The following is a 288,358-nucleotide window of genomic DNA, read 5'->3' on the forward strand; positions in this document are numbered from 1 at the left end:
CAAAACAATGTAAAGACTGAATAAAGTCTTTATACTTTTATAAATATAAATAAGTCAAATGATAATCCAAATTTTATCTAACCATTAATAAGTTTTGTTCAGCAACTATTTACTTGATTCAAAATATAAATTTTGGTTTACAAGTGATAAATTGTGTATTCAGATTACAATGATTTTTTCAAACTGTTTTTATATAGCCTGATCAACCCTTAGTCCCAATATGTTTATTAAATTGATTTTTATGTTTATCAAATTTTAATAATAGTCATAAATTTGTATCTAAGTATTGAGGTGGCACGCAATTGCTTAACTTGGAATCGTAGTATTTGGGTATTTCAAACCAAGATAGTAATCGAAGTTTTAATTTTGCAAGACTATTACTATATTCAAGTAGAATAAGTAAGTTCGCTGAGAACAATCTAAAGATAATCATTCAAAAAAAGAAATATAATTATATAATAATATATCAATTAGTATGGAGTCTGGTTTACAAGTATTTAGGATAACTTATGTTAATTATTAGCTTTGTTTTGAATATGACACTGTTCTCAAGTTACTTATAACATATACGGTATGATCAATGAAAGCCTGGACTACTCCGTGAGACAACTGATCATCAATCTTGAGATCAGCTTAGCTTTAACTAGTTTAATCATATTTAAATAGTTTTAGATGATAATTAGCCTTCAAGTATTTTATTTCATGACTTTGAACCATGTCCGTAAACAGCATAGTTCGTCTGAAATTTATTACACTGAAGCCAATTTTATAACTTTAATATACTATCTTATCATAAAAAATAATCCAAGAAAATACTTTCCAGTTTCTATTGATTACAAAATTACATTTTTTCTTCAATGTTTAGTAATCCATAGTTGTGAGAGAGTAGTAAAATTTTTGACTTAAATATCTACAAGTTAAAGAAAACAACTTTTGGAATTATTTGTGTTTAAATAGAAATGAAATTATTCATTTACACTGAAGCCAAGTTGATTTCATGATTTAGATATATTATCAATCGTGCCTATTATATAATCCGTCCAAAATTAATAAATTTTTAATTTACTCCCATTAGCCTTTTTATCTTCAATGTTAAGAAATTTATATAATCAACAATTTTTAGTTATTAGAAAGAACTGTTTCACTGGTGAATTTTTTTGCATTGATTAATTGAGGCCATTTCTGTATTTTTTTTCAAACAACTTTAGAATTATTCTTGTTTAAAATTGTATAAACAGAATTGGAATAAATACAAAATAGTAGTCATAAGCCGATGCATCTATAAACTGCAAAGTTCATTTGTATATTTAAGATATTTATTGTAAGATTTAAACTAGTAATGTATGCTTAATTCAAATTACTAATAATAGTAATATACAAGTAGAGATTTTAAATATCTATACGGTGGAAAACACCAGGTGTATACATAAATTAGATGCCAAACTTTAACTAAAATGTTAAGGTCTTTGTTTCCTGCATTAAAGAAAGTTTACAAAAGAAAGCATTAAGTTAAAAATAGTTGTAATTTTGCATGTCTAGTTGTACTAAATGCTAAGTTTCAAAATTTAAATCAGCATGTATCTATTTTGATGAAATAAGCGCAAAAGTTATAAAAAGCAAGTTTTTAAAATAAGTGTTGAAACTAAAAGAAGTATAACACAAAAAAAGTACAAGATTTTTTACTAATATACAGCGTTATATAAACATTAAAACTTAAAATTGTTGTTTATCTGATAAAAAGTATTAAAGATGTTTTAAAAATGTCTTCTTTGAAAGCAAGCTTACGGATGCTAAAAAACATGTAATTTGAGAAACTTTGAAAGAAATACCGGAAAAACCTGAAATTTTAAATAAATTTTATGTCTTAAGTAGTAAAATTTCTATTTGATACAAAAAATCAACCATATAGATAAATGTTTTTATCATCATTAACGTTTTTTATCAAAAAACACATTTAAAGTAGCTTTACAGTATCTTTTCAATCTTTTTACACTAGTTAACACAGATTTTACCTTAAACTTAACTTCAGACTATAAATAGACCCAAAAATGTGTATTTTTAAATCTGGATGAAGTTTTAAAACCTGGAGAAAATTTGCCAAAAATATTGTACCTGAAAACTAAATAGATAATTTTACTACTAAAAACAAAAGTTCGTGAACTCATATTTTAGTAACTTAAAGAAAAAAGAATAACTTCAGTGATTAAACAACATAAATAAAAAAGCAAATTTTCTTATCGTTTTAAGTTCTAGTGTACTTGTTACGAAAAGTTGTTTGAATAAGTTGCAATAATAGTTATAAAAAAATTATTCTTTCTTTACAGTATGAGGTACATTAGTGAAAAAAAGATGAATAAAAATCTTACTTAAGATAGCAGTTTTCGTAAATTTTTTACTTATTTTAGTATAACCTTAGAAAAAAAAACAGATTTGAAAGACACAGGATATTGCTTTTATATTAATTTACATCTTAAATCTATGCATCCTTTTTTAAAGACAAACATTTATAAAAATTCTTAAGCAGAAGTTATTAGTTTATGATATTTTTAGTTTATTAATAGTTGATAAAACAGTTAAAATGTAACAATTTATAATGAACAAAAACTGTTGTTTCTAAATTGAACGGAGTAGATAAAAAATTATTGAAAAAAGAAACAAAGTTATAAATTTCTATATCAACTTCACTTTTAGTAAAGTTAACTAAAACAATTATCTGCGACTAGATTCGCACTATTTAGGATTATGAAATTATTTAAGTTTATTGGTTTGAAGTCTTGATAAAATATAATAACTATACAACAAAAGTTTAATTAAATATAAAGCACACAACAATCCTTAATTTTTAAGTTTGTAAGAAATTTAAGTTAAAAGTTGTGAAAAACCGTCAAACTAAAAGTTTTAGACTACTTATAATTAGTACTTCTTTTTAAAAATTTCAAACTCTTTTACTAAAGTCTTATTGTATATTGAACAACAAATACCAAGCGCTCAAAAAGCTTATTTTGTGGACTTTGGTACAAAACAGCCTTTTGGTTATCGAGTCGTACTTTGATGCAGTTTAATGTATTTAGAACCATTTAGATTCCATAAACAGCGGGGTTTACTGAAGAAGGGGGCAATTGCCCCGTGGAGGCAATTAAGGCTCTTAGGGGTAATAAAGTATATTGGTAGTTAGCTAATATTTAGGCAGTTATAATAAATAACTTTTTGCAAAACTGATAAATTAAAATACTTAACTTTTTTAAACAAACTAGAATGGCAAAAGCAGCTCGTAACAAAATTAATCTAAAACTATAATAATAAGATTTTTATTCTAAAAACTTATAATATATTTTTTAAACTTATTCAAAATAATATCAACAATCCTAATAATGTTTTTTAACAGTGCTTTATTATTATTTTGTCACTATTATTTTATAAAGTACATATTTAAAATACTTTGCAATTGTGTTGGTGGAAATGTTAATAGAAAACTTATATAATATGTTAAAAAAAGTAAGCTGGGCATCCAATATAAGTTTTAATGTATAAGTTATAGAACAATTTACTTAATGTAACTTAGTATAAATTCATAAAATAATTAGGCTATTTTAATTATTTTAAAAGCTTTCCGAAATTTATTTTATTAAAAAAATAAACTAAATCAAAAACTTGTGCGTTTCGAACTTGCCTTAAAAAAACCTTGAAGTATGTACCTGCACTCAGAAGCTTTATAAAGTGTGCACATAAGTAGTTTTGACTAGCATTGATCTTAATCTTTTAGTATTTTTATATTTTTTTGTACACAATGTTTCAATAGTTTTTTTTCACAAGCTGTTTTATGACAGCTAGCAAGTTTCGATAAATTGTCTGAAAACAAACACAGCTAGTCATTTCTACTAACTTAACGTGTTATTCTTAAACTGAGTAGGTTACAACATTGTATTAGTACCTATTAATTTGTAACTACTGGTTTAAAGTATCTAAAACTCACGTGAATAAAACCCTGTTCGTTTTAATTGTCTAATTCATGGATTGACAGGATTTTGGTGGTCGCGGACCAAATTTAAGAAATAAAATTTTTCGCAGGCTGCGGTTGTAGTCTTAGTTGAAACATGATCTTAACTTTACTGATCATTATGTCTAAAATGTCTAATAGTGTATTTTTCAAAAATTTATGGTTTAGCAGCAGAGATTTACATGATTCGCAGGCTGCAGTTTGCCGACCCCTGATCTGATACATATACTGTAATAAAAACAGATAAAAGTTGCAAATGTAATAAAAAACTTAAATTAAACAAGCTATTATCAATAAACATAATGAACTCTGAAGTTTTTCAACAATGTAAGCTTATCAAGTAAAAATTATATTTAGATGCAATGTTTAGAAATGTTGATAAAAATCTCGTGTATACAAGGTTGCAAGTAAGACACGTTAACTTTATAAACTTTACATTTGATTTTTCTAAAACATGAAATTATGAATAAAAAAAAGAGCGATGAAATCAAAAATACTAAACTACATAACCTAAATATATTAAATGAAGAAGTTTAGGGTAGCAGAGGTGGGAAAATATAATTTAATTAAAATCAATGTGTCAAAGGTCCAGGTATTACAATGTTTTACAATAAGGTATTAAATATGAAAACCATACCTTTGTCTACATATTGCTAATACAACTTTTTATAGATAACTACAGAGTGACTAAACTACAATAATGACAAATAACAAATCGGATCATGTAGTAGTTTGTTCTCGAATAAATTTCTTAAGGGAACTCACCAGAGCAGTATGACTTTGACAAAAGTTATTATTTTAACACATATATAAAAATAATAAACATTAACATTTATTTGTTACGTCACTAAAGGGTGTACAATATAAATATATACAATAAATTTATTACTTAAGTTATGATGGTGTAATGTGTTTTGTTTTACTTAAAAAAAACTAAATATATAACTAAAGCAACACAAGCTTTATGAATTGTTAGGCTCTTAATTGTTTCAAATATTTTCTAATTGGTAATAAAATATATTTGATGTTTTAATCAAACTAAAACATTAACAAATGAACTTTTTAATTTTTTTTAATATAGTATAAACACAAATTGTATGTCAATTTACTAATTAAAATGCTTTAGAAGTAATTTTAAAATTTATTACAATTTTCATGTCAATTCAGATGAACATAACTGATTACTAGATGTCATGGAAATACGCTAAAACAAACTCTGTTTAAAACAGTCAAAAGCTCCTCAACCATTTTAAAAGAGTTTAGCAAGTATTTATAGCTGCTTAGTAAGCTATCATTCAAGATCATGTTGTCTTTAAAAAAAATTATATTAACTTTGAAAAATATATGCTAAGTTGTTTTGAAAAAACATGTTAATAAACATTTTTTCAAAACTTTTTACATTTACTAGTAATTGTTGTTTATAAAGTTTAGGAAAGTTTATTCTGACTTAAACTGATCTAAAACAATAAAAAAGGACGAACTTTTAAAAATTAAAATTTTAGCTCGTTGAATCAAACTTGTACTAATGTAGACTAAACGAACAGTTTTATACATTCTAAAACTTAATACAAAACAAACTGAACTAAAGCAAAAATTTAAATAAAAGACATCGGATTTTTAGTAAAGAATATTTGAAACAGTTTTGTAACTATTGATAAAATAGTCATATAAGTTGTTATTAAAATATTAAGTTTTTGCAGACAGCTCATGATAAAAAACTGAGTTAATAACTTTACAAAAGTTATCTCAGTTATTTACCTCTCAGAAAATAGAAAAAAATTACTAAATGTGAACAATTGTTTAACGATACGTTGTTTTAAGTCAATGAAAAATTAGTTAAAGTTTAAGATATTATTGAGTTGACAAATAGTCTATTACTTTAATTATTATAAAACTGTGCCTAGCAATTACACAACAAAAAGTAATTTTGAAACAAAATAACTTTACATAAAAAAATATCAAATGAGACTTGCTAACAATATTGTCAGTATTAAAAAGCCAAACTAATTAGGAACTATCTTAAAAAAGATTCATTTAAATAACATTTGTACAACATTGTCAAAAGAGTTATAAAGTTTCAATGAAGAGCCCAAATAAATTGTTTCATTTCTAAACTATTTTTGAGGTAGAGTAAACTCTTTAGAATAACTCACAATAAAACCTGATAAAAATATTTATTTTATTAAATTAACATATATATACATGTAAATAAAAAACTTCAGTGTTTTTTGTGAAGTTAGTACTGGTTGTACATACATACAGTTAGATTTTTAATAAAATTAGTTTTGACTTACAGTATGTCTATTTTTTAATTTTAAATATTGAGATACTTATTGTCTATGTACTCACTAAAAATCATTAAAAATTGTATTAGTTTTTTCAACTTTTTATGTTATTTTCATATAAAAATAAATTAGGTGCTTTGTAAATATGCAAAGTGTTAAAAGTTATCAAAATCATTATTACTTATAAAAAAAATCTAGTTAAAAAGTCATTATTGGAAATTTTTTAACCAAACTTTCAAAAGGCTCATTAAAATAAGATTTTAAGTAATTTTAATCGTGTGCATTAAAAAATTGACAATAATAGTTGTGAACTATTGTGAAATCTCTTTTTTTGAGTATTTTCTTTATATTCTTTGAAAATTCTGTATTCTTATTAGCTAGACCTACCTAATTTAAAACATTTTTTGAAATATGGTTAAAAAAGGTTAAAATATACTAAAATATGGTTATTATTATTACTTATAAATTTATTTTTCAAAACATATTCTCAATACAGTATTACAATGTTATTAATTAGACTTGATGTTAACTGATTAGATGACTTAATTTTCAAATCTGTACAAACACCAGCAGTTTTTAATTTTAAAAGCTTGTGCCGAGTGACATAAAGCTTTAGACTATAAAAGAATAAAACAAGTTTTTTTTTAATTAAAAAGTATATGTACGTACATTGATAAAACATCTGAAAAAAGTTATAGATAAAAGTTGTTTGAATTCACGTATTACATGAAAATCAAGATATTAAGATGTTGTATTTTAAAATAGAGTATTTAAATCAAATAAAAATTTTGATGAATTAAATTTTGAATTTTTCTTAAAGATAACTTATAGATTAGCAGACAACTTACCTTATAACATTGCGCTACAATAAGATGATATAAAGTTCTTTTAGCTTTATTAGTTGAAAAAATACCTGGTATTAATTAAGCATTGGGTGGTCGCCAATCAAGTTTCGACACAAAAATTTGCGCTGAATAAATTTTCGCTGTTTTAGTTACACCGTGAACTTTTTTTATACTCTTCATTACAATGTCCAGAATAACTAGTATAAGACCCAACATTTTCTGGTTTAGCATTCCATTTGTTTTAAAACATGCTACCCGCAGTTTACCCACCCCTTGGTCTAAAAGGTATATGTTTAAAGACGGTTGAAATTTTGACAACTTTTTGTACATAAAACATAAAGCATGTCCTGGACAAGATCAAGGTATCTAAGTGGACTCGATAACCGAAATGTTTTTACCAGCACCAGGTCCTTCGACCAAACATTTCGAGCGCTTTTTCTGTCGCTAAATAAACAACTATACACAATTTTTTAGAAAATCTTGTTTGAACTAAGTATAAGTTTTCACGAATTTTGTGTAAGAAACTAGGGGTGTAGTATTTAAAACTATGATCTTAATCAATTAAACGGTTTTATTTTGTTATACAGTACTAGTACTTATAAAAAGTTATATACATTTAAAAGTTACATTTTTGTTTGTTTAAATGACAAAATAAACTACGTTTGAAAATTTTCTGTGCTATAAAACAAAATTTACGTTTTTTACAAAAAAATATTTAAATGGGTTTCTATTTAAGTAGCCTAAATTTCGATTTCTTGGTCCAACGTTGGAAAAAAAACAAATCCTTTATTTTATCTACAATATCAAACACCGTGCTCGTGAAATTGTTTATTATTGGACCAGATTTGAAAATTTATTTTTGAATTCAACTTCAATTAAACTAGTACAACTGGTAACAAAAAAAATTTGACAATTTCTATCAGTAAAAAGTTAACTCATACGAACAATTATCAGTAAGAAAATTATCTTATGCTACAAATACCCAATAAAACAAATCATCTTTGTTATGACTACATACACTTCAATAAATAAAAGACCTGACTATATAGTAGGATGTTAATAATAGAATTTATATACATTCATTTTGATTGATTTCTTAAAGTGTAAAAACTAAATAAAAACTTAAAAACCTAAACTTTTACCATTCTAAGTATTCTTCTATACTTATATCTTAAAAATAACTGGGCTCTATAGAAGATTGAGAGAGCCTTATTTTTAGAGTGCTAAAATTTTCAACAATTGAAATCTAATGTTGGTTAAACAAATGTTCTATCTAAAACATTAGTATGAACATTTTAAAAGTTTAAAAGATCATTGGCCAATCAAACTTTTCTTTATTCCAAACACTTAGAATACTATTAACTAGGACTCATAAAGCAGATATTTAATAAAATTTTGCCCACAACGTCTTTTTTAGCTCAAAAACATTTTTAATACATGTTCAAATACGTTCTTCTAATTTGCTTGTAAGTAAACAAAAACTTTTGAGTTATTTGAAGACTAACATTTAAGATTTTATTAAAGACTAACATATAAGAAATTTATCTAATAATATAAATTTTTGAAATATTGACAAGTTCAGACTTTTTTCTAATATTTTTTGCTATAGTTTAGACTTCAAACATTATTTTTTTGAATTTAAAGTTCTCTTAATTTTAATGCAGGAAAGTTATACTAAATATTACATTAAAAACTTTTTAAAAGCAAAATATGATAAACTTTTTGTATTGTACTGAAAATTAAGAGTAGGATCAGATATGCGTAGTTTGCCAATCCCTGAATAAAAGTTTGTATTTATAATCAGAGCTTTACTTTCAAAAAACCCTGACTTTATTAAATAAATTATAAGTAAGATATAAATATGAAAATAATAATAAAATTTCAATCATTAAAAACGATCTAATATTTTAAAAATAGCTTTTTATAACCATTAGTGTTCTGTTAAATTTTATGTATAACTGTTACCAGGTTTTTGTATTAAAAACAAGTTGTAAAGATTGTAAATGAACTTATTTCAATGTAAATATTGATTCAAAATTCTCTACATATTGATTATAAATTTACAACATCAATAAATTATTGATTCACATTTTTAAAGTTAAGATCTATAAAACTACTACAACTATAATTTATACATAATTTATTTTTCTTATAAAACCTTCATAAAAGTAAACAATAAAAAAGTTTAAAGAACTACTTTTTATTCAGATACACAAATAAAATTCAGACACTAAAAAAAGCTAATTAACTTGTAAAAAAAATATATATCCTTTTTGCATTATGTGTAAACTAAAAAATATTTCACTAAAATCACAAAAAAATTGTTGAAAGTTTAGTCAAAATTAGAATGTATAAAACAACTGCTATTAAAACTTTAACGCATAAAAAACGTATCATTTTACGAACAAAATATAAATACTTGTGCGTTTAAAATAGAAATTAATAATTTGGAAAAATAATCCACTTGTTAAAACTTAAGTACAACAGAATGTAAAGCTTAAATATAAAAGGCTGTGCTTTTAATAATATGAAATAAATATTTATATAAGTATAAATAATAAACTAAATAAAAAGCTATTAAGTAGAAATTATACAAGAGAAATAAAAGTTTAAAGGCGAAAAAATTTAAAAGTAAAATTTTTTATAACTTTGGTTTTATAAACATATTGTTTCAATAAAACATAGCATTTATGTAGAAATTAAATGTAAATATAGATGGTATGTGTTTATTAAAATAAAATTTTTATTGCACTTTTATGGAAAAGCGTTTTTTTAAAAAACTTTTTATTTCTTAAATATTTGTCATACTTATGCATAAAAGATAAAGAAAATTAAAAATTTTATACGACTTATTATACAAACCTGAACTTATTTTTCAATTAACATATGGTAAATGTAAAATTTTAGGTTATAGTACATAACTAATTTCAGCATAACAAAGTGGCTGAGATGATAAAATTATTAGAATTTGTCGTTGACATTTAAATCATTTACACATATATTAGATATATTATTTACACTACCCTGATAAATGTTTACCCCATAATAGAAAAACTTCATGTTAAAAACAAATCATTAAAAACTGTATAATATATTGGCTAAAATTCGTAAAATACAAGGATTTTACAAATAAATTAAAAGAAAATAAGTAACGAAAAAACATTTTTTTTAACTCAAAACTTGAAGATTGGGCTAACATTACAAGGAAAAAGTAAAAATAAGAAAAACGTTGAAAATATTAGTGTACTATCAACTTATAATAATTGAAGAAAAATCTTATCTAAATGGAAATGGAAAGTTGTAAAAAAATACTAAAACACTATAAAAACTTTTTATAAGTAAAAATACTGCTTTTTTAAATACCAACTTGTTTGTTGGGCTCAAATAACTTTATATTATTCAAATTATTTTGAAATAAGTTTAAATTTTCATACAAATACTAATATACTTATTTAAAATGTCAAGAATTTTTATTTCCGCAGAACTTTTTTTGTGCATTATTTAAACCTTCTGCAAAAAAAAGAACTTTGTTGTTTAGATTTCTAAATTTTACAAATAAATTAAATACATTAGAGTTGAGGAAAATTATTGTGAAATAATAAGAGCTGAAATATAACGTATAATTAAAAAAAAAACATTTCTTACATATCAACTTGATTCACGGGCTCGAACAATTTTTTGTTGAACAAACCAATTTGCGTTTGGTTGAGATTTGTCCACTCGAAGTGTTGGTACTTATTTGTAATGTCGCACTCTCTAGAATACAATTTGTCGTCTTGTATTTCCATACAGGAATTTGAGATTGAATGGAACATTTGCTTTTTGTCAGGCTGGAAATTATTTAACTAATTAGTTTTTATTTAGCATAATTAATTATTAGATTGAATTTCTATGCATAAATTTTAAATTTGATTTAACATTAGTTTTTTGTAATGCTGGAAACTATATTTTATAAGTTTTTATTAAGCATTACTTTATTTATTATTAATTCTATTGTAATTTCATGCAAAAAATTGAAAGTTAGTAAAACATTAATTTTTTGTCAGGTTGTAAATTATTTGATTAATGTAATATGATTACTTCAGTTCTAGTTATTTCATAAAACTACAATACGCATTGATTTAGACTTGCAAGGGGTTTTAATCGACCTTAACCCCTTATACTCAGAATTTTTTATACAATAACTTGTAGCACTTAGAGTTTATCCCTTTATCATAAGCAACATCCGATCTGCTACAATTTTGCGCCTTCAAGCCTTAAAATTTGAATCCTTACCATTTAATCCTTAAGGACAAAACCCATAGGTACTGATTGAAAACTAATTTTTTTATTTTATTTAAACTATTTATTTTTCGTACATATTTTTGTACATTGAAGTAAGATGTTTGTTGATAATAAGACTCGAAAAAAAAAATTTCTTCAAGAAAAATTTTATTCAAATAAATTGTAATAATATAATCAATAAAAAACTTTTGATAGTATTTCCACAATTTCATACCCTCATTCTATGATATCAAATTAGCTTTTAAACTTTAAAAACAATAAACAAACCAAATATTTCCACAATTGGTTCCCGCCCATCTCATGGCACTCCCAGAAGCTGACCAGATTGTTTCTCCCAACGTTGTCCATGCAAACCCTTCTGGCCGTGTCTGCCGTGTGGCCGCCTGGACGTATGTCCTCGTGCCATGTCAACCACCATGACTGTGAAAAAAAAAGAAATTTTATACTAACTGTTCAAATAAGTTCTGTGTTAAGGGGTTTTATGTAAATAATATTTAAGAAAAGTAGTTATAAAGGGATTTTAGTGATCTATGTGAGCACATAGGAGTTATTTTCCTGGTACAGTATAAACATTTTACGATATAATCGATAGTTTTGATATTTTATTGCTTTATTCTTATTAAATCAAGTTACCAAAACTAGAGTTAAAGTAAAAAAATCAAGCGGTTTCTATTTCTTAGACAAATTTTATATTATGATTTTTTAGTAATTATTGATGTCTATCATCAGGCAGCTGTTTGTGCAGTTGTCTTCAATTTAGTTAGGAAAACTAATAGCTTTTATTTATTTTTGATGTTAATACTATGATAAATTAATCATTATAACTTTATTTAAACGTCACTATGCAATTCACAGTGCAAGTTTTGAATAAATTTGAAAACATTTTCAACATTTGTTAACAAGTAGAATTTGTTTTGTAGGTAAAAACTTATAACACATTTCGGGAAAATTTGTCAATCCAACAAAAAGGGCTTAGCTTAAGTTCAAGTTATGAAAAGTTTCAAAAATCAACTGATCAATTTTTTTTTAATTCAGCGATTGCTACTTTAGCTGACACTGTTCATCCTGAAAGGATCTTCAGAGAACATTCGTTGAATAAAATTTTAATATTTTAAGCTTTTTAGTTTTGAGCGCTCTAATGCATTCGGTTTTCTAGCTTTTGTGAAAATTAACTTATTGGCATAAAAAAAAATGTTTCAGCTTTTATTTAAATCAGATTTTATTACTTTTATGTTAAATATTACTTTGTTATATAAAAGTTTATCAATATTCAGAAATATTTTTTCTATTAATTTTCAAAGTTTATGTGCCCAGAAATTTGCCAAGAAAAAAACAAGACAAACTTTTAAAATAAAATTAATAAGTTTTCATAGCAATTGTTTTTATTTGCTTTACCATGAAATTCAGAACGTTGCTTATTTCTTTTTCTCACTCAATATTTTTATTCATTTTTTACCGGGTTTCGGCTGACTGGTGAGTTTATTTTGTCAATAAGTTAAATGTGTATTCATTATTGTATGATCAAACTGGTATTTATTAGTATCTTTTAACTTAGGAAGCCGTTAAAACGAGTTAGTTGTATTTACTTTATTAATGTTTCACATACATTAAGACTATTTACTTTTTTATATAACTTCACTTCAAGAGTCGAATTTTATAAGTTATTCCCCGACTTATTATTATTTTACAAAGTAGAAGAAGTTATGATTTAGTGTTGGCTTATCTTAGAATACAGGTGGGCAATCTTTATAACTTGAAAAAGTCTTTGTGAGTTGCCTTATATCTGACTTAAAAAAAATCTAACCGTAAAACTGCTTCGATTTACTTAATGTACATAATACTGAAAATCAAATTAAGAGCACGTTTCAAAATGGTTATTATAAAAAATTCATTTGCGAACGTTAGCTTCTAATGATAGAGGCCAGATTAAATTGTTTGGTATTCCTACAGTTATTTTTAAGATTAGAGGATTTTGGGGTGATTACTCGTCCCTATAAATTTATAGCTTGCGACTTTTAGTTAGCACTAATTAACGACATTAGCTTTGTTTAAACATTTTAATATTTTTACCGATGATACTAGTATTTGTTTGCCACGTCACTAGAAAAGAGTTTCATTCATTAAAGCAGAGAGATAAAAAGAAAAACTAATTAAGTTGCACGCCTTTAACTTTACACTGTTACCACCCGCGCCCAACTCCAACCAATCTTTTATTTTTATTAAATTTTAATTAATTACTGTTAAATTTTACTATCACTGTTACCCCTCGGTAAGCAATTGTCGGATTTGGTTGGAACTGATCGGTTTCCACTTCAGATCGGCAGCACGAACGATCTTTAACAAAAAGCTGTTCGCAGGCCGAAATAATTGCAGCGATCAATATAAAAATAACAATCTAATATGTGAAAAAGTAAGCAATAATAAAGCAGTGGTAATTAAAAAATTAAGAAATTTTATTTTTTATTGTTTTAATGAGTTAGTTACTAGATAAAAGTGCATCGCGGGTCGTAGTTTGCCGAACTCTGTCTTACACTACAACCGAATCAGATAATTATTAGATTTTTTTCAACTTAGTTGAATTAAAGCTATTTTATGTAACTTTTAGATTACTCATATTAGCTTATTTGGCTGATAGTTTTTTTGGTATTTTATTTTACTATGATTAAAAAGCTTTATTGAGAAGTTTAATTTTATAATATTTTTTATTTAAGCAGAAATTGAAAAATCAAAACCTGATTAATTTTCAAACTAAAAAAAAAAAAATTTAAATATAAAATTATACAAGTTTCATTAAGTTTTTAACAAAAATTAATTTGTTTTCAAGGCAAAGGCGAATAAATAAGGAATTCAGAAGTATAGCGTTTATAAACCTATTTTATATTAAACTAAATAGTTTAAAATTATACGCAATGCAATCATAGTGCAAAAATAAACAATTTCGTTAATAATTATAAACTTAACATGTTTATCTAAATGTTTTAACACAAGCAACTTTTATCATATTATAATTTATTCAATACAATAAAGTTCTTGAAAAAATAATATAACTTATTTACTTATTATCAAAAAAATAAGTTTGTTGGCAAACTAAGTTTGACTCAAAGCGCTAGTCAGTACTTAAAATAAACTAGAAATATTTGAAAAAATATATAATTAATGGAATGGGAATCGATTAAGCAATCAATTAATATATCGTACAAAAATTATATAACACAAATAAAGTTACTTTACAAGCTTTGTAGACATTTAAGTCATAATAAAAAATAGATTTCGAAAAGTTAACTTATTGGCATTAAGTAAAATTTTTATAAACAGCTTTTATTACTTTTATGTTGAACAATACTTAATTTAATAAATGGTTATCTGTAATCAGAAACACATCTTTCTGTAATTTGCAGTTTTTTCAAAGGTTATGTTCAAAGACTCATAAATTTTCAATGCAAAAGTAAGACAAAAATTTATACAAGAATTAACAAGCTAACTGTCTTAATATAAAAGTCTTTTCTCACCATTGTTACTCATTTCATTCTAAACGCTTGGTAATTGCTTACAAACCAGGTTTTAGCAGATTGATGATTTAATTCAGTAAGTTCAATACGTATTTATGTGTACAATCCAGCTTATTCTTATTTTCAAAGTATTCCGTTGAAACGACGTTTTAACGCATGTATTAGAAATTACTCCCCGAATATGATACAAAGTAGGAGAAATTACGATCTAATCTAGGCACATCTTAGAATAGAGGTGGGCAATCTTTATAACTTGTCAGCTAGATTTACTTGAAAAAGTCTTTTGCGGCTAAGAATTACGAAAGTTCTTTGTGAGTTGCGTAACATTTTACTTTAATAAAATTTAAACCAATACTGCTACGATATACTTCGTAATGGTGAACATCAAACCTAAGGCACACTTGAAAGTTCTTACATTTATTCGTTTTGCGAACGATAGTTTCAATAAAATACGTCGCAGGTAAGATCTTATTGTCTGGGAGGATTAGCAGTGCATTTATTAATTTAATAATTTTGGGACGAGTGTTCGTCCCTACAAATATTGAAGTTGACTTTTCATGGGCTTTGTCACATGCCTACCTTCAGTGTATTACCTTATTTTATATTTGTTCCAATGATACTAGCATTTGTTGCCACGTCACTAGAAAAGAGTTTTGTGATCATTCATTTGTTAAAAAAAAGATAAAAAGAAAAACTCAAAAATTTTACTTTAGACCAGGGGTCTACGGCCTTTTGTAAGCAGCGGGCCACTTTCCCAACTAAAAATTTCTGCAAACTCGAAAAAAAAAATTTCTGTAGGCCGCACTTAATCAAAATAATTGCAGAGATCAACACAAAAATAATAATCTAAAACATCAAAAAGTAAGCAATAATAGAGTAGTAGTAATTATTAACCTAAAAACCCAACTGTAAATTTTCTTTTCAATTTATCAAAATAAAGTTTTGACAAAGTATTTTGTTAGATAAAAGTACATCGCGGGCCATAGGTTTGTCTACACTGTCTTACACTACAATCAAAACAGATAATTATTAGATAATTGATACTAGAGTTCAGTATAAGGTATTTTATATTACTTTTAGATTATTCACACTAGCTTATCTAACTGATTATTTTTTTGGTATTTATTTATTTTTTTACTGTTATCAATAAGCAGTACAGTGCTTCCTCGCTTATCCGGCCGGTTTTAGTCAAGAAGTATATTTATTTTAACTCAGCTAAAATCAACGCTTTATTATAAACACATGTATAATTTGATTTCATTAACTAATCAAGCAGTTTATAGAAACGTGATAAGTAAAAATTGAACTTGGTGTTTTAACTCATATTTTTCAAGCTATACAAATATAAGTTTTTAAGTCGAGGGCTACTCTAACTTCGAGGGCAAACTTTTAACTTGGATGAAACCAGGCTGTATTAAAGAATTTTGCAAAAAACTTAGCATCAGTACACAACCGGCCGGATAAAAAAAAAGCAGAAACCAAAAAGTATTTAACAACTTATCCGTTTCCGTGAGTTCTTTGCTAAGAAACAAGAAAGTTGTGTTAAATAAACATTCATTATTTCTTTTAAAAAAAGAGTTCTGGTATTAGTTAAACTGTTAATGGTTCGGTTTGTTTTCATAAAATAAATTTTACAAAAAATAATTTTGTTTTTTTGTCTATTTAAAAAAAAGTTTTAAAATATATATAAGTGTACGTTTTATTTGCAATGCATAATATTAATGAGGTAGATTATTAAAAAAAAAACAATTTTTGTTCTTATCCGGCCAAAGGCTAGACCGGCCTTATATAAAAAATAAAGTTTGCCTAACATGTAAGTGAGGAAGTACTGAACTGAGAAGCTATTTCTATATACTTTTTTAACCAGATGTTGAAAAACAAAAAACTGAATAAGTTTTAAACTAAAAAAACTTACAAGATATACTTAAATTAACTTTAACTTTTCAAGTAAAAGCAGATCAGTTTACACTTTAACAAAAATTCTAAAAAAAACATTTAAGTTTACCTCCAAATAAAAAATCATATTAAAAACTATTTTTAATCATTGTTAGATCTACAAAAACGACCAAACTTATGTCAGATACACAGTAATAAAAGATTGCACATTTGTAAGCATTTCAGAAATTACTCCCCGACTTATAATACAAAAGGGAATAAATTATGATCTAACGTAGGCCTATCTTAGAATAGGGCAACTTTTTAATTTGTGAGCCAGACTCACTTGAAGAGTTCTTTTGGAAATGTTACAAAAAAGTCTTTGCGGGTCGCGCAAATTTTGAAAAGTTTTACTTAAAAAATAAATATGAAATTGCTGCGATATACTTTGTAAGTTCATAATATTCAAAATAAAATTAAGAGCACATTTCAAAATACTTATTATATGAATTTATATTTTTTGTAACCGTAATTTTTAAATCAATAAAAAACGTTTCGGGCCAAGTTCTATTGCTTGGTAGTCTTAACATTACATTCATTGATTAATTGATTTTGAGACGATTAGTCGTCCTTAAAAATATTGAACATGACTATCCTTGAGTTTACTGACACGAATTATGATAGATTTCTAAATTTACCGATGATATTAGTATTTGTTTGCTACGTCACAAGAAAAGAGTTTCATTTATTCTTACAAAAAGATATAAAAAGAAAACTTTGTAAGTTGCACAATTTTACTTTAGACCGTCTACTCTACAGCCTTTTGTAAGTTGCGGGTCAATTTCCCAACAAAAAATTTCTTCCAACTTGAGAAAAAGTATTCCGCAGGCCGTACTTATCAGGGTTGCCAATTAATTTTGGCAAAATTTCTCCAGGTTTTTGAAATTTCCTCCACTTAAAAAACTTAAAATTACACGTTTTAGAGACTATTTTTAGTTTAAAGTTTAGTTTAAGGTAACAAACTGTGTTAAAAGTATAAAAAATATTGAAAAGATACTGTTTAGCTACTTTAAATGAGTTCAATGTAATAAATCTTTGATGATGACAAAAAACTTTTATCTATATAATAAATATATTGTGTCAAATCGAAATTTTTTTACTTAAGATCTAAAAATTGTTTAAAACTCCAGGTTTTTCAGTTTTTTAGCCTAAAATTGGCAAATTCCAGGATTTTCAGGATTCCAGGTTTTTTGGAAACTATGATTTATTAAAAATAGTTAAAGTAAAAAATACAAAAACACTAACTTAATTCATGAAATATAAGCTATAATAATGTAGTAGTAATTATTAAACTAAAAACCTAAGTGTAAATTTACATTTAATTTTATTTTTATTGTTTTAAAAAGTATGTTACTACATAAAAGTATATCGCGGGCTGACCACTAAGAACAATCAAAAGAGATAATAAAGTTAAAAGCTATCTTATATAACTTTTAGATTATTCACATTAGCTTATTTAGCTGATCATTTTTTTGGTATTTATTTTGTTTACTCTGATTATATATATTGAGATTTTTTTTTAACATATATTTTTTTTGACTAGAAGTTAAAAAACAGAAAGCTTAATAGTTATCAAACTGAAAGAAAATTGCATGATGTATTAAAACGAAACAAAATTCAATTTTAAAGTATAGGTTCAGTTTTAATTTAAACAAATATTAAAGTTTACCTCTAAATAGGAATTCATTAATTACTCAATTTATTTCTTACTAATTGTTATATCTATAAATACAACCAAGCTGATGTTAGATGCTCTGTAAACAGTAATAAGAAGTTTTACATTTGAAATTAATTAACTTAGTAAAAAACTTAATCAGTACTACTTTGCCAGTAAGAAGTGTTTTTAATTGTAATGAGTTTATATATTTAAGATAACAGTTATCATTTTGTTAGTAATAAAACAACTGCGTTTAATAGCTTTTATATAGCTTCACCTGAGCTTTATCATAAAATATGAGTTAAATAAAGAATATATATAAAAATGTTTTTTTTTATTTTTTTAAATATATTACGTCATTAATAATATTACAGTTCACTTTTTTTTTTTTGAAAAATTGTGAGAAAATAACCTTGAAAACTTTAGATATTTTATAACTTTTAAGAAATAGCTGTTAAAATTAATCGCTGAGAAAAAAAACTGTTTATCAATACACATTCAACTACTAAAAACATAAAAAATCATTCATTTTAATTTTGTTAATGTATCTTTCACAGTAAAAAGATATCAAAGCTAGTGATACTTAAAGAAAACTTTAAACAGAGCCTAAAAATAAAGTTTGGTTAAAAAACAATCTTTTTTAAGTGTTTAGTTATAATAATTGGGGATTGTTCTTTAAACAGTTTTTCAACTAAACTTTATTTTTCAAACTATCACAATCTGTATATCAAATCTATATCTAATTTTTATTTAATCAATACAATAAAGTTCTTGAAAAAATAATAAAATACCTATTCTTCTTATTAAAAAAATAAGTTTTTTAGGCTAACTAAATTTGGCTCAAAGTGCTTGTCAGTGCTTAAAATAAACTAGAAAAAACAAATAAAAATATTGGACAAAAGATATATAAGACGATTAAAATTCTCATTTTAATTTAACATTAATTAAGTCATAATTTAATACTAAGAACTATAATTTAGGAGTTATTAGTCACGAAAATTTGATTTTTTTAAACATGCATTCTTACAGTTCAATCATTTTATGATAATTGGTCTGCTTCATTATATTTATAAAGTAATCAAAGTAATATAATTATTTGTAAAACAGCTTAAAATGTTCAAAAATCATCAAGTGTATGATATCTCTGCCAAAAATTAGATTTATATATTTGTATAATACTCAAGCATATAGTACGATTATTTTATATATCATGTCACTTAACTTTTCAAAGTGCAAAATTCTAATTAATAATCTAACACAGTAATTCTTAGTTTGAGTAAGCACTTTTGAGTCAAAAATATTGTGTTTACAATGCAACATATGAGCAAAGTTTAATTTAAAACCAGGATTTATAGTGCACACATTTTCTGTTCAGTACGCACTTTAACGCTATGTTAAAAGTAAGTAGTCAAACGAAACGTACTAGACTAGAGGTGAACGTTCTTGATGATGGGTCAGATTTACTAGAAAAAAATTTCGCGGGCAGGAATTGTTATGAAAAAGTTTTTGTGTGTTGCGTAGTATTGAAAACTTCACTAAAATAATAAATCTCTAAATCCCAGAAAAACAATCATATAATAAGAACAAATCTGAAATCAAAGTAAGAACAAGAAAAAAAATTCTTAAAAATAAAAACGTGAGAGAATAGAAATTCCTGTATGGCAGACTATTAGTTGCTATTGAATAAATTGTAAGTAAATATAGGGATTATAATTGCCCCTTTAAATAAGTTGTAACAGACCACAGCTTTCTTCTAAATTTTTGGGAAAAATATTATTATATATCTGTTTATTTCATGCTAGTATTTGTTCCTACGTCACCAAGTAAGAGTCTACTAATCACGCGTTATAAAAAAAGACTTTAAAAAAACTTCAGTCCTAAGTTTCCCACCAAATTAGACCAAGGACTTTCCGCATATTTACGAGTCGCAAATTTTCATATAAAAAAATTGCTCGCAGGTCACAAACTGGATAGACGCGGGCCGCAGTCGTTCAAAATAACTACACAGGGCCACTCGCTTTTAAAAATTGTTTTCCAGGTTTTTAAAAGTACACATTTTCGGGTCTATTGTTAGTTTAAAATTAAGTTTAAGGTAAGAAACTGTGTTGAACAGTAAAAAAAAAATTGAAAAGATACTGTAAAGCTATATTATTAAATATGTTTTTTAATAAACATATTTTTCGATGATGACTATTTTTTATTTATTTATATGATAGATTTTTTGAGTCAAACCGAAATTTTACTACTGAACATGTGAAAATTGAAAAAATTCCAGGTTTTTCCATTTTTTTTTCAAAATTTAAGAAATTCTAGGTTTTTCCAGGTAAGGTGGCAACCCTGAATCACAGTAAAAAAGTAGTATTTTAAAGCAAAAATATATTTCAATAAGCAATAACAAATCAGTTGTATTTATCAAACTAAGAGTCTAATTGTAATTTTCATCCCAAAAACTTTTCGCATTATTATAATAAAATATTTAACAACCGGAGAAGTAACTAGTACAATCAAACAGATAATTATTTATACTTTTTATCAATTTACGCTGCGTAAAGTCATCTTATACAACTTTTAGACATTTGCATTGGCTTATTTAGCTGATGACGTTTTTGGTAGTTGTACTATTTTTACCATCCAACTATTATTTAGTATCTAATTAAGATCTTTAGAAGATCTATTATAACTGAATTTTAATTTCAAAGTTTGCTATTATTCACATGTGCACAAAAAAATTAACAATTTGAAGAGGAGATAAAGCTAATGGTGTAATAAACAACATATTTTATCATTTAATCGCTTTGTTAAGTTTCAATTTGGTTTGAATGTACATAATAACATAAAGCCATTAAAACTAATAACCGATTAATTTAAATATGTATGAAGTAGATTAAGAATTTCTACTCGAGTTTTGTTTTTAGCTGATGTTAAATGCAATTTCTTTATAAAAACTTCCAAAATTGTGCACATAAAATCAGTGAATAAAAGTTTTTTAAACATATGTATATCTAAATATTAAACTAGACCAAGGTTTCCTCTTTAATAGTTTAAAAAGTTTCGATCAGATTAGTTCACCAGTTACGAGATGTATGTATAACCATAGACTAAAAGCAATTAAAGTTTTGGAGCTATGTTACAATATAGCTTTAAAGTGAAACTTTTCTATGAACTGTATGGTATTATAAATCAGCATGATGATATGTATCAATTTATACAATGTTCAAGAACTTTTATTTGGTTATTTTATATATTACGTCACTAAACTTATCACAGTGCAAAATTATAAATTTTAATAAATACAGTGATTTACCATTTGAAAACGCACTTTTAAGCCAAAAAAGTTTGAAATGCATTTCTTTACATTTAAACACAAAACCAGAACTTCTAAAGTATGCACTTTTAATAAGTACGCACTTTTGTTATGTACGCATTTTAGTTAAGTACTTTTGGGTTGCGTTCCAAACTCTTATTCAATCGCATTTAAGAAGCACTGCTTTATTTAAAACAATTTTAGCTCTTTGATTGAACAAAATTACTGAAAAAAACTGTTTTCAATACATTTCTTATAACAAAACAGTCATAGTAAATCTATTATCAATGTTTAAATCGTGCTAACTTTCAAAAAAGTGTGTAAAACATTATTTACAATAAATCTTTTGAAAATATTTACAATCTTAACCAACGGGCGCCGCGTGTAATGGAGCAGACATCTATCAAAAATAATAAAATTTATTGTAGTATTATAAAGTTTCTTAAATTATTAATATCAAAATAAACTTTTGTTTACAAACGATTTGTTGTAACTGTAAAACTTTCAGCTCACAAAACATAAAGTTAAGGGTTTTTTTAATATTTGTAAATTTTCCTAAAAAAAAAAACACATCATGCGTCGCTATTAAACTGAACGAACAGTTACCAAGCAATATAAATATACTAATAAAATGTTTTAACTTTTGTTTGAAATCTGATTTTGATAAGTTTCAATTTCATTTCTATGTATAGCTATACTAGTAAAAACAATTAAATTAAAAATCAAAAAAACTTATCACAACAATTATATAAATATGCACAGAATAATTAGTTTAGTAATAAATTATTACAGATTTCAATTTACTTTAAAAACTAATGGTTTACATTTAACTTTATACAGACTTAAAGTTTACATTAAACTTTTCGTTTTTAGTTGTTAGTTAAATTGTCTAAAACTTAAAAAAAAACTTTGAGCATTTAAACCAGTAAATAAAATTTATGTGAACATTATTTTATTCAGTATATACTTAATTTAGAAAATTACTAAGATATCAATTGAATTGCTCTTATTATAAAAAAAATACTAAACTGGTTAACAATAACAAAATGTTAGATATTAAATAAAAATGTATACAATTTTTTTTTTATAACACAGAACTAACTTTTTCGTGCACAGTAAAAAAAAAATGCACACTTTTGAAAAATTATTTTTAAAGATTAAATAAGAACTAATCACTTGAAAGAAATATTATTAGCAATATACACTACATTTATTTACAATAAACATCACAATTGCAAACACTAGTTTAAAATTAAATTTCATAATAACAAACAAAGTTGTAAAGCTTTGAAATTATATTTAAACAATATTTATCATTAATATGTATTATCTGTTTATTTATAATATCAGCTATGAGTCATAGTATGGTTACTAATATAAACAACTCAATAAATATGGTTAACTTGTTTAGCAATTACTTAACAAAATATCAGTTTATAACTATAAAAATTTTGTATTCAGTTATTTTATACCAACTTTAAAATAATACTTTCACATATATTGTTTTAATTCTACATTTTCGTCTAAGTAAAAACAACTAAAGTAAGGTATTCCTACTTTAAAAATTTACTTTACAACAAATTGTTTAAACAATTTAAAACTTAAAATTTTCTATATTTTCAGTTTGAAAGCGTTAAAATGAAAAAAGTTTGAAGTTTATATTTATTCAAGATTTATAGAATACAACTTTTCTATAAAATATTACACGTATAACATTAAAGTACACGAATAAAAGATTTCACAGAAATATAGGAAAATTTATAATAACAATGAAAATCTGAAGTGTTGTTTTTATTAACACTTTTGTTAAAGAAACTGTTAAATTCTACTGTAAATATTATTTTTAATACAATTTATGGGAAAATTTCCGTGAAAAGCTACTGTATAAAGTAAATGCTGCTTTAAAAAATATTTTTATCCAATTTAAATAAAGTAGTTTTTTTAAATTTGCTAAAATTTTTTATTTTACTATATTATTGCTTAAATATAAGAATACATTTAAATAAACGTTATGATAGTTTACTAACAGTTTAACAAAAAAAGTTTATACAAGAAAATGTAGAAAATATTTATACTTTTATTTAAAATGGCTCTACTTAAATTAATTTTGTTGTTTTATTTATATTACTACCACATATTTAATTATATTTAAAATGATACACGATTAAGACGTAATAAAGAAAATTAAAACAAAGGAAACTTTGACAAATATTACCTTCAATTAGAAAAAAAAAAGTTAGTCAAGCAAACTAATGACGTTTTAAACTATCTAAACATTTTTGATATTATCTATAAATGGCATAATTAGTAGAAACATTCATTAAACTGACTACTTACTTACAATAAATATTTAAATGGTAAGATTTTAGTTATATATAAATAAGGTTATATGATAGAATTTCAACTTATTATTTTTGGTAAAAGTTTCACTTAAAAATGTTCTACTACTATTTATAGTTTGCAAAAAGAGTAATTTAAATTTTGTTGTTTAATTGAAGTTTTACCACTGTATTGACTAGTAACATTTAAATGACTTAATTTTAAGCTAAAACGGATGTTCTACATTTATTTGTAAGTTTTTTAACCACTTTTTTATTTATGAGAAATTATATGATGATTCACAACTAATAAGTTTAAAACTTATTTTAACATAATAAAATTTTAATCAATTTTAAAAACAAGTCAACATTTGAACTATAAGATTACCTTAAAAAATAAAAGTTAGCTAATAAAAAATCTATACTCTAGATAAATTTATGACAAGCTTCCTGTATTCAGTAAAATTTTAGTTTTCATTTGTATAGCTACATTAAGTTTAGGAATAATTATATAATCTTTTTATATTAAACATTGTTGAGTAAAAAAGGTGATATTTTTCAAAAGATAAATAATGAATATTTACATCAAACACATAGCAATTTAAAAATAGATTTAAATAGATGTTAAATAGTTCAATACGTACAGTAGATAGGAATTAGAAACAGCATAAGTTTTCAACTTTGAATTTCAGTGTTACCTTTTTGAACTTAATTTAATTTTTTTAATTAAGACTTTACTATAATTTATTTTTAAACAATTTTAGCTAAAAATTTAACCTAGCAACTAATAACATAATAAAATGTTTATCAACATTTTCGTAGAAGAAATTACTTTGTAACAAACACATCATTAACATTATGATGTAATAAAAGATAAGCCAAATAGAGATTATAGTTCCATTTCTTTTAAATATGAAGGTAAAAAAAATTAAAATATCATAAAAACAAAGTCTTATGATTAAGTAAATAACTATTGAAACACATGTACATTTTTACGAGACGGGTCACTTTTGTTAGAGTGACAGTTTTGCATTAAGCGTCAGTTTCGCGGGAAGACAATTTTGCACGAAGCGTCAGTTTTGCACATCAGAAAGAACCGCTTACCGACCAAGGGTTAGCGGTAACAGTAGTAGTATAAAAAAAAGTTTAAACTTCGTGTAATTCTGACAACTACCCACATTTTTAATTAATAATTACCTATTCTAATTATTAATTTTTACTGAATCGTGGGGATACATTTTTGAGCTTGAAATCAGCTTATATAAAACAGTTTAAACTAAGATTTTTTTATAAAACAGTTTAAAGTGTGCTCTTAGTTTGATTTTCAGTTTACATTTTAGTAATAGTTAATAAATTGATCATTTGAAATTAATATTAACTAATGGTCCGCAAACATGTATTTTAACAAGTCTGGCCCGCAAAAAACTTTTTTGGTAAATTAGACAAGTTGACCAGGAAAGTTGCAATAGTATAAACAGAAACTGTTAATTAAAAAAAATAATAACATATAGCAATAATAAATAAAACACTCTTACAATTATTAACTGAAATTCCTGTTCCCAGCTTCCCATATTTTATTCAATAAAATAAATATAATAAAAACACTAACCAATTCTCCAACGCCACTCTTGCAGTCGCTCAAACCAATACCGGCCCCTGACCCTCCAAATTTGCCATCCACGCACTTTCTTGTTAGGGGATTTTCTATTCGGCCCCACGCCCCTGAAGGTTTCTCAATCTCCGGGAAGCGACTGTTGAAGTGATTGATTAATTGAATTAATTCTTTTTTATAAATTTAAAGCTGCTGTTTAACTTTTAATAGTTTAGAGTTTAATAAAACCTTCCACTTTATAAAATACTTATTTTAAAAAGGTTGTAATGTTACACAAAGTAAATTAGTAAAAATGTGCTTAAATTGTATTCTACACAAAACTCTTATTATTTAGCTATCTAAGTAAACAATTACTATTATAAATATAATAACTATTTAATATATTCTTATATAATATAGCCTTATGTGATTATTGTAATATTTTTTGATTGAAAATACATACGATACAGCTATAACAAAACATATATTACACCCTGCTAACTATTTGACATTGTTGTTAATATTGAACAAATTAAAGCGAAAAATAAAAAGAATTTTATAAACCAATAAAAAACTCTAAGTTGTAATCTTGTTAAATTGTGTTTTAGTTTTTTTAATAATAAAAAAACTAACGCAGAAATATCGTATGCAATGGTCTTCATAAACCACTCAAATGATCTACATTGCAATCTGTCTCTTATCGCATACTGCTCTGTTAGGTCGCCAGCATCAAGACTTTTGACTTCTGGTCTACGCCTGTGTATTAATTATAAAATAATACATATATTAAAATTATTATGCATATAATACATTTAATTCATTAATCATTAAGTCTTAATATATTAAAAATGTATACACAAATACAAGTCTTCGCCTGTATATCAATCAAAATAAGACATGTTTAACAAGTAATATAAATTTAAAAGAAAAATATCGATAACATTTCATGCTAACATAACTTATATTTTTGGCTATAAAATTTTGTTAACAAGTATGTAAATATCAGAATGTTTAATTTGGTTTAAACTTTATTATAGTATACATAATAAATACTATTTATATGTATACTTACATCTAAAAATAGTTTAAATAATAAGCATTTATAAATTTTTAAGCTTTCATGTAGAAAAACTTGAAATATTTAATAAAAATAAATATTATATAAAACTTACATGTAAAAGTATTTTGCATAATCTCCCCACCATACATCAATGACTCTTTTGTAGTTCTGTTTGAAAATATTAACTATATATTAATAAATAAAAGTATGTTTGGATTTATCTAACTAATTAAATTTCTAAACATTTTTAAACTTTTTAGTAGTGTATTTATTCAAAAAAACAACCTTTAATTTAAAAATTTATTTTTATAAACGTGGTAATAAGTGCATACTAATGTTATGAGCAATCTAGTTACTTATTAGTTGTGTGGTTATTAAAACGAAAATTTTCGAATTCAAGATCACAAACAGTTACAATAAGAAAAAACTGTGCAAAAAATAGTTTTCAATTAAATAGTTTTATAAAAATTTTAAGACATAAAAGTAGTTCAGGTTGCTAAAAAATATTTGACAATAATAATAATCTATTGGTTGCAACGTATGTTTTTCAAGTTTTAAAGACTTAAAAAATACTTGTGTAAATTTAAACCAAAACCTGTAAAATTGATAAAACAATTTTAATTTTAACAACTTAAAGTATACAACAGTTTAATTTAATCTAAATAGTGAGATCAACTTTTGTGGTTTAGTAATAACCAATTAAATACTTATAATAGATTTAAGCGGCAATAGTCTAAGTATAGTAAAAATCAGTAATATTCAAAAATTAAACTCACTCATAAAATAGTGAAGCTGCTAAACAAATAAAAATTAAACTAAAACTACATTTAACATAATGCTTATTGTAAACTGCGATTTAAAGATTATATAAAAAAGTTTTAATATAGATAAGTAACTAAGTTTTAAAATAGATAGGTAAGTAAGTTTTTATACACTTAAGTATATATTTTGTATATTTATCATTCTACTAATTTTACTATAGGTTAATAGGAGAATTTCAAACTTCGATAAAAATTAATAAAAATAAAATTAAGGTATTGAAAAATACTATTATCAAACTGAACTTTTAAACTTACTACTTCAATATAAAACTAAGTACTTTAAAATACAACAAATAGTAATATAAGTGTTTTGAAAGTTTTCATTCAAGTACTTTTGCATGAAAAACAATTTGAAAATTTATAAATATTTAATTTAAAGCAAACATTGAGGATTTATACAGAAAAATAATAACACATAATTGTTTGAACTGAAAAATATTTAAACTTTTATAAAACTTATTATTTCAGGGTCGCCAAAAGTTTTTGAGAAATTTCTTCAAGGTTTTCAAAAGTACAAGATTTTGGGTCTATTTTTAGTATAAAATTAAGTTTAAGGTAAAATATTGTTAAGTTACATTAAAATTTTAAATGTGTTTTTAATAATTTTTTCTTGATAACAAAAAACAATCATTATTATATATATTTGTACCAAATTAAAATTTGATTATTTTACATGTAAAAATTGTTTGAAATTACAGGTTTTTTAGCCTAAACTGTTATATACAATAAGTTACTTGATTTTTTAAATATTAGTACAAAAATTCGATTCTTGGTTTTTAAGTTAAACGTTCAAATGTAAATATAAAGTTAAGTAAATATTAGTTTAAATTTAAATAACTGTCAAACAAAATTACAGCGCATTTCATGGTAGTTAATTTAAAAAAAAGTATTATTCACCATTTTTGAATAAGAAATATTTAATGAACATTATTTCATAACAACTTTATTTACTTTTTATGCAAAATTTCAAACATTTTTATAATTTAAAACTGTAAACCTAAACATAAGCTTATACTTGTTGTTAGCTTAATAATTTTCAATTTTTATTATCAATTTTAATTATCATAAATAGGATTAGTGTATACTCAAAGTATTTACTGTAGTTAAGCAAACTAATAAATAATAAAGCATAAAAATGGTAAGTAAATTAGTGTAACAATGCGAAAAAAGCCAAAATTGAAAATATAAATTATAATTATAAAGCTTGAACCAACACAAACTATATTTAGAAATTTATAAACTTTATCAAAAGAACAAAACTTTAATTAGCTAAAGTGTCTTCTAGTAAAGTTAAGTGAAAATTTACAATTATTTTTTATAAATTAATTTCACACAAAGTCCTTAACAATATTTTTGAATGAAATTACAAAACATGCATTTAAACTGTTAAAATTAAAACAATTATAATAAAAAAATACTTTAGTATGGAAATTTTACTTAACAGATCAACTCAGAATCTTCTATTTTAAAAGACAGAAAATCGGGTCAGTAAAATGCTTTCATGCTAAATCTTATTAATCTAGAAATTATTTACTTTTTGTTTGAATTTTAAACACATCAAAGTAGTTTAATGTTTATTATTTTATTTGCAATAAGTATTTACTATTGTAATCTATTATACTACAAGTACACGTGTATATGTATCTATTCAACTCTGTAGTTTATAAGTAACTTTTTAATTTACATAACAAAAATCTATTTATCAGAAAACCATGGTAACAAACCCTGTTAGTGAAATTGGGGGGAACATATGCGGGTTGCGGGTTTCCATGCCAACCAGGTAACCGGTACACGTGACCAACCCTTGAACATGGGACAAATAACAACTGACCACCGCATTGCCATAACTGTGAGAAGAAAACAACAAATTATATTATTTAATATTTATTGTATACTGATATGTAGTTTATTTATAGATTATATACTCTTTTATATATTATACTTTTTATTTTCAACTCGAGAACATGGAACAAAAATAATTGTCCCCTACATTGTCATAACTGAATATGAAAATAATTCAAAATTACGTATTAAAACTTGCATTTTTTAATTAAAAAACAAACTAAATATATTTTGTTTTCTAGATTTAAATAAAACTCTACACTACAGTTTAGCTTTAACTTTAAAACAAAGTGAACATGTTTAAATAAATCAAACAAACTTTGTATGAAATTTCGAAATTTTCTCCACCCCAAATTTCCAGACCCGGATCGTAAAGACCGATTTCGAAGAAATATTCTCTGGAAATTGCGAACAAGCCTCCCGCCATGGCAGGTGACCTAAAATCAAATTAACAATTAAGTACCAGTAAAAATTAATTATTTTGTTTTATAAATGGCTGGTGACCTAAAATCAAATTAATAATTAAGTACCAGTAAAAAATTAATTAATAAGTACCAGTAAAAAATTAATTAATAAGTACCAGTAAAAATTAATTATTTTGTTTTATAAATGGCTGGTGATCTGTTAAAGTTTAAAAAATAAGAAAAAGATAATGTAGTATACGTACCTTTTCAAAAAAAAAACTTAAGTTATTGCAAAGAGTCTCACTGTTATAACTAGTGATAAAAAATTAATCAATAAAACAATCTGTTAAACACATAAAAGAAAATTGTTAAAACAAAAGTTTTTTCATGGTCAAGAGTCTAAAACAAAAAATTAAGCAATACATATTGACTATATTAATAAATTAGTAGTAAAGCTCAGTTATCCATGCTTTTAACTTCTTATCTTTCTCGTTTAAATAAATAAAAACATACTATTTATTAAAATAAAGTAAGTAAACAACAATTAAATAACATTTTATACATACTTATAAGGTTCAGTGATCCTGGTTTGCAATTTCTTTTCAATCTTGGTTAAGGGGATTCTTTTCCACGTGAGGCTCCAGTCCCAAGCCCCTCTCGCGTGCCCATTCTCATCACCGCCCGCTTGCTCTGTGAACGTGTACCTGTTATGACGTCATAGTGGTTTACGTTTGTCATGTATAAAAAGTAAACAAAAATCGAAAATATATTGTGCTCGGATGAATTTTGTGGTAATAGAAAAGCGAATTAATAATTTTACATTAATAATAAAAGTGTATGACGCCTTTATGTACAATACTCAATAAACAAAATTAATTATATATATTGATAAAACTTGGAAATAATTATATTAGTTTCGAAGGACGTGTATTTGTTTAATGAGAAGAATTGTAAAAAAAATATTTGTGTTTTTACCAAAACAACAATTAATAAACTATGAAAAATAACTTAAAGTGGTTTTTATGTTGTTTAAGTTGGTTAAGTGTTATTATGTCACATAATGAATCATACTTAGTTTTTATAATACGAACTCAAAAACTGAACTTTAAAAACAAATTAAACATTTTAAAATAATTTTTTACCATCATAAAAAATAATTGCATGTAAATACTTTGCAGTGTTTTATTATTTGAGTAATAAGTATTGTTAAACATTATAAAACTATTTAAAATTAAATTTAGTATACAAGTAAATTATTTAAAAGGCTATTTGATATAGAAAACAATACCTTTTTCAGCTAATATTTATAACCTTTTCAAAAGCTTTATAATGATTTGTATCAAATTTAATTATTATTAATATCTGAAAAACACAATGAAATCTTTTTTGTTACTTTTTTTAAACAAAATATACACAGAATCCAATTCAAACAAGTATAACTCATATTTTTAACTTACTTATTGCCATCAATAACATCAATCAGAGGAACAGTGCAAGCTCTATAATCGTTCATAATCGGTGTTACTAATGGTGGCAACCAATTGGGCTGGGCTTCACAATGGGCATCTAAGTACACCAAGATCTGTTTATTAAAGACAATATTTTTTAGTTTATTTGGATCAAAAAAGTTTATTGCGTCTAAACCATATCTTTTTGTTTAGTACAGAACGAAATATTACTCAAAATAAAATTAGAAAAAATATTAATAAGAAAATATCCAACTACAAAAAAAAACCTCCAGTAGCTTTGTTAGCACCAATAATCAAGTAAAAAAAAAAGGAGTATCTTACAAAACTTGATATCAGCATGTTATTTTTTACTATAATTTGTGCTTAGTTCAAAATAACATAGTAAGATCAAATAAAATTATCTTAATACTCCAACTTGAAAATATAAAACAAATAAACAAACACTTACCTCTCCAGTAGCTTTCTTAGCTCCAATGCTTCTTGCCCTTATGAGTCCTTCTCTTCTTGAGTTTCTGTAAAGTTTCACCAATCCGTTGAATCTTGTGATGTACTCTTCTAAGTGCTCTCCGAGATGTACTGTTAATTAGATGATAGTAAAAAAATGTATAGTTATGGTTAAACTATTAGATTAAGTTTGTTGAGTTTTGTGATGTATTCTTCTAAATATGCTCTCCGAGGTTTACTGTAGGGTAATTAAATAGTTTATACTTTTTAAAATTACTGATCAGACTTAAAATTTGATAATAAATATTTTATATCATTTAAAAGGTATTTAAGGTTATAACTTTAAATTTTTTTGTTTTTCCTCTTTTTCATTCTTAATTCAATGTTTACTGTTAACCAGTTGCCAAAAACCTAAGTCTAACACTTTAAAGCCAATTAAAAATGTCAAGCATTTGCCAACATAATTTAGTTTATAAAACATTTAAGTGCCTACTTAAAAAGGAGTAAACACTGTCATTGATTTATTACAGCTAATATTCTGACTTAGAAAATAAAGTAAAAATCAAAAGTTTGATCTTTTGTGCTTAATATGAACAGTATAAGTTCATAGCAATGACAACACATCATCAATAAGTTTAAGTACATAAAAAAAAAACTCATTTGCAACCATAAAGTAACAACTGATACGTTACTACCATATAAAAGTTTATTAAATACTATACTTACACAACAGGGACGTAGCTAGCTCAAAAAAGTTACGAATCTGTAAAAAATATCATTAGGGGTATAATTAAAACAAAATCGCGTTTTTGTAAAAATTTATATGTTGCAGCAGAGTTGCAGAAACGCGCCAAGCTACGTGCTAGTAAAACTATGAATAATAGCTAATTTAATAATTGATACTATTGTCATCAATCATCACAGTTTCATGTAAAAGTTCAAATGTTAATGAGGTTTGATAAAATCTTTGATATAATTTATTCTATTACAACTATTTTATTTTTCTTATTCCCATCATCAAGCTTTGCAATTTCATAAAGGAGTTTTTTGGTGGCATGTTTATGACGTTGTGGATATAATTTAGATAACAATTTATTTTGTTAACAATAGTTTCACAAACCTTTCTATTTTATTTAAAGTTTAATTTATTTTTATAACATTCACCTTTCTTACTGCCATCATCAATCATAACAACTTCATGTAAAAGTTCCTTTGGTGTATTATTGATGACATTGTGAACTGTCCTCATCAATGGAGACCACCCCTCATTGTGAAATACTATGATAACTGATGTTACCGGCATTTTTTGTGGGTAGTCATAATGTTTGCATCTGTATATAAATTAAAAATTTAATATTTTTATTACATGATAACTGATGTTGATAGCATTTTTTGCAATGATACGTGGATTTGTGGATGCATTTTTATTCAATAATATCACTTGTTGAGGAAACATTTTGTGGTAAAAAAATAACATAATGTATATGTGTATATATTTTCAATAAAATAATGCTACTTAACACATAAAAATTGTTTAAAACTCCAGGTTATTTTTAATGATTTCTGATCAAAACTCAGGTTTTTTCTTTCAAAATTTCTTAAGTTCCACTTTTTTAAGTTTTTTAGGCGAAATTGTCAAACTCCAGGTTTTGTTAAACCTTGTTAATTCTTAGCACAAAACTTAATTCAATCATTCTTTGCAAAATAAGCATACTTTAATCTATAAATAAAATGTGCTTACCTTGCAACCTACTTCTTATAAACAAAATTAACAGAGTTTTAACTCTTGTTTTCTTAACCTTTAGGGGTGGGAACAAGTAATAAAAGATTAAATAAATAAAAAGTACAGAAATAGTTTTCAAATTACCATAACTAAAATTTTAAACATTCTTAATATGTTTTATTGAAATATCCAACTCACTCTTGTTTCCTGAGATCCTTAGGAGCTCTATCCAGTGAAATCCTGTCAGAAGCGACAATGTTGAAACCGAATTCAGCTATTGACTTCTTAACAGCGTCATCTAGTGACTCATCTAATTTCACTTCTTCACCGTACTCTCCGGCACCTGCGCGCCTGTGATGTCATAATCAAGATGTTAATAAATTGAATAACAAAAGAAAATAATTTAGGGTTGTCTTTTTGTGAGGTAAAAAAGCCAGCCTGAGTTATATCAAACTAGTTTGAGTTGAATATAATAATTTAAATGATACTGTTAATAGTTCATTAAAATACACCAAGTTAATAACAAAAAGATCCTATAATAAAAAATGGTTAAAAAAAAAAATCAAGACAAACTATCCTGAATTTGCAGCAAGTGGTAACCCTGATCATTTTTGACCTTTTACTTTAAAAACTAAAAGTGATATTAAAACATATCTCACATCAACAACATTAAACTTTGTTTGAGTAAAACATAGTAGTATAAATAAACTTAGTTTTATTTTAAATTAATATTATATAAAAACATTTTTGCTACTTATAAATGAGTATATTTCAGAATCATAAGAATTTTACAAAATCACTTTTCACTACATTTTATTAGTATTACTTTTATTAAATTTAAATCACCACAAACCAAATAGTTTAACTTTATTGGAAATTTACAGTGAAGTTTTACTAAACTATGACCAATAAAAAACTAAATTAATCAATAAATATTGTGTCATTTAACTTAAAGTTCACAGTATGTACTATATTTAAATAAAAAAACTGACACTTGATAGAAAAACTTATAAATTCTAAAACATTATAAACTCTATATTTTGCAAAATTAACAAAACTATTATTGTTCCTATAAAAAAAGTGTCACATTCAATTACATAAAAACATCAATATACTTATTTACAGGTTTGACAATTAAGCAGCAACATCATTGTTAATTGTATGAAATTTTACTCAAGTTAGACAAAAAATTACAATTACATAAAAACATCATGGTAAATTTCCATAAAAAAGTTAGTTATAAATAAATTTAATAAAACACACTTTTGCTGTGGGGGTTTGGGTTCGTAGTTTCCAACTCTACTCTCAACATATTTTGGGTAATCGAAATCGCCTGGTCTCTAAAAAAAAGAATGTATATTGTTTAAAAGGTATCTGTATAAACCAGTCTATCACATATACTTATAAGGATAAAACAAGTACAAGTAAGAAAATTGATTTTGAAACTTAAAAAATACTAGGGCAGGGGTTCCCAACCAGGGGTGCTCGCACCCCTTGGGGGTGCGAGGCAGCATTCCAGGGGGTGCGAGATGGCTTTTCATTTTTGTATGATAAAGAAGGAGATTTTCACTCTCTGATTTCACTCTCTTTATAAAGTTAAAAAGTACAATTTTTTATAAAAAGAAGTTGGTGATAAATAAATAAATAAATAATAAATTTTCTGAATAAATAACAGGGTTGCCACTTTACCTAGAAACCTGGAAATTGACAATTTAGGTTAAAATAACCTGGAAAAACCTGGATTTTGATCAAAAAACCTGGAAAAAACTTGGAATTTTCAATAATTTTAACATTTTCAGTCGTAAAATTTTGATTTAATACAAAAAATCTATCATATAATTGAGATTTTTTGTCATCATCAATTTTTTTTTTTTATTAAAAAAACATTTTTGAAGTAACTTTACAGTATCTTTTCAATATTTTTATACTATTTAACACAGTTTCTTAAATAGAAATTAACTTAAAACTAAAAATAGACCCAAAAATGTGTACTTTTAAAAACCTGAAAAAATTTTTGAAAAAACAAGTGGCAACCCTGAAATAAATTTTATTAATACGTCATAGAGCAAGAGCGCTTTTTTAGAAGTAAATTCATTTTACTATTTTTATTAATAGCTGTTAGTTTATAATTAAAATTTTTGTAAAGCTTTCTTAGAGCTTTACACCTTTAATTTTAATCATTTATTCTTTAAATATTTTATTTTCATAACTGGCCATTAGTTGTTTAAAACAGTTTATGAGCTAGCATCTATTTTAATTGAAATATTTAGATAAAAATTAGTATCTTCAGCAGGTTTTTTATTAGCTGTTAAGTCTATTACATTTATAATGTAATCTTTTTTTAAGCTTAGTTGTGCAGAAAGTGGTGCTTTAAAATTTAACATCAGTAAATTGTAAAATTCTCAGCAATTACTGTGTGTTATACCGTTTAATAAAACTTGTTTTTAGCTTTAGTGAGACCAATTTTTATAAATCAGCAAAAGTTTTCAATACATCAACTTTATATCTATTCATTCCTTTTTTGCACTTAAACCGTTTACCTTTTTCAATCTACTTTTTTCTATTTATGTTGTAAGCATACAAACTTTTTTTGTATTTGCTTTTATACATATCTTTTGACAACTTAAGACTAAACATCTTTTAATTTTTTAAAATCTTAACTCAAACCTTTATTATTTTGAAACCTCCTAGCTGCTAATAGTTTTGAAAATAAAAGATTACATAAGCTTAACTTAGAGCAGCTGATTTTTATTTCTTAAGTACATATATTCATAACAAAATGTATAAAAAATTTAGTTTTAAATTTAAGCCTAATATTTATTACTTTTCTAGTGCTTTTTCCTCACTTCTAATACTCTTTCAAATCTTAAAAAACTAAATGACAAAGTCATAGGCTGAAGCATTATTTTTGTATAAACTTTATGAAAAAAAAATTCTTAGTAATTAACTTTTTTATTTTTTTTAGAATACAGTTTATTTAATTAGTACTCAATCATGTCAAAGATAAGGAAGTTGAATGATAGTTAATTAATAAATAAATATAGCATATAGTGTTAGGGGTGCGAGATCAAATTAACAGACTTTAGGGGTACCGGGCATCAAAAAGGTTGGGAACCACTGTACTAGGGGTCTTTGTTGAAACAATATAATATAAACTATATACAACATATAAAGTTTTCTTGAATAATTTTTCATCAAATTTACAATAGATTCTTAATATTGAATAGAGCAGAAATTCTTAACCTGGGGTAAATTCCCTTATTTTGGGGGGTAAATTTTGTTTATTACAAGTTATTTAAATTTATATTTATCTATTGTCTTTTAAATTTGTAAGTTAGTTTTAAAATGTGACTACTTTTAAGTTAAATAATCTCTTTAAATTTTACAATTTTTTTTAATCTAATAAGCGTAATGTTCAAGAAATCTAGTTTTTTCCCCTAAAATTAAACACTATTTTGTATATTGGGGGTAAGTTTGGTAAGTACTTTCCAAAAAGGGGTAAATTTAGCAATTATCTTCAAAAGGAGTAAAACATGAAAAAAAGGTTAAGAACCGTTGGAATAGAGAATAACTATTTAAATTTAAATCCAATTCGAAATCATAAAAATTAATACTGCTTCAACTCAAAACTTTTTACTAGAAAGTAATTCTTTATTTGAGTCAGTAAAGTTATCAAAGTATTACTACAAAATAACTGAAAACCAAAGTTAATAAACATACTTTTGATTGCTTTTATAATTTTTTTATTAATTAACTACTCACTCTGTGTTCCCAATCAAAAGGCAGTGCATTTTTCCCAGTTGGTCTTCCATTGGTTGGTAAATCAATCACAACTTCTGGTTTCTCATTCTGTAAATTCAACAATTACTTACAATTTACAGCAGTAAAATAAAACTTCAATAGTATAAAAATTTTTATTATCTTGTAATAGATAAATATTTTGTTACACAATTTTATGTCAAACTCATCATAGCTGCAGAGAAAATTTTCTGAATTATATTCTTGTTGAGTTTTGAACAAAAATTAGAAGTAAAAAAAAAATTACAACTGTTGTTTTTTTCATTTTTACAGAATATTTTAAATCAAATTTAGTTTCCAAATATCAACACTCTTAAAACTACAATACAGACCTTATGATTAAGTTGTTCAAACATTCTTGCCTTCTCAATCAGTTCCTTCAACCCTGCTGGATTATCAGCTCTCTGATGAAGTATGAAAACAATTGCAATAACAATTAAGCATGACAAGAACTTTATAATGTTCCTTCTAGAACGCCGCATTTTATTTAAAATAATGGGTCTGAAAACATTTAAAAATAGTGGCTTTATAAGTTTGAAACAATATTTAATAAAAATCAATTTTATTTGTAAATAATAATGGAGAATAAAATTAATTTATAATGTTTTAGTTGTTTTTTGAAATTTAGTATATTAATTTTACTAAATATAACAACCAAATAGAAAATGATGTTTTTGAAAAAATATTGGTTACCTGTTATTAGAAAACAACCAAGGTTTAAAGGTAAAAATATTAACATTTAAGTTGAGAAAAACTAAAAAAAATCATTTTACATTTGTTACAACTGGTATTGTTTTGCAAAGTAAATAAATCGGAGTGGCCACTGACATTTTATAAATATCTTCCAGGTTTTTGAAAGTACACATTTTTGGGTCTATTTTTAGTTTTAAGTTAATTTCTATAAAAGAAACTGTGTTAAATAGTATAAAAACATTTAAAAGATGCTGTAAAGTTACTTTAAATCTGTTTTTTAATAAATAAATTTTGATGATGACAAAAAATCTTATTTATATGATAGATTTTTTGTGTAAAATTGAAATTTTAGTACTAAAAATGTTAAAATTATTAAAAATTCCAGGTTTTTCCAGGTTTAATGATCGAAATTCCAGGTTTTTTTCAAAATTTCTCAAATTCCAGGTTTTTCCAGGTTATTTTGGTCTAAATTGTCGAATTCCAGGTTTTTCAAGGTTTCCAGGTAAAGTGGCAACCCTGAAAATTTTATTCCAGGTTTCCTGAATTTTTTCCAGGTAAAAAAATACAAGATTTTTGGTTTATTTTTAGTATAAAATTAAACTTATGTTAGGAAAACTGTCTTAAATGGTATGATAACATAACAAAATTGTTTTAAATACTTTAAATTTGTTTTTAATAAATAAGTTCTACTTTACAGAAATATAACTTATCTTTATGATAGACTTTTTGTATCTAAACCAAAATTTTGTTGTTTCACATGTAAAAATAGTTCAAATTCCAGATTCATTCACAATTTCTCATATTCCACTTTTTTTTTCATAAATTGTCAAATTCCAGGATTTTCCACGTTTTGAAATTAATAAGCTATTTAAAACAGAATGAAAGAGAATTTAAACACTATAAAGTTTAGTCAATGTACCTTGTTTCCAAAAAATTACTTAGAACTTAAAAATTCATACTTTGACTTATTAAAGTTAATTTCAGCAATGTATGAGTAGTAATAATACATGACTTATTTGAGAATAATTTGGAAAGCTTCCAAGACATTGCCACCCAAAATCTATTCTAACTTATCAACTTGAATTTACTACTTGGATGTTGTCTTTTTCGTATTAGGGACTTTCATAATAAAACGAGAAGAATCTTTCAGAATTTGAGTTCTAATAAAAAATAAGATTCACATTAGGTGGAAAAGTTAATAAACTGTATAAAAACAAAAAGTTAATGAATAATAATTTTCATATTATATCTTATAATAAGTAATTTTTTGTGAATAAAAGAATATTTTACGATAATTGCTGTACTTTTTGGCTTTTTAAATTTCGCTTGTATCTGTTAAAGTTAAAAGTTTACACACTTGCTGAGTCAGCAAAAAAAAAGGGTAATCCCGTAATATCTACAATCAGACCCCTGTTTTATTGTAATATTTTGGTTCTTTCTGAATATTTTAGGTAAATAAAAGCTGTACCATAATATTTAACTAAATTCCAACATAAACTTATTACATGATTTGTTTTTTTAATTAATAAAAAGTGTTAACTCGGTATTTTAAGTTTTTTGTCTAACACTAGACTCAGACATCAAAACCTGGGGCCTGGGCTACTTACACTGAAAAAGAGACGTAAACGATAAATTAACACAAAAAATTAATTTCATTTAAAGTTGGAAAATGTTAGAATTTATCAGTCAAATTTAAAGACAAACTAAGTTATCAAAGTTAACCGTATTAACAATTAAAAAAGTAGTTAAAAGTAAAAACTTTACACAATTTAACAAATACGACAGAGACAACACAACGGTATAGATTATAGAACATCAAAAGTATCATTTTTGCAATGATTAATTACCAAATATATAAACCAACACATTTTCAAAACAGGCAGCATATTGAAATCTTTTATTAGTGACAATAAAGTTGGAATTATTATTCTTAGAGCAAAGAAGTTGCCTACAAATGAACTCAAATTACAAACAAAATCAAGACTTAAGTATATGTATTGTGTAACACTTAAACTAAATAAAAATTTTCGCAGTAATTTTTCGGAAATATCTTTGCTTTTCTTAAGTATTTTTTTGAGTCATATTTAAAAAAACATATATAGAAAGTTTTTAAATTAAAACTGCATTAAGTGTTAATAACAAAATTTGTTTCACTACAATTACTTTAAACTTACTAGTCTTCTATTAGTAAACATTGTTTTCTAAAAACATTATATTGCTAATCAACGTTTTGAAAAAAAACTAAAGCTAAAAACTTTAAAAACAAAAATTAAACCATAACTAAAGGTTGACTTTGACACTTTGATACAGCTGTTATGCAGAGCAAAAAATTTTTTTTTTCTTACCTGTACTTCTAACTTTAAATATTCGAAAATTACTTGCTAATAGTTTGCTAATAAAGATCTTAAGGAAGCACATTCGTTGGATTGTAATAACAATAACTTGTTTTAATTTTTGAACCTCCGAGTTAAACTTTCAAAAAAGAAAAAAGAAGAAGGTAAAGAGAATGGATATGTGTATTTAATTTATTAAGTATAATCCATGGTCGCAATAGATTGATAACTAATAACATCATGTTCTCATTTCTATTTGTAAGTATTACTTGATTACAGTTTTGGTTTATACTTCATAAATTCTAATAAAGTTATAAAACATAGTTCAGAACTACAATTAAAAAAAAAATTCATAATTCCGTAAAACTGTCTTAGTTTTAACAAAGAAAAACGTGCGTCGGTCGAATTAAGACTGTATAAATTGTTGTTGTTATTTCTCTAGCTTTCAAGTATTGTACTTGGTAGTTTATAAATTTCATAAACTTATGTACCAAATCTGTTTCTAAGAAAGCTTTAAAATATAGTTCAGAATTAGAAAATTTATTGTAAAAGTATTTTGGGATAGCTATAACTAAAACTTCAAAGATAAGGATTCTGTAGCATCTGTATTATAAAAAAGGTTTTTGTTTAAAAGGAATTGAAGCTTTGGATAAACTTTAATACTTTGAATCAAATATATGAGTATAAAGCAGTATGTTCCAGATAAAAATAATGTTGTAGATTTATACGATATAAGCTAATAAAGATTAGTTGTTGCTATTGCTATCAAAATAACATTTTTATTTATATTGACTTTTTTACTTGTTGAAAAAAGAGTTGAAACACTTAATTTAACCGGATAATGTCTTTCATTACCAATTGACTTATTCTAAACCCTGTTCTAGCTGAAATAAAGTAAAAAATTTATAACTATATTTGAATTTTTTTCAGAAATGTATTAGATGTTTTTGTTTTTGTCAACTGAATAACAAACTGAAGATGTCAGGTATAATTATTTATTTATATTAGATAATCATATTGTACTACTAAAGAATATTTAATGTTTACTATCATTTAAAAAATAATTTTAAAACTTATTGATCCCAATAAATTAAAGTAAACACTTGCTGTTTTAATAAAATTGTGTTTAGTAAAATGTAAAAACTCAATAAACAATAAAACATCTGTTTCCTTTTTCTTAAAAAGTTACAAAAACACAACAGATTACCAAATATTTCTTTAATAATGTTTATTTTACGGCAGAAATTTTTACATACAGCTTGTTTTACACCTTGTTTGTTGGGATAACAAAAAATATTGCGCTATAACTAACTAAATAGTGTACTATAATTAGGTTCAGTTTCTCAAAAGCTATTTAAAAAAAAGTCGAGAGTATGTACTAATCGTTTGTTCACATTTTTCACAAAAACATAAAAAAAAATTTAATGCTTATGAAGGCATAAGAAAAGTCCATCGATAAATGTTATGAAAGTTTCTGTAAAACATATTACTTTTTAAGTATAAAGTAAGTTGAGAAAGTTATTTAAATAAATAACTATTAGGTAGATCACACCAACTTTGAAAATACCAATGCCTTAAAGAAATATTTGGCGTAAGTTAAACCAATCTTAATAATTAAATAAATTTTCTAAGTTTTTACACGTAAAATCTATCAACAAAACAATTGAATAATGATTAATTAGCAGATAGATCGAACTATCTTTGAAAATGTAGTGCTAGTGCATATTTAAAGACTTTCGTACCGTTTGAATATTGCCTGCTAAGCAGACTTAAAATTGAACTTTGGTAAATTTATATAAAAAAATTGTTAAGTACGTCACTAAATTGTTTTGGTACATAAAAATATTTGTTTTTGAAAACCTATTCTGTTGTATTGGTAACTTTGTCGTACGCTTTAAGAAGTACTTTAGTTTTTTTGAGACTGTTTTAAAAATTAAATTTCAAACATAGTAAAACAAAATTTGAAAATAGGGTTTACGTTTAAATCGACTTTTATGCGATTGTAATAAAATTTTATTTAACATTTTTAATTAAAGTAAACTTATTTATGATCGCTAAAATATAATATGAAAAACGGGTTTAAATTAAAAACAAATTAAGTTTGGAAAGAGTAGATTTTGCTTCTAACGCTTATTTTATTTAAATGATAAATTAAATCGATATTTGAAAACATTTATTTTTTAAATGTGTTTTATGTACAATATTTATTCAAAAACATCAAGTATGATAAAAAAATAATAATTTGTTTTATGTTTTTTTAAATAACTACAGATACATATCTAAACAAAGTGCGAATAATTTTTAAACTAAAACAGTTAAGTATAATCAAACAACTAAATGATAATGAAGAGGTTTGATCCAATTGAATCTAAAGTGTATATGTTCTACTTATAATCACACAGAAAAGTTATAATTACAGTAGATTCGGTTTTTCAAATCGATTTTTATGCACTAAAATAAATTAGTGACATAGTAAAATAAATATTGGTATAAAAGATTACCAAAGTCGAAATTTAGACCTGATAAATCAATAAAATTTTAACATCAAGGTGGTTTATAATAACGTTACATTTAAAACGATCGTACCATCTTTCTAACATCCAATCATTACAAAAACTCTTAGCATTTTAACAGTACTCATAGGAAAAAAGAGAGTATCATTAGCCTGTTTTTATTTAAGTTGCAGTTTAAATTAGCATATATGTTTTAAATACTTGTGCGTTACAAAACTTATGGAAACAATCTTTTTTCCTTAGTTGTAAAGCATCTTCTAATCGCTATTATCTTCCAAAAGGAACTAGCTTTAAGGTAATTTGTGTACCTAATTACCGTAAAATACATATTTTGAATAATAACATTGTTTGCTAGAATTTCTTGCAAATTCATGTATTGAATGTAATGAATATTTATTGTAACTTACTTTCCTGGATGTATTTATTGTATTGTCCGTTCTAAACCAAAATGTTTTTATATTTTGTTTTTTTTTTCTTGTGATATTTGTTCAGTTTTAGTTAATAATAAAGCTCAACCGCAAATAAAACATTAAATTTTTAAGTTTTAAGTACAAACGTTTGCAAATTAATTGGTTTCACAAAAGTTAAACATAAAAAAATTAAAGAAATAAGTGACATCCTGAATTTTAGATAAACACTAGTAACTTTAAATTTCGGAAATTTGATCAAAGTATGAACAAAAGTTAATATCGTACCTTATAAGTAGAAGTTCAAAATTGTATTTCGAAAGTTAACTAAATAGGTATTTATAAACATGAATCATCGTTATAAAAACATTAAAGTGCATCCTTAAAATCAGTGAATATATACAATTAAAATTTAAAAACACGTTACCTTTTTTTATATTTAGACTTTAGCTACTAATAGTGTTAGCAAAAAATTAATTTAAATAACAGTATAATTGTTTAGATCGATTAAACTAAAATTAAAAAACAACATTTAAAGTCGTTTATACACATAAAACTTGTTCTATCAAAATTTGTTATGTTTTTTTAAATTAACAATTTATTGTCAGAGTTTCTAAATAAAGTTTTATTAAGTGAATTTTGCCTATAATATACGTTTTTAAATTTGTTCTTTTTTTCAAATAGTAATTTGAAGAATTAGTTCGCTAAAAGCATTTCTGAAAATTAAATTAAATTATTAAATTGTCTAAACATATGCAATTTTTTAAAACTTATATTAAAATTTAACTTTAATTTGATGTAAACAATCTAATTCGTAGATGGTAATTTTTACAAAAGTTTTTATTTAGTTTTTTTACTGTAGATAAGTAAACTTAATAAACTAGATTTTTTGGTTTATTATTTTTACAAAAAATAAGTATTTAGTCATAAAATTATTATAATATCTATTTAATGACTATAAAGTATAACTATAGTAAGTATTTTAACTTTCCTTTATATAATTTCCAAAGATTCAAGTAAAAAAAAACTTAATTTTTTTCCGAATAAAAAGTCTACTTACAAAGTTTTATACGTAAAAAATATATTTTATATGTTCCTTCCTAGCGACTGTAAAAAGCTAAACCACATAAAGCGGAATTAAAGTATTTGAAAAAGATCAAAATAAATTTAACAAACAACACAAGTTTTTTATTTTTCATACTTAAGCTTAAAACATAAAGTAAATAATTCTATAAAAGTGTTGTTCTTTTATAAACATTCAAGCTTTTATTTTAGAAAACAATTAACAAAGGTATATGATTATTTAAGTGTTTTAAACATTTGTTCTTATATTTGAAACGTTTCAATACTTAGTTAAAGTATAATTCATGATAAAACAAGGATTCCTACTGAGCGACAAAAAAGGACGCTTAAAAATATTTGGTTCCAGGACTCGGTGTACAAAGAACCTTTCGGTTATCGAGTTGTGCACTACGGATACCTTTTTAGGTCTTGTCCAGGACAAAAAATACAGTTTATATTATAAAATAAAACTTTTAATTTTACCAACTGAAACAACTCACGTAGCTTGAAAACAAAGTACTATGTTCATATTATATTCAAATAATGTAATATGTTTATACGTACTTTCCATATTAGAAGTAAGTTAAACTTATATTCAGATAATAGTTAGGAAATTTCACATGATAAGAGAAGTTTTTACCACACAGCTTCCTTACTCAGTTTTGTTAATACAAAGTTCATCTAGTAAAACGGCTATGTGATGTATATCAATTGTAAAATCTATCAATAAAAACAATCTAATGTAAATACAAAGCAAAACTTATGAAATTTTGTTTAAAAGTGGGAATGCTTAAAAAATAAAGTTTTAGCTTAATTCGTTAACAAGAACAACGAAAAATTTTATAATGCTTAAAAAGAAAATTTATTCAGACAAAAACTATTCTAAAAATTGTAATTACATATAGGCAGAACAGTTTTTTTTCATCAAAAACCGTTTTAAAGTATGAATTTTTAATTATACTTGATTAATAATTGTATTTGACAAAACTTTAGTTATCAGAAGTAATTTATTTTAGTATGTTTATGACAAAAATCTTGTGTTTGAGTTTGATACAGGAAAATGTTTAAAACATTATTGGTTATGAAATTGTTTTATCATAAAAAAGTGAACTGTATAGAAATTTATTTGGAACTACTTGCGTTCAATATTTAATTGTAAAACTTATTTGAATTTTTAGTTATTTTACTAATTTAAAGTACACATTTGAAGATTGGGTTAGAGATAGATAAATAAATTGCAAACGGTACTATAAGATGATAATGATTTTACTTATGAACCTAGTTAACAAATATTCTCAAGTATTTTTAAATAGAATTTTATCTAATTATAAAAAAAAATTAAAAAATAATCTCCGTTAAACTATACAAACTAAAAAAAAAAGGTTTCACACATTAAACCAATAAAAAAAACACAAAGTATAGAAAAACGTTTGTCTGCAAATTAAAACCTTTAAATTAAAAATACAGCTTTATTAAGTTTTTCTAGACAGAACAGGTTTTTGATTTTTACTTTATTAAACCATAATTTTTCAAATCTATGTAGAATATGTCCTATAGGAGTATTAGAATCGATATAATTTGTTTGATTTAAAAAAATCTTTAAAGTTTTTCCAAAACATATAACGTTTTCTAAGTTTAAAAATCAAACTGAATTATCTAGTCAGGTAGACTTGTTTTATCAATTACACTCATTAAAAGAATTCTTTAATGATTCTCTTATGTAACACCTCTAAATACCAATTCATAGAAAATAGAAATGTTCACACAATTTAAAAGTTTTATATTTTTTCATCAAGCAGTTATATTTTATTTGGTACTCTCAGTAAATGTACAACTAGTAAAGTTGTTTACATAACACCATTAAGTTTAAAATATTTCATAGACAATAAAAATTAATCTAATTAATCACGGAAACGAATTCCCGTCAAACAAGCTTCAAGTTTAGCTCCGAGCAAAAACACAGAACTTTCACGAAAACGAGAGAACTTCAAAACGAGAGAAGCGGAATGTTTACTTTTGTCTTGTGAAATCATCCAAGCGTGAAGCCGCTGACGACAGTTGTATTAATAAAAAGTTTTTATCGAAAGTTTGTAACATTAACATAAGTTGAAGTTTGAACTTGGATAGAACTTTTTTGGATTTTTGTTTGAAGTAGTATAAGTTTGTTTTTGTTTTTATTAACTCAACATTTTAAATTTAGTTTATAAGCTTATAAAAACTTAGTGATAGTGTTTAATTTTTTTACAATGTAAATGGATTTTTATATTTACTTAGAAACATACCATAACCTGGCTTTATTTAATCTGTGGTATTAAAGTATTAGTATTAACATGTTTTTAGTATGTAAACGAATGTGAATAGAAGTTATTTAAACAGCCAGCAATTGGATTATTACGGCTTAATTAGTTAGTATCTATAATTAATGAAAAATAAAGAAATATTTTTAAGTATATTACTGATTTAAATCTTCAAATGGTCTCGGATCATAACTTGATAAGTTTGTATAAATTTTTATATAATTGTTTTTAGTCTAGTACTATACTACGTTTGAAGTTGTATTGAGTGTTTGTAAAATGAGCATATAAGATGAGTACATTTTAACAACTAGTAGTTCTGTCAGAGAATTAATGTTTTTTTAACCAAAAAAGTTAGTTATTAATTTTTATTGTCACTTTACTATTACGATGAAAAATCTGAGTATTTTTGGATTTGAAGTTGTGTTGAGTGTTTGTAAACTGAGCATTCACATAGTTAGCATATAAGATGAGTACATTTTAACAATATTAATATGTAAATGGTTTTTTATATTTACTTAGTTCTGTCAGAGAATTAATGTTTTATTAACTAAAAAAAGTTAGTAGTTAATTTTTTTTAGTTTATTATTAGGATGAAAAATCTGGATATTTTTGAACTATATACAGTTTCATATACAAGTTACAGTTTTTATTTTCAGTTCATCGTTGGAAAAACTTATTTGGGATAAGAAATATTTTTTTGATTTGTATAATTAATTCGAAGTTGCCAACTTCTAATGTCGAGTTGAATAGTTTTTTATAATTTAAAACTACTTTACTATTTCAAAATTTGTTCGCTTATAAAAACTACTAATAACTGTCTCTACTTTAAACAGCATGCCAATTAAAGGTGTGTAAGTTATGAGTACACATTTAGCTTTAAAACAATTTTTTTATTAAAAAAATTACTTTAGATAAAAAACTGGTGTTGTGGTTTATTTGAAATGATTTTCACAAAAATGTGTTATATCAAGTTTTCTTCGACACAAATAAATTTTATTATAAAAAAAAGTGTTAGCTTAACAATCTATAATGCACTATTTTATTTTTGATGATAAACTGTAAGCGTTTTTTATACTTAAGAACAAATGAATTAAAAATTAACTATATGTTTGTTATTAAATAAAACCCGAAATGTATAGATACAACTGAAGTACGCCTATAAAGTTATTCAATATGTTTATAGTTTTGTACATTTATATGAAACGATTCTAAGCTGTATTTAGCAAATAAATAAAAAAATTTATTGATCAGACTTCTTTTGCTCTATTTGAAAAAAAGCTTGAAGTAGAATTAGCAGTTTCATAAACATTTTTTATGCTAGAAACTTCTTTTACTTTATGAAAAGGGCGTTATGTATTGTAGAACGAAATGTTGTTTGCAGAAAAGGAGTTGAAAATATAAAGCAAATAAATTTTCCGTTGTATAATGAAATGCTCCCATAAAAAGCTAAGGTTTCTATTGTTAGCAACTAAATGGAGATCTTTAGGTTTTCTTGCGTGTTTATTTGAAAAGATTTAATTCAGTTATGCTTTTGAAAAGGTTATGTAAAAAAAATAGTTCTTTAAAATAACTGTGCTTTTTAAAATAGAAACTATCTTTTTTGTAGTCAATTTACACTAAGATAGATAATAATTTTGTATACATTTTACGTTCTTTAGATTGAAACCTTTTTGTTTTGAAATAAGTCCCAAAAGTTATCAAACATTTTTTTATTTAACTTTGATACATTTTGCTTTAAACTAGTGATGTACCGGACTCACTATCCGGGTCCGGGTCCGGCCGGATATTGCCATTTTTGTCTGATATCCGGATCCGGCCGGATTCTAATTTGAAAAAAAAGTCCGGATCCGGTTCCGGCCGGATTCTAATTTGAAAAAAAAGTCCGGGTCCGGTTCCGGCCGGATTCTGATTTGAAAAAAAAAGTCCGGATCCGGTTCCGGCCGGATCCTAACAGAGATCCGGCCGGACTAGAATCTAGTTAATAAAAAAGAGCATACTGAAAAGAATTTTTTCAAAAACAAAACCTGTGTAAATTGTTAAGAGTTATTTTCGTCAGTTAAAATTAAACACCTACCGTGATTGGCTCATTTTGTACACGTGACTAATTTACATTTGTTTACATTTAAACTATGAAATTAACATTTCATGAAATGCAAATCTCTACGTGTGTTGTAAAATTGAAAACTTTGGAATGAATACTTGCATTATTTATTGTTTAAAGTTGAGCTCAGAGAATATTTAGGGTAAATACGGTTGAATGTACAAGCCAATGAGAATCATATGACGAAATGTTTCAAACTAAATACTGATGCAACAAAACATCAGAACATGACAGGCAGTTTATATGTAAGCAGTTAGTTAGTTTGGTGTGTAGCTTGAAGCAACAAAATAGCTTGGACGTTTTTGTGAATGCTTATTGTAAGTAGTTTTGTTTTAAAAGTGAATATTTCAACAGGTGTTTAATTGTTTAAATATTTAAGCCAGGTTTATAGAATAATAGTTTATTAAAAATTTTACAGTTTCTTGTTTACTAAAATTTTTATTTAATTTTTAGTTTATTTGTTTAAAGTCTTTTGATATAGATTTAAGTAGCTTCCAGTTTTTAAAGTGTTACCAAAGTAATTAATAATTTTGTATATGCTAGTATTTCTTGTTGTGTTTTATTTAAAAGGTTCATCGTTCAAAACTGTCGTGTCTGATTATAGAAAGTAGTCTCAGTTGGAATTTAGTATTTATTAGATATTAATTAAATAAGGTAGGATTTAATTATGATGGGTAGTACTAATAAGTTAAGTGTACCACAATCAGTCCACAACTTTACTACCAAATTGTTAACCTTTGCTAGCTGTTCTACTGATTATTAGATTAAAGTAATTTTTTCAGTTTTTAAAAACCTCATTCTTACTCAGGCTTGTTTATACTCACTCTAGTTAGTTTTATTGACTTAAACAGTGGCAACCCTGCTAGTTTGAAAATTTTTAGGAATTTTAGAAAATTTTGAACTGCCTCAGGCTAGTTTAGTTTTTTTATAAAAACTCAGGCTAGTTTTCTTTTAGACTTTGAATGAGTTTGAACTGATCAAATTTTCAATATTTTGTAATTTTCTAGTGTATTTTGTTCAATAACTTGATTTCAGATTTTTAATTAAATAACACCTAAATTTGGAAACCTTGTTGCTAGCTGTTTTACTTATTATTAGATTAAAGTTCTTTTTGTTTCAGTTTTTAAAAACCTCATTCTGACTCAGGCTAGTTTATTCTAGTGATGTACCGGACTCACTATCCGGGTCCGGGTCCGGCCGGATATTGCCATTTTTGTCTAATATCCGGATCCGGCCGGATTCTAATTTGAAAAAAAAGTCCGGATCCGGTTCCGGCCGGACTCTAATTTGAAAAAAAAGTCCGGGTCCGGTTCCGGCCGGATTCTAATTTGAAAAAAGAGTCCGGATCCGGTTCCGGCCGGATTCTAATTGGAAAAATAAGTCCGGATCCGGGTCCGGCCGGACCCGAAATTGTGGGTCCGGTACATCACTACTTTAAACATACACAAAGTATTGTATTCATGTATGTGTATTCAATTGGAAAAACTTGAGCCATTCAAAGTTATACAGATAAAACTAAATGACGTATACAGACTAGAAAAACGAGCTGCATGTATTTTTTAAAAATTTACCAAGTAAAGACTTTTATAGGTAGCTATCTAAAATATATATTTTTTACCTTTTTTTGTTTTAATACACTTTTTAAGCAATAATTATAAAATAACTTTTTATTATACGAACAAACATTAACACTTAGGTGTTAATGACGTATTTTTCTTAAACTTATACAGATTTGTTTATTAGCATTTTTGTTATTAATTCTAAACATTCAGTTTAAGCGGACAACTTAAAAATTAATAATAATTACTACTTGATAATATTTATTTAATAATAATTTTTGAACCACGGTTGATTTTTCAAACAGTTTAAAGACAAAATATTAATTTTAATACGTTGGCCATATGTTACGAAGTTTTTAAATTAAATAAAGTATATCTTCGAATAAGTTCAAACTTAATTCTTAATCTAAACGCTTTAAGACTTGAAAATACCATATGTCCTGAATTTTAGTTTGAAGAATATATTTTTAGGTTAAAGTTAATGTAATCTTATACTTTTGTTGTTATAAAGCACCTAATAAGTTTTTTTTTTAATAGATCAAAGTTTACAGTCAAAAGTAACAAATTTATCTTGCATTCAACACAATAGCTGACACTTAAAATTGTGTTTTTTATTTAACTCAGCTTTTAAATTTTTACCTATTCATAGTCTATATTTTAACCTTAAAATTTTATTTAATTTTATTCTATGTGAAATTAAACACTTCAACAAATTTTACTTCCTTTATACAATTTTTTTTACTTACTTTTTTTTTTTGACATATAAAATTTATCTAAAATGCTGTACAAAGTTTGAACTTAATTATGACAAACTATTATAAAAGTTCTAAAACTTATATTTTTCTTCCCTAAACTACATAAAACTCTGTTGTGGTTATTTAAATTTGTAATAATGACTTGTAGACCATAGGTTATCTTTACTTTCGTTAAAAAACACACTTAATGTCATAAAAATTTTGAAAACATAAGTTTTAAGTCGAAAACAAAAGAATCAAGTATGATTAAACTACAATGAACAAAAATTACGCTAATTTTATTTTTAAGCTAACTTAAAGTTTTTCTAGAAAAATCTATGAATATCAAATTTTAGTTTTTACATTCAGTTAAGTATGCATACAGGTAGTTCTTTATGACGTTGATAAATTTGGTTTTGTGGTAAGATTACGGTGAAACTTTTTTGATTTTTATGCCAGCAGTAGGTTAGTCATGTGAAACATCGAAGCTTGCTTTAATACAATAAAATACGTTTTTAATATTCTAATACTTAAGTTAGTTCCTTTAATTCAAGTAGCTTGAACTTTTATAAAATTTCTTTATATATATCAGGAAGTTTTATTGAATTATGCCTCTGCTTAAAAAATGTTTTGTTAGCTTAAATCTTTAGTCACCTGAAATGCTTTTTTACTATAAACTTTTTAGCTACTAACATATTTGTTTAAACATTTGTTATTTGTTAGTTAATCTTTAGAAATACGATAACGCTGTCATTTTGAGCTAAAGTGCAAATAACTTTGTAGTATAAATATTTTTTATCTAGTTTTATTTATTAAATGGAAAAAAGAAAGTTTATATCAACAGTATATTTGAACAGTATATAACCCTTGTAACATTGGAGTTGTTTTTAAGTAAAATTATTTCTTTAACAAAACAGTAATAGCTGTTATTGTATCTGCTCTTTTTACGAATAGGTAGTTAGTAAAATAAAAAGTTGAAATTTAATAATAAGTTTTAAAATAGAAAAATAAAAACTTTAATCACTAGACCTTTCTTATCGTCATTACATAAGATATATGAAAAGTAAAAAGAAAGTCAATACTTGAAATTTAAAGGTTCTAAATTATCGTAGAACTTTTTTTAATGTTATAAAATGTTGTGACTTTTTTTGACATTATAAAATGTTGTACTTTTTTACTACTATCTCTCAAAAAAATTTGTATTTACTTTTATGCCTTTTATATAACTTTGTAAAGTTTTTTTGTATAAGATATTATTCTTTCTACAAATTAAAAGCTTAAGCGACAAAAAAATACTTGAGCAGTTTTATACTTGAAGTCTGATTTTATTGAATCAAGTTTTGTTTTTGTTAGAAAACTTTTTAACAAAAAAAGGTAGAGACACTTATATTTGGTTAGAAACGTACTTTTAAAAGTTATTACAGTTTTTATAATTTTATCTACAAAAAAAAACTATTTTAGTCAAAATTCAAAGTGTTTTATAAACTTATATTAAAGAATATACAGCAAGTATAGCATTAGGTGTTTATATAAATAAAGTGAACTATATTAAAGTCATTAAAAACTAATTTGTTTACTTTATGTACAGCGTTTATATTAAAACTATCTAAACGTTTTTATCCGACTTCGTAGTGAATATTTTCAAGAGTTTTTATACTGAAAATTACTTTTAAAGTTTCTACTAGCTAATGTTTAAAAACATAGTATAAAGTATAGCTTTCAAACTACGAAATTGTTACATTAGTTATTTCAATTTGAACTTTTCTTTCGATCTTTGTTCCAATCAGGCAACGTTTTCAGATTTTAATTGAGACAAAAAATAAACGTTTAATTCATTTCATAATATACTACATCGTTGTTTACTAGTTAACGTATAAACAATGGAACTTTTGTGTAAAAAAATTGTGAAACACATTTTTAAACAAAACATTTTTTAAAGATATTTTAACTGTACTGTATTTGATAAGTTTTTATTACTTTATTGTACTTGTAGTTCAGTCTTATTCTTTATAACATAGTCTGTTTTATATAATTTGTATGAGAAAATAGTACTTTTTTAGTACTACATTAAACTAAATTTTAATATAAATATAATATAACTTATTTAAACAAATAAAGAAAACCATTAACTTTAGAATATTATATAGTTTATATAACAAAAAGAAGGTCATGAATAGAGAGATTATGAAAAGTTTCTATTCAGAAATATTTAAACGTTAAATAATAAAAGTTAAACCATGAAAATTTAACCGAAATCTAATTTATGATCATTAAGTTTCTATTCAGAAATATTTTCAACCCTTTTTTTAATAAGCTTTAATATCTTAGAAGGTTATAAGTTCTAACTGATTTACTATTTCACGACTTACACTAAACATGCATTAATACATTTAATGAACAATACTAAATAAAACTTTACTTTTCAGTTTAACAATTATACTAAAAAAAATCTGTGAAAAGTTTCATATAGTACATTAAAACATGTACTTGTTTGCTATACAAAGTTGTAAATTTCTAATAAGCTTTTGACAAACTATGCAATAATTAAATCTTAAGTATTGTTAATAAAACATCCTGTTTTTAGTGAATTTTCTTTAACTCAAACAGTTAAAATTAAAAGCTTATAACTATTTACAGTTTAGATAACATAAGTTTTTTACTATGTATACTTTTTTCAATAAAAAGTAAAGTTGAACATTTTAGTCGTAATGTTATACTTAATTGTTTTTAATATTCAAAAAACAGTTCAATTATTTTCCAGATTATAAAAATGTACAAACTAACGATATTGTTTTCAATCATATTAATCGCTAATGGCGCACCCATTGGGGACCAGGAATACCCAAACTTGGAAAACGACCAGATTATCCAGGATCCAATGCTGCAGGTCCCGTTGGGGGAAGTACCGAGCCAAGATGTTATGAACCAGGACCCGATCGTCGAAGATCCTGCGATTGAAGATCCTGAAGTCCAAGATCCGATGGACCAAGATCAACCTGAAATTCAGGATCCGCTGGTTCAGGATCCGTTTTTTGAAGGGACTCTGGTTGAGAACCCGGGAATCGAAGAACCGGAAGCTGAAGTTCAAGACCCTGAAATTTCAGATGCCACAGAAGTACAGAATCCTGAAATCTCTGACCCTTCAGAAACAGACATTGAAAACCCTGAGATAACAGAGCCGGAAGAAACCGCAGAAGTTGAAACTCTTGAAATTCAGGATCCCTCGGAAACAGACGCAGAGATTCCTGAGATCCAGGATCCTTCTGAAGTTAAAACTCCTCAGATCAATGATCCTGAAATTTCTGAGAACAAGGAAATGTTTCCTTACGACGAGAACAACTTGAACGAGAACTTGCAGGATTACGAAAACATGCAGCAGGAAAATGCAGTAGAAACAGAAGAAGCTCCAGAGACCAACCAAGATGAGGACCTTTCAGAAGAGACTGTTGCTCCAGAAGAAGATGTCCAGTACGATTTGATGTTTAACGAAACAATTTCAGAGGATAAACCAGAGAAAGCTCAAACAGAAGACGTTGTAATCAATGATGAAGGTTTGTTGTTAGAATTTGTTTCTTATATACCTGTCAAACATTATTTTGAAAAGTTTTAACTATTGTAAATTAGAAAATTAAAACTCTTTAATTTTTTTTAGGTCTTGCAGCCGAAGAAGCTCCAGTTAAACCGGTAATTGAAGATCCTTCAATTGTCGGTGACGCAGCAACATCATATGTTGACAGTGAAGAAGTTACTAATGAAGAAGCTGTTGTCGTTGATGAACCTGTTGAAGATGCTGTTGTCGAAAACATTGAAGACCCAGAAGTAGATGGAGGTTTGTAAAATAAACATTGTTATAATACTGTTTGTTACAGTAATTTTTATGTTTACAACTTGTAGCAGCAGTTTTGAGGTTAAATATAAAACATCTTCGTATCAATACTTTCTATCTTTCACTTATTTTGTTCTTTTTTTTCAAACTTAATGTTAATAAACTTATGTCGTGAATTAAATAGGGATGGTCATATTTAAAAAATAATTAGAAAAATTCCCTTATTTAATGAAATATTTTTAACACTTTTAGTGTACTAAAATTCTTTTAATGCCTACATGTAGATGAGCATACTTTCTGGCAACACCATCCAACTTTTATAAAAACAAAAAAAAAAGACAACAATATATTTTTATGTTACTTAAGTACTGATTGTTTAAAACTGTTATTTTAGCATTTAAGAAAACCGAAATTTACACAGAAAATCTAGTTGAGGATCAATACCATCAGTTATTAGGATACGATAAGGATCAGGAGAATCCGGCAAGATTGGCCGAGGAAGTCAGTTATGGGGATAATACACAAGAAGGTAAATCAATTTAAATATTTTTGAAAAGTGGTGCTCAGCATTGAAATTTTACGAAGTAAGTCAAACTTTTAATGAATCCGTCTTAATTTTAAGTATTCAAAAAAATTTTACGTACTACAAATTCTACGTATTTACAAGCTTGTTGTATTTCGGTACGTGTATAAATTTTTTGTATATTGAAGTTGCCAAGCGTGTTAAACTCTATCCTTAACTTATAAAACTGTTATAAATGAACTAAAAATAGCTTAAGATATGTAAAACATAAAAAAAAATGCTTAAAAATTTGAAAATATCCAAACTTTTAACAGAAATCGCCGAAGAAATGGAACTTGAAAAAGAAGAAGAACTCATAAGCGAGGAACTAACTCAAAATCAGGAAATTCCCCAAAACGAAACCAGCGACTACGTTGCTGTTGACGCATACAACAACGTCGACACTTACGAAGAGAAGGATGAAGGTAACTATTCTGACGTCACAGTGAATAATGACGTCATGGAGGACAACGCCGACGCTGAAGAGGATCAGAGCTATTCTGACGACTACCAAAATTCCTACGAAGCGGAGAAAAGTTCCTATGAAAACGCGAACGCCACCGATTACTTCAGTAACACAACAGAGACTGAAGATTATTACGGGAAGGTGAACGATGAGTCTTACGGTGAGAATTACGCGGAAGAAAAACCCGAGAAAGAATCTTATGAAAACAATGATGTCGACTCCTACATCGCTGATAATGCTGCTGTGGAAGATTCCTACGAAAACAAAGAAGATTCATATGAAAACCAAGAAAATTCATACGAAAATAATGAAGACTCTTACAAAAATGAGGAAAACTCCTATGAAAATACTGATAATACTGACGAGTCTTATGAGAACCAGGGAAGTTTGTACACGAGTCCACAGATCGAATCCTACGAAGACAGGGTTGAACCTGAAAATTACGAAAATTCCTACGAAGACAGGGTTGAACCTGAAAGTTACGAAAACTCCTACGAAGATAAAATCGAACCTGAAAATTACGAAAACTCCTACGAAAGCGAAGAAGCAAACCTCCCCGAGGAAAACTCCTACGAAAACACTGAAAACTCCTACGAGAGCAAGGAAGGAGACTCGTACGGGGAGGGCGACTACGGCAAGTACGAAGGCCAGGAGCAGTACGACAGGGAAGACTACGCGGAGAAGGTAGAAAATTTTGAGAATGAGATTGAGAAGGAAGAGGAGATGGAGGGAGCTGAACAGTACGGAGATGAGTACGGTGAAGACAAGGAGGAGGTGTATGAGAAAGAGGAGGAGTACAACGGTAATGAGGAGAGCTACGAGCCGGGAGATGGGGACATGAGGAGCTACTACAACGGGAGGGAGACCTACGGTGAGGACAGGGAAGGCATCAGCGAACAGTTGGAAGGTTTTTCATATAATTTTTTCAATCAGTTTACAAGATAGTATGAATTTTTATTTGTTAAAGTATCTGCTAATAATTACAAAGTTTCAATTTGTCGTGTATCGTGGTTTTTTAACCTATCTTTTTTAACTTTTCGCTTAGTATTCTACAACAATCTCAAAACAGACGATATAATAAAAATACACAAAACAATAAGCACCCAAACATACAAAAACTAAACCGTTATTAACATTTTTTCCATCACAGACCAAATAATCAACTTGGAGCAAGATATCGACGATCTGGCATCGGAAGATGAGTCGTCACGTGACCTCCACCACTTCTTCATCCTGTCCGCGGGCATTTTCGTCATCTTCACGATCTTCTACTGCGGGGGGTGGAACTTGTGCAGCAGGGCGGTTATCAGGAGCCTGGACAAGGGGCAGAGAATGGCGTCAGGGAGAAGCAAGTTCGGGGACGGGTACAAGCTGTTGCCTAGCTACGGGAAGCAGCAGTGATGATGTCATAACAAGTTTTTTTGTAAAATATTTTATGACGAATAAATATGTTTTTATTTTTTATCCCAAAGCTATTAGGCATTAAAAATTGATATTATTTAAGCAGCGTTGCAATGCTGATGTTAACTTAAAACAACCGTTCAATAGAATTTTTTAAATATGTTTTAATATAATTTCAATCAAATTAATTCATCCTACAAAAATGTTACTTAGTTGAATAAGCTTCGTAATTAATTGTTATCAGTTATAACTTTTTAAACATCAAAGTTTTTTTTTCATTTCTACATTACCATCAAATTATGCAGATATATATTTTTAAGTATTGTTTCACCACTATTTTATCATCTACTAATTCTAATATACTTAACTTAAGAGCTTTTATTTTTAAGCGTTGTATATAAAGAAAATATAATTTTTTCGACTGTATTATGTACACAAAAACTTAACATTTATTTTTGAAATTTATAAAAATGGTACGAATTATCTAATTTGTACAAAACTTCTTAAAATGTAGCACAATTAAATAATCATTAAACATTGTTGCACTTACAAACTGTTTATTTTTCACTGCTAAATTTATTAAAACTTGACATTAATTACGTTTTAAATATCTAGATTTTTATATATTGAGTTAAATTGTAAAAACTATGAAAATTCCTTTTCTTTTTGTTAAGTTTTTAATTTTTACGACACTTTTATTTTATATTTTTGTGCTAGCATAATTCGTATTTTGAAGCAACACGTGTTAATATGTGTCTTTTATTTCAGCTGTTTTTAATACTTACGTGCAAAAACATTATCTGTGTGTCTTGAACTTTAACACAGTTTTTATGTAATAAACCACAAAACACAATTTTATCTGTTAGGTAGAATTTTATGTAAACTTAAGAAAACTTTTAGAATAAATAATTAAATTTTTAAGTATTATTGATCCTTTAAATTACAGTTTTGCTGAGCATACAGTTTACAAGAAAATTAAGATAAAATTTCAAAAAGTGAACTTTTTTGTTGTTATTTTATACATTAAGAACTTAGGCAAAACAAAATTTGAATTTGTATAACTGTAACAAAACGCTATAAGAATCTTTAAAGTTTTATGACTGTACAAAAATAAGCGTTACAATGTGACAAAAACTGTTTTCACATAATTTTAGTTGGTTTTGCTGATACCATGATAAAAATAGTTTTTAAGTTTTACAGTTTCTTAATTTTTAAACTAGTTAAGTATTTTATTTTCACGCATAAACTAAATTAGAAACCTTATACCAAAGATATAGTTTATTTTCATAATTTATACTTTAAAAAAATCTATACGCTTTTATTAAAGTTATGTGATCAAGTAAATATTTTCATATTAAATATTAAGATTTAGATTTATTAATTCAATACTTTTCAACACAAAATAATGTTACATAACTTTCAAAAAAAAATTAAGATAAACTTGTTTAACCACTTTATAATAAAATAATCTCTAATTTTAATTACAGCAGTTGTTTATACAAAAGCTTAATCTGCTTTTGTTTTCACACAAATTCACGCTTTACATTTTTACAAAATAAGAGTAAACATGTTAGTTGTTTTACAAAGTATTGAAACACCCTCAACTTTTTTAGTAATACCCTTTCTGCTATTTAAACAACACTTCATATAAAAGCTTACAGCGTTGACGGATATAAAAAACTAGTTGATCGACATTCTTTTATTTTCTCATTTGTATTCATTTTATTTGAGGTTCTTAAACAAGTTTGAAACAACTAGTGTTTGAAACATTTGTTGCTTTGGATGAAAATATTCATGTTGGTTTCAATTGGAATATAAAGACTTTTTTTGAAAAGAGTTCGTTTTGCATACTGTCAGATACACTGTTTTTAAGTAAAAACTTTAAATAAATAAAGTATAAACTGTTTGTTCTACATTTGTAGTACCGTAATGAAAGGTATGCTCATTAAAAATTTTTAATAAAAGAAAGTTACTATGTAAACAAAATTGTACAAAACAAAATACAGTTTGCAATTTAATTTTCTAATTTTTCGCTTCGATCTTTTCTATTTAAAATGTTTGTGGTAATTAGATTGAATTATTAGAATAATATACGAAGCGGAACTGAGTTTATCAAGGTTTAAAATCAAAAAAGTAAAAATTTTAAATTTGTTCCGAACGTGTTGCAGAAACGTATCTACTGAGTTAATTAGGTAGTAATGGTATAAATTCAAAACTTTTAACATTAAACTAAAACATTAAAACATTGAACTTTAACTGTTTAATGTTAATATAGGCCAGTGGTCTTTAACCTTTTTAAAAGCTGTGCACACTAATAACTAAAAAAAATCTGTGCATACTTGACTATAAAAAATATGTATTTTTTTTCTAATAATATGAGAAAACTGAAAAAACTCTAACAAATAAAAGTCATTTTTTAATACTCTTAACTATAACAATTTACGTAAATGAAAGTTTTTCTAAGCAGATGCTATTTTATTTACTTCAGTAAAATAAAAAGCATTAAAAATTCCTTGTACTTTCTAAATAATGAAAAAATTTTTATTTATAAGCGAATTTAATTTTTCATATTAACTTTTATTTTCTTTAAATTGCTTAAGTTGTTAGGTAACCTAAACTTTATACTTAATATAGTAGGTGTGATTTAGTTTGTGTATTTTTATTTAGCCTTTGAAAATAATTTAAATTAAAGCAGTTTAAATGTGAATTTGCAAATTAATTAATAAATTAAAATTTGAGCTTAAACACCATCAAAATTTTGCTTTTTTTCAAGCCTGACTTTTTATTTCTAAAGCACAGGAAGCTTATCTAACCTGTGGAAAAACTAATCCAAATAAATGTTTTAACTTGGTAAGTTGTACACATTTATTAAAAACATATTTATAATTTTAAGTTTATAAAGTATCATAAATTGTTGCGCGTCGTTGTTGTGGTGTTTTGAGTTTTATATTTATTAAAATAAAACTGTTATTTTTATTTTGTGTTTTGTAGACCTAGGTGTCATAAATACTATGATTTCTTAAACTTACATCATGGGTCTTCTCTTGATAAATTTAAGTTTAAACTTGTATAAGTTTTAGAACCCCTAGCTTCACAAAAGCTATTATATAGTTGAACTATTTCGAAATAAAATTTATATATTTCTACAAAGTTTCAGCAAAGCGACGTCTATGTTGTTAGATTAAACCCGTTAAGTTACCAGAAACGTACCTATTTGTCAATTTTTAAAATAAATTGCAATATAGTAATCACATGAAAAACAATACTGTGTACTAAAAAGCGAAATAAAAGTACCTTCTAAAATATTTGTTACAGTAAAGCTTATTTCATTAGTTTTTCGCAAATAAATTGATTCCTATTGGCGTACGTTGACCAGTTTTAGTTTTAAGCATTTTTTAAGCTTAATAAGCAAAACTATAGTATAAAGTTTGTATATAGTTTTGGATATTAATCTATCAATTAGGCTTAAAAGGAAAAAAATCATAAAAAGAGTTTTTGCATGTTTTTTATTTCTGTACGAATTTTGAAATACAATATAGCAAATAACAGAAACACTTTTTTACACGTTATTTTTAACATTAAGTAAGAAAAATATTTTTACTAAACTAAACATTTTTATGAATAATTAGTAGATAAATCAAACCTTCTTTAAAATGTAAAATTATTTTGCACTCTATAAAATTTATTGGTTAAACACATATAAATTTTTATTTTTGTAAACAAAGTTTGTTGACTACGCCATTTAATTATTTTAGTGTTTTAAAAATATTTGAATCAAAAAACTTAAACTTCTGTAGTGCTTAATTTTATATGTACATTTTCAAACTACCTTATAGTTTAAACATAACAGTAGAAAAATCTAAGTTTCTTGTCATAAATTAAACCCGGGTAGCTGTCAAATTTGCGTGAGCGTACAAATTGCGCGAGTGCACAAAGTTGCACGAAGACACTTTTGCATAAAGGATTAAAATTGCACGAAGGGTCATTTTTGCACGAAGAGACTTTTGCACGAGCAGAAAATTTTGCACGAGTTAAGTTTTATTTATTTATTTTTCAACTTTTTATTAGTTTTTTTTTTCATAATTTATTTTTTTTTACTACCACTTTTACCCCTAACCCTTACCCTAGGTCGGTAAGTTATTTTTATTTTTTTGTTTTTTTATTTTCAATATTTTTTTCTTTCAACCTTTTTTTATTTTAGATTTTTATCTTTTTTACGATCACTGTTAGCCCTTACAATAATAAACTACTTCGACAATTTTTTCAAAGTTTAATACAAGTAAAGTTCTTTCTATTTTAATGACTGCACGACAAGCTTTAGTAATGGGTGAGGATTTAACTACAGTCCCTGGGGGTAAATTTGTTTGTTTTAGGGGGTGGCTTTTTTTATTATTATGTAAGTTAATGTTTTTTTTTTTTTTCAGTGTATAACTTGTCGTTTAATTTTTGATAAATGTTTTCATATATTAAGCTAATATTCAAATGATGCGTTGTAACAATCTGTAAATTAGATTAATACATTTAAATGTTTATTGTAATTGCTTATGTTTTTTTAAGCAAACTTAAAATAAGTAACCGATTTTTTTTAATGTTGACAAAAAACATACAGTTGTGTAATTTACTAAACTTTTATTAAAAATTTATTTAACGATGAGTACATATAGTTTTCCTACGAAAAGTAAATAAAATAAAGTGATTTATTTCTTACTACAGGGAACAAATTTAAGCCAGTAAGTTTAATGTTTTTTTTAATAATTTTCAGGTATTGTTTACAAATTAAGTACTATTTATATTGAGTGAAACATAGGACTACGATCTAATATATAAAGCAGTTTATAACTAACACAAAACATTTATAAATATACAAGTATTATTAAGCAGCTGAATATAAGAACATCTCATAAATTGAAAACTTTATTGTTAAAAAAAAAAATCAACTATATATACACAAAGATATAAGTAACTTAACATTTAAGCCCCAACCGTAGCAAAAGATTTCTCCCAGCAGGGCTTGATTGCAAGTGGACCTGGTTGGTCGAATAAACTTCCTGATTGCAGAACACATTTCTTCCAATATGCTCACCGATTTCCTGTGTGCTGAATCGTAATTAAAATATTGATTTTTCAGATCATCGTGTGTTTCCAGGAATACTCCGGCTGTTCTTTCAATTGTAGCAGGTCTGCCATGACACCTTTGTTTTAAAGCTCGTAACATACTTAAGAAATTACGGCAAGAAATTCCAAGAACTATTTCAGTTTTCAAGACACATTTGTTTTGAAAACTTTTATCATGTTTGTAACTGAATCTTCTTCGGTCTTCTCTGCCTAAAATTGTTGGAAGCTTTTAAATATCATTTACTACTTTTCGATGGTAGCTTTACTTTTTAGTCCCTTTTTCACCATACTTCAATGAAACGTTTTGAAGTTTGTCATTAATCAGAACTCGAACTTTGAATTTGGGCTGCATGTATTTTAATGATCAATTGAAGTTGAAGCTACAAATTTTATAATTTTATTAACTCTCTTTCGCAACATTTCTCCGGATCGCCTCCGCCTGTTTGTTGTTCCTGTCACCAGTTCTTTGTTAGCTTCAAGTGCAGTTTTGGACTTTGCGAAATTTGCCTTTCTTCTTTCCATCCAATTACCAACATTTTAACAGAAACTTCTCCGTAACACTATTTGAAAGTTCAGTCGTTTCACTATTTGTCAAACTGCGCTTTTAAGGTTTTTCATCATTTTCAAGCTGGTAACGACTATAAAGTCCAGTACTGTGTTTTATTTCCATAAATTTAATTTAGAAATATGCCGATAGTTTAAATTGTTAAGTTTGATTATCATTTAGTTATGTATAAAGATGGATTTGAATAAAACACATGTTTCAGAAAATAACTGAGCTGTTTAATATCAACATCAAATTTGAAAATATTTAAAACTTATAATTAACATGTATTTTATTTCAACTATTAATTAAAAATTACAGCAAATTTCAAAATTTTAGTTTATTTTGTACTATTTAAAAAAAACATCTTTTAATTAGTTTGATTATATACCTTTTTAGCAACTTAAAATTATTTAAAAGTTTCAGCATCATTAATTTTACTAAGTACTTTTTAACAACAAACTTTAAATAAATCATAATCAACATATTTAATATAAATACTTATTTTATGTAAATTAATTGTTTTTTTTTGTTTTTTATCTTAAAGAGAAGTATTGTAAGAAATGATTATTATTAATAGTTGCTTATTCAAACTTTTTTTATATGTAACTCTTCCAATGATATGTAACAAATTTAATTAAGCAACAAAACTAATTTCAGATAGTTTTGAAACTGAAAAGAAACTGAAAAGTTTTAGAAAATATTTTTAAGCAGTAATTGACGATTTTAAAAATTTTTACTTTTGACTTCTTTAACTTTAGTTAACCAAAGACCTATAACTTAATTTTGTCTATGTTTTCAGTGGTCTTAACTACTTTTTTACTTTACTACTTTACTAAAAGGTTTTAAACTTATCTGTAATTTTTCAACCTATACCGCTTTCTTTAAAGTACTATTTGGCAAAAAATTTTTACCATCTAACTTATTGACAAAAGTGCTAAAACGTTTTTATAAAATTTCGAAAACTTAAAAATCAATTTATTTATTGAAAGAACTAGGTAGAAATAAGCAACGTATAGGTAGTTATGATTTAAAATCATTTAATGCTTTATAAATTAAAGTTTATAGATAGTTTAGAAATCAATAATTTATTCCTTAAAGCATACGAAAAAGATAGCATTGCAACAGAATAGGTTTTTCAAAACAAGCAATTCTTATGCATTTAGTTATTTTAGTGAAGAAATTTTTCGTGTAAAAAATTAAATTGATTTATATCATAAACTTATATCGGTTATTATGTCTCAGGTTTCTTAAGTTGTTCTGATTTTTAAAGATGTTGTGATCTATCAAAGAATTGATCTAAATAAAAATGTTTTGCATGGCATTTTTAACTTCAAAAAATTAAATTAAAAAAAAGCTATTTGTTCCTATATTAGTCTTATTAAAAGTATGCACAAAAATTAATTTTTGTGTTAGAAAATTTTCATGTTTTTGAAAAAATATTTATAATTTTTCTTGATTAAAACAGCTTTCTAATCGTTTGTAAAGCGTTAAACTCATCTATAGTAATCTATTAAGTTCCAGTCGTGGACAATGATGTTAAACTGTATTAAAATGGTGACTTGATAACTAAAACTTTGTACTCCTTATTAAATTTTATTCACACGAAAGTATTATCAGTATCTACACGAATGTGAATTTTAATGGACTATGTACTAAACATTTAAATAAGTTGGTCGAAAAATCAAAACAGCTGTTTTAGTACGGAATTAATTTTGTGAGACTGACGGCTTTCCCTGCTCATGAAATATAAAAATCTCTAAGGAGATTTAAAAAATTTAAAAAATATTAAAAAAAATTCAAAATATTAAGTTTTGCTGCCATAAGATAAGTATTTTACAGAACATTTTTTTTCAAACAAACATGTAGTATAAAGCTATTTGTCGATGTACAAACAGTATTGGTTTAAAAGTTGTTTTATTTATTAAGCAGAAAATTAAAATACATAAGCTAGAAATAAGTATAATAACCACATTAATACTAAATAAATAGCGTTAAGTGTAAATTATCAAATTAGAAGCATAACAATAATTAATAGAAAAATATTTATTTGCTTCTAATTGCTAAAACAAGTGTATTATTCAAAATAAAATACTTTTAACAAAAAAAAAACATTGTAACCTGATTAAACCGACAACTTAATACTAAAAAGTTCAAAAGGTTTAAAAGCTGATTCAAAAAATAAATAGATACTAAATTTTTTTGAAGACTTTATTACATATTTCATCCTAAAAAACTACTTTCGAATTGTATTTAAAAAATTTTGATCCAAAAGCGTTTCGTTTTATAATTTTTAGCAAGTATAAGCAAAACAAAACATTTTCAAGATAACTTGTGTTTGATAAACATTAAAAAAATTATAACTTTATGTTACCTTTGTTTTTTGTACAACTAATTTTGTACACCGTAGCGTTCGAAATAAATTGATTAGCCAAGATAAAAAACAACCTATGAGTTAAAGTTTTGTTTAAGGTAGAGTTTACGATTAAAATTTGTATAAGACAAATAGTCAATTAATCTTTCTTTGAATCAAAAATTCCTTTTATATTTAAAACAAAAATGTTGACAACTATTTATACTTTTTGTAACAAGTAATACTTTTTTAAATTTTACAATTTTTATTAAAGCTTCAATTCAAAGCAGTATTGTTAAACTTTGGAATTTAAAAATTTTAAACCAAAAAAGTAAGCTGTTAAATGTTTCTAATCTGTTGAGTTTGTTTTATTAGTTCAGCTAAAATCTGTATTTTTATAAAAACAGTGAATAAATAGTTTAGAATAAACTTAATTAAGTAATGTTATCAACTTTAAAGTAATGATTATTACTTATTTAAAAAAAAAATCTTTATAAATGTCTTTCCAACTTGGTTTATACATGTGTAATCTTTATTATGATTAAATATTTTTGTAGCTAATATCTAGATTAAATTATTTAAACAAAATATTGTTTTTTACTACTTCGATACGCAACAAATACATTTGCTTAGTTTTAGTACTAAAATTCTACTTTTAAAAATATCTTAAAAGTTTAATTTAACTTAGCAGCAAACTTCAATTAAAACTTAAGTTTTAAAAGGTAATAGTTTTAACAAGTTAAATATTTTTATAACAAACACTTTATGATTAGAGTTATTTTGGAATTTTAATATTTTATTCACATTTTAAAACATTTATAGTTATTTAGTAGCTTAGTTGTAATGATAAAATAACATGAACAAGTAATAAAATGCAAAATCAAAAATTTATTTTTAATTAAAACAAAATAGTTTTTTAATCTATACACAAAAAGAAAAAATCAGAGTGTTTAGAAAATTAAAACAAAATATTTGAACGTTATTTTGAAGCTTAAATACATTTGTTTTTTTAATGTTAATTTTTAGTTGATTACTTAACAAAACTGGAATCAAACAGGTTTTTAATGAAATTTATTGACCATTTGTAAAGTTAATTTTTTTCTTTAAAGTTTAAAAAACTATGAGATACCGCTACATAATTGCTAAACAGCTATGTTTCAACTTTCTGAAGTCTGTTTTAATAAATTATTGGTATAGTAATTAACAGTATAACTATCAATTTATAGTAAATCTATTTATGAAATAAATATCTGCAACATTTAAAAATAAGTTTTTGTGTTAAGTTCTAAATGTTATTTACGTTATAAATTTCATAAATATTTTATAATGCTTTTTCTGTCTGTATCAGTTTCGATCTAGTTTTACCTTTTACAGTTGTAAACTGCCATTAATATCTCTAAGCCATGTAACCACGCCACACTACATAAAAGCTTACACTACTACTAAACCACACTGTAAACTAACAAAACTTACGAATTACTATTTCAGAATCTAGAAATTTCTATTCTATATATATCTAAGTATTCAAAAATATAAAAATACACTGACTTATAACTGTAAATTTTCTAATGAACTTTTTCTTATGTTTGGTTTGTCGAAAAACTAAACTAAATTCAAAAATTCAAACCATAAATCATAAAACAGTTATTAGGTGCTCATTTTGTTTATTTAATTAGCCAATTTGAATGTTTGTAATATTTTTTTTGTTGTAGAACAACTATTACAATATCAATGTCGTCGCCCGTCGGTCTTCTAAACTTTTAATTTTATAATCGTAACTACGTGATTAAATATTTTACTGGTAGAGACTAAAATTATTACTGACTAATAATTTAGACAAAAAAAAGTTTGTTACCATACATTTAAATATATTTTTTTTCAAAATTTTAAATGTTTTACTACTTAAAATACAATTTCTTTCTACCTTGATTAAAAATACAAAATCAAGCAATTTCAATTAAATTTATTTTCTCTACACATAGGTACTTTTCTGTAAAAACAAACCCCCTAATAAAGAAAAATAAACAATAAAATTTTAAGTACTTCTCTTAAATTTCTCTATACACCTATATTTTCATACACAAAGTTGTTGTAAAAAGAAAAAGAAAAAAGTTGTTGTTTTAATGTCTGTGAGAGTAGGAATACTCAGTTTGCTGAATACATTAAAATCAGAGAAAAAACAAAAACCTGTTCTCTGGAAAAACAAGACTACTCATAAGCCATTTAAAATAAGCTGCCTTTTCTTTCTTAACTTTTTTAAATTTTAATTAAAAAGTTTAAAACTTAAATGTTTTAAATTTTTTCAAGTCTAGTTTACTGATTAATTAAAATTAAATCAAAGTAAAAAATTATTGAAGAATATTGTATTAAAACTCTGCTTTCAAAAAAGTGTTGCGTTTAAATTGTTATGTTTTCTACTAGTGTTTTTTAATCCAATATATATTCTTTTTTTTATTGTTATGGTAAAAAAATATATTCAAAAATATTTTGCTGAAAAAAAAACTATAAATTGCTCAAATTTTTTTGGTTCAAGGACCTGGGTACATAAAAAGACCTCCTGGTCATTGAGTTGCATATACCAAGTCCATAAGATAGTTTGAAATTTTAAAACTTTTTTGTAAATGGAGCTACAGTATTGTCAAAGTTAATTTATTTTCTAGTCAAGATAACAGTTCACAACAAGATTTGAAAACAATTCACAATATAACACCTTTTGATTTTAAACCATTTACAATATTTTTAGTTTTTACTTTTTGATACAATACTTTAATTAAGCTATCTGACTAATAATGTTTTCTTGAAAGATTTATTCAAAATGAAAGTAATATATTTTAGAAATTTTTTATTTAGTGATAGTAGTCAAATAAAATCCAAACAACACAATAGTAAAACTTAATGAGTGGTGTGTTTTTAATCCACTATTGATAAAAGGTTTTTTAACACCAGTTCCAAAACACTTCTATCCAGAGGACAGTTAGAGTGCAGTCTAAATAAGAACCTTGTTTATACGAAGTTATAGAACATGTAGTTATGAAAAATTAAAAATTACCGTGCTTATTCACATATCAGGACATTTTGGGCAATATTTTTCTAAAAACATGTCTGGATAAGCATTTTTCTGGATATATAAAGATTTTTTTTTTCATAAAATAATATAACTGCTACATAATGTGTAATAAATAATAAAAGCTCTACTTCTCTTCTTCTCTCATCCAAAAATAAGTGCATGTCCAGTCCATTGACCATTATATTTAAGAGTGTTGGTTTTTTTCTTTATAAACTATTGATAGTAATTTTGATAAATTTAGTTAAGTCTTATTGTTACTTCTATTTTTTTTTTAATCACACACATGAGTTTTATCTTTTAATGAATATTTAACTATAATGGTGCTAATACTGTTATAAAGTTTATAACTTGAAAAAAGATGATTACATGTATACTTTTTTAGAGTATTAAAATGAGTTTTACAACCAAGATTCAAAACTTTAAAATTGACACTCAGATCTAGGTAGTAACTTTATATAACAGAGTTATTACTATATAATTATCAACAAATTTTATAAAAATTAACCAATTATAACTCATTCTAACTAATATATTTTCAAAGCTGCTAATTATAAATTTTGAACAAAAAATAAAATTAAATGATAAAGTAATGGACACCAATGACCTTGAAGAACTATGGAACTTATACAAGCTAAAAGTAAGTAATTTTTTAATATAGAAACACATTTGTATATACATGGGTGAAGTCATAGATGTTGAATCTAATCTTGAATTAACTTTATAACTATGGTTAAGCTAATACTTTAAAAAATGTTTGAATTGAATGCTATGGGAAATTTTTTTAAAACTTTAGCTCTAGTTTAATATTCTTTTGATGGAAATAGTTTAATGAGGTTATTTTGTAGACTTTTAACTTAATCACGCTTAAACTTTGAGCAATCAAGTAAAATTAATGACCCCAAGTTAGTAGAATTAGTAGTAAGCTGTCTAGTAAAAAAATCACACCAAAAACTTTAAAAAGTAAAATTAATGACCCCAAAATGTAGATTTTTTTTTACGTGGCTCCAAGCAATTAAAAAACTTAAGTATGTTTTTATTTTCTTATTACAAAAATTTTTATTAAGTTTTAGAAATTGCAAAAAACTAATTTTTTTATTTATAAAAAAGTTGTTCACTTAATAAATAAAGACAAGATTCTCAGTTATAATAAATATCTGAAAATCAAAATGAACATTTGTTGAGACATTAAGGTATAGTAAACTGTTAGAAACTTTATTTATACACATAAAAAAGCAAATGGAGACTGGTTAAAAAGCTTTAGGCTACTTAAAATAAAACTATTAAAGAAATTTATTAAGAAATTATATGAAATGTAAGTGAAGCTTGTTGATAAACACCAGTAAAAATTTTATATTTCAAATAAAATTGAGAATGCTAGCAATAACTTAAAATTACAAAAATGTATATCAAAATGTGGTAAAATTTGATAACACTAGTAAAAACTTAAAATCTACTTTAAATAATTCTATAAAAAAGTTTACTACTGAATTACTGAAATAGCTTACTTAATTAGAAAAAAAGTTAAATTTATTACTTTCTTTGAAAATTACTAACATAAACTTATCAAAGTGTACAAAAATTATCTTAAAGATAACATATATAACTGGGGTGGAAGTCACTTTTGCACAAAGACACATTTTCACAATCAGTTTTGCACGGCTTCACTTTGCAGTTGTATATCCTAACCCTGAGCTTAGCCCTTACCTCATGCAAAAATAGCTTCTGTAAAACAGACCTTTACCCATATAACTTGTATATTGTTTATATTTTTAGTTTTTTATGAAAAATTTGATAGATTACACAAGCTTTGATATACCTTTAAACGTTATTAAAATACTTTTTGCTTCTTATTTATTACTACTTATACCAGAAATATCAGTTTTTTTTTGTTTTGTTTTAAGTTTATTTTATATTATCAGAATAATAAAAATTTCTTGTTATATTTATTCTTTGTTAATTTAATAACCAGAATATTAAATTTTCTTTTTTAGTTTTAACTTTATTTTTTATACTATCAGAATGATCAAAACAGTCTTAATTACTACTTGGAAGAATTCATCACAGCTCATAATGAAGTTTTTGAACAAGTATTTTATTTGAAATTAATTTTATACTTTTACCTAAAAATAATTTTTCAAATGTTTATAATGGTAACATAGAATTTTTATTTTAAAGCATTGCAAATATTTATATTTTTATTTCAAGTTTTTTGTATTTTCTAGTTTACAAGATTATCAAAAAGTATTATGTCTTTCACTGTTTTACTTGAAGAATTTAGTTTAAAAAAGTTGTTTATAGTAAGCTTAAATGTATAAAATTGTTCAATTTTATTTTTAGGATGAATATGTTCACCAAAACTTACAATTGGTTCATTATCCAAGAGACTTTTTACAAGTATGTGACATTGAATTGATAAATTTTAGCAGTTTTTTCTGCTTTGAAATTAAAGTCTTTTCAAATTTTAATCTTGCTATCAAAGTTTAATTTATTAAACTAGTCCTAATAAATTTTACTCTATTTATCTGTTTTTTTTATGGTATATCTGTATTTTTTATGGTTAAATACAGTATATTATAAAACTGATAAAACATTTGCTTTATACATTTAATTTAGTTTACTGGATTAGTCACAATGCCTTTGTTAAGTCAATTCACTCAAAATTGTGTTTTTAGACCCAATAATCTTCAGAATGATAAACTTATTGATATTGGTATCTCTTATTGATTTTAAAATCTATAGTGTAAAACAAATTCAAAATTATTCTACAAATTTTATCAGGTTTCACAAAATAAAATGATGCAACTGCAAGAATGCAATCTAGTGAAAAAAGATGTTAACTTTTTAAGAAACTTGGTAAAATCACTACAGCTGATAGTCAGGTAAGTTCATAACACCTTATCAAAATAAATTATTTGATTAAAACATGTTCTGCAAATTAATTGGTGATGCAATTTACTTAAGCAAAACAATGTTATGTAATTAGAGTCTAATTAAATATAATTTGACTACTTATTTTTATAAGGCTATTATACTTAAATATCAGTTTGGTTTGCATATTTGCTGAGTCAAAAATTGTTTTTGTGCTATTTTTAATTCTAGTGATTAACAATTCATTTTTTATTTAATTTTTAATGTGTTTTGGAAAGGTGGGTTAAGGATAAGGGTATAAATAAGTAAAAATTAAAAAAAATACCTAAAAAAATTTGATGACTCAGCAAATATGCTAATCAGACTGACCTTAAACTATACTTTCCTGTTTATAAAAGTTGAAAATTATTATTGTTTAAATATTATGCAGATTACAAAATAATTTACCAACACTGAGCAGTTTATCAAACAACACAGTTGGGTATCTGCTCGTCCTTTCAACTAAACTAATCAATCAGGTAAAATAATTGTTTTTAAGTTCTTTTAACTTCAATTAAGGTTCATTATACTAGTAACTTATAGTTTTCTAAAATGTTTGATAAATAAACTTGACCAAAATTTTATTTTAATAGTTATTTTGTTTTGTAAATAAATTGCTTCATAATTTATTTTTTTTACAGTTAAAAGAATTAACAAAAAGAAGCTCTATATCAAATGACTTAACACCACTCATAGAAAATCTACTGAACAATACGTTCAAATTTTTCCAACATTTGTATGATCCGAACTTTTATTGGAGGAATTTTATTGACAATAGGTTAGCTTAAACTTTAATGGTTTAAAAATTTATTTTTTGTGAGTGCATAATAAATTATTTAAAAATTTTAAAATTTTTTACTAGAACTAATAACACTCCTAGTTAAAAACAATTATTTAAACAAAACACAATAGTATTAACTTGATAACTGTTTATTGTTATAAATTGAATGTTAAATTTTATTTTAAATAAACAGAGAAACAGATAATACAAAACTTGAAGTTCCTCTCATAAATGCAGAACTGATTCCATTCTTCTATGGTTAGTAAAATATTTTTCAAAAAAATACCAAGTAATAATAAGTAAAATAAATAAACTAAAATTTAGTTCTGTTACAAACTACACAACTAATAAAAACTATCTGTAATACCTGTAAATGTAATAACCTGTAATACACTTTTGTAGTATACATGTAATATAGTAAACTTTTATAGTACACTTTTACCAGTAAAAATTATATGGACATTATACATCTTTTTCAATCTTATTTTGCTTCATATTACATACCTATAATTAAATGCTTTAAGTATTTGTAGAATAATAGTTTGAATCATTACTTTGTTCAAAAGTCCAATAAAAAAATTAATATTTACTATTAGAAACACTGCAAGTAGACAGCAGTGTATTGTGCAAATCAATCCAATACAGCTTGCTTCATATGTTTGGAGGAATTTTAAGTGGGAAAATACAAAATGCACATTTGTCCGCTTCTACAACTACACTGGAAATACTTTTCAAGTATTTTATATTATTTTAGTGTGTTAAATATTTTTTACTTTTTTGGTGTTATAAAGTTTGTAAGATTGTCCTCTCTGATTTACCTCTGTAAACCACTACAATAATTACAAAAACTGTATTTTATAAATATACATAAAACTGAGTTAAACATATGTTACATAATTTTTTCTTTACTTTATTGTGTTTTTATAAAAAAATAGATATTTTTTAAGTATGAAGTTTTTACAAGTTACAAATAAAAAGGCTTGTTGATAGAAAAAAGTAGTTTAGCTTTTTCGACTGTTGTGATTTATAATGCTTAATTAAAGCAATTTATTGTTTAAGCATTTAAGATGTTTAAACTATAAAATCTTATCACAGGTATTTATCTTTGTACATAGGCAATAAAGAAGGAAACACGACAGATTATGAAGGATGCAAACTTGTATTAAAATTAGTTGTTAAAATGGTACATACTTTACATATTTCTGTTCCAAATCAAGTGAGATATTTTGATCACTATGATATTTTTATATATTGAAATTAGTTGTTAAAATGGTACATACATACTTCTGTTCCAAATCAAGTGAGATATTTTGATTACTATGATATTTTTATATATTGAAATTAGTTGTTAAAATGGTACATACATACTTCTGTTCCAAATCAAGTGAGATATCATTGGTTACTATAATATTTTTATATATTGAAATTAGTTGTTAAAATGGTACATACATACTTCTGTTCCAAATCAAGTGAGATATCATTGGTTATTATAATATTATTATAATTATAATTAGTTTTTAAAATAGTACGTATACTACATAATTCTATTCCAAGTCAGGTAAAATATTTTTGATTATTATAATATTATTATAATTATAATTAGTTTTTAAAATAGTACATATACTACATAATTCTATTCCAAGTCAGGTTGAATAATTTTGATTACTATGATGTTTTTATATATTGAAATTTGTTTAAATAGTACATGCACTACATACTTCCATACCAAATCAAGTTAGATAAAATATATATTTAATATATTTATTCTTTCAAAAATTTATTTTGCAAACTAAGTTTCGGTCAAAGACCTCGTCAGTGCTTAAATAAATCTTATTCAAATAGAATTCTATTATAGATTATATTATAGATTCTATTTGAATAAGATTTATTTAAGCACTGACGAGGTCTTTGACCGAAACTTAGTTTGCAAAATAAATTTTTGAAAGAATAAATATATTACTTCTCCTCCAGCAGTTGAGATCTCTCTATTTGTTTTCTTAAAAACAAAACATATAATATATATTTAATATAATTTTAATTTGTCAAAATTTAAGTGTTTTTATAAACCAGTGGTTTCTTAAAAATATATCGTTATGCATGTAGTCTTGAAGTAAAAGTAATAAAACGTTTTAGAACTACTAAAAATTATATAGTGGCTCTGTTTTAGAGAAAACTTATATTTTGGCCACAAAACTGGAAAATTGCATCTATGGTAATAAGCCCAATTTCAAAATATTGTTGAAAGAATTAAAAAACTTTAAAACTTACTTAAAAAAAGTTTCAGCTATTATTTTAAAAGTATAGTTTTATTTCTCAAATGTTTTTGTTTTTTGAAGGCATCTGTTTTGCAGAATTGCATTTTAAGCAACTAATTAGTAACTAAAATTCTATACAGTGTCAACTCGATGTGAAAACAGTTCTGACAAAATTTTTCACATTGTTGGTCAAAGGGGAAAACTCACCAAAAATACAACTTCAAATGATAGGTAAATTGATGGTATTTAGTTAACTTATTTTAATAAGTTTTCATTTAGTTCATCTTTTATTTTTATCAAGGTTATGAATGTAAAATAAGTATTTAAGAAAAATAATAAATTTGGTTTAACTACAAATAATTTAGTTTTTAGTTTGAAAACAAATTAGGTAATTTAACATCAAAGATCATGAAAACGCTAGTAGAATTATATTAAATAATAAATTTGGTTTAACTACAAATAATTTAGTTTTTAGTTTGAAAACAAATTAGGTAATTTAACATCAAAGATCATGAAAACGCTAGTAGAATTATATTAACACGAAACAACAATAAGTCTATATATTTAGCTTTTTAATGTGTAAAACATTTTAGTCAGAGTTTAGTTATAAAAATTAAACTTTACTCAAGTGGTTCTCAAACTTTAGGATTAATCTCGTCAGTAGTAGATAAAAGTTACTTATAATTTTTTTTTCTAATCAGCGTGTTTAAGTTTCAAAATATTTAACTTTTATAGGTTCAATATCCTCCTTACTTGATATACACGACAGAGCTTCAATGCAAACCACACTATTTCAACTTGGTTGTTTCAGTTACCTCAAAACAGTTCTCATAAACTGCTGCGAAAGTTGGTTGAATATTATTATTTTTTTTTATATTTTTCTCAATTTTTAATTATCTCAGTACTTGTTAGTTTTTCTGGAAGTCAGTTTAAAATTATTATTTGTAAAAAACAATTTCAACTTTCAATTTTCTCAAAACAGCATTTACTTGCTGTTTTGAAAGCCAGTTTGAATTTATTATTTATTACAAGGTATTTTAACTTTTAATTATCTGAAAAAAGTACTTATAAGCTGTTGTTAGAGTTTGTTTAAAAATATTTTAAGTATTAAGATATTTTAACTATTAATAATCTCAAAACTGTACTAATTTGTTGTTGATAAAATCAATTAAACACACAACGTTTTATCTAAAATAGAACAAATAAACGCTCTATAATTAGTTTCATTAATTTATTTATTTTTATAGCACAAATTGGAGTTTTAAAATTAAAGTTAAAATTTCTATTCAAATAAAAACTAAGTCGTTGTTTCACAAATATGGTAACAAAAGCATTATACTATCAGCTTAGTTTCTCATATGATCTAATACAAGATTTTATTGTATATGCTAAAGTGAGTATTTAACTCTAATTATACTAATATTTCTTATAACAGACGACAACACAAGTGAAAATTTAGTGGAGTTTGTCAATGTGATAGCATCTTTAATATGCGGATCTTCTAGTGCCAAGGTGATTATAAATAAAATTACAAGCATGTTGTTACTATGTTCACTTACATTTTGATTTTATAACATTTAGTCGTACAATTGTGATTTATAGAGACTAAAAACTAAAAAAAATATACAAATTAATACTATTTTAATTGCTGATTTTAGTGATTTTAATAATAAAGATAAAGTAATCATTTCCAATAAAAACTTATACTATTTTGAGCTGGCATCAAATAAAATAAATTGAGTTGAAATTGCACAAGCATAAAAAAGCTTCTAGATAAAATTCAAATTAAAATATTCTTTTTAAGTTGTGAATGCTTGTTTATTTTTGTTGTGTTCATTTTTTCGTTCACCGTTCATTTTTTGTTTTTTTGTATTGTGACGTTATAGCTGAACTTCGAACGGGACATGAGCGATTTCATGATGACAAAATTGAAGGAAGCAAGTTGCGAAGTTGAAATGTCGACAAAATTGCTAGTTGCTCTCGTGAATATGGTGAGTTTGAAAGGCACAAGGTTTTTGCTACTTATGCTTCGGATACAACTTTTCAAAATAATTTGATAGGTTGAAAGATAATTTGTTGGAAATTTATAAATATTTAATATTAACTTTTATTAATTTTGTTGAAAAAAAAAAGTTTGTTATGCAAATATGGTGAGACTAAAACCGCTAAAGCTGCTGAAATAATTAATCATAAAATGAAATTTGTTGAATTCGATAAAAATTGAACTATAAAAGTTTACTAATTTACTATCATAGTATACATACTGTTTTTGATTGCTAGCTTGGAAAAAAGTCGTTAATTATATTTAAAACATAATTGTGTTATAAAATAAGTTTGTTTTTGTAACTAATTTCAAGCAGTTTTTCAGCAACAAACAATACTAAATTTGATTTCTAATTGCTAGATTATTATTAATATTTCAAAAACCTTGCTTTAAAAAAAGGTGCTTAGTTTTTAATGCAAAAACTTGAAATGTATTTGAAAAAAGTAAATACTCTTGGTTTTGTACGTAACTCTAAGTAATATGATTTTTAAAATCAATTAAAAATGTGTTTACATGTCCTAAGGAATAAAATAATAAGTAAAATAGTAATAAAAACGATTTTAAATAGTACAGCAAAGTAGTAGTAGTTCTTAAAATCGAACAAACTTTATTTAAATAAGCTCTTCCATAGATTATGTAGTTTTAAAGCTAAATATATGAATTAAAATTATTTATTTTTACTTTAAGTTTGACTTTATAAAACAAAACTCATTGAAAAATAAAAATTAGTGAAATTAAACAAAAATATAATAGTTTTTTCCAATGAAAAATTTCTATTAACCAAATAAATTGGTTTTTAATTGATTATTTTTGTTTTGCTACATAGTGTTAATTAATTGCTATGTATATGTAATATAATTTGAAAATTAAAAAATAGTTGTGTGATATTTATAAAAGTTTTTAGTTTTTTATAGAGATTGTAGATAGTTCAAGTGTTTTATTATTAAAACAGTGCATTAAGTTAAATTGCATATGTTTTATCGTTTCAATGAGAATAAAATAAGTAATTTAAAGTTGTTCTTTATTTATGTTATTTGCATGTTTTATTATTTTTGACATTTTATTTTGTTCGAGCATGATATTTAGATGCACGTTTTTTGAGTTCAAAAACAAAAACATCAATGAAAAAATAATAAAACGTAGCAATTCAAAATTGATTTGTTTGTATTGCTTTTTATAGTTGTTTAAAAGAACTATTTTCCTACATATTTCAAATAGTTCTATTATGTTGTGCGTAACTTAAAAACACATGTTTTAACAGTTTTTTTAAGTTTTATTTTTGAAATAATAATTATAAATTAGTTTAAATGATTTAAAAAGCAATAGTTTACTGTAGCAATTAATTATTTGTCTGTAACTAATTTTCAATTGTTTTAATGAAAGTTTAAAGATACTCATAAAGTGCTTTTATCGAACTGTAGAGATATTGAAAATAATCATAGTTTTTTTCATTAGTTTAATAATAAACAAAAAAATCATAAGGCTAAGTATTTTTAACTAATTATATTATAATACAATCTGAAAAAAAAAAACAGAAATGAATGATTAAGTAATTTGAACATTAAAAGATTAAGGTAACAACAAAATTTTATTTATAACAATCTTTTTGTCGAAAACACAATAAGTAATTATTACTTTAGGTTTTTCATAAATTTGTTACCTTTAGGTTAATAATTTGCAAATTATTGCAGCATTAAATTATCTATAGTGAGTAACACCAATATTTAAAAGTAACTGTATACTATGAATACTATACATGTGTTTGTTTTACCAAATTAGGTGTTTAAAAAAATCATTATAGAATTCATAAAAGTAGATAGGCTTTAGTGTAATTAAATAAGTTGTAAAATAAAATTCTTGTAATTTTTAATAATTCTTAAAAAATCTGATCACAAAATAGTTCTAACCTTATAGTTTTATAGGTTAATGTTATTAATTTAAATAAACAACTTAACTATCATTATAACACAACTTTAAATTGTTGTAAAACATTATACCATATAATAAATGTTTTATAATCTTTATTAAAAACTTATTTTCCAATTAAGTATTATAACTATCAACTATGCAAACGTGTTGCAAAATAGTAGGGTAAACATTTTAGATTTAAAACATATTTGGTGTATCATCACTCACTCAATTGACTAATATATATTTAACACATTCTCATGTATTAAAGAGAAAAAGTTACAGAAAAAAGAAAGTCAATATTTAAGCTTCAAATTGAAATCAAAAACTAAATAGATGTTTTTAAGAACTAATTTTTAAAAGTAGGATTAAAAAAGGATATGAAGTATTTTAAATTAATTTCAGTTACTAAAAACAACTTAATGAAAAAAAAAACAGATATTTGAGACGGAAAAAGGATTGAATGAAGTTCACATCATCAAAAATATTTCAATTGCTAAAATGTTGCTTAAATGGCTACCAGACATTAAACAGGTACTTAGTGTATTAGATTTAAACTCAAAAAATAATTGTATTTGGTTAGTAAAAAAAAAATAAAACAAAAAATAATTTAGAAATTAATTTAAAAATTACCCCAAATTTTTTAAGTACTATTTTTTAATTTTTGTTATAAAATGTATGAATTAAAAAGAAGCTTTTAAATACAAAAAAATGATGGTTTTATTCAGAAGCAATGTAGCAAACTGTAATGGGTTGGCATAAATAAAATGTACAATAGGCTAAAATATTTTTTTTTTCATATAGCAAGATCTACGTTAAAATTTAAGAGACTAATCGATAAGTTTTTATTAAATATCCACTTATGTAAATGACATTATGACGTAATAGGAACAACAACAAATTTGGCTGTCAGGAGTCATCAGACACATATTTACATCTTGCAATGCAAATTTGATACAAGCTGCCCAACATAAAATCGTCAGATTGTTATTAAGTAAGTTACAAAACATAAATTTTTAGATTGTTATAAAGTAAGTTGTAAGACATAAAATTTATATTTTTTTTTTATATTTTAATTATATTTAAATCTTTTTTATTTGTTTCAACTACAACAATCAAATAGATAATAGTAAATATTAATACAGATACAATGATGAAGCATAGCACATTATACGAGCAAACAGTTTTCAATTTAATTGATATGCTTGAGAAGTTGGCAAGTTTTTCAATAACACCTCTACAAACAAAACTGTTGCTTGAATCTCTGAGACAAGATTCACAAGATCACCAACACCTTGTTAGTTTGAATATAAATGTTTTATATTTTAGTTGTCTTGTTTGTTTTTTTTTAAATAAAATGATCAGTAAACTTTGATAATCCTGTTAGTTAGAAAAAAATAAAAGTTTATTTAATTAGATATATTCTAAATATAACAAAGCTTTGATTTTAAAGATACCTTTGGTCAAAGTTTTTATGTACTCATTCCTAAGATCACCAACGTCTTGGTAGATTATTATTACATTGATTTGTTTTTAAGGGTATAGATTTTTACAAAATATAAAGTTTGCTTTTAAAAATGTTTTTGTAAGTTTTTGTGTCTTTGACAGTTTCATTTGTAACTGTTTTGTATATTATAAATATTGCAAAAAACAAAGTCATAATGTTTAATTTCAACCTGATAATAAAAAAGTTTATATTGTATATTTAAAAATATTTTAATAATAAACTTATTATTAGTAGTTATGTGATCGTTAAGCTGTAAAAAAGTCCGTTATGCTTGTGTTTTGGTTTGGAAATGATGAAATATTTTAAATATATAAAACTTAAAAGAAGTATACTAGATACATAATAGAATGTTGAGTTTAAATAAAAGTTAACAAGTAACTTCACTTACAATTTGTTACTTTTGTAAGACGGATTTAAATCTTATCTACATCTTATCATTATGAATATATTTGATTTTTACAGAAATTTTTTTTTCACCAATATTAATCTTGTTTTTTGATTTATTTTAATAATTATTTCACTTTTTTTTTCTGACTAACTTCTGTTAAATTTATAACAGAACAAATTTTTCAATTGTACATTGTTTAATTTTAAATTAATTTATTAATTTTTGTATCAAAAAAAAACATTCAACTGGAAAGCATCTTATTTTTAGTTATGTTATATATTTGTATTATGGATCAAACATTTCAATCGAACATTATATTCTTATTTATTTACTATTATAATAAATTTATGCTAGAACAAATATTTTAATCAAGTCTATTTTAAATTATTTTTCATGTTTTGTTACAGAACAAATATCCTGACAAAATGTTACTTTACTTTTAGTTTTTTGCTATTACTGTTTATTTCAACAGAACAAATACTTCAATCGAATATTATCTTCTTTGGGATGCATGGCATACAAGGAGAGGCAAGAAAGAAAACCTGCTTTTTTATTTGACCTACAAGAAAGCAATTCAGTTAGTTTTTATTAAATTTAAATAAATTGAAAGAAAACCCGCGTTTTTATTTGACCTACAGGAGAGTAATTCTGTTAGTTTTTACTAAATTTTAATACAAACATTGTACATAATTTTAAACACTTTGTTTTTTTTTTAAGATGACGTCTATTGAAAAGTTTTTAGAATTTTCAAACATATATATTTAACCAAATACTTTTTAACAGTTTTTGCATCAGTTTTATGTTTGTGCTACAAAATTTAAAGATACAAAAATAAATTTCATAATTATTTGGTTTAACTCATAAAGTAAAAAAAATCTATCATGAAAATAAAAAGTAACCGTATATATTGAAAATTAGCATAAAGTTGACCTTTAAAAAAATAAAAATGTTATTAGTTAGTGGGATTAAGATTTGTAGTTCATTCAAAAATATCCTTTCTAAAGTTTAAAAAAAGTTGTTTATAAAAATATACCAAACTAACTATTCAAACCTTCTGTCATTTATTGTTATTTTCAATGGGTAAATCAGCTGTAAAAAATAAATGAAAAAACAATACATTAAAACACAAGTAAAAAAGCTAACAACAAAATATGAATTAAAATAACATATATTATACTAAACAAACAATTATCTCAATTAACTTGAAGTTTTGGTATATTTTAATAAATAGCTAATTTTTAAGCTCTAGCTAGAGTATTTTTAAATTAGATTATTTGGTACAATTGTCTAAAATATTACAAACTTGAATTTGTTTTTTGAACCCGTACATTATTTGATATTAACATTATCATTTTGTTGTTTAACTATGTATTATAACAAAACATATTACAGTGAAGAGTAATAAAAAATATGGGATGTGTATAATGCCAACTAAATATTAACTTACAGTGATAGTTTTTACAGGTATTAGTAATGTCAATATAAGATCAGTGAATTTTCAACTCTATATTAGTTTTACTGATACGTATATATTTTTCTTTACAGTGAGCAGTTATATAAACCGATGATCAGTAAAATTTTCAACTAAATAATAATTAAATAAAGTTTTATTTGCAGGGAATAGTAATAGGAGAAGGTATAAAACGGTGGGGAGGTTCCAGTATTTCAGTGCATTGTTGGGTTAACATACAGTATTTGCCAAATATTGCCAATAAAAATACAACTTTGAAAAGAAGACAATTATACAGGTTTCTATTATTTTAATTATTATTTATTGCTGGGTTAATATTCAGTATTTGTTAAATATTGCTAATAAAAATACAACTTTGAAAAGAAAACAATTATACAGGTTTCTATTATTTTAACTATTATTTATTGCTGGGTTATTATTAGTATTTGTTAAATATTGCTAATAAAATTATAACTTTGAAGAAGATAGTTATACAGGTTTCTATTATTTTAACTATTGTTTATTGTTGGGTTAACATACAGTATTTGCCAATTATTACCAATAAAAATACAACTTTGAAGAAGATAGTTATACAGGTTTCTATTTTTTTAACTATTATTTATTGTTGGGTTAACATACAGTATTTGCCAAATATTGCTAATAAAAATACAACTTTGAAAAGAAGACAATTATACAGGTTTCTATTATTTTAACTATTGTTTATTGTTGGGTTAACATACAATATTTGCCAAATACTGCTAATAAAAATACAACTTTGAAAAGAAGACAATTATACAGGTTTCTTTTATTTTAACTATTATTTGTTGTTGGGTTAACATACAGTATTTGCCAAATACTGCAAATAAAAATACAACTTTGAAAAGAAGACAATTATACAGGTTTCTATTATTTTAACTATTATTTATTGTTGGGTTAACATACAGTATTTGCCAAATATTGCTAATAAAAATACAACTTTGAAAAGAAGACAATTATACAGGTTTCTATTATTTTAACTATTATTTATTGTTGGGTTAACATACAATATTTGCCAAATACTGCTAATAAAAATACAACTTTGAAAAGAAGACAATTATACAGGTTTCAATTATTTTAACTATTATTTATTGTTGGGTTAACATACAATATTTGCCAAATATTGCTAATAAAAATACAACTTTGAAAAGAAGACAATTATACAGGTTTCAATTATTTTAACTATTATTTATTGTTGGGTTAACATACAATATTTGCCAAATATTGCTAATAAAAATACAACTTTGAAGAGAAGACAATTATACAGGTTTCTATAATTTTAACTATTATTTATTGTTGGGTTAACATACAATATTTGCCAAATACTGCTAATAAAAATACAACTTTGAAAAGAAGACAATTATACAGGTTTCAATTATTTTAACTATTATTTATTGTTGGGTTAACATACAATATTTGCCAAATATTGCTAATAAAAATACAACTTTGAAAAGAAGACAATTATACAGGTTTCTATTATTTTAAGGGCATAGGGGGGGGTAAACACCCTTTTTTGGTTTTTGATCTTATTTTATATAGTTTTTACTAAGCTACAAGATGCTTTTTACAGATTTTGAAAATTCAAAATAATTTTTTAGATATAGCCGGTCAAAGTCGGAGGCTACAATAGGATCCTTATGGGAGGCGCAAACTAAAACGGCAAATAACTAGAAATCACTAAAAATCTATCTCCTCCTACATTTTTTGAGCTAACTACCTCAAATTTTCAGGAAATGTTCCTTGCAATATTTAGAAAATTCTGTCGGAACAGAATTTAAAAAAATTAAAAAATAAAAATTTTATAATAAAAAAACTAAAAAAAAACTGTTTTTTTGGTTTATTTTTTTTATAAAATTTTTATTTTTCAATTTTTTAAAAATTCCTTCCGACAGAATTTTCTAAATATATCAAGGAACGTTTCCTGAAAGTTTGAGGTAGTTATCTCACAAAACGTAGGAGAAGATAGATTTTTAGTGAAACAGTCTATTTTTGCTGTTTTAGTTTGCGCCTCCCATAAGAAACCTATTGTTGCCTCCGACTTTGACCGGCTATATCTCAAAAATTATTTTGAATTTTTAAAATCTGTAAAAAGCATCTTGTAACTTAGTAAAAACTATATAAAATAAGATCAAAAACCAAAAAAGGGTGTTTACCCCCCCCTATGCCCTTAACTATTATTTATTGTTGGGTTAACATACAATATTTGCCAAATACTGCTAATAAAAATACAACTTTGAAAAGAAGACAATTATACAGGTTTCAATTATTTTAACTATTATTTATTGTTGGGTTAACATACAATATTTGCCAAATATTGCTAATAAAAATACAACTTTGAAAAGAAGACAATTATACAGGTTTCAATTATTTTAACTATTATTTATTGTTGGGTTAACATACAATATTTGCCAAATATTGCTAATAAAAATACAACTTTGAAAAGAAGACAATTATACAGGTTTCTTTTATTTTAACTATTATTTATTGTTGGGTTAACATACAATATTTTCCAAATACTGCTAATAAAAATACAACTTTGAAAAGAAGACAATTATACAGGTTTCTTTTATTTTAACTATTATTTATTGTTGGGTTAACATACAATATTTGCCAAATATTGCTAATAAAAATACAACTTTGAAAAGAAGACAATTATACAGGTTTCTATTATTTTAACTATTATTTATTGTTGGGTTAACATACAGTATTTGCCAAATATTGCTAATAAAAATACAACTTTGAAAAGAAGACAATTATACAGGTTTCTATTATTTTAACTATTATTTATTGTTGGGTTAACATACAGTATTTGCCAAATACTGCTAATAAAAATACAACTTTGAAAAGAAGACAATTATACAGGTTTCTATTATTTTAACTATTATTTATTGTTGGGTTAACATACAGTATTTGCCAAATATTGCTAATAAAAATACAACTTTGAAAAGAAGACAATTATACAGGTTTCTATTATTTTAACTATTATTTATTGTTGGGTTAACATACAGTATTTGCCAAATACTGCTAATAAAAATACAACTTTGAAAAGAAGACAATTATACAGGTTTCTATTATTTTAACTATTGTTTATTGTTGGGTTAACATACAGTATTTGCCAAATACTGCTAATAAAAATACAACTTTGAAAAGAAGACAATTATACAGGTTTCAATTATTTTAACTATTATTTATTGTTGGGTTAACATACAGTATTTGCCAAATACTGCTAATAAAAATACAACTTTGAAAAGAAGACAATTATACAGGTTTCAATTATTTTAACTATTATTTATTGTTGGGTTAACATACAATATTTGCCAAATATTGCTAATAAAAATACAACTTTGAAAAGAAGACAATTATACAGGTTTCTATTATTTTAACTATTATTTATTGTTGGGTTAACATACAGTATTTGCCAAATACTTCTAATAAAAATACAACTTTAAAAAGAAGACAATTATACAGGTTTCTTTTATTTTAACTATTATTTATTGTTGGGTTAACATACAGTATTTGCCAAATATTGCTAATAAAAATACAACTTTGAAGAGAAGACAATTATACAGGTTTCTAACATTTTAACTATTATTTATTGTTGGGTTAACATACAGTATTTGCCAAATACTGCTAATAAAAATACAACTTTGAAAAGAAGACAATTATACAGGTTTCTATTATTTTAACTATTATTTATTGTTGGGTTAACATACAATATTTGCCAAATACTGCTAATAAAAATACAACTTTGAAAAGAAGACAATTATACAGGTTTCAATTATTTTAACTATTATTTATTGTTGGGTTAACATACAGTATTTGCCAAATATTGCTAATAAAAATACAACTTTGAAAAGAAGACAATTATACAGGTTTCAATTATTTTAACTATTATTTATTGTTGGGTTAACATACAGTATTTGCCAAATATTGCTAATAAAAATACAACTTTGAAAAGAAGACAATTATACAGGTTTCAATTATTTTAACTATTGTTTATTGTTGGGTTAACATACAGTATTTGCCAAATACTGCTAATAAAAATACAACTTTGAAAAGAAGACAATTATACAGGTTTCTATTATTTTAACTATTATTTATTGTTGGGTTAACAAACAGTATTTGCCAAATACTGCTAATAAAAATACAACTTTGAAAAGAAGACAATTATACAGGTTTCTATTATTTTAACTATTATTTATTGTTGGGTTAACATACAATATTTGCCAAATACTGCTAATAAAAATACAACTTTGAAAAGAAGACAATTATACAGGTTTCTTTTATTTTAACTATTATTTATTGTTGGGTTAACATACAGTATTTGCCAAATACTGCTAATAAAAATACAACTTTGAAAAGAAGACAATTATACAGGTTTCAATTATTTTAACTATTGTTTATTGTTGGGTTAACATACAATATTTGCCAAATACTGCTAATAAAAATACAACTTTGAAAAGAAGACAGTTATACAGGTTTCTATTATTTTAACTATTATTTATTGTTGGGTTAACATACAGTATTTGCCAAATACTGCTAATAAAAATACAACTTTGAAAAGAAGACAGTTATACAGGTTTCTATTATTTTAACTATTATTTATTGTTGGGTTAACATACAGTATTTGCCAAATATTACCAATAAAAATATAATTTTGAAAAGAAGACAGTTATACAGGTTTCTATTATTTTAATTATTATTTATTGCTGGGTTAACATACAATACTTGCCAAATACTGCTAATAAAAATACAACTTTGAAAAGAAGACAATTATACAGGTTTCTATTATTTTAACTATTATTTATTGTTGGGTTAACATACAGTATTTGCCAAATATTACCAATAAAAATATAATTTAAAAAGAAGACAGTTATACAGGTTTCTATTATTTTAATTATTATTTATTGCTGGGTTAACATACAATACTTGCCAAATACTGCTAATAAAAATACAACTTTGAAAAGAAGACAATTATACAGGTTTCTATTATTTTAACTATTATTTATTGTTGGGTTAACATACAGTATTTGCCAAATACTGCTAATAAAAATACAACTTTGAAAAGAAGACAATTATACAGGTTTCTATTATTTTAACTATTATTTATTGTTGGGTTAACATACAGTATTTGCCAAATACTGCTAATAAAAATACAATTTTGAAAAGAAGACAGTTATACAGGTTTCTATTATTTTAACTATTATTTATTGTTGGGTTAACATACAATATTTGCCAAATATTGCTAATAAAAATACAACTTTGAAAAGAAGACAATTATACAGGTTTCAATTATTTTAACTATTATTTATTGTTGGGTTAACATACAATATTTGCCAAATATTGCTAATAAAAATACAACTTTGAAAAGAAGACAATTATACAGGTTTCTATTATTTTAACTATTATTTATTGTTGGGTTAACATACAATATTTGCCAAATATTGCTAATAAAAATACAACTTTGAAAAGAAGACAATTATACAGGTTTCAATTATTTTAACTATTATTTATTGTTGGGTTAACATACAATATTTGCCAAATATTGCTAATAAAAATACAACTTTGAAGAGAAGACAATTATACAGGTTTCTATAATTTTACTCTGTTTTTACCAGAAGTACATAAAAAGAAAATAGACTTAGCAGATTTTTTTTTAGTTTAAGTTCTGCAAAATATTTGACATATACTGTTTTAGACTAACTTCACAAACAACCTATAAACAGCACATACTTTAAGAGTTTTTGCAGAACAGTTTTGATTTCTGATTTCAGTTTTTATAATTGAATTTAACTCCTGTTTTTACATTAATTTTTTGAATTATATAAATTTGAAATATCACAATCTTTTTTTTCAGTTTTTACAACGATCAAGGTGTAGGTGTTGAGGCGTTTTTCACATTAGGGTGCCAACTAGTGGTAGCCGTATCAACAAAGAAGTCATACTACACTGTTGCTTTGAATGAATCACCATTGATTGATAATAAATGGGTTAGAATTATTTTTAGTTAATTACTATGTACTTATAAATCTTAGTGTACTGTTGCATTAAATGAGAATCTTGTTATAGATAACAAATGGGTTAGTAATTGTTTCTATTTAGTTATTTATACCAATAAAAAAAATTGGTTAGTAATTGTTTCTATATTTTATTTTTATATTATTTCACCATAAAGCACTCTTTTTTAATTTGGTTAAACATGCAATTGATCTAACATAGCAGATGTAAAGTTTTATTGTATTACATGCATTACATTATAGTCAAAAATTGTTTTGAGAGCTAGAGGATTTTACTTACTACAGGGTTGCCATAAAACCTGGAATCCTAGAAAATCTTGAACTTGAAAATTTAGGCTAAAAAAAAAGGAATTTGATAAATTTTGAAAAATAAAACAGGATTTTTAAACAATTTTTACTATTAAAAAAATGCAATTTTGATTAAATACGTAACACTTATAATATCATTTATTTATCAGTTTATTGTATCATTTAGAATTTCATTTGTTATAAATCTCTATTAAAGTAGCATTATAGTATCTATTTGATATTTTTATCCTATTGAAGACAGTTTTTTATCTTAAAATTGAATTTTATAGTAATAAAAATAGACAAATAATCTGGAAAAAGTTTAGAAAACCTGCAAAAATTTTCAAACAACTTTTGGCAAATTTGCTATTAGTTTTCCAATTCTTGTTACTACAAGTATACACAAATTTTTAAAGCTTTTCATAAATGATACAAAATAAAATTTCAAAATAAATAGAAAAACAATAACATTTTGAAAAGCTTTAGAGAAACACAGTGAAATTTGCCTCTGTATATGAACAATATTTCAATATGCTATTAACCAAAAATTTGTTAATAAACATCTTTAAAAAAAAATACTGTTATTTATAGTATGTAATGATGTGTAAAGTTTTAACAATTTATTTTAGTTTTGTACTCTTAAAATGTTTATATATAGTTCCATAAACTGTCTAGGATTAGCTGCTTGTTACAAAACATACAGAAACTTAATCTTTAAAGTTATTGTTAATTAGTATTTATTAGGTGTAATAAATTTAAAACGATAAGATAAAAGAACCTAGTTCTTAATCTTTATTTACTTATTTATACCCAAAGTAATCAGCTTATAAAGCTTTAAGTAATTGTGAATGGTTTTATTTATTGAACTTAGCTTACGTACTTTTTAACTTGAGTATAAGATATGTCTTGAGTCAAAAAAGAAAATCATAAATCAAAAGAGTATGTGTTCATATATTAAAATAAATGAAAATATGATTTTAAAATCATTCGTTAAAGGCTAATTGAAACGAAATGTACCAATTTATTCTCTAATTTCAAGATTAAAATGCAATATATGGATATTAAGTTCAATAAATTCTTATCAAGTTTTGTCCCGTTTGACCTAATATATCTAAAACATTAAGCAAACTTATCTTTGATATTAAGTTGAATAATAATTTAAATAACTTTTAATTTTAAGTAACATGTTTTGTTTATTTGATCAAAACTCATATTTATCGAATTGTTGCATTTAGTATAACTACAAAAATACAGTAAACCAGAAAAAGTTGGTTCAAAGTTATTTTAAGTTATTTACAACATTTTTCATTTTTTGTAAAAAATTGATATTGTGACGTAACCATTTTTTTTGTGAAAAACTTGTCACAAAAATTATATAAATTGGTCAGTAAATCTCTAATCATTGGAAGCTAGTTTATTTTAAATCACTTATATTATTTTAGAGGTGGTAATATCCATTTATTAAGGCCATAGGGGGGGGGGGGGGTCCGACTTTTTTTTTTACATAAAATAACTTTGGATTTTATATGAAAGCTTTAAATACAAACTACAAGCCTGTTTTTATAGAATTCAAAAATATAATTTAACTTTTGAGATATTTTATTTTTTGTAAAAAGTTTCCGATACAAACGTATAGACCGCAAATTTTTCAGGGTCAATTTTCTCGGAAATTTAAAAATTCACTAAAAACCTATCTCCTCCTTCATTTTTTGACCTAGAGACTTCAAATTTTCAGGAAATGTTCTTTTTAATATTTTGAAGAATCTGAATGTTGGAATTTTTGAAATTTTGAAAAATAAAAATTTTATCTACAAAAAACTAAAAAAAAGGGTAGTTTTTTGACAATAATTTTTTTTTTTACTCAAAATTTTTAAAAATCCTACAATAGATCTCTTTAAAGTTTAATGATACACATTCTGTAAAAATTTGAGAAAGATTACTCAAAAAATGAAGTAGGAGATAGATTTTTAGTGAAATAGTCTTTTTTTCGCATTTTTAGTTTTCGCCTTCCATAAGGAACCTATTGAACGCCCTTTCTTTGATCGCTTATATCTCAAAAGTTACTTTGAGTTTTTTTAAGCGGTTAAAAGTGTCTGATAGCTCAGATTAAATTCTACAAAATAAGATCAAGTTGTAAAAAACAAAGTGGACCCCCCCCCTATGGCCTTAATTATCACAGATAAAATTATTATAATGAAATTAGCCTCTTTAACTAATAATTTATCTAACTAAAAATATATCTAAAAAAGTATTTATGTCTTTGTAGAGCTAAAAGAATTTATATGAAATTGCTGGAAAAACGTTGTTTTAAATATATTTATTTAAGTTGAAGAGATTCATCTTATTCAAAGTTTAGTTTTCCTGACATTAGCATATGAAACAATGCAGGATGGGCGGAAGTTTGATTGTCGCAGGCAAAACTTCAAAATAGAAATCTTTGCGGGTCATGATGTGTAGTTACAACGTCAACTTTTTAATCTCTTGTAAATTTTACAAACATAAGACTTCTTTTTTACCTTTTGTTTCCCAAAATATCTAGTGTATATATCATTTATTTAGAATTCCAAGTTATACTGCTGTAATAAACGAAAATTTTTATTTAATACAAACTGTTGAAACAAAGAGTGAACTAGAAGAATTTCTACAAAAAATCCTGGTATTTTATAAAACATGATAATATAAAGAGCTTTCTTTTATGTTACATCTTAATGTACGAGTAATATTTTATAAACAGTTAAATATCTTCGTTACTCCTAATTTTAAACCAAATCAGTTAGTGACGTTATGTAAAACTTTTCCATCATCTCAAACATTTATATATATTCAAGTATCTTAAAACTAGTACGTTAGACAACATTTTAAAAGTTATTTCAGAAGTGGCACTTGATTCAATTCAAGAATAATTAAAATATTGATGCTTAGTTCTGATACACCACGTATAAGACTTAGTTCACACACAACTTTGTAAACTGTAATGATATTTACAGTAAAGCATTTTATTTAGCACTTTGTTTACTTTAAATCAGTTATAATTAAAGTATTAAATTGAATACTAAATAGTTTTATATTTGTAAAAATATACTTGAACACTGGTACATATTTTTTACTTAGTATTTAATTTATTAGCTGTGAAAAATAAAACTATTGTGAAAGTAATAATAATAAGTGAATTAAATCTAAGAGTTGAAAATCTCCAATGATTCAAATTGGGTTGAAATTAGTGTTTAAGTAACAAAAAAACTTTGAAATCTACATGTATGATTATTAAGATTTAATTTTTTGCGTTATCGTTTGAAAATTTAAACAACAATATTGAATTAGTCTCGTTGATATAAAATACTTTGAATATAAAAGGAAATAGAGTTAAAGAGCTTGTTTTAAAGATACTGATTTAAACTTTTTTTTAGAAACATTGACTAAATCCACCTTATAGAAACAACGTTGTATGTTTAATAGATCACAAGATATATTCTGTTTAATTTAGTTCAACTACTACTAATATGTATTTTTATTGATTTATTTCTTTTGTAATTAGCTTTAAATATCAAATTAGTTTGTTCATTGTGTTTTAATTGTTTTGTGATTGTTTATAATTTTTCTTTATTTTGTAATTTTTTTTAGTATTTTAGTAAACTCGAGAACTTTAACAATATGAAGGCGTTTCAGTTTATTGTTATTTTTGTACATTTTTATGTTACTGGCTTATTGAATAAAATTTTTTTGTCAATGATTGAAAAACAACCGCTTATATTATATCACTGCAACTATTTATTTATTTTTGTTGAAGATGAGAGTTTAATTTCTGCCATATGTGTTATTTTTTGGTCTTACTTGTAATTAACTTATTAACAACTTATAAATAATATTAAGTTTAGTTTACTTGCAGCTTGAATGAAAGAGCTTTATAAATCAGATAAATGTTTAGATGTTTATAATTTTTAGCAATTAACTTTAATTTTACCATCATAGACTCCATTTTCAACTAAATATCTTTATTTGCTTCAAACTGATTAAGTGACGTAACGAATTAATACTGATAAGAGAAAATTTTTTTAAACAAAATTAAATAAAAATCTAAGTATTTCATGGAAAGTGAATACGCTTTTTTATGTCATTTTATTGTACATAAATATCTATCTTTAGTGATAGAGGATCTGAGGTCTCATTATTTAAACCAAGTATTATTATAAAAAGCCAACCTTGCTAATACATTCTAAATAGTATCTCTTGTGATATTTACCTAAGTACTGTTCAATTAGTTTTACAATTTATTACACAGTTTAATATATACTAAGTCAACACACACTATAAAGAATACATAAACATAATAGTTGATTAAATAATACTCAGCTTTAAATGAGTTAACAGGTGGCTTTGGCTCACCATTATACCAAAAGAAACGTTTATTCAAAGTTATCATATTTTAACCATTGAGAAATTAATCTTTTTTTTTACAATCTCTTCTCTTATACAATTAAGAAAGCAGTGAAGCATGCAATACTGCTACATATCTAATAATAGGTGATGCTTATTAACTATGTAAAGACTCCCCACAAAATGCTGTTGTTTTCGGTCGTATATTCAGATATATTTCTATATAGTACGCTTTTTGAACACAGCTCAAAAGTGCGTACTCAACTGGAGGCGCAAGTTCTTAAAATACACAAAAAACACTTTTGAACTCAAAGTTTGTTGATTCAAAATCACATAATAAAATGAAAAAGCGTACCCCAGCGGAAGATTAATGTAATCGTACAACGGCTTATATGAGCTTTATCTAAGACTCGATTTTTAATTCAGTATTTTTATTTGCACCAAACAAGTTTAGTGACGTAACAAGTTATTTTTCGCAAAAAAAGTTGCCAAGAAAGTTATATATATAATTTGGTCAATTATTTAATACGTCACTCCAACTCAGTTTTCAATATTTAAAAGATGGTAGAACCCATCTAAAAAATATTAATCTGTCTAAAAATATAATTTGTAGTGTTTTGGAAAACACGTATCACTTCAAAACTTAATTTATTAATTTAATTAAACTTAACTTTAAATATTTGTTTTGCGTTCACTTAACGAAATGATAACTAATAAAAAGTTATTTGAATTTATTATTATTTATTTTCTTCAATCGCAACACTAGAAAGTTCACACAGTTTTATAATCTTGTTAAATAAGTATTATTTATTGTCATTTTCAGCACTGCATTCAAATAGTACACCAACCGAGTAGGAAATTGTTAGGATTTAACAGTGGTTACATACAAATTCACATCGATGGACAGTTAAAACTTGACACACAACTAAGGTTTGTTATTAAATTTAGTTTAAGTCTTTTTTTGTTAATTCTTTTTAAATAGTTAGTATTTTAAAAAATGAAATATTTTAACAATTTTATAAATCATTATACTCTATTTATAAACAACTTAAGACGGTAAGAAAACACTTCTATGGATAATTTTGTTTTCTTAAAATTTTAATTCTTTTGAGAATTTTACAAAGTAAACTTAAAAACCACTAGTTTACAAATTTTATACATAATACAAACTTGCTTGATTTTTGATGTTATTTCAAGTTTATTTATCACTATACTTATTTTATAACATGATCGCCAAAGAACCTGAAATTCTGAAAAACTTTGAATTTGACAATTTATGCAAAAAAAAAAACCTAGAAAAACCTTGAACTTGTGAAATTTAAAAAAATTTCTCAATCTGACTCAAAAAATCTGTCATGTAAATATTTTTTTTTGATCATCAATTTATATTATAATAAATTTATTTAAAGCAGTTCAACAATATCTTTTCAATTTATACTAACCAAGACATTTTTACCTTAAACTTAATTTTATACTAAAAATTTATCCAAAAACTTGTTCTATCGAAAACCTGGAAGAAATTCAGAAAACTCGGAAGAAATTTCTCTCGACAACCCTGTAAATTATAAAATTACATTAAATAAAACCTTTGTAGCTATTTAATTTTTATAAGTTAGTTATAACTTATAGTTTATAATAAACAAATATTTTTTAATACAGAGCACCTCCATTAAACACAAACTTAACAAATTGTTGTGTTGGAAATTCTTTTAATAAATTCAATATTCCAATTGACATTGGAGATTCCGTATCATTCAGGTTTGTTATTTATTTAATTAGCTGTGTTTATAAATTCATAAATAAAATGATGATAAGGTGTAATGAATAGTGTGGGTTAAAACAAAAACAAACTTACATAATTTAGTTTTAACTCTTATAACGATTCTTGAATACAATTTGTTTTTTTTTTTTAATTGCACTGGCTTTAAAAATTCTGATTAGCATATTAATATTAATTAAATTAAATATTCTTTAAAATAATTAACATATTTATTTCAATATTTTAGCACATAACTTTTTAATATTACACATAAAACTTTGTTCAAAGATTTGTTAAAAAAATAATACAACCCCAACTAACCCCGTACATTCAACTCCATAGCAACATGAACAACAGTTCGAACGTGGACAGGGTGGTTACCATAGAAACGCGCCACAAGGACGAAGTTTGGGGAGTCCCCACAAGTATTATGGGTCAATTAGCGACGTTTGTTTGCTTCAACGAACCAATAAGACAACAGCAACTTGATGCGTTGTACAATGCAGGTTTGTAAAAAAGTATTTAAATTTGAGATATTGTATTTATTGTTTTATACGTTTTTTATTCAAATTCATGTGTGTGAATTTTATTTTACTTGGAATTTTTTTGTTTAAATACTTTTTGTTGTTTGATAAATTAAGCAACGACAATTTGATGCTCTCTATAATGCTGGTTAGATAATAAACAATTTTTTGGTGTAAGTTTTATAATACATCAAATCAGGCAACATTTTCAATAATTAAGAACTTGTTAATTATTCGGTACATTTTTAAAGGGTGTCAAGACGTTTAATCTTTATTATGGTATTTATTTTTAAATTATGTCCTGTCGTTTATAACTTAAGATAAAAATTAACTTAATGCTTACAGAAGTTAGTCAATTTCTTAGTGTTAACATTAAGTTTTAAACTATCAAAAGTTAATTTTTAAACATAATTCGTCTACTTTTATACTAACTCCTACTAAAATACATTTAAAAAAAGTATAATAAGTAATCGTAACAAATAAATTAATTAAAAAAAAATCAAAGGATTGGACTTATGGGAATCGTCAACATCAACCGAAGACACGTTTTGCGAAATCCAACGAAGCAAGGTGGTTGTACATTACGAGGCGAAAGCCACATACAAACACTCATGCCGCGATTTGAGCGGGAACATTCCTTCGCTAGATGGCGTTCTCACCGGTAACAAAGTTGATACGTGGGATATCAAGGTAATTAATAAAATAAATAATATAAATAAAGTCATACCATGGTAATATAGGTATACCGAGGTTGAAGCTTCGTATATTAAAAGGATGTCCGTGAATATTTTTTAAACTCCAATTAAATTTGCTCACATAAGCTTTGTTCAAATAGAACTAATTAGATTGGAAAAAATGCAATAATATTCAATCTTTTATTTGCAATAAACTAGATTTCTAGTTTATTAATTATAATAGAATATTAACCACAGAAATAAATAGTATAGAATAATAAACTAAATAATGTAAAAATAACTTTAAGGACGCGATTAATTGCATCGGAGGGTTACCAGTACTAACTCCATTGTTAGAAGTTATCAATTCTCGGCACAACAGCCAATCAGAAAACAGCTTTTTCAGATCCGACCAATCAAAAATGATTATTGACATGAATGACTCTACATCGGAGAAACATGTTTTGTTAGTTTTATTATTGTTATTAGTTTTTACTTGCGTTATTTTTAACTTATGCAGTTTTAACAAGTTTGATTTTATTCTTTAAATATTTTTATTGTTTTATAAAGGTCAATGGAATTTGGAAAAGAAAACGTCCAACTTTACAACATGAACAAACTACAAGATACAATAAACGTTCAAAATGGAAAACCTAAAAGTAAGTATATTTTTGTTTAATGTATCATTCATACTCATATCATTCATATTCTGTTTTGACTAGTTCAATTGGCTGATTTTTTAAGCAATTTATTTGCATTAAATACAGTATTGAAGTTAAAAATATTGAACTCTAAGCTAGTTTAACTAGATTTTTTTGAACAGTTTAGTTGTATCTAATATATTTTTTTTATCAATTAGTTACATAACGTAAAATGTTTTATTAATATAGAATGTTTTATAAAACAGTACAGGTACTAACATGTTTAGTTGTATCTTAAGTTGTAAATAAAATCAAGACTGAACTGTATTGCTAGCTGCATTACATAAATAACACCCTTACAATAAATTTTTAGCCAAGAATTTTTTCGGCCATCAAAATTTTATAATGAACTCTCTAAGAAAAATGACAGCATCTGAGACAACCTGTAACTGGTTTCGTCCTATTTAGGATTCATCAGGCAGGTATAGTTTCAAGAAACCGCTGTTGTGATCCTACCAAGCGGTCCCAAATACAAAGTACTGGAGCGACCGCTTGTGAGTAAAGTTGTAAGAATTGATACTCAACTTTCTTGATGATGGCCGAAATAGTTATTGGTTAAAACTGATCAAACGAGCACAGACTATAATCTTACAATAAGCTGACAATGTCTGAGACGTTGTGCTGTGAATGATTTAGCTGTGTCAATTTTTAAAAATTTACTCACAAGCGGTCGCTTCACTGCTTTGTATTTAAACCGCTTGGTTAAAATCACAAGTGCGGTTTCTTGCAACTATTTTTGCCTGATGAGTTCTAATTAGGTTGTCTTAAATGCTGCTGCTGTTGTTGGTCGTGTGAAGATTGTCATTTATAATAGATGTTTAGGAACTTTATATCCTTTTAGTTCACTGGCAAATTACGAAAAAAACTCGATTTTTTTTACGAGAAATATATGTATTGTAAGTTAAAATAAATAATAAATTTTTAGGAATGTTATACCCATCGAACCCACTTGCTAACTACATGAGTATATTGAATTGTTTTATTACGAGCGGTTCATCATACCAGGGTTGGCACACAATTAACGCTGATACTTTTTGCAATTGTCAACTAGCTGCTACATTGGGTGCTCTATTGCCCAAAGTTAGTTCGAGTTTATCTAGTATTTTTGATATATACTACGCTTTTGTGGATAATATGTTCAAACTAGATATATAATACTTTAAACTAACTAATAATACATACTATTTACAAAATCCTTCACAGATGCCCGTAGAAATGTTGGATTTGGAGTTTCTAGCTTCAGTACAATCACTAGTATCAAGTTGCATTTGTAGCGGAATAAGTTCACATTCAAATCTTATATCCGACATATATCAGTATATTCTGTTCGATTTCAGGTTATTTGTTGAAAATACTGTAATAAAAGTATTTTCTGAAACATTTATATAGCAAAGTATTTTGAAATTGAAATAAAAAAGATGAATAAATTTGTTTAGTTGATGTCAAAATTTAAATTAGTTTTAGAAGTTTAAAGATCTTTTTACTATTTGTTTTTTGTTTTTCTGTCTTGTAATCTTTATAGTGTTAAAACGTTTATTTTCACTAAGAAATTAGTTTTTTTTTGTAATAAATTAATATAAATAAATACATTTAATTAAACAGAGTTTGGTATGTAGCAGTTGCCGAAGTTCAATTCAGTTATGTGCAATATTTATCAACTTTAATAAAAGAAGACAAAAAAACTTACAGAACTAGATTTGGAGTTCAGTATTTCCTAGATGTTATTTCTTCTTATTACTGGTAATTTTTAATGTATAATCAAAACTTTAATTATTTATTTTAGAAGTTTTTAATCTGTAATGTTTAAAAGTAAAGAGAATTGTTCATATAAGAGTTCAATGATTTGTTACAAAAATCTTAAATTTTTAAATATTTTTTACTAAAAAAACAAAATGGGCGGTTAAACTGATTATTTAGTAAGCTGATCGCCCATTCTTGCGCAAAACCTGTACATTGTGGTAAAAGACTTTATTATAAGACATTATAAAAACCTTCCTCTTGACTCTAAAGTTTAACGCAGATAAACTACAACAACTTACTAAAATTAAAAGTATCTACAATTTTCTTCTCAAAAAAATTATTATTGTTTTATTTTTGTATAATAAATTTCCCAGCACATCATCAATGCGGATAGGAGAAACGGATGCCCGCAACATCAGAGCTTCTATGACGTCACTGAACAAGTATTACGTCATAGAGGACATTCAAAATGACGAGCTTCACGCTCTGATTAATTTTGTGTCACTAAATACCGATGTCAATTACTTGCAGGTAAAATGTATATCGTTATTTTTTAACGACTTCAAATCTTTTAATATTAGTGTTAATTATTTAGATGTTTGGAATATTAGCTATTATTTGTTTATTAATTTCTTATTAAAATCTCATTTTTATAAGTTTTACTTATCAAAGAGTTGCAAAATTTTACATAATATACTTTATAAATTTAAACACAAACTATTTTTATACTAACACTTTATACAGGCATGCGAAGTCTTGGACATGATAAGATCATTGTGGCACTCTCATTCGAAACAGCAAATTTGCAATTTGTTATGTGAATCTAAATTCATATCTCCACTAATCACAATACTCGCCATAAATAATGTGAACGTTCATATTGATGTGAAAGTTTCTGTACTTCAGGTTTGTTAAGGACTTTTTGTTTAATTCTTTTTATTAATAATCTGAATGTGAGCATTTATTGATATATTAATAAACTTTCGATGTGTTTATTTAAATTAAATGACAAACAACTTTTTTTTTTAATTAAAATTTTTTTTTGTGTCTAACAACTTAAATATAGTTTTCATAAAAATATATTTTTCCAAGTTGTAAAAAATTAATTTTCTTAGATACTAGCAACCTATTTGAAGAACAACAACGTAGCAAGTAGCACCAACCAACTACTTCAAAGTAAATGCGGTGGTTTGTACGGAGTTATTTGGCTTGTTGAGGAAACTAATGATAAGTTGTGCGAGTTGTTACTTCAAGTTATCAAGCTATTAGGTTTGTTTATTGTATAGTTTTAATTTTGGAATCAAAATTATATCTCAAATTAGTGTAAAAAAAGTTTTATTTATGAATAACGTTTGACCTAGATTTTAACATAGTTAATTAACTATATTCATAATTTTTTTTTTCAATACTTTTTTAACTCAAGTTACAAATTTTGTATATTGTTCTTTTTACAAAAGGTTGCAGTTACGTAATAATTTGGTTCCCACTTACTAAAACAACTTTGGGATTAAAACATCTCAGACATAATCAAAAACGTTTTTGTGATTTGCCTAAAATTTTTTTATCAATTATTTAAATTCTTGTCTACCAATAAAAAATATTTAGTAAGATTTTAAATGCTTATAATGTAAAAAAAACTTTATTTTTTATATATAACCCGAACAGATTACGACGCAATATCGTTCATGGCGCTGATTCAATTGAGTTGGAAATGTAGGGTTCATGTGAAGAAGAAAATATTGCAAGATTTTCTCACCATGGCTTATTCCAAACACCAGTTTCTCAGAGACTGCGTAAAACATAAAGCGTGGCAGGTATGATAATTAATATTTATTTTAACAATTGATCATTGCTGAAATAGTTAATATTTATCTTTGTTAAAAAAATAATTTGTAAAATTACTAGGGAAGTTTGAACTTTAGTACTAACATTTGTTGTTTTATAATTTTCACACTGCATCTTTAAAACTTTGTAAAATTTTGAAGTATTTTTAAAAGTTGTTTTCGTTTTATGCCTATAGAATGCTTATTAATTTTTATCCTTATTATCAAAACATAATTTTTTGAAGGAATATTGTTCAACTATTTAATTTGTACCACAGGATTGCATGATAAATTTATTAGCAGTTGAAAGCACTGACGGTTTAAATTCAAACGACTCCAATAAAGCTTCTGTTGAAAGTTAGTTTTGTTTGTTTAATATATTTTTAATGTAGTTACTTGAACTAATGCTTAAATTGTAGTATAAAATTAATGCCTTTAGTTAACTTTGTAATATTCCAATCCGGCAATGTCTTAACGTCTTATGTCACCGATTTCAAACTTCATCTTATAAAATTTTATAATCTATCGTAGAAAATTAAATGCCTTCCTAGAGGTTAGAATTTCATAAAGTATACATTACAACAAGATTTAAACATACAAATGATATTAGTGTAAGTTTTTTTTTTATAATCCCGAATCCACTGTTGTATTCAGATGATATTTGTTTATTCAATTTTATCTCTTATGTTACTTCTGTTCTAGGTTTGGATTTGCTACCACAATGTCACACTTCGCCATCTCACCAAATAATAAACGAATCTCACATCAACTTCTCCAGAAGCGGTTCTTTTTCAAGCAATATTAGCTCCGTCAATCAGCAAGTTAGTAAACACCAGTTTAGTAGTATTTTGCTCATTAATTTTTCAAGTAGTTGTTCATTTTCAAGTATTATATAATTTTGTATTTTATTTATTAATCCTTATCAGGAACTCCCGCCACAAGAATTCGTAGTAGTATCCGAGGAAGACATCAAATTGGACGGATCGTTGGTGGATCTTGTTGTAGAAGCTGTATTCTTGTTGATGTGGAGAGGTGTTAAGGGGAGCAGTAAAGATAATTGGAAGGTTTGTTTTTGATTTTCTATTTATTTAAGTTATATTTATTTTACCTTCAAGTACAACGGTAAGACTTTTTATCTTTGAAATAAAACCAGTTATTGCAGGTTATTTTTGTTTCTAAGTATAAATTAATCGTAGTAACGTGACAATTACTGAAAAGACCACAAATGTTTGCGTGTAGTGCTACCAAAAATTTTTGAAAGTATTTATTTTATACTAAAAAAACAAACAAACAGGAAAGAAGTCAAATACTGACGTGTATTGACAACTGCAAACACAAGCTGGCCGTCCAGGACAAACAGCAGGTAGGAGTTTTTATATTGCAAAAAAAAAAGAACAGCATCTATAGTGTACTGTAATCTTTTTTCATGCGAAACTTGTTCAAAACTAATATTTCATCATAATATAGATAGAATATGTATTATAGGTGAACGTTGTTGTTATTGATAAAGATGAAGCAATTTCTCAATGTATTTAACTTTCTCTTCCAACCAGTATGACATTCAACAGGTGAAAGTGGTTGTTTTGGAACAATGCTTCGAAGCGGCTCACTCTGACGTCAGAGAAAATTCTCCCAACACTCAGCAGCGCCACCACGCGAATGAAAATTCCCACCAACTGTCGCTGATTTGCTTCCATTTTCTCAACAGGAACCCCGATCCCGATCTGTGGACTGATAAGGTTTGGAATGTATATTTTTATAAAAACATTTGTTATTTATATTTTTAGTTTTTTTTAAATTAAATTTAATGTCTTATCTATAAAATTGTATAAATACAATAAACTTTTTTAATATTCGAAACTACGTATAGAAAAAGCTTAACCTTTTTAATATTATGCAGTAAAATTGTTTTACTGTAAGATAAATATATTTGGAACATATACTTTAAATTTCCTTTTTTAGTACCTGTTACTAGTTCATAAAGTATGTACTTATTTTTTAAAAATTTAATTTTTATTTATGTTTATTCTTAACAGTTACTGAACAATTTATTTGCAACTTATGACGCAATGCAAGTCTGGCAACAAACTGGAGAAATAAACAAAGCTTTTCAACAGTTGCAATCTATAGGTGAGGTTTTAACTGGTTATGCTATTAAATTAAGTAATTAAATTCAACAAATGCAATATATAATTGAGGTTTTACATGAGATCACAAATGAACTCTTTATACTAATAAGTCTTCAAGTTATTTGGTACAAAAACTTTCAAATAATTACTTAGCACGACTCTATAGGGTTTCAGTGAAAAAGTTTTACTAAATTCGCTTTTTGCTCAAGAACTTTTATAGACTATTTTTTGACGACATAATAATATATAATTTGATTTAAATTTAGTTGTCACATTAACAGTGTTGTCACAAATGTTTCTACTATTTCAGGATTCAAACTGCTAGTATCTTGTATTGAAACTGGCAAGTTAGAACTGTTAGCGATGGCATCAGCTAAACTTCACACATTAGTTCACAGTAGACAATCTGGTAGTTGCAATGAAGTTTGCTATCTCCTGCACAGATTGCATAATATTGTCACCAACTCTATCAATGGTTAGTTGAATTTGGATATTAGTTTATATACTGTAGTAAAGTATTTTATCTCTTGCATAGACTATATTCTATCGTCAATAATTCTATTGATGATTACAGTAACCTCTCGCTTATTTACGCACATTGTGTCTACAGAAAAAATGCGTAAAGATACGAGAGATCGTAAAGATACGAGAGGTACCGAGTATACTTACTATAATGGCTGTTTTTTTGATGTTGCTTCTAGTTAAAAGCAGACTTCAAGTTTTTAACAATTTGTTTAGTTTAATTATAAGTATGAAAACAAAAGATAAAACTATACATATGTTAAAAAAAGGATTTGAATTTATACAAAGTAATAATACTTGTAGAAAAATTTTACTAAATTTGATAATAAGTAGATTTTTAAGAAATGGAAAATTAGTGATATGTTTACTAAAAAAACAATTGAGATTTGTGTTAAGTGTAAGCTCTATATTTATTAAGTATCACTGCTACTTTTTGCTAGAAAGTTTCATTAGATTTCTTTTTTAGATGTTTATTCATATAAAGGGCAAAAGTGCTGTATTATTTATTTGTGTTTTAAACTCTCATTATTTCATTATACTTTTATTATTTAACACAGTCATATTTCTTTTAGAATTTTAATTTAATCTCTTATTGGTAACACAATTTCTGATTTACTAAGGTATAACTAAATGTTTATCATTTAGTCAAGGAACATAAGTTTACTAAGTTCAAAGATATAGAGAGGTTAGTTAGCACTTAAAAACATACTTAGATTAAAAATATACAATAAATTTAATTTGTGCAATATAAAAAAAAAAATATTTATTGAATTTTTTAGAATTCTAAAATGCGTAACTAAACGAGAGTGCGTAACGTCACGAGTGCGTAAAGATGCGAGAGGTTACTGTAGCTGTTAGAATTTAAATATGCTATTAATTTATTTAATGTAATGAAGTGTGTTGTTTACTATATAGACTGCATCATTATATATCCTCATTCTTTTTTTTAATGATTGGTTTTGAATTAAAACAGATAAGATGATTAAAATGGTTTGAATTAAAACGATTGTGTCTTAGTTGAGGTATACTAATATAAGAGTGAAAAGTCTTTTTTGTAGCTCTTACAAATAAATAATACGTTACATAAAAAGGAAAGCTAAATAATTTTACAACTAAACTGTTTTAGATAAATCTGAACTTAATATTTGAGATAAATTACTTAAAGTTTGTAAAGTTAAAGCTAATCCTAGTTTAATTTACCGTACAAAAAAAAAACTATCTAATGCGTACTAAAACTGCATACTTAAAACTCAACATTTACCCAATTTAGTAAAACAATTGATTCTGTTTTGATTTTGAATTCAGGTGAAAAAACATTAATTAATTAAGTAATTCAAACAGACAACAGCAACACGAAAGATTTCGTAGTTCCACTCATCAGAGATCTGTTGGATAAAAATTCCAAAATGTTGGATCTCCACAATAACCTACCGAATATTCCTATCACTAGTGGGAGCTCCTCCTTCTACGAAGATTTTCTCGAGTATTGCCTTGAGAGACAGTGGAACGATTATATTAATAATTTTGTTAGTTTTTTATGTTTACTATTTTCTTTATTATTGCCTTGAGAATGATTGTATAAAATTCCTTGTTAGCTTTATTTTTGATGTTAATATTTTCTGAGTATTGTTTGATAGTTTTTTTGTTATCAAACCAAAAAAAAATTAGTTTATAACCACAGTTATTTAGATTAGCATTAGTTTAAAACAAAGAAAATCTCAACTCTTGTTTATATTTTATTATTCTTTTAATCATAAAATATCTCTTTCAACTCGCAGTAATTAGTTTTTCAATTCTCAAGCAAACATCTTTAGGTGTACCAACGATGCAAACTGTACGAGAAAAGAAACTTCGCCCCGATCAGCGAACAAATGGATTTGTTTTGGGGGAAATCTCATCAAAATTTTATGGTTTCGTCGCATCATGGTGCTAGAGAGAAGGGAGAAACTAAATTGTGCTTCGAAAATAATGTGAGTCTTTTTTATAATATTTTACATTTCTTTACAAATTTTTAATGGCAGTGTAAACTGTAAACATTATGTATTGGTGTTTATTTTAAAATTTACTTTAATTATTTAAACCTTAAATTTTATGATTATTTTATTTACATTTATATATTGTTTGGTTACAAGTTTAATTTCATAAAAATAATTTCGAATAAACAATCTAAACAAATACACATTTTTACATGGGATACCTAGAGCTAGTACTGATTTAGACTATAACTTTTACTAGTATAGTAGAACAACTAATTTTCTTTCCGGTATATTCTTGTGTTTTTTTTTTTAGATTTTAAAGTTTTGGAGAAAGAATGTAAATCAATGGGTGAAGGTTTATATATTTTTTACAGAAACTAAAAAAAAACAAATAAGTTCCATTGGTTTTTACAATGTAGTGAATGATGATCAAAACTAATTCGAAATTAGTTTTGTCAGAGAAATAAATATTTAAATTCCTAAAAATTTTTTACTAATATGTTTGTTTTACTAACAGAGTATTTCAAATGTGTTTTTTCCAGAGTTTTATTATTTATACTAGTTTTTGTTTTATTTTTGTTTTAACTAATCCGCTTTAGTTTCCGCTAACTGAATAAATTAAAATCATATTTTATACTAATCTATAATTTTTATTTAAATTGTTTCCAAAAAAATATTTTTAGATTTCCTTAAAATACATTATTTTTCACTGTTTCGCTTTTTGTTTATAGACCAGCAATAAAATTGACATTCAACAAACTTTATAAAAGTCTAACTAATTTATTAATTTTTTTATAAACAATTTGAGACTCCTTAATAGAAAAAAGATCTAAAAGGAGATCAACTGAACAAGACAGTTAAAACAAATTAGTCACACATATATTTAGTAAACAATAATGTATTCATACAGTTCCGTGACTCCTTCGTCGAGAAACGCTCCTTGGAACAAGACAGACAAAACAAGTTGACGAAATCGCTTTCTAACCAGCAGGTGGCAGTGTTGCGTGGTTGGCGCGCAAGCAAGAGATTCTTGTCATCCGAGAGAAGCATTTGGCGCGACAGGTGAGAGAACCTCTCTCGTTTTTATTTTAATAATCTAACGTTAATTATCACGTTTTTGATACTTATTGTTTCGTATTATTTATTATTCTGGTTTTTCTTCTTACGTTTTGAATATAAACAAGCTTTAAACAATACTATTTTCAAATAAAAAAACCCTCGTTAAATAAGGATACACTACAGTTTGAAATCACGAATTTGGTTACTGATTTTTTAACTTCCATCTCCGTAGATCTGTTCTTAAACTTATTTGAGAGCAGTGAAACGCCGTTAGTGGGAATAAAGTTTTAGCACAAGAACATCTGTGATATACATTCCGATAAGCTTAGCTTATCAGGATCTCCAGGATTTAACGCCTTTTAACGTTACATCTCATATATATATACAAAGCGAATAACTCAATAAACAATAAGGTATGTAGTTCAAAATACATACAACTAAATTATTCAGAAAACCTCAAGAAACGAGATGGAAGTTATCAAATGTGGAGAATTTCAGCAGAATGAGAATGAAATTGACACAAAATTATAATTTTGATGATCACGAAGAAGCTAGTAACCTCAGAGATAATATTTCTACACAGGTTGTTATTTAAAAAATAGGTATTACTTAATACTAATATATTTATACTCGAATATTTCTTAAAATGATAAATATTAATAGATTATTTGTTAATGTTTTACAAATAAAGTTGATTACATCTTGGGGATAGTTGTTTTTCTGAAAGTTCTGTATTCATTTTAAAGAGTGTATTAGAAGAAGAGTTGAAGAAATAACACAATAGTAGTATTTTTTCAGGAACATACAATAGAATACGACAACTTGGTGCAAAAATTAAGCTTTTTTAATTAATACATTTTCACAGGAACAACCTGTAAAATTGGACGCCGATGACGACAATTTAGTTCCCGCAGACGCGGTTATGACGTCAAATGACGTAACAAAAGAAGACGACGGAATCGGCGACGAAGATTGGAACATGCTCGCTAATAACAAGTTTGTGACATCATAATAACTAATACATTGACCATCACAGTTGTCATAAACAAGTGTAAAAACGTAAGGTAGAACTATAATGTGAATTACCAACAAAAATATGGTAAAAATATTTAAACATGCAAAATAGCTAAATAAACTTAAACTGGTATGAGAAATTAAAATCTAATTGATCAGTCAAAGCAATTAAGTCTTCCTCTACTTGAGAGAAAATTAGTATACGACTGACTAAAAATATTTTTAAACGTATGAATGATGATTGTTATATTTACCTCAACAAATAAGCCCTCTTCTAAAAAGAGAAACAAATGTTTATTACTGATGAATTAACTGTTACTAAAATATTTGATTAGATCATATTTTCAAATCTACAAACGAGTACTCTTTATGAAAAGAGAACGTTACATATACGACTGACAAGAAAATTTCAGACCACTGATGACTTATTATCAATAAAATATTTAAAATATTTATTTCTTATTATCTAAAATATTAAAATTAAATTATTCAATAGTATTGATTATTTCCAGCTCAACAAACGAAAGTTCTTCAAAGAAAGAGAAACAAATATATACGACCGACGAGTGCCATCTAGTGACGTTGATGGACGTTGTGGCGGGAAAATTTGAAATTTCAACAACTCACGTGTATTTCTATCAGAATAATGAAAATACAGAAGGTAATACTAAATAACTAATTTTGTTTTTTTACTTGAAATTACAACTATATAAATTTACTTTTGTCAAAGTTTATTCTCTTAAAACATCAAAGTTTACTTATTTTCAAAATTAAATGGTATTGAAAATTTTATTTTTCCAAAACAATGAAAATAGTTGTAAGAGTTAAATGAATTAAAATTAACACATTTAACTGCTTAACTTGATTTTATATAAATTTAAATTTTGTTATTTTTTTTATCCAGACAAAACTGGAGAATCAGTGGGACTCGATTTCAAATGGTCACTCCAGCAACTGCGCGAAGTCCACTTGAGAAAATACAACTTGCGTCATAGTGCGTTGGAGCTGTTCCTTGTCGACCAATCGAACTACTTCATCAACTTCGAAAACAGTAAGGAGAAAAAGAAGGCTTACAAGGCAATGTTGAGCGTGAGACCTCCTAATTTGATGTACTATGGTAGCAGGAGTCCGCAGGAATTGTTGAAGGTAATTTTTGTTTTAATGTTTTTTGTTTTAATGCTTTTATTATTGTGTATGACTATTTCAAACGCAGAAATTGTTCAAGGTTGTAATAAAAACTACTTTTAGTGAAATATTTTCAAACACTATTATGTATTCTTAGTATTAATAAGTACTTATTATTGTCTATGAGACTTACTAATTTGGTGTATTACGGTTCCAGAATAGTTGTTGAAGGTTGGGTAAATATAAACTTTTTTTTTTCAAATGTTTTATTAAGGAAGTAATATTTATTTAATTTTAAAATACAAGTTAAAGGTTTTTGAATAGTTCATAATTTAGAAACCTTGTGAAAGATGTAGAGAACTATTATAAAAGACATAGATTAGTCATTAGCCGCTGATCAAAATTAGTTAGTGTTCTGATTATTTTATTGTTGCTGACTATTTTATGTAGTTTGTGGAAAAACTTATAAATTTATACAAAAAAAAACAACTATTTTTACAAACTACTTTTTTTACAAATATCAAGTTTTAATAAACCTAACAAATGACACAAGGGAAAGGGAAGTATCAGATTTTGATTATTTGAGTAAAATAATAATAATTATTTTATTAATTTTTAGGTTTCCGACGCTACCCATAAATGGGTGAACAGAGAAATATCAAATTTTGATTATTTGATGCAACTTAACACAATTGCCGGTAGAACCTACAATGATTTGTCACAATATCCCGTGGTTAGTTTATTTATTATATTTATAACTTATTGTATAGTTACCTATATGATTTTTTACAATACCCCGTTATTATGAAAATAACTTTTTTAAGCAGTACAGTAAATAGTGTTTACTTACTAATTTATATTTACATGGACGTTCTTTACTTCTTGAAAATATAAATTTTACCTAACATTATCTGTTGTTTTATTAAATTAAGCTGATTATTTTTTGAAATATCCCGTTATTTATCAAACTTAAAAAACAGATGTTTTGAATTAAGTTAATTACGTTTAACTACATTTAAAATATCTGAGTTTACAGTTTATCTTTTAAGTTATTATACCAAATAATAGTCAATTAAAATAGTTTTTTTAAATTTCAAAAATTTACATTGAGTAATATTTCCTAATGTTTCTAGTTTCCGTGGATATTGAAGGATTATTCTTCTGATAAATTAGATCTGGAAAACCCTGAAGTTTTCAGAGATCTGAGTAGACCCATGGGGGTTTTGAATCCAGCGAATGAAAAACATGGTAAGAGAAAAGCTTAAAAAAAATATTTTATTACTTTTATTTTGATAGCTCGTTCATTTGTGTTTAGAACCCAATTAATAAACAAATAATAAAAAGATGCAACTTGAATTAACAAAAATAAATGTTATTTTATTGTTTTAAGTTTTTATTATTTTATTTTTATAAATTATTATGATTTCAGAGATTTTGAAATCAACTTAACCCGATTTGCAAATAAAGACATACTTTTTATTGCTGTTGAGACTATTATTTAACCAACTCTTACATTCATCTGGTCACAAATAAAAATATTACGAATATTTAGTAAACTTTTTCACTATGAAAATACAAACAGATTTATAAATATTCAATTTAATCACTAGTCAGAGACAAATACGATCAGTTCGAAGACCCAAGCGGTGTTATCAAGAAATTTCATTATGGTACTCACTACAGTAATGCGGCCAGTGTTCTGTTTTATTTGTTGAGAATGGAGCCTTTCACTACCTTACATGTGCAATTGCAAACTGGCAGGTATGAAAATGTTTTTAGTTTTTATTAAAGTTTTTAACTTTAGAGAACTTGTAATTGCAAATCATAGCACCGTTCAATATTGTTGTATAATTTTAAATAATTTTTGACCGTCTTATATTTATAGACAGAACTAAACTGTAAAGATAAGATAAACATTGCTCTTATTTGCAACAGTATATCATTTTTTATAAGCAAAATACTTGATTTTTTAGCTTTATAAATAGATGTAAGTTTATATCATCCGAATATTTATAGATTTGACTATAAAAAGAATAAGAGTAATTAATAAGTTTGATTAATGTACCCTATATTTTTCACACAGATTTGACTTAGCAGACAGGCAATTTCATTCAGTTGCATCAACTTTTAATATGTTGTACGAAAGTGGTACTGATGTTAAAGAATTAATTCCTGAGTTTTATTATCTACCTGAATTCCTCGTGAATTCTAATCGTTAGTTTTTTATATGGTTCCTGAATTTTTATTATTCTATTTGAATTCCTTATCAAATTTTATCGTTATTTTAAAAGTTATTTTTTGCTACTAACGGATTTATATATATCATTTTTGAAAATTAAAAAGGAAAAACTTATAAAAGAACAAATAAAAAATGCTGAAAATTTAATTAACTATCAAATTATTTGAGTGTATCTAAATTTTAAAATAAAATTTACTGTTAGCACTGCTATAACTAAATTCTCAATAACTTTATTTTTATATTTTTAATCAAAACTTTTTTATCAACAGGATTCGATTTGGGAAAGTTACAAATATCTCATGATAAAGTTGACCATGTCAAATTACCGAAATGGGCCAAAAATGCGCCGGATTTTATTTATCAGGTTTGTATATTGCATATTTTTTAAATTTGTACTAAATTATGATCAACTAAATGCAGTTTTATGCGTTTAAACTTTTTAAATATAGTTTTTATTAGATCTTAATATTTTTTATCAAGTGAATTCTGTAGAAATAGCCTTAGTTATTGTATTTTGATGGTTTTCTACTTTAAAACAATAATTATATTTATGTAAGCAAATCTTTTTTTTATTAAAACCATCTTAAGTTTAAAAAATAGTATAAAAAAGGAGGCAATATTGTAAACAAAGATTTAAAATTAAAACTTGTCATTAATACAACATAAAACTCATTGCTCAGAAAGCAATAAAATATAATCATGTATAACGAAGCTACCATTACTTGAAATAAAAAATGCAAATCTAAATAAAACATACCCTTTATAAACTAGTGTCTTTTTACACAGAATCTACACAACTTAGAATAAAATTAAAAAGTAAAAGTATATAAAACTTTATGTACATATTTGAAAATAATGTAATTTTTCTACCAGCATCGCAAAGCCCTCGAGTCGGAACATGTGTCACAAAATCTCCATCACTGGATCGATCTTATCTTCGGATACAAACAGAGAGGGGATGAAGCGGTGAAAGCATTAAATGTTTTCTACTACTGCACATACGAGGGAGTTGTTGATACTGATCTCATACAGGTTTATTATTTATTTAATTAAATCGTGAAATCATTAAGTACTTTTTATAATTGTGCTTATGAATTATTGTTCTTTTATTTTACTTATTGTTTTTGATACTGATCTTATTAAGGTTTTTTTTTATATTTTGAATTATTTTTATCTATTTTGTTTATGTCACTGTCATGTAGGTTAACAAATTTTATTTATATTTTGTAAATTACAATTTTATATCATACAGGATCCTATCAGGAGGCGAGCAGTTGAAGGAATGATCAATAATTTCGGTCAGACACCAACACAGTTGCTAACTGAGCCGCATCCAAGGAGGTTATTAGTGTTTTAATAATAAATAATACAAGATAGTAGGTTGTAGTTGAACATATATTATTAAGTGATCAATAATTTCGGTCAAACACCAACACAGTTGCTAACTGAGCCGCATCCAAGAAGGTTATTAGTATTTTAATAACAAATAATACAAGATAGTAGGTTGTAGTTGAACATATATTATTAAGTGATCAATAATTTCGGGCAAACACCAACACAATTAATAACAGAACCTCATCCAATGAGGTTTTTTTTTTCATTAGAAAACAAACATATTAGGTTGATAAATGTTTCAGCTAAATTAAGTCAAGTATTAATTATAGATAATTTTGGACAAACACCAACACAATTACTAACAGAGTCCCATTCAAGAAGGTCTATAAAACTAAAAGTAAACAATAAGGTTGTAATGTTGTGCGGTCAAACTCTGCCGCAATTGTTAACATAATTCTCATTGTAGTTGATTTGTGATTAAAAAATGATAAATAAAATTGTCAAAAATCAATCAAGTATGATTTAATAATCATGATTAAGTTAGAGAGAGTGGTTTTTGATTTTTTACTCAGTTGTGTTACTTATCTAAACTTATAAAAAGGTTAGGTACAGGCATATTAGATAGAATGCTGTTGTTTTTGTATTTCTACGTTATGGTTATAAGTTAAGTTTCAATATTTTGTTTTACACAAGATAAGACAAAAAAATATTGATTTTAGAGTTGTAGCTTGAAAACCAGGTTGCGCAAATTTGGTAATAAATTGTGAGTTTGTTAATATTAATAATTTGATCGTTATAAATTAGAGCCAACAACTCATATTTTATCTTGTTGAGTCTGTTTTTTAAAAACTTGAACTTTATTTGCCAAGATTTACGACGATCTAGGTTGAGAAGCAATAGCATTCACAACAGCTAGATTTACAGAAATTTAAAATTTTTAATCCCATGGTGTAATTATCATTGAGTTTTTATTCGTTGACTTTAAATTTTCTCAAATGTTAAAACAAAAAAAAATTCTTAGACGTAAGAAATAAAACTTATTTATTATTTATATTTTTAAACTTTTGGTTCACACTGAACCGCTGATTTACGCAAATTTAAAGTTACGTTTAAAGACCATACTGACGTAACAAAAAATTACCACAAACGTTAACCTCAAAACAAGATAATTTATTTAACTCTTAACTTATAAATATAGTCTTTGGAAAGCTGCTTTGAACAAATTTGGAGCCGTTGTAAACACGGTGTATGAGTAAATGTTTTATTTAGTCATCAATACAGATGTATGTACCACTAAGCAAAATACATAAACGTTATTTTTGAACCTAGGTACAGAAATGACTTAAAATTGCAATTGTTTCAAGCTAGAAAATATTGTCTCTTAAATAATAAATACTGTTATATGTGCGGTATGGTAAAAAATTTCAACGTTTTATAAAACATGATTACTGAGAACAATAGATATATGTTAGGCTGAGCATTAAAAAAACACAAACGTTACCTTCAAACCTCACAATTGTATGTCCATACAAATTGCTGAAATCTGAGATGAACACTATTAATTTATTATGAATAATTTTTGAGTGTTTGAACTCCTTAACAAGGTTGCCTTAAAACCTGGAATCCAAGGAAAAACTGGAAATTCGAGTAAGCTACTTATATACTGCTTACAAGAAAGTTTACTAAAAAGAATAAAAGTTACATAAAATCAAGAATCGTCTCAATAAACCATTCTTTAAATCGTCATAATTTTTACATAATGAGTTTTTATTTTGATAACTGGCCACATGAAAAAAAATTGCTGAAAATTCTTAAGTCGAATTTTTTGGGTCCCATACAGTTTGCATTGGGATGGTTTTTAGAAAATCGGTTGGTGCCAAGGTGAAAAACTCTTCAAATTTTTTTGCACATGGTGTTATTATGATATTGCCAAAACATAAAACAGGCGGAAACTCAAAAGTCGCAGTAAAAATAAGTATTGTTTATGTAATGGGAATTAAAACATATTCATAAAATAGCTAAAATGATGGATTTTTAAATTTCGTCGATTTCAAAATAATTAAGGATTCTATAGGTAGAAGTCATTTTTTATTATAAAAAATGTTTGTTACATAGAGTTCAATGCTGTAGTTGCTCACAACAGATAGATTTGCATGAACTCAATTTCTGTAATTTCAAGGTAAATTAACCATTAATTTTGCGTTAACGAATTTCATATTAAAAGATAATGGCTTAAAAGAATTGTTACAAGGCATAATATAATAAATTGTTGTTGTTTTATAAAAATATTTTTATAGTTTTAATTCGAATTTTTAGAACCAGTAATTCTTTAGGAAACTTTAAATTACGATTAATTTCTTACTCTAGTCATTAAAATTTTTAACCACAAAATTAATGTGTATGAGTAAACTGATAAAAAGGTTTGGTACAGGCATATTAGATAGAGTGCTGTTGTTTTGTATTTTTATGTTATGGTTATAAGTTAGTTTCAATTTTTGTTTTACACAAGACAAGACGAAAAAAATATTGATTTTAGAGTTGTAGCTTGAAAACCAGGTTATACAAACTTGGTAATAAATTGTGAGTTTGTTAATAGTAATAATTTGATAGTTATAAATTAGAGCCAACAACTCATATTTTATCTTGTTGAGTCTGTTTTTTAAATATTTCGAACTTAATTTGCCAAGATTTACGACGATTTAAGTTAAGAAGCATTTACAACAGCTAGATTTACAGGAATTTTGATTTTTTTAAACCCAGGGTGTGATTGTTATTAAGTTTTATTTATTGATTTTTATTTTGCTTAATAAAAAAACTAATTTCTAAGTCAAAAAAAAAAAATTTAATTTAATTAAAAAATATAAAAGTTTTAGTTCACACTGAACCGCTGATTTACAGCAAATTTAAAGCTACGTTTAAAGACCATACTGACGTAACAAAAAATTACCACAAACGTTAACCTCAAAACAAGATAATTTATTTAACTCTTAACTTATAAATATAGTCTTTGGAAAGCTGTTGAGAATAAATTTCGAGCCGTTGTAAATACGGTGAATGTGTAAGTGTTTTAACTAGTTATCAATACAAATATAATTAATACAAAGCAAAATACATAAACGTTAGCTTTAAACCTAACTACACAGATGACTTTAAAATTGCAAATTTTTGAAGCTAGAAAATATTGTCTCTTTAAAACCATTTGATGTGCAGTATGGTAGACATTTTAACGTCAACCAGAATGAAACATGATTACTGAGAACAATAGATATATGTTAGGCTGAGCATTAAAAAACACAAACCTTAACTTCAAACCTCAGTATATTAATTTCTGAATTCTAAGATGACCACTGTTAATCGAATTAAATTTTTTGAATGTTTGAATTCCCTATTAGGGTTGCCTTACCTGGAATTCAAATAATAATAGAAATTTCAAAAAGCTATTTATATAATGCTTACATGGATAACAATTACATAAAACCAAGAATTGTCAGATTAGAACATTCTTTAAACCTTCTTAAATTATGCACAATGTGTTTTTGTGATAAATGGCTGCATGTAAAAAAGTTTCAGCTGAAAATTCTTGAATCAAATTTTTTGGGTCCCAAACAGTTTGCATTGGGGTAGTTTTTACAAAATCGGTTGGTGCCAAGGAAAAAAATGTTGCACATGGTATTTTTATGATGTTTTATGAAACAGTTGGAAACTCAAAAGCCACTGTAGTAAAAATAAGTATTGTTTATATAATTAAGAGTTGTAACCTAACCGTAAAACAGTTGAAATTATGGTTCTTTGAATTTCGTCAGATTTAAAAACAATTAAGGATTCTATAGGTAGAAGTCATAATGACAGAATAAGTTTTTTTTTATTATAAAATAGTATTTGTTAGATAGAGTTCAATGCTGTAGTTGCTCACAACAGATAGATTTGCATGAACTCAATTTCTGTAATTTCAAGGTAAATTAACCATTAATTTTGCATTATTGAATTTCGTATTATACAAATAATGGCATAAAAAATTGTTACAAGGCATAATATAACAAACTATTGTTGTTTTATAAAGATGTTTTTATATATTTAATTTGTATTTTTAGAACTAGCAACTTTTTTAGGAAGCTTTACGATTAATTTTTTACTTTAGTCATGAAAACTTTTAACCACAAACGTTAGTTTCAAAACTCAGTATATAAATACTGATACCAGATTACAACGCGGCTGAAAATCAGTTAAAAATCTGTTCTAACTTGATGTCGTTGAAAACGCGGTGTACCAGATCATACAATAACAACTGAATTATATGTGCAGACAAGCAACAAACACTTGCATAAAACCTGAGAATGTAACGTGAATGATAAACTACAACTGTATGCGTAATGATCCAATGAGTTGTTAAAATTGTTGTAAACGCGGTTTACTTTTAAGCAGGAAGTTATAATAGGCAATTACAACTGATACATCATTATTCTGGTTGTGTACTGGGAGAAGACCTGTTACGAACATGTAGTTGTAGGTGTGCTCACAATGTACTTTAAGCCTTTATTATAAACAATATTAACTAATATTGGTATCATTTATTACTTAGGGTTACTCTTTATCAAACTAAGCATGACAATGAATATTGTATTACATTAGGAAAAATAAAGAACCATGTACAATATTAAAAACTTTATGCTTTAGAGATTTTTTCGAATATTATTAAAACCTTGATACACAATTTAAATCTAAAGAATTATATTTTGAAATGTTTAAATTAGAAAGAAAATTAACTGCTTGAACTAAAATTTATAAAAACACTTAAGAGAATAAAACTTTCTTAAATAAAAACTATATAACACAAAAAACAATATAAATATCTATTCTGGAATTACATTTTTACTGTGGCACGATTCTCCCCACCACTCTCTGTGGTTTATATATCCATGTTATAAACTTTATTCAACATTAGTTTAAGAGTTTTTACTCTTTATTTTCTCCTCACCTAATCTGTAATAAAATTGCATCAGTGTTTGTATGCGTCTCATTCTGAGATTTTGATTTAAACACAAAACGGTTTCACAAACCATTTGATGTACCGTTACAGACCAACAAAATAGGTTAGGGAAAATTTAAAACGTGTGAAATTAAAAGTGCATGGTTAGTACTAAAGGTCTTAGATTTTTAAAAGAAACTCCGGAATTTTTTGATTCAGCAATCAAAGAAATATTTCTCGAGCCAGTTTATTTGCACCCATAAATTCTTTATAACAGGTTGAAGAAAGGCGAGGTGGAAGTGGGAGGTAGGAAGAAACGACTCTACAACGCGATGATGTCACCGATCAACAACAGTGACGTCATAATCAGAAGTGTGTTCGCAGAAGACAAGAAACTTACTTGTTACGCTGCTCAGGTGAGTTGTGGTATGATGAGTTTTTTTTAACTTAAAGTAGATATCGCATTCTTTCATTAATTTGTGTTAATATAAAAAATATTTGTTGTTAAATTCTAACGGTAAAATATATACAAAAATAAAATCTTAGTATTCATTTTTAAAAGAATATTATCAGGTATTTATAAACCAAAAAAAGTTTAGTAAGCATCACAGTTTACCAATAAATTATTAATAAAACTGCATTATAGATAAGTACTAATATCTAAATTGTTTTGTTCAAAAGTATTACCATTAAAACTGAATTAACAAACAATTACTAACGAAACAAATATTTGTACTCTCAAGTTTCACCAGATAACTTCACCAATGGACCCGCTTGTGTTCGTGACAATTCCAAGAAGTCAGCAGCATTCGTTCATACAGTCAGGTATAACAAAATGCATATTAATAATATAATAGATACTAGTATTTTTATCTACCGTTAGATGTATTATTATAAATATAATAAATTAATAAATTAAATTCTTTCATCCCAGCGGTTCTTAACTTTTTCATCATGTTTTACCCCTTTTTGGAAAGTAATTACAAGTTTACCCTCATTAAAATTTAGTTTTGAGGAAAAAAGCTAATTTTTAGAACTTTAACCTTAAATAAAGATGTGAAAATTAAATATTTAATTACAACCAGGTTTCTGTGACAACAACCTTATAAAATATAAAAACTTGTAAAATTTAAAGAGTCTATATAACTTAACAAATAGTACATTTAGATACTAGCTTATAAATTGAAAAGACAATTAATAAACATTAATTACATAACTTGTAGTAAAAATAATTTACCCCAGGTTAAGAATCGCTGGTTAATCCAGTCAGGTATGGTAAATAAATAAAACATGTATATATACAAAATATATATTTATTAGATAAACTTTTGTACATGTATATGTCAGACCTGGCTATGAATTAACAAAAGGCATGTAATATAATGTATAATTATTATATTTAAGGTATGCCTGAACACAAGGTAAATATATATATATATAATAAATTTAGTTGCTTTAGGTATGCCTGACCTGATTAATAATAAATGCCTGTTTTAAGTATAATAAATATTAAAAGGTATGCCAGATACGATGGTAACAGTTAGTGAGGCTGGAGTCATTGGAACCCACAAGTGGATGCCTTGGAATAAAATTAATAATTTTGAAAAAGATGTCGCTATCAATTCGCCGTTTGTTTATTTTTTTATTAATTAACGGCTGTTGATTTGGAAAATAGATTTTGTACAAATAATTTTAGTTTTTTGAATTACTTTTGAATTTGATAGATAGTTTTTAGTTAAACGTACTTTATCTTCAGTCCAAAAGTTTAAAAAAAATATTCAAATATATACTGTTTAAATATAAATTTTCTATAAAACTGCGCAAAGCTGTGAAGAATTTCTTCAGTCCAAAAAATAAAAAAAATTGTTTGAATATATGCTATTTTTTTTTAATAAACTGTTTTATTCAGGAAACTCAGGAAAGCAGTGAAAGGTTTGTTCTCGCCGGGCCTCCGATTCTCCTCCAAGGTGTTCGTTGTCACTAACGACGCCAAATTGCTGATCATAGCTGGTTACTGGGACAACAGCATCAGGGTCATGACCACTAGGGGACGCCCCGTCACTAATTTGAACAGGCATTTGGGTGCGTTGAAATATAAAATAAGTTTTACTTGTAATTTGTTTCATAGCTAATGTTGTAACTAAACATTTTTTAATTTGTTGTTAAATTGTATATTTATAATCATGTCTGTTTAATTTTATTTGGTCCTTAAAAATTAACAGCTGTGTGAAAATTGAAGCTTAGCTTTGTGTAATTATAAACGAAATTTATATATAAGCTAACAGATATTAGGTATTTAAGAAAAACTAACTTTATACATAAAAGTTTGATATCAGATCATACTTTTTTCATAAAATTATTTTTTTCAGACATTGTGACGTGTTTGTCATTGGACCACGGCGGAAGCTTTCTGATGTCCGGATCTTTCGACACAACCTGCATTATTTGGAAGGTAAAAGAGTATTAAATTAATTACATGTATATTAATTTTGTTTGATTATGAAGGTAAAAAAACAAGTATACTCGGCTTTATTGATTTAAATTACATCGCAATATATTTTTATTTTTTATGCCACCTATAAAATTTCGAAATTATAGCGTATTAAATATACTTAAATTTAAAACTAAGTTATGTAGTAAAGCAAAAATGATATTTATTCACTTGCATAATAGTTAAATATTATTCTTAATTGTTATGTAAAAAATGTTTTTATTTATAGCTCTCTATTTTTATTTTGTTTAATATTTGTCCCCTCTTCTTATGAATAGTGAAGAAAGTTCTAATTGCAACTGTTTAAGCATTTTCAAGAAAATCAATTTATAACGAGCGTGAACTTGGCTTGAATGGCTTTTTTTGTATATTTTTTTAACCAAACTTTAAAACTTTGAATTTAAAATTTACTACAAATTCTTTGGTGCTAATTTGGAACTTTTTTTTTATTCTAAAAAACGTACTTTGCCTTTCACAATAATTCCCAACGAATTAGGGTTTGACTTTTGTACTTCAAAAATTTTGAGTTTTTTTCTATTTTTATAATTTTACAAGTTTTTCTCCGAAATTTTTTTTTTTTTTCAAATTTTTTTTAACATACTTATTAGACTAAGTTTAAACTTCTAACTTTTTTTTTTCAATTTTTTTTTATACCATAAGCCTAGATAAATTTTTCAGAAAAATTCCAATTTTGCACGATTTTTGTTTTTCAGATATACAGCTTTTTATGCAAAAATAAAATATTTTTTTAATAATTTTTATTTTTAACAGACTTGTATAGTTATATTTTATGATGTTGTGATATTTTTCCCAGTTTATTATTGCATTTATAATATATGACCCATATAAATTTACCTAAATTCTTAGCAAAGCTATTAGAGGAATTTCTTCCTTAAGTGCTAAGAGTTTAGGTAAAACTTGTATGGGTCATATATTCTAAATGCAATAGTTAATTGGGAAAAAAGTATAATTAAATCATGAAACTTGACTATACAAGTCTGTTAAAAATAAAAATTATAAAAAAAAATATTTTTGCATAAAAGTCTATAAACCTAAAAATCGTGCACAATTCGAATTTTTATAAAAAAATTATTTAGGCTTATGGTGTAAAAAAAAACAATTAAAAATAAAAAAAATTCAAGTTCAAACTTAGTTTAATAAGTATGTAAAAAAAATTTGAAAAAAAATTATTGATTTCGGAGAAAAACTTGTAAAACTAAAAAAAAAAGAAAAAAACTCAAAGTTTTTAAAGGGTCCCCACTACAAAAGTCAAACCCCAATTCGATGGAAATTATTGTGAAAAGCAAAGCAAAAGAACCTTCTTTAGTTAAAGAAAAATTTCCAAGTTATCATTAAAGAATTTGAAAATAATTGGTTTTAAAGTTTGGTTAAAAAAATTACTAAAAAATCAATTCAAGCCAAGTTCACGCTCGTCAAATTATAAATTTGATAAAATGTCCAAATATTCACCAATACTTTTTGTGTTTCAGCCATAACACATTGTTTTTTCATCTCAAGACGGGAAAGGGTCACTTTTGCACGAGTGTCACTTTTGGACGCAGGGTCAACGCACCCGTGTAAAGTACGAAATAAATCTCGATATAAACAAAACAGAAAAACTTTATGATATAATTTTGTGCAAAAGTGTCTCCTCGTGCATAAGTGATTTTCGTGAAATTGTGTCTCCTAGTGAAAAAATGTATCCTCGTGCAAAATTGTCCCCTCGTTTAAAAATGACACCCACCTTTTAAAGATATTATAAACATTACTGCAATACTGCTCTATTAAGCAGAGCGATAAATTATTTTATTAAATTATATTTACTATTAGTTTTAAGTAAACTATTTTAAGCCATCAAAAGAACAATTTTTAGATATTTTTACTCGTATTTCATAATTACAACAAAGTTGAAGTATACCTTATAGTTAATACAAACAAATTAATTAGTTGCAACAAAGCGGGGGCGGGGGTCTGTCTTCAGCGAGTCAGTTAAACGCCCGGCCAGTTCACATATTGCACGGACACGAGAATGTAGTGACGTCAGTGGTAATAAACACCGAATTGGATGTTGCACTTAGCAGTTCTAATGTTAGTTTGATTTTGTTTATTGTTTTTATTTATTGTTTTAATGAATTGTGAAGCTTTTACACTTTCAAAATTAATAACTTATTTTTTATTATTAGTTTTTATTTTTGATTTAGTTACTATGTTGTTGAAACAAATATTGAAATATGTGTTGTCTGATACAGTTTCAATGTTAGCTTTCATTTTAACAATTTAACTGTTTATTTTTGTACATTTTATTTTAAAATTAGCATACGACTAGATGTAGCATTGTCTCCAATATTTGTTTTTATTTGTAATTTAGTATTAGTACTATTTATTAACATTTCAATTGTGGTAATTAGTACTAAATTTGATGTTCTTATGTTTTCAGCATTGAAATTAATTATTATAATATTTAGGACGGAACTTGCATAATTCACACTGTCAGGAAGGGTCACTACGTCAGAACGATCAACCCGATTATTACGTCACCGAACAATTACGTCACAGTGCCCACTGTTGCTATGAGCAACGACGGAAAGATTGTTGTACACGCCTGCTGCAAGAACAAAGACGAAAAAGTTTGTTTTTATTAATAAAATTATATTTATAAATAATAATTTAAAATTGTTGTAACACTAAATATGATTATATTTTGGAGAAATCTTGCTGCATCCGACTCTTTGAGATTTTTTTTTACTAACTTTTTTTTTAACAATCTGCAGTTGAAATTATCAAATTAAAAAAATATTAAATTCAGTTAGTTGTGTTGAAAATTTTGTCATCTAAAGTCTAAAAACTTTGAATATTTAGATGTAAAAAAGATCTAGACCCTGCGAGTTCCTAGTGTGTGGATTATAAAATTCTAAAAATAACTTTATTTATTTATTTATTTTTAAATTATTAGCCACAGCATTTTTGTCATTACATCTAAACTAATAGCTTATACTCAATATATATTTTGTTTGTTGTCACTTTTTTTTTCAAAATATTCAATCAATGGAGTGTTATCGGTATTTTTTGTTCATTCAATATTAATTTATATTTTTCCAGCTGAAACACTTTCTGCACTTATACTCTATCAACGGTGAGCACTTAGCACTAGATTGTTTGGAATCACGGCTGAGTTGCATGCAGATTTCTGGTGATTATTTGGTAACTGGTGAATCCAGTGGTCTTGTACAAATAAGACAACTCAACAGGTTTGATTATATATTTTTATTTATTATGTTTGAATATATTTCATATAAAATTTATCAATTTAAAAAAAAGTTGAATTTTATGCACCATGGTATATTTAGTAAAACTCATCAAGTTTAGATCATTATTTTCATTACGTTTGATTATTTTTGTATAAAATTTATAAATTTTGAAAAACTTAAACATTCTGTATATTTTTGCCGTGCAAATATAACGACTCGACAGGTTTTAATAGTTTATTAAAATATTTTGTCCAAATTTAATACTACATGTAATTCAGGGTTTCCCAAACTTTTTTTTCAAATTGCCCCCTTTAAAGAAATTAAAACGCTATGGCCCCCTTGTACCAAGATTACTTATAAACTACCATGAAAAATGCCTAAGACCTTTTTTTTTACTTTTTTATCAACAACTCCAGAATATCCAGTGTAAGTTTCAAATTATGACCTCATGGCCCCCCTTGTGGCACCTTTGCTGCTCATGGCCCCCTGAGTATCTTGCTAAGTAGGGCCACTTGGCCACTATCAAAACATATCAAACTTTTCTACTTTTATGAAAATAAGACAAATTAGTAGATATATATTAAATATAATTTTATTTAGAATATACTTTTTTATAAAGTTTTCTTTTTACATTTTAAATTTATAATCAAATCAGACGTATTAACAAGGAGCTTTAACAATTTATAATTATTTTTTAATTCTGGTTCATACACTGTAAAAAAAATCAAAAGTTATTCTTTTCAAACTAAGTGTTTAACTTGAAAATGAGAATTGATATTTATACAGAAAAGTAGGCAGACAAATTAAGTTAACTAATTTGTGTTTTTTCAATACTTTATGCTAAGTTTATTTTATTTCAGTTTCAGTGAAGTAGTAACACAAATGCTTCTAAGATTAACTCGTGATATTGTTACTAGTTTTACAATAAATGATTTTTTTTTCCAGTTTCAGTGAAGTGGGGAGGCAAATGTTACAAATGGAAGTGTCTTGTATTTTCATCACAAAACACAATTCACACTTGTTAGCTACTTTGAAGGATGGAAAATTAGTCATTATTCATAATTCTAACTGAAAAAAATAAGAAAAAATAAAAACGATCTATTGTCCATATTTCCAACTGAATTAGTTAGATGTCAAGTGTTTAGTTGAAAATTGTTGACAAATTTATTATGATAAGAAGAATTTATGAGGTAATCTATTATTGTTCATAATTTTGGATAAATGTTTGGTATGTATATATACCCAGAGTTTCTTAATGTTCTTAGTATGCTTAGTAATAATTTTAGTTCTTAATTAATATGCTATTGTACACTATGATTAAACTTTATGATTTCTTGAGTTGTCTAAATAATTTAAAAGTTTTAACACTGATAAATAAATATACATGCCAACAGGTAGTGTATTTTATCAATTTTTTAATTAACGTATGGGTATTTAAAAAGAAATTTGCAAAGTTTTAACTTTTAATCCTTAAACTTTGGATTATTTTTTTACAAATTTTTTTTTGATTAGTTTTATTGAATCTGGATTTAGAACATTTTTGTTCTTAAGATTATTTGTTGTTATGTGAAAGTTTTGTTTTTGACCAACATAAGATATGTTTTAATAGTTCAAATTGTGAAAGTTTACGTGTTTTTAAATATTTATCACCATCTCAAGAAGAATACATTACTTTTTTATACGCTAGTATAGTTTTTAAAAGTGCTGTTTTTTTTTTGACTTCTACAATTCATAAATTTAAATAGTCAAATTTTTTAGTTTTACTCTTTTTATATTAAAATTAAGTTCAACACTTCAGTTTCTGTTTAAAGCTGTTTTTAAAATCTATAAGAAACCAAAAAACTGTTTTCTTTCAATTTTAATGCAAAAGTTTGAATGTTTTTTTGTTTTACTTTAAAGTAACATAGTTCTATATTTATAATTTTTGTAAACAACTAAATGCGAAATTCTATTTTGTAAAAGTTAATCTACTGTTTAAATTTTATTATTTGCCTTATTAGAGCTTCCAAGTTTTTTATTCGTAAATTTAGTTAATTTCATATATAGATGTTTTTATTTTTGCCTGATATTATATTTATGCAGTTTTGTTTTGTTTTTTTAAGTAGAAAATATTCTTTTTATAATATTTACGTGTTTTATTATTTTTCATTGTGTGCAACGTACAACTTTATTCTATTTATTCTAAACATCAAATAAGTTTACTTAGTGCAATAAAATAAAAACAGTTTTTAACTTGTTAATTTATAATTAGAGCTAAATAATAACAACTAGAACGTTTTAAAATTATTAATTTGCAATTTTATAGTTTTAATCATTAATAATAAATAATCGTTGTATATTTGAAAAAATTAATTGTTAAGCTTTAATAATACTGACTTCAAATATGATGACTAATTTTGTTAAATAGTTTTTTTTATTTGATTAATACAAAATTAAATATAATATTTTGTAAAACAAATACGTGACTCATGTGATTAAAGTTAAAAAAGTTTTGAATTTTATTAAATTTTATTAAAGTTTATTAAACAAAATAAATTGAATTATAAATAAGTGTTTATAAAATGTTTTTCTAGTAAAGACATATCTACCACTTTGCCTTAATAATGTTTTTTTTTTAAGTTTTTAGGTTGAACTTAACTTATAAAAGATTAAGTATAAAGTTTACAAACTTCTTTTTTTTGAATGATTATAAATAGTTAAACTTTTGTTGCTGATAAATATCGTTCACTAATATATATTTTATAATGTTAAGTTTTTTGTAAAGCCCTTATACGATTTGTTTTACTAATACTGAGTCAAAAATGCAAAATTTTTGTTTTTTCTACTAAGTTTGTTTATCATTAAAACGTTTTTAAACGTTCTAAAAAACTTATTTTGATACAGTAAAGTATTGTTAATAGTCTTTTTTACTAAAGAACAACTTATAAAACGTTTTAACATCTCAAAATAACTTTGTGTGATAAGACTTTATGCAAGTACAAAAAAAATTAAGTTATAAAATACCAGGTATATATTTTAAAAAAATAAAGTATAACTTAATAAAGTTAAGTGAACAAAGTATAAAAAAATGCCTTTTATAACAATTTTCACTAAAACTTTTCACATATATGTACAACTTGGATTAGAAGTGCTTCTGTAAACAAAATAAATGGCAAAGTCCTTAAACTGTATTCATTGAAATTTAATGTAAGAAAACAGCCAATATAGTAAGTCTATTTGCTACCTCTCGTTTAGTTACGCATTTTTGCTGTGGATACAATGTGCGTAGATTCGCGAGAGGTGATTGAAGATAAAAAATAAGTTCATTTATCAAGCTTTTAATGCGCAAAGCTTAAAAAAACTAGTTTAAATACCAAAAATAAAAACAAGTTGTTACATAATATTTAAGTTTATGACATAGTGATTATGCTAAGAAATAAATACTGTATGGCTTTTTCGAGTCTATTTTATTATAAACTTAAAGTTTTTAAGTAGAAAAAATTCAAACATGCTGTGGTCCGCAACAACTTTTTTTACAACCTTAAAAGTGATCTGGTAATTTAATCTAGGGGTGGGCAATGTACGGCCCGCCAATGTTTAAAAAATTAAGTGGAATCCACAAAAAAATAAATTGTGGCCCGCGAGCATGTAAACCTGGTCTGCTAAAGCAAGATTTAAAACTTAATCTAGTTGTTCTGGAATTTTAAATTAGGTACATTAAAGTAAAGTACATGATTTACTTGATTTCAAACTTACACTAGTAGGCATAATAGAAAAACAAGCCACACAGAAATTGTAGTTGAAGGGATGACCTGGATAATTTAGTAACTTTCTATAATTAAAATGTACGTTGAGGCCTGCAAGGAATTATTTCTTTATAACCCTAATAAAGCCATGGTGGTTTAATCTAGGGCTGGGCAACGTACGGCCCGCCAATGTTTGAAAAATTAAATGGATCTCGGGCCACAAAAGTAAAACTGCGGCCCGCAAGCTTGTAAAGTCTGCTAAACCAAACTTTTAATCAAAATATACTTCTTCTGGGATTTGACAAAAAAAGCAAAAAAAAGAAAGTTATATGATTTACTAGATAATTGAAACTTACACTAAAAGTTGTAGTAGTAAAAAAAGTAGCTGTTTATGGAAATGAAATGGGTTAATTAGTAATTTTCTTGAACTAAAAGAAATTTTAAATGTTCCAGACAGCCAAGGACTTATTTTTTACATCTGGCCCACCAACTTAAACGTTGACTACCCCTGGTTTAATCTGTCTATTAAGCAGAAGTAATTTTTAGTTTACTTTCAATAACATTACTTTATAAGAAGGTTTTCATTAACATAGTAAAAATAATGTCCGTATATATCAACTTATAACTTAGATCTTCCCAATTAAGTTTATAATTAAAAAAAAGGTACGAGCAACACTTCAGATTAAAAAGATGTATGTAAAAGTTATTTTACTGAGTGTTTGTTTTAATCATCTTTGAAGTTTTTTTTTTCTATACATTAAAAATAATTTTCGGAGGCAAATGTGATGGTAAAACAAATACCTGGCTCCACAATTGTTTTTGGTTTTAATAAATGAGAAAAAACAACGTATTTTAGTGTTTATTCGTAAAATTTAAAGTTAAACCGAAATTTAACTATAATTAATGGTGCTAAAATAATAAACAAGTATTACATATATAGCTAAACATTTATAAAACATATGTTAAAAAATTATTATTTGCTAATAAAAGAACCGAACGAAACAAGTTTGGTGTAATATAATATCAATATTATTTAGTGCTATTATGTTTTATAAAAAAAAAAACTTGAAACTTCGCTAGTTAAACACGGAGAAACGTTAGTTTTATAAAAATTGAGTACTTTTGGTAATATTGTTGTTCTTATTTTTTATTTAAACTTTCAAAAATACGACAGCTGCTAAGGACTTCTTATGAATAGATCAAGAATATCTTTAAAAGTTTTAAAGACTTTTGTTCTTCTGGTAACCAAATTTTGTTCATACTAAAAAGCTTTGCCAAATAACAAGTTTTAGATTATAATTTATTTTATGCACCTAATTAATTTAGTGACGTAACATACTAGTTTTGAAAATCTTTTGATAAAAATTGTATAAAGTACAATTTTTAATTACATTTACAATTAACTTGAATTTTCAAAGCGTACATTTTGGAGACGGTTTAACCCGTCTTATACTACACAAAACATTAATCCATAAGCAACTGCGTTGCACTAAGTTAATTATTTAGAAAAATAAAGCTTGTTCTTTGACATTTGCTAACTTCAATTTAGTGCTATTATGTTTTATAAAAAAAAGCTTATAACTTTGCTAGTTAAACACGGAGAAACGACGTTAGTTTAAAATGCGACAAAACGTTGATAGTGTTGTTTTTATTTTTAAACTTTAAAAAAAAACGACTGCTGCTTTATATGATAAATCAAGAAGATCTTTTTACAGTTTAGCGAATTTTGACTTTATTCTTCTGATAGCCAGTTTATAGTCATATTAAAAATCTTTGCCAGGTAATCAGTTTAAGATAAAAGTTTGTTATATGCTGCAAATTAGTTTAGTGACGTAACAAACTAATTTTTGAAAAACTTTTAATAAAAATTGAATAAGTAAGAACAAAAATGAAACTTATTAACGATTTGTAATTTCATGGCGTACTTAATTTTTGAAGATGGTACAAACCGTCTAATATTACACAAAACGATTAGCAACTGTTTACAGTAAGTGAACAAATTGAAAAAATAAAACTTTGTCTTTTGCTAATAACAGCCTCAATGTAAGTAATGTTTTTGCTGATAGCTTATAAATATGTTTTAGATAAACTTTTACATTTCAATTTTATGTAGTTTGAGGGTTGTGATAGTATAATTTAAGTTGTTAATATAGAGGCAATTATAGTTTTAATTACTTTATAAAGATGTCTGTATTCAAGTATATGGTATAGCTCTGAACGGCCAAAAATGTTCAATTCTAAAATAGTTTACATCGAATACATTTCTACTTGACACGATTTTGCAGTTACACTATAGTTTTATACTCTTGGAAAAAAAAGTTTGACTGAAACTATAAAGATAATAACAATATTATGATTGTAAATATCATTACTTATTTTTAGTTTAAAAATAAGTCCCTGCTTTAAAATGTTGTACTTTTATTAAACAAAATTAAAAAAAATAATTAAAAGAATGTAAATAATAAACTACTAAAACTGTTTGTCTGTTAGATATTAGAAAAGATTTACTAAGTATAAATTATATTTACAGAATTATAGTAAAAAAAAACTTACTTGAGGCATAATTGTACCAACTATTAAATGAAAATTGCTGTTTAAAAAAAATAAATTAGTTACAGGTTAAATTTGAAAAAAAAATAATATTTCAACTGTTTTGCACAATTGTTATGATTTTCAATGACCGGATTTTTATGCTTAAATGGCAGTAATTTGCCGACCTCCGCTTTAAAACTTATCTTGTTTCTGTTTTGTTGCTCAAACTAGTATTTATGTTTTGTAGGTCTATAGTTATTATATCTAATAAAAAAATTAGATGGCTATTTTTACTGACATGGTTGTGAGCACAGTAGTAAACTAAAATTTTCAAGATCTCCTTAAAACAGGCCAAATCTGAAAAAATCTAAAGGTTTATAAGTCATAGCTCATAGATGCCAAACTATGCATAAACCCAGTACAAGTTAGTGTTTATGTTTTTAGGCTCATAACGACTATGTTTAATGAAAGTTATATGTAGTTATTACAGCTATCATGATTGTGAGCATAGTTCTAAAACGTAATTATTAAAATTCCCACTAAGGTAAGCTATATTTTACGAAAGCTAAGCATACTTTTTATGCTTGACCAAAAAGATTAAAAAAGTCATTCATAAAATTAAATAAAAGTTAGAATACATCAAAAATGGGTTTTATATCAAAATGCATTAAACATCCAATCTACTTAAATACTTAATGATTAAATTTTATAGATGGGAAGTTTTATTAAGTTATATAGCTCTTAAAATAATTAGTAAATTTCCAACGTTTTAATTTTTTAATATAGATATATCCATCTAGTAAACTAATCTGATAATAAAGTTAAATCAGTTGTGAAACCTGTTATATAATTTATTTCAGGTTATGTTAAATTTTGATTCAAAGTATAACATACACTAATTATTAAGTAAATATTCAGTTTTTTTTAAACAAAACCATTAAGAAAAGTTTTGGCGAAACTATAGTAAATATATTAAACTCTTATTTGAGTTATTAAGGTTCAGTAAAAGAAAATATACCAAATATTAATTGTACACTAGTGCGTTTAATATTTATTGCTGTGAAAAAGCAATGCAAAAGAAGAAAAGTGTAAAATAAGTTAGCTTATGTAATTTTTTATTTCCTAAGTCCAAAATGTCATTATTAAAATAAAATATTACCATAGTTTAGAAGATATATAATATGATTGCTATCATATTTAAACGTTAATCAAACAGCTTATTTAAAATTGTAAAGTTTAATTGCCTCATTTTTCTAATTTTGATAAAATTGATTATGCAACTCGATGACCGAGAGGTCTTTTTGCGTATCCATGTCCTTGAACCAAAAAATTTTGAGCAATTTTTTGTTTTTGTTCAATAAACCACCACTCTATGTTAACAAAAAAAAAATTAAAAAGTTTTAGTCTAAATCGAATTTTTATCCAAATATTTTCACCAAATCGATTTAGTGACGTGATGTGTAAAAATGTTTAACGAATATTAAATAAATTATATATATTTCAAGAAATTACTTTGTTATATTTTCTCTTTTGAGTTAATTTAGAGATGGTAAAATCCATTCATTTATTAACAATTTTGATTCATTTTTTTTAATTCTGAGGTAGATTTATTTTTTATCGATTTGAAAATTTGTTAAACGAAGTTATTCGCTTAATGTACTAAGAAAACTTGTACCAAACCCCCGTAGTATATATAAGTCTTGTTTTAACTTTTGAAAATGATCTTCTTTAAAATTAAAAAAAGGAACTTTACATACTTATAGCTCTTATAGTTGGTCTAATTTATAGCCTTAGTTTTTTATTTATACTAAAAATAAACTTGTGTAAAAATTTTATATATTTATCTGTTAATTTACAAAGAAATAACTTTTGTTAATAATCCAATAATTTATTCTTACAAAACATTAAGTTTTTCCAGTCTAAACTTCATTTTATTTCATATTTGAATAAAAACACTTAAACCATTTAGTACTAACATCTGTTTTATAAAAATTACTTAGAACTTTGCTAGTAAAACATAGAGAAGCGATGTTTGTTGAAAATAAATTGAATACTTTTCTTAATACTTATTTTTAAATATAAAGTTACAAAAACTACGACGCCTGCAAAGAACGTTTATACTAAAATAAATCAAGAATACTTTTACAAAACTTAACGATTTCTTGTTTTATTCTTGTTACCAGTTTAAAATCATATCAAAAAGCTTTGGCAAATAAACAGTATTGGATCAAAGTTTATTTCATGCAGAAACTAATATAGAGAGGTAAAAAACTTTAAATAAAATCACTATTAATAAAAAAATAATTTGGAATTAAAGTGCATAGCTAGTAATTTAAAGATCGTAGTATAAACCGTCTAATATATATAAAACAAATAAGTTTAACCAATTTATTTTTGTACGCTTAGCAAACTGTTTGAAAATTCAAAACTTATTCTTCAAATTTTACTAATAATCGTTCAATAATCAGTTAAAGTGTTAGTTATATATTTGCTGATAGCACATGAATGTTTTTCAGATAAGCTTTACTTGTCAATTTTGACTTTCATTGTAGTTTATGCGTTGTGATAGTATAACTTATTGTTTCAGATGCTAATAAAGACACATTTCCACTTTAAAAACATTTCACAAAGATATATAAATCGACAATTATCCTATTTATTTGTTAATAGCGCCAAAATACAATTCTCAACTCTAAAATGTTCTATTTTTAAATTCTTGTAAACACACTTATTTATTTGCAATTATGTATAGCAAGTTTTCTCAAAAATAGTTATTTTAGAAGTCAGGGGCGATAAGTTGCAAAGGTGCATGAGGCAAAAAACATTGAAATAGTTCATCTACTCAAATATTAATTTTTCATTAAACAACTATTGTACGTAGAAAAAAACATCTAGTTTTACAGTTAAGTAAGAACAATTTTTAAGTCTCTTTTCTTTTTACAAAAGTTTCTTAAAATTAATCAACAACTCGTTTCTACAAAAACTTGTTTAATTTCTAAGAACTTACAAAGTAAGCTTCTCTTTACATAATCACTTCCTGCGTTGAAAGCTAGTAAACTGCATAGAAGCTAAATTAAGAACTTATTTAACTTGTCTAAACATTTTACATTCTTATTGTTAACTGTTCCTTTCATCTAGTTCTTTATTTTATATATTTTGCTATTAAACTATTTTATTCCATAAACTATAAACAATTATCATTAGTTCCATAATAACAAGCTCATCAAAATTGAATTACTCAAGTAAAACTTGTTGAATTAATTTTGGTTTTCAAAAAAATAACTTTTTTAGCTTAAGTTCTACATGTCTTACTTATAATTATCATCAAAAAACCAATTATTATATTTACTTATTATCATATATGAAGGCTTTGTTATTTTTCAAACAAATCTAATCTATAGCTATCTTTTTTTTTAAGCAAACTGACTTTAAAGTTTTAACTTCATGTTATTAATTACTGTATTTTAGAAAAAGCTAATAACTAAGCTTTAATCTAAAAATACTTCCAGCTTAAAAATAATTTTTTTGTTTTTATAAAACACTCATTTAATTTCTTAATACAAAAACTCCCACAGTGGAAAAAATTAAAATACTTTGTAAAACACAGTAATTTAGAAAATACTATAAAAAGATAGTAATTTTATGCTAAACTTTTTGTAATCTTTTATTTTACACTTGAACCTACTTATTTGGTTTATTTGTCATGAGATAGTCGAATCTCATTTATAGTATAATATAAATTAAACTTAAAACAATTAGTCTACGTTATATAGTTAAATATTTCAGGAAAAATAAACTTTTCTGTACTATATCAATTTTTTTTGTAGAGTATACTAAAAAACCAATAAAAGTTATTATTATTCGCTTAAGTATTTTTTGCAGTGATAAATTTTTTAGGTTTTACAAAACACTAAACAAGTTTCTGTCAAGTATTACTTGTTGTAAATCAAAAGTCCTTTAAAACTTTTAAGTTTTGTTTTTAAGAATTAAAGATGAAATTTTATTAAGAAACTATTTGATTTCTTAAGAAAAAATAAGTTTACGTTAACACTTACTTGCGTACTTTTTATGTAGTTGTAGAAACAAGAATCTATGCCCGCTCAATATGCCTAACCAAGAACGTAATCTATAAAGCTACGGTCACGATAAAAAAAGAAATAAAGGAATATGTGGGGTGTACGGGGGAAACTTTTAAAACAAGGTGGCTATAACTGTGATATGAAAGTTTACAAGGAAAATGGAACCGAACTGTCCAAATATATTTAGAAGCTAAAACACAATATTACTGATTGCAACATTAAATGGGAAATTTTACACCACATCGGGCATCTAAGGAATCTGCAGAGAATCTGCATGACCTGCACTTATGAAAAGATGGAAATTGCAAACGCTGACGGGAGAACTTCTTTTAATAAAAGGAACGAATTAATTTGTTCATGTGTACATTTTAAAAAGTTTTATTTTAAAACTTAAGAACATTTTTGATAAGTTCATCACTATCTTAATTTGTACAAGCAAATAGTTAATACAAGTTCAAAATTTCAAATGCATAACGCCATTAGATTTTATAAACATATTTTGTAATTACGTCACAATACGATAGCTAAAATTCTTTATACAAGTAAATTCAGTTGAAGAGTTGTTTTCTGCTTTCTTTTTTTGTTGTTCACAAATTTTACATGACTAAATGTTACTAAATGTTAGTATACTTATTTATTTGTTTGAACTTTAAGATTATACTATTATTAAGTAGCTTACATTTGTCAAAATTTAAGGTAAACTAACCTAATCACATTATGATTTATCTATATTAATAACTTTAAACTATAAACTTTATTTAGATTTTTATCTATTTTTATTTTTTATTTATTATTTCAAGTTTAGCCTCATGTCTTCTTAAATATTATTGTGGAACTTTTTACAGATTTATTCAACTTATGATCTTGTTTGACTAGGTTCAAGCGAGTGAAACATTGTTTTTGTAATAAAATTTACAATTTTGAATTAATACTTACTTGTTCAATTCAAAGATTTTTTTTTTGTTAACAATTAATTCATATTTCTAAAATAATTCTGATTTTATACTTTTTATAGAGTTAATAAACTTTGATTTTGTTTATTAACTAAGTATCAACGTTTATATAAAGACAATATTACAAATTTATAAATTTTTTAAGTAATTTTTTTTCAATTTTATAAACTTTAATTGTTAAATAAAACATTTGTGAAAATAGCTAAACACAAGTTTTTATAAAATGACAGTCAAAGTGAAACTTTTATGTTGGGAACTCATTAAACTAATACTATAACACACGGACGCCTACAGTGGTGAGAATTAAAGATTTGTGTGAGAAAAAAACTTTTTGAAAAAGAATGAAAAATTAAAAAATTTATTACAAAATAAAATAAAATTTCTCAACTAGCTTATTTTTTATGAGAAAAATCTCATTTATTACAAAACATAGTTTGACATTTGTTAAACTTGGGTAAGTTAGTTTGCCTGATAATTCAGTATTTAACAAAAAAGTTGTCAGTACTTACATATTATATAATTTTCTTTGAAAACTATACTAAAATATCAATAAATTTTTATTTTACTAAGTTAATTACTTTTTTTTTCAATGAAAAACTCTTTAACGTATCCAGAAATCCTTAAAATATAATTTAAGACAAAAGTTAAACGTTATTTGTAAAAATCTCTGGAAACTTAAAAACTGTAAACAAAAAAAAAATTAAAAGTTACTCAAAACTTTATCAATGGATAAGTTTTCAAAGTAAAAGTAAAGTATTTAATTCTTTTCTCAAAAACACGTAATTTCCGTTTGTTTAATTTTATTCGTTGTTTAGTTTTTCTTATAAAATACCTTTAATTTAATATTCAATTTAATATATGTTATTACTTTGTATAAACTAAATTTTTATGATAATATCTTTAATAAAACTGTTGTATAAAAACTTACTTGCAATTTAAAGTGGTTATTATCAACTATCATATAAAAGTAACAATATGTAAAAATTTATCTATTTTACACAATACAACTTAATACACATATTTCTAAATACTTTATCTAATTTCTTAGAATTATTGATTCTTTAGCTTGAAGATACTCTAACAACTCAACTAACTCAACTTAAAATTTCATACTTAAATATAACTTAAAATTTAGAAAAATAACTTTTAAACAAAGATGAACTTTATTGAGTATCTTTTAATAGTGTTCACATTTTGTTTTAATTTATAAAAAAAAACTTTGTTTTAAAATGTTATCACAAATTAAACAAAAATACCATAATTTAGGCTTTTGTAACATAAATATGTTTAAGTGAATAAAAAAGCTAAGTTTATGAGTACGAAATTTAATTTAACAGATCTACTAAATACAATTTTTTGATTAGTTTTTACTTTAGTACTTGTTATAATTTCATAAATAAGTTTCAAGTTGAAAACTTTAACTTTTTGTACATACTCTTTTTTTCGCATAGTTTATCAAATAAGTTTATAAAAAAAAATATAAATTTGAATGTATTAACAAAGCTTTTTTTTACTGTTTTTCAATTACCCAGTCTGGAATTCATAAATTATAAAAGTTTGTAATACTTTCTTTAAAGCTATGTAAAATATTTTTATAAATATTTTAGTTTATTATTTCCTATTTTGATAGTTAAATAATTTGTGTTTAAGTTTTTAAATTAAAGCAAAACTATTTAAAGTTTGATTTACAGTGTATAGAATTTTAAGCTATTTTAATTTCAATTAATTTACACTCTTTAACAATTAGATTTGAAAGTAAATTTAATATTTTATTTAACTGTGTCTACATTTAAAATTTCTTTTGTAGTTTTTCTTTTGTTTAATTAGTAATTTAAACGTTTGAAAAAATTCTACCTATCAGTGAAAATGCAGCATATAAAAGTTTGCAACTAATTTAGTAATCTTTATAAAAACACTTTTAATAAGTTTAATATTTTTAATATAACAGTTTAGTCACAAAAAAATTCTATTTATCGAGAAAAATTTAGAATTCGTAATGCTATGTGTTTGTCACTTTAAATGTAAAAAAGTATGAGAATTTACACTGCCAGATTTAAAACATTAACCCTAATTTAAAAATAAATTTATTTTTTTATTTAAAGTTGCGGATAAAATTATGTCTATGAGCTACAGTCTAAAAACAATCAAATATTTACAAGTAATGTAGTCTAAAACGTAATTTTAATTATCATTAGATCTTATTTTATTAAAACAGTTTAAAATAACTTTTTGTTCTAAATACTATAAAAAAGATAAAATAAATGTAACTTTTTCTTTAAAATTAATATTGAGCATAAATAAGTAGTTACTTGTTTATTTGCTTCGGAAAGATAATCATCTGCCATTGTTAAAGTTTTATGTTTTAATAAATGCTGCAAAAACCTCTACAAGTTTTACATAAAAACTTTATTACTTTGAACAATAAATATTGAAGTTTACCACACAATCAGCAACAACAGCATCCGAGACAGCATACGACCTGTTTCGTCCTTTAGAAGACGAATCTAGAAGACGATACCGGTCTTAGGTTGTCTCGGATGCTATTGTTGTTGATCGTGTGGTAAACTTCAATATCTATTGTTGATGGCGCAAACTAATTTGTTGATGATGGCCGTAATGAATACTGGTTACTTTGAACAAAAACTACAAATAAATACATTTTTGATGTAATAAAAAGTTTTAAGACTAAAATAAAAGTTTACTATAAAAATTATAAATTAATTGGTTATAAACTATAGGAGAATAAGTTTTAATCGTTTCACTTTAACCTGTTATAAAAAAGTAAAGCTTTAGTTAGTATTTAATAGAGACATGATGAGAAATTCCAATGTTTGGTTGAAATATTATTATAATAAATTTTATGACATAATTTTTGTGTAAAAATATAAGTCTTCAAAAAAACTTTTTCAAGTTGACAATATAACATTTACTCTGTACAAGATTTTCAAACATGGACAAGACGTTAAAAGGTATCCGAGAGCTGTGCGACTCGATAACTGAAAAGTTCTTCATGTACCAAAACCAAATATTTTGAGCGTCTATTTTAGTCGTTTAATAACTCATAATTACACGACTTTACTAAATTTTTAAAGCTTAATAACTTCTTTAAAACAGTTTAGTTTCAAAAAATATTTTTTTAAAGCAAATTTAATCTTAATCAATACTTAAGTAAAAGTTAAGTTTAACTACAGAATTATTAAAAGATAATACAAAACAGTGTTATAAAACAGTTTTATTTAAAATACTAAAAAAACTATTTATTAGTTTGATATTTGATACATTGAAACATTTGTGTTGATCATGCCAATTCGATCATCAGACCACAAGTTTCGGTAGACTGAGACCGGTTTCGTCCTTATTAGGACTCATCAGTCAGTCACAACCGAAAAACTTGTAGTCGTTGATTGAAACATTTGTTTTCATTTTTAAATAGCTTTTTATTTTGGTTAGCTGAAGTTATATAAACAACTTGACTTGGTTATAGTACTGAAGTTGAACAAGGTATTAGTTTTATAATAAATTCTATGTGACAGTCTTATTTTATACATAACAAGTTTTAAAATTAAATAAAATTATTTAAACTGATGAAATGTAATTCTTAATACGCAAAATGCGATAACCGGTTTGAAATAATGTACTATAAACTTACAATTAAAGTTCAAATGTAACTTATCTGCAAAAAATTAAATTACCTAAAACTAAAAAATTGTTGTATAAACTCATAAACTGTAAACAATATATATTTTTATTAAATTTATAGTTACCATGTTAATGGACTTTGGGACCAAATCATAGTAAAAAAAAAGTTTTGTTTTAAACTAGCTTCGGGAAAACAATTTACTTTTGTTATCTAATTAAAAGATGTATACTTAAATACTATAGAGAAACTCAGAAATTTCTTCTAATTACAATTTTAACCCACTAAAATAATTTTACCCATCCTTATTTTTGAACCAATTAGTTCAAAAGGTAAAAAGTTCACTTAAACAATTGTTAGAATATTTTCATTACATACTACCAAAAATTTCGAAGCTTTGTTGACTGAAAACAGACTATTCAACCATAAAATGTTAATAAGATGAAAAGTTTAATAAAAAACATTAACTTCGTTTATTGAAATTTTTTTATATAAAATTTTTTTTTTATATTAAGGGATTTATAAATGTTTTTATAAAGTTAGTTTATCACTTTATAAAAAAAAGGTAGATTGTTGAAACTGATGTTTTTTGCCTTTAGCAAAAAAGGGGTTTGTAGAAAAAAAGGTCTGCAAAAAGATGTGAATTTAAAGAATCAAAGTCTAAATGAGAAGATTGTGTAGTACATTTATTAGAATGTGGTTTTCTTATTTTTTATATGTGTTGTTCACTGGGTTTTGAACAAGAGGCACAGGTTTTCACAAACAAATTTTTCAAACTTGTACCAAAATATAGCTCATGTTTACTAGTTTTATTATAAGTTTTTTAAATTTCAGATTAGAAAGCACCTGTTTTTTGTTTTTTCACTGAGTTGCAGTCAAGTTGTTTACAATTTTTTCATTTATTTTTTAGATTTTAATTTTTTTGCAAGTTATGTTTTTCAAATATCATATTATATAAAACACATGCAATGTACTGACAGTTTTTTGTATATGTGTCAACCACTGGGTTGCAATGCAGTAAAGTTTAAGAGTTTTTAAGTCGGGAGGCAAAACATTAGCTGAATTTCATAGAACATCTAAGTCAGGGTTTCCCAAACTTTTTTTCAAAAGAAATTAAAAAGGCTATGGTCCCCCTCAACAAGACTAATCAAAAAAATACTATTTTTAAAAACACTTAAGACATTTTTTTGCTCATCATCTGCAACTCAAGAGCATCTAGTGTGTAAGTATCAAAGTTTTATAACTGCCCAAAATTTTTAAAATGGCCTCTCTCCCTTCTGCCCCTTTAATAGTTATTGACCCCAACTTACTAAAATTGCCCCCAGGGGACGGTACCGCCCACTTTGGGAAACCTAATCTAAATAAATGATACAAGAACATTACTAACATTAAATTTTTTTTTAACTTGTTCTAATCTGTAACAAAAAATGTTTTTATACAAAATTAAACTTGATGAATCAGTTAAAACCATAAGGGAGTGTCCAATATTTTGCAAACATTAGTATTGACCCTTAAAGATTAAAGTATATTATATAAGATATTCTTAAAGAACAAATAATTTAATCCTTTTTTGTGAAATAATTATGTGTAAAAAGTTTTGATACAAAATCATAGAAGAAAGTCTTTTTATGGACAGTTTTCTTAGAATTAAAGTAAAATTACTTTTAATGTATATTTCCCTATGTTGATAAATTTCAATTCCTCTAATTTCAGGAAATGTTCCTTTTTAAATATTACAAAAACATTATAAAAAAAGGATTAAAAAAATTCAAACAAAATTTGAAAAAAAAATATTTTGTAACATCCAAAAAAACTAAAGCACTTTTTAGGACAGAAAACTATAACTGAAACCTATCTATTTGTTAGTTATATAAATATTAAACAAAGTATTCAATATTTAATGTAAGAAAAAATCTTACTGTTAATTTAGTTTTATTATTCATTTTTAAATTGCTATCAAAATTTATTTAAGTCAATGTCCATTTAATATTAAAAATAAAATGTAAAAGTTTTGCCAAAACATTTTTTAGAAGTACAGCACATGAAGTTGTGTTGATTTTAATGTAACATAATTTTGTATTTGAATAATTTTAATTGCTACATACCAGCTCTTTATAAAATTAAATTTCTTTTAACTACTTTAGTTTTTAAATTTAAATTGGTTTAACTTAAATTTATGCACAAAACAGCAGAAAAAAGTTAGTTAAAAACCCTTGATTTAGTTTCCAATAAAGTGTTGAAATCTGAAAAAAAATGTTTATGTTTTTATTAAGTATTATTAAAGAAGACCATTGCAGTAAGTTTAAAATAAAAGAAAACAGATTAGTTTTATTTTCGAAAGTTTAAGTAACTTAATAGTTGTTATTGCTTTACATATTTTGAATTTTTTAACACTGATTTTTTTTGCTAGGATTATACATCTTGTTTAACTTTCTAAAAAATCAACTATCTGTAAGTACATTTTTATGATTTTTAAAATCATTAAAAACTACTAGTTTTGTTGAACAAAATATTTTATTTAGAAATGTTTTGTAGTTAAAGTAAATTTTGAAAGTAAATTAGATGGATTCTCGGCAAGTTTCAAGTCCATCTTTTATTGTCAACAACAATCAAAATATAAGTGAGTTAGAATTTCACTTTGTTAAAACTAATTATCATGGACTAAACTTCACACTTTACATCATAGTAAAATCTAAGTGGTCATTTATTCTATAAAATGAAATATAGGTATATATCAGTATACCATATAAATAATATAACTGTATTGGTTAGCTTTTTTTTCCATTACAAAACAAAGATTATCAAAAATTTTTTTTTAGTTTATAACAATGCTACTTGCATTCTAGTTTTATTAAGTGTAAAATCTTTACAATTTAACAACCTTACCCTTAAAAAAATACTGAAATATACATCAGTTAAATATACACCTCTAATTATATTATAATTAATTCAGATACAAAAAAATTTACAAAGTAAAGCATAAAGCCACTTGATAATTTGTATGATATTTTTTTATAAACTTGTTGTTTGTTACCCAAAGTTGGATATAGATTTAGAAACTAAAATCTAACACTTAAAACACATACAAGTAATAAGATAACATTATGAATAAAAAATAAAATATAAATTAAAAAACATATTTTAAGCCCAGTTTTTTCAAAATTTCAGCTCAGAATACACTTGGTGAAAGTTCTAATCAACCAATTACAATTTGCGCACTCAACAACAATGGTAATAGTTTAGTATAATTTAACCATAACAATCAAATGTATGTAAGAAATACTTAAAAGATTATTTTTTAAGTAGTAATAAACAGAACTTTGTACATCTCATAATTATAAGAAATAAAATATCTTGTGTAAATTTATATAATAATTATTTTTGTTGTTGATTTATAAAAATATTGACAAATTCCAAGTGTATTTTTATTATGATTGTTGTTTGTTGTGAATGTTTTAACCCTGGCATCAAAATCTGAACCATCAATAAAAACTTGTTTAGATGCATCGAAAATTCAAGGGAACCTCAACAGCACAGGAAATATTATCCTATTGAACCTTAACAACCAAGGAGGTATCCCACAAATAAGTTTGTTGTAATGTTGTTAAGTTGAATAGATAATATATGATATATTTTAATTTTGAAGCTTATTTGACTATTGAATTTAAATTTGATTTATTAATATATATATTGATCACTTGTGGTAAAACAACTAAACTTAATTTAAGGCTTATTCACAAATTTTTAAAAGTCACATGTATTTATTGATCACTTTCAATAAAAAATTAGCATTGCATATACTATAATTTAAGTTAAAATGTTAAAATAAAATAAAAACTATTAAAAGATATTAAAGAGTTGATAAGTTCAACTAGGTCAATAATAATGTATTGGTGAAACTTTAGCTGAAAGTTTCATAAAAAATAGCTGAATAATATTTTCCAAACAGTCGCATACGGAGGAGAAACTCTACACTTGCAAAATAATTCACTTCAAATTCAGTCAGCCACGAATTTACAAAATGCTCAGCAAATACAAATTCAAAACAATGTTGTGTCAAATACTAACAATATTCCAATTAATAACCAGGTAGTTGTAATTCTGTAGAATTTGTTATAAAGAAACAAACTTGCAATAACTTTGGCAAAGGTAGTTATAGTTGTAACTAGAGTTGTAGAAAACTTCTAAGTTTTTTTATTTACTTTAGTCCTAATTCTATGCACAAAATCTCATGTTAGTATTGTTCAACAAATTTTTAGTTTAATAAAATTTACAACAAAAAATCAAAATTAACTTATTAAAAAAATATGTATTGACTAAAAATTTAAACATGGTTAATTAGTTTTATGCTAAATAAATACTAATGTTTACTACAGCCCATACAGAACAACACAATCCAACTTAATAACAACATGGTCCAATCTGCCAACATTGTCCAACCTAATAACTTAACTAACAACATTGTTCAACCCAACAGTATTGTCCAGGGCAGTAATGGTCAGGCTTACATGTTGGTACCAGTACCAATACAAATGCCCCAACAAGTTCAGACCCAGCAACAGGTTTGTGAATAAAATGTGTTTAAAAACAAATTTGATATTGCATTTAATAATTTTATATTACATAGTTAGTAAATATTTTATTTAGATTTACTAGTTTTTTTATATTTATAAATTTTTACCCAACAATAATGTAGTATGGTATCATTAAATTTTTGGAACAGTATGAATACCATTTTAGATGTTTTAGTAATGACAATTAATACATTTATATATATATATATATATATAAACAAATTATACAGTAATCTTTCTTTATTGTACCAACATATGTTTCTGTGTGTTAACGAATTAACACACTTTGTATCTTTTGTTAGCAAACACTTAAATATTTATTTTGAACAGCTATATATATAAGCATCAAAAAAACATTTTCTGTTCTCTATTTTGTCATATTATATTTTTCATGGTTTAAGAGTATATTTATCATTAGATGACTTATAGTAATATTTATCATTTTATACGTTTTTAATTAATAAAATGTTTGCTTTTAGAGCCATACACCCCAGCCCCAGCAAATCATACTACAGACCTCTGCACCTCAAACAAACAATGTTACAACCCAACAACAACAGAAAGTAAATCAACAAAATTACCAAACTTTAATAAGGCAGCCTTCACAGCCAATAAACGATCCTTCTGTTACTTCCACCGTGCTTACATCAGAAGAAATGAATGTTACGTCACAGAACCACCAGGTCGTGACATCACAAGTGGTTACCAGTCAGCATGGGAAGCACGTTGGCATGACAACGCAGCAGCAGGTTTTGACCCAGCAAAGCTTGGCCCCTAAAACTATCCAGCAGTTGACTGCGCAGGACATTCAAAATTTGGCGCAACAAAATATTCAAGTGGTGTCAAGTCATAATCAACAGTTGAGCTTTACAAAAACAACATCACCTTTGAAATCACCTCTTTTAAGTCCACAAAGGGCAGTACAACAGACTTCTCAAGTCACCATTGTGCCAAGTCAAACAAATCAACCAAACGTGATGTCATCTCAACAGACTCCAACAGTGTCACCGAACAAGCAAGTTTCCCAGCAGTCTGTAACCCAACAAATATCCCAACAGACTGTAGCACAACAAATATCCCAGATACCAAATTTAACACCAGAAGTTCTTGCAGAGCTGCAGCGATTAACAGCAAACCAACAAGCTGTGATATCAACCCAGCAAGCTTCACAGCAAGTATCCAGTCAGAGACCCATTTTGCCAGCTACACAAATTGTAAACGTTTCACAGCAGAGTGACAAAAATTCCGATTCTGATGCGATGAGTGTTATTGGCAAGGAAGACACAATAAACAATCAACAGTGGATTGAAATATGTCCTGATAATTCCGTGTGAGTAGTTTCATTATTTTATTAAAAAACTAACAAACTTAAATTTTTAAATATAAGCTGATATTTTGTTTCAGTTTTAAAATTTAATATTTACCTTTGTCATTGCTTGTCATATTAAAAAAAACTACTTGTAAAGTTTAAAAAGTATTTTTTTTTACAAAAAGTTTATTCGTAGTTTGTCAAATTAAAAATGAACTTAGAAAATCATTATAAGTGTTTTATTATAAAAAAGTTGATTTAGCAGAAATTATATCAGGGTTGCAAAAAAATCTGCAATCTTGGAAAAACTTAGAATTTAACAATTTAAATAAAAAAACATCTGTAAATTGAAACATTTAAAAAATACTGGAATTATAAACAAAAATCATTAAAAACCTTGAAAGTTTAAACATTTTTCCTGTAAATAAATGAAATTTTGGTTTGAAACATAAACATTTTCGTATAGATAATTTTTTGTTATTGTTAAAAATTTTATCATTAAAAAGCACATAACAGCGTTGCCCTGAAAAATCTGGAACTTGACAATTTTGGCTAAAAAACCTGGAATTAACAGTGTTAACATGTTAAGTAGTAAAATTTCAATTTGACACAAAAAATCTATTGTATAAATAATTTTTTTTGTCATTATTAAATAAAAATTATTAAAAAAACACATTTAAAGTAGCTTTAAGAAATCTTTTTAATATTTTTATACTATTTAGTACTGTTTCTTACCTTAAACTTAACTTTAAACTAAAAATAGACCCAAAATGTGTACTCATAAAAACCTGGAGGAATTTTTGAAAACCTGGAAAAAATTTGCCAAAAACATTTGACAACCCTGATATAAGTACAACAATATCTTTTTAATGTTGTTATACTAATTAAGACAGTTTTTTTATACCTTAAACTTATTGTTTACTAAAAATAGTCCCAAAAACTTGTATTTTCAAAAACATGGTACACATTTCTTGAAAACTTTTTGCAACCTTGTATATGTTTAACAGATAAATTACTGAGTTTTACGTGTAAATAATTTATATAAGTTGAAACTAAACATAGTGAGATAGTGTTTGATAATTTGGAAAATAATGATTAAAATATTAACAAAGTAAAATAAAATTTGTACTCGAATGTAAAAGTTATATTTTAGTAAAAGTTTTAATAAACATGTTTATACTCAATTTGCATAAATACAGCTTTTGAGGCATTTGAGTTTTTAAATTTTTTATATCACAAACAGTGTACATATTAAAATGATATACTTTTATCTGACAGTTTTATTATTTATTAGAAAAAAAGCAAATCTGTTTCATAAAAACAGAAAATAAAATTTTGATGTAACTAAAATGAACATTAAAGTAAAATTATCACTTGGAAGTATTTTAGAAATATAACATAAGTTTTTCTAAAAGCAAGTTTTTATAACTATATACAAGTTAAGAAAAGTATATCCATAGCTCAGTTGCGAAATATAATTTTTGTTGATGTTATTTTTTATAGGATATTTAAAAAGAATATCAAATCATTTATCACAGGAACACTCCAGAAAATAAACAATCTACAAATGATGAATCAACAGAACAAAAAAATGAGTCATTAAAATGTTAGTATTTATTATGTTAAGGTTTAAGAAAAGTCTGAGCTTGGTTGCTTTTTTTTAAAACTTTTTAAAGGGTATTTTTAAAAATTTATCTAAAAATTTATTTAATTTTAAATTTGAACAAAACTGAAATATATATATTTAATTTTATTTTAAAAGTTTTTTGTGTTAGAAAAAGGGAGTTTTTAATTACCATGTTAGTGTTTATAATGACTTAATTATCTAATGATTAATTGATTTTAAGTTTTTATCGTTTTTGTATAGCTATTCTTTGATCAGTAAATATTTTGTTACCCTACTTCCTAAAAGTAATAAAAATGATATTTGCAATCATCAATCAAGTTAAGAAGTTTTTTACTACTATACAGTCTAGTTCTAAGTGCAAGTATTATAATAATCTTACTATAAACATTTGTAGAATGTAATGTTATATTTAAAAAAGTATTTATTCATAAAAAAGATAACGTAAGTATTAATAGAATTGCCAAAAAACCTGGAACTTGACTATTTAGATAAACACCTGGAGTTTGAGAATTTTTGAATATAACCGGAATTTCGAACAAAAATAATTGAAAAACCTATAATTTTAAACTATTTTTACATTTGAAATAACAAAATTTTTATAAGATAAAAAAAGTTTTTCAAAAATGAAAACTTTTTTATATCATTAAATTTTTTATCATTAAAAGACACATTTAAAATAGCTTTACAGTATCTTTTCAACGTAGTTATATTGTTTAAGACAGTTTTTTAACGTATGTCTAACTTTATAATAAAAATAGACCCAAACATCTTGTTTTTAAAAGCCTGGAAGAAATTCAGAAAACCTGGAAGAAGTTTACAAAAACATTTGGCAACCCTGTATTAAAAAAACTTTTTAATTTAACAAACACTATGTTGTTGTACGAATAAAGTAGTACAAGAAACACACCACACCAAAATAATTTTTTTACCCTCCATTTTTCTCGCCTAAAACATCTTAAAATGTGTAATTCAAGCAAATTAAATTCAAGAGTGTAAACTTTCCAGCCCAGAGCAAGATCAAACGCAAGAAGGGGCCAGCCCCTAAACTGGACGGAAACGAGAAATGCATGGTTTGTAGTGAGAAGGCGTCAGGCTACCACTATGGAGTGCTCAGTTGCGAGGGGTGTAAAGGTAAATAATTAGTTGTTTGTTTAATTTGTATTTAAAAAAAAATATATGTGGAAATTGTGGAGGTGTAAAAGTGATTTATATTTATTGTTAGGTATTTATTATTTATTTTTTGGCATATTCGTTTATGTTTTGTTGTTATAAATAATACATCTTAGTTTGGCAGTTCTTTGATCAACAAAACAAAATTGCCTGAAAAACTTATTTTGATCTGTGTTTTTTGAGAAAAAAGTTATTTAATTTGACAGATTAGTTTAAAAGGTTACTCTAAAATGTTAAAAAAACTATAAAAAAATTTGGAACAAAATTAAAAGGTTGAAAATTAAATATTATAAAACGAATGAGTAAAAATTAAATAAGTGAGTGTGTTTTATAAAGTTTACTGACCAAACTTCTTCCAAAAAAACATATTTCAAGATTATTTTGTTCAAGTTTGAAAATTCAAAATATCAATGAAAACAAAGTAGTTTTAGTTGTTTAAAGTATGTTTAATGAGTTAGAGTTTATTTGTTATTAAATTTGGCTACTAATACTAATTTTTGTTAACTTGTGAAGATATGTGCATTTAAAAATGTACTAAGAAGAATAAAATTAGACTTAATGATTTTATAAATAACATGTTCAATTTTTGATACAACATTTTCAATTTGTTTAAATTTTCAACAGTTTACTATGGTATGATGATAATAGTTTAAATTTGTTTTAACTTATTGTAAATTTGTAGTTTGTAAGTTATTTTTGTAAGGTAGTTTGATAAATAATATTTGATATCTTTCAAAACCGTTGTTTTGTTTGTTTTATAAATGAGTAAAGTTTATAAGTATAAAGTTTAGAATATAAAAGTTATAGAATACAAAAATTTGCTCAAAAGTGTTTAGTTGAAAAAAATTATAAGATCAATGGAAGATAAATATTTTAAAAAATTTATAAACTTCGTATATCACAATAAGATACCATGTGATTAATACCGCACATATTTTTAGTTCTTACCCTACATATTAAAAATAAAAGTTCAAAGATACTTACTTACTGTTTAGATTAAAATTTAACATACTATTATTATATTTCATAAGAAATTTTAAATGAGATTGATTGACTTGAACTCATTCTACTGGGTTTTTAGTTGTACACTACACTAGAACCCTACACTACCAGAAAAATTTTCTAAAAAATATAAATATTTATCATAAAACTATTTTAACACACGATTTGAATTAAAGTTTATTTATAGAAAAACAAAAATAAACTATAATTAATGCATTTATAAAAATTGCGCGTAAGATAATATAGATTAAAATTTGAGCAAATTTTTTTTCTGAGAAAAGTTTTTTTTAATTACTTAACGTATACGTTACACTTTTAAAAAAATTACCTCAAACATATAATCTTAAAGTTTGTTAAAACGTTTTAAAGTAATTTAAGATAAATGTTTTATGAGTGAAGTGTTCTTTCACGTTAAAAATATTGCAAAGTTTTTGTTTCAAGATATAATTCTTGATTTTGCTTTGTTTATATTTATCAAACGTGCATCACTGAAATACTGAAATATTTTCTACCATTTGTTTAATGTTGTATTATGAATAATTGCTTGAACTTATATATCTATATAATTTAATTAATAAGTTGTAATATGCAGTAGATCTGTTTAAATTGGTAGTTTATTCTTTAAGTACAAGTATTACCTAATCATTATTGATTTATTTTTAGTTTTTTAATTGATTCAAATACTCTTTGTTTTAAATCAACTAAAAACTGTCTAATTAGTTAAATGTAAATTTACAATTAGCACAGTTTAGGTATTTAAAAAAGAACATAAACATTTATTTAAATAAATTTTATTTCAAATAAAAACAATGATTCATAGTATGAAAACTTTGTTTGAAACATATTTTTTTACGCTTAAATTTTAATAAATGTCAAAAATATTACTTTTAAAACGTTATTGATTGCATACTTTATTTCAAACAAAGTTTACTTGAAACAAACAAAATTTTCAACCTACAACACGCCCAACAATGAAATACAGATTTGTTACGGATTTACAAGAATTTCAAGTTTTTAGAAACGTATTTTATATTTTTGGATTTTTTTTTACAAATTTTTACAGCATTTAACATCTGTAGAAGTTTTTTATGAACTGTTTATAACTTTTTAATGAAATAAAAGTTATTTTTAAAACTAGTTTACAGTTTTAGCAGTTTTTTATAAACTATTTGATATTATTGGCAACATTTTATGGTTTTTGACAGTATTATATATCTTGTTATCAATTTTTACGATTATTTTTTGAAATAAAGTTATTGCAATTGTTTGTGTTTTCTACAAATTTGTTCAAATCTTTTTTTGATTTTTTATAAAATTTTGATTACTTGAAACATTTTTGCTTTTTACAACTTGGCAAAAACCAGGCAGTTCTTATCAATGCTGGTTGTTATTGATTATTTGGTCTAAAAATTTGTTACATTTAGTTTTGAAGTTTAAAAACTTTTTGTAAACAAAATTTTTATAAGAAATTGCTGATCAATTATCAATATTGTTGCATATATTATAAAAAAAATGAGTTATTTTAAACGTTTTCATTTATAATTTGTTTACCACAACTTACAAACTACTACTGTAAGTATTACAAAACCAACAAGAGTATTGAATTAATATAATTCAGATAATAATAAATTTTCACATTAATCTTTATTTATTAAACTAACATATGTTTCAGTGTGTTAACAAGTTAACGGAGCTCTGTAAAAACTTAATATTGTAAGAAAAAAATAGAAGCTAAAGTTTTTTCATTTTAGTTTATATGTGTGTTTAATAAAGATAAGCATGTTTTCTATACATTAATAGTTAATATTAGATACAATGTTTTTTGTTAAATACGACTGCTACAAAACTATATAATATTTGTAATAATTGAATCTAAGTTATAATATAAGTAAAATACAAATTAAAATAACAATCCGAAGTATAAACTACTTACATGCAAGTCCATGAGATACTAATGCTAAAACTAAATTGTTGTAAAATTCCAAGTAACCAAAAAGTGATATAATAATTGTTTGTTTACTTCCAGGATTTTTAGAAGAAATGTAATTAACAAATCTTAATCGAATATAAAATAATAGATTTATTTTCAGGGTTCTTCAGAAGAAGTGTAATCAACAAATGGAAATCAAATATAAAATAATAGATTTATTTTCAGGGTTCTTCAGAAGAAGTGTAATTAACAAATCTGTATCAAATATAAAATAATAGATTTATTTTAAGGTTTCTTCAGAAGAAGTGTAATTAACAAATCGAAATCAAATATAAAATAATAGATTTATTTTAAGGTTTCTTCAGAAGAAGTGTAATTAACAAATCGAAATCAAATATAAAATGCAAATCTGATGGAAAATGTACCATGGATGTTTACATGAGGAGAAAATGTCCAAAATGCAGATTCGATAAATGTTTAAAAGTCGGAATGAATGAAGCTAGTTAGTATTAATATTACTTTGTGTAAATTGAATATAAGTTTAAAATTAAAAAAGTGCTGATTTGAAGAGTGTTTGAGAATGATAAGAAGTCAAACTATAAACTTTTCTAAGTTTAGATTCTTTTAAAAGTAAATTTTAATATATGTTTCAATTGTAATGATTAAAACTATTAATTTTTTTAATTAGTTCAATAATAATAAAAATTACAAGTCAATTTAAGCTTTAGAACAAAATCAAAGAAAAGTTAAAAAACGAATTGTTTTGAACTTAAATAAGTTTCGATTTAAAGTTCAACCAAATTAATTTTTTTGTTTTAATTCAAAATAAGTATTTTTATATACGAACTATTGAGTTATGTTTAAATAAAAGTGCATCAAATTAAAAAAAAACAGTTTTATTTTAATTATATTATAAGTTTTTATAAAGTCATGGCTTGCTAGTGTCTATAAGTTTTCTTTATAAGTTCCTCTTACTCGTACAAAAGTAATATTTCGATAGAAACTAGGTTAACAAATTTGTTTCATTTATTTTAAATTTATTAATAGTGTAAAGTATTTTGAAAAGTTTTTTATTTTAATGTTATTTGAAATTTGATAAAAAAAAAATATTTGTTTTCCAATAAATAGCTCATTAAAGTTGTTTTAAAGAAAATGATATTTGATTAAGATAAATGAAATTATAATAATAAAAAAGTTAATGATTTACTACGATTTTCAAAACAACTTCTAAACTTTTATTTTATTAAAGTTTTTATTCTTAATTTATTAAAATGTTTAAATCGCTGAAGCTATATTTTGTACCTTTATAGTAAAAGTTATATTTCGTAGTCTGATGTATTTAGTATTACCGCAGAATGTGTTTTATCTCAGTTTTTTTTAAATTCATTGTTTTAAATACATTAGCCGTGAAGCTTAAATAATTAATGTCCAAGCATTTGTATAATTGAAATTTTTTTGAAGAAAATAATTAAATTATTCATGAATTGAAAAATTGGAATACAACAAAAAATGAATCTGAGAAAGATGTAAAATTAATGATATTGTATTTAATTTATGTTTAAAATAAACTAATTGACCTTTATAAAACTAAGTTTAGTAATTGTAGGCAAAACTTAATATGCCGTTATAATTTTGGTTATTTTAAGTTAGTTTGAAATTAAAAACTAAGACAGTTGATTTATTTGATTAAGATTACAGTATTGGTTCACAAATTATAATATAAAGTTCAATTTTAATTGGATCAATTTTAGGGTGTAACAATAAATATTTTTGAAATGTAGTGTAACGCTTTGTTGGTTTTTTTTTCGAAAATTTTTATTCATTCAATATCATCTATTAGTATTAAGTATTGAATTACTAAGATTAAAAAACTACTTGTATAGTTTAAAAAAAATTATAGTATTAATTTATTTGTGTAATCCTACTTTTGATACGGACAGTCAAAATATGCTTGATTTTATTTGAATTTTACTTATTATTTTCTTATTATTTAGTTGATTATACTAGGATGAGATAATTTTGTTTCAATTAATTCTAGATTTATACTAAAATAAGTACAAATATATATTATATTTGTTTTTATCATAGTTTTATTTTTCAAAAGTAATCGTACAAATAAAGTAGATTTAAATAAGTTTTTGATTACATGAGGAAATAAATATTAAAAATTGCATTTTTTGTTAAAGCAGAATGTTTAACATAAAATTTTTAACAAAATAGTTCTTACACATGTATTAAATACTATAAAAAAATCTATTATAACTTTGCCTAATAATATCTTTTTTTTTTCAAATTAGTAAGCTTCTTGTATTTCTTAAAATATGAATAAAGTTCAATTATCTCATAAGTTTTTTAATCTCCTTTTGGTATTTTAGATGTTGATAAGTATAAGAAACATTTTATAATTTGTTTTGCAAAATAACGAAAAACTAATTACTAATTTTATACTGTTTCTCAGCTAGAAGTAATAAGCTGAACTTATTTATATTTATATACATAAAAACAAAACAATTTTTATATGTCGATTCATAACATGAATCATGGTTACCAAAAAACCTGGAAAAACCTGGACATTGACAATTTAGGCTAAAAAACCTGGAAACCCCTAGAATTTTGAACAAAATCACTAAAAAAACCTGGAATTTTTAACAATTTTAATATGTTCAGTAGTAAAATTTCAATTTGACACAAAAATTATATTATATAGTTACAATTTTTTGTCATCATCAAAAGTTTTTTTTATCATAATACACATTTGAAGTAGTTTTACAATTTTTTTTACTATTAAACACAGTTTCTTACCTTAAACTTAACTTAAAGCTAAAAACAGATCTTAAAATGTGTACTTTTAAAAACCGAGAGGAAGTTTTTAAAACCTGGAAAATATTTGGCAAAAACATTTAGCAACCCTGATGAATTATTAAGATAAATACAATAAGACCTAAACTTAACCATAAATTTAAATGATAGACCTATAAAATAATCAAACGAATATTGTTGAATCTAAACGTATTCTGACGTCATAACAGAAGTTTTGTCGGAGCACGACGGAAGATCTCGCAAAAGAAGGAAATTAGCCAATCAACAGCAAGATGTTTCGACCAATCACAAGCTGAATGAGAACCAACACAAGTTTCTGCAGGTTTAATAAACTGTTTGATAATTTTGAATTTTATGATTACAACTTGTGAGTAAAACTTTAAAATGATAACTTGGGAATATATCTAAAAATAATAAGTTGTAACACATCTTAAAATAATAACTCGTAAATATACGTTGAAAATATTAATTTGTAAATATTTCTTAAAATTATAACTTGTAAATATTTTTTAACTAATAATTTTAATTATATTTTCAGTTGTTGCAAGAAAACGAATTGAGATTTCAATGGCCGACTCAAGAAGATGTTAATAAAGTTACTGTTAGTTTTTATTTTTTTAAATTTATTAATTACTTTTTAAAATTAAGGATGTTAATAAAGTTACTGCCAGTTTTTCATTTGCTTTCTTAATATACTATTATATTGTATTCACATAAAACTATATTAATAAATAGGTCTTAGTTTTACGAAGTTTGTGTTTTTAGACTAACATAATGTTAGTTTATATTTTGTTATATTTCATTTGTTGTTTGTATTTAAGTGGTATTACATTTTTTACGGTTCCTTAAACACAGTATTTGAGGATTAGGAAATAGTTTAATTTGATTTTTGGTTATAGATGTGAGATTAATTTGTATTAAACTCATAACATTTATACATACTAGTTTAGGTATATGGTTTGAGTTGACAATTTTAAGGTCAGCAATTAAGATTTAATTTTTTTGTTTGAGGTTTGCTAGCTTTAAGTAATTAAATCAAGCTCTTCTGAAAAAAGAGATGTCTTCAGGTAAGATTATTAACTTCAACTTCTCATAAAAAAGTAATAAAATTTTTAAACAATGCCTCCTAGTCTAGTAGCGACTGCTATATTATATTGGATATAAGTTAAGTGCTTAAATATTTAAGTAAGGACTTAAAATTTAGAGGTGTTTAAGTCTTGGATGAGAAAATGATTTTTTTTTTATATGTAAATATAAAATGACATCTAATTATATTTATTTATACAACATATGGGTAAATAAATTAGTAAACATGATAATAAAATTATATATGAAATTATTTAACAGCCGTGGATAGACGACGGACTGGAAGACATCCGAGGGAAGTTCGCTAGATTCGCGCATTTCACAGAACTCGCGATATTAATTGTGCAATTAGTAGTTGAATTTACTAAACATTTACCTGGGTTCATTAAAGTTTCACAAGAAAATCAAGTTTGTAACATTTATTTTTATTTATTAATATTAATTGTGCAATTAGTAGTTGAATTTACTAAACATTTACCTGGATTCATTAAAGTTTCACAAGAAAATCAAGTTTGTAATATTTATTTTTGTTTATTAATTTTAATTGTGCAATTAGTAGTTGAATTTACTAAACATTTACCTGGGTCCATTAAAGTTTCTCAAGAAAATCAAGTTTGTAACATTTATTTTTATTGACATGTATTGATCTTCAATTATTATCTGAAATCAATAAACAATTAATTTGTGTAGCTAACTTTTTTTTGTTTTATTAAAATTACTATAAGTATATATAAATGCTTTATAAACAAATTTGTAAATTAATAAACTTTTTAAAAAATCTTACAGCTTTCTAAATTAATCATTTGTTTTTTCAATCATAAGTTTTACGAGTTACAGGTAGTTAGTGTTAAAGTTTTAAATTCAAAGTTTTTCTTTTGTTAAATTTGTACAGGTTTTATGTAATTTTATTTATATACACAAAACGCTGGTTTTGTTTAATTGCAATTTTACGTAACTTAAAAAAAGTTGCTTTATCAACGAATTTTTTTTTTATTGTTTACAGTAGTAACATTTTCATACACATGAAAAAAAGCTCAAAACTCAAAAAAAAAAATTTTTTGTTATAAATAACTGTTACTACTCAAATGAGCTCTGACAAAACTGTTTTTTCAGTTAAAAAAATTAGTTATTTGTTGATTAAACTATAATTTTTATTTTATAACGATATAGTGTTTTAGTATTAATACTATAAAAATAATTATTGGTTTAAAAAAACGTGTGTACAAATGTGCACAATTAACTTAATATTTAAAAAATTTCTTAATAATAAAGTTTCAACAGATAGTATTATTAAAAACATGTACAATTGAAGTTATTTATTATTTTACTTTACAGATAGTCTTATTAAAAGCATGTACCATTGAAGTAATGCTTTTAAGAGCGGCGAAACAGTATGATAAAAACACAAGATCCATAAATTTCCTGAATGGAAAGTTCTATGACAAGAGATCCTTCTACAGAGCTGGTTAGATTAATTTATATATTTTGGTTTTAATTGTGTTTTACAACCTAAATATAAATGGTTTTTAACTTTATTTAATTATGAAATAGTGGAAATTTTATTTTAAATAGATTTTACTAAGTTTCAATATTGATAAAACATATCAAAAGTTTGAAACTAATGACGTTGCATATCTAACTTAAAAGGTTTAATGTAAGTTACAATAATTGTAAGAATATCCCCCCAAAAAGTTTAATGTAAAATACAATAAGTGTAAGAATATCTCCCCAAAAAACTTATGATAAGATTTTATTTACACTGGAAACTATTTTTACAAGAAAGTTGTTTCGTTTTGGTTTTTTATACATTATTGAAAATTTGATTTTTATATTTTGTAAACTTATAGATTAAATTAGTCCTGGACAAGATATTAAACTGTATGTATACGTGTCGTATGACTCAATATGACCAAAATATTTTTATTACACCACATCCTTGATCCAAACTTTTCAAGCTTTTATTTTCGTTGTTTGATAAACATATACCTAAATGTTTCAATTTAATTATTAACTTATTATTTTTTGAAACATTGATCATAATTGTTCTGTACATAAATTTTAATATTTGAACTCACAGGAATGCAGCAAGAATTTGTGGATCCGATATTTGATTTTTGCAATTCCATGGCGAAATTAGATTTAGATGAAGCAGAATTCGCATTATTAGTTGCCATTAACACTTTTTCATCAGGTTAATTATTTCGTGTTTAATAAAATAACGTTTGTACTTGAAATAAAGGTGTTAGTTGTTTCTTAGGTTTTGTAGGATTTTTTTGGTTTTAAATATTTTAAAATATTGTTTATATATAAGTATATGTATATTGTATTTTAAGTGTACAGCACTTTAATCTCGCTACTAAATATTAACCGAATATAAATTTGTTTTATTTGTTGTAACCAATTCATATTTATAAATAGACCGACAACATATTAAAGATGAAAGATCTGCTCAGCAAATACAAGAAATACAAGATTCGTATGTAGAATTACTACAAACATATTGTAAAATACACAGGCCTAATGTAAGTTATTATATTTATTATAAAATATGTTGAATTGCTACAAACATATTGTAAAATACACAGGTCTAATGTAAGTTATTATATTTATTATAAAATATGTAGAATTACTACAAACATATTGTAAAATACACAGGCCTAATGTAAGTTATTATATTTATTATAAAATATGTAGAATTACTACAAACATATTGTAAAATACACAGGCCTAATGTAAGTTATTATATTTATTATAAAATATGTAGAATTACTACAAACATATTGTAAAATACACAGGCCTAATGTAAGTTATTATATTTATTATAAAATATGTAGAATTACTACAAACATATTGTAAAATACACAGGTCTAATGTAAGTTATTATATTTATTATAAAATATGTTGAATTACTACAAACATATTGTAAAATACACAGGTCTAATGTAAGTTATTATATTTATTATAAAATATGTTGAATTACTACAAACATATTGTAAAATACACAGGCCTAATGTAAGTTATTATATTTATTATAAAATATGTAGAATTACTACAAACATATTGTAAAATACACAGGCCTAATGTAAGTTATTATATTTATTATAAAATATGTAGAATTACTACAAACATATTGTAAAATACACAGGCCTAATGTAAGTTATTATATTTATTATAAAATATGTAGAATTACTACAAACATATTGTAAAATACACAGGCCTAATGTAAGTTATTATATTTATTATAAAATATGTAGAATTACTACAAACATATTGTAAAATACACAGGTCTAATGTAAGTTATTATATTTATTATAAAATATGTTGAATTACTACAAACATATTGTAAAATACACAGGTCTAATGTAAGTTATTATATTTATTATAAAATATGTAGAATTACTACAAACATATTGTAAAATACACAGGCCTAATGTAAGTTATTATATTTATTATAAAATATGTAGAATTACTACAAACATATTGTAAAATACACAGGTCTAATGTAAGTTATTATATTTATTATAAAATATGTTGAATTACTACAAACATATTGTAAAATACACAGGCCTAATGTAAGTTATTATATTTATTATAAAATATGTAGAATTACTACAAACATATTGTAAAATACACAGGTCTAATGTAAGTTATTATATTTATTATAAAATATGTTGAATTACTACAAACATATTGTAAAATACACAGGTCTAATGTAAGTTATTATATTTATTATAAAATATGTAGAATTACTACAAACATATTGTAAAATACACAGGTCTAATGTAAGTTATTATATTTATTATAAAATATGTAGAATTACTACAAACATATTGTAAAATACACAGGCCTAATGTAAGTTATTATATTTATTATAAAATATGTAGAATTACTACAAACATATTGTAAAATACACAGGTCTAATGTAAGTTATTATATTTATTATAAAATATGTAGAATTACTACAAACATATTGTAAAATACACAGGTCTAATGTAAGTTATTATATTTATTATAAAATATGTTGAATTACTACAAACATATTGTAAAATACACAGGTCTAATGTAAGTTATTATATTTATTATAAAATATGTAGAATTACTACAAACATATTGTAAAATACACAGGTCTAATGTAAGTTATTATATTTATTATAAAATATGTTGAATTACTACAAACATATTGTAAAATACACAGGCCTAATGTAAGTTATTATATTTATTATAAAATATGTAGAATTACTACAAACATATTGTAAAATACACAGGCCTAATGTAAGTTATTATATTTATTATAAAATATGTAGAATTACTACAAACATATTGTAAAATACACAGGCCTAATGTAAGTTATTATATTTATTATAAAATATGTAGAATTACTACAAACATATTGTAAAATACACAGGTCTAATGTAAGTTATTATATTTATTATAAAATATGTTGAATTACTACAAACATATTGTAAAATACACAGGTCTAATGTAAGTTATTATATTTATTATAAAATATGTTGAATTACTACAAACATATTGTAAAATACACAGGACTAATGTAAGTTATTATATTTATTATAAAATATGTAGAATTACTACAAACATATTGTAAAATACACAGGCCTAATGTAAGTTATTATATTTATTATAGAATATGTAGAACTATTATAAGCTTATACCAGGATAAAAAGGCCAGGTATGTTTTTTTTATGAATTTATTTAAAAATACCTGGATTCATTGCAAATAGTTTGATATTTAGACTGAATGTCAGTTGTATTATTCAGTTAATTTTAATAAATTTTTTAAAAGCTGCAATATATGCTAATATACAAGTGTTCTGATAAAGTTAAGAAATTAAAACTTAACTACAACAATTATAGAAAAGATAAAGGATTGTAAAAATAAAATAAAACAAAAATAACTATACATAGCTACTATAAAGTTTTTTTATAAATAATCGGTAAATTATAATATTAATCAAAAACTAGTTTCTGACTAATGCTTAATTTAATAAATAATTCAAATTCAGGATCCTTGTATGTTCGAAAGAATCTTGACGGAAATAAAGTATCAAAGTTATAAATTAAGATGTAGCAATATAAACATAACATTAAAATTAAAAATTAAGATGTAGCAATATAAACATAACATTAAAATTAAAAATTAAGATGTAGCAATATAAATATAACATTAAAATTAAAAATTAAGATGTAGCAATATAAACATAACATTAAAATTAGAAATTAAGATGTAGCAATATAAACATTAAATTTTTTCAATCAACTTTGTAGGATCCGCGTATGTTCGCGCGAATACTGATGAAGTTGGTGGAACTGAGGACTTTGAACAACCAACACAGCGAGCAAATATTCGCTTTGAAGAGGGTTGACAGAACTTTGCCGCCATTATTAGCTGAAATATGGGACATGTAGGTGGATTTGGCGGGAAATATTCGGATGTTTTGAAGAAGGGACTTTTTTTTAGCTAAATATACTAGAGGGATTATAAGGAAAATATAGATTTTTTGTTGAGTTTTTAATCAACTACAAATTAAACCTGGTGTTAGTCCGGATATGTTGTAGCGACTTTTAGTGTTAGAACCCTTTATCTTATTAAATATGGTATTAATGTAAATGTAAAGCAATAAAAAATATTTAAAGAATGGTTTTGAAACTATAGCGGGAATTTTTAAAATATTAATTTTGCAAGCATCAACCTGGTTTTTATAGTATTAAGGTAATTGCTACAAAGTAGTTTAAGTTTATTTATAATTCTACTAAAAAATTTAAAAGCTTTAGATATTTTAAAATATGCACAAGTTCAATTAAAACTAGGTATTTTTGAATTGAATAATTTTTATCCCAGGTTATTGTTTTTAAACTGCCTTAATTGTTTTATTATTGTTAAGCTCTTTTACTTGCTATATGAAAAACATACTTTTTTATGCAATTTTATAACGGTTTATTATGTTTTCGAAGTTGAACCTAAAATACTCCTTTTATACTTTGTTAGATAGAATGATACAAGATTCCTTTTAAAAATGTATATTCAAAAGATTTGTTTGGTTATTTTATGTTTGTTAAGTTTCTACAAAACCTAATAAGGTAAACTATTTGTTTTTTTAATTGTTTTAAAGTTCTTTTTGTGTAGTTTTGAGATATTTAGTTTACTCAAACGTTTTAAACTCTAAAATGGTTATTATAGCAAGTTTTATTATAACGTGGAGTTAAACTTGCATTTTATAGATTCCGTGTAACAATTAGAAATTAAGAGTAAAACTTTATTAAAATATTTTTTCCCCAGTTATTATATTTCTTTCCTTCTGTTTAAGTTTTGTTTTATATTTTCTTTAAATGTTTGTTAAGATATTTCTTTCTCTGTATTTATTTCCTTTCAAATATAGTTTTTACTTCTTTAGATTGGGTTGACTTCATTTTTTTGAATTTAGAAGTTACAAGCAATTTAGTGCCTTCAAACTCTTCTAATAACGATATGAAACTTTAAATATATATTATGTTATGGTTTTTAAAAGTTTATGTTTGTTTGATATTTTAAAAGTTTATTTAAATTGTTCTTACTTTTTAAAGGTTTTTTATACAAAGTTTTGCTCTAAGTTTCTACAGTTTTGTTTACTTATTAAGTAACTGATTTCATTGAAGTTATAAGAGTATTAAACCATGTCACTTTATTGTTTTCCCATTTTGATATTAACATATTTTTTATGTTTTACTCAAAATTTTATAGCAACTGTGGTTATTGCCATGAGTTGCCGCTGATAAAAGTTGCTATAAATGTTTTTTGATTATATTATGCATAAACACATTAATTTTAAAGAATTTCCTACGATAACACATTTTGGAGATTAAATTTTTACTGGTTTAGTTAAAATGTGGGCATGAGTTTTTTGTGATTCTGGTAGAACTTGAAATTTTTAAAATTTACCAGATTTTTTTATATTTTTATAGAAAAGTTCTTTTTAAACTTTTTTTTTCAACTAAATATACTTCATTTAGAATGAGGTATTTTTCTATTATTTTTTTATTGTTTTATAAATTAATTGCTGCGATTTCCATAAAATCCTCAATATTTAAAGTAACTAACTAAAATATTAATGTTTTTATTTCAATGGTTCTTTTTATAAAAGAAAATATTTTCATTTCATATTTTTTACTTAACTTTTTCTACTTTTTTTATTCAATTTATTTATTTTTCTCTCTTTTTTGAGATCATTGATCTCTTATTGATAAACTTTGCCAAAAACTTGTTTTTTTTCTAATGTTTAATTGTTCATTTATATTTTATGTTACTTAACAATGTTAGATAAGCTCTGAAAATTTTGACTTATTTAAATCAAAATTTAAAAATAAAACAATAAGTTATACAAATAGTTAAGTAATTTAATAATTTTTTATTTGATTTTTCACTTGAAAAGGAAATTAACCATGTTATTTAAATAATTGATAAAATTGTGTTTATAATTGAAAAAGTAAAAATACATTAAATTTATATACTAACTAAGACAATTTAATTACAACCCAATATGAAAAGTTGAAAAAAAATGTTGTGTAGTCAACTATAACATTACACCTATATATTGTGTTGTGTAGATGATGTGCCGTGCTCAAGAATTTCGACATTTAAAACTAATAATTGTGAATTTTGTTTTTTTGTTAAATATTTTTTACAAGCTTTTTGTCAGCAAAATATTAAGTAGACCGCCAGGTAAATTTTTTTAATTTTTTTTGAGATGTGAATCTTTAAAATTCTAATTGTTTGAATTAAAAAAGTCATGTAGCTATTTTATTTGTACTTAACTTATAAAAAATTATTTATTTATATTGTTTCGGATCATTAGTTTAAGTAATTTTCTTAGTTATAACTTTATATGATTAGTAATGATTAGTTTGATACTTTATAAATTCAATAAATAATTAAAGTTCTGAAAAGTATCTTAATAAAGTTACATTTATTTAATTAATGAAAACTTATATAACTAAGACTAACTTTTATATTTTACAATTCTGTCCACAATATTGTTTTTTATGGCGGCTGATCAGTTACCACTCCTTAAATTTAGTTGTTAATCAAAAATCAGCATTTAACTTTTACTTTAATAAGCATAGTTGATCATTGAAAGTGAAATTGTTTGATTTCATATAATATTAAGTATGTGTTTATTAATGGGAACTTGAGTGTTGTTACTTAAAATTTTCTATGAATGTACATTAAAAAGTTAGATCACTAATTAGTTTTAATTACATATCAAGACATCAGCATAAAAAATGTTTTTCCGCTTTCTTTGCAAGCTGCAGTTTAAATAAAGTTATCTTTAAGTAGTATAACAAACATCGTAAAATGTTTCTACTTTAATCAAGTTTACTAACAAAAAAAGCCTGCATGACTTAGATGTTATAACCTAATCAAAATATGACATGAATTAATAAATATTTAAAAGATGAGCTACATTTAGAAGCTAGTTATACATCTTTAAACAAATATTTAAAACGTACATTCTATAAATAAGAGTGGTAGCTCAAGTATAATGAAAACTACTGCATACAGTTTAATGAACCGTTATACTTAGTAAAACTAAAGCTTACTATATAAATATAAATAATAAACCTATTCAATAGCTGTGTAATAGCTGAATATTGAAATTATACTTAACCTCTATTATATTTTATATAAAGTGGTAAGTATTTATATATAGTCATTTTATTTCCAACAGTAACATGTTACTTTTTTACAGAAACAATCAAGACTTTTAAAACATTTCTAATGCTTAAATTAAACATTGCACAATTAATAACCTCTTTAAGAGAGGTAGCGAAATCAATCAAAGCAAAAACTTTTAAACGATTTGAAAGGGCTGTCTACTAACTAGCAATAACTAGAACCTGAAATAATGTTTACTCAAATTTTAAGTATATTGAATACTGTACAAAAATATTATCCAGTTTAATGTGCTACACAGCTAATCCATTTTAAACTTTTCTAATATGAGTGCATCTTAGCACAAGATTATCAATTACATGGTATTTGTTCCGTTGCCCTTTATAAACAGCTACAAAACGTCTTTCATTTTGAAACCTCTAAGCCATTTGTTGCCCGTCGACAAGGCTAGGTTATAAAAAAATGAAACCAGAAATTTCGTGCAAATTAATTTCAAACAAGTTTTATTAAAAACCTCTAAGTTATTTTATCCCGATCCTACAACAATTAATTACAACAAAACTAGACTTTGGTGAAACCATATTTGTGACCGATCATATTATTGATCTACTGCGTCTAGTTTGTTATTTTTATCCTTACCTATATACACAACAACACTTACTTGAAAAAATAAGTTGTACTTGATCTTATTTTCTTCAACAAATTTCTTTCAGCTCATTGAACTTTGTGTCGATCTGAAAAGAAAAGTAAATTAAATTTTTTTATCACCTACAAAAAATATAATCTTATTCAAAATTAAATAATTTCAACAACGCCATTAATGTTTACTAAACTATCAATATTTAAAAAAAACTTTTATACACAATATTTCAAGTTCTTTCGCTTTTTCAAAATAGAATGAATACTTTTTACAGTTTAAGAGTTTAACGTCTTTACTTTTTGAATAAATTTACTAAGTGTATTTCGCAACCTCCTAAAACCAATACTTTTACAACGTTTGCTTGCGATATCTATATTTAAAATAATTACTCAATATATTTTGAAAAAAAAAGGCTTGTCTTTGAAGGCTTTGTTTGCTACTACGTTACAATCATTTATTCAATAGAAAATAAATAAGGTGAAAATATTTTAAAGTTAAATTTTTTCTAATATGAGCTTTCAGTTACAGCTTCTTTGCCTTATCGCTTTAACATTTTAGCTCTGCTATCTATCATTACAGACTTTCAGAGTTTTTGAAAGTTATATTTTAAACAGATGTACTATCTAGCTCTAAGTGGTCAAAACCAGCATTGAGAAAAAAAGATTAATGGAGACTTGATAGAATGAATAGTCAAATATGTTTATTTAAAATGCAAAAATGTTTGTCAGCCTTTTTACAACTTGTAGTCCACATACTTTCGTTTAAAATAAAACTATATGTTCGGCCAGGTTTTAGGGATTATGAATTTATCGTTTGCATGTTATTTAAAGTATTTTATGAACTTGTAGGAGTTCAATTTAGTGTCCGATATGAACACATTCAAAATAATGTAATTAGTTTCAGCATATTAAACTGAACGTTATGTAATACTACTTAATCTCATTTATTTACGAAAATATTTTTGCCGATTTACAAACATATGACGTCAAAAGAACATTTTCGTGAAATTTTAAATAAATCATTCAGGTTTTTCAAACTTTTACATATTTATTTTTATACTCCATAGACATACTTTGGTGAGTAATGATCTAAAGTAATTTTGTAAACTTTACAACAAAAACTTTTTGTGTTTCATCTTGGATTAAACTACAGTATGGTCATCGACAAAGTACAGACTTTTAAAAGTTCGTGCGGTATCGTTAAAAATAGTGGAATCAAGAGTTTTTCAAATAAAGTTTTGTGATACTTTATTGGACAACTGAAATTGAATGAACAAAAAAAAGATCTAAACATGGTTAACTCAAATTCGATGTAGAAATTGTACTTTGAAATTATTATAAAAAAAAATATTTCATTTTAGTAAATTATTACATATGAAACTAACCTTTAATTTTAAAATAAAGATTTTTTAGTTACTAAAACTACATGTTAACTTTTCTAATAGTATAAATCATAATACTATTTTATTTCAATCGTACATAGCTTGTATTGAACATTACATAAACAACTGCAAGAAAGTTTGTTAAATAAAAAAAAAATTCAGTCGTTTTAAAATTTAGCCTTAGTATTCATTAGTCTAAACAGCAAAGGTAGCTTTACACATACAAGCCAAAATAATATTCACTTAATTTTTTAGCATTTATTATGTTATACAAAAAATTCTTAATTAAAAGTTGTTTGTTAATATTCTTTTTTTAAACTGCATTCATAAAATCTTACGTTGTACAGTATATTTGAATCTATGAACAGCTAATATTTTATTAGCATAGAAACACTGTAAATATATCAGTAATTTATTCTGTACTAAAACATTAATTATGATGCTCTACTGATGGAGATCTGTAAAAATTAAAGTCTTATTACGTTGTTTTTTATATCAACTATAAATAATTCATCACTTTTAAATACGATTATATATTGCTACCCATTGGCATGAGTTGATGACTTTTTAAATTTTAGAGCTGTAAACAAAAAAATGGAGGTTTTACATTACTGGTTTTTTTTACAATTTTATCAAAAATTTTTAATGATTTTGATCTTGATACAAAAACAAATAACTTAATTTTAGCATATAACATTATGGCTGTACCAACTTTCTATCATACTTGTTATTGGTGACAAAAGTTAAAGAAACAATATTGTAGAAATTTGTATTCAGTTTCGTAGAAGAGTTAACTGCAGTCTCATTTATCATATTTATGTAAAAAAAAGTAATAAAAAAAAGGTACAAGCACAAAAATATTTTTAACCATTTAAGCTACTGCATTTAAAAATTAGAAGCAAGTAAATATTTTATCAAACTAATCACTAATTAGACAAACAGATTAGAAAACTTTTCGTTCTTTCAACAAAGAAGGAAATTTATACAAATTTAAAATTATCTTCATCAAACTGTTTTAAGTTTCAAACAGTTTCCAGTTAACTTATCTCCAAAAACCGATAAGTTGACCAAATTTGTTGGCAGTATCTGTTTGTACAATAATTACGCGGTCTATTTTTGAAAACTTGTCTTTGTTTCCAAAAACTTCATCAACAATTCGTGCATTAGTTTGTTTGAGTGATGATTTAAGAAAAATAATTTCAAAGTTACTTCAGCTAATAAAGATGAGATCGGATTAATAACATAATTTTGCAATATATATAGTAACATATTTTTTTTCTTGGACTTAGTAGCTCAATCATCGATCAGCTGCGTTGCAGACAAAAATTGTTTTTTTTTTTATTTTAACAGATGTACTTCTAGTTCTAAGTAGCTAGCAGTTTAAAACTATTATTGAAATCAATATTCACAAAGCTGAATTGTCTAACAAACAGCTTAAAAACTTTACAGAAAATACAGAGTTTAAATGAAGCTTTTGTCTAACGTTAAACTATATTAACTACATTTAGCCAGTTTTGTTTTGTATAGTATAGACTTTATAGTGTCTAAATTCAAAGAATTTTAAAAACTATGTACATATTAGTTAATTTTGTGTCCGATATGAACGACACATTCAAAATGATACTTATTAGCTTCAGATGACAGATAAAACTAACTGAAAACCGTCTTAATCTTATTCAATTATGAAAATAATTTTGCCGATTTACAAACGAATGACGTCACTTTAACACTTTCGCGAATTTTTTGTAAAATCTATCAGGCTGTTTAAACTTTTACATTTTTATTTTTATATACTACATCGGCAGGCTTTGGTAAAAAAAAAATCTTAAATAATTTTGTGAACTTTACAACAAAAACTTTTTGTGTTTCCTCTCGGTTTGAACTACAGTAGCGAACTCGATAAGTACGCACTAAAGGGTGGAAAATACTCAAATCAAAAGTTTCCTAAATAACGTTTTGGGATATTTTATTGAACAACTGAAATTGAACGTAAAAAAAGATCTAAGCATTATTAGTTCAAATTCGATGTTAAAATTGTACTTGAACACAAATGATAATAAAAAAAGGTTTTACTTTATGAAACGACTACATATGAAACTAACCTTTTAATTTAAAATAAAAAAATTTTAGTTACTACAATTGCATGTTAACTTTTCTAGCAGTAAAAATCATAATACTTTTCAATCAAACCGTACACTGCTTGTATTGAAAGCTACGTAAACTTCTGTAAGAAAGTTTGTAAAACAAAGCAAAAACTTCAGTCGTTTTAAAATTTAGCCTTACCATCAGTAGCCAAAACAGCAAGGATAGCTTTATACCTAAAAGCCAGAACATTATTCATTAAATTTTTTAGCATATGTTATGTTAAACAAAAATTACAAATTAAAAGTTATTTTTTAATATTCTGTGTTCAAACTGCATTCATAAAATCTTATGTTGTACAGGATATTTGACTCTATTAACAGCTAATATTTAGCATAGAAATTAGCATAGAAACACTGTAAATAAATCAATAATTTATTCTGTAATAAAACATTAATTATGGCGCTCTACTGGTGGAGATCTTTAGAATTAAAATCTTATTACGTTGTTTTTTATATCAACTATAAATAATTCGTCACTTCTTAATACGATTATATAGTATATTGCTACCCATTGGCATGAGTTGATGACTTTTTAAATTTTAAAGCTTTAAACAAAAGAATGGAGGTTTTACATTACTGGTTTTTTTTACAATTTTATCAAAAATTTTTAATGATCTTGATCTTGACACAAAAACAAATAACTTAATTTTAGCAAAATAAGATTATGCCTGTACCTACTTTCTACCATACTTGTTATTGGTAACAAATGTTATTGTAGTTGTTGCTTGAATTTAGTGTTTGACTTACAATAATTTTTATCATTCCAAAAAGAAGCTATAAGTTTTTAGACATACAAATGGCACATCATCTTGCTTTTTATTTCTTAAAACTTTTTCAATTTGTAAAAAATTGTATTCAGATTCGTAGACGAGTTAACTGCAGTCTCATTTATCATATTTATGTAAAAAAAAGGTACAAGCACATAAATATTTTCAACCATTTAAGCTACTGCATTTAAAAATTAGTAGCAAGTAAGTATTTTATCAAACTAATCACTATTTAGACAAACAGGTTAGAAAACTTTTCGTTCTTTCAACAAAGAAGGAAATTTATACAAATTTAAAATTACTTTCATCAAACTGTTTTACGTTTTGAACAGTTTACAATTAACTTATCTTCAAAAACCGATAAGTTGACCAAATTTATTGGCAGTATCTATTTGTACAATAATTACGCCATCTATTTTTGGAAACTTGTCTTTGTTTCCAAAAACTTCATCAACCACTGATGTTGCATTAGTTGGTACGGGTGATGAACTAGAAAAATAATTTCAAAGTTACTTCAGCTATTAAAAATGAGATCGAACTATTAGTATATAAATCGAACTTTTGCAACATTTTTTTTCCTTCTCAGTAGTTCAATCATCGATCAGCTGTATAATAGACAAAAATTGAGTTTTTTTAACAGATTTACTTTCAGTCCTAATTATTAACAGTTTAAAACTATTACTGAAACCAATATTCAACAAAGCTGAGTTGTTGAACAAATAGCTTAAAAACTTTACAGAAAATGCAGTGTTTGATTTTTAATTGAAGGTTTTGTCTAACGTTAAACCATATTAACTACGTTTAGCCAGTTTTGTATTGTATAGACTTACTGTGATCTATGTTCAAAGTATATAGAGATTATGTACTAATCAATTTTGTGTCCGATATGTAGGACACATTCAAAATGATGCTTATTAGCTTCGGATGAATAATAAAATCACTGAAAACCATCTTAATCTTATTCAGTTATGATTTTTTTTTTGCAGATTTACAAATATATGACGTCACTACAACACTTTCGCAAATTTTTTGTAAAATTTATTATGGTTTTCAAACTTTTACATTTTCATTTTTATACGACATGCTTTGGTGAGTAACGGTCTAAAGTAATTTTGTAAACTTTACAACAAAACTTTTTCTGTTCATCTTGGTTTGAACTACAGTAGCGAACTCGATAAGGTACGCACTTTTTAAAGTACGCACTAAAGCGTGAAAACTGCTGGAATCAAAAGTTTTCTAAATAAGGTTTCAGGATATTTTATTGAACAACTGAAATTAAATGTAAAAAAAGATCTAAACATGATTAATTCAAATTCGATGTAAAAATTGTACTCGAACATAAGTGATAATAAAAAAAAAGGTTTTACTTTATTAAACGACTACATATGAAACTAGTCTTTAATTTTAAAATAAAGATTTTTTAGCTACTACAACTACATGTTAACTTTTCTTACAGTAAATATCATAATACTATTTTAATTAAATCATACACTGCTTATATTGAACGTTACATAAACTTCTTCTAAAGAGTTTGTAAAATAAAGCAAAAAACTCAGTCGTTTTAAAATTTTGCATTACTAGTCAGTTACCTGTATAGCATGGTCGGTTTTATACCTAGAAACCAACATATTATTCACTTTAATTTTTAATATTCATTTTATTATACAAAAACTTTCTTGATCAAAAGTTAATTGTTAATATTATGTGTTCAAACTGCATTCATAAAGTCTTACGTTGTACAGTATATTTGAATCTATTAACAGCTAATATTTTATTAGCATAGAAATGCTGTAAATAAATCAATAATTTATTCTGTAATAAAACATTAATTATGGCGCTCTACTGGTGGAGATCTTTAAAGATTAAAGTTTTATTACGTTGTTTTTTATATCAACTATAAATAATTCGTCACTTCTTAATACGATTATATAGTATATTGCTACCCATTGGCATGAGTTGATGACTTTTTAAATTTTAAAGCTTTAAACAAAAGAATGGAGGTTTTACATTACTGGTTTTTTTTACAATTTTATCAAAAATTTTTAATGATCTTGATCTTGACACAAAAACAAATAATTTGATTTCAGCAAAATAACATTATGGCTGTACCTACTTTCTATTATACTTGTTATTGGTGACAAAAGTTCCAGAAACAATATTGTAGTTGTTGCTGGAATTTAGTGTTTGACTTAAAATCATTTTTATCATTTCAAAAAGAAGCTATAAGTTTTTAGATATACAAATGGCACATCATCTTGCTTTTTATTTCTTAAAACTTTTTCAATTTGTAAAAATTTGTATCAGTTTCGTAGACGAGTTAACTGCAGTCTCATTTATGATATTTATGCAAAAAAAAATATTTAAAAAAAAGGTACAAGTACAAAAACATTTACAACCATTTAAGCTAATTTGTTTACAAAGTTAGTAGCAAAAAAGTATTTATCAGTAGATTTTACCAAATTAGCCGCAATTTAGACAAACAGATTAGAAAACGTTTCGTTCTTCCAACAAAGAAGAAAAGTTTTACAGATTTATAACTACTTTCATCAAACTGTTTTACGTTTAAAACAGTTTCCAGTTGACGTATCTCCTAAACCCGATATGTTGAACAAATTTGTTGGCAGTATCTATTTGTACAATAATTACGCCATCTATTTTTGGAAACTTGTCTTTGTTTTCAAAAACTTCATCAACCACTGCATTAGTTTGTTTGAGTGATGATTTAAGAAAAATAATTTTTAAGTTACTTCAGCTAATAAAAATGAGATCGAACTACTAATATATAAATCGAACTTTTGCAACAATTTTTTTTCCTTCTTAGTAGCTCAATCATCGATCAGCTGTATAATAGACGAAAATTGAGTTTTTTTTACAGATGTACTTTCAGTCCTAAGTAATTAACAGTTTAAAACTTTTACTGAAATCAATATTCAACAAAGCTGAATTGTTGAACAAATAGCTTAAAAACTTTACAAAAAATGCAGTGTTTAAATTTTAATTGAAGCTTTTGTCTAACGTTAAACCATATTAACTACGTTTGGCCAGTTTTGTAGAGTATAGACTTACTGTGATCTATGTTTAAAGTATATAAAGTTTATGTACTGATCAACTTTGTGTCCGACATGTAGGCCACATTCAAAATGATGCTTATTAGCTTCGGATGAATAATATAATAACCGGAAACCATCTTAATCTTATTCAGTTATGATTTTTTTTTTTGCAGATTTACAAATATATGACGTCACTTTAACACTTTCGCGAATTTTTTGTAAATCTATCAGGGTTTTCGAACTTTTACATTTTTATTTTTATACGACATGCATTGGTGAGTAACGATCTAAAGTAATTTTGTACAATTTACAACAAAACTTTTTCTGTTCATCTTGGTTTGAACTACAGTAGCGAACTCGATAAAGTACGCACTTTTCAAAGTACGCACTAAAGCGTGAAAACTACTGGAATCAAAAGTTTCCTAAATAAGGTTTTAGGATATTTTATTGAACAACTGAAATTGAATGTAAAAAAGATCTAAACACGATTAATTCAAATTCGATGTAAAAATTGTACTCGAACATAAGTGATAATAAAAAAAAAGGTTTTACTTTATTAAACGACTACATATGAAACTAGTCTTTAATTTTAAAATAAAGATTTTTTAGCTACTACAACTACATGTTAACTTTTATTACAGTAAAAATCATAATACTATTTTAATTAAATCATACACTGCTTATATTGAACGTTACATAAACATCTTCTAGAATGTTTGTAAAACAAAGCAAAAAACTCAGTCGTTTTAAAATTTTGCATTACTAGTCAGTTACCTGCATAGCATGGTCGGTTTTATACCTATAAACCAACATATTATTCACTTTGATTTTTAATATTCATAATATCACACAAAGGCTTTCTTGATCAAAAGTTAATTGTTAATATTCTGTGTTTAAACTGCATTCATAAAATCTTACGTTGTACAGTATATTTGAATCTATGAACAATCAATTTTTTTAGCACAAAAACGCCGTAAATAAAGGAGCAAGTTATTCTTTACTGAAACATTAATTATGATGCTCTACTGGTGGAGATCTTTAAAAGTTAAAGTTTTATTACATTGTTTTTTATATCAACTATAAATGATTCGTCACTTTTAAATACGGTTATATAGAATGTTGCTACCCCTTGCCATGAATTTATGACTTGTTATACTTTAGAGCTTTAAACAAAAAAAAATGGAGGCTTTGCATTAATGGTTTTTTTACAATTCTATCAAAAATTTTTAATGATTTTGATCTTGACACAAAAACAAATAATTTTATTTTAGCAAAATAAGATTATGGCTGTACCTACTTTCTATCATACTTGGTATTGGTGAAAAAAGTTTCAGATACAATATTGTAGTTGTTGCTGGAATTTAGTGTTTGACTTACAATAACTTTTATCATTTCAACAAGAAGCTATAAGATCGCACATTATCTTGCTTTTTATTTCTTAAAATTTTTTCAATTTATATTAATTTGTGTCAGTTTCGTAGACGAGTTAGCTGCAGTCTCATTTATGATATTTATGCAAAAAAAATATTTTAAAAAAAGGTACAAGTACAAAAATATTTACAACCATTTAAGCTAATTTATTTACAAAGTTAGTAGCAAAAAAGTATTTATCAGTAGATTTTACTAAATTAGCCGCAATTTAGACAAACAGATCAGTAAACTTTTCGTTCTTCCTACAAAGAAGAAAAGTTTTACAAACTTAAAACTACTTTAATCAAACTTCTTTACGTTTGGAACATTTTCCAGTTAACTTACCTCCTAAAACCGTTGATCGATTTTGTTGGCAGTATTTATTTGTACAACAATTACGAGATCTATTTTTGAAAACTTGTATTTGTTTTCAAAAACTTCATCAACCATTGATGTTGCATTTGTTTGTTTAAGTGATGAAGTAAGAAAAATAATTTTAAAGTTACTTCAGCTAATAAAAATGAGATCGAATTATTAACATATTTTTGCAACATATATAGTAACAAATTTTTTTCTTCGACCATCGATCAGCTGCGTTATAGACAAAAAATTATTTTACTCTGTAAACTTTGGGATTTTAAAGTATTTCAAAGATATGTTCTTTTAGTTCTGAGTAGATAAGAGTTTTGAATTGCTCTTAAAATCAAAGTTATACATGGCTGAAAGATTAGCTTAAAAGTTTTACAGAAAATGTAGTGTTCAATTGAAGTTTTCGTCTAACTTAACTATATGAACTAAATTTGGCCAGTTTTGTTTTGTAGAGTAAAGACTTTCTGTGGTCTAAATTGTCCAAATTCAAAGTACCTAAATGTTACGTACTAAACAATTTTGTGTCCGATATAAATGACACCTTCAAAAATGCTATTTTTCAGCTTGAATGATAATGTAAATGAAAACCATCTTGAATTTAATCATTTATAAAATATTTTTTGCTGGTTTACAAACATATGACGTCACTACAACATTTTCGTAAAATTTTGTTAAATCCATCAGGTTGTTCAGACTTTTACACATTTACTTTTATACTCCATAGACATGCTTTGGTGAGTAGTGATATAAAGTAATTTTGTAAACTATATAACAAAAACTTTTTGTGTTTCATCTTGGTTTAAATTACAATCGGGTATCGAAAAGGTACGCACTTTTAAAGGTACGCATTAAAATGTGAAAATGAATGAATTCAAAAATTATTATTAATAAAAATAGTTAATAAAGTTTTTGAACAAGTAAAACTTAAAAAAAACAAAAAATATCTAAACATTGGTAGTTCAAACAAAGCAAAAATAGTTTTATTTATTAATTTTTGGCCAAGCTTAAAAAAATTGAAAAATAATAAACTCTAGTGAAAACTTAAAAATTTTATAAATAAAAACTGAGATTTTCAAATTAGGACTGGTCATTTAGGAGTGTTACACGACTGTTACAATAAAAAATTCTACATCAAAAGTAAACTTCTTAATACGGTTTTCTTAAACAAAACTTTTAGGCATCAGTATACAAACTATTTGTAGAATGTTAAATAGTGAATTACAAACTTAATACTTAAAGTTTTATCTTTACATGTAAATAGTAAAATTATCTAAAAAAAAGATATAGTAAATCAAAAAGTGTTACATTTTTTATACTTCTTTAAGTAGTCAAAAAATGTACAAAACTTTTAAACAGCTACATAGCATAACATTAAAGACGTTATCGGAAAAATTTTTACTATCGAAGTTAATACTAAACTAATCAATTACTAGTTTACATATATTTTTTATATTTCTTAGCATTTACAAGGTAGCACATACTTTACTTGTTGAGCATTTAATAGTCTTTTAGTAAATTTCTAATAAAAATTTGAACATAATTAAGCATTGATTAAGTTATTATTGGCTACTAACTATATTTTCTTAGCTATAATATTGGCTGTATAAAAAATTTGTTCTAAACCTTTTTAAAAAGCTATCAACAGTAATAAGCTATAAAATAATTTTTTTGCTCACTAGGACAATAAAAACAAACACTATTAAAAAAAGCTTATTTTCTTATTTTTCTTGTAGCATATTAGCTTATTAAACTTTGATGTTCTTTGGTCAAAGGAATTTTCGATCATCAAACAACAAAACTTTAATCTACTTTTTTTTGTTATACATAAAAAATTTTATTTATGAAAACTATATTTATTACATAAAAAAAGAAGGACAATAAAGACAAATAATAAATAAAAAACAGTATGACACTTAATTCAAACTAAATAAAATGAAATATGCAAACGAAATTTAAACCATCTATTTTGCTCGGCAAACGGCGCGGGCTACAAAGGATAAAAGTGCGAAAAAAAGGCCAACTTTATGTCTTAACTTTAAATGGGATGCAGCCTATAAAAGATACAACCTGTGTCCAAAAAATACTGTTGAATCGTATACTAAATATTTTGAGGTAGGAGCAAAAAAGGTCTTAAGTGTTATATTAGGAAATTTCGATACTTGTTCTAGATATTTTGAGTTTGTGTGGCGCGCGATTTTTTTAATTTATGACACCTGCAGCCCACGAGCATTTAAATATGACTCACAAAAAACTTGAAACTTACACTAGATATTCCGTGGTTTAAAGTGAAGATTAAAAAGTATCTTAGGTTAAATTTACGGGAGATTTGAAACTTACAATAGATTTTTTTATACGATATGGGAACTTAAAACTGAAACCACGACTGCGGACCACAATTCTGCGGACTGTTTTAATTTTAGAAATTTGGTCTGCGACCACTACTATTCCTTCCTGCCCTGCCGATTACTTGCTAAGTACAAAAAACAAAGGCGAATCATTTGAAAAATATTCTTAAAAGTCGGTAATTTTTCTAAATAAAATACATGTTTATATTTTAGTGATAAAAAAATAAACTTATTATAGAATATATTTTTCTCAAATTTTTCTAATAATTTGAAAAAATAGTAAAATTATCTAAAAAGCAGATATAGTAAATCAAAAAATGTAACTCGTAAACCATATTCGGTAATGATACTAAGTTTAAAAAATAAAAATACTTGCTATATTTGAAACTCTTACACAGTGTCTGCTGGTTAGAAAAGCAATAAACTTAAGTTTTACATTTTGAATGTTGAACAAAGTTTCAATATGTTTTCAAGTTTGTAACTATTTATAGTAAGAAGCTTGAATAAGCTCAAAGGAGAAATTAATTAATTTTTATATTTGATTTTTTTTACTTATAAATAAAGGTTTATTTAGAATTTTGATGATTAAGGTAAAATTTACTAAAAGTAAAGAATAAAAAAGAAATATTTGCCTTTTTTTGAATATAAATTAAGGTTTATTTAGAATTTTGATGATTAAGGTAAAATTTACTAAAAGTAAAGAATAAAAAAGAAATCAAACAAGTGTGTTTGATAAGTTACAGAAAAAAATTATTTAAGAGCTTAAGTTTGTATTTTGTAGCAATACTTTTGATTAATAAAGTTTTTCATTTTAAAAGGTTATGAAGTTTGGAATTTCTTTGTAAAAATATATTTTTTTTAGTTATTGCAGTAAAAACAAAACAAAATTAGTTTTTGATTAAAGTTTTAGTGCATATTTAAATTAAAAAAAAAAAGATAAACATTGTTCAAAATAAAATAAATAACAGTATGACATAACAGAGTTAAAACTTTAAAGATTTTGTCATTATCTTGTTAATTTCACTTATTTTAGAATGTAATCTTAGAACTATTGTAAAATCTTTTCTATATTTAATAAAATAAATAATCTTTAAAATACATTAAAAAGGTTAATTTTGAACGTTTGTAAAACGTAAAGTTTAGAACAAGGAACAAATCTTAGTTTACTTTAGCATTATATTTTGGTTTACCTTTTAATTTTAAATAAATATTTCTATAAAATATTACAATTCCCAAAGCACAAACTTTTAAATATTTTGATAAATCACTCATCTAGTTAAATTTCTATTCTGTCAAGTATTCTGTTTAGATAAGAACTGAAAATGTTTTTTTTATTAATGAAAGATCTCTAGCACATTGCATTTATTTTAAAGAGTTGGGACAGGTATTTTCATTGGTTTTATAACCAATTTTTGTTTATCAAATGTCTGATTCTATACTAAAAAAGGCAGACCACTTACATACAATTTGTCATAAAGTTCAAAACTAAAAATAACTATTTGTTGTTTAAAGCTAATATATATTTTTAAACTTATAAATTTTATAAAGTTATTGTAAAATAAAACAAATAACTATTGTTGTACCATATAAGCTAAGTAACTTTTTCATTGAATGATTTAACTAAGTTTATTTATATATACACTCAAACAGTCTATTATTTTAGCAGATATTTAAACATTAAATCAAGGAATTGACTTTAGTATTTATTATGGGTAAGTTTTAGTTTTTAATCATCTGTGAATATTATCATAATGTTAACTTGAAAAAATTTAGTCAATTTTTTTAATCATTAACAACTTTAATTAAACAGTTGTAAGTTTAAAAAATGATATACAGCATAAATAGAATTGTAATAGCTTATAAAAAACAATTATAAACAATATTCTATAGAACTTTGATACTTACACACATTTTAATTTTTACTGAGTTTTAATTTCAATACTAAACTCTTAAAAAGTACACATGCTACAACACCTTAAGTCTGAATAAATCAAGTTCTATATAGTTTGTAAAATTTTACAAATAATAAAATTATACCAGGCTGCATAGATTCCTGTCTCCACTGCTTGAGTTTAGTACCCTGGGCCACACTGATTGCCCTGGTAATATGCTGGGCAGGAACCGCACTTTTCTGCGGGGCCCAACACGCAGCTGTTGCTAACATGAAAATAATATTTGATGATTTGTCACTGGACTGGACATATGTGGAAAAATTGTTGGTTTTTGTATTAGACCTTATAAAACTTGAATACGATTTTATATGTTTAAAATTATTTTATACTCAAAATAATAATGAATAATAAAAAGGTTATATGAGTATGAAAAAGCAACTTTATTAATTATATATATAAAAACATTTAATTTTTTTTATAAATCTATATAAAAGTTATGCTACAACTGTTTTTACACAGAGCTCAGTCACTCCAGTATTCCATATACGGAATAGCAGGCTTCATATTTTTACTGACAATCTTACTGTTTGTAGATGGTCTGTTATCCACCAGAGCTGTAAAACATGATTATGATAGTGGTTGTAAACCTACCTGCTGCGGTATTACATATGGTGTTGTTGTTAGTTTGACTATTAGTATTTCTGAGTCTAAATCAGGGTTCCCCAAACTTTTTTCAAATGGCATCCTTTAAAGAAATTAAACAGCTATGACCCACTTCAACAATATTACTCAAACAACTACCATTAAAGCAAGTTTTTTTTTTGTATTTCATCAACAACTCCAGAACATCCAGTGTAAGTTTCAAAACTACCATTTAAAACACTTAAGACTTTTTTTTTGCTTTTCATCAACAACTACAGAATATCTTGTGGAAGTTTCAAGTTATGACCTCATGGCTCCCCTTTGCTGCTCATGGCCTACTGAGTATCTGTCACTTTGGGAAACCCTGGTCTAAATTATATTACTTCAGTAAAGCAATTTTAAAAATAAAAACACTTATAGTGAAAATTTTAATACAGAAAACTTACCAAACATTAATGCATAATTATTTTTTAAATTAACCTCTATCTGTAATCATTTTGTTTATTAACCAGATAAGAGTTTTTAAAATCCTTGTATTTTTTTAACTTTTGCTGAATTTTTTTTTTCTCAAAATATTTTTTTATTACCAAGGTATTATAGTTAAGTATTTTTTTATTTAGAAAAACATAAATGTAGTTAAATGTAAATTTTAACTCTAGCTTATCTTTAACTCTACTAATAGTGTTAGTTTTCATTTATTTCTGGGTTAACACGTTTTTGGTTTATTTTCAATTATGTTTTATATTTTTCAAATATTAACTTATCTGTGTGTTTTAATAATAATTAATGTACATTACTGCTATGTTGATAATAGTTTCATTGTAAGTTTAGCTGTACTTTTAAAATCAGAGCTTTCAAACTTAAACTTTTTAATTTTTAACAACAGATGGCTGTCTTTTCATACTTGTTGCTATATGTAATTAAAAAGACCTAGATTTAAAAAAAGATATACTTGATAACAAGTATTGGTTGAAAAACAGATGACAGTGTTTACATACTTGACGGGGATTGGTTGGATTTTAATCACGTGCGCCTCAACTCTTCCAGTTTATTTCTACTATGTTGCCAGGCAACAGTGTGATGCCATCAACAGTTTGGAAGACAATTCAACTGCTGATAACTACTGCATCTTCCTTGATCAAACTGGTAATTTTTTGTTCTATAGTTTTGTATTTGTTATTTATTTTTGTTTGTTGTGTTTTAACAAAGTGGTTTCTTAATTCCATAACTATATTTGTCATTTTACTAGGTATTTATTTTTTAAAACAGTTGTTTATCTAGAAATTGTTAAGGATATTTAAATAATAGTTGCAATAAATTTTAAAATGAAACTTTGTTATTCAAATCATGAAATTTTTGTTTCTATAGTTTTTATTAAAAAAATTAAACAGGAATAGTAGAGCCTGGTACAAACAAGCAAATTTGTGGCGAAGAACTAACTGCGTTTTGTTCAAATGAAACTGTTAGTTTGTTTTATAAAAATATATATAGTGTTTGTATTTAATATGTTGTGAATATTTATCTAAATTTTGTAGCAAAGTAAATTTTAATTTTATTTATATTTAAATAAATATTAAACAATTTAAAAGATATAGTAGAGAATTTTAAAATACTTAAAATGAACTGTCTAAGTTTTCAGTGTTAATAATATTAATAGTTTGTATGTTTCAATTTAGTAAAAAAACATTTTAATATATATTTTTTAAGGTTTCATTTAAAATAGTAAGTAAAATTTTTTAATTTCTAGCTCAACATCCAAACAAACAACCTTTTTGAAAAGTTAAACTATTTCGAAGTCATTTATGACAGAACATTGAAAATAACTTTAATAAGTCCATATAAAATAACTCTAATAAGTTTGTATTTAACTATAAAAATGTTAAAATGTTTTCACATTATTAATATTGTTTGTAAACTTAAAGGATTTTAAACTTATTAAAAATGTTTTAATTATTTTTTTTAAATTTTACATAATTAAGTTAATGATTGTTTGATGTTTCAACCAACACTGTTAGCAGAGTTACTGTTATACAAAGTTTTTTAAAACAAAAAGTTTTCTAAAACTAAATGTAACTTTTAAAAATAGAATAAATATAGACATTCATGTATTTACCAACATTATTTCCGACATTTACAATTGTGTCTGTAATAACATAAAACCCAGTTATTAAATTACTCCTGCAATTTATGTGTGACACATAACGTTTATATAAATATTTACATTTTTAAAATTATTTCAGTTTTTAATGTAACCGCAGGCCATAGATTTACAAATTGTAAACAAATTTGTTAACATAAAAACAAACATATTTCGTAAATGTTGCTGACGTATTTTTTGTATAAATGTTGTAATTTTAACATTTAAATGTTGTTTTTGCAATTCAAAAGTCACAAGGCTAGAATTTTTAAATATTTTCCATCTAAATTTTCTGTTTTTAAAATGCTAAATATTATTAATGCTATCTTCAGCACAAATGATAATCTTTACCATCTTTTCAAAATGGTTGTGGTCAATATTACGTGTTTTAATTAATTGGAACAGTTTACTTACATTGTTTTTAGTAATTGTGTATCAAAATTTTCTAACCTCTTCTATTCGTTTGTTGCACTTTAAATTTAAGTAGTGAAATTAGTTCGAAAAAACAATAAGCTTTTATTGTAAAAAGTTTAGTCGTTGAATATTTACAAATAGTTAAAAATTGTTATAAGAGATATTTGATGTAATTTTAGACATGTTTATTAGTAAATACATTTTTTTATAAATTAGTACAATTTTCAGTAAAAGTTTTGTGATGCTATATAACATTGGCATTAAAAAAATTGGCTATAAAAATTTTTGTAGTGAAAATTAAACAAAGTTTTTGTTACTCTTCAAAAAACAGCTTTTACAACTTTAAATTTATATTTGTTTGATTATTAAGCTAGTTTTTATTACATTTCTATTTTTATTTACAACAATTTATTTTTCATATTGTACTTATTACCTATTTTTATTACAATATTTTGTTCTGGTAAGATTGTAAATTTTCCATTGTAAGCCTAGAAGGCTGAATTTTACAAAAATATTTAATATCAAATAGATAAGTAGATTATAAAAACATAATTCTTTTGTTATAATGTATATTATTGTATTGAAGGAAAAAAAAATTATAACAATACTATTTTGAAAACAATAGTGTAACTTAAGAAAGTTAGATTTGAAAAAAGTTTTTAATAATTTTTATTATGTTATTATTAAAATAAAAATGCATAAAATTGCGTTCTGCAATATTAAAGTTAATAATAAAATTACTCTTGTAATTTATGTCTGACACATAACTTTTATATAAATATTTACATTTAAAAAATATTTAATTTTTTCATTAACGGCAGGCCATAAGTTTCCTAGTTGTAAAAAAATTGTTAATATGAAGACAAATATAATTTTGGAAATGTTATTAACGTATTTTTTGTTAAAATGCTGGATTTTAACATTTGAATTTTGTCTCTTATTTGTCAGTCATAAGTTTTTAAATATTATCCAAAACATTTATTTTTATAGTATTATCAGACTTTTTAATGATGAGGGTAGTGTAAATAATACTTTTTTTTATCAGCTTTTATAAAGTTGTCTAGTCAATTTTAGTAACATATTTATTAAAGTTAAATTTTTTTTAGTTAGTAAATAAAGTTCACACTATACTTTATTAAAAATTCTTGTTTTTAAACTTAATGTAATTTATTCTTTATTGTTTATCTTTACTCTTTACCAATATATAACTTTTAGAATATTTGAAAATAAACTATTTAATTAAAGTCATAGCTGTTACTTCATTTAGATTAAAACCTGTTATAAAATCCTTACAAATTTCTATCTTAAGATGTTAAAAAACCTAAACATTTAAACGTTATAGTGATGTAACAACAGATAAAAAGTTTTACGTATTTTCTTGCTAATGTCATAAAGTTTAAATAATTTGCAGTTTTCAAACTAGTATTCTTTTTATTTTTTAAGCCTAAACGGCTCACAATTACAAAAAAAAAAAAGAAGAAAATTAATATATAATTAAATATAACAAAACTGTTTTAAAATGTTTGTAACTTTTATAGCGTTAGAAACTGAAAATAAAACGTAGTTTATGCTCTATGGTTTCATTTAAGGTATTTATAGTTGAGTATATGACTAAATAAAAGTTAATTATTAAATTACTTTTGCAATTAATGTCTAACACATAACTTTATGTATATTTTTTACTTTTTGAATATTACCACAGGCCAAACATTTTCAATATGTTAAAAAAATTGTTAACATAAAAATAAACATAATTTCATAAATGTTACTGACGTATTTTTTGTATAAATGTTGTAATTTTAACATTTAAGTGTTGTTTTTACAATTCAATAGTCACAAGGCTAGAATTTTTAAATATTTTTAAATTAATAGCTATTGTCATTATATTTTGATGTTTTGTTTAGTGATGTGCTACATACAAACAATACATACTTTTTTACTTTTTCAAATGTATTAAGTAATTAACACAATTTTATTGTAAATTGTATGTTTGAATAAAAATACTTTCACATAAAAAAAGATATATTAGTAACAAACTATTATTTATATTTTGCTATTTATATCATCTTGTAATGAAAAATATTTTATAAAGATAGGTTATAAAGATTAAATCAAAGTCGTTATAAAATTGTTATTTTTTGTTTATTGAAAATAATTTTTTTGATTATAGTAAAGTTTTGTTATGAAATTTAAACATTTATAGATGTTTAGTTGTGAAGAATAATTACAAAACTTATAACCTATAGAAAACTTCAAAGTTTGTAGTGTTTTTTACTTAAATTTTTGCTTGTAAAAATGTTTACAGCGGAAATTTTTCAAAACTTTTATACTCCTTTTAATAGTTTTCATCGTTGTAAACGAAAGTTTGTCATGTTATATAATATATATATTTTTTTGAAATGAACTAAGTAATATTAGTGTAAGTAGCATGTTATTTATAGTAAACAAATATTCATAAGTTAATATTATTTTTAGAAAACAACAAACTATATATAAATATTTTAAACGTATAATATCGAAAGTAAATATAATTTAAACTAACACATAAAGCTTGTTTTGTAATATTGGTACTTGAAATTTGCTGTAAAAAATAATGGTTGTTTTATCAAATCTCGTTATTTAAATACATTTAAAAATCTAAAGGTACTTGTTCAAGCAGAAAACTATTTAAATTAGATTTAAGAAAATAGGTAGATACAAGAAAAGTTATTAGTTCACGTTTTATTATTACCTCCTATACTAAATAGTTTGTAGCATTCTTATGTTTTTTTTATAGAAAATTGTTTTTGCAGATAATTTTAACTTAGTAATTATCTGTAATTTAATGAAATAGTAAAGAAGTTATTTGTTTTATACAATTTATTTATATTTTTAACAATTATTTCTGATGGACTTATTTTAATTACTTATATATAATATTGTTTATACTTTTATAGGTGAATCTTACCCAACAACTATTTCTTATTAGTATTGTTTTAATTACTAATACTTAATATTGTATATACTTTTACAGGTAAATCTAACCCAACAACTTTTTCTTATTGTATTTATTTTAATTAGTAATATTTAATACTGTATATATTTTTACAGGTAAATCTAACTCAACAACTATCCCTTATTGACTTATTTTAATTAGTAATATTTAATACTGTATATATTTTTACAGGTAAATTTAATCCAACAACTATCCCTTATTGACTTATTTTAATTAGTAGTATTTAATACTGTATATATTTTTACAGGTAAATCTAACTCAACAACTATCCCTTATTGACTTATTTTAATTAGTAATATTTAATACTGTATATATTTTTACAGGTAAATCTAACTCAACAACTATCCCTTATTGACTTATTTTAATTAGTAATATTTAATACTGTATATATTTTTACAGGTAAATCTAACTCAACAACTATCCCTTATTGACTTATTTTAATTAGTAATATTTAATACTGTATATATTTTTACAGGTAAATCTAACTCAACAACTATCCCTTATTGACTTATTTTAATTAGTAATATTTAATACTGTATATATTTTTACAGGTAAATCTAACTCAACAACTATCCCTTATTGACTTATTTTAATTAGTAATATTTAATACTGTATATATTTTTACAGGTAAATCTAACTCAACAACTATCCCTTATTGACTTATTTTAATTAGTAATATTTAATACTGTATATATTTTTACAGGTAAATTTAATCCAACAACTATCCCTTATTGACTTATTTTAATTAGTAATATTTAATACTGTATATATTTTTACAGGTAAATCTAACTCAACAACTATCCCTTATTGACTTATTTTAATTAGTAATATTTAATACTGTATATATTTTTACAGGTAGTTCTAACCCAACAACTATCCCTTATTGACTTATTTTAATTAGTAATATTTAATACTGTATATATTTTTACAGGTAAATTTAATCCAACAACTATCCCTTATTGACTTATTTTAATTAGTAGTATTTAATACTGTATATATTTTTACAGGTAAATCTAACTCAACAACTATCCCTTATTGACTTATTTTAATTAGTAATATTTAATACTGTATATATTTTTACAGGTAAATCTAACTCAACAACTATCCCTTATTGACTTATTTTAATTAGTAATATTTAATATTATATATATTTTTACAGGTAAATTTAACCCAACAACTTTCCCTTATTGACTTATTTTAATTAGTAATATTTAATACTGTATATATTTTTACAGGTAAATTTAATCCAACAACTATCCCTTATTGACTTATTTTAATTAGTAGTATTTAATACTGTATATATTTTTACAGGTAAATCTAACTCAACAACTATCCCTTATTGACTTATTTTAATTAGTAATATTTAATACTGTATATATTTTTACAGGTAAATCTAACTCAACAACTATCCCTTATTGACTTATTTTAATTAGTAATATTTAATACTGTATATATTTTTACAGGTATATCTAACTCAACAACTATCCCTTATTGACTTATTTTAATTAGTAATATTTAATACTGTATATATTTTTACAGGTAAATCTAACTCAACAACTATCCCTTATTGACTTATTTTAATTAGTAATATTTAATACTGTATATATTTTTACAGGTAAATCTAACTCAACAACTATCCCTTATTGACTTATTTTAATTAGTAATATTTAATACTGTATATATTTTTACAGGTAGTTCTAACCCAACAACTATCCCTTATTGACTTATTTTAATTAGTAATATTTAATACTGTATATATTTTTACAGGTAAATTTAATCCAACAACTATCCCTTATTGACTTATTTTAATTAGTAATATTTAATACTGTATATATTTTTACAGGTAAATTTAATCCAACAACTATCCCTTATTGACTTATTTTAATTAGTAGTATTTAATACTGTATATATTTTTACAGGTAAATCTAACTCAACAACTATCCCTTATTGACTTATTTTAATTAGTAATATTTAATACTGTATATATTTTTACAGGTAAATCTAACTCAACAACTATCCCTTATTGACTTATTTTAATTAGTAATATTTAATATTATATATATTTTTACAGGTAAATTTAACCCAACAACTTTTCCTTATTGGACTCATTGGAGCTGCTTCTGCACTTTTATCTATTGTTAGTTTTTTTTTGTTTTATGTAAACTGTATATAAATATGCTAAACAATTAAACTTCTATAAAAATAAACTTATTGTTTGCGTGAGTTTTAAGTTTCTATTTATTTATGTTTTAGGATTATTATCCTTAAACATGAGGGGTCTTTAGGTATATTAGTTTTTTATTGTTAATCTTTTTTTTGTTCCATGAAGCATAATTATTATTTAAAGCCATGTAAAGTTTTAAATAATTTTTTTAAAAGTTAATTTAGCTATAAGCTGTAAATACTGTAAAAAATTGAAAAAAACAGCTGAAATTAAAAAAAAATAACTTTTGTTAGTTTTTTTTACTTAAACTGAGTTTCACCAACAAAACACATCAAAGTTTTATTTATTAATGTTTTTCAAAGAGAGTATTTGAGTTGAAATAGTTGAAATTTTCATTTGCTCATGCATTATTTAACTACATTATTGGTTTTTATCCTAAACATTATGTAGAGTTTTAAGCTTTTAACCATTGTGAAGACATACTAAAGGAACATTTAAAAGCAGTATTTCAATAGTATTTTTTCAAGTTCTTACCTTAGTGGTCAAGTTTTTGACAAAGAGATATTTAAATGTATTCTTAATAACATAACATACATACTTATCATACATTGATATACTAAGATTAATAGAAAAAAATATCTTTAGTTTACTGAAAGTTAATTTTATTAAATTGATGGTTTGTAATATATAATCATGATAAAATTACTTACATACTTATAACTAAGATTGTTAGATAAAAATATATTTTCTCAAAAAAATATCATCGCTATACCATAATTAGCTTTACAATAATTTATTAATTTAATTTTTAAATTTCTACATATTTCTCGTACAATTCATATAGTTTACAATTACATACTAATTTGTATATTCGTAAACATTTGTTAAAGCTCCAATATATGCAGTATTAACATTTTAATATTATTTGATAAATCAATATGTTTTTATTTCAAGTATTTGTTATTTGTTTGTGCTTATTTTTAGTAACATAACAATATAATGCGTTATGAAAACAACAATTTTGTTTAAAGCTTTTCAATCATAATTGTACAAAGCTTTTTGTTATTAGTTTAATTTTAGAACAAATAAATACTTGTGAAAACTGTTTTATTTTTTTAGCTTTCACAAGTATGTTCTATTTATTTTATTTATTTTTAAACAGAAACTTTAGTCTAAAGATAATTTGTAAATAAAGTTATTTATTTTTTTAAAGCATAACAATCTTTTAACGAAATCATCTCTAAACTTTAATAAAATCAATACATTTTACCTCTTTCAAATATTTGTCATTCTACATGTAGCTAACATCAGTAACACATTGTGTCTTATCATAACAAGTATTTCGTTTAAAGCATTTCAAAGATTTCTGTAATTAATTTATTTTTGTACAATGAATTGTATTTTGAAAAGTATTTTGTCTTTGTTAAAATACAATTTTATTTAAGGTAAATTTTAATTTTAATGTTATGTATTGGTCGAAAAAGCTAGTTTTTAAACTTTTTAGAATAGTTTTCAAAATGTTTCATACTATTTAAAATGTTTTAATAAAATCAATACACTTTATCGCTTTCAAATATTTGTCATTCTACATGTAGCTAATATAAGTAACAGAATGTAGCTTATCAAAACAACTATTTCGTTGAAAGAATTTACATTTGAGAAATAAACGTCTTGACTTGTAATTTTTTTTGTATGTTTTTCTTGTTAGGTCGATAACCTTTGTAATTTTGTAGCTGAAGAGCTAAATCATTTTGAAAATGTAGTTTAAAGGTTGATAATCGATGACATTATTCTAAATGTTAATTCTTGCTGTTTAGCCTTTGACACAAGTATTTTAGCACAAGTTGAACGTAGAAATCAATTTCTTAAATAACAGAAATTGTTATTTAGTTATGGACGCAAGTTCTATGATTAAGTTTTTCCTTTTTTTGATAAGCTTAAAATATTTATAAATGATACATTTTTACTAGCTGTATCAGTATTAGTTACTAAATACTATTTATATTTCTAAAATTGAGTTAAAAAAAAGATAATGATTGATTAATTAAAAATGTCAGTTCAGTTTATCAATTATAGTATGTGATATTATAAATTCGATTTTAACATTTTAAATGTTTTTGGCTAAAAGCTAAGTACTCTTTAAAAAACAATTTATTCTAATTTTAAATGCTTAAAACACGCATTTAGTAGTAGACAAAGTAAACGATTAGTTAAATATTTTTACAAAAAAAAAACAGTGATTTAAACTTTCACTGTATTTTACTAAGAGCAAAAAAATTCTGTTAACTCACACTTGAGGTTTGGTAATGCTCTTAAGTAAATCTATTTGAATTTTTGTCAAACTATTTAAAAGGAACTTTCTACATAAAATTTTTAGAACTTCAGAAAAAACATTGTAGATACTTAATGGTTAATAGATTCATTCAACCTTTTTACCCTCGTATTAGAGTTGCATCCTTTAAATTTGTCATGATTTCAAATTATAAATTATTCAATCAAATGTCTAATTATTGCATATGTAAATGTGAACGATTAAGAATGAAGTGTACTTTACTTTATTCTTCATAGAAAACTTCAATTATAAAAGAAATATTTTTTTAATTTAATAAAAGGTATAATTGTGTTTTAATTATTAATAAGTATACTAACTTAAAATTTTATATGATATATACATGATATCTTCTTTACGTTTGTCAATTTGTTTAAAATTACTTAATTTTATAAAGTTTCTAATATTTTTACTTAAAATAAGTAAAAATAAGACTATTGTTTTTATGAAATTTTCATATATTAAAATAACTCATATAATAAATTTTTGGGACACATAATATGTATCTAGTTGTTAAATTTATCTTGAATTTTCTAAATTTTAATGTTTTTAAAAGTTTTTGTCACTTTTTGCATTAAATTTTATCTTTGGAAAAAATTTAAATAGAAGAAATGAGTTTTGTATGATATTTAAAAAAAAATTCAATACTTGTAGTTTTAAAATAATAGTTGATTTAATAATATTTTTTTGTAAAATTTTTGAAATAAGCAATATCAAAATATAAACATTAATAAAATAAAAATTGTCACACCAACATAAGTTATTTAATTTCAAATACTTATGTTGGTATAATATTTACGATAAAAGTTACATAAAACAGTAATTTGACATTAATTGGTTGAGCCTATTCTAATAATCATTGGTTAAATTTGTACTTTTTTTAGACTTGGCAACAATTATAAATAAAGATTAAACATTTAGGAAATGCCAAATTGTGTTTAATTAATTACGATTTGTACTTTAATGTTACATGTATTAGTTGAAGATTTATAAGTATTTAGGTTATACTAATATTTTTTATATGAGTTAGTAAAGATTGTGTAGTTAATTATTTTCAATTTGTTTTAAAAAGTGTTGTTTTGTTTTTGTAAAAGTTTACAAATATTAATTTTCTTCTACAAATATTTTAATAATTAAAATAAAGTTTACTTTTTGAAGTGTAAACTAGTTAAATAAATATAAAATAGTTATGTGTTGAAAACTACAGTTGACAAAGTTGATGAACATTTATTAGTTTCATTAATATTACTAGTGATTAACAAAAATAATCATTCAATTTTGAGATAACTATTTTGTAATAAAATTTAAAAAACTAAAATTAAAAATTAAGAGTAATAAAATACTAGATACATAAAACAGTTCTTCCTTGTAATAAAATGTTATTTTTCGGAGAAAATAAATTATTTATGTTATTGGGATTTTTCCAACGGATATTTCGAAAGTGTTTTTATGCTATAAAAGTTTTATTATTTGCGTTTTTAATGTAAGTTTATAAAATTTTTATGCGTAATTTAAAGTTAAAAAAAAAATTGAAAACATTTTTAATAAAAAATTTTGTTAGTTAGCTGTATACAATATACGTTTAAACTTTTTATGTTTCATATAACTTAATTCAATTTAAATTAGTTCTGCAGCATAATTTTATTTAGGTTGTTTCGACTTTTGATTTTGCCAATAAATAAGTTAACTGTTTTTAAACCAATTATTAATGATTTCTCAATGAACAATGTTAGCCCAATAGTCGCCCTTTTAGTTTGGTAACTTCTGCTTCAACCTTATTTAGTTGTTTTTTTTCAAATATTGTCATATTGATCAATAAAAGTATAACTATTGTCTCTAGCTAAGTCAATCTTAAATGTAAATGTATTACACTCTTATTGCACTATATCAGATTTAGTTACATATAACTATAAATATTTAAGAAAAATATCTCTTTTAATAAAAGCTCATTGATATTGAAAATGTTTATGCATTTCCATACACATAGTTGTTTTATTTTTTTAAATAAATAATTCTTTTTTACCTAGTTTTTATACACAGAAATTAATGTTTTATCAACGATATAAAAAGTACCTCCCCTAAGTACAATCAATAAATATAAACTGCATCCGTTGTTGTATATTAAGTCATTTAAATTATTTATAAATAAAAGCTAGTTAGAATTACATCAACTGTAAATTTGGACTAAAATTTTGGGAATTTGAACTAAATAAGGTTTTTTTTTTTTTTTGTTTAGTTTAAGTTTGAAAAATATTTTTAATTGTTTTTATTTTCAAACACGTTTTATTAATAGTATAACTCCATAAATAAAAAAAGTTTTGATACAAAAGTTATACTAAGTTGTATTACAAAAGTAAAATAACCTTATAAATTGTAAAATGTTTTTTATAAGTATATAGTCCATAGAATTTTAGTATAATCTTATACAGTAACATTTTTTTACAGAAAAACTTCTTTAAATGTCTTTATCATTTGATAACGCATATTCAAGTTATTTATTAAACTTAAACGATAAATTTTTTACAGCAACATTTTTTGATGTCCTTGTCATTTAATAACGCCTATTCGAATTATTATATATAATTAATATTTTTTACAGAAACATTTTTTGATGTCCTTATCATCAAATTACGCTTATTCAAAGATGCAGAGGAAGCTGGCAGTTTATGAGGACGCCAAGTTCAGAGAAGAGATGGAACTAAATGACATCATCAACACAGCCAGAAGTAACGAGAGATTGACTTACAAGTATTGATATGTAAAAGTAATTAAGATTAGCATAAAATGATTAGTTTTAATTAATTTAATTACAGTAAATTATCCAATCTTTTTAAGTTTTGGTAGTTTTTATGAATAAATATGTAACTTGAAAGATAAGTTGTAGACTGAAAAAATTGTTAAATGTAAATAAATCTTTTATTAATTTTAATATAGATTTATCAATGCTTTAGAAACTTATTCTTTTAACAACTATACCTATTTTAGTATATACTTGTGGAATTATATATTTTTACATATAAACTTTAAGTGCAAAAAATATATAACTTCATTACAAAGTTAGAACATTACACCAATCAAACTATCAAAGATTTTATATACATCAGCTTTATAGTTATTTCTTCATTTCAAAAAAGCTTTATTTTGAAAATAATTTCAAAGATTTGTTTATAATGTTTTTATTGATTTTTGAAACTCTAGCTTTATAAACATAATGCATTAGAAACACAATAGTTTTACAAATATAATTTTAATAATAGTACGTTTTCATTGTTCATTTACTCTTTAGATTTAATGCAGTTTAAGACTTGTTCAATAATTAAAGCTGTTTAAAGTATTTTTGAACTTTTATTAAAAGATTATTAAAAGAATTATTACTAAAAATATTCTCTGAAATATCTTTGATAAGCAAACAGTTTATTTTTACTGTGTATATTTTTTTATCGGTACTAAAAATGTAGTAATCATGTTGACATTAGAACATCAAAAATGCCTCTCATTTTAAAATTTTTGGTGCTTTTATATATACATACAAAAATTTATACTTTAGTTGCACTAATAAAATGTTTTGTTGTTTTCAAATATATTTTTTGATTTGTTTCAAACGGCTGCTTTTAAACATTTGCAGTTTTAAATAACCGAAATTATTCACTGTAAAATTTGTTTTATGAAATCTTCAAAATATATATCTCATTTTTACACATTTTAATAAACTAGTCTTTATAGAGTTAGTAAAATAGTTAAAGACTCTTTAAACAACCATTGCAAAAATATAAGTTTATTTTAATACTTGACAAGTACACAGAAAATGTTTACTATGACAGTATGTGTACATTTGTATAAAACCAATTAACTTGATTTTTTTTTGTTTATTTCATATTGCAGAAATTTTCAAACAAAGTTTAAATAATTAAATTCAAATCATTAAAATATATGGCATACAATATTTAGTATTTTTCAAAAATTACGTAATCATGATATTTACATAAAATTTGAACTAGAAACACATATTTGAATAAATTATTATTTCTGTGTTTATTACTTTGCATTTTGTATTGTTATTTACACCTAATAATGTAAATATTTATTTTAAATTTCAGTGATTGTGCTTATTTCATAACAAGTTGATTTTTCATCGTGATTTATTGTGACTATTGAAAATAAACTATTTTTCTTTACAATATGGTAAATAAACTATTTTGAATAAAAATGGTTTTGTTGATTATGTTTAAAGTTTCTTTATTTGGATAATTTTGTATGGTTTCTTTATTCTACAAAGTAGTTTTAACCTAATTTAATTTTTAAAGGTTAAAGCTATTAAAAAATTATTTTTTAACAAATTAATTGCAAAATTTATTGAACTAAATAAAATTAACTGTAAGTTAAACAGTTGGCTGAACTGAAAGCTTTTTTATTGATCTTTGTAAGATTTTCACTAAACTTTAACTTTTCCTAATTTATTTTAGACAACATACCGATAAACTTAAGCATACTTAAGCCTTTTAATTTTGTCTATTCAAAAAAGTTTTATTTGATGATATGTTAGTGTTAGTTATGAAAGTAGATATCTGAATTAAGTTTAACAAAAAACAACTTTTTATTAAAATAATTTTTTAAATGACAACCTGTGCAGATATATATTACTTTTTAATTGAAATAAGTATTAACTCAAAAATTAAAAAAATAAGTTTAAGTAATTAACTTAGGAAACTTGATTAGTTAGAAATTTATTTAAGTATCCAGTGTTTTTAGGTTTTAAATTTGTAAAAAATATATTACTCTTCAAAATATAGGTTTAATCGTTTGTTAATAAAAGATCCTAGTGAAGTAACTTCACTGGAATATAAATAAAAACAAATTGTACAGTAATCTTCCTTTATTCTACCAACATATTTTTTTGTGTGTTGATTCGTTGACACACAAAAAAATATGTTGGTGCAATAAAGGAAGATTACTGTACAATTTGTTTTTATAAAAAATATATTATAGACTTTGATAATATTTTTCTACGTAAACTAAATCAATCATTTAAAAATAAGGTTCTTTTATTGCCAATATTTTAAGCAAATTGTTATTGATTTTATGACGAATAGAAGACCGGGTTTATTTAAAGTTTATTTAAATTTATTTTAAGGAGAATTAAAAAAAAAATAAATGTGCTAAGCACAAAACAAATTCGAGAAAAAAATCACTAAAAAAACTTACTAATAAATGTGTTTCTTAGTTAAAGTAAGTAGAAAAACTTGAATGATGTATTAACTAATTATTAGACACAACAAAGTTTTGAATTATTTTGTTTCAAATTCATGAACTCCTAAGTCAAATCTGCTTTACAAAGGTTTGTTTGCTTTTTAGTAAAATTAGTTATTAATTTGAAACAATTAGTCTGAATTTGCTTATTCTATCTAATAAAAAAACAGCAAACAAAAATTTAAAAAATATAAGACTTTTATAGTTGTAAAACTATAATTTTTTTTCTTTAAAAATTACATTTATACTTAAAAAAGGTAAAATCTGTTTTTATACTAGTAAAATCACAGAGTTTTTCTATTAAAAAAAATCTGTTTTATGAAATCCATCATAATAAAGTTAGCTTCAATTTAAAACCGCCTTATTCCATTATAAAATGCAACATTATTGATTAAATGTCGAATTTTAAACCGGCTCATTTCAGATTTCCTATTTGTTTGACTACTAGTCTGCAATATTGCAAAAGCAAAAATTTAAGAATATTTTGAAGTATGAACCGTACTATACAACTATTTACATTTTGTTAATGATAAAGTTTAGACATAAGAGTCAGTTTTCAAAAAAAGAAATGGTTTTGAACTTTGTCTGAGAGTATATTTTTTATATTGAAATGATTCAACTAGCATAAATATTTCTAAATGTGTTTTGACCAATTTAATCAACTTTTTGCTGCTCATCTTAACTTATAATTAAGTTTTTGAGATGTATGTTGATATATTTTTATTCAACAATAACTAACAAAGTTATCAATGTTTCGCCTAAAAAGAAATTTAATAACCAGAACTTAAAAGTGACAATAATTGAAAAACATAAATAAACAATAGTAAGAGGATATAAGTAATAATCAAGTAATTAAAAAGTGATGAAAAATAAGTAAATATATTTAATAAATTAATGTTTGGCATTACTACAAACACAAATTAATATTAAGTTTAATGAGAAGAAACTAAACTAATAGATGAAAAAAAGATTTTAGACTTATAAATACTTAACAAACCTTAATAAATAAAATAAAAATGCACAAACAAATTGCAACAACACATAAATGTTTGGAAAAAAAAGATATACAAATTAAACTTTTTAACAGAAATTAAAGCTTTTTTGCTACCATATAAACTAAGTTCTGCTAACGATAAAACCTATGAATAAAATTTAGACACATGTTAAAACCAAACAGCTTTTTAGATAATAGGCAAACTTTTAAAATTAACTTTGACTGCTTGATGAATAAATAAAACTTAGAAAATTATAAAAAACAATATTTTACTTAATCATCTATCATATGGTCTGATTAACGATTTAAAATAAAACAAAAAAAAATATGTTAACTTATGCACTATTAAACACTTTTTATCTGTTAGTTAAAAAACAGTAGATTTAAAGTTGAAAATCGTTAAAAATGTAAAAAGTTTAGAACTGTGTTTGAAATTTTGTAAAAACAACTTATGCACAATGTATAGCTCAAACTGACTTACATTATCTGTAAAATCTTACTTTTGTAGCTTTTCTATTTCTAAATTTAGTTTGACGAAAAAAGTTACAAGTAAACATAAACAAAAAGTTTCAATTGAGGTCTTGAAGATATTATAATCATAAAAAGTTTGCAAGGGTCCTAAATTTTCCTAAAAAGTTATTCAAAATCCTTAAGAATTTCCCTAGTCTCATTATTTAAAGTTATTGTAGTGAAAATAACATAACAAATTTATATTCGTGAAAATAGATGTCATTTGCGCTTGGAAACGAAGATTATTAAAACTAAAACGGACGATAAATAAGATAATTTAGTAGTTAAAAAGCGTGTTCAAATAAAAATATTTAGAGTAGATGCATACAACAACAAGTTTAAAGAAACTTATTGTAAAAAGGTATCAATTCTGTAATTTTAGTATTGAGTAATTCAACAACTTGAGCTTAAACTTGTTAGTTGAATAATTTTTTCAAACAAAAGTTTTTACGGTTATCAATGCACATAATAAAGCATCTAACTATACTTAAGAAAAGTTAAAGTAACCACACATTAGAAAAAAACTTTTTTAATACATCAAAAATAATTACTTTATAACTTAAAACGTTAAACACGGTAAAAAACTGTCTTTGAAAAGTACAAGAAGCTTTTCACCAGAGGTTGAAAGACATCTTTAACAAAATCAACGGTTAAAAAAAGATCCTATATACGAGTAAACATGAAAAAACTAACTGGAAGTTGTGTCTACATCTGCGTTTTTTTACCTTTATGACGTAATGAGGCGTCAAATGTTGTCGTCAGACCGATCTTAAGTGACGTCATAAAGGTATCAGAATGGTTGAAAGTATTTTATTTACATTTTAGCAACCAAAACTTATGATTTGTTCGATAAATGAGGAGTTATTAAAAACGAAAGTAGTGATCTTTTATTTAAAGGTCAAAGTTTTTTTAGATAAACAAAATATTTTCAGTCAAGTAAACTACATCAATAAAAATCTATGATGTAAATTTAATTAGTGTTTAATTAGCTTTAATAATAACACATGACCTAAACCAATACACTATATATGAGTTTATTTATCAAAATTAAGGTAAAAAAAAAGCGTTTTATCTATATCATACACATTCAGATTGAAGCAGTCTTGAAGACTAACTTTAAATATGAAATTTTTATGTATTAATCAAATTTTTTTTCGAAACTATTTTGTTATCTAAGGAAAATGGTACTATTTTGTAAAATTCTCGCAGTTAAGGTTTTTTTTTGTTTATAGTCGGATAGCTTTTGATATCTCTGTACAAATACTCAATCAATGAATTTTCTTAAAGCTTTAAAATTTAAAAAAGTTTATATTGTTTACACTTATAAGAGTATCAGTTGAAGAACTTTTTAAAAATTGTTTATAAAGTATTATTTTCACTTTTATAACACAGTTCAAACTCGTTCAAACTAACTATAATTAGCCTTTTTGTTTAACAAAAATAACTTAATGTGTTTTAAAACATTTATATTTTTAGCTTGCTATTAAAAAAAATAACAATACTTGTAAATAGTTTTCATTTAGTATACATATGTATGTATTCAAAAATTGTTTTTAGCTAGTCACATTGTTATAAGTGTCAAGTAAGTTCTTCAGGTGATTAAATTTACTAAAATGTAAGTGGTTTTTAATGTTTGCTACTTCAGTAAAACAATTGACCTTAAATTACAACTTTAATGTTTATATGGTAGCAGCTGTTGTTTATATGGACAGTTAAAGTAAATTTCTATTGAGGTAAAAGCTTAAAAAACATTTTAATTAACAAATACTTATACAAAAAACAACGAATAAAAGTTGTTTTAAGATTTATTACACTTTGTTTTTTAAGTATAACCACTTAGTACATAGCTTTATGTTTTATATTTTTAACGCTGTATCAAAATTTTTTGTTTGTTGTTAATTAATCGTGTAGAATATTAATAAAAATAATCATTTTAAACTTTTGTTTAATTAATAAGGTCATGGATAGTTAGGGCAAAAAAAAACTTGTGAAGGAGCTTAAATTTAGTCTCGAAAGCTAATTGTTTCAGTTTGGTCTCATGGTTAAATGTACTTACTTATATAAGTGAATGAAAAAAATAAGCAAACTTATTTTGAAACTAGCCAAACATTAAGTAAAAGAAATCATGCTTTTTCAACAAAGTCATTAAAACACTGTTATGCTGAAAGCGCAATTAAGCAACTTTTTAATGAACTAATGGCTTTTTTACTGCATAATATAATTATCTTAAAAAACAAAACTTTAGCTACTCTTCAATTTTAGTTTTAGAAAAAGTTTTATTTTCATTTATAGTAAAATATATTTTTAGAAATTTTGTTTGTTTTTGAATCTATGCAGAATTAAACAACTTTGTTTAGATTTTACTGGAATTTTATTAAATTTACTGAGTTCAATATACTTAGATAACTTTCAGTTAGACTTATACAGTGCTACCTTCTTGTTTTAAACCTTAAAACTGTTTAAGTAGTTAGAGTTTTTTGTAAGCTAAGTTGGTTTATCTGTTAACAAAAGACCTTTTATATTTTTTTGCTGAAAACTTTAGGTTCAAATCTTTTTAAAGTGTTTTCATAAAAGTTTGTATAAACTTTAAAGCTTTTAAATTAAATGAAAAATAGTAACTGGTTATCTATCAAGTATTGAAAATATTTAGATGCTTCATACAAACACCATTTTAAATTATTGTTTTCACATTATATTTATTCAAATGCGCTATGTAAAATTTTAATATAAAACTGTTAATTAATCTAAAATTATATCGGATTTTCGCTAAATAAAGTGACGAGAGACAATCTCAAACAATCAGTTTTTTAACTTAAGTAATCATAGTTAATCCCTTTTGACAAAATTGATGCTATTACTAAAAAGTTTCGGCAAATGTAGATCAATGCTTTAAAATTATTGAATTTTTTTAGGAGACTCTTGTAAAAGAAAATGTATTTACAGTTTTTAAGTATGCTTGTAATCATCAAGGTTTTGATTGTATGTGCAAGCCCAGTAAGCCCCATTGCCATGAATCAGGGAGTTGCAATGAAGGTGAGATTTTTAAACGTTTTATCAAACTATACCAAGTTTGCATTGATTCTCTGCGTAAAAGCTTTTAAATAAAATGGCAAAATTTAATTTGAAAAGACTAAACATTGCAGATTTTTGTTTAAGCGTTCAAAAACGAATGCAAAATGTTTTATACATTTAGATTGTGGAATAAAAGTTACTTGTTCTAAAAATTTATATTAATGTAATAGTTTTATTTATCTAAGAGTATTTTTACCTGTTTTACGAAATGTTTAAATCTGTACTTTTGTTCTATGATTTGAAAATAATTTCTCAATAATGATTTGATGTTTTGCATAGCTTTTAAATAAAAAGTGTTTTATTTAACGGATTTGTGTTACGTATGTTGAAAAAGTATATTCACAAAAAATATGAACTATTTACAACTTTCTTTAAACCACTAGTGTTGACAGAGAGGAATTTTCAAACTTATTTTCATTTATTTCTATAGTAAGCAAAGAAAGCATCAGTAGCTTGGTAAAAAGAATACTTAAAATTTCAACTATCTGTTTGAGATTAACTCTTTAACTTTATTAACTTAAAATGTAAAATCTTAAAACTATTGCGATTTTTCAGTATCCTTTATAATTTATTACTTTTTTTGTGTATAACTTCTATAATAGCTAACTAAATTTTGAATAATTAATTATTAATTAGTGGTTTGAATATTATAATCGACGAATGAAAAACCTTGCTTGTAATAAAAACTAAAATAATAGTAAGATTTTTCGTAGTACTTTATATATACATTTCTATAACTGATACTTAATACTTAACTAATATACAGGTGTTTTTAAATTGCAACACAATAAACAAAATAAATAGTTATTATTACTATGCCTTACCCTAATGGCTAAATTTTGTATGAAAAATGAGAATATTTATAAGTTATGTATACAGTTTTAGTAAAAATAAAATGCATAAACAGCTTGACAATAGAATAAAAAATTAAAAATATTAAGTAAAAATATTATAATATGAATTCGAATCGCAATATTTTTAAACAATTTAATTGTTTTTTAGAACTTGACAGAGGAAAACTGCAATAGAATCAAAAATTTGGAAAACAGCATTAGTATGTTTTTTAAATTGTTTAATAAAAAAAATCTTTTTGGTCACCTTGAAATGTTTTAGAATAATCTGAAGGAAAGTTTAACGAAAGAAAAATTAAATATAACAAGTTTAAAATTCTTGCAATTTAGGGATAAAATATTAACTATCTAAATACAGCTTTATTGAGTTTGTTGACTACGTATATATGGTACTTTTACAACCTAGATAAGGATTAGTTATTAAATATTGTTAGATAACGACTAATTATTTTTAATGTCGCCACTTAGCAGAAATTTTAAATTAGTTACCCTAACCAACTTTACTAGTTATTACCCAATGATAGCCAAAATTGCCCTCTTTGAAAACCCTGATCTTGATTGTAAAGATTGGTTTTTAATTAGAAAATGTTTAGAAAATAGTTTATATTTTATTATAGGTAAGTAATTAATTATGTCGTTAATACAATTGTTTTTATGGTAGTTGAGTTTCATTTTAAATTAAAAAATATACCAGTCAATTTTGTTCAAATAGTTAACTGAAATTAATAATAAAGTATAAAGTGGTAAATTCTTACGTAATCTTTTTATTTATTTTTATGTTATAAAAATACTTATAATTTTACAGTTGTTATGTACTTTTTTTTAATTTCGAGTTTGTTTACATGGTTTTTTCTCGTTATATTTGTTAAATTTATAGGTAGAAACAAATATTTACTTATAATTTAAAAAGTTTTTAATCCAAAATAGGTTATAGGAGCGTAGGTACATATGTTCTAAGTTTTACAACGTTTTCTATTAAAAAAATATTAAAAAAATGCTTGATCTTGATAATTTAAGCAAAATGTTTTTATTAGTTGAACTGCATTTGCTTTTCCAAGTTTAGTTAATCTGAGTTTATTGTCATGATAAATTTTTATAACTGTATGACTTGTTTTTCCTCAAAATGTTTTTAAAAAAGTTTAAGCTATTTATTGTAATAAGTCTCAAAAACTATTTAAATGGTGAGTAGCTCAAAACGTTTTTCTATTACCAGTTATAAATTTTTTATTCTTGTTTTTTTATCTTGATCTAAAAAGTAACAAAAGTTGATAAAAAAAGTACAAATTTTAATTTAAAATAGGGTTTTTTAATCTTAAAAACCTAAAATCAATAACAAAAACTGTAAAAGTATATTTTATTAATAAAAATTTTCAAAATTGAGAATAATATTTATTAAAAAAATATATCAAAATTTTAAAGTGTCTTCTTATTCTTAACCTTTTTTCTAACCTCAGAAATTTTTTTATTACCTTAGTAAAAACCGAGCATTTTAGATTCATCAACCAAAGCATGTCAAGATGAAGATACGGATGATTGCACAAAGATTACCCTACTCGAACAAGGTAAAAGTTAAATAGTCTACGCTTTTGATTTATATTTCATGCCTATGAAAAATATGCATAAATACTTACCAAAATTAAACAAACTAATGATTACCTGTTAATATATTTTAAACTTTAAAATTTGTACAACATGAGCTTTATTTATTTTTCGAAAAAATTTTAGATGAGTGCCAGGAGCATCCAAAGCATACAAAACTGGAAGCTTGCACCAGATATTATAGCGAAGGAATAAAAAAAGTCGAGTCTGTCACTATCAGTTCCATAAGGGAAGTGGACGGTTAGAGTTTTTTATTGATTTTTCTTAAACATTGTTAAGTGTTTACATAGACAGTTTACTACACATATATGTATAATAAAACAAAAACACTAAACATATGTTTGTATCAAAAATTGTTTCTAATAGCTTTTCTTAATTATAAGTGACTTTTGTTGTATTCTTAACTTAGGTAAAAGATATTTTTTATCAATTATAATGACTTTAAATTAACTTTTTTTTTTCTAACAATTTTATTTTTTATTTTATTTTCATTGCAAAACAATATTTTATTTTTAATGCCTTTGGAATAAAAAAAAATTCTTTATAATACAACATAAATATAACATAAAACCAAAAAGGTTATTTTTTCTTTTGTTCTATTTTTAAAACCAATATATTTCACTAATTTCTGTTAAAACTTTATGAGCAGTATACTTTGGTAAATTAAAAATGTACACTGATTTTATATTCAAAATATACATTGCATACGTAATAATTGCAAAGTATAAATAATATAACTGTAAAGAATATACTAAGAATATAATTTAACTATAAATTTACAAAATCAACAAGCGAACAAAATATACGTTAACTTTTTTTTTCTCATTGAGTTTTCGGTTTTGTTTACTGTTTTTAAACATACCTCTGACTAGTCTGCAATTAAATATTAAACTCAAAGTGACTTAAGCTTGAAGTTATTAACAACCTTAAAAATTGCAATAAATTAACTATTACAGTAACCTAGGTATGCACTTTGAACACAACGCAAAACTGCGTACCTAACCGGCAGTTCGTACCTATAAATCTTTTGTCTTTAAATAAAAACATTTAGCCAAATACAACATTTTAAGATCCACTAAAGTTTACAAGTGGCTATTTTGGTTTTTCCCTAAAAATACATTTATTTAATTTTAAAAGTATTGAGTATTTATATGTAAGCATTTATTTAATTATGTATGTGTATTCATATTCAACAAAAAAAGTGTATTTTATTTTGTATTCTCTGTACCTTTAAAAATTGCATAGTACACACAATCAACTACTAATTTTAATTAACAAAAGACTTATAAATACATCGATCATGTATAATCAAAAGTATAGTTTTTATTTATAAAATTTCACTCCTGCTTTTTATTTTTTTGCAGTTTTTGCAATTTAACTGGTTTTCATGGTAATAAACACCACGGATTAAATGATAAAATGGTGTTGTGCTCATAGTAGACTGTGGTTTTTAAGTACATATTACTAATAATGGTTTTAAGAAAGAGTGCTTAACAATTTTATTTATTTTATAAGTTTACTTTTTACGTATTTTGTCAGTATGTAATTACCATGGTTGCTAAAATCTTAGGCTACTTAGGCTAGCCAGGATATTTCAGTCCCGCTTAAAATAATAAAAAAAAAAAACAGTTTAATATAGTTTTATTTTAGAAAAACTAAAGCTATTTTTTAGTTAATTTTAGTGAAACTCACAAACTGTGTTAATTCTTTAGATTTCTTTAAAGGGTTGACCTTTAATAATATTTTAGCTGTTACTAGCATTAAAGCTCCTTTGTTAAGTAACAAAAGCAAAAAGAAATATTAAACCTAAGTATCGTTTAGTGAACGACAAAAAAACGCTTATAAAGTTTGGCCTATGGATCTTGTGTACTAAAAACAAAATCATTTATAAAAACAAACTTTATAACAAATATCAATAAAGCCAATAAACTATTATAGTCCTGGACATGACGTTAAACTTTTATGGTGTATTACTCGATAACCGAAAGGTTTTTTCGTGCACCAGGTCCTTATACTAATTTTTTGAGCGACTTTTGTCGTTCAATAAACAATATATTTACAGCCATATTTTAGATTACTTTTCAACCTTGACACCCGCAAATTTTCACTTAAACTAAATACAAGCATCAACATTCAGGTTGCACACCAGAATGTCTCAGCACCAATCAGTGTGTTGGGACCGACGTTGTGGTAATCAGTACATCTATGAAGGTTGAAGATTTCAAATTCTGCATGGAGAAAACAAAAAGAGCTACGATTTCCAAACTACTCCACGCTTGCGAAGAAGCTGTTGAGACTACCGAAACTTCGGGAGAACAAAAAGAACCACACAATCCGCCTCCTAAAGATCAGGAAGGTCAGTTTTATTTAGTATATGTCTGCGTTAAAACTTTTTATAAAAGTTTATATTTAATACAGGTTGGGTTTAAATATAAATGTTTACTTATCAGAGGCGACGCATTAGGCAGATTAATACAGCAGTTTTTCCTACATAAAAAATCAAAATGTATCAATTTTAATGTTTGTAATCTTTAAAAAATAGAAATTTTCTTCTGAGAAAATTCGCCCTGAAAAACTAACATATATTTTTGAAAGTAAGTTCGAAAAATCAAAATTTTTAATTGCTAATTATTATTTTTTTTTTTTTCATTCAAAACTAAAACAGTTATAAAAACATAGCTGAAATTTAAAATACTTTTAAAAATTCAGTTTTGTTATAATGTATTACTGTTGATAGGTTTGTTTTAATATTTAGTTAAGTTGGTTTTAAAAAGATGAATAAACTTTACTTTTAACAGTTAATATTTTAGAAGTATTTCAAAGCATAATATTCTGTCTCTAAAAGTTTCTTTAGTCATAAGTTTGGAATAGTGGGTAATCTTTTTAGTTATGCAAATAAAAATAATTCTAATAAATTTTTACCTTTGTAAAAAATAGTTATAGTGGAATAGAAAATTTGATGCTAATCAGTTGGCCATTTGCTTTTTAGTAAGCTCACTGGTTGTTGCCCATGACCTTAAGGGGCAAAATTTCTCAATTGATTACTGATTTAAAAGTTTTGTAAAAAAAGTTGTTTTAATTTTCAATATATACGTAAGTCGAACAGCAAGGTTTTTTTAGATTTTAATCTACAATTGTTGATACTCTTAATAGATAACCTATAAAAAAAATTTTAAGCAGAAAAGAGCAAGCTGACAAGATTCTTCAAGTACCTAATCGCTTGTGGTGTCTTATTCAATTTAGAAATTATTGTTTTTATTTTTATGTTTCACTACCTTTACAAAAAATTTAAGTGTTTGAGAAATTGCTGTAAATCCATAAAACTTAAAATCACCTGCGGTAGGTGTAAATAAAATTTGTTGTTAGTCTTACTGTATATGAAGCACCATTTGCTTATGTTTTAAATTAATAACTCTTTGTTTAAAATTGTAAATAACGTATTTATAACCGTCAGAATGTTTTTGTGTGTTTAGAATATATCAAACAAAAGTAATTTTAACTACAAAATTTTTTTGTCTGAAGTTAAAATATGTTAAATCTAAAAAAATATGAATGAGAAGTTTCAATTTAACATACCATTTGTTCGAAAACTTGTTAGATATTTCTGAACATATTGAATTTAAATAATAATAGTTTAAATAATAAACAACATTTGGATATACTTCATTTAATTAGCAAAGAAATATTTTAAACTAATATATACAACTATAAACGCCAACTATTTTACTTAACGTTTTTTAGAGTTTGAATATTATCTGAAACTAATATTTTATACAAATAAACTGATTGCTTTTCGTCGTAAATTCTAATGTACGTTTTATTTAATTTAGTTTCAATTAGAATTTCTATCATCTTAAATGTTTTTGTTTGAACAATTTAGTTTTATAAATAACTTAAACTTAGCAAAGTATAACTTAACTCTATTTTAAACCTTTTAAACAGACCATTGTACTTTAAAACGTAACTAGTTTTAGCTAAACTTTTCAAATTTAATGTATATATCTAAATTTACACTATACTATTATCAGTTTTTAGCAAGGTTATTCTGATGATGCGCTAAATGAAACTTATTAATAACCTTTTTTAAATGAGTGACTTACGTTTAAGTTTTTTAGTTAAACTGATTGAAAATAATTTTGTATTGTTTTTAGTTTTTTATTTTAATGACCTAAATTTTAAGACAAATTAACTTAACCTTTTAAAATATATTTAAAAATATTTTCCTCCCACTAAAAAAAAATTAAATATAGCTTTGTAAAAAAGTAAAACTACTGATATACTGTTTCTACTGGTTCACTAAACAAATACCAACTAACAAATTTTCAAGTTTAAATGTTTCAATTCGCTTATGCTAAATTTCGTTGCCAATAAAGAATAAAAGTGCAGCCCGCGAGCATGTTCATGTGGCAAACAGAAATCTAAAGAATGTCTCTAGATATTAGGTCCTAAGTAAAGTTTACGGGAAAATCATAACTTATGTTCGATAATTTAAGTCTGCTAAGAAAAATAAAAACTAAAATTACTACTGCTGCCAGCAAGTATTTTATTTTCAAAATTTGACTCGCGACCACCAAATTCTTACTGACCTCTTTATTTAAAATTTTAACTTTCATATTGATAAATTCTATTTCACCAAAGTTTTAGATCTAGTTAAAAACATAATAAATTTTCTTTGGTTTGTATGGTTTCATTTACTATTAAATTAATATTTATTTATTTAGGAATAGTCAAGACAGATTTAGAGATAGGTAAAAACGGGTTAAAAATCAAAATAAAAATGGATTTGAAAAAGAAACTTTTTTTTAAATCTATTCTTTTCCATAACGACAAGAGGTTAAAATGTATCCGTGGTAGGTGACTCGATAATCGAAAGGTTCTTCGTGCATCAATTCCTATAACCAAATATTTTGAGCGATTTTTTTTGTGGGGTAAAAAACTATGTTATTCTTTAATATTTTAAAAAACTAAAACACTCACATCGTTTTCAAGAAAAGAATAACTTTTTTGAGATACAGTACTCTTCTTTTGAAGTTTTTTCATTATTTCTATAATGTTTAAGAAAATAACTTAAAAATACAATGATATATATCATCAAATTGTTGATATGTGCACTCTAAGTAACTATTATCTTTATTTTAGGCCAAAACGATAAAATCTTGCTTTTAAAATTCAAATACATTAGTTTTCGATTTGTAGGAATTAAAAGATCGGGTTGGTTCCACACGTTTTGCATTGTAAATTAAAAGCAGTTATATAATTTTTGGGAATAAGTATTATTTATGATATGTTTCAAAGTACGTTAATGTTATGTTCAACTATTGTTAATAAATTTATTAAGATACAAAAAAATTATATATATAAATTTAAAAACACAATTTTAATGTTTTACGCTGGAACCGATAGAGTATTTTTTAAAAGCCAGAATTTACAGTTGAATTTGTTACTTCCATACAACATAAAACAACACACAAAAAACAGTTTTACTTTAGTAGATTATGTGTAATTTTGATTCTAGTAGTATTTTGTTAAGTTTATATATTTACAAAACTAATTTATTTAAAGCTAAAAAAAAGTATTTCAAAAGTTTTGATTATTCTGAATCTATTATTATCTATATTATTAGAATACATGAATTATTTTCTTTTCAATTTATTGACCTTTTTTTAGACTATAAATTAGAAGTAATTTGTTTTTCTCAAAACCTGGTCTTACCACGGTTGTTTTTACTTTCTTCAACAAAAATGTAATATAAAAGTTATTTAAACCAACAAAAAGCCTAAAATGTTATTAAAGTTTCAGAAAGAATACTTTACTGCAGGGTTTCTAAAGTTTCAAAGGTTTTAAAACTTATGCTAGATATTTTGGAGTTGATGATGAAGAGCAAAAAAAGTTTATAGGTATTTAAGGGTAGTTTTCTGAGAAATCTTGTAGGAGGAGGCCATAAAATGTATTTTTTTGAAGGGGCCTAATGAAAATAAGTTTGGGGAACCCTGCTTTACTGTCTTTAAACTTTTTTATAGTAACTTCTATGCACAGTAAAATGGTTTAGGTACACTCTAGTTAATAATAGTGTAGTATTGAGATTATTTACTAAAACATTATTTATTTACTATATTAAAATTTTTGTTGTATATTTTTAAAAAGTAATATTTATGTTCAGAAGTTTTCTGTTAATTAAAAAAAATAATAAAATTAACATAGTACACTCTTCAATTGTAACAATTTGTTATTTAGCACAACTTTTAAAATGTTTAAAAAAGTGAACATTTATTAATTGAAACAAACTTGTTGCTTGGAAGTATATAAGTAGTATAAATATTTACAAACAGATGATGATAATTCTATTAAATTTGATACATTGAGACATTTTTCAATACTGTTTAGCAATCTTAATTCATGTTCTTATAAAAAACAAAGTAGTAATAGTTAAACTAGGTTTTGTATAAAAATGATTTACCATGATTTCAAATTAAATTGATTTATAAGGAACTGTTTGAAACATCTTACACCTTTTTCAGTTTATTTTATTATGCTTATACATCAATTATTTATGGTTCAAAGCATGAAACAAGCTTTACCAACTCTAAAGAAAATTCAAATTTAATAGCTTAGTTGGTTTTCATCAAAGTTTATTCTACCAATAAAACTATTTTAGCTAAATGAAAGTTGGCCAAAGTTGGTAGTCTTTTACAAGCTTATTAGTCTGGCAAAAGTTGTTCGCAGTGCTGTATAGAAAAAAGTTCATGGACCCGGCATTTTACTATAAATGGATAATTACTTCAATTTAATAGAAATAAATATAAAATAAGCAATAAAATGGTCCTAGGTAAAAATAGTTATAAAAATCAAAGACTAATAAAGTTTAATAGTTTGCTACACGATTAAAAAAAGACGCTCAAAATATTTGGTCCTAGGACCTGGTACTGGTTAAATATATCTTTTTCACAAAAAAAAAGATAGAAAAAGCGATAACATAGTCCAAGGTAAAAAAAGTTATAAAAATAAAAGACTAATAAAGTTAAATAAATTAGTATATGATTTAAAAAGAAGCTCAAAATAGTTGGTCCTAGGACCTGGTACGCGAAGAACCTTTGGTTAATGAGTCTCCTCTTGGATACCTTTTAACGTCTTGTCCAGGACAATATAAAAGTTGAAAACTTTTCTTGACTGTTAAATTTCTTTTTTGAGCATAAAGTTTGCATAGTTTATGCAGTAGGTGGGGAGCTTTGAAGCTGTTAAAGTTTTAATTGAAATTGTTTAAAGATAAATTAAAAAAATAAGCTAGGAGTTGCAAAGCAAAAGAACTAAACTTGTAACTTTTAGTGTTATGAAACTTTGAATAGTCGTACATTATTTGGATACTTTTTAACGTCTTGTCCAGGGCAAGATGTTTTTAGCTTTTTTAAAAAGTATAACTTTGAATGAAAATCATCTGTTGGGTCATAGCTTTTTACCCTTGATATACGCATAGAAATTCTTTATTTTAGATTATTTTTGAAAATTTATGGCTTTAAAGTTAAGTAGAGCTTAAAAAAAAAAATTTTCATCACAGTTTTTATGAGAGTTGTAGCTTAAAAGTTATTAAACAGATGAAAATTCAATAATTGTGTAGTATATAGTCAACCGTCAATTGAATAACTTCAAAAATTTTACATCTGTTTAAAAGTATTTCTTTTGCTGTTTAATTATTAAATATAAAATAGTTACGTCTAAAACGTCTAGTTAAAAGTTTAAAAAAATTTACTTTGAGTTTACTTTTCAAAAACGTAGTATTTTTGACATCTTTTTATTTTTATTGACCAAGAATTTTATTTATTAATTTAAATCTGTGTACTTTGCGGATACACGAGGATACACACGTATATTTTATTTTATTTATATACAATTGTTTCACATTTGCATGATAATCACGAGAAAAAAAAGTGACAATGGTTATTTAATATATAATATGTTCATTTATCTTAACTTTGTTGATGATGGCAGAAATAAATAACAGAAATTAAGATAGAAAAAGATCGATTAAACGAGCGTAGACTTAAATCTCACAATCAGCTGTCAATATCTTATATGTTGAGCTGTGAACAATTTTTCTGTGTAAATTTTTTGGACTTAACCCACAAACGGACACTTTAAGGCATATTAAGTTAAATACGCTTGATTAGATCTCAACAGAGCTTTTTCGCGACTTTGCCTGCCTGATGAGTTCTAATAAAGACGAAAGTGATCGTAGGTTGTCTCGGATGCTGTAGACCGTTTTGATGCCGTAGACTCGGTTGTTGACCATACGATGAAATTCATTACTAACTATTTATGGCGCGAAAAATCTCACTTTTGTTGATGATAGCCGTAATAAATATTAGCTATGTATATCATAAAGTATAACTAAGTATAGTAATGATCAACAAAAAAAATAGTGAAAGTCTACAGAGCCTAAGCCTGAATTTTCATATGTTGTGATTTCTAAAATTTAACATAAGGTTTGATCATACGGATTTGATCGTCAGACCACAAGATTATGTAGATTGAGACTGGTTCCGTTCTTATTTGTAATACTAAACTGAAAAACTTACAACTTTGTGTTTTTGTTAGTCGTATTCACTACGAGCGTACCAGCTGTCTTGCCTAGCAGACAAAGTATTAAACTTTGTACGGCAAAAGATAATGCAGACGTCATTGATCAATACCAGCAAACAGTTGCTTTATATGAAAGAATCTTAAACCGTTTGTGGATAGATAACTAAAAGTATTTCGGTTGTGACTGATGAGTCCTAATAAGAACGAAGCCGCTCTCAGTCTACTGAAAGCTTGTGGTCTAATGATAAAGTTGGTATGATCAACCCTTTTGTTAAGTTTATTAACTAAACAATCAAGTAGTTTAAAGTATAATTAAAGATTGAATATGGTGTTTAAACTTTTATTTATATATTAGCTCCTTTAAAAAGTGTAGCTCTCTTTAAAGTAAAATATTGTTAGTATTTGTATATGTTTAAAACTACATTTATCGTAAATACACTTAACTTATTGAAAAATTCTGAGAAAATCCGCAAAAAATATACAATTATTAACTTTTTTAATCAATTAACAATTTCTTTGAAAATAACTAAATAATTACATTTTAGAATTTATTCAATTTTAGAACGTTTCTTCAAAATGTATAAATAGCATGTTTAAGATTTTTTAAGCACTGTAGCGTATTTTTTACTCAAATAAAAGAATATTTTCTGTACAATCTATCAATGAAATACTTTTCAAACTAGAGTATATGTCTACTTAAATATATAAATAATCTTTGCTATAGTATTATTTAAAATTTACTAAACATTTATTAAATTGTTAGTAGTTCCTTTTAATTATTAGTGTCTCTTTTTATTTTCTAAAAACATTGTTTCACAAACAGTGTCCCTCTAAATAAGTTAATTAGCATTGAATACTTAAAATTAAGTTATCATTAGAAGATAGTGTGAGTATTTAACGTGTATTAACTTTTCGATTTCGTGTATTAACTAAGTTATTTTAGATATCAAACTTTATTTAAAAGGTTTGCTATACTAATTTAGTTTCCAAGAGTTTTTTAACTTTATATTTGTTTGAAACTTAACTTAGTATATCAAACCTTTTAAATAAAGGTTGATAGCTAAAACAACTTAGTTTTATATAATTAAACTTAAGTATTAAAATTTTAAATGTCATCATGGAAAATTTTCTGGTTTTAGTAATTGTATTATAAAAATATCTTTAAAACACAAAAAACATAAAATACTTTAAGTGAGCAGCGAGTTTTAAAAAAACTTTGAATATATTGATGGTTTGAGTAGCTTAAAGTCGTATTAAGCTTTAATAAACTGTAAAATTTTAAATTTTAGAAGCTGGAAAAATAAGTATCAAAAAGAAAACTTAGTGCTTAAAACGCCCTTTAAATATGTTATTAATATCAAACGACAATGAATAGTAGTTTAGCAGTTGTTGATAATACTTAAGATTACGGTTAAAAAGTTTAAACAACTTTAAATTACTATTAGTATAACATTTTATACTTTTATTTGCTTTATTGTGATAAATGCTTAATAAGCATGCTTAATTAGTTTTAATTCAAATATACTATAAGTGTAGTTTTTATTAGTTTAAATAGTTTATGTAATATTTACTTGAATTTAATTATTTTGTTTTTCAAAATGCTTTTGAAATATATATTTATTATATTTTATAGATTGAATTTAAGATACAAAAATTTTTATTATTTAGAAAATTACAAAGAAGTTGACAAATATTAATTTTCTAAAGATTAGAATCAAAATAAACAAATAAACATTTTTCATAGCATTTTTAAAGACTAATATTTAACAAAACTAGATTTATTAAAAAAATTTTCTGTAAAAGTTTTTTTTTTAATTGTTTGTAGAAAAGGTGTGAAAATTCTTCTTAACTTGTAATAATTTTTTAGTTCTTTATAAACTAATTTTAAATTTTTTATGTGAGTATATCTATAAGAATTATAAAAATAGCAATTATATTTTCTATTTTCTCTTAAAATTATATTAATTAAAACAATTATCACAAACTGATATATGTGAAAAGTTTCAATCAAGAAATACTATCGGTTTTTTTTTTAAATCACAAGCTGAACTATATAAGAAAAAAACATAAAAAAAACAGATATTTTATAATGTTTCGGAAAACCCTGCTTATTTATTTGTTCGTTTTTCTAGCCGGATTTATTTTGGTTCTCGCAAAAGATAAAACAGGTGAGTATAAATTTAAAATTTTGTTTTTACATATTAACTACTCTTCTTTAATGTTTTGAATTTTTATATGTGAAATAGTTGAGTATATGTAATTTTATCTGAATAATGTAATTGCAATTGAATAATAATTTTTTCTTAACTGAAGGTCTCATTAACCTCACTGAATATCTTGGTGAAACATCGTTCTATTAATGTTAATTAATACATTTTTAATTTACGCTTTTTGTAATTAAACAACCTATTAGAATGCGCAAACGAGTCTAGACACTGCACGAAAGGAAAATGCTTGAAAGTGTATTTTAATAAGCAAGGAAAAATTAAAGAATACTGTTTGGACGTTGTGGAAGCCGATAAAGGTGAGTTTGTACAATATTTAAAAAAGGTTTATAATTGAATTTTTTTTTAGGTTTATGATTGAATTTTTTTTTGTAAAAATAAATTGTTGGAGGTTTTGTTGAAGTAAAGCTAATTGCTTTGTGAAAGGGACAAGTGTTGTCTCATTAACATTTTTAAGTAAAGTTAATAAAAATCACACTAAACAATAAAATTGCAGATGCTGCATAAATTTGTTTTTAAATTACATTTAAGTATTAATTAAACAATGTTTTACAGTTGTATAAACGTTGTTCAAGATATTTAGATAAAAAACGACAAAAAGTCCTTAACAATTATTTTTAAAATTTGAAAGAACACCAAATTTATTTTTCTAAGTATTAGATTTGTTATTTAAGTAACAAATACAGATAACTGCAAAGGCATGGCAGAAAACCAAGTTTGCCTGGAACAACTTATGGGAAGTACAAGAGACTCGTTTGGTTACCAAGCTCAAGACATAGATCCTTCTTTACTCTTGAAAGGTACAAACAAAAATTTAAACTAGAAAATATATAGGTAGAACTGTAAACTGTTTTATAATTAAATAGAAACTAGGTTTACATTTTTTAAAGAGCTCATCAATTAAGTTTTGTTCTTCAAATCGCTTAGAACTTAACATTTGTAGAAAGTATAGCTGAAGTTAAACTGCTTTTATCAAAATATTTTTTAGTCTGAATAGAATAAATAATATAGAAAGTATAAAATAATTGCACTGAATTTACCAACCGATACAATAGTAAATATATAGTATTAAACAACTTAAATACATTTGTTAAAACAACAAACATTTTTACAGATAATGATTGTAATAATGGAAGAGGGTGCAAGGAAGGCGAGGAGTGTATTAAGTCAAGTCACAAAATGTTTAACGTCGATTTAGTAGATAAGAGTTACGTGAAAAAAATCAACACGTGCGTCAAGAAAGAAATTGTTCGTAAAGAAAGCAGTGAAGATGAAACTGGTTAATGAACGTGAATTTATGATGGCTTATATTTTGTTTATACAAACTTCATAAAACCTACCTAGTTGTTTTTTCAAATTTAAGGCTTTTACCCAACTCGTGCTGGCTAAAAATTAAAGTTAATTTCAAAATATATCAGAACTTGTAAAAAATATAAATTAATTTATGTAATAGTTTTGCAGTAAACAATACTATTGAACGTCACTACTTGTTCATAGATATGAATAAGATCTACATACGTATTTTTAATTTTTTTTCAAATTTGTAATACTTTTTGAGATATAGTTTTTTAAATATTTGTTTAATAATATGAATTGTCAGAATTTGAATTGTCGGAATTTGAATTGTCATGTAACCGGTTTTGAAATACAAAAAGCTTTATAGTTTTCTTATGAAACCAAATGGTAATAAAATTATACATTATTAATTTTTTAGAAGATGAAACAACACAAGACGATATTATTTTCTTGGAAAAAGAACCAGGAGATGCAAGAAAAGACACGAAAACCGGTGAAAACTCAAGTGGTGAAAATAAACCAGTTAAAAAACAAAGTCACGTGATTTTCTATACTGTTTTGGTTTCTGCTTTTGTTGTCACAATTGTAAACTGCTATTTTACTCACAGTTTTTTCAAAAAGTACTCTTTAAGTGACTTGAGAAGTTTGAGTTTTAAAGAAATCTTTCTAAAGAACTGATAGTACAGTATACGTTTTATATTTTGGTTGAAATTTTATTAGTTTTATTTATAACCAATACTTAAAACACTATTTGGAAGGTTCTTGGAAATTTTAAATGTTATAGTGCTCAAAAAAATAGGTTTATTTTGGTTGTAAAAAATCTCTACAACTTTATATAACTTTTTTTACCAATAGTTTAAACGTACAAAAATTTTAAATATTTTCTTACATTCTATATGACTAAATTATTTTAAAAAACTTTTTTCTCGATGGTACTAATAAACGTTTTTATTTTATAAAATACTTATAACTTTTTGTAGAAAAAAATTTAATCATCTTTACTATACTTTTCAAATAAAGCATAATTCTGAGTTGAATAAAAAAAAAGTTTTTAAAGTGCTTTCATGGTCTGTGGTAAACATCAAATTACCATCGCTATATTTTGTTTTTATACTTTGACTTTTATTTTATGTAGAACTAGAATTAGAGTCAGACTTGATGTAAAAAAAATATCCTAATTACTACTTTGATCATCAAAAATTAAGGGAAATTTGCTCTAAAAATGTCTAAACTAATGATTAAAGTAAATTTGAAATAATTCATTATAGTCGGTATTCCACATCTTATCAAGCAGAAAATTGGTCCATAACGTGATTTTAGCTAAAAAACAACAAAGTTAGAAAGAATAAGTTAAAAAGTTTTATAACAAAGGTTTGTATAATTAATTTCTTTTTGCATATTAGTAAACAGAGTTGCTTATTTCATTTTAAGCTCTTTTTATGTGTTGTTTTAAAGTAACTTACTTAGTTTTTTTCTTTTAAATGTGGCCAGCTAAAATACTTTCAAGTAGATCTGGTTTTTATAAAGAGCTACCGACCCCGCATTGAAGATTTAAAACAAATGGATGTCTGATTTTTTAAAAATATCTCAAACATTTGATTGTACATCAAACTAAACTGAAAGTTGCAAAATAAAACACTGATTTGAAATAACAAATAACATGTGTAAATTTTAAAAAACACATAAACTTATAGTTTTAGTAAAAAAAATTCTAAATTACTTATTAGGAAAGTTTATTATTTGACCAGATTATTAACTATATTTAAAAAACACAAATTACTGTACAGAAAGTTTTTTTACTAAAAAGACTGAAAGTGATAAAAAAAGATTATAAAAATACAATTAGGTTGCTGACTCCTTGTTTTAAAAGAAAATAAGTTTTACGAGTAAAGCAAAAAAAAAAAGAAGATCTGTATTGGATAAAGTTTTTCACAAAGGTTTTTTGAACAACTTTTCTAATTTTCTTTTAGGTTTTTGAAAGTAAAAGTTTTTTTTTGTCCATTTTTAGTTTGAAACTAAGTTTACAATTGAAAACTTTTTTAAATAAAAATATTGAATACAAACTGTAATGCCACTTTAACTGTGATTTTTAACAAATAAAATTTTAAATAAAAGAAATTTTTTTGTACCTCATCAAGTTTTAATCACTTAACATGTTAAAATTTCCAAGTTTTTTAGTGACTTTTGTTTAAAACTTATTAAACTCCAATTTTTTGCCTAATTAGTCAAATTACAGCCACCCTGAATCAGACGTGTTTTAAATAAATTTTAAGGCTATACCCTTGTTTCAAAAAGTAGGTTATATTTTGTAGATTATCTTATTAGGTATAAACAGCTTAATAGAATTAAATTGAGTTTTTGAGCGACCAAAGTTTGAGGTTTAAAATAGTGCAAAATAAAAATTTAAGGCGCAAAATAAAAATACACTTTATAGATAATATACCTTATCCTTAACTATGTTTCATCATTTCTTAAAAACTAAGTGTCAGAATGTCTTTAGATGTAAAAACATTTCTTAATATTTAAACGGAGTTTTGATCACTCTTTTTGCTAGAAACAAATACATTAACGGTTTAATGTTATTAAAAAACAACCCCTGGAAATTTTAAAAAGCAAACTGAAAAAGTAGCTATACTTATATGTTTTTATTTTCTAAGAAGTTATACAATAAAAAATCGCTGTCCGTACGTTTGTATCACAATTTTTTTTTTCACAAACTTTTCATTAAAAGTTACTTTAATTAAACAAGAGTTTCCTACTATTTTTAAATTAGTCGATAAATATTTTATCAAATTCGTAAAAGAAAACTCAGTTTACTAATAATTTACGTTAAAGTTCATTTACTGAAACTTGAAACTTAAGAATAACTTCTAGAGTTTTTTAGAACTAAATACAAAAAAAAAACTTTCATAGTAAAGTTTATTAGTCTTTATATACATTTGTTTTAAACAAATAAGAAAATATATAAATTGCCTAAATATTATAACAACTCATGTACAAAACAAATAATACATTTATGTACAAAACTCTATAATAATTCACCAAATTTTAAGTAAAACAAATTCTTACTCAACTCAATGTCTTAAAATATTATGAGCGAATTGTATATCTGCTTGCGGAGTTGGCCTATACAAAAAATTTGAAAAAATAAATAGTAAAAAAATTCATGATTTTTAAATATTATAATATACACTTATGGTGTAAACATTAAACTTCAAAAAAAATCTATAAACACTAAGATTAAAAAAATAAGGCGTTCTTGAAAAAGTTTTTTGTATGAGTTACATTACTTTGTTTAATAAAAAATAACACTTTAGTTAAAACAATTACACACAAAATTTAAATTAAAACTGTAAAGGAATCAAAAATTAAGTTTTTTATCAGTTTTTAACTGATATTCAATCAACTTTTAAAATTTAACATTAACTAAAAGGTTGGAAGTATTTACTTAGGGCTTAAGAAAAACCATCACAATAATCTGTTAACAATTGTTTCATGTTATCATTATATTAACATTTTGTACATTATTTTGTACATAACAAGTTATACATTAACAAAAGATAAAGTTTAAAGATTTGAAAAGCATTTTACAACTCATAGAAATTGAACTCAATAAAAATACCTTTATACTGTTTTTTTATAGAAACTGTTTTAATACCATATATTTTTTAATAGTAAAATTTTCATATTACTAAAGGTATTTTCATATACTTAAAATTTTATTAATTTTTTTTTTGTTATATAATTTATATCTTCAAATTATAAAACATCATTATAACAACTTATATCTTGATATTATCAAAAGCGTCTTTCATTAACTTGTATCCATACATCGCGTCTTCGTCACCAAACTTATTATACACGTTTCTTCCTGTAAATTAAAATTTGAAATAAAATAATTAATAAATAACACAGAATAAGTTTAAGATACAATAAAATATAAGAAAATTTATGTAGTTTAAGATTTATAGTTTATAAATTAAAAACTTTTAAGGTGTGAAAAGTTTAGTATATAAATAACAAATTTACAACCTCTTAGTTGTGTAACGGGATTTATCAAAATAATCTTAAACTAAGAAAGTTTACTATATATAATGATACAAAACGATTTCTAAAGATCATCGTTTAAAATCGAAACTACACAGACTTTTCGAAAAAAAAAACATTTTACTTAAAAAAGGATTTAGGTATATAAATACGTAATTGAAGGTTTGCAAAAGGTTTTCTTAAAATTTGTTCCATGTTTTTAAAAGTACAAGCATTTTTTATCTAATCTAGTAAAATATTAAAACTATGGTAAAATACTGTTTTAAATAGTATCAAAATATTGAAAGGATACAGTAAAGCTTCACAGAATAATATTACTTAAAACTCTAAACGATATAAAAAAAAATCTATATGATAGATTTTTTGCGTCTAATAAAAATTTCATTATTTTACATGTAAAAATAGTTTGAAACATTAGGTTTTTTCAGGATTCCAGATTTTTGGCAATCCTGTAATTTATAAAAAATAAACAATAAAGTTTAACAAAAGTTCATACTTTATTATTTATGGTTGTACTTTATAAAAAAAATCAAGATTTATTAAATAAAATTTTTATTAATTCTCAAACCTCCCCTCTGTTGGAAAACGGCGCACAAGTCGTCAACTTTCCTGCCGAACCCCTCATCGTGTATAGTGACGTCATAGAGGCTGTTTATTGCCGACTGGCACAACTCCTTCGCCGTGATTGGCCACAAGTTTTCCAACTCGACAGCTGATTGGTGCTGGGCGTACCTGAAGGAATTGTTTAATAATAAGTATTGAAAAAAACTTAAATTTAAGTTATGCGCAAATTCGAGAGAATCTGCAGGAACAAACAACTTTAATTATAAAATAAATAATAATAAAATATTAACAGTTGGTCGGAAAATAAAAAGGAAAAAATATCGTTATAAATGTTGCTTAATCTGGTAACATTTAGTTACATCAAAGAAAAAAGTGTACTTGAATAAATTGTAAAAATAATGCAAGTTTATATCAGTACAACACTTAAAATATATAATAATCAATAAAAACACATATTATAAGTATATTTAAGAATTTATCTATGAACTTTCGTTGTTTATAAATTACTTATGAAGTTTTATTACAATGTCAAATTTCATAATTAGCTATTTAAAAATACTTTTTTGAACACTTCTAATGCTTATTAGATTATTTCCAATGATACCAGTCTTTATGTTATTAAAATTTGAAACTACGATAAATATTTTACTCCATATAAATTTGTATACAAATTAACTTCGTAAAACAAAAAGTTAATTTATATTAACAAAATATTCTCATGGTAACCTTCAGTGTGTAGAGAACTAAAGTTATCTTTAAAACTGTTTATTTTAACTAATATTTATTTTTAGACAGACTTGTTTTTGTAAATAACTTATTATTATCTTGTTTTGTTTACAAATTGTTTTAAAACAATGTTTTCGTAAACATCTGTGGTGATATAAATAAATATTATGTTTTTTTTGTTTATTCAAGAAATTGGACTTAGTGATTGTTTGTGATACTCTAAGTTTGTTTTGTTCACTTTAAAACAAATAAAGTATAGTATATAGAATAGAAATATACTATATTTATAGGAAGATTTATAGATTTGTAGTTATTAAAATATTTAAATGGAAATAGAACTTAATCAAAAACGGTAACAGCAAAAAATTGTAATCATTTTAAATACATAAACATTTTTTTAACTTTATAAAATTTTATCTCTACTTATAAATATTTATGATGTGAAGATAAAGTGTTGATAAGTAGTTATATAAAATAAACTTTATAATTTTTTTTTCTTCAAGATTATTTATGTGATACTAATAAATTTGAGTATAAACTGGATTTTTTTTCAATTTTTTTTTTATATTATCTAATTAAAAATATAAAAACTCTATTTACCTGTTTTTCCGGAGTTTTTGTTTTACGGATTACATTGAAACATAATAGTGTATTTTTAAAAATAATCCTATAAGCTCTTCAAATTAATTTACTTAGGTATTATAAAGTATTTGAGTGAGTAATTTACTGTCAAATGCTACAAAACAGCTTATTTATAGTTTTAAAGTAGTTATATTTTTTAAAAACTTTAACCAACTTAAATTTTACAAACTATTCACCAAACTTAGTTTATTTTCTAAATATTGAAAGTACTTCGTAAAAATCTAAAACAGTGATTTTTGAAAAGGGTTTGTTTTCAAAACTATAACAAACAAGTAAAAGCCGAAAATACCGCATAAATTTTACGTAACAACCTTATTAAAATTTTTGTTTTTGTACTTTAAAATTTTGTGTTGCAGAAAAAATTTGTGCAAAAAAATAATATCTAAAATAATATTTTGATATGTTACGTACAAGCCAAACTTTAAATGACTCTAAAGATAAAATTTTAAACAACTTACACGAGTCAATTTTTACTTTTATAAGAAAAATATGTTACATATAATAACTCGTGAGCAACAAGTGATATTTACAAAATTATTACTTAAAATTATTTTCTATATATTTTTCTCATTTTTGCAAATGTTTTTAAAGATATATTTATCAAGCTTAACAATAATACATAAACTATAACACAAAATTTTACAAAATTATATCACAAATACGTAACTACTTACTTCAAATATTATAAGTCTAACTCTAAAATTACATCTTACTATGAGTATTTTTATAATATTATTTTATTTGTAAAGCAGTATTTTTAATCAATAAACTATTGCGAATTAAACATGTGTTTGAAACAATTAAAATAAAATTGTCAGATTACAAAACATTATTCCATTTTTTTAATCAAAATTTGTGCGAAGTTAAGTCTATAACATATAAAATTAGATTTACAAATAATCTTCTCTTTATTCATACTTCTGTAAACTTCTATTATTGTTAAAGCTTTTTTTATATGGTCGTTAGTTTTAATAACATATATTACTAATGTATGTTACAACTGACTTACTAAAAAATTAAAGTCAGCTAAAGTAATTATATTAAAAAAAGTTGTTATACAGTGCTTATTCACTTATCCGGACAGTTTCGGTCAGAAGAAAATTCATAAAATTTCAATAGTAAACACAAAAATTAATTCAAAAAGTTTCACAACTTTTAAAATTCCATGAGTTTTCTGCTAAAAAACGTGGAAAAACTATAAAACAAACGTCTATTATTTCTAATTTTATTAAAACTTCAAATAAAAACTAGTTTGTTAGGAGTGATATGTGCCCGTTAAATTGTCTTTAAACTTAGTCAAAGTTTCCCGTTTTCTTTATGTCTGTTTTTTTTTCTTTTTAAGTCTTTCATTTCATTTAAACAGATAAGTTTACATAATTTTTGTTTTTAATGATAAATTTAATTTATATTTTCTCTTAAACAAAAATTAATAGTTTTTAAAACTAACAGTTTTTAAAATTAATAGTTAGGGCAGGTTGAATTACAAATGATGAATTTTACTTGCTAGACCCTCAAAAAAGGTATATAGTTGCAGAGGGTTAGTAAGTCCGATGTTTTTCTACCAAAGAAAAAATAAATTAATTAACCTTAAGTTTAGCTTTTACTATTTATCATTTTATTATATATTACTTACAATTACTATGTATTTGTTTTTACCATAGCACTTTTATTATGCATTGCATTATATGCAGCAGTTATATTATTATATGAAAAAAAATGATTTTTTGTAGTTATCCGGGTTTTTAGTTATCCGGACATGTTTACAGAAAAATCTTGCCCAACGTGTCCGGATAAGTGAATAAGCACTGAACTTGTAAAGTAACTACTTTTACTATAATTTTACTATTACTAATAACTTATTTACTTAAAAGTAAAATAGAAGGATATAAATGTAAAATTAATTTTAATAAACCATATTACAAGCAAATATTATAATTTTTTATCTTTTGTTAAAAACACTTTTTTCAAATAAGTTGTAAATATTTTATATATGTTATTTTTAGATATAAAATACAATGATTATAGTAATTTAGATGTGTTTTGTGAGTATATTTGTGTTACAACTTGCAACCTTGTGTCTTTTTTATGTACGATTCTGTAACAGTAACTAATATTCAAATTAAGATGCACTGTAGTAGAAGTTCAACTTAGAAGTAAAATGGTGTAGGTAAATGTTATGAAATAAAAATAATTTTGTGTTAACATAATAATTGTGATATCAATAAGTATCATAGGAAAATTTGTACTTGTTAAACTTATTTCTTTAATTAATAATAATGTAAAAATATTTGTTTAATTAATCAATACTATCTTAATATTTGCTTCTGGAATAAAAACAACTCTGTTTGTATTATTGCAGTTTAAATTTTGACTCAAAATAAAATGCTTGCAAACATTTTTGTCTCGACAATTCAAAAGCTAGACATTAATTACGGATTTCCTCAAGTTTACAATCTTGAGAAAAAAAAGTTTTACGACATAATTTCAAGTTACTCCCCAATAAGAATTATATTTTCCGAATGAAAAATATATATATTTACTACGTAAACAATTGTTAACTACAGATTGTGAAAGAGAATAATATTTATTTTTATAAACAAAAACATCATTTTAAATATTTAAAACACTAGTTATAAAATATTTCAGCGTAGTAAAAATTTTTTGTTACACTCTGAATTGTAAAAAATTATATGGTGAAGTTATTTAAATTTTAAAATATTTTCAACGTAGTGGTATTTTTTATGTTAACTCTGCAATTAGAAACATAATATAGTGAAATTATTAAAACTGTAAATTAACTGCAATGTAGTAATTTTTTTTTGTTAAATTCTGAAAATAAGAATATAATATGATAAAGTTAATATTATTGAATTGTAGAATAATTTTCAACGTACTAATTTTTTTTAGTCTTATTCTAAAATAATTAATATAATATAGTGAAAATACTTAAATTAAAAAATAATGTTCAACGTAGTAATAATTTTTTATGTTATACTCTGAAATAAAAAATATAACACAGTGAAGTATTTAATCTGTCAAATAATGTTCAACGTACTAATATTTTTTTCGTTAAATTCTGAAATTTAAAACATACTTCGGTGAAGTTCTTTAAATTAGAAAATAATTTTCAACGTTATAACATATTTTTTAGTTACATTCTGAAATTAATAATACAATACGGTGAAAATATTTAAATTTAAAAATATTTTTAACGTAATAATATTTTTTAGTTACATTCTGAAATTAATAATACAATAGGGCGAAGTTATTTAAATTGTCAAATATTTTCAACGTAATAATATTTTTTCGTTAAATTCTGAAATTACTAATATAATATGGTAAAAATATTAAATTGTCAAATAATTTTCAACGTATTAATTTTTTTTTTGTTACATAAGTGAACTCAAAAGTCAGCATTGCAGCTAACTACATGATTGCCGCATCAAATACCGCAAACATGTTTTTAATAATCGGATAACTAAGTTAAAAGTTAATATTTTTCATACGAAATAATTCAGTATATTGAATAAATAAATAATTTGGTTTAAACTTCATAGAACTGCTTTTAACCTAAACTTATTTTAATCGATTGATTTAAATGTAGAAGTAATTTAAACTTAAAGTATTTTAAATTATTAAGAGTCTATATTATGTTGTATATTTTTAATTTACTTATTTTGTTAAAAAAATCTTGTGGCAATGACCTAAAAGAAATTTTTAACAAGCATGTATGAATTGAGTTTAAAAACCGTTTCTATTTTCTCTGGTTTACTGCGAATAAGTGCGTCTTGTATATCGACAAAAATAAACAATTGTTGAAATATATAATTTAAGTAACTATAGCCTAAAGAAAAAATTGCGAAATACAGACCTCTGGTTCTAATTAATAATAAAAAAGAATTCTCTTAAAGCTTAGTTCCTATTCTTTTACTCTTAAGACTTAGTTGTTGGTCTCTGGAAATATTTCTTTTAATATTTAGTTCTTATTTTATCCAATTAAGACTATAAGGTATGTTATGGTTTAGTTATTAACTAAAAATATGTTAAGGTTTATAATGTTTAATAACTCAGTAAACTACAGTAAACTTGTTTAGAGAAAAAAAAATGTTTTATCTTTTTGAAATAAATTAAAAACTTTCTTAAGGAAGTTTTAATTAACAGTAATAACATAATATTTATAATATTTTAAATTGACTAAAAAATAAAAAATACATTATAAAAACGCGAGACAAGATTTATACAAAATCATGTGATTATTAAAATTACTTTAAAGTAAAACATTTACATGATGTTTTTCAAAACAAAGTAATAAACTCATTTAAATAAAAGTAACGTCAAAGTAAAAGATGTAACTAAATGTTATAACACCAAAAATTTTGCATAAAGTTCGTGATACAACTAAGCTTACTATTAAATATTTATTTTTTACCTTTTAATTTAAATCATATTTAATTTACACTATTTACAAGAGGTAAAATATATATAAAATCTTACAAATTTAGGTAAAATTAAAATAGTTTTAAGTAAACTTATTTCATACTAAACAAATCTAATTTTGTATTAATTTTTGCAATATTATTTAACTTTTTGGTTTTTGGTATTAATTTATTCTAAATGACCAAAGAACATATAACTATCTTTAAAATGAGAATTCTTTTAATTACTGCAAGACTTTTATTATTGTTGTAGTATAAATTAAATCAAAACTTCATTTATATACTTGTATACATTTTTTCTTTTAACTACTATAAGAAAACTATTAGTATGTAATTAATTTTTACAACTACTTAAGTTACTGTTAGATTTTTTATCTAAACTTACTATTACCAAAGTTTTTGCAACAAAATAGTTTTTAGTAAAAAAAAATTCCCAAAGGCTTACATGTTTACTTCTAACAACACTACTGCGTGAGAGAAAAACGTTTTACGACGTAATTACTGTCTAAACTGACTCTGTGTAAACAAAAACTGGTAATTTAAGTGTAGATTGAAAAGAGGTTTTAATGATTTCAAGGTGTTACTTATTACACATATTAAAATAACTTAACAACAAAAAGAACAAAAAAATATATTTAAAGAATGTTGTACTGAGTAACAAACTTTTAAAATCATATTTGTCAATTTTTGTTTAATTTTTAATAATAAAGAACTAAAAATTTTAATTTTATTAACCTTTTAGAGACGAACACGTTTTTACTTAACAAACTTGCTATCTACATTGTTGACAATTTAATCTTGATGTTGTACAGTTAGTTTTATATTTATACAAAAAACCATCAAATTTTTATTATCATATTACCAATTTATTTTTTTTTTTAATGTAAAAACATAAATTCAACCAACCTTTTAGAAACGAACACTTGTTTACCGTCTGTGGCGTGAATTTTCTGCAGAAATCTGATCAGTTTGGTGAAAAAATCTTGGCAATTTTTCGTTTTTAGTTTGTTGATACACATTAGAGTCAGTGTGGCTACGTGGATGTATCTGGAAATAGAAGGAAATATTAACAATAAAATTATATGTAACATACTCTTTAAAATTGTGAAATTAGACAACACTTGATATGCAAAAGTATATTTAAAAAAACTAAAGTAAGTAAACTTGTATTTAACTTTTAGCTACGGTAAATTATAACATTTTCTGGCCCGTTTTTTTAGACTGAAAAAATCACTAAATTTTTTAGAAGTCTATTTAATAATTGTGTAAAACTCTAAAAGTTTAAAAAGGAAAACAGCGCTGTATGCAATTTTATGTGTAGATAAATTTTAATTTATTTCAGTTTAGAACTAGACACTTGAAGTGTAATCACTTGGCTTTTGTCAACTTAATACTTAAAAACCACTTTTTGTGAAAAAGTATTAAGTTATGTAAAACACTTGTGGATAATTATCAAAAACTATTTACGTTATCTTTAAGCATATATCATATTAAAACATATTTTATTAAGTATAAATATTGCATGAAAAGTTATCTGAAAAATATAAGTTATGTTTTATGTATAAACTTGATTATAAACTTGGCTTTTTAAAATGCTTTACAAAAAATATTAAACTATTGAAAAAACAATTACTTATTATTATTCTAACATTTTCTTTTAAATGAAGTCATTACCATACAATCTAAACACAATTATGTTTATTGTTAGTAACTAACAAACTAGAAAAAAAAATATTCTATTAAAACCAGATAGCTAATACAGTATTGTAAAAATTTAATGTAAAATAAAAAGTATAAGATATAATATTAAAAAATTATGCAACATATCTTATTGCTCAATGTTTGTATCAAAGTTTTATTTTATTTTATAAAATTAGAACAGTATTTTTATATATTATTGTATATTTAACTTTATGATATAACTTTATTATGTTTTCCAAATACTAAAATATATAAATTTTTTTGTGTGTTATATTTACATTCTAAACAACTTTCTTGAGCCATTATTTAAATTTTAAATTATCTCTAGGTTAAGATTATTTAATTTTATCAAATTTTTGTTTTTATGAATGTGTTATATATAAATAAAAGTCTTTAAAATTAAATTAAATTGTCTTTAAAGAAAAAAAACGAGTATGCATCTAAAGTTGGTCTAAAATTCATAAAATAATAAAAATTTATAACATTTAAAATGTCAAAATTTAATATTTCTTTATAGCTTATTGATAAATTAGGTAAAAATTACTTTAAATTAAAATCTTACATAACAATTCGTATTTTATAGACTACTTAAAAAATAAAAGCTGTAAATATTTGTAAGACAACTGCAATAAACAAATTTGAAATCATGTGTGGCAGCTAAACATGTTTTCCAAGCATCATGCCAAAAAAGTTACATAAAATTATTATGTTGAGAAAATTAAATCAAATGTATGGCGTGTAGCCATAATACTTGAAAAAATATTTTGTATATTTGTGTTTTAGTAGAGATCACATTTTCACAAAGGAGGTAAGACTTATATACAAACTTTTAAAATATTCTTTTATTTTTATCTTATAAACTAACCATAGTATGTTTATTAAAAAATATTTTAGTGGGATTTTACTAAAAAAAACTTGAATTTTGAACCAACTTTGAAAGATAATTTTAAAAGTTAGTGGGATTTTATTCTTTAAGAAGCAATAAATTCTGATAAAAAAGTTGTTTTCTATAAACTAGTAACATTTTATATATTTTTTAAAAAGACAAAACTAATGTTATTTATTAGAACAAACAATTTCAAAAACAAATTCAAACCTAAGCTAAAATTTTTAGACGATTCATAAACAAGAAACCACTAGAAAACTAATCAATTCTAATAAACAATTTCAATAAGTTGTGACGCTAAAACATGTTTTTCAAATCATTCCAAAATAATTACACAAGGTACTAAAGTGCGATATTTTAATTAGGTATATGGCGTGCAGCTATAAGACGAAAAAAAACAAAATTAAAATGTAGAAGAGATTCTTTACTTTATATCTTTAACAAAATAAACTTTCAAGCACTTCAATTATTATGAATTTTCTGTTTTAAACTTTTTTACGTTGATTTAAAAAAAATTGAATAAAATTTCTAGAAAAAATGAAATGTTCAAAGCGTTTTACATGTTTTTTTTATTTATTGTCATATGATGTCTTCCAAATATACGTGTATTTTCTGTGTCTTATTTACTGACGCAAGGTTTCTAGTTATAAGTTTGAACTTGAAAAATACACTTAATGCTTTGTGTAGGCTAAATACTAAAATCTAAAAGTTATTCTTTTGGTTTATAAACTAATTGAACTTTGAACTTCTGTATTCAAATCAAACAACTATAATTCTTAAAATTTAAAGAAATTCTGTAAGACTTTGTTTTCAAAAATCAACTTTATGTTAGATTTTACTCTAAAAATAAAACAGTTTAAATTCACAGTTACTTTATTTTAAGTTTATACTTTTCAATTTATATAGTAGGCCAACTAACTATTATATAAAAGAAAAAAGTAAGAGAAAACCACTTTTCTCACGTGACTGCTTGTATTAGATTAATTGTAAAAATTACTAACTTTAAACAAAGAAAACAAAATATAAAATGTTTACTTAATTACGAAATCATTTAAACAAACTATTATTACACTAACCTAGCAGGTTGATCAATGTCTTGTTTTTCGCATTGAGCTAACAGCATGAACAAAGTAACAGAACCAAGCTCGTTGTTAGTAAGTTGAAGTAGCAACGCCATTAAACACTGGCATAACAGTTCATATGTTTCATCGGTGTATGAAGTCTGTGAAAAATTATTTATATTATATATTTAATTTTAATATTAAACATTGGCATAATAATTCATGTTTCATCTGTGTATGAAGTCTGTGAAATAAAAAACAATCAAACTAGTTTTAAATACTGAGTACACGCAAAAAAATTGTATGATTATGTTGATAAAAAAAAGTTATTACATTTGTTATAGTTTTAAATTCGTTTAATATTTTGAATTTAAAAATGATATAATCTAAAGTAATAATCGATTATAGCAAGTTTCAAAATCTATAAATTAATTAATTTTTAATATTCAGCTAAATTAACTTATATCTTCTAAAAAGTCAAAAAGTCTTTTTAGCTCTTACGTAAACAAAAAATATTAAAAATATGTTGTTGTATGTGTACTGAAATGTATTTTTTTTAAAGTTAACATGAACAAGAAATATAAAGAAATTACTTGTTCTACTGTGTTCTATGTAAAATAATTATTTATTCTAAATGTGTCTTTTCAAAATGAAGCAAAGTAAAAAGCTTACAGTAGAATTTAATACTGTTTTGTATCTGACTTTGACTATTTATATTTTTACTGATTTGTTTTTGTTTTTTTTGTTTAAAAAGAACTCTTGTGCAGTTAAATCAAATAAAATTTTTATTTTTTTGTGTATTTTTGTTTATTTGATTCTTATTTGTTTTAAGAAAAAAAACTATTTCAACTTTATGAAAAATAAAATTTTATCTTTTTACAATCTGAAATTATTTATAGGAAAACTTTTGTACAAACTACTTATGTTTTATTTTTCTCTGTTGTTATAATTGTTTCAATTTGATGTTTGTAACAAAAAACTTATTGCTTATTTTGAACTTATTTATTTCTTTTATCTAAGAAATGAAGCATAAATATATATTAAACATTTTTTTTCAAATAGAAAATATTGTTTTGTTCTGTTTTGAATTATTTTGTCTAGTTTTTTAATTCTATATTATCATAATTGAACGACTACACACGTAAAGAATTTTAAAACAAAACTTAACTTCTCAGAAAAGCTTACCTAAATATATACACTTCATAGATATTAAAATTATACAAAATATTAACTTTTTATTGTTTTTATACAACACAACTATGACATACTTTTTTGTACGATATGTTCTCAAGTGCCGTATTTATTTATATAACCAACACATACTTGAGACCACTCTAATGACAATAGACTGACGCGTTGAAACCACAAATCAAAAATTTACACATAAAATTTTTAAACTAAGTGATAACCGCAATAAAGGTAAATTTAATTTTCAAAACTGCAAAAGTTGTTGAGATAATTTTTTAATGATAAGTTATAAAAAGTTTTAAATGAAATGGTTTCGAGTTTCATGCTGAGCTTTGAAACGACAATTACCTTTTATTAACAATAACAACTAGAAAAAAAAACAGTAAGGTTAATTGAAGTACGTCCAGGCAGATGGCTTATTTAACTTTCTTTGTTTTAAAGCTAACATCATGGATTAGACATCTTTTATGACAGGCCATACGTTGCCACGTAACTAAACATTCATTGGTAATTTAATTTAATTTATAAAAGTTAACAACGTAAAACCTACTAAACAATCATTTTACCATTTTCAACCAAGCTAACCCTGTTACAGTACAAGTGATTTACTTAGAACGAAAGGAAATATTTTAACAGTTTTGTTTTTAAATAAAAGTTTAACGTTTCTAATAATGCATCTGTACTAGGGTTCGCCAAACATTTTTTTCAAAGTAGCACCCCTACAGGCCTCATAACACCCCTACAGCCCCTTTATAACTCAGGACCCCTTTTATGGCTCCCTAAATCTCTGAAATGTCCCACTTTGACAAACCATGTCCTAAACAATTTTTTATATCATATTAAATTAATTTTCAACTAACTCTGTTGTCGCAAAGCTGATTGACGAGGAAGGAGAAGAAGTCCTCCTTCTTGAACACTTGGACGGCTTTTATTACGTCACAGTACGACATGGTGACGCAACAGACCACCTTCATCACGTCGTAGTCCTGATTGGTTGATTGTGACGTCATTTTGGCGAATTTGACGAAAGTTGGCGCGAAATCGATTCCGACTTGCTTGCTGGCGAAGTACTGCACATTCAGGTAAGCTCCTATTACTCTGTAGAAAATAATAAATATTTAATTAAATTAAATAATAATGCTTATTTTGATTGTTTTTGATATTAATGTTAATTTTAATAATAATTAATGTTAAGAGTTTTATGCTTATTTTGTACTTTAAATTTAATAGTTAATATATATTTTTTTAATCTTTCGGTGAAATAATGAACGTTGAAGTACGTTCCTATCCAAATAATGAAAAGATTAATAAAATAAAATAGAGATTCTTTAAACTATGAAGAAACAAAAAGGTTCTTCTTATAACAAAAACCTTTTTATTTATTTATTTTTTTTTTTGATTATTTTCTGATTTGTTGGTAAAATATAACTCAATTTTTTTTTCGGAATTATGATTGTACTAGAGCAGGGTTTCCCAAAGTGGGCAATATCGCCCCCCTGGGGGCGATTTTAGTAATTTGGGGGGCGATAATTAGTAAGGGGGCGAAAGGGTGGGCGATAACTAGTAAGGGGGCGAAAAGGGGGCGATTTTAAGATTTTGGGCTGTTATGAGATTTTTACTTTTTTTCTTGCTGTTTTACTAATTTTAGCTTGCTATTATTTATATATAGCTTTTTGAGACTCCGTAGATCTGTTCTTAAATTTATTTGAGAGCAGTGAAACGCCGTTAGTTGAAATAAAGTTTTAGCACAAGAACATCTGTGATAAAACAAAATATATATAGTATTTGTTAGCTTATATAGATATGTTTTATTTTGATGAAAGTTTGTTTTATGTTTTAGTGGATTTCATGTGTATTCATTACACTATTGCATATAACATATTGAAATTTGTCAATTTGTAAAAAAAAAACTATGGTAATAATTTTTTTAGTTTGCACTTTTTGATGTTTTTCAAAGTGCGAACTTAAGCGGAAGTCTACTATGTTTTTTTTAATGATTTATGTTTTAAAGTTGTTAATAGTTTTATTTTGACCTGGTTAATTTTGTAGTTCATATTCGTCGTTTTACATTACACTAAAAGTTTTTATAGCATAGTGATAAAATTAAAATATTTGTTTGAAAGACCTTTATTTGACAGTTTTTTGTTATTACTTGTTTAATCTGTATATAACTTATATAACTATATAACTAGTATCTGATTGTAAAATTTTGATAACCATTAAAGTTTTAAATTGTAAAATGATTTTTTTGTTTTTAAAAGAGTATAAATTTGTGGTCTCTATTTTATATGACTTCAACTCTTTCATTTAAAAGTTACTTAAACTCAATTTTAACTTCTAACTTGATTTATTATGGTTAAAAAAGTTATTATTATATAAGGAGTTTTAGACTATTAATACAACAGTTTTTTGTTTTTTCTTAATTCAATTATATTAGCAATTAGAATATACTTAGTTTATTTTAAAACTTCAACACTAGCTTTTAGTTTTTCAATATTTTACTCTGTTAAATTATTATAGGCTAATAGCTAGAAAAAAAAACTTTTTAAACAAAATTTAATAAGCCATCAAAAAGACTGCTACAGTTACAAAACAAAATTTTAACCAAGTTAAAAGTTTTTTTTAATTGACTACTTTCTGTTCACAGAATTAAGTGTAGAACATTGGAATTTTTTTAATTAAATTAAGAAAAAAAGTTGTTAGAATTAAGGTTTAGTTCCCTAAAGATTATTCCAAGTCAAGTACTATTTCATGGTATTCTACTACGATACAAATAGTTTAAAAAGTTTAAAATAAAATTTTTAATATTACAACTAACTTGCTTACAATATATCTTAGTATTGAAATTAATAAATTTACTGCATTAACTGAAGCTGTTGATGAAACCACTTTTCATGTGAGAAAATCAACCAGTCGGTCAAACTTCCTCTAACTAGATCAGAAATTAATTTTCAATTTTTATTTTATTATGTGTATAATAAACTGTTTATTTTTTAGTTTTTTTAATATCTGGTAAAGTTATTTTAGAATATGCCTATTTATAAAATAATTTAAGTATTTTGTGCGGCTTAAATAAGTTACTTAGTATTAACTTCTAAATGTCCGAAATTTGTTATATAAGATATTATTATAATGTCAGGTTTCAGTTTAGATTTCAGATAGGTAACGTAAGGCTCAGATCCAGTCGCAGGTCCAGTCGAATTTCGACCCGCTAAGTAAATTGAAAACTACTTGTGCATAATAAATAAAATTTAGTTTTTTGATACTTAATATTTTGAAATGCGCTTTTATTTCGTTTTCAGTTCACAATATTATTTCCTAGATCACAATAATAGACATGAGTTTATTACAATTTTGCTCGAGTTTTTTAATTTTCTTATTTGTTATTTTTTTAAAATCATGCAGCCCGCTATTACATATTTTTAACGAGTTGAAACTAGAATTTTTTTTTTATTAAGTATGAATTGCTGACTACAAAAATTGTCCACCTCTGACCTAAAAGTTTCATTAGTTTCAAAACAGTTCATTTTTAAACAGGAAATGATTACAGATAACACAAGGCTTTTAAATAATTAAGTATTTTAATACACTTTACTGGGCTTCTAAGAAAATAACTGTAAATTATTTTCTCAAGCCCTGTAAACTACTTTGAACACAAAAGTGCGTGCATAAGAAGTACCAGACTAAATTACATTTCGAACACAACTTTTTTTAGGTATAAAGTTTGTACTCAAAAGAAAAACTAGTTTGTGAAATCGGGGGGGGGGGGGCGATTTTTTTTTAAATTACTGAAAAGGGGGCGATTTAGTAAACGAGTTTGGGAAACCCTGTACTAGAGCTTAAACACCAAAAAGTAAAATAAAATGTTTTTTAATAAAAAAAACATAATAAAATTGTGTACTACCTATTTACCAAATGTTTTAAGGTTATGTAACTCATAAAAACATGAAAATTCTTAAACAAATATATATGTAAAGTTTAATTATATATTTTCTCCCTTATGTAACTCTTAAAAAATAATTAATGACTAATTTCATGCAGAATTGGATTCAAATATATTTTTGTTATGAAACTATTTAAATTTCTTACTTTTTATATGCTCATACTTAATACTGTTTTCAACTAAAAAGATTTAATTAATAAAATGTTTACAAATCTCCCTTGAACTTTATACATAATTACTCATGGTAAATTGAAACTTTTTCTGTTTATACAAATGAAAAGCCTATAGAAAATTGTTAAATTTAAAAACATAAAGTTTAAAAACATATAAACAAAAGTTTTAAACTATTACGATTTTTTAAAACTTAATAAAATAGCCACCACATGGATACAATTTCGTTACAAAATTTAATTTTAATTTTAAAAGCAAAATTAATTCAATTTTTAAACTAATTATCTAAATATAACGGTTGAACAACTTATACGGTTTTTTTCATTTACATTTAATATACACTTTCTTCTACAATTTATACTTGTGTGGTAATTTGTAACTTAGCTAATTTACATCTCAAAGTTGTACAAATGTAGTAAAACTAACCTGAAACAAGCGAGTATTGTTGGGTCCCTGAACGCTTCCTTGGTTGCTAGGGAGTTCTTTATGACGTCACTGAATATTTGCGCGATGTCGGTTAAGTTGGATTCCAAAGCTAAAAAAATAATTGTGAACACATGCAACATGTAAAACTTCTAAAAAAAAACAAATATTTTTTCAGAAAGCTTTGAAAAGTGTTCCAGGGGATAACAAAGCTCAGTGAGATAAATAAAAGAAGGATTTAAATGAATAAATAAATAGCAACACCGACTTAAAAAACAAAAAAAAACATGTTCTATCACATTTCATTAGTATCACTGCAAAAGACATTGGTGTTTTTGAGTAGAAAAAACTTTGCATTAGTATAAATTTAATTTTAAGCCATGATTATAATTAAAACTTGGTTATTTTCATAATTTTGTTATATATTCTTCATAACTCACTCATTATGTCATCAAATGAGAATACTTCTTTCTCATCGTCATCCGTGTTACTCGAGTCGAAATCGGCTATTTCCTGACAAACCTGCTCGTATAATTGGAAACATCTTATTAATAGTGGGGTGTCAAGTATCTTCATCTGATTTGTCAATGTGTTGTTGTTGTTTGCCACCTAAAATATCAAATTTAGAAGTAGGTTAAGTTTTAAAATAAACAAGTATATTTTAAAATTTAAAGATTTTGTTCCTAATATTTATAAACTTTGTTTTTATACAGGTAAATAAGTTGGAATAAGTATAAGATCAAAATTTAAAAGCATATATTGGAATATACGATAACTTTTAGGTTTTTAAGCTTAAAGCTCTTAATTTCCTTGTTTAAAGCAAGTACTATAAAAAACACACTATCAAAACGTTATCCATAATCAACCACAGTATGCTAAAATCTCAGACATTATAAGTCAAGTTACACAACAGACCTTGTTCACGGCGAGTGCGATTTCAATGCACACCATCTTCACAAGGAAAACGTGATATTTCTTCTTGTCCTTGCTGTTCAGCATCTTGTGCAACCCGAAACACTTGACCAGCTGGCACCCCAGCATCAGCGTGGCCTCCCTGGGTTCGGTGGGAAGCTTGTTGGTGAATATTTGGAACAACGCTGACTTCAGTTCCTTCAACCACGAGTTCTCAACGTACATCTGCTTGTGCTCCTGGTCGAACGTGGAGAACAGTTGCGCCAAGCTGGATATGAGGTCGAACTTGAAAGAATCGTTTCTACTGCTCACCTGAAATATTAAAATTCTATTTGAGTTGGAATTTTTATATAATGCACTGAAATGTTCTTGGAGAAAATTAATTTTCTAAATAAATGTTTTAAAAACTAAATAAATTTTAAAAGCATCAAAGAATCATTACGCTTTACAAAAAATTGTTGTTGATTTAAGTTCTAAAAATTAACTGTTAAAAACATAACAACATATATACCTTCTTAACAAGGGTATTAAGCATTTCTTTCAACGCGGGTTGGCACGTTTTCCACAAACATGCGTTGTTCAACAAGGATTTGGATAATATTTGCAAGTAACTCAGCGTTATCTGATCTTTCTCGTGCTTTCTTATTATTTTTGCCAGTGTTTTGGTGAATTTCGGTGTGGAAATGATGGAGTTGGGAAATGTTGTGGATGAAACGAGGATTGAGGCTATTTCGGTCATTGTGACGTCATTGTAGTTTCTGTAAATACGCATTTTCGTTATTTATAATCTTATGCAGTAATAGTTAAACTAGCGATGAAAATTTTTATTGATAAGGATTACGCTAACAAAAAACAAAAATTTCATTTACAAATGTTTATTTGACATAAATAAAAACAACTGCTTTTACTAACAAAAAGTTTATAATTTTATAAAAAAAATATTTTTAAAACTTAATTTGAATCAGACAAATATATTTGTCCAAAAATTAAAAAATCAAATGAATCAAATAATTTATGTTTTAATATTTAAAAACTTAATAATACAAATATATTTGCTCCAGCATTTAAACTTTTATCAAACCAATTATTAAATTCACTTTATATTAGATAGATGTTCGTATATTTGTTCGAGCATGAGTTCTGTTTGGTCTTCACTTATTAATTTATCCAGCGGTGAAAATGTTGAGAGCATTTGAACTCCTAAGTTGAACATTATTTCACCATTTTCTTGTTTCTGTGCTTGCAGGAGTCTGTGTAAAATATTTGGAATATATACATTTTTAATTAGTTATTATTACATTTTTAAAGTAAAAATATTACGTCTTTGTTTGAATAGTTCTTCATACTACATACTATAACTTTACTGTGCTTGAGATAGTGTGTAAAAAATTTAGAAAATTATTTTTAAAGTTCACTAGATAGATTTTCAATGATTGTGTTATTGTTGTAATTTACATGTAAATTACAGCGTTACTAATAATTAATTGTAATTTCAAAAGTATTATTACTAAAATAAGTTTTTATACTAGATTCTGTAAAAGTAAATTTAGTAAAATTGACCCGTTTAGTTATTAATAACTTTTCTCATTAACTATTCCTTTTACCAGATATTTTATAATTAAAAAAGTTCACTAAAAACTAGAACACCTTGATAATAATCTTCTTGAATTTAATATTTCAAAAATGTCTGCAATTTTCGAGTCACCCTTAGACTAAAATTACGTGTACTTAAAAAAATTTTACCAATCTAGTTGCATAACCTTTTATGTTTATTTACCGTGTGCGTGTTTTTATTTTCGTCTCTTTTCACAATTATATTGTGGTTTATTTACATAAAACTTTTTGTTGTATTAAGCAACAATAATATTTAGATAACACACTTTTTTTCAAAATACATACAATTATTTTTAATTTTCCAAGTGTGCTAGTGTAGCAATAGTTGTTACTTTTTGGAAGATTAATGAAACTTAAATATAAAAAATTTACAAGGTTATCCAATACAAAATGTTTGTGCAAATAAAGAGTTTACTTTATTTGCATAATCTACTTTAAAGTTTCAAAACGTGTCATTCAACGTAGTTTGACCATATTAAAGTTGCATGTTTACATTACGACTTTATATTTGCCTTTTATTTTTAATGTTACTGCTCTTTCTTTACTTAAAATAAAAACATGTATTGTACTAAACAAAAATTTAACAAAAACTGTAGTATTACAACAAAAAACTTTTGTTATAAAACTTTTAAGTGACTACTTCAAAAATGAACTTTTTATCGGTATAAAAGTCACTGTGTACAGAGATTATTGAAACTAGAGATTATTGTAAGTTTTTTCTAAAAATAACAACTTTAATGAATCTTTAGACATACATATACAAAAAAAAACAATAACTAAGTTAAGAAAATTTTTATATTTAAAAAACTTTATGTCTTTAAAATTTATTTCTATTAAATGACTTGATTGTATCTACAGACTTTACTAAACAAGTTACATCTGTAATTAACTAATTATTTTCATCCATATTAAAACTTATTAAGTATAAAATCAACATATTTTTTGAATTTTTGTATGTTTTCTACTTTCAAAATTAAAAATGATCAATTATATGGTCCATCATATGGACAAAAAATTTGTAATAATAATTAAAACAAAACTATTTTATTGGTTTTTTTGTTACACAAATAGACATTTGATTAAATAAGTTTTTGTTTGAAATAATATCTCTCGTCGCAATATCAAATGAAGATTTAAAAATATTCTTTATTTCATGATTTTATTACACCCTGTGTAAATATCTAAAATGTTTTAAAAAGATTGTGTTCTCTGTTAATGAACTATATATATTATAACAATTATTTTAGCCATCAGAACTTTCTAAGAGTGCTTTTTTAACACATTTAAACTAAAACAGATGGCATTGAAAATAAAAATTATAGGGTTAGGCTAAAAATGTAATTTGCGTACACTAACTTAATTCATATTTATTTATAGTATTTTGAAAGTGTTCTATTTGTCTAAACTCTAAAAATACACAATATTGCAATTAAATTATGTAAACTTAAGTACAAATAATTTTCTACGTTATTAATTAAGACTTAAAAATTGACTAACAAAAAGTATGTAACTATAAACAAATAAACTTAGCTTAAAATATATGTGAAATTTTTGTTTTTGTCTTATTTAAAAAACTAAATTAACCACGAACATATTTTATTAAAAAAATAAAAGAATTAAATTATTCATAAAAATATAAACATGTTATTTCTATGTACTTTTACTAATAAACCCTATATATGGATTTAAACTGTTTAAATTTTTAATAAGGAAAGATAGTGCAGAACATTTTTTTCGACTTAATCAATTATTTATAGACAATATATACAAGCAATTTAGTTCGATAAACATGCTTGCGCTTAGATCTTATCTGCTCTGCAGGTTTCATAGATTAAGAATTTCTTTATTTTATTTAAAAATGGCAAGCTTGACTTTTGTCAACAATATCAATTAAAGCTGCTTTTAAATATTTCAAAAAGTTTTCGACTAAATTAAATTAAATATATATTTAACATTATAAATATTATTTATTGAAAATTAAATCTTTACAGCTCTGATTCTAAAAAATATAATTTATAAACAAATAACATATAGTGATAATTAATAAATACCAACCTGTGAACGAAATTAAAGGAAATGGCGTGGAAAATCTTTTTTCTTTCAACATCTTCAAGTTTATCTGAATTAAGTGTTTTTGTCATCAGTAACAATGCAGCGAATTTTTCAGAATCATTCTTCGCTCGACTGATGAGCTTCAAAAGTTTTGTTGAATCCGACATTTTATTATTTAAGTATTGCTGAAAAAACAACATATTACAATAAACTTTTTGACATCGTGTGTTTAGTATTTTTAACGTGTTTAATAAAACTTAAAAAAGTTTTTTTTTTTAATTCGTTGAACTCAACATTTTATTATTTAAGTATTGCTGAAAAAATGTGTGTATTTAAAATACCAATTAAAATTGTTTATCTTATTGCTTCAACATATTCAATAAAGCAGAAAAACTTAACAAAAATTTGACATATGGTTAACTAATCTGAAAAAATGTGCACATTTAAAAGGGTAAAGAGCAAAAAACGTAATTTCATAATAAAAAGTAAATTATACTAAGTGTATGAATGTTTTTGTACATTTTTAACAAATTATGACTTTTATAAATTCCATAAACTTGTAAAATCTGATGTTTTTTAGAGAAAATATCAAAAAATACTTTTTACATTAAGAAAATAATTTTTTGAGCACAATCAAAAAAAAAGTAATTGAAAAAAATCAAATTTAAAAGTAATCAATAAATACTATTTAACTGATAAACGTGAAATCAGTTTAACAGAAAAACCAACAAAAATTTCACAATTCCAAAAATTTTCATTAAAACATCTTGAATAAATTTTTTGTTTACGAAATAAACGTGTTTAACTTTAAATAATTTAACAGGTAAGCATTTAGCATATGAATGTTTATAAAAGTGAAAATGTTTAACTGACAATTTTTTCCCAATGAGTTAATTTTAAAATAAACGAAAAATTTAATTAAAATGTTTAAATTACTATTAATATTTTGAATTCTACATAACAAAATGTCATTAAAACAAAATAACTATTAAGTTAGATAAAATATTATTAGTAATTTTGGACAATAACAAAAAGAAAAAGAATTAAAAAAGTGAATTGTGTTGAGTCTTAAACATTGTTTGAGTGACTTTGGTAAAAAATTAAAACTAAACAACAACCATGAAACTAAATCTTTTTACATTACTTTTATATTTGTATTATATACAGAGCATTATTTGCCATATTTTTTTAATTTTTGTTTGTTTTTTATAAACAAACAAAGTCTAGTCAGTTTGGTAACTTTATTAGTTTCAGGTTAAATAAACATAAATTAAAACAAACAAGTTATGCAAGTTAATTGTTATTTCGAAATATAAACTCGATTAACTTCATTGTTAACTAAAGTTTGTTTAAGAAGAGTTTATTAAAAACAACTATTGTTGTTAATTGTTAACTAATAAGTTACTTGTAAAAAAAGCTGGTTGTTTATTTTACAATTTGTTCCTTTAATTAAGAAAAAACGTTTTAAACAAATTGAAACAAATTTAAGTTAAACTTACTTTGGCTCAGCAATTTTTAAATAACTAACTCAATTCTAATTTTATTTTCTGTAAAAACACATATAAAAGTTATGAGTTAAATAAAAGTAAACAGTTTAATCTCAGTTGCAGTAATGCAATTGTGTTATTGCCAGCTTAAAATAAATATATCAGAGTCAACAAACTAATCAAAATTTTCTTTTCTCAACTTAAAACTATATAATCACTTTATACTTTAGTAAATCCGGTATATTATCAGAAGTAACTAAAACTGCATTCTAACACAATTAAAAAAGTATAAAAAGAAAAAATATTTTTTTTGAAAAACAACACAAGTAAATATAATTTGTAAGATTAAAGTATCGTGTAGCACTAATTTGAATAAGATTAATTTAATTAGCACAAAAAACGTTACTTATCAAAACTATCTGTCAAAACATTTACACATAATTACTTTCAATAACTTGAATGAAACAAAAACAACTTTTATACTTTTTTTTGGTCATGATCTAAAGAACTTGTAAACGAATTAGTACGCTTTAAATTAATCCAATATCTTCTAATAGCAAGCATGAAACAATAATTAGCAGTTTAATTTTTTAATTATAAGTTTTTAGAAATACATATTTTAGATTTTACACTGATTTAAAATTTTTCTAAAGTAATTTTCTAATAGTAAACGTACAAGGAAATTTTTTCTTAATAATCTCAGTTTAGATAAAAAACAAATTATCAAATAATTATGCAACATATCAAAAAAGATAAGTTAAGCAAAAAAGAACTATTGACCTTCAGAAAAATGCGAAGCTAGTTGTTTTTAATATCTATATTAACGTCAATGTACAATAACTTAATGTTAATATTATCATTAATCAATATTCTTATCACATATCAAAAATCATAACTTACAAAATAGAATTTTGGATCTTTAAATTAAAATAACCAATATTTCTAAAACATTTGTACAAAGATTACTAGAAGAACTAATAAATATTAAACAGATCAGTACAAATATGTATGAAAATGGCTTTGAAATAAAATATTTTGTTAAGATGTGCAAACTATTTACTAGTTTAATTTCTTTTTTCTTAATTAAAACTACTTAAAATACTTGCTTAGTTTTACTTTGTAGTAGTAATGAAAAATGATTAATTTGTTTTCCTTATAATAAAAAATATAATTAAGTACTGCAAATTAGTATAGTATTTCTTAACCTGTTGCTTAAAACCAATCATACAGTAAAAAAGACTATAACAATAGTTTAGTCACTAGTAAGCAAAGTTAGAGTTTTTCTTGATGCCAAACTTCATGAAACATACGAATTTCAAGATAAAAACGTCAAGTCCTTTACATTGTTCTTCAAAGTGTGCAGTTATATGTTCAACATGTTTGAAAAATGTAGCTCAGCCATAAACGTTCTGACAAGAATACCCAAACAAGCTCATATTCTAGTGTTGTGCATTGATGTCGCTTCAATTTTGAGTTGCTCCATGGCATCTTGCAGCTTCTGCGTCAATACTTGCCTGATTTCCTCAGCACTCTTACCCTCATCCCTCAACCTGACTAATACTTCAGTGAAGTCGATGCTTTCACCGATGATAATAGTGAGTTTCTTGTTGAACTGCGGGATGTAAGGTCGCTTGTTGGGCATGATGCTGTCCATACCTGTGTGTTTGGATTACTTATTATGTTATTTGTAATGTTTAGTTTACTTTGTTTACTCGATGATGATAACTTTAAGTTATAAGTAAACATATCATATGAGTTTTAAGAGAACAAATAATAGATCTCAACTACTGGAGGAGATATAATTAATTTATTCTTTTTAAGAATTTATTTTACAAATTAGTTAACTGTTGCTTACTCAGTACTAATAAAATTATAAAGAGATTTCAAAAAGTTTTTTTTTCTATAGAATTCATACATTAGCTGCTTATATTTTTTAAAATTGGTAATAGAAATTTAATAAAAATAATTCTAGCAGTAAACTTTATTTGTATTCTGAATGCACTTTAAATAGTCTAAAAAGACTTGAATAAGTCATACCTAGGTGGTAAATTGGAACTACGACTGGAATTTTCCTGCATTCGTCTATCAACCTTCCAACTCCCCATTTAAACCTGAGAGAAGAAATTATACAAAATAGTATAAATACTTCAGTTAATTAGAAAGCACGAACACTTTTTAAAACTTTAGCTGTGTTTATTAAGAAGACAATTTTTTATGTGTTTAACTTATGTGTAGAAGATATAAATTTGCATACATTTTATTTACTTCAGTTTAAAACTAATTTTTAATTATAAGAATATCAACTTGTAAGGTAGTTATAGGATAGGGGTGGGCAACGTACGGCCCGCGGGCCGTATCCGGCCCGCAGGGTGAAAATTACCGGCCCCCGACCGTTTTTTAATTTTAATGGGATCCAGCCCGCAATTGAAAATGATTGGCCCGCAAGCGAATTTACAGGCCCACAAAGGGTTAATATTACAATTTTGTTAAAAAAATTTGTATCATATTTTTACAAAACAAAACTGTAAGAATTTGACTTCAAAACATGCTAAAAAACTACTTTATAAGTTAATGTGTACTAATAAATACACCACTTTGTCCTAATACTTTGTTGTTGTTCTAACTTTGTTGGAATATCTTTTTGTAAAATTACCCCGAGCAAAGTGTTTTTAAAGTACGATATTTTACATACGTACCTTTGTCAAATACAATGTCAATTTTGTTTACAGACATCATTGAAACATCTGATATGTCTTAATCTGTATCTTAAGTTGTCAGACTTGAGAAAATTTTTCGAATTTGAAGGATTTAAAAAAGTGATCAACTGTATCCTTAAAATTAGATTTCGGCTCGATCCAAAACCTTTTTTTATATTAGGACCCGACCGGATCCGTATCTTGACTTAAAGTTATTTTCCAGCCGGATTCGGATCTAAAAAGTCATTATTTGGCTGAATCCCGATACTGGATCCAGTAAATCACTAATTCAAAGTGCTCTGGCCCGCAAAAGACTAAGTTTTTCCGGATCCGGCCCGTAGATAGAAAAACGTTGTCCACCCCTATTATAGGACTATAATTAATTTACATATATAATATAAGCTGCAACTATAAACTTTTGCTTTATTTATAACCATCACTGTAAACAGTATTTTAACTTAAACCGTAAAACAACTAAGGCCATAGGGGGGTCCAACATTTTTTAACAAAAATTAACTTTGGCTTTTATATGAAAGCTTTAAGTACAAACTACAAGCTTGTTTTTATAGAATTCAAAAATATTATTTAATTTTTGAGATATTTAATTTTTTGTAAAAAGGTTTCTGATACAAACGTATGGACTGCAAATTTTTTGGGGTCAATTTTCTTGGAAATTTAAAAATTCACTAAAAATCTATCTCCTCCTTCATTTTTCAAGCAATCTTCTTCAAATTTTCAGGAAATGCTCTTTATATGAAAAGGAAAAACATTACTTTAGAAATTTAATAATGAAAAAAATAAAAATTTTATCACAAAAAATAAAAAATAAAAAGTATTTTTTTTTTTTAAAGAAAAAATTTTTACAATTTTTTTTTTCCAAAGTAACGTTTTTTTTATTGTATAAAGATTAGACAGTGAAAGTTTGAAGAAGATTGCTTGAAAAATGTCGAAGATAGATTTTAGTTAAATTGGCTTTTTTCGCTGTTTTAGTTTTCCCTTCCCATAGGGAACCTATTATGCGGCCCAACTTAGACTAGTAATATCTCAAAAAATAATTTGAATTTTTTAAAACAATAAAAAGCATCTTCAAGCTTAGAAAAAACTCTATATAATAAGATCAACTTGTAAAAAACATGGCTAACCCCCCTATGGCCTAAATAGCAACAAACATATATAAATATTAACAACATTTAATAACTTATACAAATGAAATAAAAATAGTATTTCTATAGTGTTTTTTAAGAAAAACTACTTGTACAACTACAACTTGTTGAATACAGATATATTTATGTAAATTATATTAAAGCTTTATTAATATTGTAAACTTTAAAACAATGTAGTTTATAAATAAAGATAGCCTAATGAGAAGCTAATTTAATTGAAATAACATTAAAATCATATTACAATAATTTATTTTTATAGAACATCAAAACAAGAAATAAAAAACAATCATCGAGAACATCAAATTTTTTTTATTAGAAAATGTTTTTTATGATGTAATTATATTTTTAAGTTCTAGTAAAGATATCAAAAAAATATTATAAAACTCAAATAACCTGATTATGTAAATATATACTATATTTTTTGTACAGTGATTATTTTTACAAATATATGTATCACATACAAATAAAGCAGCTACTGTTTTCAACAAATTTTTCTAGATAGTCAAAACATTAAATTGTTTGGTATTTCCAATTTAACCTTAATGTAGAACTTGATTTTTTTAAATTTTATTACATATTTATCTCTGATTACAACCATATATATATATATAAACAAATATCAACTGAAAGTACCGACCTAACAAAATATTTTCTACAACTTAAAAACATTTCAATAGTTTAAAGTGTGGTCTGCAGGTCACATAAATAATTAAATTCTAACTAATATATAAAAACTATAACAAATATGTTTTTACTTTTAAATGTAATCTTTTATAGTTTATATCTCCTTATGAAAGACTTTTTTCTCAAAATTCATGGCTAAAGTTTTTTACAAGCAATTTTTTTAGAGGTTACCTACTCTTTACACAAACATTTAAACAAAATGTATTTTTAAATGTAAACATAAGCTGTTTTATATGGATGTAAAAAGATAAAATTGTATAAACAACCGCTGTTTAAAAATATTACAAGCTGTAATCTATATAATCAAAATTAAGTTGTGTTTTATAATATTTTTTAGATAGCTTAACTTGAACTTAAAGAATATGAAATAATTTAAAAAAAAAAATTAATAAAGGTTTTAGTAAAGCTAATTGCCTTAATATGGATTAATACAAATATAATTGCACAACTATCCTTAATATTTTTTTCAAATTATATTTTGTTCAAACTAATATATGCAGGGTTCGTGCGCGAAATTTTTTTCATTTAGCCTGACTGAGAACATTTTAGCCTGACATTTTTTTCAAAGTAAGGAAAATCCCCTTTAGAAGTCAATTTAGGTATTGGTAACTACTTGATTACTACTATTGTAGTCTCTGACTTCAACCAGCTTTATCTCAAAAATATTTTGAGCATTAAAAATCTGCAAAAAGCAACTCATAGCTTAATTACAACTCAATAAAATAAGACTAAATTTAAAAAAGGTGATTTGACCCCCTTATACCCCGTGCATTGTCGTGTTTTATTAAAATTTAAAATGAAACGCTTACACGAGTATTAAGTATTAAAATAAGCAAAAATGTTTATTATAGTATTTTGACTAATACTTAAAGTGATACATAATTATAGATCCTAGAATCTAAATAAATACAGTGATTGTTGACGTCGTATTGGATTTAAAAAGCTTACACTTAAATAAAAAAAAAACCTTAATGTTTTATTCTTGTAAAGAAAAATTAATTATACCTAAAACTTGTAATCCCACAAAACTTAGTACTTATATCTTAAAGCTAAGTTTTAGTGTTGTGAATATCTCTTATAACTTTAAACAAACAGTAAAACAAATGAATAAACTGCTAAGAGTTTTAATCTAAAAAGTATTTGGTATAGTGCCTTTAAATTAGAAATTAAAACAGTGCAACTAACTAAGCTCTGAAAAACATAGCTGACGTAAACAAATTCAAACAAACAGCTAAGTTGTTGAACTAAATTGTAATGTTAAACTGTATTTTTTTTATGAAGTTTCATAATTATGACGTATATAATCTACTCAAAACTAAATAATGAAGATTCTTAAAAACTTTTTAGATATTCAACAAAAGTTCTTAAGCATTTATATTTACAAATATTGACTGATTTTGTCTTTAATAACTAGATCTTTGTTTAGAAATATATTCACATTTCAATTTGATCTTAAAAAGATTTCTCAATTTTTTCTAATCAAAAATTTTCAAGCATTTGAACGGAGAAAAACTGAGATTTTCAAACTTTAAAATAAAAAAACTGATTTAACCTGACGTTTTTCAACTTTTTTCAAAAAAACTGATTTAGCCTGACTTAGCCTGACGCGCACGAACCCTGTATATGTCTTGTCCATATTAAGTTCTGCAAAACTTTTGATCCACCATTCTAATTGTATAAAATTATGTTCTAAAACTTAAAGCATTTTATACTTTATAAAGCTTCAAACTTAATGTGTCTTATACATAGTTACTATTTCATGCAAATCGTACATAGAAGTAAGAAATACCTTATATAAGTCTTATCCATGTTAACTCTAGCCTCGGGGAACACATGAACCCAACCATTATTATTCAATTTTTCAATGGCATAATCCATCCCCCTCTGAAACACTCCATCACCACGGACCACTGGTATCACCTGGAAATTTTTACTTATATAAACCAATTCTGCAATTTTAAAATGCTTTAAAATAATTTTAAACATTTGTTCATCACTCTTTCTACGACTTTATCTTTTATCATCAACATGTATCCTTATATAGTTTTGAGAAGATGCTATGAACTTGTGAAATAAAACATTTAAAAAATAATTGGATACGAAAGTACCAAGGTCTAACGCAATAAAACAATAAGTAAGTGACTTTTTATGTATATATTGTTAAATAATTTAAATTTGTCAATATGCAAAAAAGTATGTGCTTCTTTCTTAGTGAAATTTCAAAATACTAACAATAACACATTATCTATTCCAACTATAGTATAATCATTACTGAAGTTTTTTTTTAATTTATTTAGTAAAATCAAGTGTAAGTAAAATGTTTATTTTCTTGTACAATTCAAACCTGTCCGCATCCAAAGAAGTATGCATGGTGCTTCTTAGTGAAGCAAATATCGCTGGCACCAACAGACCACCTCATATTTGGTGAATTGAACTGCTTGTAAGTCAGTATTCCAAACAACAGCGGGTCGTCTACACATGAATGATGGTTTGCTATTGTTATAACTGGCCTGTCTGTTTTGTTTATTGTGTTGTACAACCTAAAATAAATTAGAAGATAAATACACATATTTAGGTTTAATTTGAATTACAATATTATATGGTTGTTATAGTTGTTGTATATTTGTTTATTATGTTGTAGAATATTAACAAATAACTAAAATGGTTTCAAAATAGTTTTTAATATTATATAACTTTCTAATTGGTTATACCCTACAAGGGAAATTAAATCATGTAATAAACAATGCAAAATGTCATCAAGTTTTATTTTATCATACTTAAGTATATTTAATAACTTTATTCAAGTTTTAATTGAAAGATAACAATCACATAAATTACAACTAAAGTATTTATGTACAAACTCTTTTATTACTCAGCTTATCAATATACTGTATTTCAAAATGAAAAATCAAATCCTCGTAAAATTGTACAGTTTTCTTTTTTTAGTTTTTGTGAAAAACGTTTCCACACTTTAAATGCTTCCTAGGTAACAACTTATACTAAACAAATCATAATAACTTGTTAATAATTGTATCACAAATCAAACATAACTAATAAAATTACAATTATTTGTTTACATGGTAATATAAAATCTTATCACAGGTATCAAAATAAACAATAACCTGTTAATGTGGTACACCTTGGTTCTGGAGCAGTACTTCAGCCAAAACTTGCTGATGGACCCCACAACATTTACCGTTATTGGGTTGAGGACTTTCCACCACAGTGGGTGGGGTTTTTCAGGAAACGGCCACTTGAAATTGTCCTTCATTGTTAGTGTGTTAGTATTAAAATCTGTAAAGTTATTGTGATATTTATGTAATTATTAAAGAAGAAAATAGTTGTTTTATATATCTCTTAAAAATATAAGTCCTGGTTATTCAACATTTTTATCTGCAAACTTAAGTTAACTTATCATAAGATTTAATTTTGTCATCAAAGGTCACAAGTGCATTTTAATATTAAAAATTTAGAAAAATATTTTGTTAAACAAATTATTAATTGTGTGGAAAACAGTTTTGTGTTTTATAGAATTCTCACAAGTGAAAAATAAGTAAACATTTTGGTTATGTTAAATTTCTATAATTTTAATGGTTATGTGTGTTTGTAAATTAATGTTGTGAGAGAGACGGTATAACATAAACAATCTTTCAATATTTAGAATACTGTGTTTAAAAATTTAAACTTCAAATTTATTTTATTCAAGTAAAACTAAATAAAAATCCCATATCTAAAGTTATTTTCATTAATTACAGCTAGGTTTAGTAAAAGTGTTCTGTTTTTTTTTAACTATATTGTTTTAAATCAATTTAAACCACAATTAAAATATTTTTGCTTCAAGTTTAACAAATAAGTATGCATATAATAATCACTAAAATTAAAGTTGTTTTTAGTTTTTTATTTGTCAATAAAACATTATTATTAAGGGCATAGGGGGGTTAACCACTTTTTATACAATTTGATCTTATTTTATATAGTTTTTGCTAAGCTACAAAATGGTTTTTACAGATTTAAAAAAATCAAAATAATTTTTTGAGATATAGCCGGTCAAAGTCAGAGGCAACAATAGGTTCCTTATGGGAGGCGCAAACTAAAAGGGCAAAAATAGACTTTTCACTAAAAATCTATCTTCTCCTACGTTTTTTGTGATAAGAAATTCAAATATTCAGGAAATGTTCTTAACAATACTTAAATAATTCTGTTGGAAAGATATTTTTTTTTTATTAAGAAATAAAAATTTCATATGAAAAATTAACAAAAAAAACTGATTTTTTTATATTTTTCTAGTTACAGAATTTTTATTTTTAAATTTTTTTAAATTCTGTTCCAAAAGAATTTTTTAAATACTGCAAGGAACTTTTCCTGAAAATTTGAGGTAATTATCTCATAAAATGTAGGAGGAGATGAATTTTAAGTGATTTCTAGTTATTTGCCATTTTAGTTTGCTCCTCCCATAAGGATCCTATTTTTAGACAGTTTTATCTGAGCTATCAGATATTGTTAAAAGCTTGAAAAAATTCAACGTATTCTAAAAGATATGAGTGATCAAAGTTTGTGACCTCAATTTTTAATTGAAAAAGTGAAAATTAAACTTTGGTTATTTAGAAAAAGGTTTGTCCTTAGTGTAAGCTGCACGATTGACAAAAAACATTTGAAAGAAAGAATAATGTGAACACTCACAACTATGATCAATGAATTGGTGTAGAGAAAGACCTTTCATCAAGCCTCACAGCATAAGATTTATAAAATTTCTAGGTAGTAAATAGAAGAGTAGGTAGTAGTACTTTATATTCGAACTATCACTAATTAATGTCTCTTTAAAATTCATCTTTTCAGGCTTAATTTTAAAATCAACTATAAATGTTATTGTTAACATAAATTTAAATTCTTTAAAATCTTAAAATACATAAGTTTGAGCTATTATAAAACAGTTCTATTATTTTTGAACTTTGAACAAAAAGTCTGGAAATTTTTAGTTTTTCATTTGAAGAAATTCAAATGAATACAAGCTTGTATTTGAAAAATAGAGCCAATAGTCACACTAATATCATAATTATGGAAATTTTTTATGACTTATTCTAAATATAGTCAAAGTCAAGTTTATTTTATTTTTTTAAGATTGTCTTTGTTTAAAAAACTAAAAAAATTATTAAAATAATAAGATTTTTATCAATTTGCAAACTGATGCAATATTGAATTCATTTATTATGAAACAAAGTTCAAAAAGGGATTTGAAAAAAATATTCAATATTCAAAAAACTTATTTAAATACCGGGTAAGACACTATTTGGCAGTTTTTTTATTATAAACTATTTGGTTTTTTATATAAAAAGTAATTTTTTTAATATTTAAACGAAGTATTTTTTTATTTACATTGAAGCTCTTTCGTAAAACTATTAAAAACTTTTATTTTGATCATTAAAACCGCTAATGATTCCGTATTTAAATTGTTACTTACTAAAACAATAGTTTATTACTCTTTTTTTGTCCACTTCGATTTTACGCAACACATTTGTAAAACACTTCATAAATTTTTATAAATAAAAAATATAAATTTCAAAGCTAATTCACTTCACAAGTTTGTTCGCTGAATATTATTCGGATTATTATAATTTGTTTAATAAACCTAATAAATAGTAATAAGTGTTTTCAAAAAAATTGTAAAACACAATTAATCTGACTAACGTTTTAGTCAGTAAAAATCTGCTAGCAATCATAGTATATATAATAGTTTATAAAAATATACATAGTTATAATACTCATTAACTTTTGTAATATCCGAATAAATCAATTCCATTAAATAAAAAAAAAGATTACGGTGAAAACTAATTTTAAGAATTTTAAATTTTCTTTCGCTACTTTCTTTTTTTTTAGATTTAGAGTATAGTACTTTTGTCTTACTACAGTTAATTTAATTTATTGCTGTACGAATACTAACTTCTTATTAAAATAGTGAAAAAAATATCTAAAAATTGGCACTTTACTTGTAAAAGTCTGCTTAATCCTGTGGTCTATTATTATTACTATTATTATTATTATTATAATGTTCATTGTGCAATGTTGGACTCAGGCATCAAAACCTGAGCCACTTAAACAGGACACACAAAAAGAGAAAAAGAAAATAAACTTATATTCAAAACTAAGATAAATTATAGATATATATATAAACGTATTTTAAATGAAAACACAAAGTTAAACACAATATGACATATAAATAAACTAAATTAAAAATTCAATTCAAACTTATATATTACTTAATACACACAACAAAGAAGTTTGTCTAAAATCATCGCTTATAAAAGAAAAATCATAATTACAAAATAAATAAGTAAACTAATAGTTTGTAGGGGGGAGGCGTAGGGAAACGAATATTTTTTCTTTTGTTTATAGTGGAAAATTAGTGAACTTTACTGGTTTTTGTTGTATTTAAATCAAATCTTTTTAGCTTTAAACGAAATTGTTCTATCCCCTTACAAGATACTATATCCTGAGGTAGTCTGTTCCACATAGCTTTTGCTTTGTGAAAAAATGAGCCTTGCCACTGACTGTTTTGAAAATCATGTTTACATTTTATTTTCAAATTATTTCCTCTAAGTTGAAATTTATTTTGGGAAAAATTAAAAAACTGGTTAAAAAAACTTTTATATTTGCCATTGATATTTTTGTAAAGAGTTAATAAATCAAATTCCCATCTTCTATATTCCAGTGATTTCAAGCCAAATTTAATCATTCTATCATTATATGATGTGTAAGATATGTTGCAACGACTACAAATATGACGGGTAAAACTCCTTTGCACAGATTCAATTTTATTAATATCCTTTTTTAAATGGGGTGACCAAATTTGGGCACTAAACTCAAGTTTAGGGCGAACGTATGTTTTAAATAGTTTTGTCAGAATTGAAGCAGAATTAGTTTTAAAACTTTTTAATATTTGATAACATGTAGTTTTTGCAATCTTATATCAATAGTTGATATCTTCATTCCATTTTAAATCTTTGGAAATATAAATTCCCAAATTTTCAAAAACTTTGATTTCTGGTAACTTGATGTTATTGATTAAGAGGTCAGTTGGAGAAGATTTTTTTTGTTAATGGTTAGAATTTTACATTTGCTAGGATTTAAGTTTAGTTTTCTTGTTTTTAACCATGTGTAAATATTATCTAAAGATAGTTGTAATGAAGTATTTGATTGACTAAAGATTTTGGCATCATCTGCAAAAAAGCTTAACTCACTTTGAAATTTAATATCAATGTTTGAACAAATATCATTAACACAAATTAAAAAGAGAAGGGGACCAACTACACCACCTTGTGGTACTCCACTGTAGATTGTTAAAGAGTCAGAAAGCGTATTATTGATGAGTACATTTGTGATCTATTATTTAAAAAGTTATCAAACCATTCAATTAAGTTTTCATGTAGCCCATACTGATTTAAAATTTTTAATAATTTTTTGTGTGATACTAAATCAAAGGCTTTTTGAATATCCGTATAAACTACTTTAGTTAATTCATTTTTGAGATAAGGAACTAACCAAGAATGTAAGCATGTTAACAGTTGAATGGTTAATGAGCGGTTTGGGACAAAACCAAACTGTTTGTTAGTTAATAATTTGTTATCAAAGAGGTGATTGAGAATTTTTACAGATCTTGAAAAGCCACTTGTTAGAGATATTGGTCTGTAATTTAACGCATCGTGTATATTACCTTTCTTGTGCACAGGAATAATAAAAGATGTTTTCCATTGTTTAGGAACATCAGATAGTTCTAGAGAGCAATTAAATATTAATGATAGTAAAAAATTATTGATTGGATAACATGCTTGATATAATAGGGTGGAATGTTTTCTGGCATTCTTATAATTTTATCTTTTAAGTGGTTAATTGAACTTATAATGTCTTCATAGGTTATGAAAAAATTTTGCATTTTACTACAATTCTTTTGGGGTAGCTTAAAAAACTGGTAACTCTCGTCTTTTTTAAAAACTTTTTGAAAATTTATGTTAAAAAGTGTGGCTATTTCAAAATCTAAGGTTACTGTTTTGTTTTTATCATTATCATATAAGAGATGAATGGAATTATTTAACTTAAGTTTAGATTTCACGTAGCTATAAAACTTTTTTAAATTTGGGTTTTTGCAGAATTTGTTTTCATATTCAAAGTTGTATTTTTTAACAGCTAATTGATATTCTTTAGACTTGTTTTTGTATTTTATCAAAGGTGATTTATTTGTCTTACTTTTTTCGTATAGATTCGCTTTTTCTTTTAATAACTTTTTAATATGAGATGGATATTTTTTACTTTTGTTATTTTTAGAATAAATTGGAACAAAACGTTTGATTGAGATTTGGAGTAAGCTAATGAATTGATCGTAGAAATGTTGGAGATTTTCTGAATTTTTAAATAAAGAGGTCCAATTACTTTTTGACAGGAAATCATTGATGCTTTCAAAATCTGCTTTTTTATAGTCATATGAGGATTTTTTAAAAATAGGTACTATTTTATTTTCAATTTTAATTTTTAGTGAAAGCAAGTTATGGTCACAAGTGTTTGTTAATAGAAAATTAGTTGAGTGTGATATGATTCTATCTAGACCAAAGTGATTGCAAATTATGAGATCGAGAATGTTACCACTCTTATGGGTTGGATTTTCAATTACTTGGGTTAAAAAATTGTCTGTACAAAAATTAAGAAAACACTCATGGGGTTTATTGAAATCTGTGCTAGGAATCCTCCAATCTATGTTTGGCATATTAAAATCACCAAGAACATAAAAAGAACACTCTTTTGGAAAAACCATTTTAATCATTTTAATTACATTTTGAACAGTCAGTGCGCATCTCGCAGACTGTGGAGGAAGGTAGACACAACAAAATCTTAATTTTATCTTTTTTAAAATTACATCTACACATAGGTATTCAAAATTGATGTTGCTAGTAGAGACAGAATCGTTTTTAACTTTAATAACTTTAAGAGAATTTTTAAAAAGGATAGCAACACCTCCAACCTTACTAGACCTATCACTTCGGTAAATGTTATAGTTAAAAGGACACACTGTGGCATCGTTGACCTTATTAGTCAACCATGTTTCAGTCAAAAAAAAAATCAATGTTATTAAAATTTATATAGTTCTCTGAAATATAAAATTTATTTAAAAAAGATCTTATATTAGTGTAACAAACTTTTAAATAGTTGTTGTTACAGTTTATATAGGAAAACTTGTTAGTGTTAAAATTAATCCTATCACTTGATAAATTTATACCCGTTGACTCACGATTTCCTCCACTAATCCAAGATGTCCTGGGATAGGTAATGAAAGGGCTGTCTTGATAGTTCAAATATCTTGTTGTTCCTTAAAACATATTTTATGTTCAATTTTTTCTCATCAGCAATGGTTTGCTTAATTTTAACTTCTTTTCTCAATGTTCTGAAAGCTTCCAATTCCAAGAAAGTTCTGTCAGGGTTGATGTAGATTTTTGATTCAATTTCACCATTAAATATTTTCAAATTTCTCAGTCTTAACAGTCTGTGTTTGGATGCTACATTGTTTAATTTGACTATAATTGGTCTGATTTTGTTATCTGCAATCTTACCAACTCGATAGAGTGACTTAAATTCTTCTTTTTTCAATTATGTAAAGAAAAATAGAAAATAGTTGTCTGACTAAAACATTTTTTAATGCATTTATAAAAAACATTTTGTAGAAGTGTAAAACCTTATAAACCATAAAAACTTATAAAACCTTGTCCTGAACAAGACGTTAAAAGGCATCGAAGTGGTGTGCGACTCACTAACCGAAAAGTTCTCCGCGCACCAGGTCCTAGGATAGAATATTTTGAGCATTTTTTTTTGTCCAATTAACTATAACTAGCACAGTAAATTTTTAGTAAGTACTTGCTAATCTTTTATCAACATTCACTTTATCGCATTTTAGTTTATAGTATCTTATATTACTACAATTAATTTAATCAATTTCTGTACGAGTAAGACATTTTAAAAAAAGTGAAAAAAAATCTCTAAATATGGCACTTTACTTACAAAAGTTTCTTGTCTAAAAAACTATGTAAAGGTAAAAGCGGTTTGATAATTCTTGTTCACATCTATTTTGGTATTTCAAAATATTCTAAAAAACTGTTCAAACTATTCTATTTCATTAAAAAGCATTGTAAACTTTCGAAACATGCTTGTAAAATCTAACAGTAGAACTTTGAAAATATTTATCAAGCAAAGGGTATTTTAAGAAACATTTTAGTATTCTGTAAGATTGTTATACAATCTATTGACTTAAATATTTTCTGAGTTATAGATTTTTTATAAACTTCGAAATTCTATAAAATGTTTTTACACGAGTGTAAAGTTAGCATGGTAACATTTTTCAACAGTTTTTAAAAAATTTCCAAACTTTAGACCCAATTATTTTCCTTATCTTAATAGCAAAATAACAACTTTTTTTTTATCTTAGAGAACGATTCTTTGTCTTTAATTTAAAAAAAATCTATTGGATTGGGGTTTGACTTTTATAAGAAGGGGTCCCTTGGAAAAAAATATTTTTTTGTCTATTTTTACTAAGCTCGAACTTATAAAAAAAATAAGAAAAAAATTATCTTTTTTTTTAAATATCTATATATATTTGTGAATAATTTTATACAACAATTTTTTTTCTAACTGTTAATTTTTTGTACTATATGGCCTAATTCTAGAATTCCTAATTTCGGGATAAGGCCAAATAGTACGAAATATGAGTTTTGTCATCAGTTATTACTTAGCTCGAATTAAAAAACAGATAAATTAAATTCTTTAATTTTTCTATTTGTTTGTGAATAATTTCATACAAAATTTTTTTTCCAACTGCAAATATTTCGTTTTATTTGGCCTTATTTGGGAATAAGGAATTCTTAAATAAGGCTAAATAGCACAAAATATTAACAGTTGGAACGAAAATTTGTATAAAATTTTTGACAAATAAATATAAATAAAAAAAAAAGATAATTTTTTACTTATTTGTTTTATTAAATTCGAGCATAGTAAAAATTGATTAAAAAAACTCATTTATTTCTAAGGGGCCCCACACTAAAAGTCAAACCCCAATCCAATGGAAATTTTTTAAACTAAAGAAAAAGAACCGTTCTCTAGAATAAAAAAAAGTTTTTATCTAGCTATTAAGATAAGGAAAATAATTGGGTCCATAATTTGGACATTTTTTGAAAATTATTGAAAAACGTTATCAAGCTAACTTCACACTCGTTACTCAAAAAATTACTTCTACGCCAAGTGAAGAAACTCATTGATAAAGTTTTAAAGCTTAAAAAAATGTACTAAAAATAAATCATCCTAAAGAGGGCGAACAATAAGAAAATAACATTAGTTTTAAGTAAACTATCAATAAAATTTTACTCTACCTTGATATGTTATGTTTTTGAAACAAGTTTACATTAAAATATTGTAAAATAAAATAGGAAACTTCATTTTTAACGTCTTATTAAAAACTATACAAAGATTATATAGCCTTTTTTATTAAACGTGAAAGTTAAGCCTATCATACTAATTATTTGTAATTAAACCCAGCTGTCAAAATAGTTAATAATTATTGTTTTTTAAAATGGTAAAAAAAACAAGTGCTCAAAAAATTTGGTATACGAGGGAACCTTTTGTTTATCAAATGCACCACAATTTCGGATGTTCCCTTAAAAAGTTTTAACACAACAGTTTAGCACAGCTGTTGAAAAGAAGTTAACGTTATTCGTATTCTGCAAAACATTTATCTATTTAAGTTTGCTAACACACTTTGAAAGTCTTATTATATATATTATTTCAAATTTAAAGTTAAAGCACTTTTGAATATTCATATCATAGCTCCCTCACTTTTTTTCAATTTTTGTCATAACTTTTAACTTAAAAGTACTATAAATCGCTCAAGTTGGTATTTAAATTGAAACCATTTAACAATAAAAGTAGTTCTGAATATTAAAACAGTTTTAAGTGGCTGATTTATTATGCATAAAAAATTCAAATACGACATCATAAAAGATATTTTATATCGAATAATTTTATTCTGTTTACTAACATTATCTGGTATACCAGAGCGGTAAGATTAAATTTGCAATTTCAAAAAAATACTATAAACAACCCGTTAAATTAGTCAACATAAAATATATGCCAGGCTGGTGATATTTTAAATTGTGTTATTGAAAATTAAAAATTGAAAATGAAGGTTTATTAAATATTCAGAAATGTTTTTTTTTCTTACCTGAAATCTGACACCTAAACAAAAAAAAATATTAAAATCCCTTAATTTTTTAACTCAATTTATATTTTGTATTTTTTATGTCAGAACTAGATAAAGACTTTGGACTTGCAATTTTAAGTTAAATTTTTTTTTATCAAGTTATATTATAACTATAGACAAAGAAAGTAAACTGTATCCAAGTGGTGGACGACTCGATAACCGAAAGGTTCTTTCACAAGTCCTAGTGTTGGACAGCGACGTGAAGGTCTTATTACTTTCACGTCGATTGCCTTTGAGTTGAACTCATTTAAAGCTATTTTTAAAAAAATTTCGTTGTTTTGTTAAATCACAAAACTCATTCCTATAAAAACCACTTTATAATATAATATTAAACAACCGCTAGTTGACGCATTTCGTTTTGAACTCAATATAGAATCAACCACCGATCACGCCGGGTTTTCATGCCTTAATCAGCATGTTACATCATACAATCATGTCTTGACCAGGTGATGTTATGTAAGAAAAGCGTATAAAAAGAGCCGAGCGAACGAGAAGGGAGATCATTTGGATTTCAACGTTAACATGAAGCACCACTACGCCAGTTTCAGTCCGAAGCGACAGTCGCCATTTTGAAATTACATCGTCAATCGAAGATCTCAAATCTTATCTCATTACGTCACAATCAGTGGTTGTGGCCGCACAAGCACTTCAAATTAATCATTCAAAGCGCTTTTTTGAGCGATTTTAATTTAATTACTTCAACGAGGCGCATAGCTCAAATTGAGGTTTGCGTGTCCTTAATTTCATAACTTATAAATATCGGGGCGTCAAACTCGACTTGAGTTTGTAACGTGCTTTAGAATTATAGCGTATAGCTAAGTCATTTGATAGATAATTCCTAACGAAACCATTACGAGTGGTATTGTTCTGATTAAGTCTTTGTTTAGCAACCCAACACTCAAAATAGTGTACATTTATTTTGTAAATATTTCTTGTGTAAATTAAAATTTATTTCGCTTATCGCACGATCACAATTCAACGACCACGACCAAGAGAACGTGCCCAGCCCAACCCTTCGAGGTAAACCATCAACGGAGTCTGAGCAAACAACGACTCGTCACACCGCAGTGAAACAGAGCAGGAAGCATATTTCTGCTCCTTTTCCTAATTTAGCTGAACTTTGCAGTTATTTGTGTGTTACTTGTTTTTTTGTATTTTTCTTGTAAATAATAAACTGAAACTATAAAAAAACCTATTGTATCTAATCTAATTAAATGTCCTCTATTGAAAGAACCTTAAAAAATGTTCTTAAACCCCCTAGAACTCGATCCCGCACCGAAGTACTATCGCAAACCGAGAATATTTCAGAAGAATGCCCCGGAACTACCGCGAATCTAGCTCCTGTTGAGGCTGCTGAACCTGTTACAGGGTTGGCTTCAGAGGAATCTGGGGACGCCGGTAACATCGGGAGCATTACTAGAACTAAATATTTTGAGCTCTTTCTTTGTCGTTCAATAAACAATGTTGTAAAATAACGTCATTAGTCGGTACAAAATAAGAATTACTGAAGAATAGTAAACGTTATACAAAACCATTCTCGTTTTATAATTTAAATGGAATATAAATGCACTAGCTTACTGAGTACGATTTTATTACAAATTTTACAAACCAAAAAATAATATGACAACAATCAAAATGAAATTTATTCACTAACTTTACTGTAAACAATAAACAAACTTAAACTTTTTTTCTAGTTTAAAAACAAAATTTGCACAACCTGCAGCTAACTTATAAATTGTCAAAAGAAGGTAATTACACACAAGAAAAACGCTCAACATCTTTTGTTACGTCACATGATTCTTCACACCACTCTTCTTTATCAACATCGTAACAAATTACTGTTGACCTCAATTCTTGAAACATTACAATTTTGTTTCCTATTGCCACACACTTATTATAATCAATTCCGAGTGGATTCTTGTTAGCAATAAATTTTCTACAAACATTGTCAAAGAGTTCAACATTGTCTCTTACACGACCAACAACAAATAATTTATCTTTTACTGTAACTAAACTGTGATAACTATAACGTTTGATCATGGTAGGCATCGGAGACCATTCATCACCAAACACATCATATGATTCTACGGAGTTCAGATCATTATAGTTCATACCGCTACCACCAGATACTACAATTTTTCCTTCAAAAACTGTGCAAGCTGAACTAGATCTTTCTTCAATCATTCCTGAAACTTCTCTACAACTTTTGTTAGTACTCTTGTTTTGTCTTGTATTGAATTGCAAACAAGAACTAGTTATACGGTTACCAAATCTGTTTTCCTGGTAACAACCTCCAAGTATGAATATTTTGTCCATAAATGCACAAGCACAAAAGTACCTACGTTTATCAAACATGTCAGTTACTACATTCCATGTGTTTGTAGAAGGTGAATATTTTTCCAATAATGCATTTTCATAATTAAAGTCTCCACCAAAAACATAAACTTCACCTTTCAAACAAACCGCTTCAAAGTTAATTCTCTTTCTTTTCATTGAGGAAAGAACTTTATAATTGTTAAAATTGCTTCCATCGATTTCATGTACGTTTGCTACACTAGTTTTACATTTTTTATCATATCCACCACAAATTAGTACGTTAAACTTGTTTTGACTACTATACCTTCTTGTACAAGCACTACTTGAATTGTTCCTGTCTAACAAAGCTCCTTTTAGTGTTCTAAAATATACATTGTTTTCCGATAATAAGGAAATTTTGTCTAAAACATGTTTTAATGCATGTTCTGACAACAAAGGAAGTCGGACCTTATGTAACAATTGTTTTGCATATTTTCTGCGTTCTTCACTTTTGTGTTTTAACCAATTGTTTAGTGCATTGAATACTTCAACTTCTGAGTGAATATTCAACTCAGAACTTTCAAGTATGCTTTTAACTAAATCAAGTTCTGAATGTAAAAAGTTTTGAGTTTCAACGACCATTTGGAAACTATGTTCTATATAGCTTAATAAGAATTCACCAACAGTATCTATATTGTAAATCTTACTTATATTGTAAAAAAATAGAACATTTTTCACAGTTATTTTGTCTTGGATGATTTTGCTTATTTTGATGCTAGTTTCTTTTTTTAGAAAAAGCTTATTTATTTTAAAAGCTACAGCCATTTCATATCCTTTTATGCTTGGTACATCTGAAAAAATTCAAAATAATTAAAAACAAGTTGTTTATTTTAATAAAACGTCTCTTCCAGTAGAATTCTTTAATTTTAGTAAAACATTTAAATTCGTATTACATAACCATTTCATTATTTCTCAAAAAAAAGAAAATACCTATTATTATAAATAAAAGAAAGCAGTTTATAAATGTTTTAATTTATTTGAATTGGTAACATTAAATATATAATTTTTTTAGTTTTGAAATTTTACACCTTATTGTATTTTCTTAACAGATTGCAATTCTAATACATATATATATACAAGATGTAACGTTAAAAGGCGTTAAACCCTGGTGATCCTAATTAGCTAAGCTAATTAGGAATATATACCATAGATGTTTTTGTGTCAAAATTTATTACAACTAACGGCATTTCACTGCTTTCAAATAAATTTAAGAACAGATCTACAGAGTCTCAAAAAAAATATTACAGCTTTTTTGAGACTCCGTAGATCTGTTCTAATTTATTTGAGAGTAGTTAAAAGCCGTTAGTCGGAATAAAGTTTTGACACAAAAACATCTGTATAAATATATATATATATAAATATTTTATATACAATTCTAGTACAAAAATTAATTAATAACTACAAATTCTTTCCTTTAGATAAAACTAGTCTAATAGTTTATAATAATGTAAAGTTTTATTTATATAAATTCTAAAATTAAATCGGGTTAAATATGGTTTTGAGTTCTTAAAAGTTTTATTAAATCTTCGGTAACATTTTTTGTTATGTATATATTTATTTTTAGCATTAAAACACAAAATTAATAGGGAAACTAGTTTCAATAAAGCTGTAAACATTTAATAAAACCTAAGTATAACAAAAGGATCAATATCAAAATAAATTATAAGTTATCTTACTTGTACTATTAAGATCATTAAAAACTCGTAGACTTCTATCATCTACTTTTTTTGTAGATAATTCTTTGCATAAAGTTGTAAAATGATCTGATTTTTCACAAATTTTATCAAAATTTGTTAATTTTTCAAGTTTTAGTTTCTTTACATCAGTTTTGTTCTCATACTTTACACCGCACATGATGACAATTTGGAAAACTGTTATAAATATAGCTGAAAGTAAAAGTTTATGTACTTTAAGTTTTTTATTACTAATTTATTTTAAATGTATAAAGAAATATAGTTTATAATTTTTTAAATGGAAATTAGTAGAAGACTTAGTATCTTTTTTATGACAGTAAATCAAAATAGTTTTCGATAAATGTGTTACTTAGTTTATTCAATTAAAACTTATTTAGTATTTGTATATTGTGTTGAAATTTTTCATTTAAGTTACTTAAGACATAATTAATGTATTATTTACAAAAAATAAAATAAACGTATAACTAGTGACAATTACTATTACCAAATAATTCACTACAACTAATAAGATGGTTTTTTTAATAATTTCTAAATGAAAAAGTATTTATATAATGGTTTAGTATAAATATTTATTTTATTACAGAGCTGTAAATAATTAAAGTAAACACAATGTTAAACTATTTTTTTAATGTTTTTGAGCTAAACTGAGATTATTTTATGGTGTTTAATAAACTTACTTACTCTAAAAATTTATATTATATTGAAAAAACTATAGTGAGTTAAAAGATTTACTTAAAGTATTAAGAAATCTTAAAACAAAAAAACTTTAATTATGTTACAAGGCTATGATGTCTAATATTATATTTTCTTTATATATTTAAAAAATTTAGAACGAACAAACAAATGAAACTTAAGTGCATAATGTAACATAAAGTCTAGGCAACATTTTAAAACTTTTTTTATCAAAATTTGAACTTAACAACAATAAAATGCGTAGCTGTCTAAATTGCACGAGCGTACAAAATTGCACGATTGACAAAACTGCACGAGTTTACAAAATTACACGAAGATACTTTTGCACGAGGGGATAAAATTGCACGAAGATAGTATTGCACGAAGGGTTATTTTTGCGCGAAGACAATTTTGCACGAGCAGACGATTTTTCACGGGTTATTTTATTTTTTTTACTCTTAATGATGGCCCTTACCCCTACCTTCCGTCGATAAGTTAAAAAAAAAATTATTTTTTGATTTTATAAAACTTTTATTATTTTTAGTTATTTTATTTACTATTACTGTTACCCCTTACCCTAGGTCAGTAGCTTTTTTAATTTTAATATTTTTTTTAATTATTTTTTTTTTATTAATTGTTTTTTTTTTAATTTTTACTATCACTCTTACCCCTAACCCTTACCGTCGGTCAGAATTAAAAAAAAAAATATAGTATTTTATTTTTGTTTATTTTTTATTTTATTTTCTTCTTTATATTTTTACTCACGTGTAAAAATGTAACTTGTGCGAAATTGACCCATGGTGCAAAATCGTCTTAGTGCAATTTAGTAATCTCGTGCATTTTTGTCTTCGATCAATTTAGACCCGTTCCCACAATATATATATTGTTTTTAGAACTTTTATAACTTTTGTAACAAAACTCAATGACCTGCTTTAAAGTGGTATGACTATTACATTTTGATAAATGATGTATTTTAAACTTGACAACAACTTGTGTAAATAATTACAAAAGTTATAACTAATGCACAATTATTACTATATTCGACTTAAAGTCAATTATCAAGTTAATAAACATGTTCAAAATGTCAAAAAAAAAACAGAAACAAACAATAATTTTAAAAAACAGTAATATGCAGAAGATAATTAAACTGTTATATAAAATAATAATAGTTTTAATATGGTCGGTTTTGTTAATGGATAATCCTGGATCTTTGTCATTATCTTGTTTAACTTTAAATTAACGTTTTTTAAATTAATATTTTTGTGATTTTTTCACTTTTTTCCTCATTAAAAACTTATCATGTTTTTGAATTCCCAAATCATCAAAATGCTGAAATAACATTTTAACATTATCTTTAAATACGAGATTTTCTTAAACTTGAATGATTTTAAAATTTTAAAGATGATCAGTTCTCAGTGGATTAAAATATGGAGCCTGGAACTAAAAAAAATATTATAGGTTTATAAGATGTAACGTTATAAGGCGTTAAATCCTGGAGATCCTGATAAGCTAAGCTTATCGGAATGTATATCACAGATGTTCTTGTGCTAAAACTTTATTTCAACTAACGGCGTTTCACTGCTCTCAAATAAATTTAAGGACAGATCTACGGAGTCTATAAAATGTTAACACACATTAGAAAAAAAGCAGAAAAAAGCATGTATAATTATGTATAGTGTTTATCTAGGTAGTAACTATAAATGGACTTTATGGTTTAAAAACAAAGTTTGGGATAAAAGCATAAAATTATAAAATTGTCTACAAAAAATCAAATTTAATAAAAGTAGGCACTAACCTCAAAAAGCTCTAAGAATGAGCAAATTTTAAAAATGAAAATTAAATTGAGTTGTGCAGAAATATTACGTCATAATAATTTTAACAAATTTTTCAATAATTTATACAGCTTAAAAACATGAAGTATTAAACTTGCAAGGATATGTAAGTTTTGTGAAATAAATTAGTACATAAATAGACAGAGTTATTTAAAGTAGAATCGTCGGTTATGGGGACAGATATTCGATAAATCTTGCCGCTTATTCAGAAGTAGGTCTTTATCTTCTGCTGCAATTACTGCTCTTTCTGTATTGCAAGTTGGGCAAATTCTACTTACTCCGTTGGATGCATGTTTTATCTTTGAAACAATACTCCACTCCATGTTTGGCCTTTTACCGTACCTGTGAAAAAAGCTCCAGACATAATCCGATAAACGCGTGCTTTGTTTTTTATTTATATTTTTAAAAGTATGTTTATGATTAGCATATCTATCCTTGAAACTACCTGCTGTACTTCCGATATAAATTTTATCTGGGCCCTTACTTTCAACTTTAACTTTATAAATTACATTTTTAATTAAACAATTACCTTTTAATGGGCAGTTATCTTTGTTTAATTTACGGCAATTACATGTTTTAGGCATATTACTTAACTTATTACTATTAGGGTTAGTTGGTTTTGAATATTTATTTATAGTTTTATTGTTATGCATTTTGCTTATACTTTTAACGCTATTATCACTTACTTGTTCTAAGTTTTCTTTTATCATTTTAGAAATACTTCTAGTTATACGTTGATTATTATAATCTACACTATTGTTAGTACTATTGATATGGATATTTTCATTATCATTAATATTAAAGTTATCATTATAGCTTATATCTTTAATGTTTAAAGTTTTAATATGTTTTATATTATTGTTACCATAATTAAAATTTTTACTATTAGGATTATCATTATTATTGCTGTTATTAAAATTATTATTATTATTATTACTGTTATTATTAATTTGATTAGTATAATTAGAAATATTGTTCATATCTACGTTATTACTAACTTTATTACTAGAGTTATTATTTGTATTAGCTTTGATATGTCTATTTTTAAAATTTGAAATTACTGTTTTGTTGTGCGATTGTATTAAAGTTTTAACATTACTCATGCAACTGTAAGAAATTTTAACTGTCTTTCTATTGAAAATTTTATTATAAAAGTGGCTATCGGGGAAGTGTTTATCGACTAGCTTTAAAAATTCTTTACCTAAGTTTATATTAACTGAAGAGCAATATGGAGGATTATACCACATTATATGTCGGTTACGCGGTTTTTTGCGTTTTTTTTCTACATCTAATTTTTCATACTTTAATTTACATTTAAAACCTCGATTTTTTAATTCATTTTCGTACGGTGCTTTTATTTCGTTAAATATCTTTTCATTAAACTAAAAACTAAAAAAACTTATGCTAGTTTCAACTTAAATTGTCATGCTTGAGTAACATTCAAGTATACACTTGTAACACACAGGTGTTGCTATACTTAAGCTGACTTCTAGTCACAATTAAATATTAACTTAGTTTAGTATGATATTATAAGTACTAGGTTAGGTTCTACTTGAAACTACTTTATATATTTACATAAATTAGACAGTTTAATTTGAGTAATGAATATATTGTAAATATGAACAAAAATAAAATAGTATAATATAAGCACTATACTTCAAAAATGAAACTAATTTTCAAAACTTTTATAAATAATTTGTAATAAGTATAAACTTAACAATCAAAATTTTAGTACAGTAAACTATGAAACAATTAAAGAACTATCAAATATTCAAATTTATTTGAAAAGACTTCTAACAATAGACTATATAAATAAAAACTTACAATGAGCAATAAACTATTAAACATATAAATATAACTCAAATAATTTAAAGCTTTTAACATGCTGTTTAAATATTAACTCTATATTTAAAAAATACCTACAATAAACATATAACATGTACATATTTTTGCTTTTAATAGCCAAAAACGTCTACTTTTGTTAACCCTACTTTAATTAAAACTAAATTTGCTAAAACAGCTTTAGAACAAGTTTTTTGAAATAATATCCTTTAATGGTAGGTTTAGAACTTTAACTGTTTGATTTGAAACTAAATATATGCTTTATTATTTTAATGTAACTTTAACTATAACCTTGGAGTTTAAAAATAAATAACCTTTTGTTTTGTGTTTATCTTAAAATGTTCAGAACTTAAGCTGTTATACATATTTGTTAACGTAGAAACTTCTTTACTAAAGTTTCTATGAGATTAGATTTTTAAACAAAAGAATATTCTTCTTTTTACAAGTTTACTTCATAATTAACAAAGAAAATTTAATGATCAAAAATTCTCACTAGTTTAACACCAAAGTCAATACGTATTAAAATTAATATTTTCATGCATAATGAAGTTAACAGGTATTGGTTTAAATGCAAACAATTAATAAAAAGCTAGATTTTTACGCTGACACATTTATTTTAAAACTTTATGAAAATTACTTTCATAGGTTATCCGTATAGAAAAAGTATTGAATAAATTATGTAGTACAGCAAGAATAAAAAAAAGGTGTAATAAAACTTGTACTAAGTTTATGTTAGATAAGCAGGCATTTTAACATCTTAGCTAGCATCTTGTAATAATGAACTTTTTTTTTTACATTAAAAAATATCTAAAACAAAACAATAAAAATAATCTAACTGTTTGTTACTATTCTTAAAAATGTATTATAAAATGTTTGTAACATTTAACTTTTAAGAACCAAAAACATTTTAGGTTTTATGCCGCAAAATGAAGTTCTAATCTAAATTATCTATGGCCTTAAAATGACATAATATTATAAACAATATGCTGCTATGACTGATTATGCAACAAAATATTGTACAAAATTCTGTAAATCCTGGTATAATTAATTCAAGTTATAAAAACAAATAAAATATCTTATTAAGCTAGTAAGAGTTGCTATTTTTATTACTAGTTTTCGATAATAAATAAGCTGTTAAAAAACAAAATATTCTATTTTTTTAGTTTAAAAATTTCATATTTAAAAGTATAGAGTTAATAAATTGATATAATTTAAAACACCTAAATCCAATTAAAACATAACCGTTAAAACTATTTAAAATTAATGTTTAAAAAATTTCGAGCTAATTTTTGAGTCCTAAAAAATTTTAATTTCAATTAAAATCTTTATTTTATCTAGAACATTTTAAATCATAAAAAAAAATCAAAATAAAAAAGAATAGTTTGTTATTTCATTCCGTGTTTGTATTTAATTAGTTTACTGTAAAAATGATTAACAATGACATACTACACAATAAAATTTAATGTAAATTTAAGTAAAAGTGCTAGTTTTTATATTTGTTATTTTTATATCAAGTTAAAATAAGTGGATTTTTTTGATTATGAATTTTAGTGAAAGTTCTAAAAACTTATTCTAACAGAACGTAAGTTATGTAAAAAATGTTTTAGTATTTAATTTTTGAAAATAAGATTTACCACTGCTTAAGTATTTTACTTAAATAAGTAAAAAAAAACATTACAATCAACAGCTAATTTAAAAAATACTTTAATAGTTTTTAAATAATATTTTATACAAAAACTTATAAAGTATTTTTTCACTTTGCTATCAACGTTACAATCAACACCTAATTTTAATAACATTTAAATAGTTTTAGAATAATATTTTATACAAAAACTGTTTTTACATACATACAATTTTTTTTTTCACTTTGATAAGCTTATTAATTTTGTTTTCGAAGTGATCTTTAGTTAGGTAATTCTAAAAACTTAACAAAGATTTTAAGGAGTTTACTTTAATAACCAACGTTTTTATATCATTTCAATTTAAGACCAAATCTTTAATTTGTAAATTTATCTTAAAAATTAAGATATATATTAAGTTGTACTTAGATTTAAAAAAACAGAAACAGTGTCTAAAATAACATTTCTTTCCAAGTACTTTAGAATTTTATACAATAAAAAACTTATGCATAAATGTTTAACGAGCATTACATTAAGATGATGCATAAAAAAAATAATTATATTTTACTAAAGTGATTATGTTTATATAACCTATACATCCGTTGTGAGTATTTTATAAGTTTTTGTATTTTAATAACAAATATGTTTTTTGAGTTGTTATTAAGATCGAATTTTAATTTATTATAAAATTATTAAAAGTAAAGAGAGTTGTCTCTAGTCAGTCTTTAAAAGTTATTTAAACCCATTAAAAACTTTGATAATTAAATCGTATTACTTTGAAGGTTATTTGTTCTTTGAGTTATTGTTATTTTGTAAACTCAATGCAAACATGAAAAACGACGAAACAGTTAGAAACAATTTGAAGAATTTTTCTTGTGATGCTTGTAAGAAAACTTTCAAAAATAAATCACATCTTATTGCACACAACAAGATTCATTCAGGAGTCAAACCATTTAAATGTGACGTATGTGACAAGAGTTTTGCTCGAAAAAGTAATTTGAAACAACATATGTTGGTTCATAGTGGTAGAAAAGACTTTCAATGTAAAGTTTGCCTTAAGAGTTTTGCTCTAAAGAGCAACTTAAAAAGGCATTTTGTAACTTACACAAAAGATAAAGCATTCAAATGAAACTTTGTGACAAATATTTTACTCAAAAAGGTCATGTGAAAACTCATATGATAATTCATATTGGAATCAAAAAATTTAAATGTAAAGTTTGTGAAAAGAAGTTTGCTCGAAAAACTAATTTGAAATCTCATATGTTGTCTCATACTAAAGTTAAAGTTCACGAATGTGATATTTGCAGGAAAAAGTTTTATCGAAGAAGTCATTTGGTCACTCATTTTAGAATTCATTTAGGAGAGAAACCATATGGTTGTGCAGAATGTGGTAAATGGTTTACTTATAGTTCTCAACGTTGTAGGCATATACGTAAACATCATAAGGAACTTACAAAAGAACAACAATCAAAACTGAAGTGTAAAATATATAGAAGCATTGTTTATGATTACTTAGTGTAAGAAAAATGATGGCAAACCCAATAATTTTGAGCTAAACGCAATAACTGTTTAAAGTTTCTACATAATTGAAACCTTATAACTAGTATTAATTGTTATGTTTTATAGTTTAGGAAAAAAATATACAAAAACAAATAAACTAATTTTTATAAAATATAAAATGCATGTTAGTATAATTTATAGTTTTAAATGTTGTCGATAGTAAACTATATGAATAAATTAAACAACGATTTGTGTTATTTTCTTCTTTATTAGAGTAATATTTTTAATTTCAACTGCTAATTGTATAACTATTTTATAAATTAACAAATACAGTCTAAAATTTATTAGTCTGAAAAACTATTTTGCGTTGAAGGATCTTTCGAAAGTTTTATCTTATTTTTATTATACAATAAAAACTTTGTAATAAGTATCTTATGGTATTTAATTTATTATCACTTAAAACTTACTAAATAATAATTACTCAATATTAAATAACAAAACACTTCAATACAAAATTATTAGGTAGCTTTATGTTGTTAAAATAAAATTTTATCGAAGCCTAGTATGACTAAAATTTGAAGTAATAACTTAAATATATACAAATAAAAAAATACGCACCCATTTTAAATAACAAAACATCAAGTATTAAATGTTGAGGTTTTGTTTAAAACAATGATTTACACTTTTTATGAAAATCAGTTAATAGTACTGTCTTCTATTAAAATTACAGTGTAAACAGATTAGATCAGACAAACCGCTTTTAAATTAAGTTATCATGTACTAAGTATATACATTTGAATTTCTACTTAGATAAAGTAGTTTATTCATTTTATTTTTATGTTTTATATACAAAGGCGTAAGCCAGGTATAGTTGAAAACTAATTAAGAAGTTTGTAAACTTAGACTTAAGTACTTTTTAATTAATTAAAAAAACATTTTTTAGTTCTTAACATAACAGTTACTAACATTCTTAAAACCGATTGAAATTAGAATAAATTTTTTCAAAAGTTAAATTAAGTTTTTAACCAAAATATTCTATTCAACATCGTAATTTAAGAAAAATACTAAGTTGTTGTTGTAAAACTTAAAACTTTCGTCGAGTAAAAAACTAAGTTTTAAGTAACGGCTACAAAAAAGTGAAATTTAAAAGTTAATACAAAATTTTACTTTAATTAATACTAAAGCTGTGACATTCTAAATATTTAATATAAGCTATAATCATACCAGTTGATTATCACCTCACAACCCATCGTTTTTATTAGGACTCATCAGTCTGTCACAGCTGTAAAACTAACAATGTCCAATCTACAAACGGTTTGTAATGCTTTCAAATGAAGCAATCGTTTGCAAGTATTGATCAGTGACGTCGGCATTGTCTCTTGCCGTGCAACGTTTAATACATTGTCCACTAGGCAAGACAGTTGGTACGCTCGTATTGAATACGATCAACGAAAACATAACGTTATACGTTTTTCAGTTGTGACTTTAGACTACAAATAAGAACAAATACAGTGCCAGTCTACCGAAAGCTTGTGGTCTGATGATCTAATTTATACGACCAAACCTTTTGTTAAACTTGAGTTTGTCTGCATACAAAAGCTTATGCTCTATTGATTTCGCATTTTATTTATTACGAGCGTACCTGCTGTCTTGTGGGAAATGTATCAAACGTTGAGATGACAATGTTGACGTGACTGACAAAAAAAAACATTTATTATATATCAAATCAATATTTTTACTTAAGTAATTAAAATAAAGTAATTTAAAGCTAGGCTCAAGTGTAATGGATTTACTGTTTCTTAACACTGATGCAAATATTTCTAACTAATGGTTAGATAATAAAAATACAACATCTAAAAAGTATACACAATAGCTAAAAACTTTTTTTCTGTTAAACAAGACCTCTTTCAAAACCGTTACACAACTTTAATATAATATATTAATTAAATACCTCTTATCCAAATAACTTATGCTTTCTATGAATGAAATATTAAATCAATTTTAATTATAATCAAATGTTTAGCAATTAAATGTTAAAAATGTTGAAATTTATTGAAATTTTAATCAATAAATTTTTCTCTTAGACATAATTCAGTTAAAAAAATTTTAATATAAGTACATTGTATACACAAAAAAATCTTGAAAAAACAAATAATATATTTGTCTAATAAGGATTAAAATTATACTTACATATATGAAGCCTACGACAAACTTTAATTGAACATTTTTTAACAGTAATATAATTAAAAAAAAAAAAAATAACAATAACAACAAATATATTTTTCAAAAATCGGGTCGGAATTTGAGTATACAAAAATTAGATTTTTACTTTGGGTTGATGTAAACTAACTTAATTTTTTTCTCATAATTTAACTTCGAGTAGACTTTTTGATAGCAAAATTTTAATTTCTTACCAAGGAATATTAAATTTTTAAAGTTTTAAAACTTAACCTTTATTTTTCTAATAAGTTTTCATATCACAAGGACAGTTTTGTTGTTTGGCAAATTATTTCAATTATTTTATTATTAATAATCAATATGCAAAATATTATTGCCCAGAAGAGTTTTTAATTAAATACATCAGGTATAGTTTGAAGCAAAGTGATAACTATCGATGTCTCTAATGTAGTTAATAATAAAAAAATAACATTTCAGTAACTTTATATTTAGAACAAAATAAATTTACTATGTATAATAAAACATACAAAGAAATAATTATATATGTTACTATACCAATAAAACTTAGTGCTATTGAACCGTGAAATCGGTATTGAACTTTACAATCTAAAATATAAAACAATAAGTTGATTCAAACTTGAGTTTGAGTGTTAGAGATGAATCTTATTAACTCAAACAAATTTAACGTGATACCAGTAGTTTATTAATAATTTAAATATATCACAGATGTTCTTGTGCTAAAACTTTATTTCAACTAACGGCGTTTCACTGCTCTCAAATAAATTTAAGAACAGATCTACGGAGTCTATAAAATGTTAACACACATTAGAAAAAAAGCAGAAAAAAGCATGTATAATTATGTATAGTATTTATCTAGGTAGTAACTATAAATGGACTTTATGGTTTAAAAACAAAGTTTGGGATAAAAGCATAAAATTATAAAATTGTCTACAAAAAAAAAACAAATTTAATAAAAGTAGGCACTAACCTCAAAAAGCTCTAAGAATAGGCCAGTTTTAAAAATGAAAATTAAATTGAGTTGTGCAGAAATGTTACGTCATAATAATTTTAACAAATTGTTCAATAATTTATACAGCTTAAAAACATGAAGGATTAAACTTGCAAGTATATGTGAGTTTTGTGAAATAAATTAGTACATAAATAGACAGAGTTATTTAAAGTAGAATCGTCGGTTATGGGGACAGATATTCGATAAATCTTGCCGCTTATTCAGAAGTAGGTCTTTATCTTCTGCTGCAATTACTGCTCTTTCTGTATTGCAAGTTGGGCAAATTCTACTTACTCCGTTGGATGCATGTTTGATTTTTGAAACAATACTCCACTCCATGTTTGGCCTTTTACCGTACCTGTGAAAAAAGCTCCAGACATAATCCGATAAACGCGTGCTTTGTTTTTTATTTATATTTTTAAAAGTATGTTTATGATTGACATATCTATCCTTAAAACTACCTGCTGTACTTCCGATATAAATTTTATCTGGGCCCTTACTTTCAACTTTAACTTTATAAATTACATTTTTAATTAAACAATTACCTTTTAATGGGCAGTTATCTTTGTTTAGTTTACGGCAATTACATGTTTTAGGCATATTACTTAACTTATTACTATTAGGGTTAGTTGGTTTTGGATATTTATTTATAGTTTTATTGTTATGCATTTTACTTATACTTTTAGCGCTATTATCACTTACTTGTTCTAAGTTTTCTTTTATCATTTTAGAAATACTTCTAGTTATACGTTGATTATTATAATCTACACTATTGTTAGTACTATTGATATGGATATTTTCATTATCATTAATATTAAAGTTATCATTATAGCTTATATCTTTAATGTTTAAAGTTTTAATATGTTTTACATTATTGTTACTATAATTAAAATTTTTACTATTAGGATTATCATTATTATTACTGTTATTAAAATTATTATTATTATTATTATTATTATTATTATTATTACTGTTATTATTAATTTGATTAGTATAATTAGAAATATTGTTCATATCTACGTTATTACTAACTTTATTACTAGAGTTATTATTTGTGTTAGCTTTGATATGTCTATTTTTAAAATTTGAAATTACTGTTTTGTTGTGCGATTGTATTAAAGTTTTACCATTACTCATGCAACTATAAGAAATTTTAACTGTCTTTCTATTAAAATTTGAAATTACTGTTTTGTTGTGCGATTGTATTAAAGTTTTAACATTACTCATGCAACTATAAGAAATTTTAACTGTCTTTCTATTAAAATTTGAAATTACTGTTTTGTTGTGCGATTGTATTAAAGTTTTAACATTACTCATGCAACTATAAATTAAATTTGAAACAATAACAATAAGTATATAAAATTTTCAAGACAGTAATACCGAAGGCAATTAACTTGAAGTTTTTTAGCTCATGTACATCTTTTAGAGAAAAAACGCAATAATAATTATTTTACTAAACAATTTTTAACTTCCATTAGCTTTACATGATTAAACAAAAATTAACACATAGTATCATCAAACGTAACCATGTAAACAGTTTGATCAAATTGACAGCGAAGAAAAAATATTAAGTTTATAATAATTAAAAAAACACGTGAAACATTCATTCGGACATTTTACAGTACACTAAATATACAAACAAAAAGGGGAATAACAAGCATTATCATAGTTACAATATTATTTCTATCAAAATAGCAACGGTTCTTATAAAGTATCAAAATTGACTAAAAGTAAAATTTTATAAAAAATTTATTTTAAATTGATGTTCAAAAATGTTCAATATGATTAGTACTAAGGTTTTTTTTAAATTACTTAAAATAATTATAAACAATGCTTCTACATATTAAACTTTTCCGTTCTGATTGTTATTATTAAGTTAGTTTGCTTAGATGAGCACATGTATGCGTATTTCGATGAAAACTTTTACCACATTCTGCACAAACATAAGATTTTTCTCCTAAATGAATTCTAAAATAATTGACTAAATCACTTCTATGTTCAAACTTTTTTCTTGCAGATATCGCAATCGTGAGATTTAAATTTTAAATGAAATACCGTATGAGTATTCAAATGAATTATTTTAGAAAAAAAAAATTGTTATATATTAAACATTGAAAACCCTTTTTATCATTATGAACTAACATATGAGTTTTTACATTACATTGTTGAGTGAAAGATTTTTACAGAGTTCACTTTTGAAAGCTTTTTCTTTTGTATGAGAAACATAATGTAACATTAAGATGCTTTTTCAAGCAACTTTTTATTCCAATAAAGTTTAATTTAAAGCCTTACTAAATATTATGTACCAACATATGTTGTTTCTAATTATAACTAAGACTAAAATTTTTAGCACAAATATCACACTAAAGTCTTTTTTACCACAATGTACTAACATATGTTGCATCAAATTACCTTTTTGATTAAAAGTTTTGTCACATACGTCACAATTAAATGGTTTGACTTTTGAATAAATTCTGCTGTGTGTAATCAGCTGTGATTTGTATTTGAAAGTTTTTCTTACAAACATCGCAAGAAATGTTTTTCTAACTACTATTCACATTTTCGTGATTTACCATGTTTGTGATGAGTTTAGAAAATAATAATATATAGAAAATACTACAACACAAAGCGCAGTTATTTATTTCTTATTAACCAAAAAATTTTTTAGTACGATTTATTAAATTTACTAGATAAAATTCAAGATTACTTAAATTAATTTTATTTATTACACGGTATTGAATTCTTATGGAGATAATTATAACAGTAAAAAAAAACAGTAGATATAAGTCAACTTAAAAAGTTTACAAAGTTGAAAAAATATTTTTTATTTATATAATATTGTTTTTGCTTTTTTGTAATATGTTATAAATTTTGATTAAATGATACTAGAATAGTAAGTTTTTTATATGTCTTTAGTATTTAAGTTAAATACATCTTAAAGTTTAGAATGTTTTTTTTAGTTTAATGTTTTAGTTCATAAATATTGATGTTTTAAAAGCTGGATTTTATTTCTGTTTTAACTTAAAATTAATAAAATAGTGAAACTTAAAGTAGCAAACTAATCAATAATGACAAAAATTGCATTTTTTGTTAAATGTTCTGTTGTATAAATATTATATTTAAAGAGCTTTTTTGTAAAAATTTGTTTTATCCTACTAAAGTGTTCAATTATAATTAAGTTATTCAAATTTATTTAAACATTAATATAGTAAATAAAAGTTAACTTAAACTTACAAAGTACATTTAGGTAGACCGAACACTAAGAAAATAAAATATAACTGACATGTTTCAGTGTAAATATTCAGTTATCACAATTTTTAGTAAAGATGTAGGACACTTGTGCAAAATCTTATTTTGCCTTGTGTCCAAATTTTTATAATTTAAAGGAATTAATGTTTTTCACTTGATATTATATTTTTTTTCCTTAAAAAAGAAAACATTGAATAAATATAGTAAAACTGTTTTCAAATAAAAAAAACTATTTTTCACAAACAAAATAAGTGCTAGTTAAAATGATTGTTGTCTTTGATTTCTTGATTAAACTGGAAATTGCTGTTCATGGGTGTGGCTAAGGGAAAATGAGAGAATAAAATGAGAGATCAAGTGATCTACAGTCCAAAGTCCAGGAAAATGAGAGAATCAAATGAGAGATCGCGTGATTTATGGAAAATTCTAGAAAAAGAATTCAAAATCTATAAATACGCTCAATCAGAGCATGAAGCGGGCAATCCACCACGAAACAAGCAAGAAGCGACACTCTGCTCCGCAAAAGAAATAACATCGTCAATCTTCAAGCAAGAAGATTTCAACAACCATCTAATCGAAGAAGCCCACGCATTCTGTGGCATCGAGAATTTCAGTACTGGTAGTACTCTTTCATCAAACACTCTAAGTTGGACTCAACGATCGAGTCACAGCGTTCAATCAAGTTAAAGTATACATTCATCTCAGCAAGCAAACCCACACAGACTGGGCGCCAACCTTAGCTACACTTCAACGAACAAGTTGTTTCATACTGTTTGACTCTATCGTATTGTTTATATATTCATATTATCATATATACTCACTATTGTATTTGCATTGTAATATTTATATATTTATATCACCGCATTTATTCACTATTGTATTTGTATTGTATTAATTATACATATTGATATCATCGTGCTTATTTTTTATCGTATTTTATCGCCGCTCTGCTCACGGAAAGGAAAAGAAACAGACCACGCTACGTCTAGCCAGATTCTGCAAAACGAGACGGACCAACGTCGAGTGCCAGAAGCTGAGTGAACGAGACCAGTGACACGCCAAAGGGGGAATCCGGAGCGCGGTTCCTTCTATTTGTTAACATTAAGTGTCTAAACTTATTGTGAGCTGTCATTGCGTATTTGTACATAATAAACCAACATTATTTAGTTTCATTATATTTAGTCAAATATATATAAATATAAATAAAGTTAAATATAAATTATATAATTATGTCCTTAAAACCCTTAAAAAAGGCATTAGTCCTGAAGGTACCCAGGACTCGGTCCAGAACCGAGGTAAGTTGTTCCGAGACTATTGCTAACCTGGAATCCGATGAGATTGTTGAGACTGAAACCGAGGCAATTGCGAAGGAAAACAGGGAGGCTCCTAGTCTGGGTAACAATAATGGCGTCCTCCGAAGCGAACATCCGCCGACCACAGAAGACAACACTAAAAAAATTATCGAATTAACTAAATTAGTAGAAAATAGTAACAAACTAATAGAAGATAAATTTAATACTATTTTAAAAACAATTTCTATACAGAACTCTCAATCATCGAATATCCCTACAAATACCGAGGTAAGTACAATAAATAATCTTAACTCACATATGAATTTAACAGATCCTGAAAAAATACAACCAACAATGACAACAGAGGCGGTATCAACATTACCTACCAACAAAATCCAGACACCAATTCCATTATCAAGCCATGCTTCCAAATCTTGCACAATACCAAGCAATTACAATTCAATTTTAAACGTTGACCAGTCAAACGAAAGAAATGGAAGTCAACCACAAGATAATAACCAGTCGATTGCACAGTTACAAAGGCAAATTGACAACATCCAAAAGACAATAAACCAAAATCCTGTCCACGAACGTGTAACAACCCAACCAAACACCAACCACATTTTTGGCAACCACGATCCGATACCCAGAAATCAACACTTCCAGCAAACAGTTAATTCGAGGCTATCAAATAGCATTTCTGATAAAGCATTCAGAAAAATTTCAGGGGAAAGACCAAGAGAGGAGTTGAGCCTCTTCGAGGTTCAATGTAAAAGCCAAGGAATTTTTGATGATCAAACACAATTTGAGATTATTATCGGAGTCTGGCCAATTAATGACGTACTTTCTTATGTAAAAGCTGGCAAACCATCTAGTTATATCTGTTTTAAACAAGAAATCTTAAGTATGACCCCATGTTTGCCAGACATACTTAAACCTCCACCCATCTGGAGCAGCACTCCAACCTTTAAAGATATCCATCAACTAATATCAAAAGGTCTTACATGCTCTCAAGATGACCTTTACAAACATTTGGCACTGATTTATTGCCCGAAATGGGCTAGTAACATTCTAAAAAAAGACCTTGAATTACAAATTGATAAATTCAAAGGTCGGGTTATGTGGACTCTTGAACAAGGCCCAATTGATTTGAAAACAAATTACAATAATCGAAAATCAAACAACCAGTATAATTTTAATGACAAATTTCACAACGCATTCAATCAACAACAAAACCAAAACTTTTCAAATTATAACCAGAACAGATACAATCAAGCACAAAACTATAGACCAAATCTTAACCAGTTTGATAATAAAAATAATAACAGGTGTAGTTATCACGTTAGGTTCGGTGAAAAATCTAATAATTGTGAAGGCCAACAATGCGATATGTACCAAAAATTTTTAGAGAAAAAATTGAGCTTTCTCAAAAATAAACCTGCAGCAGTTAACATGTCAATAATACAAGATATTTCGAATGCTGAACAAAGTGAAAATTCCACTCAAGACAAACTAACAAACAGTAATAAAGTAGATGAATGCATTACTAACGACAGAAAAAATGAGGAAATTAAACAAGAAACAAACAAAATAGAAAATAAATTCATTACAAGGAAATTGCCTCATGAAACAAAACTAAAAAACAATACTGAACTATTAATAATTGCCGACAATGAAACCTCTGTACAATATCTTTTCGATACGGGTGCAGAAGTTTCGATTATACCCAAATCCATGGTTGAAACATATGAAAAGGACAAGTCAGCGCCTAATATATGCGACATAAATGGCAAAACATCTAAAGCATTAGGTTATTCAATGAAGTACGTTAAAATTGGCCTGAAACCGGACCTGCCACATTCTTTCTACGTAATAGACACAGATATTCCTTTCGCAATTCTAGGTTTAGATTTCATAATTAAACATAAATTAACAATAATACCACAAGAAAAAACTATTGTACAAGGTGATTCAGGAGTTAAACTGAAATTAAAACAGCTAACTACTCCTGAAACAGAAACGAAAATAGAAGTAGAAAATCTCCTAAATCTTTTTCCTGAAATCGACAAAGAACCAAACTACAAAGAAAAGCCCAAGCACAACCATGTCTTAGATATAAAACTTGAAAAAGAATTTTCACCCCGACACCAAAGAGCAAGGAAAACTAACAAAACTGTTTCAAAGGAAATAGAAGATAATTTTGATAAATTACTCAAACAAGGGGCGGTAATAAGAGGCATTTCTGAAATAGTCTCACCTTTAACTGTAGTCAGAAAAAAGAACGGAAAGCCAAGGGTATGTGTGGATTACCAATATATTAACCAATACACTAAAATAATGAGCTACCCTTTACCAAATATTGACGATCTTTCTTCTATTATACCAGTCAACTCTAGAGTTTTTTCAACACTTGACCTGAGAGAAGCATATTTGAATCTTCCCTTAACTTACCGAGCACAAAAAGTAGCAGCCATGATTTCTCAATATGGCACATTTTTGCCGTTAAGAACAACCTTCGGCCTTAAGAATGCCCCAATGGCATTCCAAAGGCTTATGGATGACATAATGGCTCCATGCCATAATTTCAGCTTTACATACATAGATGACATTATAATTTATTCGAAATCAATGAAAGAACACATGCAACATCTGTTTGAAGTATTGTTTCAACTTAACAAATTTGGATTGCATATCAATAGGGAAAAATGTAAATTCGCCGCTGAAGAAGTTCAATACCTTGGACACATACTGAGTAGCAAAGGTTTTTATATGCAACAAAGTAAAGTTGAAGCTATCGAAAACTTCCAAACCCCACAAACCATCAAACATTTGCGGTCCTTTCTTGGCTGTCTAAACTACTACAACAAATTCGCTCCGAAACTGGCAGAAATACTACAACCATTATATAAATTAACAACAGGAGAGCCAAAAAATTCTAGAAAAAAGTTAATCTGGGAAACTGAACACCAAGCAGCATTTGAAAAAGCTATACAAACACTAGTTTCGGCCACTCATCTTTCTTATGAAGACCCAAAAAAAGAACTAGTTCTTTCTACAGACGCATCCTCTACTCATATTGGAGCCGTCCTAGAACAAAAGCATGAACCAGGAATTTATAAACCCTTGGCATTTTTTTCAAAAAAACTACCAGTCCTTAAATCAGTAAGATCCGTATTTTTCAGAGAACTCACAGGTCTTTACCTGAGTATTAAACATTTTAAGGTCAGAATCATAGGAAGACAGCTTCGGGTAAGAACAGACCATAGAGCCTTGGTAGATGCTATTAACAATGCTACGGGAAATCATTCACCAAAAGAAGAAAAATATATTGCTATAATAAAAGAATATGCCCCCTTGATGGAATTTATTCCGGGCGATCAAAACACAACAGCTGACTTATTAAGCCGTCCGGTACTCGTTGCATACAACGATAAAAACTCAGAAGAAGAGGAAGAAAACAGTGGAGAAATTGATGTTAACGATAAAACAATAAATTCTTACACAAATTATGATTTAGACCAGGATATCACACAAGATGAATCAGAATCTAATCAATTTATTCCCTTAAATATTCAGATAATTTCAGAAACGCAAAGTCAAGCCAATGTACATTTACCTACCGTCATAGCAAACTCTCAAAAGCAACAAAACCAGATCATTTTTGAGTCTAGATTGATAGATAATTGTGTAGTACAAGGTATCATTGAAACAAAAACCCATAGTTTTCGTATATGGGTTCCGCCCAAATTAAGATCTAATATCCTAAATCAAAATCATAACATCTTACACCAAGGAATTGATAAAACTTTAACAGCAGTAGGATCTAATTTCTGGTGGCCAAAAATGAAAAAAGATGTTGAACTCTTTGTAAAAACTTGTATAACATGTCAAAAAGTGAAGGTAAGGAAATATAACAGACCTAAATTAGGTTGTTACCCAAATTCACTTGGAAGATTTGACTATGTTCATGCAGACTTGGTAGGACCGTTGGTTGAATCTCAAAACATGAAATATATACTTACCATTAAAGAACGGTATACTGGTCTTTTTGCATCATGTCCCTTACCCAACAAAATGGCAGAGACCGTAAAGAACGCATTTCTCCAAAATTGGATTGGTCATTATGGAATACCATGTACAATAGTTACAGATAATGGCAAAGAATTCTTTAACCATCATTTCGAAACTATGTGTTCGGATCTATCTATCAAACATAATCTCACCGCGCCATACCACCCTGAAACCAACGGAATGGTAGAAAGACAACATAGAGAGTTAAAAACGGCCTTAAGGACATTGAAGAATAAACTTAACTGGGTGCAACATCTTCCTATTATCACTCTAGCTCTAAACAATCAGAGCATTGGTCGTAAAGGATTTAGCCCTGCTCAATATACTTTTGGAACACCCTTAAATATTCCTGGAAAGTTATTCTTTCCGAACACAAACACATTCGAACCTCCTTCATTATTTGAAACAGAGATATTTATAAAAAATATGAAAGAATTTACTAGAGAGTGGAGAAACCCAGACGAAGCTACAACATATATCGAAAAACATCTACATGAAGCAAAACAAGTTCTAGTAAAAAATCACACAAGACATTCACTAGATCATTTGTACAAAGGCCCTTTTAATGTAATAGAACGAGGTCCGCATTCTTTCATAATTGACCAAGGATCAGAATTTAAAAAAATTGCTATTGGAAATTTGAAAGCATATTTTCCTAGATATCCAACTGCAAGTAGGGACAGATCTGAAAATACTAACTATAATTTGAGAGCGAGAAACAAACTCAAAATTAATACAAAATTCAGCATGATGAGCGAAAACAAACTAAAATATGTTCAACGTCCATTAATCAGAGACAAATCTAATGGGCTACTATATTTAATTGATTCAGGCTCAGATGTTTCCATCATGCCTGCACATCTAACTAATTACATAAATTGCGCCAAAACTGATGAAATAAAGAGTTTCTCTGGTCAAACTGAAAGAGCACTAGGGATAACTCAAGCTAACATTAACATCGGTATTCCCAAACTATACTCCTACGAATTTTCAGTTTTTCCCAATGGGCACAATTTTGCAATTCTGGGACTAGATTTCATAAATCAATGGAATATCGTTATTGCTATAGCTGCAAACGCGATTTTTCATGTCAATGGCAACGATTCGCCAATCAGAATAGATATAGAAAGAAACCATATTGAAAAAATGCAAGAAAAACCATTAGATCTTAGGACAGATCGCTCTAAAAATGATAGCAAAATAACAATACCAAAAATGAAAGAATCAATAAAGGAAACAGTTGAAGTTACAAGAATGGAAAAATATCAAAGTAAGCAAGAAGGTCTTAAAAACCTCTTGACAAAGAAAGTTCGAAAGAAATTTAACCCAAGAGACCAAAAATATAATAACAACGATTTAATACATAATAAAAAAAACATGTTGCAAAACTTTTTGGAACTATATCCAACTCAGAACTCAACTAGAACAGGACCGCTTCACCAATATTTTACAGCGAAATATTAAGCAAATCATGGTTGGTTTTCACAACAAACGTAAAAAAATTTTTTTTTTTAAAAATAAAAAAATATAATAAATAGCTAATATCAACGTTTTAAAATTCAAATAGATTCTTTTAATTAGCTTTTATTTAATTGATAATAATTATTTATTAACTAATTAATTCGTTTTTTTTTGTTTTTGTTTTTTTTTAACTTAATTGAAAGACATGATAAAACAAAGGCTTAATATAACAATACGGGTTGGAAACTAATAAATAAAGGAATCCAAAACATCACACTTAACAGTCATAACGATCATTTACACTTTGCTTCGTACAATTAAGATTATATCGATAAATTAACTAATAGCATTTTTTTTTAACAATCAAAAACTTTATGTATAAAACTATGTTTAAAAAAAATATATAAACATAAAACTAAATAATTTAAATAAAAAGTATTAAAAATAATAAACAACAAAAAGAACAAAAAAAAAAAAAAATATATATCTAAATATAAATATATATTATATATAAAATATATCTGAATTCTTAAACTAACACCAAAATTTATGTACAAACACGCTTTTACTTTTTCTCAATGCATATTGGTACTACTCCATCTAAAGCGAATGACTAAATGCAGTAAACTTAGTGTGTACATACTAAATGTAAAGAAAAATCGTTTTTCTATTTTTTCTCTATTTAGCTTCACTTCTGTTATTTTTATCTTTCCCGTGCACCTGTAATTAATTTTAAATTGACATTTTTGTGTTATTATAGATAAATTTAGTAGCTAAACAAGGGAATCATGTTTACGACACACCTGCAAAACAAACTTAACTATTAGGGTTAAATTCTTTCGAATGAACTCGCTTTAAATTTTATTAAACGTTTCCCAATTTGAATCGCTACACGTGCTTCGTTACATTGATGCACGTGTCAATAAAATCAGAAGGGCTTAAAGACTCCCTTTAACGCTTTGTTACTATCGTTAATTCTAAAATTAAAACTTAATAGCACTTGTGAACAAATTGGTAAACGTTTCTTATCTTTTTTTTCTTTCGAGTTATAACTTTCATTCACTGAAACAAGATTTATTTCAGATTTGTATTTCATTTAGAACAGCTTTCATTAGAATATGTAACTCAATCTTACAATTGTAAGTTTAGATTATGTGTTTTTGCTTCTTAGTTTGTTAATTTTTTTAAAATAAACAAAAGTTTATTTTTGTAAAAATAATTCTGTGTTTATTCTTTTTTCGAAATTAATAGTTGTGTTAATCATAATCAAATTAGTTGCCAGATGTATGTTATTTTGATTTTCGTTATTAAAAGTATGCATTATTACTTTTTGTCTTCGTTTTTTCTTTTCACTTTGTTTATCAAACACAGATTATAATTGACATTAAATATATCCACTGACTATTTGAATTTTAATTTACTCTACAACTTTTTTTTTCTTTCTTTCCGCTTTCCACCAATCAATTGTCCCATCTTCATAAAAAAAAACAATACTTAAAACATGAATTATATATTTATACACCCTTAAAAAGAAACTTAATAGTAATAATTGTGGAATTAAGTAAATAAAAAATTATCAAATTAGTAATACATAATTAATTATCAAAAATAAAGATATCTATAAATATACAATAATAATTATAAAACCTCGTAGTGAATATTTTGAACAATAACCAAACAAAATACGCGTAATATCAGACGATATCTCAAAATGACTACCAAGTTAATCAAACCAAACTCAATTAACCATAAGTATAATAATTTGTTTATGTAATTCCTGACCAATACATTTCAGAACAGCATTCAAAATGCATGTGTAATCTATCCAATTAATTCAGCTTAGCAACCTTCAGTCATCATCACTATTAAATAAACACTAAAAAGAACTAATATTCGGCGTTATGCCGTACATTTTGTTGATTATACATGCATTTATACAAATACACTATACACATAATTGCCTTGCCACATATCGCATAAAAACATTACTAACAAAGCTAATAACAAACTAATATTTTCCAGATTTAGCTTTTAATAATTATGAAGTTATTCTTTCTCAATATAAGTCTGTTTGCCTGTCTTTTCTTTCTTGGAGACAACGTTTTTTGTCAATCTAATAAAACAATCTTAGACCTAAGATTTCAAAATGTAGACATATGCTTCGATAAGCATATTGTAAAAACTTACTTTATAACTCCTTCAATCGGAGGTTGCGCTGAACCGGACACAACTTACCAAATAATTAAAGATATTAATATATACCCTCCTGCAGATACGACAATACACATAAACGCAATAGCGTGCAGAGAGGTCGTGTCCACGTATAAAAACATAATGTGGTGGACTTTCACAAAAACGTCTACATTAATAAATAAAAGGTCTTTTTCAGTCACAAGCGATCGCTGTGTAAGGTGGGTTAAGCAAAGAACTGACCCAATTCTTGGGGATCTATTTAAACATTCAATAACTCCTCATACTTATGTTACACTGAACAAAAAACAAAATATTTTTTATTATCTTCAGGGAGTGACTGAGAATGTTAGAAACGCACAAACTTTAGAAACAACCCTAATCTTTAATAGACAAACCCTAACAGGTAGCCATTTTACCACGTCAGACTTAGAATGTAATGTTTTAAAGGGGGTATGTATTTCCAAGACTGACACATTCTTATTCACTCCTTTTGAGAATAAATGTAAAACTTGGAAACCATATAAAGGGTTATCTTTACTTAAATACAACATGAAAAATGGAAACCTTTATCAGGTTCCTGAACTAGACCTTGCGTTTCATAGGTTAATACCTTGCCCTGAATATGTACACAAATGCATTAGAGAAGTCGATGAAAATAAACAAATAAGGTGTACACCCACAAATTTTGCCCTTAGTTTTTCAAATATTTCGACGCTAGTAGATGATAACTTAAAAATAAAACTAAACCAATATAATAATATAAGTGCACGAGACAATATATTAAGTCAAGCTATTCAATCTTTAGCCATTAAAACAAATTCAGCCATAGAAAAGCTCGCCCAAGAGTTCTCAAGTGTGCTGTGCAAATTGGGTGAAATCTCAATAACCAACTTGCGCAACACCCAATATCGCAAACCCAGTGAGACTTTGAGTCTCATGCTGGGCAGGAAAGTTAAGGCAACTATGATAGGTGAGTTACTTGCACAAATTTCGTGCACCAAAGTAAACGCAACCTTAGTACCAACTCTACGTATCGGCGATGAAATGTCTCCAAGGCCTCTATTTAGGATTCATTTCGCAAACGAGTCAAAAATAGCACAATACACTTCGGAGGGCTATTTAAGATGGGGTCTCAAAGGCTTAACCTCTCATTTAACTGAACAAGTAACCATATTTGTAATAGAAGGAATCGCCATAGCGTTTAAAAATGGGTCTCTCTTAAATGAACTGCCTGAGATAAATAAATTAGGGCTTCATCCTACTTCTGTTATTCCTGATTCTATAGACTATGATGAAGGAATACTTTTAAATGAATTATCTACTGCGTCAGACCCAAATAATTTGGGTTCAATGAACCACATGCTGCAAAGCATACTGGGAATCACTTCTGAGCATCTTATAGCTAATGGGGTAAACAAGGAGCTGTTAAATAAATATTTGACTGTCCCTATGAATAAAAATGAACATCTGTCCTTCATTAAAGAAATTAAACAATTCTTCCGCCCCAAAGTTTCTAACATTATAAAAAAAATCGCTCTATTCGGATCTTTAACAATCACCTTTCTAACTACGCTCTTAATAACGTATATCTTTTGTGGATTTACACTTAAAGCTATTATTAAGAGTACCAGAACAAAAACAAAAAATAATAAAAATGAAAACCAGAGTTAATGACATTATAATCTGTAGCTCATACTCAATTTCTTTCTCTTCTTCTCCTTCTTCAAATTCTTTTGATTAATGTAAAAGCTCGCTACTTTTATTCTATTTTCTTGTCTTTATTTGGTATATCAAAAAAAAAAAAAAAAAGAAAAATTATACAAAACAATCTTTCTATTCTAAACACTATCTTTGCCATCCTTGACTTGAAGGACCTCTTTCTCATTTTTCTGCATAAGTCTAGATAAAAAGAAAAAGATAGCCAAAAATTCTTTTGTTTTTTTTTTTACAATAAAACAAGTTTAGTACCAATCCTTACTACACTTATGAATCGTTGATAATATATTTTTGCTTTCTTTTTGTTACTGTAACTATAAAAAAACATTTGAATTGTCAACAGTCATTAAAAAATAAAAAAAAGAGATGAATCTTTTACAAGTAGAAGACCTTGACTTTCTGTTGGACGAAGAACTACCTGAATTAAATCATGAAATGGTTGAAAACTTCTTCCGGCCAATCCAACAAGAAGAAGAGTTTGAAAAGGATCTAGGATATGAAAGCGACGAGGAAAATAAGTATACAGAAGAAAGAGAAGCTCCACTAATAGCTCCACCAGTGCCAATCATCGAACAGAATTGGCACCGTTTGAGGGATGACGAAAGAATGTTGGATCCCGAGCTTCTAACAATCCTTATCGAAATGATGTTAGAGGCCGAAAGACTGGGAGATAACGTTTTTGAAGAAGTGTATGAGGGCGACTTTTAAAGGAAAGGTATGTGAACATTATACTAAATAAAAGATTTTTTTTAAAATTATAATAGTCATAAAAAAAATTAACATGTTTTTTTTGATGTTTCTTCCCAAGTATTTTTGTTTCGATAAAAAAATAAAAAAAATAATAAATAAAAAAAAATAAATAAAATAAAAATCAATAAAAAAAAAAAAAAAATTAATTATAAAATAAAAATTTATAAACAAAAATATATAAAAAATAAAAAAAAAAATAAAAAAAAAAAAAAAAACAACTTGTTAACAACTTATTTGTCTATATATGTGTGTTTATTTTTTATTATTATTATTTGTTTTTCTGATTTTTTTTTTTTTTGTGTGTACCTTTGACCTTATAAACTACAATAACTCCAGGTAATTAAATAATATTAACATTGATTTGCTTCTATCTATTCACTTTTAACCTTAAGCAATCTAGAATTCAAATCTATTATCAACACGTTTATTTGAGTTGTTACCTTTACACATTTTATTACCGAAATCTATCTGAGTAATTCTTTTGAAATACAAAATTTTAATATGACAACGTTGTATACTTATCGAATTAATTTTTTTTGAATGTTTGAACAAGTACATCATTTGAAACAGTTATAAGTTAAACTCAATTTTCTTCTCTCCTTCGTTGTTTAAAATTTTTCATTGTAAACCTGTTTTGTTTCTACAGTAAATCTTTGATTTTCTAATAATACATTTTTCCATTAAATATTAATATTTCTTAACTAAACAAAATAGAAAAACAAAAAACATTGTTAAAATTGTTATTTGTACTTTAAATTTATTTGCATTTATCATCTCAACCCTCCGACAACTTGATAATGTACCATTTTTTTTTAGAAAGATTAAAGTTATAAATTTGAACATTTTTTTTTTCTCAAGCATGATAAACCCGCTCTAATTCCTTATTATTCTTTTCTTTCAAAGTTATTTTACACTTAGACATTTTAAGTTAATTTTCGTCCCCTTAATAATAGTTTTTTCTCATAAGTTTTTTTTACAAGTTAATAAAAATTTTTTTAGTAAAAGAAAAATAAAAAAAAGAAAAAGATAAGTCGATGTAGGACACTTGTGCAAAATCTTATTTTGCCTTGTGTCCAAATTTTTATAATTTAAAGGAATTAATGTTTTTCACTTGATATTATATTTTTTTTCCTTAAAAAAGAAAACATTGAATAAATATAGTAAAACTGTTTTCAAATAAAAAAAACTATTTTTCACAAACAAAATAAGTGCTAGTTAAAATGATTGTTGTCTTTGATTTCTTGATTAAACTGGAAATTGCTGTTCATGGGTGTGGCTAAGGGAAAATGAGAGAATAAAATGAGAGATCAAGTGATCTACAGTCCAAAGTCCAGGAAAATGAGAGAATCAAATGAGAGATCGCGTGATTTATGGAAAATTCTAGAAAAAGAATTCAAAATCTATAAATACGCTCAATCAGAGCATGAAGCGGGCAATCCACCACGAAACAAGCAAGAAGCGACACTCTGCTCCGCAAAAGAAATAACATCGTCAATCTTCAAGCAAGAAGATTTCAACAACCATCTAATCGAAGAAGCCCACGCATTCTGTGGCATCGAGAATTTCAGTACTGGTAGTACTCTTTCATCAAACACTCTAAGTTGGACTCAACGATCGAGTCACAGCGTTCAATCAAGTTAAAGTATACATTCATCTCAGCAAGCAAACCCACACAGACTGGGCGCCAACCTTAGCTACACTTCAACGAACAAGTTGTTTCATACTGTTTGACTCTATCGTATTGTTTATATATTCATATTATCATATATACTCACTATTGTATTTGCATTGTAATATTTATATATTTATATCACCGCATTTATTCACTATTGTATTTGTATTGTATTAATTATACATATTGATATCATCGTGCTTATTTTTTATCGTATTTTATCGCCGCTCTGCTCACGGAAAGGAAAAGAAACAGACCACGCTACGTCTAGCCAGATTCTGCAAAACGAGACGGACCAACGTCGAGTGCCAGAAGCTGAGTGAACGAGACCAGTGACACGCCAAAGGGGGAATCCGGAGCGCGGTTCCTTCTATTTGTTAACATTAAGTGTCTAAACTTATTGTGAGCTGTCATTGCGTATTTGTACATAATAAACCAACATTATTTAGTTTCATTATATTTAGTCAAATATATATAAATATAAATAAAGTTAAATATAAATTATATAATTATGTCCTTAAAACCCTTAAAAAAGGCATTAGTCCTGAAGGTACCCAGGACTCGGTCCAGAACCGAGGTAAGTTGTTCCGAGACTATTGCTAACCTGGAATCCGATGAGATTGTTGAGACTGAAACCGAGGCAATTGCGAAGGAAAACAGGGAGGCTCCTAGTCTGGGTAACAATAAAGAATCCATAACTTCACACAACTTTTTACATCTAACATACCGATCAAGAGCTCAAGCAAATTTAGCAAAACAGTAAAAAAGTTTATAAGATTCTTTATAAAATACAATCTCGCGTAAGGTACGAATTTAATCTCAAAACTGAATAGACAATAATAATAAAAAATTAATTATATAAAACTAATAAGTTAAATAGACAAATTAGTTTTTTTTAATATGAGTAGCCCGAATACAAGCCAAATATTATATATCTTAAATCTAAAAAATAGCTAGAATTAAGCATTAAAGAATTAAAAGTGAGTGTATCTAGAATATAAGCAAAAAAGTGGTAATAAAATGAAATTATTCTCAAAAAATGAATTTTTGTAAAAAAAATGTATTTATGTTTTAGATTAAGTCTGAGTTTTATTACTGAGATGTAGACATATTTAAGAATTATTAAAAACAAATAAATATGAACAGCTTGTAAATGTTAATTTCTAAAGCTAAAATAGTTAAGAAGGTCAAGTATTTATGAAACACTAATTTGATTGTGAAAATTTTAGAATAATATGAAAAATATTAATAAATCTAAACTGCACTTAACTGTCAAATATTTTTTGTAGTTGCAATAGAAATTATTTAATCGTTAATTAGTTTTGCTTTTACTTTATAAATATTCTACAAGCAAAGTTAGGCATAAACTTCAATTAGTTTTTTGTACTAGAAAAGCTTTGTTTTACAAAAGGCTCTCATAAGTTATAAATTTCTTATGATACATAGATTACATCTAAAAAAACAGTTTCAGCTGATTTAAAGTATTTTCAAGCACTAAAATTATACTAATGGTATCATGTTTACATGTTGTAATTTCTACAGTCATCACTTAATAATTTTGTTAGAAAGCAAAAGCAAATATATTAACATTTGATATTTTCACATTTCTACAACAGTGAACAGTTTTTTCCGTAGAACACTATGCCTAGTTTCAAAATCTAAAAAAACTAGAACCCTAGGAAGAAACATGTTAATTTTTAGTTTATTAACGGCAAAAACGCTAATTGTTTATCACTTAAAATTTGCCTAACTAATGGTAGAAATTTTATAAACTTTTAAAGTAATAAAGTTTAAATTATTTTAGTTACATATATTTTATATAAGAAAATGACTATTCACTCACAAGGCAATGAAATTTTATTTAAAATACATCTGATATTTAATATAAAATTAATGTTATATAGATGTGTTTTTTTCGTCTAATTTGTTTAAAAATAAAGTAATGACATCTTCACTTAAAATAGTTCAATATAATAAAGTTATACTAAGTTAATTATAATCTTTTTATTTAGTTTATTTTTTAATAATAAAAACTTGCAAAATTTGCAAAGTTTTATTATAAGTTCTGGAGACATTAACACATCGACGAAGCATCTTAAAGATAAAATTATTAGAACGCCAGAGAAAACTCCACCTTATTTCATTAAGCATGCTATTCCATCATTAGTTTTTCCTTTATTATTAATTTTTAATTGCTCCCTAGCATTGTCAGAAATACCAAAACAATGGAAAACATCTTATGTAATTTCAGTATACAAAAAAGGTATCAAACACGACCCATTAAGTTATAGGCCAATATCCTTAACCAGTACGTTTTCCCGAATTTTTGAACACATTATTTCCCAAAAAATATTTAATCACCTCTTCGACTTTAATTTATTAACACCAAAACAATTTGGCTTCGTTCCCCACCGATCATCAGGAATTCAATTATTAACATGTTTACATACTTGGCTAATAACTTACTTAAACAATGAATCAGTCACAGTAGTCTATACTGACATCAAAAAAGCTTTTGACTCTCAAAAACTCAATATGGTTTTGATGATAACTTAGTGAATTGGTTAAGCGAATTTTTAAATAATAGGACACAAAGTGTACTCATTAACAACACATTATCAGATCCTCTAAAAATTCACAGTGGAGTACCACAAGGTGGAGTCATTGGTCCTCTTCTCTTTTTAATTTACATCAACGATATCACTTTTAATACTCACATTAAAAGCGAAATAAGTCTATTTGCAGATGATGCAAAAGTATTTAGCAAGTCAGAAACTTCTTTACAAATAACATTAGATAATATTCACGAATGGCTAAAAACAAGAAAACTTGATTTAAATCCAAAAAAATGTCAAGTTCTAACCATCAATAAAAATAAACCCTTCTCTGTTAACCTTTTAATTAATAAAACTAAAATACCAGCATTAAAATCTTTTTAAGACTTGGGAATACATATATCTGAAAATCTAAAATGGAACAAACATATAAGTTATTTATACAAAATTGCTCAAAACTCATCATATCAAATACTTAAAAGTTTTAAGACCAGTTCTGCTAGTATTCTCACTAAACTATTTAAAATCTACGTTCGCCCTAAACTCGAATACAATACCCCAGTATGGTCACCCTATTTAAAAAAAGACATTATTAGGATTGAGTCTGTGCAGAGAAATTTTGCCCGTTTTGTTTGTATTAGATGCAACATTTCAAATACCTCATACAAAGATAGATTGGTGAAACTCAGATTGGAGTCTCTAGAGTATAGAAGATGGCAGTTTGACTTGATAACCCTTTTTAAAATTGTTAATGGTAAATATAAAGAATTTTTCAATCAGTTTTTTGTTTTTTCTAGGACCAATTATAATTTGAGAGGAAATAATAAAAAAATAAAATGTAAATATAATTTTAATGACAGTCAGTGGCAAAACTTTTTTTTCTGCAGAACAATAAATATGTGGAATAGGTTACCGCAGGATGTGGTTTAGTGTGGGAGGGTGGAACAATTTCGATTAAAACTAAAAAAATTCGATTTAAATTATATAAACACAAGTAAAATACAGTGATTAACGAATAAAAATTCATTTTAAAATATTAGTATCACTAAGATCAATTTTTCTTCCTTACGCCTTCCCCCTACAGATTATAAGTTTTAATATATAATTTTTGTAAATGTGTAATCTTTTCTAGTCTATGCATAGGTTTTTATATGAGAATTTATTTCGTTTTGTTCTATGTGCATACTAAGTTATTATTTATCGTACAGGACTATTTGTTTGTAATTTTTTTTATTTTTATTTTTACTGTGTTGTTTTTAGATTTTAATTTTCATTGAATGTAATTTGTTTGTTTATTTTCTCGTGGGTATCGTTTAAGCGGCTCGGGTTTTAATGCCCGAGTCCATCTTTGCACAATAAACTCCAATAATAATAATATGAATCATAGATAATACAAAACATGATTTATTAAGGAGTCTAATTAATTGCGATTTCGTGAGATTTAATTATACCTATAACAAAATCAAATCCAGTCCTGGATACGACGTTAAAATGTATCTGTAGTGTGCGACTAGATAAATAAAAGTTTATTGATGCATCAGGTCTAGGACCAAATAGTTTGAGCGCTTTTATTTTTGTCGTTCAATAAACAATAAAAAATAGTTACTTGATATCTTCGCTATTTTTAGCATTATCATATTTAAACTTAACCAGATACTAATATGCAATTTCAACTAGAAAATTATAAGAAAGTGTTTTGTAGTTTTCATTTGTAAAGTTATTATCTTTCTGCTTTATGTAAAAGTTCAGAATCAAACTCGAAAAAAATAAAAAATAAATGTATGAAAATAAATTAATTGGCGAAAAAACACTAATTTTAAATAATAATTTTTAGACAATTTTGAAACTAAAAAAATATACTTTTAGTCATTGTTTTTTTTTTAAACTTTTTATGAAAATGGAAAGCAAAGAAGGTGTTGAAAATAATTTGAAGAACATTTCTTGTGATGTTTGTGGGAAAACTTTCAAAACTAAGTCTAATTTGACAAGACACAATAAGATTCATTCAGGAGTCAAACCATTTAAATGTGATATATGTGAAAAGAGTTTTGCTCGAAAAGATTGTTTGAAACAACATATGTTGGTACATAGTGAAAGAAAAGACTACCAATGTTATGTTTGTGGAAAATATTTTGCTAAAAATAGCAACTTAAAAACACACTTTGTTACTCATACTAAAGATAAAGCATTTAAATGTGAACTATGCGAAAAAAAATTTACTCGAAAAAGTAGTGTTAAGACTCACATGTTAGTTCATACTG

The 288,358-nt window shown here is 25.0% G+C and overlaps 8 protein-coding genes across 10 annotated transcripts; 4 read left to right on the forward strand and 4 right to left on the reverse strand.

Annotated features, from left to right (window-relative positions):
* Window positions 1-10,485: 10,485 nt before the first annotated feature.
* LOC145844304 (N-acetylgalactosaminyltransferase 7-like) lies at window positions 10,486-37,768 on the reverse strand. Its single transcript, XM_082951697.1, has 15 exons — window positions 37,619-37,768; window positions 37,251-37,337; window positions 34,752-34,828; window positions 33,687-33,839; window positions 32,930-33,096; window positions 31,770-31,897; window positions 31,310-31,434; window positions 30,419-30,556; window positions 29,768-29,885; window positions 29,331-29,453; window positions 26,898-26,953; window positions 26,359-26,481; window positions 25,744-25,885; window positions 11,679-11,831; window positions 10,486-10,957 (listed from the first exon to the last, which is right to left on the reverse strand). Exons 1-15 carry the CDS (start codon window positions 37,766-37,768, stop codon window positions 10,769-10,771), a joined length of 1,929 nt encoding a protein of 642 aa, XP_082807823.1. The 3' UTR covers window positions 10,486-10,768.
* Window positions 37,769-53,750: 15,982 nt separating this feature from the next.
* On the forward strand, window positions 53,751-58,098 carry LOC145843770 (uncharacterized). Its single transcript, XM_082950993.1, has 5 exons — window positions 53,751-54,536; window positions 54,638-54,814; window positions 55,233-55,340; window positions 55,649-56,746; window positions 56,990-58,098. Exons 1-5 carry the CDS (start codon window positions 53,756-53,758, stop codon window positions 57,238-57,240), a joined length of 2,415 nt encoding a protein of 804 aa, XP_082807119.1. The 5' UTR covers window positions 53,751-53,755; the 3' UTR covers window positions 57,241-58,098.
* Window positions 58,099-68,863: 10,765 nt separating this feature from the next.
* On the forward strand, window positions 68,864-122,772 carry LOC145844554 (neurobeachin-like protein 1). 2 transcript variants are annotated; one of them, XM_082951952.1, is made up of 62 exons: window positions 68,864-68,956; window positions 70,338-70,406; window positions 70,657-70,713; window positions 71,098-71,198; window positions 71,618-71,705; window positions 71,868-72,004; window positions 72,201-72,265; window positions 72,604-72,742; window positions 73,103-73,223; window positions 74,403-74,493; window positions 74,998-75,108; window positions 75,698-75,774; window positions 76,149-76,253; window positions 78,653-78,748; window positions 79,103-79,208; window positions 79,360-79,511; window positions 80,582-80,686; window positions 81,727-81,857; window positions 87,453-87,585; window positions 93,098-93,204; window positions 93,934-94,032; window positions 94,376-94,539; window positions 95,063-95,247; window positions 95,540-95,697; window positions 95,802-95,890; window positions 96,858-97,012; window positions 97,136-97,269; window positions 97,535-97,672; window positions 98,047-98,203; window positions 98,417-98,578; window positions 98,788-98,941; window positions 99,338-99,486; window positions 99,774-99,852; window positions 100,198-100,316; window positions 100,422-100,559; window positions 100,790-100,858; window positions 101,064-101,234; window positions 101,532-101,625; window positions 101,935-102,099; window positions 103,488-103,672; window positions 103,961-104,116; window positions 105,033-105,184; window positions 105,632-105,764; window positions 106,047-106,177; window positions 106,708-106,856; window positions 107,100-107,341; window positions 107,940-108,053; window positions 108,454-108,568; window positions 108,931-109,081; window positions 109,404-109,534; window positions 109,829-109,923; window positions 110,433-110,591; window positions 110,812-110,900; window positions 116,138-116,276; window positions 116,613-116,685; window positions 117,377-117,488; window positions 117,770-117,942; window positions 118,230-118,312; window positions 120,299-120,439; window positions 120,817-120,978; window positions 121,451-121,599; window positions 122,545-122,772. In XM_082951952.1, the coding sequence occupies exons 1-62, from the start codon at window positions 68,909-68,911 to the stop codon at window positions 122,669-122,671; spliced, it is 7,779 nt and encodes a 2,592-aa protein (XP_082808078.1). In that variant the 5' UTR covers window positions 68,864-68,908; the 3' UTR covers window positions 122,672-122,772. The 2 variants fall into 2 exon arrangements, with proteins under 2 accessions (XP_082808078.1, XP_082808079.1); XM_082951953.1 differs by lacking the exon at window positions 76,149-76,253.
* A 16,273-nt stretch (window positions 122,773-139,045) lies between these two features.
* On the forward strand, window positions 139,046-158,042 carry LOC145843755 (uncharacterized). 2 transcript variants are annotated; one of them, XM_082950972.1, is made up of 16 exons: window positions 139,046-139,145; window positions 139,694-139,756; window positions 140,027-140,113; window positions 140,475-140,614; window positions 140,902-141,087; window positions 141,579-142,429; window positions 143,947-144,014; window positions 145,041-145,166; window positions 148,493-148,639; window positions 151,167-151,279; window positions 151,496-151,558; window positions 152,305-152,451; window positions 153,379-153,508; window positions 154,121-154,234; window positions 154,462-154,565; window positions 157,330-158,042. In XM_082950972.1, the coding sequence occupies exons 1-16, from the start codon at window positions 139,088-139,090 to the stop codon at window positions 157,468-157,470; spliced, it is 2,538 nt and encodes an 845-aa protein (XP_082807098.1). In that variant the 5' UTR covers window positions 139,046-139,087; the 3' UTR covers window positions 157,471-158,042. The 2 variants fall into 2 exon arrangements, with proteins under 2 accessions (XP_082807098.1, XP_082807099.1); XM_082950973.1 differs by having other exon boundaries at window positions 140,027-140,098.
* Window positions 158,043-174,480: 16,438 nt separating this feature from the next.
* On the forward strand, window positions 174,481-188,477 carry LOC145844194 (neuronal membrane glycoprotein M6-b-like). Its single transcript, XM_082951564.1, has 7 exons — window positions 174,481-174,529; window positions 174,858-175,032; window positions 175,229-175,388; window positions 176,332-176,497; window positions 176,743-176,813; window positions 182,969-183,034; window positions 187,990-188,477. Exons 1-7 carry the CDS (start codon window positions 174,526-174,528, stop codon window positions 188,143-188,145), a joined length of 798 nt encoding a protein of 265 aa, XP_082807690.1. The 5' UTR covers window positions 174,481-174,525; the 3' UTR covers window positions 188,146-188,477.
* Window positions 188,478-213,199: 24,722 nt separating this feature from the next.
* Window positions 213,200-234,305, reverse strand: LOC145844191 (neurochondrin-like). The gene is made up of 11 exons (XM_082951561.1): window positions 234,128-234,305; window positions 231,556-231,708; window positions 230,970-231,216; window positions 230,462-230,770; window positions 229,987-230,155; window positions 229,550-229,658; window positions 225,870-226,107; window positions 223,837-223,982; window positions 221,080-221,220; window positions 214,374-214,537; window positions 213,200-213,629 (listed from the first exon to the last, which is right to left on the reverse strand). Exons 1-11 carry the CDS (start codon window positions 234,289-234,291, stop codon window positions 213,541-213,543), a joined length of 1,929 nt encoding a protein of 642 aa, XP_082807687.1. The 5' UTR covers window positions 234,292-234,305; the 3' UTR covers window positions 213,200-213,540.
* A 2,091-nt stretch (window positions 234,306-236,396) lies between these two features.
* Window positions 236,397-243,437, reverse strand: LOC145843858 (tafazzin-like). Its single transcript, XM_082951110.1, has 5 exons — window positions 243,277-243,437; window positions 242,499-242,694; window positions 241,944-242,074; window positions 237,649-237,722; window positions 236,397-237,267 (listed from the first exon to the last, which is right to left on the reverse strand). Exons 1-5 carry the CDS (start codon window positions 243,423-243,425, stop codon window positions 237,044-237,046), a joined length of 774 nt encoding a protein of 257 aa, XP_082807236.1. The 5' UTR covers window positions 243,426-243,437; the 3' UTR covers window positions 236,397-237,043.
* Window positions 243,438-254,192: 10,755 nt separating this feature from the next.
* LOC145844305 (kelch-like protein 7) lies at window positions 254,193-255,377 on the reverse strand. The gene has a single exon (XM_082951698.1). The coding sequence runs from the start codon at window positions 255,375-255,377 to the stop codon at window positions 254,193-254,195; it is 1,185 nt and encodes a 394-aa protein (XP_082807824.1).
* Window positions 255,378-288,358: the final 32,981 nt, after the last annotated feature.

The sequence above is a fragment of the Thalia democratica genome, chromosome 9 (assembly GCF_965202585.1).
Source record: "Thalia democratica chromosome 9, ktThaDemo2.hap1.1, whole genome shotgun sequence".
Lineage (NCBI taxonomy): Eukaryota > Metazoa > Chordata > Thaliacea > Salpida > Salpidae > Thalia > Thalia democratica.

Bases quoted from the DNA above. Each gene is read 5' to 3' on its own strand.
- LOC145844305 (XM_082951698.1), bottom strand. From the start codon at position 255,377: ATGGTCGTTGAAACTCAAAACTTTTTACATTCAGAACTTGATTTAGTT.
- LOC145843770 (XM_082950993.1), top strand. From the start codon at position 53,756: ATGTACAAACTAACGATATTGTTTTCAATCATATTAATCGCTAATGGC. The intron at 54,537-54,637 runs GTTTGTTGTTAG...AATTTTTTTTAG, and splicing joins CGTTGTAATCAATGATGAAG to GTCTTGCAGCCGAAGAAGCT. The intron at 55,341-55,648 runs GTAAATCAATTT...AACTTTTAACAG, and splicing joins TGGGGATAATACACAAGAAG to AAATCGCCGAAGAAATGGAA.
- LOC145843858 (XM_082951110.1), bottom strand. From the start codon at position 243,425: ATGAAGGACAATTTCAAGTGGCCGTTTCCTGAAAAACCCCACCCACTG. The intron at 242,075-242,498 runs GTTTGAATTGTA...AAAAATTTCCAG, and splicing joins ACTTCTTTGGATGCGGACAG to GTGATACCAGTGGTCCGTGG. The intron at 237,268-237,648 runs GTATGACTTATT...CCAAACACACAG, and splicing joins AGTTCCAATTTACCACCTAG to GTATGGACAGCATCATGCCC.
- LOC145844191 (XM_082951561.1), bottom strand. From the start codon at position 234,291: ATGTCGGATTCAACAAAACTTTTGAAGCTCATCAGTCGAGCGAAGAAT. The intron at 230,771-230,969 runs GTATATATGTTG...TTAATATTTCAG, and splicing joins TTAATACCCTTGTTAAGAAG to GTGAGCAGTAGAAACGATTC. The intron at 223,983-225,869 runs GTTAGTTGAAAA...AATTTTTCACAG, and splicing joins ATCAGCTTTGCGACAACAGA to ACTTCATACACCGATGAAAC.
- LOC145844554 (XM_082951952.1), top strand. From the start codon at position 68,909: ATGGACACCAATGACCTTGAAGAACTATGGAACTTATACAAGCTAAAA. The intron at 95,248-95,539 runs GTAATTAATAAA...AATAACTTTAAG, and splicing joins TTGATACGTGGGATATCAAG to GACGCGATTAATTGCATCGG. The intron at 108,054-108,453 runs GTTAGTTTATTT...TAATGTTTCTAG, and splicing joins ATTTGTCACAATATCCCGTG to TTTCCGTGGATATTGAAGGA.
- LOC145844304 (XM_082951697.1), bottom strand. From the start codon at position 37,768: ATGCGGCGTTCTAGAAGGAACATTATAAAGTTCTTGTCATGCTTAATT. The intron at 37,338-37,618 runs GTCTGTATTGTA...TTGAATTTACAG, and splicing joins TTGAACAACTTAATCATAAG to AATGAGAAACCAGAAGTTGT. The intron at 31,435-31,769 runs GTAAGTGTTTGT...TTTAATAAACAG, and splicing joins CTAAGAAAGCTACTGGAGAG to ATCTTGGTGTACTTAGATGC.
- LOC145843755 (XM_082950972.1), top strand. From the start codon at position 139,088: ATGGATTCTCGGCAAGTTTCAAGTCCATCTTTTATTGTCAACAACAAT. The intron at 141,088-141,578 runs GTTTGTGAATAA...GTTTGCTTTTAG, and splicing joins AAGTTCAGACCCAGCAACAG to AGCCATACACCCCAGCCCCA. The intron at 152,452-153,378 runs GTTTGTAACATT...TTTACTTTACAG, and splicing joins AAGTTTCACAAGAAAATCAA to ATAGTCTTATTAAAAGCATG.
- LOC145844194 (XM_082951564.1), top strand. The intron at 175,033-175,228 runs GTTGGTTTTTGT...GTTTTTACACAG, and splicing joins TGGACATATGTGGAAAAATT to AGCTCAGTCACTCCAGTATT. The intron at 176,814-182,968 runs GTTAGTTTGTTT...ATATTTTTACAG, and splicing joins CGTTTTGTTCAAATGAAACT to GTAAATTTAACCCAACAACT.